Source organism: Heptranchias perlo, chromosome 8 (genome assembly GCF_035084215.1).
Source record: "Heptranchias perlo isolate sHepPer1 chromosome 8, sHepPer1.hap1, whole genome shotgun sequence".
Classification (NCBI taxonomy): domain Eukaryota; kingdom Metazoa; phylum Chordata; class Chondrichthyes; order Hexanchiformes; family Hexanchidae; genus Heptranchias; species Heptranchias perlo.
Window position 1 is genome coordinate 88,768,984 of NC_090332.1, and position 288,358 is coordinate 89,057,341.

Here is a 288,358-nt window from a genome sequence, read left to right on the forward strand (position 1 = left end):
CACTGAATTTATTTTTCCCCACCTGTCTCTTTTTCCCCCCCTTTCTTAAATTCTCTTTTCTCCTACTTTATCTTCGCGATGTATTACTGGTTTTCCTCCTCTTCCTTCCTGAACCTCTCTGAGTTTTTTTTCCAAAATGTGTTGCTGGATTCTTTCTTGAATTTGCTGTTTTAACACCTCTCTAAAATGCCTCCAATTTTATTTTTTTCACTCCCCCGCCACGCTTGCCATTATTTTGTGTGTGTGTGTGTGTGTGTTTTTTAAAAAAAAATCTTTACCTTTCGTGTAAGTAGCAAGGTATTGTTGCAGTTAAGATTTTTGGGAACTGACTTTTAACACTCAATTATAATGAGCGGGGGATTAGTCTGACAATTGCAATGCTTCAAATATAACTAAACAAAAATATAAATTTAATGAATGTTAACATTGTTTTAGAACTTGGAGAAGAGCAATCGACCAACCTGTGCCGGAAATTTCAGAATTGAAATATTATCCTATTTATTGCGATTAAATAGAATCGTCCTTTAGTTTAGTTCCCCTCTCCTGTGTCTCAGAAAGAAGCTGGTTTGTTTTTGTTGGGTTTATATATTGCTCCTGGTCGTCTGCTTCGTTGCCTCCCAGCAGTTTGATTTACTAATCTGAATATTTACATCAATAATTTTTGACAGGAGCCCTTCTGGACTCGGAACAGCAGAGCGTCGTGGGATGGGAATTATTCGCTTCATAATTTTTCAACGACAGTCAGGGATCACTTGGACTCACTTATTTAGCGACAGACTTTTTGCTCTCAAACTGTTCCCTTAACGAATTAGCTTAGACCCGCCGAATAACCAGATCTCTGACACCTCGTCCCCGGTTTAATGCAGCAGGAGTGGAGATAACCTTAACCCGGCTGGGACTCTTTGTAATTTGGAAAATCTGAAAACAAAATTGAACACAAAATGTATATTTTAGACAGGAATAAATGAAACGCTTCTCTCCGCCACAGTTCCCTCTTTAATTTCGTTGTGAACTTTCGCTTTTCAATTTTTTTTTCGTTTTTACTTACAGTATTTATTTAGAGCCGCAATTTTGCCTCTACTTAAAAATCACTCGATTGGAAAATATGTTCTGTCTCGACACATATTCAATCCGTTTTATTTATGTTCTTGGCATTTGTCTTGAAAGAAAATAATTTCGATATGCTCCAATTAATGGCACACACAAGGAAAGGTGAAACAGTTGTCATCAGCGAAATCAAAAGACATTAAAAATGATCAGGCATCCCTTTTTATTTGTGGTGTAAATAAACAAAACCTGTATATTTAAAACGGACGCAAGCATAGGAGACGGGTTATTTGAACAATTAAAAGAACGCCCAAGTGTTTTGCTATATCAAATGCAAATCTTTCAACTTTCTGAACAGTATCACATGTAACAATAAATAGTTCGCAACCAATACTATTTACATTAAACAATCGGAGCCGCGCCGTGGGGTTAGGGAGTTTCTGCACGTTTTCAACGTAAATGCTGATATTCGTTGCAGTCATTCAAACTGGGGGTCTCGGTGTCTTCATATTTTGTTCCAATAACGGTCCCGAAGCGATGTTTAACGTTGGATTATTTCTTATCTTCCTTCCTTTCCGATACTGTTTGAGGGTTCAAGGCATTTTAACAGAGCGTTCCGAGTAAATCCGATGTTTGGATCTAAGACAGGGGCTGAGGGGAGGGGAGAAAAAATCACCTTTAAAAAACCGAGACAGCAGTCCGGGCAGGAATTGAAAGATACGGTTAAAATCAGAAGAATAATACAGGAAAGATGCTGTACCCTGCGAGACAGGTTCACAGGACTGAGAGAGAGTTACAACAAAACAAAATGATCAGTGATAAAGAATAAATCGTGCACTGAAAAGCCTGTTTGAATGAATATTTTCACCCAGCTTCAAATAAATCTAATATACCCTATACATTCTCCCATGTTTCACCATGGAGTGCATTTAAAAGTAGCTTTATATTTATCAAAAAGTTAGAACTTGTGTAAAGTGTGTCTCCGTTTCCTCTGAATTGAAGGTTCGGATAAATAAAGGAGCGAAAATTTAGGGGATTTTTCATTAATGTAATTAATATTAAAAATACTTATTTTCCCCACTAGTGTTTCAAATATAAAATCAAACACAGTCAACTAGCAAAATGTTTTTGTTCTTTACCGAATCGTTTCAAAAGAAATTGAAAGGAGTGGAGAGTTCGAAAAAAAAGTTGAAATAAGAAATATTAATTGGAGTGTATTTTTCTTGAGAGTTTTTTTTTAATAGTATTTGTAGTAAATATTTATCACAGCTTTGCAGATCAGTTGCAATCGGTGCCCGGCCTGAAACCTGCAAGACCACGGTAAGGTCGGAAGTTAGGACACCGACCTACAGGGCGGAGGAAGAGTCGCCAGTGTAATAGAGAGCGACACATTACTATTTCAACACAAGCCAAGCATGAACCGCATCGACTATATTAATCCGGGAACAAAATAACAACGACACAAATCCATTGAATGTTTCTAGTAAGTTCGTAAAGGCGGTTAAGTCAGTACATCGTTAGGGCTGGAACTCTGTCCAATTTGCCTGTTAGCAGCACAGACACATCTTTCTTATATATATATATTTTTTAAAAAGTCACATTTAGCACCGAAATAGAGAGAGAGAGAGCAAAAAAAAAATCTAAACTTGACATCGCTGCGAGGTTATGACCTGGTTGCGGCGAAAGGACTGTCTCCGCGACCTGACGCTGCAAATCGTTGGAAGAAAAGGGGAGGTCGAGCTGGGAAACCTCGTGAATTAAAATACCTTTTAAAGTGCGCCATTAATTTTTGAAGTGTTTTGCTTTCGCCGCTCCATTAAACTGAAAAACCTGTGTTTTTTTGGATTGGATTCGATGAAAGTCTTACACATGTTTGTAACCGTGTAATAAGCACTGAAACTTTTAACATCTGGTTTCAGCTGGTTAAGAGAGCGAGTGAAAGTGATTGCTGGTCGGGTCACACAATATTGATAATGAACTCATATTCTTTATTCATTGTGAGTGTAACTGCGACCCACACGGGTCTCTCTCTCTCTCTCTCTCTCTAAGTCTCCCTGTTAAGGGCCACACTAGCACCAGAGCGTTAACCCTTTCATGCCTTGTGCTGGGGCTCTGGCCGCGATGCTCCCTATAACTAAGGATAATGAGAAGTTTTGAGAAGGATGGAGAACAAGCACTTAGCCATCTCCTGACCTCCACCGCACAGACCCAGGTTTCATTGATCGCACCCCCAACCACCACCCCCCCTCTCTCCCTCCTTCCTTATGAGATAATGCAATTACAAACATCAATAAGAAGCTGCAACGGGAATCATTATCTCCTGACAGTGATAGATGAGGCTCCAGAAATAGCCTGTGCTTTTTTTTTCTCCTCTCTAACAATCTGGGAGCCCGGGGAAGGGGGGTGGGGGGGCTGCTGCACCACTGTCACCAAGGAAACCGATGACATCCAAAGAAATGGCAGTGCGGGGGGGAACATTCAGGTTATCCCTCCTCCTCCTCCTCTTCCTCCTTCTCCTCTTCCTCCTTGACTTGATGTCCAGCTGCCTCGGCTGATCTCTCCCCCACCCCCCCACCCATATAGAAGCAGCACCAGCTCCACACCCAGTAGATGGAGCCGGCCGCTCGCTATAGCCTCCCGTGGTCTCTGTCCCAGCCTTCCCCCCACCCACCCCCCCCTCAACACACACACACACACACACACAACCGAAAGTCATCCTTATAAGTCTTCACCGAAGGCTCCTCTGCTCACACTTGAGGTTTTCAAAATAAGAACAATGCTTAAAATAACCAATTGGCCAAAATGATATTTCTGAAACTCAACCAGAGGTGTTGGGAGAGTCACAGGAGTCATGTTTCGCCCTCCCCAAGAGATGGCAGTCAAACCCGAGAAATATTGGCTGCTTCCTCCAGGAGTTCAACTCAGAGCCCGGAGTGAATCTCCGATTAGTTCACAGCACTCCCGTTAAAAGAGTCGCTGCACTTCCAAATGTCCCCTTTAACCGGGGCTAACTTTCTGAGCTCACTCTTCCAGACTTTTTTTGTTTGATTTTTAAGAGGCAGAGGGAGCTGGGCGGTGATGTGGCCAGAAATCCACCGACCCCCAACCCCAGCCTACAGCCGATTCCCTTCCCCGGGAATGGTGACCGGGGTCCGCGCTCACTGGGAATTACTATCTGGACAGCACGGCCACGGTGGGGCTGTCCTTGGGGTGGGTGTGGGATAAGGTGTAGCTAGGAAACGGGAAGCAGCCCCGAGAATACGGCATCTCCACGAGCAAAATGTACTTAACGTGTCCTTTGAGAGAGTGCATTAAGGCGTGAGGGGGAACTAATCTTTGTATTTAAATGTTTGTGGCAATTTTATCTAAATGAATTTTAATGCAAAGGACCGTTCTTCCACTGGACTAATGGTTCTTCCTGGGGAGGACACAACTTTTGACATTCACATGTTTTTTTTTAAAAGATTTTAAAAATAAATTCCAGCCAGTATCAATGTTTCAGGCACACACCCAGAACCGCTGTTCACCCCGTCTTTAGTCTCGTTTGTAGATACCTTGATTAAAATACTTTACTTCTGATGGGTGGGGTTAAGACCAGTTGAAGAAATCCATGAACTGCACATTGCAAAGTGAAGAAACAAACACATGTAAACAGGATCCACAAAATGCAACCATTTCTGAGCAGTAACAATGCGTCCTTCGGTTTGAAACACAGAATCATTAACAACACTTTGGTAAGTTTTCCTGTTGGGGGGGTGAGGCGGACTAGAGGCTGTAAAGAAAGGTGTGCCACTCCCCACTTGACATATTAAGAAAGACATGATGTTTGGGAATGTACAGGCATTCAACCCTTTAGATGAACCATGTGGGTTTCTTTAACAAACTCAAGCCCCATGTCCTAAATACCCACACATCAGATGGACAGAGTGCCTCCTACCTCACCAACCCCACCCCCTGAGAAACAACTCCCCTCCCTGCACAATACTTTGTCATCCAAAGTTGGGGGGGCGGGGGTGTACAAGATTTTAATACAACCCCAGGATCAAGGATCCTGGACTGCATTGCACAGAATAAACAGAAACTTCTACCCCCCTCCCTCCCAGAATACACAGAATCTTGTACCCCCCTCCCTCCCAAAATACACAGAATCTTGTACCCCCTCCCTCCCAGAATACACAGAATCTTCTACCCCCTCCCTCCCAGAATACACAGAATCTTGTACCTCCCTCCCTCCCAGAATACACAGAATCTTCTACCCCCCTCCCTCCCAGAATACACAGAATCTTGTACCTCCCTCCCCCCCCCCCAGAATACACAGAATCTTGTACCCCCTCCCTCCCAGAATACACAGAATCTTGTACCCCCTCCCTCCCAGAATACACAGAATCTTGTACCTCCCCCTCCCTCCCAGAATACACAGAATCTTCTACCCCCCTCCCAGAATAAACAGAATCTTGCACCCCCTCCCTCCCAGAATACACAGAATCTTCTACCCCCTCCCTCCCAGAATACACAGAATCTTGTACCCCCCTCCCTCAGAATACACAGAATCTTGTACCCCGTCCCTCAGAATACACAGAATCTTCTACCCCCTCCCTCCCAGAATACACAGAATCTTCTACCCCCTCCCTCCCAGAATACACAGAATCTTCTACCCCCCTCCCTCCCAGAATACACAGAATCTTGTACCCCCTCCCTCCCAGAATACACAGAATCATGTACCCCCATCCCTCCCAGAATACACAGAATCTTTTACCCCCCTCCCTCCCAGAATACACAGAATCTTGTACCCCTCCCTCAGAATACACAGAATCTTGTACCCCCCTCCCTCAGAATACACAGAATCTTGTACCCCTCCCTCAGAATACACAGAATCTTGTACCCCCCTCCCTCAGAATACACAGAATCTTGTACCCCTCCCTCAGAATACACAGAATCTTGTACCCCCCTCCCTCAGAATACACAGAATCTTGTATCCCCCTCCCTCAGAATACACAGAATCTTGTACCCCCCTCCCTCAGAATACACAGAATCTTGTACCTCCCTCCCAGAATCCAAAGTGTTTGATTGGAATAACTGGTGCTCGAACCAGGCTGCAAAGAAACGCATTCCCCAACAAGTGAAATCAGCATGACAAAAATAATTTTTATTTTATATTCAGATTTCATTACCGCACACAGTTATGGGAAACTACTACAATTCGACTCGTTTATTTTACAATCCAAACTGCTTCGATCAGAACTCTAAGACTCTGTGTGCGATTAATATTATTATTAGCTTCTTGTTTTCTTGATAGAAAAAATGCTATCCACAAGCATCTGTCTATAACCACAACAAAGGCATTAGCTCATCCCATTTAGTAAATTTTATGCATGCCAACTCATACCAAACTGCTACTTTTACAAAAAAAATTGCAATAATACATTTCATTATTTCCAGTCCTTTTTTTTGCACAAAAAAATTGTATTTATTTACAACGTGTACATAAATTCTCCAGGATCGGATCACGCACGCACGATGATGTTGCTGTTCTCTTTTTTTTAAAAAGAGAAAGAATGGTGTAAACATACTTGTAAAAACAAAATGTCTGCAACCGATCGTTAGATGTTTAATTGCATCAAACAGAATGTGATGTATGTCTGCGTTGTTGCGAGGGAACACTGAGAGTCTCTGATGTGACAGTTTAGGGTCTAACAGGCTGCCTTTTTGGTTTCCGAGCTTCCTCCTACCAGTCTCCTTAAGACACTGCCTGCAACAGCTGATTAATCATTGTTGATGGCTACAGTTTTCCCATCCTTCCCGATTTACATCTGTTCAGGCCAATTCAAATATGGTGAGTAAATGAATTAGACATGCAAATTCAAGCCCGAGGCTAGAGACTGCATGACTGAAATCCTGGGATGGCAGTCTTCTGCCCAACATAGTTAATGTTCTAAAAAAAAATCCTGATAATAACAGTTTTCAGTCATTTGCAGGGCAATTGTAAGGCTGCTTTTGCACTAAGGAGACTATTGGAGGAGGATTTAGGGCCATGGAAACAACACACATAGTGTGGAAGAAAGTTCACATAGTATTTTTTTAAATCTATAAGAAACAACATATTATAGGGACAGTACAATACCATGTACAAGTTATAATTAGAGCAGTCTTCTCTCTCTTATCGTCCTATGTGATTCTACAATAGCATTTAACAGAATTTCTTGTCCCCAGGAGTTGATTCTTGTATGACACTTCCTGATTTCAGGATCCCTGTGAAAGATGTGGGATTCCGGGTTGGTCCACAGTTGATGTGAAGAACAGAGCTCCCATGTCACTGCATCATCTCAGTGTCTGAAACTCAGGTCACCATTGTGGATGTTATTTCCCTTCAGCTACTGAGCATGGATGTCCATGACTTGTCCTCCCATTGTTGGGTCTCCTGGGTTAAGCATTGTGGGGCTAGATGCTGACATTGGCATTCCAGGGTGGGGTGGTGGTCCTCCATGCATCATCATTGCTGGGTGGTGGGGGTGTCCAGGAATGTAGGAATGCATGGGAGGTCCATGTCGTAGTTGGGCAGGGTGTGGGGGCATCTGGGGAGGGGTATAACTTGGCTGTCCCATGCTCATACCCATTGGACCACCCTGAGATACGTAATCCCCTGGCATACCTTGCAATCCTGCAGAAAGCACATGAAGCCATTTAGTGAATCAAAGAAAAATAATAATAAAGTACACCTCAACATATTTAGGAGAATGTTAACAACACACAAGGTGTATATATTCATACACAAATGGCAAAAATATAACTGATAAAAGCCTTGCTCATGGGATGATGCAAACACATTTGCCTGCATTGTGTTTTGCAAAATAATGGGACGATTAGACCAGCTAGAAAAATAATAAATACTCTAAAAACTTTTAAAAGTTTAAATAATTGTAAAGGAAATCATGACCATGCAAAAAGTAAATTCTGAGAGTAAAATCTAAAGTGTGTCCCACAGTTGAAATGAGTCTCTCGTTACTGCAGGAAAGTTGCTGAAACTTGTAGTGATGCAATTAAAATACAAGATTCTAATTATACTATCCCACTAAGAAAGAAGTGGACAATATTGGAACAACATACCCCGTTGTTTTAAGACCATGGGGTCGCAGCAATTTAAAGGAAACCTTAATCAGCAATCATTTTTATTGCTGAAAACGGAAGATTTCGAGCAAAAAAGGGAGATCATGACCTTGTAAAAAGGTTTAAAAAACTTCTGCTTCGTAATTGGAGGTTGGATTTCCTAACAAAGGCCTCCAAGGGTGCCAGGGGGTTGGGGGCCTGGGGTCACTAAGCATGCTTACTAAACCATACCTGTGAGGCTGTTTGGCAAATGGAAGGAAATCAATAATGTTCATTAATTAAATCTTTCTCTGTGATCACTAATGTCTGAAAAGCAGAATTTGAATTCAGGCCACCCTTGGCTGAGTTTGGATGGAAACAAAAAGAAAAATTGGGGCTAAAACAATAAGGCTCCTGCTTTCTGTGGGTCTCTATCTTCTGCATGGATTGCCATGGTTGATGGGAACTGACAGGTGTATTGTTTCTAAGAGCTATAAGCTCCATAATCGTCAGGGGTGGAAAGCATAGCGCTCTTGCTAAGTAGGTTCAATTGGCTTTGGTTCTAAGTAATGTGGCTCTGTGACTGCTACAAACACCTTGGATTCAGGTCTCAGGGCTGTTCAGCAAACGGCTGCTTAATCTAGCCTAAAGGAACAATTTTGAACTAATGAAAATTGCTTATAAAATATACTGTACCCACAGCTCCATAATCAAATAAGCCGATAATATTTTTGTAATAACCTATTAATTTAATTGGTCATGAAGCATATAATACATCATTTAAATTTAATTGACCTAGAAACTAAGAAACAATATTTAAATTAGCCAAGCTAGAAATTTCCATGGTGAGGTAATAAGGGCTGTTGCATTCCTCAGCTCAATGGAATTTTTTCACAGCTAATTGTCAGACTGATCTTTGATTCCACGCAGAGCACATATCTAGAATTCACTTGGCCTTGATATCTTTAAAATGCGTATTGCCACGTTAGAGAGGACACAATCAGAACAGAGTGCTTTCACTTCAGAAAACAACCAAAAGGAACTCAATTAGTGACAGCCTTTAGAAAAATTGTGGTGGAAGAGAAGGTGCTTTTTTTTTTGGTGGATGTGGTTTGGTGTTTAAATGGGACTGAGCGCTCCAGGAAACTACACAAAATGGTTAGTTTAATTAAAAAAGGAAAATAATACTCATTTATCATCAAGGGCAAGGGCAGTAGAATGGAAGAAGCTCATAAGGCTTGCCTTACTAGCACCAACCATTCAGGATTGCATTAATGATCTCTATTTTTGTATACTCGAAAAGTCAAATCCATTTGTCACACTGCAAGTGATGGCATACTTAATTTGGATGTACGCAATTAGCCTGGACTAAGCTCCGTACCCTGCTGCGTGCACCTCCATTTTGCCTAGCTTTTTAAAAAAATTTCTGCAACCAAAAAATGCTTTCATGGGTGGCTAGATACAAAAATGATAAATCAGGGCCTTAATTGAATATGTAGGGATTTGTCTCAATTCAAATTATAGTCAATGCTTCTGTTTTGTTTTGCCTTTGGAACATTGTCCGATTGCCTTTCTGGTGTCTCACAGGTTAGTGTATAAATGTAACTCATGCATCAACTGTGGCTAGACAGATTTATGACACTTTGGGGACATGCTCTTTCCTCTCCTTGCACTGCTGCAGACTGCTTACATTTTGCCAATCAGTCTGTTGCTATGGCAACACACTCCCCCCCTCTGGCTGGTTCTTGTTTTTGTCATGTGGCCAGCTCTGTGTTACTGTGCACAGTTCCAGATAACAGCATTAGGCAAAATGTTCCCTAAATACATATACATATATACACACATATATATATATATATATATATATATATATATAATCTATATACAGATAGATATGCTTTTAATAAGTTTTAAGTCACTGACAGTGAATTCAAACATTCAAGAGTAGGAAAAAAAAAAGAAGACAGCCCAAGAATAGTTTGGGAAAGAGTGAACGAAGCATGAAGCTATGGGCAGGAAGAACAAAAAGAAAAATGTATGATGAAAAAAAAAATGCTCCTCGAACAAGATGTAAAAACAAAGACCCCATTGTACTTACTTCCCCCTTGCTTTGCGATTGGTTAACTAGATGAAGGTTACATGTAGTGCCATTGCCCCTCCATGCCCATATTCATGCCCATTCCACTCATAGGTCCTAGAAGGGAGATAAAAATCCAAGAAGATGCCAGAAAATGAGCAAAGTCAAAACAGATAGTGCCAAAAAAAGACCCTCTTCTTAAACACCAGGATCTGGGGGTCAAGCAGGATAATGGGTCTCTGCATCGAGAGGGACCATTTTTCCCTTTTCGTCATTAGGTGCATAGAAGACAGGCAAGGCAAGGCAGGCAGCTGAAGTGCAGCAAAAGATGAGGGTGATAATCCTGTTGAGCACTCTGAATAGTGTGGGTGAAGATGTGACACTGGTGAGCACGAAGGGATTTGAAAAAATATAAGTCTTACCAGGTGGCCTGATTCCCATATGCTGCTGGCCGTCCATCACAAAGCCTCCCATTGGCTGACCGTCTGGGTTGTAGGGTGCACCTTGACTCACTGAAGGATTAAGAACAAGTCTGGATATAATTTTCTGTCTACAATGCTCAGATCTGATTCAAACTCTGGAACCTATTGTCTGTAGAAATTCCATAATTCAAAGCATATGAACAGAGTTTCAACTCACTGACTAGAGCTTATTATTTGTACGGTTTTGCATCAAATCTTTCACATCGCCGTTAAGAAAAATACTTACCTGACAGATGTAATCTGGCTAAGAGCATTTGACAGTATGTGCTCCACTTGGACTTAATATGACAAATGCTAAATTATTTGTATTAATTGGTGTTTTGTACGGACCCTGGATAATTTATATCATTGAAACAGAGAGAAGGTTACCAAACTAGATTAGCTTTGGTTGTTAATGGGAGTATTTAGTTGGCATATCCTGCATTTCCCTGTATGCACACTGCCCAAAGTTAACTAATGAGTTTGCTCTGAAGGTGAAGCTGCTGTAAAGTACAGAAGGTTCAAGATGGCCTATGCACAATTCCTTTGTGGTACAGTAATCTCAGTTTGCTTTGTGTTTAGTTACTGCAATTGCCCTAGTTTTTGTACAATACATTCTCTATCATATTGTCTTCAGAAACCACTGGAAAACCATGTGTTAGCCAGGACCCTGGAATTCTTTGATTCTGCACTTGGAAAATCTGGCACGGAATTTTATATCTGTCTTGGAAATTTCCTGGAACAGCAAAATTAAAAATAACGTACCCTTTCTGTTCAGAAGTGACTGCAGCAGTGGGTGCTTAGTTGCCTTGAAGCTTTTGTGGGTATTTGAACGTAATCGCAATGCAAGGTAATTCTTTTTGCAGCGCAGTGGGACCTTCTGGGTTGTATTCCCTTGCTTTTACACAGTGGTCAGGGACCAAAGGTAAAAGTAAGTTGGGCAGAGGTCCCAGACGATGGAGAAATGTGTGAAAAGTCTACAATTGCAATGGCTTAAAACACCATTGTATTTATTTTCAAATTGCGAAACATAAGCTCTTTTTTTTAAAAGATTGGAGGAAGATTTTTCGGTGCGTGCTACGTGTAACAAAATCAGAAACCCGATTATAAAGAACAGGATTATGTTTTAGTTACACAGAACTCATAGAGGAAATCTGTGCTCGTTGCGTCGAGATTTTGAATTGTCCTGGTATTAAAATCTTTCATCTCGAGAATTCCACTTTCTTTCTCCACAGAATTCCAAGGCCCCAGGTTAAAATGAGTGCCACTTTTAGAGAGAGGGTGCTTGAATGGTTTCTCCATTAGATGGTTACAGTGGAGGTCACGGTTAGAGCTCACGGCAAAATGACGCACCATCACCTCTTAAATATCATCATGACCATACTGCTAATTCCTTTTCTGATCTGAGTGGAGCCGCCACAATGCTCTTGTCATTTTCAGGGAGTATTCACAAATGTAATATTTAGCCTCTTTGTTGATGAGAGTCTGATTTTTTTTTCCCCTGCACTGGTCTTAGAACATAAGAACATGAGAGATAGGAGCAGGAGTAGGCCATTCGGCCCCTCGAGCCTGCTCCGCCATTCAATGAGATCATGGCTGATCTGATTCTGGCCTCAACTCCACTTTCCCGCCTGTTAACCCATATCCTTTGACTCCCTCGCTGATCAAAAATTTGTCTAACTCAGCCTTGAATATATTCAATGACTCATCCTCCACAGCTCTTTGGGGTAAAGAATTCCAAAGGTTCACAAGAGAGAAGAAATTTCTCCTCATCTCCGTCTTAACTGGGCGACCCCTTATTCTGAGACTATGCCCCCTAGTTCTAGATTCTCCAATGAGGGGACCATGTTAGACCATGTACCATCATTGGCTGAGAAGCCAGGCTACTGCCCTGCTCCCAATGCTCCGCCTATGTATTTCTTGAGCTGACTGCTCGGGAGATGTATAATAGTGGCTCAGTGATGATTCTCCCTCCAATTTTCCATTACAATTTGGGAGAAGGCTAGCCCCCACTCACCCCAGTGATGTTACATTGCCGCTGTTCAGCCTTTCATGTTTTTTTCAAACCCACAATGACCGACTTTGTAACAAGAGACGTACGTAGGCTTTGTTTCATGTTCAGATCGAGGAAGAATAAGGGCAGCCATTGGGTTATGAATACGATGATCACATTACAATTTCTAATGTTTTATCTGTAGTGTTAACCAAAGATAGCATAAAGTGTCACAGAATTTGGACATTGCAGCCAATGTAGGGTCTTGGTGGAATTCAGCTACTTGGAAGGTGGGACGACAGTTTTGTGGATTAAAGCAACACTTCTCATTTGCTACTTGCGATGATCATTGAGCAAGGGCAATTAGAGATGGGCAATAAATGCTGGCCTTGCCAGCGACGCCCATGAACGAATAAAAAAAAACGTGGGGCTTTTTTCTGACTTTGTGCCCTAGTTATGACACATCAGAGTGAATGGTCAGCATATTAATTCACTGACAAGTGTACCTGCTGTAACTACCATTGGAGATGTCTTGTCAGAAAAGCCTAAAGGATTGCACTTAAAAGGTTAACAGCAGATTTTCATATCCCTGTGGATAACTTTCCATTATAATCTTAACATGAAAAATGCATGAATTTCCAAAAATCTCATTCAATGCATTTTTTTTCCTCAAAGGCAAATCTTGCAGATTTATTTTTGTTGCAATATAATATTCAATGATATTTACATGAACAAATAACAACATACAACAGAAAATGGACAAGAGAAGATGTATAACACTTGTAGGGTTAGTATAAATGAGTCCTTCAGGCAACTGGATCATCCATTTTAATTTTGATAAGCCACTATAATAATGATTGATATATATAAACAGATAGTTGCGTGAACAGCAACACTAGGCAACTTAGGTGTATAAATTATAAACTTTTCTTTTAAATTCATTAATTAAAGAGCAACCCCACTGTTTTAAGTAAAGAGCCCAGAAGAATCAGATCTCATTTTATGCCACATGCAAGCAATGCAATGATGGTTCTTAATATGAATTATGTTGTCGCAAAGCAAATGACATCTTTGAGCGAAATACTGAAAAATACCACTGGAATTCTATGACTATGACTCACAAAGATGAGAATGCCCTTTTAATGAATTATGAAGTGCTAAATGACTCCACCATGCCTATTATCACACTGAGAACTGCATTAATGGTAAAGCAGAGAACGAGGCATAGTAGATTAATCCCTTAACAAGGGGGAATAAGAAATAGTAGGACTGATTTTAGATACACTGGCCCCAAACCCCAGGTTCTGCCAGGTCCCTGCTGATTCTGGGATTTCTCAGTCTGCCTTGTAAGATGCGGAAGCTCCGCCTGTCCCCTATAAAGCCGGGGCAGAGCTGGGACAGGGACTTCCTACTCAGGAGTTCCCAATTCCCTGGCTCGGTGAGGGCCATGTGTATTATTGGAAGATGGACAGTCTGCTGAGATAGATGTGGGTCACAACAACAACAACAACAACAACTCACATTTATATAGCGCCTTTAACATAGTAAAACATCCCACAGTGCTTCATAGGAGCGATTATAAAATAAAGTTTGACCACGAGCCCCATAAGAAGATATTAGGGCAGGTGGTCAAAAGCTTGGTCAAAGAGGTAGGTTTTAAGGAGAGTCTTAAAGGAGGAGAGAGAGGCGGAGAGGTTCAGGGAGGGAATTCCAGAGCTTAGGGCCCGGGCAGCCGAAGGCACGACCGCCAATGGTGGAGCGGAGAAAATCGGGGACGCGCAAGAGGTCAGAATTGAAGGAGCGCAGAGATCACGGAGGGTGGAAGGGCCGCGGCGGGGGAAAAAGGTTGCTCCCTTGCTCCCCATTGATTGGCAGTCGCTGGATTTTCTGACTGAAAGGAAAGATAGTGATGCAGGTGCCCGCCAGCCGCGATGTAAATCAGATGCCCTTCTGTTGGCCCTGTAAAATCTGGCAGGGCTAGTGCAGGGAAACATCGGCAAGTGCAATCCTGGCAGTTATTCCTGGAGCGCCTCCTCCGGATTCCCAGGGCCATTGTTTGCATCAACTCTAATTATCCCTCTTTCTGCTGGGGTTCGAAAGCTGTTCTTTGTATTTCTCTGCACCACAGAATTTTGAGATGCCATATTAATATTCATATTATGATATAATGAAAGCGCCAATGGGCTTTCATGCCACAGGCACGTTTGCGCTGAGAGCAATGACCTCCCCACAGCACAGAGACGCCCGGGGCCATTATTTTTACTCTCCTCTTCCCACTTTAAAAATATTGCCCTCCCCCTGCCATTTTTAAACAAAACTGTAAACAAAATGGCACTGGGTGCTAATGCGATTCTTTTCCTGATGTGTAGTGTAGGAAATTGTGGGCATCGTAGAGCAAGTGGGACGGGGCGACCATTTATATTTCAGGCTTGAGGTGTTTAAGTTGATTAAAGGAGTTGATTGGGTAGATAGAGAGAGAAACTATTTCCTCTGGAGCGGGGGGTGGGGTCCAGAACAAAGGGGGCATAACCTTGAAATTAGAGCCAGGCCGTTCAGGGGTGATGTCAGGAAGCACTTCTTCACACAAAGGGGAGTGGAAATCTGGAACTCTCTCCCCCAAAAGGCTGTTGAGGCTGGGGGTCAATTGAAAATTTCAAAACTGAGATCGAAAGATTTTTGTTAGGACAGGGTATCAAGGGATATGGAACCAAGGCGGGGAGATGGAGTTGACGTACGTGATCTAATTGAATGGCAGAACAGGCTCAAGGGTCAGAATAGCCTACTCCTGTTCCTTCAGCTGCCTAGGCCCTAATCTCTGCAATTCCCCTCGCTAAACCTCTCCGCCTCTCTACCCCTCTCTCCTCCTTTAAGACGCACCTTAAAACCTACCTCTTTGTCCTAATATCTCTTTAAGTGGCTCGGTGTCAAATTTTGTCTGATAACGCTCCAGAGAAGCGCCTTGGGATGTTTTACTACGTTAAAGGCGCTATATAAATGCAAGTTGTTGTTGTATGTTCCTATCCTTTGATTAGACTTTCTTTTCTCCTTCCAAATTTCTCCCCTTTCCTAAAGGTAACGGGGTACAACTCCACAGGGGCCAGCTGCTCTCTGTTACTTTACCCAAGTGACCATTCTTCATTTCACACTGTGGCCATTCTGTCCTCACTCAACATCCTCACAAGCCCACATTCAGCAGGAGGCAGTGGGTAGCAATCTGGAATGGATGATTGTCCCTTTCCTAATCCAGGGATACTGAAGCTAGTTGTAGCACCTGTACCACTTCTTGACTGAGATCAATGTTGTGGAGATGCCGGTGATGGACTGGGGTGGACAAATGTAAGCAATCTTACAACACCAGGTTATAACACTAACTGGGGCTTGAACCTGGGATATACTTGATCTGTATATACTTATACAGATATACTGTATATACTTGTACAAATCAAGTATATCCCAGGTCCAAGGATATACCTGCTGCCTTAACCAACTGAATTACCAGAGGAATAGAAATGGGATTTCAAACTAAGAAAACAAGAACTAGGTTTAAATAAAGGCCTAGACCTGATATATTAACAGCATGCTGCATGGAGAATCAAAGAAAAATACTATTGAACTAATGCCTCTACTTTCAACCCACCTCCTTCTCCCACCATTCTCTATAAATACCCCTCTAAAGGACTCAACCAGGATTAACACAATCCAGCTAGTCTGCAAAAAAAAAGTGCTTTTCTTTTTAACCTCTGCTGCCTCCATCTTTAAAATAAAAGTTGAGTGTAACAAACTACCAGCTACACAGCCTGAAATGGCTTGGCTTCTTTAAACCCATGGGTGTAAATACTATGGGTAGATGGCGCCAGTTTTGGCATTATCGTTTCTGATTCTAGAGTGCTAATTCATACCAGCTAACAGTGGGAGATGTGGGACTAAAATTCATGCAGACAGGAAGTCTCCTTAGCAATGTAGTCGCTTGTTTGGGGTACTCTCCCTTGAAGCCATAGTTACGCTCCAAAATGTAGGCCATCTGGAGGTTCATATGCTGCTACAAAGCAAACTATTCAAGCAATGGTCTTACGCAGAATTTATCAAAGTAGCAAAAATGTGGCAACATGTCTGGATTTTTAAATGGTTGCACCCAATGCTCAAAGGTCAACCAAATGGAAATGGAAATTTGCCAAGTTCCAAAAATGAATTTCGGAGAGACTACTAGCCGGGCCCTGACTCACCCTTCAAAAAATTGAAAAGAAGAACTTTCCTTTCAGCGATCAACCCGATTGCAGTTCAGACTGGGACAAATTTTGTTTCCATCTAGTGTGAATCAAGGTAAAACAAAACTCCTGTTCTCCCTTCCCCCCCCCCGTCTGCCCTGACCTGCCCCGGCACTAGAGGGATAGTGACACGGCTTGGACTCGGCGCCAGAGAAACTAATGTAGGAGAACATGCCATTTAACACCGGGATGGGGTTTCAACATGCAGACTATGCAGGCCATTCTTGGTGAAGTTTTAAACTTTTTCTCTATTAATATTTTCAAAAAGAAAGTTCTTATTTAAGCGCAAACAATAATTTTAAGAAAGAAAAAATAAATTGCATTTACATAGCACCTTTCATGACCTCAGGATGTCCCAAGGTGCTTCACAGCCAAAGAATTACTTTTGATGTGTAATCAATGTTGTACCATAAGGAAACTCAGTGGCCAATCTGCGCACAGCAAGGTCCCACAAACAGCAATGAGATAAATGACCAGATAATCTGTTTTAGTGATGTTGGTAGAGGGATCATTGTTGGTCAGGACAACTCCCTTGCTCTTCTTTGAATAGTGCCATGGGATCTTTTACATCCACCTGAATGGGCAGATGGGGCCTCTGTTTAACAGTCTCCTCTGAAAGATGGCACCTCTGACAAAGCAGCACACCCTCACTACTGCGCTTCTGACTCAGAGCTGAGAGTGCTACTCCTAAGCCACAGATGGCACATTTACAAAGTAGATTGATAGAAGGAAAAAAGGTACCATTCATGAAACGTTATAAATATTTACAGTTAGTCAGATTTAGATGAGAGAAAGGCGACATGTACTTATTCTGCACTCCTGTCACTGTTCTGCGATGTGCTGATCGAAGCTCATCTGGATTCAGGCCAGAGCCTACTTATTTGAATAGAATTTAAATACATTTTTTTTTTAAACACAGCTTCCCAGTGGGATAATATCAATTTAGTGAATGGACGCAAGTCGGACTCAATTGCGGTTGACATTGTGTCCATTTATGTGTCACAAAGGCAAAGCTTGCTTGGCCCAAGATGTTAGGCATTGAAATTCCTATTTATAGGCTTTGAATTTTGCTGCAAAATTGGGAGTGCGGCACAGAATTTTATTTTTCTTTCTTTTGCTTTTTTTTTGTTTTTTGCGAAGCCCTGAACCTCCAATGATGTTCTTCTCGGGCCACACACTAGCTACCTATCCCGTTAGTGGAGCCGGGTACACAGAAGGGTTACAGTTGATCCCAGAACTTAAAGGAGTGACGCACGAGGAAAGATTCCATACACTGGCTGGGTCTTTCCTCTCTTGAAAAAGCACTGCAAGGGGATATGATAAAACTATTTAAAATTATGAAAGGTTTGGACAAATTGGATCCAAGTAAACTTTTCTTCCGTGCACAGAATTAAAGCACAAAGGGTCACATTTATAAAAGACAACAGGAACTTTAGGGGTAACTTTTTTTACTAAAAGAGTGGTAAGTGTGTGGAACAAATTACACGCACGGGTGGTGGAACAAGAAACCGTAATGGGTTTCAAGAAGGAACTAAACAGAGTCTTGTCAATAGATGGGATTTAGGGTTATTAGGGATGCACCAAGGGAATACAGTGGATAGGTGGGCTAGATGGGCCAAAGGTTTTCTCCTACCTGAAACTGTTCCTATATAAAAGGGTGGATAGGTGTCCTGCTCACAGGTTCTCTACCAATGTCTCTCTAAGCTAGTCAACAGGAAGCACTGTGATCCAAGGCAGACTCTCCCTTCAACTTTCTACTCTCACTGTGGGGAGGTGTCTGGCTTTTGTTCAAAACCTCTGCACCGCAACATGACTGAAGTCAACATTCCCAGGGCACAGGAGAAACCAAACCTACATCCTACTATTATGTGTCTAATGCTCTGTGCCACTGCTTCTATCTTTTCACTACTTTTCTGAGTAATTAAATGAAACAAACAATAGAAATACAGGAAGACAAATCAATACTACACCTGGAGAAAGTAAATAAAGAGCTTTTTCATTTATTTGAGATTAAAGTTTCTTTTGGGAAAGGTAACGTTGCTGAGTCTTGTTAAAACTAGGCTCATAACAGTGCCCTGGCAGTTCAGTGAGTTTATTCAGCCATACAGACCAGGAAGGTCTCAGGTTCAGTCTGGTTTGTGCTGTGTTAGCTGATCTCAGTCAGAGTGGCAGTGCTAAAATTGGCCTCAATACTTCAGAGATAGGAAGAAACAAATTGGGCATGTTCCTACTCCCGATTGGTGTCCACTGACCCTCTACTGGCTATGTATGCATGTGGGTGCCTTAGCTGCGATGTCCCCACAATTGAAAAGCCTGCTGATACTCACTGCCGAGGTGAATAATGGGTGAATAAGAGTGTGAACAGTGCCTATGGATCGGGGCCGCAGCAAGGAGTTAATACTCGCAAGGAATGGAGGGAGCAGGAGAAAAATGGAAATAATATTTTAAAAACTTAATTTTTCCACTTGAAGAACGATCTACCCCAGGCAGTGGGTCCTGCTACAACAGGTGCAGCTACCTGGCACGATGGAGGAACAGAGGACAATGAAGCTGAAGCTCAGCTGGGTGGCTGTGAGTGAAGTGTTCCATCTAGTGCACAACGACCTGCAGGGACAATCAATCATTTGCAATGTGCTACCAGTCACAGTGAAGGTCACCATTGCCCTCAATCTCCATGCCACACGATCCTTCCAGGCACACTGAGAAGACCCACCACAGGATTCAATCACTACGTCATCCACTACTGCGTTAAGGAGGCAAACAAAGTCCTGTTTCAGTATGCAACTACCTACATTCACTTCAGCAACATATGCAGCTACAGTTGCACCAAATTAGTGGCTTCCTCAAACTACAAGGCATCACTGAATGTACAAAGGTAGCCATTAATACAGCCATTAACAATGCTATCGCGTACCTCACCAGGATGGGATATTACCCCATAAACATGTAAATGGTTTTCACCCCCCCCCCACCACAAAATGCACGTTTACCAGGGAGTGTGCACAAATGTTTTTATTCCGAGACAATCAAACGTGACACAGGTCTTTGAAGTAGAAGGAGGGTTGAAGGGCTTGTACCCCAGAGATATGAGCTAATTGGTGAAACTATCGCTGATGACACTTCTGCACAACTCCATTGCCTGGCAGATATCAGGTATAACAATGCATAAACCAGGACCATCATTAAGCAAAGGTTCGGGGTGCTAAAGCAGCACTTCAGATGTTTTTGGAATAAAAAGAAAAGATTCTGGAAATACACAGGTCTGTCAATATGAAAAAAGAGAAAAGAGAGTTTAACATTTCGGGTGTAGATCCTTTGTCAGACCTGTTCTGATGAAGGGCATACACCCAAAACACTAGCCTATCTTTCTCTTTTCTCGGGTTCTAACTGACCTGGTGAGTATCTCCAGCATTTTTTTGTTTTTATTTCAGATTTGCAACATTAACAGTTGTTCTTTTCATTGCTTCAATGTTTGGACTGGTCCTTACACTATACCCTATGAAGGTGGATAAAATTGTAACAGTATCCTGCTTGCCACAAATATTCCCATAGATTAGAGACCTCACCATGGACTTGAATCAGGATCAGCAACAAAGCAATAGAAGAGCAGGAAGATAATGGTACACTAGAGCCACTGTTAAAAAAAACAAGCCACTGCAGCCAGGGGAATAAATATGGGAGAAGATTTAATTGCATTCAGACAAGGACCACTGCAATTAGTCACTATCATTTTGTATTGGACATATACAATTGGTTTAGTTAAAAAAAAATTATACTTCCTTTTCTGCACAATAAAATGGCAGACTACAAGATACAATAAAAATAAAATCATTTTAGTTTGTGACTGAGTCTACGTGGTGTAAGTTTTGAATGGGTTTTTGGCTGTGCTTACCCATTGTGATTTGTGCAATTCTTACTCCTAGCTGAGGGGCTAGCAGTGATGGTTAACCGATGAACCAACTGGTGAGCTAGCCGCCTGTGATTCAAAAGGGTTGCTACCTTCATCCACAAATAACTTTGATATATCTTCATTAGTGCCACAAATGCCCTTTGTTGAAGTTCCTGTGGGCTCCTTGCTTTCTGAGGCAGTGCCTGAGGCACTTATGTGAGGGGTTACATGGTGGGCCAGAGCGGCTGCTAACATTACTGCTTCTGTGCTTCTCTGTGCAAACTACTGCTGGAAGCTATCATCTCACAGTGCCTACTGGTCTGTTTGAATGTAGAACATTGGGCCTCTTTGATAGTTGCTCTGTAAGCGTTCCCCAAACAAGTTAAAGACAGTTTTGACTGCTTCTTGGATTTTGGACCCCAAAGCATTCATAACAGCAGCAACAGATACTCCGACAGCTGCGTCTATGACCTGCATTAAGGCAATCGCCACTGCATTTGCTGCTTTAAGTCCCATATATCTCTTTCAACTCCATATTAAAACTGGCTGATTTGACACCTGGAAATTCATTAATTTCTCTGTGTGATTGTTGTGTTATATCTGTGTGATATCTTTTAACAACTCAGACGTAATCGCAACACCCATATAAGTCCTTCATGTCCATGTTAAGAAAGGGTGACATTCTTGCCTTGCTTTGGTGATCCTTATGATACTTTATCTGGACCTCCTCCCAAGTACTCACGTAGACTTGTAGTTAACCCAGTTTTTGATGTGTTGCCATGCTCTTTGCGTCTGGTGCAATATTGTGGGCTACCTACTAGACCAAAACATTCGTCACATTTTTCAAGAACACTAAGGTAGATTTTCCAAGCCTTTGCTCATGGTGAGGGATCTCGCAAGTGATGAGAGTGTGTTGGAAATCTGTGAGCTCACTGCCCATGATTTTCCATCCATTGGAATCATTGACATGAGTGAGGAATCAGAAATCCCTCCCTACTCTCATTACCTTCAAGTTGCGGTCAATGCAATGGGGCTTCCTACCATTTTGTTGGGTCAATTCCCTACTGATTTTAGCACATTTCAAGGCTAAATGAAAGAAACATTGGTGACTTATACCAGTTACACAACTTATTAACTGCTTGAGATGTTTGAACAGGGTGTTATTACTACAGCTGCATCATGATTGGTCAGTTTGTCTTTTAATTCCACTAAAAATTTTTTTTAACTAAACCAATTGTATATGTCCACAGCAAAAATCACGTGCACGTACCATTTCGCAAACAAGGTAAGAAACCCCTTTTCAAAAAAAAAGGAAGGAAATCTGGCTTTTAGTGCTTATTATTCAATAGAAGCCATAATGCACTTGAAATCCCTTCCAATCTAGCGATACTTTCCTGTGTTCAATCTGGCAGTTACGATACGATGGGGATGAATGTCCGCTGTTACTCTGTTTTTCAGGGGTTCTTGTGGCGCTTTTGTCAAAGTTATGGTGGGCAATAGGATGAAGCCCCACACAAAGTAAATGTGCACAAAAAGTTTTTTAAATTTTTTAAAAATGAAAGCCATTTGCCATTACAAAGTAATGGCAAATGGCTTTCATTTTTAAAAAATTTAAAAAACTTTTTGTGCACATTAATTTTTTTTGAACAGTCTCCTATGGCTTCAGGCTTTCCATGTTTTTAAAATAGCCCCATGGGATTGGGGGAACTTGAGATGATATCAAATTCTTAACTATTTGGCCCGGGACAAGTCTTGAAGAAAAGGTCAAATGCAACATGCATTATAAAAATAAAATGAAATGGCAAACAGCAAAGAAAAATAATAAGGCAGCCCCTTTTGTTAGAATGTATCCTTGTATTAAATAACAATGCGGATACACTTAAAACAATACATTCCTGCTTTAGCCCTAGTGTTGAAACGTTCTCCTCATAAGGTTACAAGATATTTATGGATAAGGAAAGTCATTTGGCCCATTTTAGATCATCCATTCAGAGTGACCCTAAAGTCCCTCTATTTTAGCGTACAACTGATTCTTAAAAGATTCCAAGGTGTCTATTGCAAGTGTTGATCATTCCTTGTGTGAAGACGGACTTCCTAGTGCTAAATTTTCCCTTTTACTAGTTTTAAACCCATAGCTCATGTCCTGCTCCCACAATTTAATTTAAAATAGCTTTTGGGATTTACCTTTTCGATACCATTTATTATCTTATTCCTAAAAGATCACCTCTCAGACACCTCCTTTTAAGGCTGAAAAGTCCCAAGTCTTTCCAGTCTCTTCTCATAATTCAGATCTCTAATGCTCGGCGTCAGCGTCCTGGCTTCTCTGCACTGCCTTTAATGCTTGAATGTCTCCCTTGTGTCTCAGTGACCAGGAATGGACAAGGTCTTCAAGGTATGGTCTGACCAGAGCATCATTCAGTTTAAGTATTCCTTCCTCTGACTTGCATTGTATTGTTTCGGCTATATAGTTCAGCATTCTATTGGTTTTGTTGATTGTTGCAATGCATGGATTGGGCATGTTGAGTGTTGAGTCTACTAATACTTCTAGATGTCTCTCAATGTCATTGTTAGCTACTTCAACACTCTTCATGGAGTTTGTGTGTTGCCCATTTTTCTGTGCTGGGAGTTTCCTAACCAGATAGTACAGATTATTTTGGGTGGCGGGTGGGCAACTCAAACCAAATAGCATGATACAGGGATGGCTATGAGCCATAATTCCTAGCATCTTGTGTGCATAGATGGAAAGTTCTTCTTCAAGTTGGACGTGCAGTTTCCTGTAAAACCGAATATCTCCACGTTAACCCCATTGCTCACAGTGTAAGTGTCACGACTTCACCTAAACCCAAGAGAGAGGATTCATTCCTTTAGGCAAGCTCCCAAGCAAGGTAAGGGTTGTTAGGGTGCTAGAGTGATGGGCTTAAATGCTCCAAATGGCCTTTCGCCATCCTTCACTTTTCCTACATTCTTCTGCAAGTGTGTATAATCACAAAACAAACATGAAATTGTGAACAAAGATTTCCATCTTAAGGAGAGGAAGGGCCGCTCATAACAACCAGGTGACCTTGAAAACTCTTGCCTTATTGTGCATAAAGTTTTCTTGTTACAATATTCTTTTTAAGAAAAAGATTCTGAAGCATTGGCATAATCCATAACCTCACCACCAAAAGTGTGTCCAAATGTGCCGTCTCCATACAATAACATCTCCTACAATTCACATCAATTCGCCTCCCTCTTAAGATAGCCAATACAAACTTCCTACTTGTCGTGTCTTGTCTAGCAGTGGTGCCAAACTACACGTTGGTGAAGAAAGGATTAAGTTAGCTATTCACCCCATATGGTTGAATAGCCTGCTGACGGTCCTTGTAAAGCTCAGACATGAATAATAATCAGTTAGGTGAGGTACCAGAGGATGACCAGCACCCATGGAACTGAACTCCTCCCAGAGTAACATATTTAGGAGAGGAAGGGAGGGGAGAAAATCATTGAGAAAAAATATATATAAATGTGCTCCGCTGAGTTTACAAAGATATTCGCACAATAAAGAGGTCATTCAGCCAATCTAGCTTATCCATCCACAGAAACTGCACCTAACTATTCCTTGAACAATTCCAGAGTTATTTTTGCAACCATCAGCACCCTACTGGAGCCCTTTCCAGTATTCATCACTCTTTGTGTAAACAAGTGCTTCCTGATATCAGGCTCAAACTTGCCTTTTACCAGTTTTTAACCAATGCCCCCCCTTGTCCTACAATTGTAGATTAACTTAAAAGAGTGCCCCAGATTTAAGTAATCTATTTTTATAAGCTTCCCTCTTATTCCCCTCCTTTCAAGCCTAAAAATGTCTAAGTTTTTCTAGCCTTCCACTGGCACTTTCATCTGCCTTTCCTCGTAACTCAGTTCTCCGACTGTAGGGACAAGCCTTGGCACAGCTTCCAGGGCCTGAATGTTTCCCTGGTGAGTGAGTGACCAGAACTGAACACACTACTCAAAGTACAGTCTTAACAAAGCACCATACAATCTCAACATGATGGCCTCAGACTTCTACCCGACTGATTTGTAATCCACTGGAATGATGAACTATATAATGACAAACTGTGAATGACCATTATTCTGTAGAAACTGGAACAAATACTTAATTTGCAAGATTTCAGTAGGTTTAGACTACACAAGAAATCATCCTATATTCTGACATTTTAGAATTCAGTTTTATCAAATTCAATGAAGTGAAATATACTGTTTGAGAATTAATTTTGGCCATTTTTGACCCTTTTAAAAGTTTATTTTCTTTCCTTTTTTAAGTTTCCTTATGCCACATACTTTATAAGAAGATACACAAGAAACAACTCTAGGCCTATAAGAAAGAAACTTAACTGGACCAGCAACATAAATACTGTGGGTACAAGAGCAGGTCAGAGGCTGGGTATTCTGCGGCGAGTGACTCACCTCCTGACTCCCCAAAGCCTTTCCACCATCTACAAGGCACAGGTCAGGAGTGTGATGGAATACTCTCCACTTGCCTGGATGAGTGCAGCTCCAACAACACTCAAGAAGCTCGACACCATCCGGGACAAAGCAGCCCGCTTGATTGGCACCCCATTCACCACCCTAAACATTCACTCCCTCCACCACCGGCGCACAGTGGCTGCAGTGTGTACCATCTACAGGATGCACTGCAGCAACTCGCCAAGGCTTCTTCGACAGCACCTCCCAAATCCGCGACCTCTACCACCTAGAAGGACAAGAGCAGCAGGCACATGGGAACAACACCACCTGCACGTTCCCCTCCAAGTCACACACCATCCCGACTTGGAAATATATCGCCGTTCCTTCATCGTCGCTCGGTCAAAATCCTGGAACTCCCTTCCTAACAGCACTGTGGGAGAACCGTCACCACACGGACTGCAGCGGTTCAAGAAGGCGGCTCACCACCACCTTCTTGAGGGCAATTAGGGATGGGCAATAAATGCCGGCCTTGCCAGCGACGCCCACATCCCATGAACAAATAAAAAAAAAAGAAACGTGCATTTATACAGCACCTTTCACATCCTCAGGATGCACCAAAGGGCTTCACAGCCCATAAAGTACTTTTAAAGTGTAGTCATTGTTGTAATACAGGAAGCACAGCAATTTGTGCACAGCGAGGATCCACAAACAGCAATGAGATAATGACCAGATAATCTGCTTTGGTGGTGTTGGATGGGAGATAAATATTGGCCAGGACATCTGGAGCAATCCCCTGCTTTTCTTCAAATGACATCATGGGATCATCTACGTCCAGCTGAGAGGGCAGACAAGGCCTCAGTTTAACGTCTCATCCAAAAGGCAGCACCTCCGACAGTGCAGCACTCCCTCAGTACGGTACTGAAGTATCAGCCTAGATTATGTGCTCAAGTCTCTAGAGTGGGGCTTGAACCCACAATCTTCCGACTACAAAGGCAAGAGTGCAACCCACTGAGCAAAAGCAGTCTGTGGCCCTAGAGGGAAGCAGTGGAACTCCTTTGTGTATGTCCCTGTAACGGCAATGGTGAGAAGGTATTTTCACTGCTTTGGGAGCATTTTTAATGTTTTAACTCATGATCTTTAATTTACAGTGTTTTAAAAATATATGACGAATTATAGGCTCAAGTTTTCACTGGGAACATGAAACCTATACCCTGATGAAAATGACAAGATCCCCATTGAAAGTGCCCACGAAGGATTGTATTTGCTTCAGCGTACAAGCAATCTTTACTCCTGACTTGTGTTGACACCAGAAAGATAGAGTGAAAGCTTTGGGAACACATAGGGCTCGATTTTACCGTCGGGTTTCCTGTGGGTTTCCAGCGGGGGGGCCCCGAAAATCCCGATATCCAGTCACGTGACCGGATCGCGCCACGATCCCGCCCACTTCCGGGTTCCCCGATGACGTGCGGGGGTGCGTGCGTGGCCCCCGCTGGTGGGTATCCCGCAGGCAATTAAAGCCAGCGGGATGCCACTTGAGGTTATTTATTTCGCTTGTTCAGGTCATTAACTGACCTGATTAAGGGACTGTGTGTGATTTTGGGGAAACATGGGACTGTTTCACACACTGGGGGAAACAGTCCTAGTTGAACTGGACGTGTTGCAGCCGTCAGCCTGTGGCAGCTGCAAAGGTCCATTTGACAGGTGGGGGGGTGGAGACCCTCACCCATTGCAGGAGGCCGCTCTGTCACTTGGGACAAAGTTTGGCTTCCATCACCCGCCTCCGGACGGTCAAAGTCACCAACCTGCACACTCACCCCGGGGTCCGGAGACATGTGCCTACCTTGCGGACCCCCTCAGATGTACATATTGCGGATGGGGGCCGCCGTAGCTGCAGTCATGACCCCCTCGGAGGGCGAACAGCATCACCAGCCTCGCCATCCACGCCGTCCACCTCTGACACGTGGAGCTCCACAACACAGTGCTGTGACACATCCACCTGTACAGCAGGAGGGAGGGCAACCGCAGAGAGAGACGCGTCGCAGAGGGCACTACCCTCGCCACAGGGTCCACAGACCGAGGCGCAGCTCCCCGGACCTCCCCGAGCAGCAGTGCACACGGAGGCGCAGATTCACTCGACATGTAGTCGTGGAGATCTGCAGGCTCTTTCATGCCGAGCTGCTCCTGGCTGGCACCAGCACCATCTGCTTACCTGTCGCTGCCAAAGTCACCACTGCCCTCCACAACTTCTCCTCCGCATCCTTCCAGGGTGCAGCCGGGTACACCGCCGATGTCTCTCAGTCGTCTGCGCGGAAGAGCCCTGCAAATACACCTGCACCTACTCTGCAGTAACACAATGGGTGGCATCAGTGGTGGGTCCTCATAGTGATACCCAGGAGCGGGCATTATTGGACACAACAGACAGGATTCGCGGAGACATGGCAGTGGTGGTGCCAATATAATGTGTGATGTTTGGTGCTCTGAAATTCAATATAGGCAACACCCATGGCAAACCCTCAGACACCCTTGTGCATCCCCTTCATGCTCACAACACGTTTGCCTTACGCTGCCTACTGCACATATGTGATGCATGCCCTGTGGCTGCAGCACAGGTGGTGGCAGGTTAAGTGAGGCTGGCCGTGAGGGAGATGCACGAGAGGGTGAGTATGGGATAGAGCCATGAGATTGTATGAGGATTGGGTTGCGTGTTAGTGGCGGGGTGAGTACTGGCGAGGTGAGTAGGTGCAGGTAAGATGAGGATGGGGTTTGAGTGAGTATGAGGGGTGATGTGACAGAGTAGTGTTGGCGGTGCCGAAGGAGATGTGGGGTGGGGGCAGTGTTGTTGCAGACGGAGTGTAGGGGAAAGACTACGTGGGCGATATGTTGGTGGCGCAGGTGACCCCCTCTGCCACCTCGAGCCAGGCCTTCTTGGTGGCAGAGGCAGGCCGCTTCCTCCCGCCCGCCGGGTGGAAGATCTCTGTCCTCCCCCTCCTCCTCACCCCATCTGATGATACCTGGGGTGAGGCATCATTAAACTGGGAGCAGCCTTCCCCCTGGGCTGCTCCATGCTGTAATGTGTTCTATTGGTTGCAGCATCAGTCAGTGGAGGACTGCCCCTTTAAATAGAGCGCCTCCAGCTGACAGATCGTACTGCGCATGCGCAGCCCGCCCGACGCGCAGACCAGCAGCGCGGACCCCGGAGGAGCAGGTAAGTGATTCCAATTAGTGGATTGCCTGCTACGATCGCGCGGGCAACCCACTAATTTCACCGGGCGCGGAGGCCACGCACCCGAAACCCAACCCGCCGGAAACCCGCAGGCCTGCTAAAATCAGGCCCATAGGCTCTGGATGCTACAGGTTGACAAATCAAGACCCAGCCAGCCTACACTCTGCAAATTTCACGATGCAATTTTTAATGTTTCTTCTTATGTTTGTGTTTCTTCTTAAAAAGCAAATATCTACATGTTCTACTGCAACCGGAGTAGAATGTTTATTTTTGAATGGAAATTCATTAATATTTAACAGAGTAAATTTTAGAAGGAGTGGCTCTTACCTTTAGTGCGAGGAAGGCGTGCGAGTGTGTTGCTTCCTGTTTAGTGCACTGCTTAAATATCACTGCCTTAACATTCCTGCACTAGATAAGAAAAATGGCACATTTGTGACCAAGCACAAATTGAAGCAGGCATTTGTGCCCAGCTTTGTAACTGCTTGCGTGCAGAAAGGAGATAATTGGGATCATTATGTTCCAATATAAAGGCGGTGACTGATGCTGGGCACTGCGGTGCCAAAGAGCCCTGAACTGTAAAAAGTGGATTACTGTGGCTGAATTTACAGACAGAAGGCATGAACATGGAAGAGGTTAGCCTCATATACCAGCGAAAGTAATTTGGGGCGACTGCTTCAGAACACCGCAGTCAAGCTGCTGTGTTAAGGTCAATTCTCTAGGACAGAGAAATTGTTCATCTCCATGAGTAAGCAGGTTAAAGAGTATTGGGAATGTGATAATATTTGACTGCACTGTCATCACACAGCTTCTCGCTGGTCCCTGGATATACATCTGCATGTAATAATCAAACTGATGTGCAAAAACAAGCAACATTACGTTTAGAAAACAATTCACTGACTGTAAATTTAGCAAACTATTCGAAAGGACAATGGAAATCTGTCACAGCATCAAAAATGCCCTAGCGGTAGTCTCTTTTTTTATGGTATGTAGGAAGAAGGGAGTCTTTTTTAATATAAACACTTTAAGTCCCACATTTTGCTCTTCTACCATATTGGATTTAGCTGCGTGCCATTGAAACAGAAAAATAGGAGTAGGAGTAGGCCATTCGGCCCTTCGAGCCTGCTCTGCCATTCAATATGATCATGGCTGATCCTCTATCTCAATACCATATTCAAATTGTGTCATTGTGGTTGCTTAGTATCTGGACTGTTACAGACTGAGGGGATTCTCAATCAACTTCAGCAATGTTTTCACAGTATCATTTAGCAATAATATTGCACCAAGAATTACAGTTAAGCATATTACAAAACACAAATGTGTTTTTGTAACTCAAACAAATAGGGTGTTTACCAAGTGTATGGTAATCATCATTCTCTGAACAAAGGTGTCCTCCACACACTATGAATTAGGTCCTGCAGTTAGCAAAGTCCAGTGAAGAAAGTCTGCACTTGATCCTTTAGATTTTGCATATTCGAAGCTCGCCTCTTTCTTTCTCATGCCACCTTAGTTCAGGCATTTGTTGGCTCTTTACTACGTGTCTAAGAGGGAGAGAGTTGGAAGTTGACCTGTGGATTCCACTGTTTGGAGAACAAGAAATACTTGGTATGATACCAAATATTCCTTTGCACTTCCAATGTATTCAATCCACAAATGGCCACCACTCCTGAAATAATAATCTTAACCCTCATCTCCAGAGGCAGGAGTATTGTATTAAAACTTTTCAGAATATCATTTACATGGACAGATGTAAATTTCGAACCAAGAGGTGGAATTGATCCTTGTCGAGTGATTCTAGACCCAGACAGTTTCTTCCATCTAACTCATTGCAACGACTCTTATTGGCTTGGCTTATATTATATTGGCTTTGTCAATCTGGGATTTGAAGAAAAGCTGAGATGTTATTCTCTGTAGGCTACACTAACTATCTTTCTTATATTTATCTTTCCCATATTTCTACCACTCTTGCTCCCATACATCCTCCTCTAGCCTGGTGATTGGCAAAAGAACCAGAGGCGACGTGAAGAAAAACTTCTTTACGCAGCGTGTATTTATGATCTGGAATGCGCTGCCTGAAAGGGCGGTGGAGGCAGATTCAATCGTGGCTTTCAAAAAGGAATTGGATAAATATTTGAAGGGAAAAAATTTGCAGGGCTACGGGAAAAGAGCGGGGGAATGGGACTAACTGGATTGCTCTTACAACGAGCCGGCACGGGCCTCGATGGGCCGAATGGCCTCCTTCTGTGCTGTAATGATTCTATGACTCTAAGGAAGGAAGAATGGTCTGAGCTGCAGGCTTGTCAACAGCTGTTGTCAGTTCTGTTTGGTGATCACCCAGTATGAGAAATTATTCAATTTGCACAAGCTGGTCTATGTCAGTCTTTCTGTCCCCCTGAGACAGAATATTCAGAATATTCATCTTCATAAAGCAGTCCAGTTGAGAATGCAGAAAACTCATCCAACCATAGCTAGAGCTGGAGTAACGTAGAGTCCTGTGACTTAAATTTGTGATCTACCAGATGGCAATCATGGGCTCGTACTGCTTCAGCAATATACTGCCTCCTTATTTCCTTTTAAAAAAACATAAAACTCCAACCATAATCTGCAATCTATGCTGCTTAAGAATGAGGATCAGCCCTGACTACTTTCTCTGAGAAACTCTGGCTAAGACTAAAAGATTGTGGGTGTGAAGGTGAAGAAAGTTAATTATCAAAACTTATAACTCAGTGCTCCTAACCAAGACCGTGGCTTTATCACAAAGGCTACCCTTCACACAGACACAAAAAGCTCTAAGTTACAATTAATTGGAAGAATTTCAGGCTTTTCCATTAAATAACGCCTTCTTGTTGAATCCCACTAATGAATCCCAAATCTGAAGTTGGAAATGAAAACAGCTATCACATGAACCCCAATAAAACTTAGTTTAACTCTAATAGAAATCCCACATTACCAGTAATATGTTATGAACTTGGGTTGCCTCCATAGTGTTGGCACATGAAAGCAAACCTTTTCTGCTCATAATCAGAGGTCCCTTGTAATCATGTTGACTGGTATTGCCTCTTATCTATAGACGCCTGGACTTCAGCCCAAACAATTTAACAGTCAGTCCGTAAACCTGAAGATGGATAGAACAGGGCACTATTCTCTTTTTTGCTGGGATCAGAGATCGCCTCTATATAATAATTTCTATTGGATCCCTCGCTAGTACAAGATTAGGCCTGAGAATCACAGCTGATCAGGCCAATAGCCAAGCATTACTTGTAACACACTCTTTGCTGTAAACATTTTCATCACAGCACCCGAAAACAATGCATTATGGAAAGTGTCTACTTTACTGTGCTTCAGAACTGAACAGCACTGCATTAATGATTGTTTATTTGTTAAAAAGAACTCATTGTGTGAATAGGATGTTGCTGATTAAACATTTCCATTAACACCTCAGTTAAAGTATTAAGGCAAAGCTATTCCAAATTCATTCTTTTGCTAACGTTTGTGGATTAGACTTGGCATTCAGCTGTAAAGACCCTAGTCCAAAAATTTCTGGAAATCCCATTCCACTACTGAAATTGCAGCAGAATGGGGCAATAGCCCGCCCAGTTGCCCTGGCTCTGATCCTATCCCAAATGCTTGGGATGAGGGGATGAAGGGTCAATCGCATAATAGTATCATAGCATCACAGTAGGTACAGGAGGAGGCCATTCGGCCCATTGTGCCTGTGCTGGCTCTTGGAAAGAGCTAACTAATTAGGCCCATTACCCTGGTCTTTCCCCATTGCCTCGTAAATTTTTTCCCTTCAAGTATTTATCCAATTCCCTTTTGAAAGTTACTATTGAATCTGCTTCCACCACCCTTTCAGGCAATGCGTTCCAGATCAGAACAACTCCCTGCGAAAAAAATTGTTTCCTCATGTCGCCTCTGGCTCTTTTGCCGATCAACTTAAATCTGTGTCCTCTGGTCACTGACCTTTCTGCGACTGGAAACAGTTTCTCCTTATTTACTCTATCAAAACCCTTCATGATTTTGAACACCTCTATCAAATCTCCCCTTAACCTTCTCTGCTTTCAGGAGAACAACCCCAGCTTCTCCAGTCTCTCCACATAACTGAAGTCCCTCATCCTGGTACCATTCTAGTAAATCTCTTCTGCACCCTCTCTAAGGCCTTGACATCCTTCCAAAAATGTGGTGCCCAGAACTGAACACATTATTCCTGTTGAGGCCTAACCAGCGTTTTATAAAGGTTTAGCGTAACTTCCTTGCTTTTGTACTTTATGCCGCTATTAATAATGGAGCCTGGGCCATTTCCGGTGCTATTGAGGTTGCTGGCCAGCCCATGGGGGCAGCAGGATTTCAGAGTGGCACATTGCTGCTCCGTCGGGAGGCCATGGGCTGGTCAGGCCCAAGTCTGGACACTTAACAAATTTGAACTTGCTGTTGCTCCCCCGCTGTTGCCATCTTCTCCTAACGGCAATCAACCTCTCACAAGAACATAAGAAATAGGAGCAGGAGTCGGCCATAAGGCCCCTCGTGCCTGCTCCACCATTCAATCAGATCATGGCTGATCTTCGACCTCAACTCCACTTTCCCGCCCGATCCCCATAACCCTTGATTCCCTTAGAGTCCAAAAATCTATCGATCTCAGCCTTGAATACACTCAACGACTGAGCATCCACAGCCCTCTGGGATAGAGAATTCCAAAGATTCACAACCCTCTGAGTGAAGAAATTCCTCCTCATCTCAGTCCTAAATGGCTGACCCCCTATCCTGAGACTTTGCCTCCTAGTTCTAGACTCTCCAGCCAGGGGAAACAGCCTCTGAGCATCTACCCTGTCAAGCCCCCTCAGAATCTTATGTTTCAATGAGATCACCTCTCATTCTTCTAAACTCCAGGGAATATAGGCCCATTCTACTCAATCTCTCGTCAAAGGACAACCCTCTCATCCCATGAATCAATTTAGTGAACCTTCGTTGCACCGCCTCTAGGGCAAGTATACCCTTCCTTACGTAAGGAAACCAAAACTGTACACAGTACTCCAGGTGTGGTCTCACCAATGCCCTGTATAATTGCAGCAAGACTTCCTTACTCTTTTACTCCAACCCCCTTGCAATAAAGGCCAACATACCCTTTGCCTTCCTAATTGCTTGCTGTACCTGCATGTTAACTTTCTCGGAACACCAACATTTAATAGTTTCTCACCATTTAAAAAATATTCTGTTTTTCTATCCTTCCTCCCAAAGTGAATAACCTCACATTTCCCCACATTATACTCGATCTGCCACCTTCTTGCCCACTCACATAACCTGTCTATATCCCTTTGCAGACTCTTTGTGTCCTCCTCACAGCTTACTTTCCCACCTAGCTTTGTATCGTCAGCAAACTTGGATACATTACACTCTGTCACTTCATCTAAGTGATTAATATAGATTGTAAACAGCTGAGACCCAAGCACTGATCCTTGCGGCACCCCACTAGTTACAGCCTGCCAATCTCAAAATGACCAGTTTATTCCTACTCTCTGTTTTCTGTACGCTAACCAAACCGATCTCTCGGAGATTGAATGCCGTTGGGAGATGGCATTGTGGGGCCCATGTATGGCGTCACGCAGACGTCCTTAAAATTGTTGGGAATTCCAGGGGAGTCCGTCGTTCCACTCGTCCCGCCTCCAAAGGTCATGAACGTCATGATGGAGAAGCGCAGGCAAAAGAAACGCCCACCCTAGGTCCCCCACCCCTAGTTGCAACTTGTCAAGCGTGGCCTGAAAGCGACGGCAACCCAGCACAAATCGTTTCTCTGCCACATACCTCCCCACCATCCAGAGAGAGCTGATTTCGCACCCTAAATGGGCCAGAACTGTTAGGGCCCTATCTGCACAGTTATGTACAGGGTACTTTGGCATGTAAAGAAAGGTAAGAAATTTCATCTTTAAAGTGAGCCAACATAATAGCTTAGTTTTGTACATAAGCTGCCCATTTTTTTTATCATCTGTATCGTTTACACTTTCGAAGATATGAGTAGTCTGGAAAAAAAAAACAAATATAGGCTGGCTCAAAAAAGGGCAGGATTGGGTACTAAATATTCCCAGATACAAGGCGTTCAGGAAAGATAGGGAGGAAAGAAAGGAGTGGGTGGGGGTGGCAGTATTGATTGAGGAGAATATTGCAGTACTGGAGAGAGAGGATGCCCTGGAGGGGTCAAGGACAGAATCTATTTGGTTAGAGTTAAGGAACAATAGAGGTGCCATTACACTACTGGGTGTATTCTATAGGCCATCAACTAGTGGGAGGAGCAAATTTGCAGGGAAATTACAGAGAGGTGCAAAAGCTACAGAGTAGTGATAACGGGGGATTTCAACTATCCTAATATAGACTGGGATAACAATAATATAAGGGGCAGAGAAGGGGAGGAATTTTTGAAATGTGTTTCAATAACTTTCTCACCCAGTATGTTTCTGGCCCAACGAGGAAGGAGGCATTGCTAGACTTGGTTCTGGGGAGTGAGACGGGCCAAATGGAGCAAGTGTCAGTGGGGAGCATTTAGGGAGCAGCGATCATAGTATCCTAAGGTTTAGAATAGCTATGGAAAAGGACTCTGACCACTCTAAAGTAAAAACACTCAATTGGTGGAGGGCCAATCTCAATGGGATGAGAACAGATCTGGCCCGGGTAAATTGGAATCAAAGATTGGCAGGCAAAACTGTAATTGAACAGTGGGCGGCCTTTAAAGAGGCGATGACTTGGGTACAGACAAGGTACATTCCAATGAGGGAGAAAAGTAGGGCAAGTAAAGCCAGAGCTCCCTGGATGACAAAGGAGATAGAGAATAAGATGAAATGGAAAAAAGTGGCATATGACAGATGTCAAGTTGATAACACAAGTGAGACCAGGCAGAATATAGAAAGTTCAGAGGGGAAGTGAAAAAGGAAATAAGAGGGGCAAAGAGAGAGTATGAGAATAGACTAGCGACCAACATAAAAGGGAATCCAAAAGTCTTCGACAGGCATGTAAACGGTAATCAGGTAGTAAGAGGAGGGGTGGGGCCGATTAGGGGCCATAAAGGAGATCTACTCATGAAGGCAGAGGGCATGGCTGAGGTATTAAATGAGTAATTTGCATCAGTCTTTACCAAGGAAGAAGATGCTGCCAGAGTCTCGGTAAAGGTAGATATAGTTGAGACACTGGATGGGCTAAAAATTGAGAAAGAAGAGGTACTTGAAAGGCTAGCTGTACTTAAAGTAGATAAGTCTCCTGGTCCGGATGGGATACACCCTAGGATGCTGAGGGAAGTAAAGGGGGAAATTGCGGAGGCACTGGCCATAATCTTCTAGACATCCTTAGATACGGGAATGGAACCAGAGGACTGGAGAATTGCAAATGTTACACCCTTGTTCAAAAAAAGGGTCTAAGGATAAACCCAGCAACTATAGGTCAGTCAGTTTAAGCACAGTGGTGGGGAAACTTTCAGAAACAATAATCAGGGACAGAATTAACAGTCGCTTGGATGAATGTGGATTGATTAGGGAAAGCCAGCATGGATTTGTTAATGGCAAATCGAGTTTAACCAACTTGATAAGAGTTTTTTGATGAGGGTAGATGAGGGCAATGCAGTTGATGTGGTGTATATGGATTTTCAAAAAGCGTTTGATAAAGTGCCACATGGTAGGTTTGCTATTAAGATTGCGGCCCATGGAATAAAGGGGGCAGTAGCAACATGGATACAGAATTGGCTAAATGACAGGAAACAGAGAGTAGTGATGAACAGTTGTTTTTCGGACTGGAGGGAGGTGTACAGTGGTGTTCCCCAGGGGTCAGTACTGGGACCACTGCTTTTCTTGATATATATTAATGACTTGGACTTGGGTGTACAGGGCACAATTTCAAAATTTGCGGATGACACAAAACTTGGAAGTGTAGTGAACAGTGAGGAGGATAGTGATAGACTTCAAGAGGATATGGACACTCTGGTGGCATGGGCAGACGCGTGTCAGATGAAGTTTAATGCAGAGAAAATGCGAGGTGATGCATTTCGGTCGGAAAAATGAGGAGAGGCAATATAAACTGGAGGGCACAACTCTAAAAAGGGTGGAGGAACAGAGGGATCTGGGGGTATATGTGCATAAATCGTTGAAGGTGGCAGGGCAGGTTGAGAAAACGGTTAAAAAAGCATTTGGGGTCCTGGGCTTCATAAATAGAGGCATAGAGTACAAATGCAAGAAAGTCACGAGGAACCTTTATAAAACACTGGTTCGACCACAACTGGAATATTGTGTCCAGTTCTGGGCACCGCACTTTAGGAAGGATGTGAATGCCTTAGAGAGGGTGCAGAGGAGATTTACTGGAATGATTCCAGGGATGAGGGACTTAAATTACATGAATAGAGTTGGGATTGTTCTCCTTGGAACAGAGAAGGTTGCGAGGAGATTTGATAGAGGTATTCAAAATCATGAAGGGTCTAGACAGAGTAGATAGAGAGAAACTGTTCTCATTGGCGGAAGGGTCAAGAACCAAAGGGCATAGATTTAAGGTGATTGGCAAAAGAACCAAAGGTGACATGAGGAAAAACTTTTTTACACAGTGAGTGGTTATGATCTGAAATGCACTGCCCGAGGGGGTGGTGGAGGCAGATTCAATCATGGCCTTCAAAAGGGAACTGGATAAGTACTTGAAAGGAAAAAATGTGCAGGGCTACGGGGAAAGGGCGGGGAAGTGGGACTAGCTGGATTGCTCGTGCATGGAGCCGGAGCGGACTCGATGGCCCGAATGGCCTCCTTTCATGCTGCAACCTTCATTGATTCTATAAATACTGATCTTATAAAATATCTGTTTTAAAAATGGCTCGTCCGATTAAAAAAAAATGAGCAAAGTCATGGAGCAGAGGATCAAGGTAAGCTATCCGTCAACACGCTGAATTCCCGATTCCAGTTGTGCTACTTTGAGGAAAGGCAAAGCCTCTCTCCACAAGAAGGCAAAGGAAATCATGGATCGATTCAGCCTGGGTAATAATCTGGCAGATCACAGCATCTGGTTTCATTAGGGCCAGAAGCCTGGGGATAGGTCACCAGCCTGCCTGTCCAGTTAGGGATGGTGTTTGCAACAAAAGCCAAGAATAGCAATGGGGGAAAAAAAAACCTTAGAAAAGATGACGTCTCAGCCTAAAAGCACTTCTAAAAACATTTCTGAACCTTGTCTGTTTTATTTCTTCATACTTGACAATCTAATGCTATGAGTTCGCGTCAGAAAGAATCAAAGCTTGTGATGGCCTTGCTTGAACCACTGTGAAAACTGAAAATGCACAGAAATCTTTGCAAGTTGTGAAATCATTCCCCTTTTTGGCTCCCCTCGATGATAAAGGCAGTGAGTAATTAAGATCATACAGAAGGTCCCAGGTTGGATTACAGATCATTGCTGAGTTAGTATGATGTCAGCTGGGCTGGCAGTCGGGGTCCCCGCAAATGGCATCAGGGCCTCTGGGGGTAGGCAAGGGAAACTCCGCACAGGCTCCTGGTCCTGATTACGATTCATTAACTCCTGCAGGGAAGTGGCATGTGCCTGACCATCAGGTGAGGGCAGGATCTAGCTGGGACCAGAAACTCCCCACAGTCGAGTGACTTGCCGGCTCAGCATGTGGAGAATGATGAGACACCAAAGAGGCAGCCAGTGCCCGTGAGAGTGCACCTCAGCAAGGAGCCAAATGAGGGGGAGGGGGGCGGTAGGGAGGTAGAAACTGGCGGCTCCTCCATAGAGTTGAGCCTGAGGTCAGGCCCCAAGGGAGTGGACGCAATCCAGGGGGAGATGGGGCGGGGGGCACCGATGGGCCAGCAGCGGGCTTGAAATTTTTTGTGGAGCCCGCTCAATGCTTGGCACCGATAGGCGCAGCACGATGACCAGTGTCGGGGGTCCTACAACGGGCGTACGACCCCTATCTAAATATTTTGATAAGGCTTCCGCCATGTCTTGGATGCGAACGCTAGCTGCCCATTTTAAGGCCCACCTGGAATTAGGTCGGGCTGGCCTCAGGCCAATGGGCAGGCTATTTTTAAAAAAAAAATTCAATTTCCAATTTCCCCATTTCCCAGCATACACGAGGTGGGCGACAGGTAAAATCCATCTCCCGATGTCTTGAAGAAAAGAAGAGGGAGGGAAAGGGGAAAAATTCCTCAAGCAGCACCCTCTCCAAAATATGACCTCTACCTCCCCAGGGACAAAATAAAATCTGGCATGTAGGCTGCACTGCAACCTTGTTTTTAAAAGTGGGGGCCATATGATGGTTACGGCATGTACTGCTGATTGAGTGAAATAAAAGGGAAATATAATCGTCCATTCTGAGTACACTATATATCTCAACACAATGAGGAGTAAAAATATCCTTTATTATCTTCCCTATCCCGTCCCCCCAAAAAAGTGCTGAGATGGTGAGAGGAGCAAGAGATGTCCAGATATCTTTCACGGGTGAGATCCATGGGCGCCTCACTTTTGGCTACGGTTCAAAGGGGTCTGATTTAAAGGGGTAGGCATACATGTTTATTTGTTGGCTTTATCAATAGTAGTGTCAAATGCAATGCTACAAAGAATACGTGAGATGAAGACAAAATATTTCAACAATATTGTTGGCAAATCTGTTTAGCTGAACCCCGATTTTAATCGCTCCCCCACTGGCAGTGGTGCCTTCAGCTGCCTCGGCCCTAAGCTCTGGAATTCCCTCCCTAAACCTCTCCACCTCTCTCTCCTCCTTTAAGGCGCTCCTCAATAACCTACCTCTCACCTGTCCTAATATCTCTTTATGTGGCTCGGAGTCAAATTTTGTTTGATAATCGCTCCTGTGAAGTGCCTTGGGACGTTTTACTACGTTAAAGGCGCTATATCAATGCAAGATGCTGTTGATGATTCTGTTGGTAAGAACAGTTTGCAACTGAGCCATACGGATCAAGAGGCCCCAGGTTTGATCTTTAATACATGGTTAGCTACTTGATTTCGGTTGGCGTAGCAGTGGAGACAACACAATTGGCCTCTTCACCTCTGGAGTAGAGAGGGGAAAATCAGGCACAGCTCCAGTTGCTGAATGGTATCTATGACCTCTATTGGAATGTGCATAGCTGTGGACATACTGCAAGAACAGGATCAGGCTGAGTTAGGACACTTCCCATGGGAGAAACACTTACTGACTGGGCACGCACATGGCCACTTAGATGAAGTAGTAATGTGTGGCCAGAATGGTTGGGACCATGCCTCAGCAGGAGTCGATGCTGCATGAGTTAAAGAGGGAGCAAAGAGGAAAGAAATGCATAAGCATCCTCGTTTTTTTGACTGATGCCGTCTCGCCCTCTGCGTCACCAAGCACCGTGTGCATATCAGCTGGCAAAAGTTACAGCTACATGGTATCAGAGTGCAAAGTTCCAGAGTGTTGCCCTTTAGCTGTACTTATTTAACATGATTCCCCTCTGGACAACAATTTAAAAATAATTAGGAATGGAATGGCAAAGGAAAACATTAGAATTTTCAGTTCCCCTTTAAAGAAGTTGTTGCAGGCCAATACGCCACAGGATTCTAGTGTATGAATGGACAAATAGTGTAGAAATTCCTCTCTCTGCTACTATAGTACAGGCGTTAACTGTTTAAAATAAATGGCTTCATGCCTCCACTAAAACAGCGGAGTAAGGAATTTCAGACGAATGCCTTAGTATGCATGCACCAGTATCCCATGCGTAATGCCACTACCAAGATTTTGTTTGGCTCAACCTTAAAACTTTGAAGTTGTCTTCATTATCAATAAGTGAAAAGGTGTGAAAAGCCTTTTTTTTACTCTTTTGCTTACCCTGAATGGTTATAGTCAAAATATTATCGACACTCGATCATAGTAAAGCAAAACAGAAATTCTAGCTCAAGAGAGTAATAACCCAACTCCTGTTTAACAAGTCACAGTTCGTTAAAAGAGATGAAAGGGGGAAAAAATTGAAAGGTGTTTAGTAAATGAAAGAAAACCTCATTTGTACCACAGCACCTGAACTCCAAGCCTGAACCAGTTAGTTAAAGCTAGCTTTAGAAGACAAGCACCTATTAGTTACTTAGGCACATCAAGAGCTCCCTCAGAAAGTAACTTTGAACTTTGCTGTGTTCCCAAAGCAATCCCAACCTCTTCACCCTTTTTGACAGGTAATAAAAGTTTACAGCAAATCCACACCAAGCCATGCACCAGGAAGTTGTCATAGTAACAGAGAGTAAAGCTGGGAAGAAAAACTCTAAAATCGATAAATATTAATGTCTAATCCATTTAAAAAACGCCCTTAAAGCAGGGCTTCAGAGCTAAAAGTTATTATTCAATGAAAATAAATATGTATATGACTAAAAAGTTGAAAAAATTTCAGGTAAGTTAAACTGATTAGTTTTGTTACGACAGTAAAGTCCTTAATTTAATTTAGTGGTCAGTCACTCCCAGCATTCATTGTCAATTTATTTACCAGGTAACGGGCCTCCCGGTGAATGGCTTGCGGATGATTTTCGCCTGCGCGACTTGTAAACAGTTACTATTGGGGACTTGCCTGCTCGATTAGATTGGTCAATCATAGGTTGGACTATCCTTCTCCTGGCATTTATGAACCTGTATGAATGGAGCAAAGAAACAGAAGTTACTTGGATGCAGTTAAAAACAAACTAAATTAAAATGATCTTCAACAGCAAGAGTACGCAGGGTACGTGCAGATTTGGCGAACACCATGTGACTCTCCTAGTCTGCATTTTTTGCTTCACCTCCCACTAGAGCCCCTGTAACCTCTGCTGACCTGCTGAGAGTGCAAGCTTAGGGGTTCCGATTTTGATTTATGTCCTTCTGTTTTTTTGCCACAGCTGGACATTTCCATTTCATCTTGTAGAGAGGGAATAATTAGACTTTCCAGGAAACAATACCAACACTGCCCTCTCTTCTATTTCAAGACAAAATAATTGCAGCTGATAAAGAAACGTGGCTCATATGAGCATCTGTTGCCTCACCTAATTAGTGAAGAATCTTCCCTTTGTCCCACTCTCTTACACTCTTCAGTCAACCCTCCCCATTCCTTCTACTCTACTAACTCCATTTTAAGTCCCATGTTAAGAAAATGAACTGCGATGATGGTATACCATCAAAAAAAGGCAATGTCTGGAGTTTTTATCACCACTAACTCATACTGCTGAGGGAGACCAGAGCAAAAACATTCCATTTAAAGCTTCTGTCTTCCCCCCCGTGCCCCCCCCCAACTCTTTATGTAAAGTTTAGGGTCAAACAGAGGTCACTGCTATACAACCAGTGACCTTCTAAATCTAGTTTTCAGCAATAGTTTACAGCCTGGTCTACAAAAAAAAATCCACATAAAATCCTTCTGGGGAGCGTTTATGCTGTGAAGGGCAGAATAAAAAAAAGTTTTAAAACGCAAACATATAAAGCACATTTGGAGGAACATTTAAAGTGTAGACTGATAGCAATAATCTGTTGGGAAACCTGCTTTTCAACCTTATGTCAAACTCACATAGGAATACCAGGGGGCAAAAGTTAGTCAAAGGAACCAGAGCCCATGCAGCGAGTTCAGTCTAACCCTGTTGAGGAGGAAATTCAATTTTCAAATAACCTACTTGTCTTGCAATATTTGTCTTCAATTCACACTCTTATTTTTCTTCAGCTGGACAGGAGCAGAGCAAAGGCCCCAATTCCCCATTGTCAGAATGCCATTTCATAATGTAAGAGTGCTTGACTGCGTTAAGACGCACACTTAACATTAACGGAAACACAGTGGAATGAAACCCAGGTAAGCAATCATTTTAAAACAAAAAACAAATCATTCGGTTTTGGTAACCAATGGATTACATTTTTTCTGTGCACTATTTTTAGCGCCAGTTAATATGTTTGCATAAATTCCTGTCTGCAATATTGTAACTGTTTTAAAATAATGCAGACAATAATTCATGCAAATGCTTTGATCCGTGCATTAAATGGTGCAGAGGAAATTAAAACCACAACAGTTATTTGCGCATGAAGTTACTTCAAGCCTACTGCACAGAAACAGGCCATTCGGCCCAACTGGTCTATGCCGGCATTTATGCTCCACATGAACCTCCATCCTCCCTACTTCATCTCACACTATCAGCATATCCTTCTATTCCTTTCTCCCTCATGTGTTTATTTAGCTTCCCCTTAAGTGCATCTATTCTATTTGCCTCAACTACTCCTTTTGGCAGCGCGCTCCACATTCCTACCACTCTTTGGGTAGAGAAGTTTCTCCTGAATTCCCTACTGGATTTATTAGTGACTATCTTATTTTTATAACCTCTAGTTTTGGACTCCCCCACATGGAAACATTTTCCCTATGCCTACCCGATCAAACCCTTTCATTATCCTAAAGATCTTTATTAGGTCACCCATCAGCCTTCTCTTTTCTAAAGAAAAGAGCCCCAGCCTGTTCGGTCTTTCCTGATAAATATATCCACTCAGTTCTGGTATCATCCTTTGTCATAAATGTTTTTTTTAATGCCTTATTTGAAAAAGAACTCTCACAGTGCATTACCCTCCCTTCTCCTATGTACGTGTTTACTGTTGCTATGTGCTGCTGTACCAATGTGCTGCATGTGGTTTTGGTAAAAATAGAACCTCCATATGGTGGTGGGGTACAGGTTCTCAACCAATCACACCCGGGCCATCAGGGAGAGCCGGCAAGTGGAAGGAACCCAATTTCCTACAGGGACAGAGGGAGAATAGGCTGAGCCAGTTCAGTCATTCTTGATCACCGCTCTGCCACAGGTTACCTAGCGAGAGCAGGTGACTGGTCCACTCGTTCGGACAGAATGAATGTGCAGTTTGCATATGTGCGGGTGGTGGAATCTAAAGAGGGAGCACATTTACAAAGACAATAAAAAGGGGATATTAAGGAAATGCTGGTCAGAGAATTTTTATTATTCGTTCATGGGATGTGGGCGTCGCTGGCGAGGCCGGCATTTATTGCCCATCCCTAATTGCCCCTTGAGAAGGTGGTGGTGAGCCGCCTTCTTGAACCGCTGCAGTCCGTGTGGTGAAGGTTCTCCCAGTGCCGTTAGGAAGGGAGTTCCAGGATTTCGACCCAGCGACGATGAAGGAACGGCGATATATTTCCAAGTCGGGATGGTGTGTGACTTGGAGGGGAACGTGCAGATGGTGTTGTTCCCATGTGCCTGCTGCCCTTGTCCTTCTAGGTGGTAGAGGTCACAGGTTTGGGAGGTGCTGTCGAAGAAGCCTTGGCAAGTTGCTGCAGTGCATCCAGTAGATGGTACACACTGCAGCCACGGTGCACCGGTGGTGAAGGGAGTGAATGTTTAGGGTGGTGGATGGGGTGCCAATCAAGTGGGCTGCTTTGTCCTGGATGGTGTCGAGCTTCTTGAGTGTTGTTGGAGCTGCACTCATCCAGGCAAGTGGAGAGTATTCCATCACACTCCTGACTTGTGCCTTGTAGATGGTGGAAGAATAGGGAAGAATAGTCAAAGGATAAACGAACTTGGGGAGCTTAGGTTTGCCTCTGAGTGGCTGTTCTAGTAAAGGGCCTAGGCAGAGCCCTTGGGGCATGCCCTCCCACCTTTCAGTCAGATCATAATAGTGGAAGGGAAGGGATTTTTTAATTTAAAAAGCGGAGAATATGAATAAAATCCATATGTATAGGGCCTACAGCGGGTAATGGAAATCACAGTGCTGGCCGATACAAAATCTCAGCTCACACCTACTAATCCCCCAGTATTCCACTGTAGTCTCCACTGATCCAGTAGTGCAGTTGTTTTTTTTAAACACACTGACTATATTCACTGCAGCCCCATAGCAACCCACACTTTTGTTCCCTTGTTGACATGGCACAGTTACTCGGCCTAAGTCAGCATGAGGGTATGGCTGCTCTAAATATAGCACCAGGCTTTTTTTTATAAAAACTTTCCCCAATTCTCCAGAGACAAACAGAACAGGTATTTAGTCCCAACTAATCTTTTCTCTAGCCACCCCTTAATGTAGTAGAGCTATTAATTCTATAATACAATAGGTTCAAAAGAGTCTCTCCAAACACAACCCCTTTGCTGGACCAAATGACTAATAACATTCTAATAAAGCTTTTTTTTTCTTGATAAGTTTAACACATGAGGTCAGACAGAAAAAAAACAGCTCAAGTGATTTATATATTTCAAAACAATAACTTTTGCATTACTTGGACTGATGCACAAACTACTTTGAAATTGGGAGTAATTTGTACTTGGAAGTCCAAAAATATTTTCTCACATACAACACTGCAGCCTATATAAGGCAGCCACTAAACTGTATTAGTCCCCGGATTTAAAATTAATTATCAGAACATTTTATCCGTGATATTCTCTTCAAAAACACAGAACTTTTTACATGAAAGTGCGATATTTATTGTAATTAATGCTGTACAAAGTTGACTAATTCGCCACTGTCATTAAAGGCACAGGTATATAAAGCACACTGTATGAATAAGGCAATTAAAATTAAAAACCTGCTTCTTCATTAGCTCCTTTTGTTACACAACGAGTTAGGATTTAAAAAAAAATAAAATAAATATCACAGGAAAGGATGGCGAAAGTTATCTCTATTGTGTCCTCCTGAATGCATTTTCTGTAATCAATGCAGCCAGCGAACACCCTTTCATCTGTGGAGACCTACAAGCCAACACTCCCCTTCCATGCATACATATATAGAGTCCCCCCCCCTCTCCCATGACACACTGAGTCTTCTGAATTCCTCTCCTAGCAGGAAGCCAGTGGAACTAAAGGTTTCCTGTGAACTTCTGAAACCAAAGCACAACTGTCACTATTTTCTATGGCATTCTATTAACTCTTTTATCCAAGAAAATGCAATTACATTGTAGCTGAAAGGACAATGCCCTTTAAAGGGCGGTGCAGTATATTGGCGTTGGAAACATATGCCTAGACTGCCCTACTGGCACATGCAGATGGCTGGTAAGAACCAACAAGTGGTTTTTCTTTTTATTTTGGGAGTTATTTGTTTTTCAATATTCTCAGATTAGCTGCGGTAAAAGTCACAATGATAGACGGTATTAAAAAACAAGAAAAAAAAACAAGCTTGTCCCACAAGCTCATCTGGATAAACATCCATCGTTCATTTTTTTCCAACATTTGTTAAATCAACAACTTATCTTGGTATACTCAGAATTTATTTTGCAATAGCCCATTGGGATAATTTGTACCTCCGCAATGTGTCTGTAGGCTGCAGCAAGATACAAGATCACTTTCCTTCTGGTCAAAGTAATAAAATGACAGAATGTTCTTGCTCCACCCACTGGGGTCATTCTTAGGTCAGCTTCTCATCCCCATAATAAGTGTTTAAATAAACTGGTCCAGCTGTTTGTTTCTGCAGAACCCATTAGTCCTCCATCTTATTCTCTCTGCAATCATACCCCAACATGCCTTGTACATGGATGCACTCACTTAAAATCCAGCCTTTACAACAGAATAGCCACGTTAAAGCCCTCCAGAATGCGACTGATTCTAAAAGCATTTTCAGAACACTTAAACTTATATGAAATGAGCCACAGAAGGATGTAACCATATATCAGCAGGCTGACACACTCCAACAAAGTAGACCTGTATTATCATTTTGACAGGTTTTTCCACAGATGACAAAAGTGCAAAAGGTGAAAATTGTGATAAAACATTTTAGGGGTTCAAAAGAGCATTTTGATGTCTTCCTGTCTGGAAAACAAAATTACATTTATAGAAAAAGTAGCAGCATGAATTGGAAGCTTGATTTCTTTCCAAACAGAGCACTCAATTTTATCCATATATTTATTTATATAAATGAAAGCTGTTGTTACACTTACTTATATTAATACGAATACCAAACTGAAAACATAAATCTCAATGTATGTTGGGAGGACAGATTCCCTAAGTAAGTATAGCTATGAATCAAGCCTTCTCTTTTTGCAGTTTACCTGGAGTGCAGATCAACCAATTGTCATGGTTACTTTATAATGGTAATAGCACTTGTACTTATGTAGCACCTTATCACATTGAAACGTCTCAAACATTTCACATACAACGAATTACTTTCTTTTAAAAGTGTAATGAATTGTTGTGTAGGCAAACATGGCAACCATTTGTGTATACAGCAAGATCCACAAATACCAATTAAATGAATGACCAGTTCATCTCTTTTTGCTGGCATTGATTGAGAGGAATTTAGGCCAGGTTCATTGGGGAGAACGCTGCTCTTTTTTGAATAGTGCCAATGGAATCTTTAACATCCACTTGAACAGGTAGATGGGACTTTAGTTTAATGTCTCATTTGAAGGGACTCTCCTCCAAATATGGACCAGTCCTTCAGTCCTGCACTGGAGTAACAAGCTAGATTCTCAATATAGCAAAGTCAAATGTCAGCACATTGGTGGGAATGTCTTTTTTCCAGCCTTTGGTAAATGTGCTCACTACCATTGACTGATTGTATGACATTTTGTGAAACCTAAACAAAGCCACAGAGATCTAATAGACATACTACCAGAACAACAAGAGGCCAAACAAATCCCAGTGCCAGCAACTGGATCTGTTGTTTCACAGTATGATTTCTGCGTTGAGGCAACAGTTGTAGCTACTTAGCAAAGCAAAGAATTTCCTTTTATGTCCTGTGATATTTCACATAGATTACCTTTTCTAGTCAATAGTTTACACAAGGATTTCTGCTTCCAACAGCCATCTATTTCTTCACTTACAATGAAAGATTTGGGCAGATTGGTGATTGGAGAATTTCCATTCTCATTCTACCAGATGGAACATGAGTCTAATAATCCAATTATCTGACTAAACATCTTGTTTCTTCTTCCCCATTTGCCTTTTTTTAAAGTAAAACAAAAATCCCAATTGGTTTGACAACATGACACAAGAACAGAGAGAGTTTAATGACAGCAGGGTTTACCTTATTTAAAAAATATATATTTTGCCTTAACTGGGAGATTTTATCACCAACAAAAAAAAAACATTTGCTTTGAGCTTTGACTCTTTTCTCTTCGAAGGCCAAATGATGAAGCAATTTTGAGTTCCATGGTTAAAATTGCACTTTGTGATATTCAAGGAAGATTACGCATTCACATGTCGCTTTACGCCTCTCAGCACATTCCAAAGTGCTTCAGAGACAATGGGGTAAATTTTAACCCAAGGAGTGGGTGGGTTGGGGGTGGATGGGAAGGTAAAAATTGTAAAAAAGTAAAACTCGACCCCAACCCGCCTCCAGCCCGCCCACTTCTGGTTTTAATGGAGGCAGGTCAAGGGGCGGGCGACCAACCCCCTCTTAGCAGGTGAGTCGGTCAGTGAAATCTTTTAAGGAGGCTGCGGGCCTCCATTTTAATAGGTTTTTTATTTTTAACTCCTGGGGGCCGGGATTCCCGGGGCTCGTGATTCTCGCCACGTAAGAGGCGAGAAGGCCCAGATCAACAGGTGAGTGCCTTTATTGCTCTGCTTGTGGGCCAGGAGGAGCAGGAGTGCTTCCCCCAGGCCCAACAAGCCTACCTGCCACGATCCCACACGCGCGATCAACCGACTCCGCCCCCCCCCCCCGCAGTCCGACTCCCCCATGATCTCTGACACCCCCCAATGTCCGGCCCTCCCATGACTGAGCCTCCGATGATCCCCCAATGACCGCCAACCCTGATGACTCCCCCCCCCAATGACCTCCAACCCTAACCCCCCGATGACCAACCCCCCCCCAACCCATGACCGACACCTCTCCCTCCCCCCGCTATCTAAGTGTTACCTACTGGCATCTGTTCCCTGGCTGTTCTCCCGTCCGACTGACAGCCAGCCTGTCAATCTGGCTGGCCTGTCGGGCGGGAAAACTACAGAAAAAAAATGAATGACGTCCTTGCATCAAAATCGTAAGGACGTCCGGTAAACCTGTGCTTCCGGGTTTCCTGTCAGGAACTCCCCCCTCCCCGCCCTCTTCCCGGCTCCCCACTAAAATTTACCCCCAATGAATTACAGTGCTTTGAAGTGCAAGGGCTGTTGTTATGTAGGCAAATGCAGCAGCTATTCGCGCATAGCAAGATTCCACAAACAGCAATAAGAAGAATTATAGTTACACTGGCCCTGATAATAACGGGGAGATTTGGCAGCCAGGAAACCTGGGTTTCACAGAGGTCCAGCCGAATTTAACGGCAGGACCAGTTTTAAGTTTTTCAAATCGGTTTCCTGCCCACGGCCGGCCAGATTGAGAGGCTGTCGTGTGGGAAGGTCTGCAGCACCAGGTGGGAATCAGAGAGGAAGGAGAGAGGGAGGGGTAGGTCGTGGGCTGTGGAGGACAAAAAGGGGGGGAGGGGAGCGGGGGACTGTGGAGGACAAAGAGGGGGTGGGGAGGAGGAGATCGGGGGGGGGGGGGGGCGTGGGGGGAGTTGGACCTTGGTCGGGAGGTGAGTCGGACATCGGGCATGGGGGGGGGTTGCGAAGGACATCGGAGATCCGATTGCGGGGGGAGGGGTCGGCTGGTCAAGGGGGTCCGATTGCGGGGTTGGAAGCAGGTTTGTTTGGGGGGAGGGGGGGGGCCGGGGGGGAAGCTCTCCTGCTCCTCCTAGCCCACAAGCAGTGCTGGAAAAGCACTTACCTGTTCCATTCAGATATTCCCACTTCGCTTCACCCCCCCACCCCCCCGGGTATCCCGAGGCCCCAAAAACTCGGACCCCAGGAGTTAAATGGGAAATAGAGGTTAAATTTGAGGCAAGCAGCCTCTTTGAAATATTTTAAGGATGGACCCAGCTCCGGAGAGCAGGTTAGTTGTCCACTCCCCAATCTGCCTTCGTCAAAACCACTGGAGACGGGTTGGGGTTGGGTTTCCATTATTTTTTTAATTTTTAACCCGCCCGTTTTTGGTAGTGTTGCTCGAGGGGAGGAATGCTGGGCAGTACACCAGGAGAACTCCCCGATCTTCTTCAAATAGTGGCCTGCGATCTTTAATGTCACCCCTGCCAATGCAGCATTCCCTCAACACTGCTTTGAAACGTCAGTTTAGATAATGTGCGGTTAACCTGTTTATTTAAAAATGGGCTAATGCCTCCATTAAATGGAATTTCGTGCAAACACAGGAGTGTCTAACACAGTGCAATTCTCCACAAATTTAAAAAATATATATTTTGTCTATTTTGTGGGACCAAACATAATGTAACTTGGGTTACAATTAAAGAAATGTTGTGTGATCGGCTGTGATCTTATTGCTGTTGCAGATGACAAAATATTATCAGGCACTATAATGTGCTGACATTAATTCATGAATACTGTCAACGCAGATAAAAGCAGAGGATGTTGAATTAAATATGTATTTAATATTCCTTTACTTCTGAAGCTAACAAAAATGTTTTTCACTTAATTTTTTGTGTGCAATGTTTAACTTAAAAAATAATTGTTAAAGCATGTTAACTAAATGGATCCATAATCCATGATTCAATTTGATCTGTGCAGGGTATAAAGGTGCATGTGGAATTTATGAATTTGCTACGTATTCAGTACGCAAATCCTAGACTGGTAATGGATTTGGCTTCATAAAACCTTCAATCGAGTGGTAAGATTAATCAAAAAACATAAATAATGGTAGACCCAAACCGTTAAGGTCCTAATGTATTTTGTTTGAACATACGAACGCACAAATTAAGAGCAGGAGTAGGCCATTCGGCCCCCCGAGCCTGCTCCGCCATTTGATAAGATCATGGCTGATCTGATTGTGACCTCAACCTGACTTTCCCGTCTACCTACTATAACCTTTGACCCCCTTGTTAATCAGGAATCTATCTAACTCAGCCTTAAAAATATTCAATGACCCTGCCTCCACCGCTCTCTGGGGAAGGGAGTTCCACAGACTCACAACCCTCTGAGAGAAAAAATGTCTCCTCTTCTCCGTTTTAAATGGGAGACCCCTTATTTTTAAACTGTGGCCCCTAGTTCTAGTCTCCCCCACAAGGGGAAACATCCTCTCAGCATGGTGCGTTTGGTGGGATTTCTCCCCTGTATTTCTCCATTTAAATCCCCTCTTTGATCTCACGCTCCTCTCCTTTACGCGGAAAGGTACTGTAGGGTTGCTATCTATAATGTTTTGGACTGGACAGTCCAGTTATTGATTGGAATGCCTAAAAATTTATTAAAGAAGTAAACCAAGACACCAAGGTGTAAATTTCCGCCTTCACTGCATGAACGGCAGTCTGGCAGAGTGGATCAACATAACAGAAATGAGGCGGGATCCTAACAGACAGACAATCCACTCCGCCTGCCTGTGCGGTGACGATGGACATTTATCCCCAAATGTCTGATTTTTAAAGTACAAGACCATTTGCCACTCATACCTGCGTCTTTTTATTCCAAGGCTTCAGTTAGCAAGCCATGGAGCTTTCCAATGAATTCTTGACACCAGCAGAGCAGACATCAGAATTCAAAGCCACCTTCCCACCCATGACCCACCCTATCCAACCTCCTGTCCACTCTTTGGACATGGAAAAGGCAATCAACCCTGAGCTGAAGACAGTCTGAGCCATGGAATTTGCCTCTCATGCCATTTTGCAAAATGGCAGAGACTCTCTTTTCAAAACAAATGTCAGTTTAAGTCTCCGTGAGGAAGTTAAAACCAACCTGAATATCGAGTACAAGTTCAGTTTGGAGAAGATAGTGTGCAGTGCTGCAGGGCAGGACTCAACCTGCCAGTTTTTTTTTTCTTTTCTGAAGACAAAGTGCTCTGTTGCCATGCTAAGCCTCCACCTAGCAACCCAAGGAGTACTGGTAAAACTTGCCCAATGTCGTCAATTAAGGCTAAGATTTGAACTCATGACCTCTAGGTGGGAGTCCAGTGCGATAAGCTGGAGTTACTGGGCCACCTGCAACGGACAGAATCTTTGAAAGCCCCTAAGTCACCTGTTCACTAGCTCTTTACTTCCAGCAAGAAAATAGACGATTACAAGCACTACTCTTTTTTTTGGTTGTGGCTGCCATTGTTGGAGCATGTTTACTTATGGTAAACAAAAGCTTCAGACCAATCAAGCCGTCCGTGGTTTTACGATTAACGTAACACTGAATTTTGTTTATATTTGAATTAAGACTAGTCTTGTCACTTTCCTTACAATAAGTAAATGTGAAGTAGCATCACCGCCAGGTACTGTACACAACAGTATTTGTAAAAATGCACAGACACAAATGCTTCACACAAGGCCTCACAACAGATGACACCCTGCCTTTAACTCTTTGGCTACACAAATGTGTAAACCGCTGCCATTGCCTCCACAGTGAACAGCTGCTGATCGCCCAGGATTACGGTTTATCTGCGCCCTGCACTTCTGCACTGAAGCTACAAGACATTTAAAATTTGCTTGAAACTGAAGCCAAGTTTCATGAAGTCATGCTTGGCATCACTTCTCACTTTACTTCTCCTCCTCCACAAAGTCAAAAGCACAGCCGAGCTGTAATACATCACTTGTGAGCCAGAGAGCAGGATGTGCATTGCATCCCAGTCGCTTTAGAAACACAGTATGGAATATTCCTCAAAACTCAGCAAGGCTGGAAGAGAAAGGAACAGATTTTTACTTTGCTCTTTTTTGGTTTATTGTTTTTACCCATTTGTACAAAAATACATTTGGCAACTCCTGGTCACCTACTCTGAATTGTCTAATAGCATCGATTTTAAAATTCTCATCCTTGTTTTCAAATCCCACCGTGGCCTCGCCCCTCCCTATCTCTGTAACCCCTCCTCCAGCCCTGCAACCCTCCGAGATCTCTGCGCTCCTCCAATTCTGGCCTCTTGCGCATCCCCAATTTTTCTTCGCTCCATCATTGGCGGCCTTCAGCTGTCTAGGCCCAGGGCTCTGGGATTCCCTCCCTAAACCCCTCCGCCTCTCTACCTCTCTCTCCTCCTTTAAGACGCTCCTTAAAACCTACCTCTTTGACCAAGCTTTCGTTCACCTGTCCTAATATCTCCTTATGTGGCTCGAGGTGTTCAGGATAACTTTCTTAACCAGTACGTTTCCGGCCCAACGAGGAAGGAGGCATTGCTGGACTTGGTTCTAGGGAATGAGGTGGGCCAAGTGGAGCAAGTGTCATTGGGAGAGCATTTAGGGAGCAGTGATCATAGTATCATAAGGTTTAGAATAGCTATGGAAAAGGACACGGACCACTCTAAACTAAAAATACTCAATTGGAGGAGGGCCAATTTCAGTGGGATGAGAACGGATCTGGCCCGGGTAAATTGGAATTAAAGATTGGCAGGCAAAACTGTAATTGAACAGTGGGTGGCCTTTAAGGAGGAGATGGTTCTGGTACAGTCTAGGCACATTCCCACTAGGGAGAAAGATAGGGCAACTAAAGCCAGAGCTCCCTGGATGACAAAAGAGATAGTGAGTAAGATGAAACGGAAAAAAGGGGCGTATGACAGATGTCAGGTTGATAACACGAGTGAGACCAGGCAGAATATCGAAAGTTCAGAGGGGAAGTGAAAAAGGAAATAAGAGGGGCAAAGAGAGAGTACGAGAATAGACTGGCGGCCAACATAAAAGGGAATCCAAAAGTCTTCTACAGGCATGTAAACAGTAAATGAGTAGTAAAAGGAGGGGTGGGGCCGATTAGGGACCAAAAAGGAGATCTACGCATGGAGGCAGAGGGGATGGCTGAGGTACTAAATGAGTACTTTTCATCTGTCTTTGCCAAGGAAGAAGATGCTGTCACAGTCTCCATTAACAAAGATATGGTTGAGACACTGGATGGGTTAAAAATTGATAAAGAGGAGGTACTTGCAAGGCTAGTTGTACTTAAAGTAGATAAGTCACCCGGTCCAGATGGGATGCATCCTAGGTTGCTGAGGGAAGTAAGGGTTGAAATTGTGGAGGTACTGGCCATAATCTTCCAAACATCCTTAGATACAGGAGTGGTGCCAGAGGACTGGAGAATTGCAAATGTTACACCCTTGTTCAAAAAAGGGTGTAAGGATAAACCCAGCAACTATAGGCCAGTCAGTTTAAGCTCAGTGGTGGGGAAACTTTTAGAAACAATAATCAGGGACAGAATTAACAGTCACCTGGACGAGAGTGGATTGATTAGGGAAAGCCAGCATGGATTTGTTAAAGGCCAATCGTGCTTAACTAACCTGATAGAGTTTTTTGATGAGGTAACAGAGAGGGTAGATGAGGGCAATGCAGTTGATGTGGTGTATATGGACTTTCAAAAGGCGTTTGATAAAGTGCCGCACAGTAGGATCATCATCAAGATTGCGGCCCATGGAATAAAGGGGGCAGTAGCAATATGGATAAAGAATTTGCTAAGGGACAGGAAACAGAGAGTAGTGGTGAACGGTTGTTTTTCGGACTGGAGGGAGGTGTGCAGTGATGTTCCCCAGGGGTCTGTGCTGGGACCACTGCTTTTCTTGATATATATTAATGACTTGGACTTGAGTGTACAGGGCACAAATTCAAAATTTGCGGTTGACACAAAACTTGGAAGGGTTGTAAACAGTGAGGAGGATAGTGATAGACTTAAAAGGATATAGACAGGCTGGTGGCATGGGTGGACACGTGGCAGATGAAATTTAACGCAGAAAAATGCGAAGTGATACATTTCGTTAGAAAGAACGAGGAGAGGCAATATAAACTAAAGGGTACAACTCTAAAAGGGGTACAGGAACAGAGAGATCTGGGGGTATATGTGCACAAATCATTGAAGGTGGCAGGGCAGGCTGAGAAAGTGGATAAAAAAGCATACGGGATCCTGGGCTTTATAAATAACGGCATAGAGTACAAAAGTATGGAAGTCATGATGAACCTTTATAAAACACTGGTTCGGCCACAACTGGAGTATTATGTCCAATTCTGGGCACTGCTCTGTAGGAAAGATGTGAAGGCATAAGAGAGGGTGCAGAAGAGATTTACTAGAATGATTCCAGGGATGAGGGATTTAGTTATGTGAATAGACTGGAGAAGCTGGGGTTGTTCTCCTTGGAACAGAGAAGGTTGAGAGATTTGATAGAGGTGTTCAAAATCATGAAGGGTCTCGACAGAGTAGCTAGAGAGAAACTTCCCATTGGCGGAAAGATCAATGACCAGAGGACATAGATTTAAGGTGATTGGCAAAAGAACCAATGGTGACATGAGGAAAAACTTTTTTACACAGCGAGTGGTTAGGATCTGGAATGCACTGCCCGAGGGGGTGGTGGAGGCAGATTCAATCATGGCCTTCACAAGGGAACTGGATAAGTACTTGAAAGGAAAAAATTTGCAGGGCCACGGGGAAAGGGCGGGGGAGTGGGACCAGCTGGATTGCTCTTGCAGAGAGCCGGTGTGGGCTCGATGGGCCGAATGGCCTCCTTCTGTGCTGTAACCTTTCTATGATTCTATGTCAAATTTTGTCTGATAATCGTTCCTGTGAAGTGCCTTGGGATGTTTTACTATGTTAATGGTGCTGTATAAATGCAAGTCGTTGTTGCTGTTACTATACAAATTACAGGTAAGTGGAACAAGAGAGAGCATTTTAATGCTGCCTCCATGTTAGAATGCCACGGTCGGAGGCACCTTGATTCGAACAGCAGCGCTGTAATATGATGCCAGTGCCTGCTGCAACTTGGAGGCCTAACTCAAGCGTTGGTTCTTCTGCGTCGCCATCAGGCAAAAGCACTGAAATAGGAATTGCTTCGGGGATGTATTTTCCTTTGGTTTCTGATTTCAGGCAGGATAGCCCCCACCCCCCCCCCCCTCCCCCCGTTCTCACCCCATAGCGCTCCATATCCCTCCCTCCGCCCCTGCCAGGACTGTCACTGACCAACCCTTCTCTGACTTCCCGGCCAATTCTGCTGCCCCTCTTATCGCAGTTCCCTGCCGTCGCCTGGGGAAAGATAGCGCGAGGCCCACACGGTGTGCTGTAAGACTCCAAAACTCTTTTAACGGAGGAGCTAGAAAGCCTAGTAGAGGACCTGTCCTCCTCCGTCTCAGCCCCAATACCGTACCTTTTCCAGTCTGGGGCTGAAAACAAATTCTAGGAATCCTCTTTGGGGTTCGATCGCCCGCCCCCACTCCCCCCCCTCCTCTTTAAATGCCCGGCCACCTCTTCCTGCAGCACCGCTGGGATTTTGTGCCCTGGCAGTGATGGGGTCCCTCCTGGCCAGAAATCCCACCCTGCATTAGTAGCTAAAAGACCCGACCAGGAAAATGGGTCGGGGTCACGCCGGTACTGGGGTGTTGGGCAGAAGACCCGTTCCCCCTAGCGATATCACCGGAAAGAAGAAAAATCCAGCCCAACAAAGGCCTGAAGTAGTGAGCAGGCATTGGCAGAAGGACAGGCCAGGAGATGGCCAGCCGGCTGGAGAGAGAGCTCAAGTCTTGGCTCTGTTGGAGAGGACCAAGGTGCAGACCAGCCTTTAAAAGAAAGCGAAAGGCAAGATGAGGAGAAAGTTTTTTATGCAACGAGTTACGATCTGGAATACGCTGCCTGAAAGGGCGGTGGAAGCAGATTCAATAATAACTTTCAAAAGGGAATTGGAGAAATACTTGAAGGGGACAAATTTGCAGGGCTCTGGGGAAAGGGCAGGGGAGTGGGACTAATTGGATAGCTCTTTCAAAGAGCCGGCACAGGCGCGATGGGCCGAATACTCTCCTTCTGTGCTCTATCATTCTATGATTCAAACATAGAAACATAGAAAACAGGAGCAAGAGTAGGCCATTCAGCCCTTCGGGCCTGCTCCACCATTCAAAATGATCATGGCTGAACGTCTAACTCAGTACCCTGTTCCCGCTTTTCCCCCATATCCCTTGATCCCTTTAGCATTAAGAAATATATCCATCTCCTTCTTGAATACATCTAATGACTTGGCCTCCACTGCCTTCTGTGGTAGAGAATTCCACAGGTTCACCACCCTCTGAGTGAAGAAATTTCTCCTCATCTTGATTCTACATGGCACACCCCGTATCCTGAGACTGTGACCCCTGGTTCTGGACTCCCCAGCCATCAGGAACATTCTCCCTGCATCTAGTCTGTTAGAATTTTATTTGTTTCGATGAGATCCCCTCTCATTCTTTCAAACTCTAGTGAACATAGGCCTAGTCGACCCAATCTCTCCTCATACGTTAGTCCTGCCATCCCAGGAATCAGTCTGGTAAACCTTCGTTGCACTCCCTCCAAGGGCATCCTTCCTCAGATAAGGAGACCAAAACTGCACACAATACTCCAGATGTGGTCTCACCAAGGCCCTGTATAACTGCAGAAAGACATCCCTGCCCCTGTACTCAAAATTCTATATACCAACCATTGCTTGAGGCATTGGATGAAGAGGCTGCCACAGCAGGTCGGAGAGAATGGAGGAGTCCGCTTCCAGCTTGTGTGGCATTTTGGCGTGAGACACCAACACTCTGCAGTCTGCCTTGGCGCGTGTGATCACCTGCATGGACGCTATAGGAGTCTGTGGCGGGTTGACCATTGAGCATCCCCCACGCTAAAGGTCCTGGTGATGTCACAGACGTTAATGAAGCTCCGGCCACTTTCAGGCGCCATCGTCTGGGCCTCGATGGAAATGGCAGCAAAAAACCGGGCAGTAGGTTCAGCGTTCCGATTTTCAACGCGCTAATTCCCCATTCCGGCCCAAAATGCCGGATGAAAATCGGCCCACGGAGTTTCTCCGTCTTTATAAGCTAAAGAAACAAGTTGCTCTGTGGTTGTTAACATGTTCTGTTTCTTTGTGCCAAACATCCCATTACATGATTTACAAAAAAAAGTTAGAAATGCTAACAAACAGATTGATAGAACTTTTGGCAAATTGTTCTGATTTATGCTGTTTTGGTTATTTAATGCTGTATTTGCTAAATAATGGTGGATTATTTTTAACACTGTCATCCACGTGGAGACGTTCAAGTTACCTAATTGTCCATTATATGACTCTAAAGTTCAAATCAGGCATATCATTGCACAGTCACATTTGAATATTTGCTTCAAATTACTTTTGAAGTTCGGTGACTGTTATTGTGTGGTGTTCTTCTAGGAAGAGTTAACTTGTATTGATGCAGCCAACAAACTCCATGGACAGCTTGTTGTTCAAACAGTGGAATGCCTGTATTTTGCTTAAGTGAAAATAAATACAGAATTCGGGCAGATACCAAACCCACTGCAAGGTGCAAATCCTTCACAAATACCTTTTCTCCTCTGACTTGATTTGCATTCTGGCACTTCTATGTTGAAGCAGCCACAGTAAATCACTATCCTACATATATATATACTTCAGACATTAAAGGGACACTGTCCTGTTTTGTGTGTTGGGAGAAGGAATTGGAATGGGCTTGTGCCTATTTCAATGAGATGAAATTACGTGAGACAGTGATGTATTTCAATGCAAAATGTATTGTCATGACAAGTGCTTGGGAAATAACTAAAAAAGATTTGGCAACCATTTTTAATGTCATCATTCCAATTTTTTCTTTAAAACACAAAACAAATCTTATCTCAAAGCGCAAGTTGTGTAGTCAAAGTAGCAGTTTCTGAGAAGCAGTACAAATATGGGAATTGGGTGGGAGGGATGGGTTAGACTAATCCTAATGCGAAACCCTATCACCTAACTCTGACCCTAACAACCAATCCTACCCCAAGTCCTAACCCCAAGCCCTAGCACAGGGATTGACTCTAACCGCTAAGGCAAAACTCTAAACTAAAGCACCTAAGTCTGCATCGCGAAATCTCACACAAAAACCAAGCCTTAACCCTGAGCCTCATCCCCCAAACCCTGAAACCCAAAATACCTCCCTAACCCAGAACAGGCCTCTATCCTCAACCCTTAACGCTAAACCCATTTTGGAAAGGGGCTGATATAACCCCCAACACTTAGGTAAACTGCATTCCTGCAGCAAACAAGTCTAATATAGGCAGCCATAATGTTATGGGGATCAGGACCAACCTCAACCTTGGTTGCTGAGAGGATGTTTTCCCCTGGGTGGAGAGCCTAGAAATAGGGGGCATAGTCTCAGGATAAGGAGTCGGCCATTCAAGACTGAGGAGGAATTTTTTCACTCAGAGGGTTGTGAATCTTTGGAATTCTCTACCCCAGAGGGCTGTGGAATCTCCGTCGTTGAGTATATTCAAGGCTGAGATCGAAAGATTTTTGGACTCTTGGGGAATCAAGGATATGGGGATTGGGCAGGAACGTGGAGTTGAGGTCAAAGATCAGCCATGATCTTATTGAATGGTGGAGCAGGCTCGAGGGGCCGTATGGCCTCCTCCTCTTCCTATTTCTTACGTTATATTTCACATACCGCAAACCTCAGCCAGGCATTAACACAATGAGATATTGGCAAGAAAAGCAGGACAAGAACTAATGAAAGTCATGAGTCAAATACAAGAGGCAGGCTTAAATGCAACAGAAATTCCAGTGGATAAAGGAGAATGTAAACATAAGTTTAGACAACTGCTCTCTGCCCGAACCTCCTAACTCTAACCCTAACCTTAACCCTAACCCTAACCATTACCTTAACCCTAACTCTAACCATAACCTTAACTCTGACCCTAACCCTTAGCCTCTCACTAAACCCTCACACTTCTAGGATAGGGCTCAAATCCAGCTCAGACTGATGGGATGAAAGTCTGTCTATTGGGTGTAAGGGTTTTTTGTGTTAAATGAATTTGGCTAGTTTCAACCAAGCCCACAGTACAAAACTGTCCCGAATCAGTATTAATTGGCAATTTCACTCAACAAGGCCACAGCAAACAAATATTACACTGGAGCTAAAGGGGGTATTGATGTAAACTTGGGATGAAGGCATGCTGTTTGGAACTGTGCTATGCCTGACCTGAGAGTGCTTGATACTGACACTGGGGAGCCTGAAATGGGAAGAGTTCCATTTCCCAGGACGCTTACCTCGATGAGCATAAATGAACACAATAAAAATAGAACAACACAAGTACTTCTGAATGTCACAGTGAAAAGAATTTTTACCGAGACTCAAAATCTTCCAATATTCATTTTAATTAAGGACCTACACTGAAATTTGGATTTGTTTCCTGTTTTTGAATGTCTCACTTTTTCTCCCCAGCTCTTTGCTCTAATGTCACTGGTGTTGTAATTCCTCGAGGATCTATTTCTAAATCAGGCTGAGCAGGTAAAGGTGATTGAATATGAAGGTGTGAAACTGACAAATATAATGTAGAAACTGAAGCATTTATCTTTAAAGACCCGATTTTAAATCGGAGCTGGAAGTCGAGTGGGCAGCAAACCGTCTGGATCTCTTCATCGTGAGGTCTGGGAGAATTTAACTCCCGGGCCTCATCTGTAGAGGCCCTGTCGGTCTCCTGCTTGAACCCAAGGACTAAAAAGGAACAGTCCACAGCACTCAGATAAATCATTGGGTGGGGTGTCGGGCGGGGGACGGATGCCTGGGGCAAGGGAGACTCAAGGTCTCTCTCTGGGGCCCGGAGGAAAACTCTAGCCCTGGTTCCTGTTGCCCCCAAGCTGGCCTGGCAGGGAAGCAACAATGGCTTCCACACGCAGGCCTCTGTTTAAAATTGTAGTCAGGTCCCGATGGCATCATTGGAGCGGGATCTGCATATTTAAAGGAGGACCTCAGCTGCCTTCTAGCGAGGTGTCCCACTCACCTTCTCAGAAGAGCAGGTTAAGATCGCGCAAAGACAGCAGCATCGTCACAGGTGCCGGTACGTCGCATCGGCCATTTTAACTGCCCACCGGCTCATTTTGCGCTGGGCGGGCAGGGTTCCTGGTCAATATTCCTTCCACAACTAACGCCATCAAAATCATTGCTCTACAGGCCCGAGCAACCTAACTCAAGTTTGTGATGTAAGTAAGGCTGGAGTCTCCAAGGACACAACTTCCAGTTTGTTGGCTTTACTTCTGTATAGTTAATGTTATCTTCCTGTTTTAACAGTTGTTAACACAACATAGGTGCAAATCAGGCCTATGCAAGCATAACATACCAGAGAGGCATATGGCATGTGAATAGCATTTAGAAAACTTTGACATGGATAAGCTATAATTCTTGATTTGGGCTTTCTAAAGGTTGGGGGCGGGAGGTTGGGGGGAAGAACTGGCAAATTCTGCAGAGAGGCTCTGTACTGAATAGAAGGCAGAAATATCCCAACCACAGGTTTTCCTGGTATGAAGATCAGAGTGGGTGGCTAAGAAGATCATTTGAGTCTTAGCCTCATTTATGATTCTTTTCTCAGCCAGGCTCCTGGTTGGACCTTTTCACATAAATGGCAGGAGTGAAAAGGCCGCTCAAATCTCAGCAATTCCACTCTTAAACCCTCTCACAACATTGGTAGTGACTGTGAAAAAATGAATGGGCCAAACTGTCCCAACTCAGGTCGATTTGCACAGGGCAAGTGGTACTCCAAATATGAGAAACCTACTTTCTGCAAGGAGGACAAAAACACAAGAAATAGGAGCAGGAGTAGACCATTCGGCCCCTCGAGCCTGCTCCGCCATTCAATAAGATCATGGCTGATCTTCGACCTCAACTCCACTTTCCCGCCCGATCCCCACATCCCTTGATTCCCTTAGTGTCCAAATATCCATCGATCCCAGACTTGAATATACTCAATGACTGAGCATCCACAGCCCTCTAGGGTAGAGAATTTCAAAGATTCACCACTCTCTGAGTGAAGACATTTTTCCTCATCTCAGTCATAAGTGGCCGACCCCTTATCCTGAGACTATGACCCCTAGTTCTAGACTCTCCAGCCAGGAGAAACATCCTCTCAGCGTCTACCCTGTCAAGCCCTCTAAGAATGTTATACTTTTCAATGAGATCACCTCTCATTCTTCTAAACTGCAGAGAATATAGGCTCATTCTACTCAATCTCTCCTCATAGGACAACCCTCTCATCCCAGGAATCAATCTCATTGCACCCCCTTTCTGGCAAGTACATCCTTCCTTAGGTAAGGAGACCAAAGCTGTACAGAATACTCCAGGCGCGGTCTCACCAGAGCCCTGTATAATTGCAGGATCAACAAAAAGAAAGATGAGTTTAAAAAAGAATGAGATTGGCGATGTTTAGAATAGATATTTCAGAAGAAGGCAGTTTGCTGTGAAATTCCCTTTCAAACCCAGAAGTCAAATGATACCTAAGAGCTATTGCTGCAACTCCACAAAAAAAAACGTTTTCTTTCTGCCACGTACCAAAGAATATTTACAATTCCTTTTGCCTTGTGTTAGCCAATTCATTGATGACACAGTTAAGACGCGGAGAACGGTTTGTAAAAGGTAGAAAATAATAGCTAGAATAAGCACAAACTCAGTGCTAGAAGCAATAAGGGCGAGGTTAGAAAGAATTTTTCATGCAGAGGGTTATTAGGATATGGAATGCATTACCATAAGTGGATGTTGAAGTCAAGTCAATCGTGGCATTTAAGGGGGAATTAAGAAAACACTTGAAGAAGTAAAATGTTAAAGGGTATGAGGATTAAAGTTTATAGTCCTGGACGGGGAGCTAGCATTGGCAGAGGTGCAATGGGTCTGCGCTGAAATCACTATGATCCTAAGATAAAGCTGAATTGCTGTAACCCAACAAATTCAGAATAAAGTGAGAAAAAATACTGGTAATGCTGTGAGATATCACCGAACTTTCATTAAACGTATTCTCGATGTGAAACACTTTTACTCCTCTTCCCTTTCGACACTGGATCCAAGTTATGAAAATAACATAGAGTTATAATAAATTGTTCCCTGAGTCACTACGTAGACACCTTCATACCGATTATTTAAAATTACAATCTTACAGACCACCTTGTAAATGTTAAGGACTGTATCCCCTTTGTCAGTCTTTAAGGACTTGAATGTTAAAACCACAGGAAATCAAATCCAGATAACATGCTTTGCAAAAATACTGCAGCCTTCTCAAAATGTCCTGCGTAGCTTCAGTGAAAATTCACTCGACACGTTACAAGAACTTTTTTTTTACACATCTGAAACCATGATGTTGGATATCTGCAGTATTATCACCTTTATTAATAATTCAAAAATTACTCTTAACTCTTACAGCTCTTGTTGCTGTATTTGCTGGAATAATCACATGGAGTTATCTTTATTCAGAAGGGGAAGGGTTAAAACAATGAGCTATGAGACTGAAAGAAGTAAAAAAAAAATGCAATTATAAATAAAAGAATATTCTGCAGCTTGATTGATTCATTTATACTATCACCAAAGGACTTGTATTTTCAAATGATAGGAAGCAGGAGTTTTATGCTGCAAGCTTTAAAAACATTTGGTACCGAAAGGGTTACTGTACAGGATCTTTTTTTGTCTGAACAGAGCTTTCTCTATTGGAAAACTAAAAAAATCTGCAGACAAGAAGAAACATACCTTAAAAAGCCCTGAAACTCCCTGGCATGAAATTACCTGATGCTTGGTTGATTCGATGCCCCACATCCCTGTCAGCTTTTTGTTTTGCTTTGTAGTGTTACTATGTCCAATGCTGGCACACTTCCAGGAGTGACTGAACGTCTGTGCACACCAGGGACTTTAAACCAGTTCAGATTGATCTGACTCAGTTTCACTTGTACATGCTAAGGGCAGAAACCAATTCGGGCAGATCTGTAAGCCTTCATGGGATGTGGTTTATTACAAACTCGATCAAGCTACTCTCTTTCCCTTAACTAATGCACACAGAAGAGCACTTTGGCATATCTATGTATCACGATGACGGGAATGATTTAAATTGTCTTTAGTTTGCATATTGAAGCCAATTAAAATCTGTAGCCAATTTTCAAACTGCATTTGGGCAATGAACAAGTTGGATTCAAATTGCAATCAAACGGGCTAATAGAAGCATTCACTGAGACAGTATCCACAAAGGACAGGCCTGGATCTGCAAGCAATTTAAAAAATATATATATATATATTATGCATACTAGAGTGTTACAGGACATTTTATCACACTTTTGTCGTGAAAGACTAATGTAAGTAAAAATTGTAATCCTGGGAATTAATATTGCCGATATTAGCAGACAAACATTTAAGGTGTTTATATGACATTCACTATTTTAACTGGTGTTCAGAAATGCTGTATGAATGCAGTAAGTGTTCATCCATTGATGAAAAGTGGCATCATAAGCCAACTGCAATTGATATTCCTGAACTAAAAGAACTACAAAATGGCTCATTAAAATAATTATGTTCCTTTGAAAATATTGTACAAGTATTATAGAGTATATGACAGTTGGTATTGCGATATGACAAATCATAATATCATAGTATGTACAGCAGAGAAGGAGGCCATTTGGCCCATCGTGCCTGTGCTGGCTCTTTGAAAGAGCTATCCAATTACTCCCATTCCCCTGTTCTTTCCCCATAGCCCTGTAAATTTTTTCCCTTCAAGTATTTATCCAATTCCCTTTTGAAAGTTATTATTGAATCTGCTTCCACCGCCCTTTCAGGCAGCGCATTCCAGATCATAACAACTCGCTGCGTAAAAGAATGTTTCCTCATGTCGCCTCTGGCTCTTTTGACGATCACCTTAAATCTGTGTCCACTGGTTACCGACTCGTCTGCCACTGGAAACAGTTTCTCCTTATTTACTCTATCAAAACAGTTCATGATTTTGAACATCTCTATCAAATCTCCCCTTAACCTTTTCTGTTCTAAGGAGAACAACCACAGCTTCTCCAGTCTCTCCACATAACTGAAGTCCCTCATCCCTGGCACGATTCAAGTAAATCTCTCTGCCAAGGCCTTGACGTCCTTCCTAAAGTGTGTCCAGAATTGAACACAATACTCCAGCTGAGACCTATTCAGTGTTTTATAAACGTTTAGCATAATTTCCTTGCTTTTGTACTCTATGCCTCTATTAATAAAGCCCAGGATCCCATATGCTTTTTTAACAGCCTTCTCAACTTGTCCTGCCACAGTCAAAGATTTGTGTATGTGCACCCCCAGGTCTCTCTGTTCCTGCACCCCCTTTAAAATTGTACCATTTAGTTTATATTGCCTCTCCTCATTCTTCCTACCAAAATGCATCACTTCACACTTCTCTGCGTTAAATTTCATCTGCCATGTGTCTGCCCATTTCACCAGTCTGTCTATGTCCTCCTGAAGTCTGTTGCTATCTTCCACATTGTTTACCACATTCCCGAATTTTATATCATCTGCAAAATTTGAAATTATACTCTCTATACCCAAGTCCAGGTCATTAATATATATTAAGAAGAGCAGTGGTGCTAATACTGACCCCTGGGGAACACCACTGTATACTTCCCTCCAGTCTGAAAAACAACCGTTCACCACTACTCTCTGCTTTCTGTCCCCTAGCCAATTTTGTATCCTCGCTGCCACTGTCCCTTTAATCCCTTGTGCTTTAATTTTTGTAACAAGTCTATTATGTGGTACTTTATCAAATGACTTTTGAAAGTCCATATACACAACATCAACCGCACTACCCTCATCAACCCTCTCTGTTGCTTCATCAAAGAACTCAATCAAGTTAGTCAAACACGATTTTCCTTTAACAAATCCGTGCTGACTTTCATTTATTAGCCCAGACTTCTCCAAGTGACAATTTATTTTGTCCCGGATTATTATCTCTAAAAGTTTCCCCACCAACGACGTTAGGCTGACTGGCCTGTAATTGCCGGGTTTATCCCTCTCCCCTTTTTTGAACAAGTGTAACATTTGAAATCCTCCAGTCCTCCAGCACCATCCCCATATCTAAGGAGGGTTGGAAGATTGTGGCCAGAGCCTCCGCAATTTCTACCTTTACTTCCCTCAGTAACCGAGGATGCATTCTATCTGGACCGGGTGACTTTTCGACTTGAGTTCTGCCAATCTTTTACCTCCTCTTTTATCTATTTTTATCCTATCCAATATTGCTACTACTTCATCCTTTACTGCTACAGTGGCAGCATCCTCTTCTCTAGTGAAGACCGATGCAAAGTATTCATTTAATGGCTCAGCCATGTTCTCTGCCTCCACGTGATCTCCTTTTTTGTCCCTAATCAGTCCCACAATTCCTTTGAGTACCCTTTTTACTGTTTATATTAGTATATTTATACTATTTACTATTACTATAAAAGTCTTTTATAAAAGAGACCAAGTTTTCCATTGGTTCATTATCCAATTTGTGACTGTCATTTGTGAGTGATCCCCTCAACCTATCAGTGGTAGGTAGGTTTATTCTGCCCTATCAATGACACTGCAGCCTTACAGACCAAGGAACAGAAAAACCCAGTGTTAACCAAAATAATCAGCAAACATTTACAGCCAAATTTACTGGCTCCAGTGCCTAGTGTTTATGATACTGGAGCAGCAACCTAGAGGTCATGAGTTCAAATCCCATTATGGCAAATTATGAAATTAAATTCAATAATGTGGTTGACCCTTAACTGCCCTTTGAAGGGGTCTAGCAGGCCACTCAGTTGTATGAAACCACAAGAAGGCGGCCCAATACCTCCTTCTCGGGGCAACCAGTGATGGGCAATAAATGCTGGCCTTGCCAGCGACGCCTGCATCCCACGAATGAATTTTTAAAAAATCTAACGATTTGTTGACTGGTACCAGAAAATGACCATGGAAGCTCCTGGATTGACATGAAAAATCTAACTGGTTCACTAATATCCTTCCGGGAAGGGAATCAGTCCCCACTACCTGGTCTGACCTACATGTGACTCCAGTCACACACTATGTGGTTGACTCTTAATGCCCTCAGGGCAACTAGGAATGGGTAATAAATACTGTCTTGAGAGTGTCATTCCCAGAACAAAAATACATTAAAAAACTAGAAATTGAACAATTTTATTCAGCTGATTGAATGTATCTCACATTTGCACACTTAATGTTCCACAGGTTATGTAACATTGCAACAAAAGGAGTGAAAAAATTCAATTTTTTTAATTTTTGAAGTACTTAGTATTAACCTTTTGGGGCTGGTGCAATTTGATATCGGCCGATGCAGACAGACTCTGCAACAGGTATGTTGTCCCTCAGGTTTCGTAATGTTGCTCAGAACTCTGTATATGCAAATTACACTGATAGGTCCATCAAACCAGACCTCATGTTATGTACCCAGAGTTCAGTTCAAAACCACCTACATGTGATAGTTAATAGTCCAACCAGACAACAGAGGAGCATTCTTGCTGTTTATATTACACATTCCTTGCAAATGCACATGACAAAAGGGTTTATTAAATATTTGTGAATGTACTCAATGATAGAGTGAATTAATACAAGTAGTTTCAGGCACTCAAAGGAGGCCTCCAATATTAAGAGCCAATTTTAACTCCCGCCATGTGAGGCTTGGGAGATTGTCACTCCCGGGCGGCCTCATCTGCATGGGCCCCGTCAGTCTCCTGCCCGAATCTGGCAGGAAGCGTTGGCCGGCTGGTGAGCAGCAGCAGAATGTCGAGCAGTAGGAGGCTACCATCAGGTGACCTGAAGGAATGGTCGCCAGCACTCAGGTAAGTGGTTGGGGGGGCGGGAGGAGGGAAGCCCGGGGGCAGGGGAGGCCCAAGGTTTCCATGATGGGGTCTGGGGGCAGCACAGTCCTCCTCCTCCTGGCTCACAAGGAAACAAAAAAATTAAATTAAATTAAATTACCATTTCTGGCCTCTTCTAGCCCCCTCTTGCTGCCGGGTTGGCCTGGCGGGGAAGCCACATTGGCTGTCCCATGCAGGCCTCTAGTGAAAATTACAATTAAGCCCCAATATCGTCATTGGAGTCCAATCTGCAACTTTAAAGAAGTGCCTTCTACGGGAGTCTCTCTCGCGTGCTCAAAAGAGCAGATTAAGATTGAAATCTGGGGAAGGCAATGGGATGAGGTGAGATACGTGGTGGGGCCATTATAAGTGCCTCCCCCGCTCCGTTACTGCCAGGTGGGCAGGGTTAAAATAGGTCCTTTAAAATCAGCCCTAACCACAATGTGAGTAACAGTTGCTGTGACTAGCCCGACCTTACACCTAAATAACGTGTTGAACAAAGAAGCTAATGAATACATGCTGCTGAACAAGTTACAAACCTCTTTGTACTTCATCTCAACACTGTGCTTTTCCTGCTCTTTAGCTTTTTTCTCCCCCCTCTCCAAAAACATTGCCAACAGCATTGACTCTGCAGCAATCAATCCTCATCGTTCAAAACAACATTTCTAAGTGTGTTATAAGATTACAGGGAAAAAATGTGGAAAGTCATCAATGTGTGAAATCTGATCATTCATTATTGATCACAAATTACTGGAGATTACTTAAACCAAAAAGGGTCATTTGAGAGTTATCTTGGCAGCACCAGCGATGGATGATTGGACTCTATTGGTGGGCAGGGCAGGGGTGGGGGGAAGGGGTTGTTTGAATTCCAGTCTTCGTTCCCTGTCATGGGGAAGCCTTCATTAGTTTTTTGGTGGGGTGTCAAGAGGGCGCACTTCACAGCAGCAGTCGGTCAATATTGGGGCAAGGACAAAACCCAGAGGACCAGCGGCCACTCACAATTCTACTATCAGATCATCATAAAGGAACACTGATGTCAACCATGGACAGAACCTTAGTCAGGAAAGCCCTCTCCCCCCCACCCCCCTGCACTCCATGAAGGAAGAAGTATAGAAAAGGTGGAGGTCAAATGGATAATGTGAATTGAGTAGAATAATAGAATGATATAGCACAGAAGGAGGCCATTCGGCCCATCGTGCCTGTGCTGGCTCTTTGAAAGAGCTATCCAATCAGTCCCATTCCCCTGCTCTTTCCCCATAGCCCTGCAAATTTTCCCCCTTCAAGTCTTTATCTAATTCCCTTTTGAAAGTTATTATTGAATCTGCTTCCATGACCCTTTCAGGCAGCGCATTCCAGATCATCACAACTCGCTGCCTAATTTTTTTTTCCTCATGTCGCTTCTGCCTCTTTTGCCGATCGCCTTAAATCTGTGTCCTCTGGTTACCGACCCTTCTGTCACTGGAAACAGTTTCTCCTTATTCACTCTATCAAAACCCTTCATGATTTTGAACATCTTTATCAAATCTCCCCTTAACCTTTTCTGCTCTAAGGAGAAAAGTAAGAAAAGATAACTTAAGAAATGAGTAATCTGAGACTGTACAAGTGTCTAAAGCCAGAAGGACTAACATCTGCCTGAGTGTTTGCCATTTCAATGATGTAATGATGTTGGCCACTGGCCAATTTACCTTTGCTATTGTAATCTTCGTATTTACTGTCATAACAAGATGTCTCGAGCAGAACAAGCACACATTTAACCCGCCAAGGAATAAAACTTGTAAGAACAGTACGCCAATTCCTCATCATAAACTGTAGATGTCTGGCACACAGAACTTCGATAGGCTATATCTGACACAACTCAGATAAAAGCCCTCAGGACAGATTGTCAGATCTGACTCCAAGGCTATTCACCATTACCTGTCAAGTCATGATGCCTCTGCTCTGTGGACTTGACTTCTTAAATCGAGGCCAGCAAAAGTGAACTGGGAACTGGGAGGTACAAAAATGAATGTCTAGATTATATAACTGTAGAACAGACGAAGAAATAATTCAAGGATAACCTTGACAAAAAAAAACAACAATCGGAATTTGTATCAGTGATACAAAAAGAGTAAAATAAGTGCACTTCAAATCCGATTCCTGGGATGAGGGGGTTGTCCTATGAGGAGAGATTCAGTAGAATGGGCCTATACTCTCTGGAGTTTAGAAGAATGAGAGGTGATCTCATTGAAACATATAAGATTCAGAGGGGGCTTGACAGGGTAGATGCTGAGAGGTTGTTTCCCCTGGCTGGAGAGTCTAGAACTAGGGGGCATAGTCTCAGGATAAGAGTTCTGCCATTTAGGACTGAGATGAGGAGAAATTTCTTCATTCATAGGGTTGTGAATCTTTGGAATTCTCTACCCCAGAGGGCTGTGGATGCTCAGTCGTTGAGCATATTCAAGACTGAAATCGATTAAACAAGGGATATGGGGATCAGGCGGGAAAGTGGAGTTGAGGTAGAAGATCGGCCATGATCTTATTGAATGGCGGAGCAGGCTCGAGGGGCCACATGGCCTCCTCCTGTTCCTATTTCTTATGTTCTTATTTATGTTCCTCTATTCTGATGGCAAGTGGGAATTGTATTGTGTTGCTGAGCTAGGATAATCTCACTTGTCAAACACACCCTTTGTTACAAAACTGCTTTAGTGCTCAGAAAGATATTTGGCAATCAAGCCACCAGAAATTAAAAGGCTGCATTGTGACATATTATATAGAATTCAAAATGTTGATTAAAAAAAGGTGATCTGCATTACATTTAAAGGGTAAAAATTTTTATTTGGGAAACGGCACAGCTGGAAGTGCTGCATGGTGGGACTCCCAGTTGGCAATCTGCCCCGGCAACGACCCAAATCCTGGAGATGGGTCATTTAAATAAAAGGGCCAGGCTTTTACAGTGCTTCCCTGAGTGCCCATCCACAGAAAGACTGGAATTTCAGAGTGGCACCTGTCTTCTGGGGGGAAGGGGAGGGGGGAGTCAAATCTATGATTCTATGATCCTATGAGTCAGGCCAGAGTGGCTGAGGTAGAAATTTTAATTCCGACCTGCTTCTTTTTTCTTTCCCTTCTCTTCCAGTGGCAATTGATCTCGTTGAGGTCGATCGCTGTTCGTAATTGGAACCGTGAGTCCCACTGATAACACTTGCGTAGCTCTGCATCATTCAGAGGCACTTTCCTGCATTTGCTGTACTCTGGGTGGAACTGCCAGGATCTCCAGTGGATTCTGCAAGTCCTGTCTCCAACCATGACATAACGATGGAGACGGAGGGGGGGTGGGTGGAAGAAGTGTCTGACCCCACACACGGTGAAATTTCGTAATGTGGTCAGAAAGGGGTGGAAACCCAATTGCAAACAGGTTCTGTCTGGAACACCTCCGGCCCCCAAAGTTGCACCAATTCCACACTCAAAATGGTTGAGAATTTTTAGGCTTAAACCCATTATTAACCTGTTCAAACAAGAACCTCCAGCTTTCCCCAGTATGTGTTCTGTGTATTCTATTTGGAGAAAAGAATAGTCATGTTGGACAACAACAACTTGCATTTATATAGCACCTTTAACGTAGTAAAACGTCCCAAGGCGCTTCACAGGAGCGATTATCAAACAAAATTTGACACCGAGCCACGTAAGGAGATATTTGGAGAGGTGACCAAAAGCTTGGTCAAAGAGGTTTTAAGGAGCGCCTTAAAGGAAGAGAGAGAAGTAGGTAGGCAGAGAGGTTTAGGGAGGGAATTCCAGAGCTTAGGGCCTAGGCAGCTGAAGCCAATAGTGGAGCGATTGAAATCGAGGATGCGCAAGAGGCCAGAATTGGAGGAGCGCAGAGATCTCGGAGGGTTGTAGGACTGGAGGAGGTTACAGAGATAGGATGAGGTGAGGCCATGGAAGGATTTGGAAACAATGATGAGAATTTTAAAATTGAAGTGTTTTAATCCTATCATAAAGGCAGATGTTGGCTTCTACAGTGATTTTGTAATTTTCCTTGGCCACAGTCCTGAAGAATATTTTGGATTCATGGTATGGAAAACATTATCTATGTCTTATTGTTGATACTACTTTTTTTCTAGAAGTGTTTCACAAGATATTTATAATAATTCAAAATATCCCATGATGGCATGAAATTTTCTCAAGTCGTGTTTAGTTTTTTTTGGAATGTGATTCCTGGCCTCTGAATATTGACAACATTTTTCAATTTACTTTTGCTCAAATTCATGTGGTATTACATCTGTTTAATGTACATTTTGTACACAGAGTACTGCATACATAGAATGTTTTATTCACGAAAAAACTAAACAGTGCAGAAAAATCAAGGTTAACGCTGCGTACACACTTTGAAATTATTCTTTTCAAACTTAAGACTTGGTTTGTAGCAATACAGATGTTAGCAAACCATTTATCCATATGTTTTTCCTTTTGCTCACAGTAATACAGGATTTTATTCTCTATGATGAGTATATGATAAGTAATGTGCTACAGGCTTCAAAGGTAATTTAGCACTAAAAGGGCAATTCACGTCATATACTTATCAAGGGAGAATTTAGGGCTGCCTGCAATCAGGATGATTACTACTGTCCAATTATTTCTTTATGAGTGTTTGCTAATGTGGGCCTGATTGATGAATAATACCTGATGAAACAAGTCCAGGGCTGTCCCCAGCGGTAAATGGGTGGAGGATGGGGCACAGCATCATCTTTGTTCTGTTGGAAAGGGTGAAGGGGCAAGATTATATATTCATTCTAAAAGCAACACTCAAGTGTAAAAATGTATTTGCAGCTTTGCATTTGGCTGTTCTACGCATGCAAAAAATGCATTAAGGGTTTGAGGGGAGTGGAGAGGCAGCAGTTGAGGGTCTTTGTGAAGTAGTGTGTGATGGGAGATGGGGTGCACAGAGACAGGGAAAACAAGAGCGATAAAATAAGAAGCACGGAGGTTTACGAGGGATGCAAGAAGACACAGCAGATTAAAAGAGAAGGGACAGGAAAAAAAATGCAAGGATAAAGAAAATTACAAAAAAAAGGAATAAGGAATGATCCCCAATCCAAGGAGAAAACCTTCAGCAAAAAAAGAGAATAAATTAAGCAGCAAGTAAAATGGCTTCTCCCTCCCTAAGCAATAACATCCTGCATCTGATCTTGCTGTAATGACCTGTGCTCCTTCCCCCATTCTTTCCCCCCCGCCCCCCCAAAGACAATCCAAATAGTATAAGACTAGATTGGTATCGTGAGTAATTGGGGAGAAAGGTGCAATGCCCGCCTTAGCCATTGCTTCAGAAAACAGAAATGAATTTCCACCCATCATTATAGTAAGGTTATGACCTTACTATGGGATCATCCACTTTGGGATCCAAGAAAGACAAATCAGAATATTTTCTTAATCTCAAGAGACTAAAAACCGTGGAGGAGCAAAGGGATTTGGGTGTCCAGGTACACAAATCATTAAAATCTAATGCACCGGTACAAAAAGTAATCAAAAGGCCAATGGAATGTTGGCCTTTATCTCAAGAGGATTGGAATTTAAAAGTGAGGAAGTGATGCTTCAGTTGTACAGAGCCTTGGTCAGACCTCACCTTGAGTATTGTGTTGAGTTTTGGGCAGTGCACCTCAGGAAGGTTATATTGTCCTTGGAAAGGGTACAGTCCAGATTCACTAGAATTATACCAGGGTTTAAAGGGTTAAATTATGAGGACAGGTTGCATAAATTTGGATTGTATTCCCTTGAATTTAGAAGGTTGAGGATTAATCTAATCAAGCTGTTTAAAATGATAAATGGATTTGATAGACTAGGTATAAAAAAACTATTTCTTCTGGTGGGACAATCCAGAATGAGGGGGCACAATTTTAAAATTACAGCTAGGCCATTCAGGAATGAAATCGGGAAACACTTTTTCACACAGGGGGTGGTGAAATTGTGGAATTCTCTCCCCTAAATGGTTATGGATGCTGGGCCAATTTTAATTTTCAAGACCGAGATCGATAGATTTTTGTTAGGTAAGGGTATCAGGGTGTGTGGATCAAAGGCGGATAAATGGAGTTAAGGTACAGATCAGTCATGATCTCACTGAATGGTCGAACAGGCTTGTGGGGCTGAATGGCCTCCTCCCTATGTATCAGGCTGGAGAATTAGGGCTACAACATTGCAGGTCTAATTCTCGGACCTGGATGATCTTTGACCATTGTTCAGTGCTGGGAAAGCGAGAGCGCTGGTTAACCCTTTAGTTACATACACAGCATCGGCTAGTGTAATAGGCTGGTAATGTTGTGGTTAGGCAGAGGTTGGTCACCCATTCTGCCATTTGTAATCAGATTTGTGCAGGTCCAGATAGTTAGAAACTTAGGTTCTATAATTTTCTGTCCATTAGTTTTAATAACAGAAGATAATGTGGAGTGTGCTGATCTCCATGTCTAAATTTCTGGTATGCCCTCCTGACATGTGAAGCTCCATGCTGGGAGAGCTAATTCATAAAATCTACCCCCATGTCCCAGTAAGAGTCACTACCTTCTGAGTAAGAGGGACAAAACTAAAAAAATATATAATTAATTTAAAAAATCCCATTTATCAGACATACAATAGCCCAACTTCTCCATTATACAACTGCATCATCTGAAAATTTGTACGGGAGGGAAAAATGGCTAAGTGGTAATCTGTGCCAAATTAGGTACATTAATGTCCAATTAGTGCAAGTGAAGGGGGAAGTGAGGTCTCTTGCATCTTAAGATATCAGTTAAAGATAAACTCCAAGAAAAACAATCCCATGAACTCATTACGAAAGTTCACCCACCAACTTCCACTATTCCAAGTACAAAAAAAATTAAAGTTATGTGAAGTTCAAACTAAGAAATCCCCTACTCCGAATGGTGGATTTGGCCATTTTGTAAGTAACCTATGATTTCAATCGTGACGTTATCACTCTGCTTGATCAATGAGGCTCTCCACATCAGGTACATATACAGTGCCTGTTCACACAATCATTCTTTTGTCTTGCTGCTCCCTTCCCACCAGTCCCCACACACAATAAAAATAGCAGATCATCACTCATTCCTGTTGACAACCTGCTAAGCATGTTAGCAAATAAAAACATGACTATCCCAGAGATTTGTTCTCCCACTTTAGCAGCACGGCAATGGGAAATGCAATGCTACTTAACAGTAATCAATCAGATACTTTGGAAACTGATTGGAGTTTCTCATTAACAATACCATGATCGGGTTTCCCTGCGGTTAAGTAAACTGCATGGTGTGTTGTGGTACTGAGTCGTACAAATCTAGAGGGTCACAAGTTCAATCCCAGTATCTTGTTGAGTTATTAAGCTCAGCTGGGGCCGCAGTGGCAGACTACATTTGGGCTTCAGTGTCCCTGGCCAGGGGGAGGGTGGAATCAGCACATCACCTAAAGGTTCCTGCTCCTGATCACTACTGAGTGACCCCTGCTGGAAAGTACCTACGTGTCAATGTTGGGGAAGGATAGGATCAGTTTCAGCTGTGATGCACCTCACGATGAATAGTCGATGCACTGTCGTCATCTAGGATCACGTGTGACGAACAGTCAGATGGGCAACATACTGGTGGGCTGCAGGCACGTAGCAAAGGGCACTCTAGAATGAATCACCACCTCCCCATGAGTCTATGAGAACAGGAGGGGATTGAGAGGGAAAAACAATGAATTTAGAAACCAACTGAAAACCACAAAGGAGTTTGAGATGGATTCTGTACTCCTAACAGAGCTCGGCTTTAAATGCAGACAAACTATATTTTTTTGCATTTCTTCAGGTGGAACAAGTAGAAGTCACTAGCTTCCATGTTAACTCCTACTTCAAGGGAGTGAATCACAGTCGCGACAGCCAGCAGTGTGTAGCTACCCTCAAAAGAATGAGCAACAGCCAAATGGAGGAAGTGAGAGCTGATCAGTAATCAACTGATCTCTTAAACCAACTAAGAAATATTACATGTACAACCAGAAACTGGAGAGGTTGTTGTTCAGGAAAATAAGCCTTTAGATGTTGTTAAGTGATGTAGTTTATGACCTATGCTTATTTCAAAAATGACCAGGTAAATTTATATCAATAAGGATAATCCAAAAGAAAATACTTTTATGTTTTGTGATAATATCTTTATAATGAGTCTATGAGAAAATGGTTACATTACTTTACAGTGAACCAATTTTATTTGAATAATTAAAAATATTGGTTGTATCCAACTATAGTTTTAAGTGCATTCATTTACAATGAGAACTGTGTAAGATGTGGTCTATCATATCTCTGAATCAGTTCTATTTTTCACTAGAGAGAAGTCAAGAGGGGAAAAAAAGATTATACCACCTCATACCTTCATGTGAAAGTAACATGAGACTTGTGAATGTAATGTGAGAGTTATCGCTAACGCAGACAAAGCTATTGAAAACACATGACACGGTACCAAGGCATACTGCATATTTTAAATGGAAAAGAGAGTACCAGATACAGGATGCATCACAAATGCAATCTCACACTATTTCACTCAGATCTGGCAAGCTACCTTGAGGATTCTAGTGTATGAGGATTTTCTGATGAAGTAACAAGGCACTACCTCAGCGGTGAACATAGGGATAGATAACAAGCAGTAAAGAAACATTATATTCCATTGGAATTCTCTAGCGCGTCACTCCAGACTCCATCATTAGCCCTTAGAATAAATCACAGTAAGTCTACATTTCTGTTTGCTTATTTCTCTTGTCAGTTTTTATACACGTTGCACTCTGTCTAAATACTCTTGAAATCAAGATATTTATAGTGGTTCAACAAGATGTTCACTTGATCATAGGAATGGGACTTAAAATACGTAGAAGTAGGGAGAGAACTAAACAGTCTCTCTGTTGTAACAGCAGGGAGAACTGAAGATGAAAAAAAAATGCCATCTGGGCAGAGTGCTTCTATTGGCACAGAGTATGCAAACAGTCCAGACACTGGAGCAAACATTTTGAATTTTCACACCACTCTGCAACCAACGGGAGCCAGTGATGTGGTTATGCAGAGAGATGATATGATCATAAGAAGGGCAGGTTAGCAATATGGCACTGATTTCCTCCACCAAGAGTGTTGGGGCTCAAATCATGCTGATTGAGAGTTAGTATTGTGACAATACAAGATCTGGATAAGTCAAACTTTAAAAATGTTAATGAACATGAACAGAGTCCATTAAGATGTGATTTTGTTTTCTTTTAACGTACTTATTCAGAAACCTAAACATTTCAAGGACATGCAACTACTTACCTGTTGCAGGGCACCCATTAGCCAAGCTTATACAAATGCAAACAATAACAAGGCTGTTAAACTAGCCATGTCATGTGTTGGAAATGACTGTTGGAGTTAGAGAGTGATTGCATTTTGTTTTGTTTTCAAAGCAAATCCTGAGCTGTCCAGCACTACCTCTTGGGTGACCATATGTTGCAGAGCATGATCCAGAAACTCCTTCATCCTCCCTGATGCTGTGGAGTGAGAGCAATTACTGCTCGAGCGCAGAGATTCTCTGCTCCAGAGACGCAATATTCCTACACTTGGTGCAAGTGTGCTGCCCTCGGATACACTGAGGATCAACGATGGGTCCACATCTTGCACTCCACAAATCACAAGGGTTACCTGTGCTGCCAGCACTTTGTGTCCAATTGTTCAACTGAAAAATAGGCGGCCAAAAAAATCTGAAAGCCTTTCGAAAGGCTCAGTTGGCATCTCCATCCAGCAACAGATTTTATCAAGGCTGAAGGGGGCGGGGCGGGGGGGGTGAATTAAGAAGTGACAGGAAAAAATGAAGGAAGAAAGGAAACCCAAGATGTGGGCATGGATCTGAAGGCAAGTGACAGGCGCTATATAAATGCAAGTCTTTCTTTCTTAGATAAGTGGAGCCATCTTATCCACTGTTCCAGCTTCCTTTCAGAATACGAGTTTCAGCCAACACTAATCGTCTGCAGATCTGGATGTGCAAATACCAGCAGGTGGGTACAGACCACCTCTCGTGCAGCCTGCCCTGTCTAGCACTCTTTTATTGGCTTCAACTTCTTCAAGACATGTCAGATCGGGGGATTCCTATTGGTGCCAGTAGTGGTGCTGGGGTGGGAGGGTCTTACATCACTTACCACAAAGGCACATGAGAACCCTGAGTGCCAACGGGGAAAAGGAAAAGGATGAAAAATGGTTAAGAAGTCGGTAAGATACCCTTACGTTTATATTACTGTGTCCTTTCCACGATCTCCTACTACTGCCTACAACTGTAGAGTTGTAGGCAGTAGTAGGAGATCGTGGAAAGGACACAGTAATATAAACGTAAGGGTATCTTTACATCAGGCAACCTACACGCCACAACGGTGGGGAACAGTGTGCAGGACCCTCGGAGGCATATTAAAATGAAACATCTGTCTGAGGCAGACGCTTCTACCACCACTGGTCCTGCCCTCTGGAAAATGTTCCAACAACGACAACAACTTGCATTTATATAGTTCCTTTAATGTAGTAAAATGTCCCAAGGTGCTTCACAGGAGCGTGACATCGAACCACATAAGGAGATATTAGGACAGATGACCTAAAGCTTGGTCAAAGAGGTAGGTTTTAAGGAGTGTCTTAAAAGAGAGAGAGGTGGAGAGGTAGAGAGGTTTAGGGAGGGAATTCCAGAGCTTAGGGCCTAGGCAGCTGAAGGCTCGGCCGCCAATAGTGGATCGATGAAAATCAGGGATGCACAAGAGGCAAGAATTGGAGGAGTGCAGAGATCTCGGAGGGTTGCAGGGCTAGAGGAGGTTACAGAGGTAGGGAGGGGCGAGGCCATGGGGGGATTTGAAAACAAGGATGAGAATTTTAAAATCGAGGCATTGCCGGACCAGGAGCCAATGTAGGTCAGCGAGCACAGGGGTGGTGGGTGAACGGGACTTGAACAGCAGGATGCAAACCCGGCACAGTTCTAGCAGGGTGGTATTTCTGCCCATATTCCATATTCAGCCATCACGAGGAAAATCTACAGGACAGTGTTGCTGGAGACCTCTAGCACATTAAACAACGTCACTCTGTGCACAATTATTTAATCATTCTGCCCGCCATAAGTTTCAATGTGTACATGCAGCTTACTATCTGACAATTTCAGTTTGGGATCAAAGGTTCAAGATAACTGCAAAAAACAGCACACCGTGTGAGCAAGTATATTAAAAAGGCTTAAATGAGAGCTACACTGTAAACAAATGCCACAGTGAACTTGGCTACCGAGGCAGCCAACTCCGCCCTATCCCTGAGTTGTTGAAACTTTTCTTCATTGGTTACAAGGAAAACTATATGTACACAGGCATGTCTGTTGTAACGAGGACATGGTAAGAGGCACAGTCTTACAGAGGCGGTCAGTCTCGTGGAATAAAGCTCCCACAAGAGTTCAGCATTTTTCACCAAAAGATCATTCGATTCTATAAATAACCATTCATTAAATCTTATAGCCTAATTGTATTCAATTAGCATTTCAGTATTTTCTAACAGGTTACAATTATTATTTTTAGTTTCCAGGAATATAAGTCACTAGGTACAGAGACAGAGAGAATAAAAAAGTAAAAAAAAATAAAAGTTGGGTCAGGAAAGTAAGGAATAAAGAAAGCCTATCAAACCCACCCCTTCCATGTAAAACACACCTTATCATGGATTCCATCCAACAAAGTTAATCCCACGAGGGAATGCTTTGTCTAAATACTCCCCGGACCCCAAAGGTAATCAAGGAAAACTCCATAATCTTCATTATCCATATCCCCACTATTAAACCCTGATCAGGAGCCTTCTACAGGAAACCCTTACCCTCGTTCCCTCTTATGCAACTCAGGGTTAAAGGTTCTGGGAGCCTATCTTTGTTCCAAATAATATGAGCATACTGGTCATTTATAAAAGTTGCAGATGATACCCCCCCCATCTACTGGAATCTAACGTGTTTCAATTTTTGGCACTGATTAAAGAAGAGTTGGCTGCGTTATATTTGCACTAATTTGAAATTTTGTGTGTCCCAGCCTTGACTTTTAAACTGGGACAGATGTAGATCACAGGAAATGGCAGAAATGAACATCACTTAAACTTAAAATTCCATCGTTGCGGACTGCCCCAATCAGTGTGCGGCTTTGGAGCTGTGCTGTTTGAACTCTCAAAATATCTTGAATGTTACTCCTGCCGTGGAAATGCTGCAGGACCACAAGGGAGTAGAGAATGGTCGGCCAATTTATGGCGCATGTGTTTTTTTTAACAAAGTTCAAAACCCTTTTTGTGCCAATGTTACACCTGGTTTCGACAGGCAAAGCAAAGCTGGTGCAAGAAGGAATGTTGCAAATCTTCGCAGTTTCTGAAATATTATTTACGAGCTGCGTAAAGTCTGCTCCCTGCTTTCAGTGCCCCTTTCATGCTTCTTAAAATATGCGCAGGCAGTAACTGGAGCAGGATGCACAATGGGCCTGCAATTAAAAGATTTGAAAATACCATGGGGTAGGAATTGGCCCAATTTCGGGGACCAACATCCTGCTCCTGACAGACATCCGAGCCAAAATTGGGTCAGGCCTTTTCTCAGGTGTCCCTAAAATAGGCGGCAGGTCCCTTACATGAGGGGCTCGACTCCTGTTTTCGGCCCCCTTAATAAAAACTGGTCCGCGGTGAGTTTTCTCTAAATTCCAAAATCGCTGTGGAGCCAAGAGGAGCAAGAGTGCTCCCCTGACTCCACAGTATTTACAAACAGCCAGTGTGGTAAGCAGCCCGACATTTGTGCAGGCAAAATGGCGCACTGCATGTGGAGTCACGACAGGCGCCTGCAGCTTGGCCAAATTAAGCAATTAAGACCCAAGGCCTAATTTCAGGCGATCCTCGGGCCTCCTAGGCGGTCTGTCGATTATATATTTGAAAATGGGCCACAACCAATTTCTACCCTCCCCCCATCCCCCCCGCACCATGTATTTGCAAGTGTCTTGTGGGGTTTAGCACAAGAGCTGCATGCAGCATGACTACAATCATTTGCAAAATGAGGATCCTTTGCTTGTGCTTTTTTTTTCTATTCAGAAGGGAATCTCCACATTGCTTTTGAGGAAAGGCAAACAAATTAAGTGGCGTTCCAAATTTTTTTTTAATGATTCCCAGATGTACAGTGCTATACAAAACAGAAAGGTCCAAGGCTCGATTCCCTGGTCCGTTCCTGAGTTGGTTGATCCCACCCAAGGCAGCAGTGGCAGCGTATCTTGAAGTAAATCGATTTTAAAAGTGCCTAGATTGTTGGTAATACTAGCGGACCAATTCTCAATATGTCCTCATGATAGTCTTTTGTTTGATATCTTAACTTTTTAAATCCATGGTTATGGTCTCCTTTAAAATAGCAGATAGAGGAATGTCACATGAATGTGTTAAGTCTTCATCTGTTAATATTGCCAGCTGTAACACCTAGCCTCATATTTTTATATACAAATTTAAGCAAATTTGGCTAATAATTGGAATAAAGTGGATAATAATTGGCATAAAAAGTTTCAGTGAAAATAAGTGTAAACAAAAAAAAGGGTGTACACCCAGATGTACAAACGAGATATATCATGTGAAAGATGTATTACACCATTACAAGTGTGATTGTGCGACAGTAGAATTAAAAATGGCTACAGGTAAGTACTGGTCTGGATATTTTTAGTAGCACTGTCATAGAATCAGAAATTACAGCAAATTGCATACCCTCCATCTCCTTAAACTGGAGCCATCTACTCTAATCCCATCACCTGCCATTTCCCCAATGCCTTTTATATTCTTCCTTTTCAAATACTTATGATGTTATAGTATCTGCCTCACTAGCTAAATGTAGTGACGCTTTCAGTGCCTCAATAACGCTCTGGGAGAAGAATTTCGTGCATTCTCTTTTTTTACAGTCAGCTTGGCTCAGTGGGAGCACGCTTGCCTCCCAGTTAGTGGGTTCAAGGCTCACTCCAGGAATAAAGCACATACATAATCTAAGCTGATACTTCAGTGCAGTACTGAGAGACAGCTACATTGTTGGAGACACCGTCTTTCAGATGATCAGTTAAACCAAGGCGCTATCTGTCTCTTCAGATGTATATGAAAACACTCCCACGACACTATTCAAACAAGATCAGAGAGTTCTCCCGGTGTCCTGTCCAATATTCCTCCCACAACCAACATCACCAAAGCAGATTAACCAATCTCTTATCCCATTTGCTCTTTGTGGGATCTCGCTGTGTGCAAATTGGCTACCATGTTTGCCTGCGAAATGACAATGATTGCACTTCAAAAATAATTCTTTGGCTGTGAAATGTGAAGCATGTTATGTAAAATCAAGTTCATTCTAATGCTAATCCTGAGTTTTTTCCCCCACTTGTTACTAATTCGTCAACCAGTGGAAATAATTTTTCACCAGTTATCTTCTCAAAACCTTTCGCAACTTTGAAAATATTGATCAAAGATTCATAAAAGTTTACAGCACAGGAGGAGGCCATCCAGCCCATTGCGTCTGTGACAGCTCTTTGCTAGAGAAATTGTAAATGAACCTCATACCCTGCTCTTTCCCCTTAGTCCTGTATCATCTTGGATGAGGGACTTTAGTTACGTGGATAGACTGGAGAAGCTGGGGTTGTTCTCCTTGGAACAGAGACGGTTACGAGGAAATTTGATAGAGGTCTAGATAGAGCAAATAGAGAGTAACTGTTCCCATTAGCGGAAGGGTCAAGGACCAGAGGACATGGATTTAAGGTGATTGGCAAAAGAACCAAAGGCGACATGAGGAAAAACTTTTTTACACAGTGAGTGGTCAGGATCTGGAATGCACTGCCCGAGGGGGTGGTGGAGGCAGATTCAATCATGGCCTTCAAAAGGGGAACTGGATAAGTACTTGAAAGGAAAAAAATTGCAGGGTTATGGGGATAGGGTGGGGGAGTGGGACTAGCTGGATTGCTCTTGCTCTTGCATAGAGCCAGCACGGAGTTGATGGGCCGAATGGCCTCCTTCCGTGCTGTAACCTTTCTACGATTCTATGATCCTACTTCAAATGTTCATTTACTTGTCTCTTAAAAGATGTAATGGAGTCTGCCTCCCGTTCCCTGTGGACAAGCATTCCATGCTCCAACATCTGTTTGCATAAAGAATTGTTTCCTCTCTCCTCACTCTTGCAATGACAATTTCAAATTGTTGACCTTGTCACTGGTACCCCAACCAGCGGAAATAATCCCTCCCTATCCATCCTCTGAAAATCCTTCATATTTGAAAAAAACTCTATCAAATCTTCTCTTAGCCTTCTCTGTTGCAATGGAAATAGTCCCAATATCACAAGTTTCTCCTCATAGCTATTGTTTATCATCTCTGGTGAATCTAGGCTATATATTCTCCATGGCTTCAATATCTTTTTATAATGGAGTGCCCAGAACTGCACTCAATACTCTAACTGGGACTTAACTAATGTGTTCTACAAATTCATCGTTACTTCTTTGCTTTTGTATTCAATGGGACTATGTATAAAACCCAGATTCCTATTTGCCTTTTTATGGCTTTTTTTTTAACCTGCACTCCACCTTTTTAAGATTTCTGTACCTTAACCCTACATCTCTCTGCTGCTCCTTTCTGTTAAGAATATTACCATTTCGGGTAGATTTCTTTTCACAATCCCCGCCCCGGCAAAAAAATATAGTACTTCACATTTCTCTGCACTGAACTGTATCTGCCATCTGTTTGCCCACTCTACTAACCTGTTTGTGTCCTCGTGCAATCTCTTGCATGCTCCCTCACAATTTCCATGCCCCCTAATTTTGTATCATCACCAACCTCAGTACCATTCTTCTCATGCCTATGTCCATAACATTTCTATCAATGTAAACAAGAGAGGTCTCAGCACACTGCTATCTACAGCCCATTAATCTGCAAAACATTCATTTGCTCCTATCTTTGTTTTCTGTCCACTAGCCAGGTCTGTATTCATACACCAGTCTTCCCCTTGATATCATGGACCTTCATTTTGCAACAAATGTCTTTTGTAGCACCTTATCAAACATGTTCTAAAAATCCATATATTCTTCTGCTTCAGCCTTTTTATCTGTACACTGTGATTTCCTCAAAAATTATAAATTAAATTAGTCCAGCATGACCTGCCCTCTACAAATCCATGCTGGATGTCCCTGATTAGGCCATGCTTTTCTAAGTTTTCACTAATTTAAACTGGCACAGTTTTATAATGTTTCCTTCTTTTATATTCACATTCCTACTGTTGTTTGCTTTTAGTATTTGGGATGACAGAATGGTTCAAAACACAGGCATCTCCTCAGCCACTACTAATGCCCCAGGCGGTGCACTTTGAAGGAAGGGCTAGATCTCCCATTTTCTCTTGAATTTTTGCTCCATTGGGATGAAGTACTCTTACTGCAAAGCACTCCACCTACTCGCCTGGCCGAGAACCAACAATACTCAAGTCATTGTGGACCTACAGATAGCTGGATTACAAAATAAACACACTGCCTTGAACAAGTGAGGGAGAGGTCAGCAGTTTGCCATTGGAGCTAGTATTGTGTTAATCCCTGGTCTTTGTTAGTCAACATGAGTCTAGAATTAAGACTGAAATATCTTAATGAGTCTAAAAAGCCTGCATAACCTATAAAATATATGCAATTGATCTGAATCTATAATAATTATATGATAAAATTTTGCATTAAAGCAGTTTGACTTATAAATATGAAACAGAATGTAAAATTGTTCTATTTGTCAGTAAAACCGAAGCCATCCTCTCCAGCTTCCTCTCTACCTGTACCTTTATTCCTCTTGCCTGGTGTCCATCAACCTCATGGCTGCCTCCTTAGGTTTAGCCCAGAGGTATAAAGCTTTGGCTACTTGCACAATCCTGAGCGGAACTTCTTTCCCCATGTTCAATCTGCAACCAAGGCCATTTTGTTTCACCTCTGAAAAACTGCCTGCCTCTACCGCTATTACTTCCCTGCTGCTGGCAAGATCCTTAATCGCGCCTTAACCCCTTCGAACCTCAGCTTCTGCAATACTTGACTTGCAGGCCTCCACCCTCCAAAAACTACAACTTATCGAGAATACTACAGCTCATGTCCTCATTCGCATAAAGTCCTTCACCAATCCCCCCCCCACCCGCCCCTGTAACATCCATCCTTACCAAGCTCCCAAACCCCAGCAGATTGATAACAAGACCCTCATCCTTATTTTCAAATCACCCCTACCTGCGATCTACTCCCACTGTACGCCCACGTACATACCCTTCATTCCTTGCTCCCTCCAGTTCATTATCTGTTACTTCAGCCACCATGCTCCATCCCTCATCTTGCTGCCTCGTTATTCTTCCATTTGCTTTGAAAAGCCACCTCAAAAGCCTTCGCATTAACCATGCTTTTGCTTGCCCTAACTTTTGTTTCCCTTTTCTGCTATGATTGGATGTCTAACTTTTTGTTCCTTCAGCCCTGTAAAATGCTCTGAGATATTGTTCTCTACATGAAAAGTACTATAGAAAAGTAACTTGTATTCTTGTACTGACGTTTTGCTGTGTGCTTAACCAAAATGGCATAAATGATTCTTGAAGGAAGGCTTATTCTAAATGTGCTGAAATAACGTATTATTGTTTGCTTTTGTGAGCAAATGCTCACTTAACCTTGCACCCTAAAAGGTGCCAAGCACGTAGACTATTAAAGAGAAGCATGGAAAAGATCCAATCTGTGCTGTGCCCCATTCTGACCCTGTATGAACATTTCCCATCTCTCTTTTACAAGAATGGGTACATTTCTACCACCCAAAACACATTTGCTGTACGCAGTATAACGCAGCTACTGTTCTACAAGACAAGCATTTATGTTTTTATTTGCATTTCATGTATTCCCACATGCTGTGTTTCTGCCAATAATTTATGACTGATCTGCACCCAGTCTGCCCTTCAGCATTTTTATTTAATCTCTGCAACACAGATTTACAGCAACTTGTCATTAATAATACAAAAATGTGCATGTGCCTTAACAAATTTCAGAGAATAAAACGTGGAGATGCGAAACTGCATTTTAGGCAGTTGGACAGAGAATTTTACCAATATACCCCAATATCCAGACACTTATTTCAAATATTCATTTCTTTCCCTTTTAGTGACTTTTATTTATATTGCTGCACCAGAGAAACCCTTACGAAGGCTCCAATTAAACCTTCTTGCGCATGGTTTCAAAATACAACATTTGCATTGGCTGAAAGCTGTACTTTCAAACTCAAGTTATGTATAGTCAGAGCTGATTGATTGTACCCTTGAAAGAGTATAGCGGTACTCCTCCAACAAATGACAAGTTGTTAACCAGTTTTGTAAGAGAATTATCAATGGCGAGAGAATATTCTGACCAGACAACTACTTCACAAGTCAACCGAAACATGGCGCCTCGCACAGGCCCAATGGATTCTCATAAAGCAGAAAAGAAAAACAAGTTATTTATTACATATTATAAATATACCAATTATATATATTTAAGTGTAATTAAATAACAATAATATACCTCCCCATGTAACGTAACAGTGAATCGACAGTTTGATTGACCAGTTCTTCAAACTAATTATCTATATAAGTACAAGTCCAATATTGAGCTTAAACATGATGTAACTCCTTCCTTTTAATTATAACCATATATTCATGCCTTGCTTAAAACTCAAGACATAAATATATGGTTAGATTTTATAGGAAGGAGTTACATCACTCGAATATTTTCAATGCCTCTGTGGATGGTTCAAGGTATAATGAAAGTTGTATCAGTAATATTGACACCCAGACTCACTTATTAGAATTCAGTCTGGTTACGTGTACCACCTCCCCCCAGCTTAGAGTTGCAATCCTGTGGCCAGAAAGGAAGTATTCTGTTAGGATGATATTATGCGTACTCAAACTGCAATGGCCTGCAAAGCACCATGAGCGCTCCTTCCCCATAGGTTGCTTGTGAACGTGCTATCCCATTATCCCCTGCCCCCCCCGCACCTCCCCACCTCCACAGCTGCAGAAATCGATTGCCCAGGGTTGCTGTTAGGTCACAGAAATTGATAACCCTTACATGCTTCACTCATGTTAGTCTGCCTGTGTCTGTCAGATAGTGCACTTTGTAAATTAAACCTCCAAAGGCAAATATATTGTAAGTAGCTAGTTATCTCTCTGGTACTGAAATTGAACAATACAGGGATTATAGTGACAGAAATTACATTTTCTTTAATGGGGTTTAATAATATCACAAATCTCTCCCATAGGCTTCCTCCCTCCCTCTCTAAGTGAACTGGGTCTGTTAATGCAGGTGATGTCAACACTGAAGCCCAATTTAATCACTAAAATGGATTATGGTTGTAATCAGAGCCGTAAAATATTAATCTCTGACACTCATTGAAGGAACAAATACTTTTATCTGCTAACTGGCAACCCCCTAGAACATTGTGAGCTGGTTCTGGCTATTTTCTGCTTTTTCACATCAAAGAGAGTAGAATTTCCTACTACAAACATCCATCTAAAATATTTAGACAATTAATTAGATACAGTTAGTTTTAATGGCTATTGAATTTCGATACCCAGCAAAATTTCAGTGCTGCAAGTATATGAAGTTTGATTTACATTCTGCTGACATAAAGCAACAAATCATGCCTTGTTACAAGGTTTTATTGCATTGCTCTACGTTTTGAACTGAAAGGATCGTTTTATCTGTTGGGGATGAATGGAAAAAATACGCCATGGTCGAGTATTGAACAGGTGGCTGTCAGTGCAATGCGACAATGTGGATTGCACCAATGTCAATCTGAAGGCAAGTAACAAAAAAATAGAAGAACCATCCATATGGTACCAGGGATGCAGGACTTCAGTTATGTGGAGAGACTGGAGAAGCTGGGGTTGTTCTCCTTAGAGCAGAGAAGGTTAAGGGGAGATTTAATAGAGGTGTTCAAAATTATGAGGGGTTTTGATAGAGTAAATAAGGAGAAACTGTTTTCAGGGGCAGGAGGATCGGTAACCAGAGGACACAAGGTGATTGGCAAAAGAACCAGAGGTGAGATGAGGAGAAATTTTTTTACGCAGCAAGTTGTTATGACCTGGAATGCACTGCCAAAAGCGAATTGGATAAATACATGAAGGGGTAAATTTGCAGGGCTATGGGGAAAGGGACTAATTGGATAGCTCTTTCAAAGAGCCGGCACAGACATGATGGGCCGAATGGCCTCCTTCTGTGCTGTATCATTCTATGATAAGAATATTCCAGAACATTTATGTTAAGGTTAACTAAGTGCAAATAGAATGATAAGTACATTAAATGAGCCTCACTTAACAGGAGTAGGGGATCTAGGCTATTAGAACACTACTCTTTCTCGTATGGAACATGGGTTTGAATCCTGGGCTACACACGTGATCTGAAAGTCTCTGCTCTCTAATGAATCCTAACTGAAGTGAGCTGGGCAGCCTTCGATCAATTCCCAAAGCACTGCCTGGAATTTGGCAGTGGTTTTCAACCTGAAAGACCAGAAGGATGACTGATGTGGGACGTGAAAATGTCCTGACGTGAAGATTAGAAATGAACCTGGAAATTATAGACCAGTTGTCCCAATATTATTAGTGCAGAAAATGCTCAACGTCATCAAACTGCATACAGATCGTACAGAGTAATAGGCGGTGATAAATGGTAAAAGCTCATGTTTTGGATATAGTGACTGAGCTGCTCTGTTCTGGACCCCTTCGGACTATAAGGGTGAAGTTACACTAGATTACGAAGCACAGCGAGGAAGACCAGAGTTACACTACAGCTGGATTTCACCATCTGCCTATCTAGAGGGAGCTTTGCACACTCGCGCGCAGAGCTGCGCTGTGGCGGTTATGTTTTTAATGTTAGCGAAAAATTGAGTGGCAGCATTTGGTTTCTCATAATATTAAAAAGATGCAACACTCCATTTATAAAGTGACCAGGAGCTCTAATACTTTCTAAACCCAGTTTGAACCGGGTTAGAGTCCAGTGTGAAGCCGCAGTGTGTGAGATGGTCTCCTTAAAGTGGTCTCACATCACTTGACTTTAACACATTCAGGAATCAGATTGGAACCTGTCTTCTGAGTTACCCTGACACTTTTGTGTGGATGAAACTGCTTTGTATTGATGTGGAAGTGGCAGTATTGCTGCGGTCTTAGTTATGAGGAAAAAAACATAGATCTGAGCTTGTTTACATTGGGGGGAGAAGAAGATTGAAGGAGAACGTGATCCAGTCTTGAATAAAGAGAAAGAAAGAACTTGCATTTATATAGCACCTTTTGCATCCTCAGGACATCTTAAAGCACTTCACAGCCAATTAATTACTTTTGAAGTGTAGTCACTGGTGTTATGCAGGCAAACATGGCAGCCAATTTGAACTCCTGAGTCTGCTACCAGGCTATGGATAATGGATTTAACTGCATAAGTACCAGGATTGGAGCTACCAGAATCCAAATGGAAAGAATAGTAGGTGTCATTCTTGGTTCAGTGGTAGTGCTCTCGCCTCTGAGCCAGAAGGTCATAGGTTCAAGCCCCAATCCACAGACTTGAGCACATATGCTAGGCTGACACTTCAGTGCAGTACTGAGGGAGTGCTGCACTGTCAGAGGTGCCCTCTTTCACATGAGATGTTAAACCGAGGCCCCAACAGTGACAACACTTCAAAGAGTACTTTGTTGGTTGTAAAGTTGGGATGTTGTGAAAGACGATTTATAAATGCAAGTTCTTCCTTTTTTTAACAGTATAAAATCAGCTTTATATATCAGCGTATCTAAAACATGTGCAGTGTGGTTCCCCTGATGGTCCCGTAGGTAAAGACGCTCTCTGATGTAGAATCAAGACATACAGACCATGAGGTTGAATCACATAAACCAGAAAATCCCAGGTTCAATTCTAGTTTATACTGAGGTATCTAGTCTCAGCCAAGGCAATAGCTGCAGGCCTGTGGATCCCTAGGCTAGAATGGGGGGGGGGAGGGGTAGTCAGCCCAAATTCCCATCCCTAATTGTTGGGAAGTGACCATGTGTGGACACTGGGTGAGAGTGGGCTGAGCTGCAGCTCCCTCCACACTAGGTCATGGGACCAGAGGCAGAGGGACAGCTGGTAACCATAGAACAATGTCCCAGCAAGAGTTAGTGGCTTCAGGAAAAGAGGGGAAAGAATTGGGATGTGGGGGGTTAAGGAAAATACACGGGGGTCGAGTTTCCGCTCGTTTCCGACAGTAATATCGGCACAATCTGGGCGGAATCGACCGAACCATCGCAAAAGATCGGGGGGATTTTAAACGTAGGTAGGTTATGCCCAAAATCACTTACGTTCGTGTTTTCCACGATCTTTTACGCTGGTTTAAGATTCGCCTGAATCAGGCCCCGCCCACAAAACTGGCTACGCCCCCTCCCTCCCCCCCCCCACCCCCCCCCAGGTCGATATTGAGAGATTTCCCCGATTGCGCTGGTTCGGGAAGGCTCTTCAAACTGAGCTCGTTCTCTTAGGGGCACAGGCGCTAGTCGGCAGTTTTCATATCAAAAAACATTTAATTTACTAAGAAACTGACCAGTGTACACCAATGAAACTCTTAAATGGTTCAGTATAGTTTACTTAAGTCATTTTCAGTGATTTTAAATCAGGTTACTCACAGGCGGAGGACAGGACGCCCTTATTAAAAATGTTTATTTTTGGTGATAAACCCATTTTCAGCTGTATTAATAAATCTGCCCCAGGTCACCGCCCCTAAATACATCAAGGAATGCTTTTTAATGGAAGAAAAAAGAAACAATTACATTCTATTACGCTACACGTTTGCACTGGTTCATGGGAGATTTTACGTTTGTGATTATGCAAATGAATTTTAGCGGAAACTTGAACTGTAACCTTTCCACCGCTATTTCAAGCACATTTTTGGTGCAATTTCCCAATTGCATCCAAAACGGTAACTCCCCCAACCTCTACACTTTAAAAGTGTAATTCAGTCAGATAATTGGAACAGATATAACAACGGATGTGGTGGAAATAGAGTTAATGACAAGGTTGCTTTTTGAACTATAAAGTGTTTTGCAACTTCTTTCCTATGTAAATTAGCTAAACTACTGCAATTGTTTGATGGCCAGTTTAAACCTTGTTAAACCCAACATTTAAAAGGTAACAGTGACATTTTAAATTTAAAGAGTGCATCTCGCTTTTTTTTTAAAGATGGGTTACAAAAAGCTGAGAACTAATTGTCATATCTTTTTGTTTTCTGTATTTTTGTTTGCATATTTCTGTTTAAACTCGGAGTCTTGATCACATGGTCTGGGAATTAGCCTGCAGCAGTTACTGAACCTGAGAGCGTGAGGGAGCCAAATTAACACACAGTTGAAATGACAAGAACACTAAAGCACCCTGGGTTAATGACTGTATCTACTGATGTTAATTCAGTTCTCTCACACATGTCGAGTTCCAGCATCAGTGACTGCTCCAAGCCATTTCCCCGATGATGTCATTGGCATTCAATATTTAAACAGAATTATATATCTGTACACTATGTCTCCTGCTCAACAGAACAGAAGAAGGTTCTTACAAAGTTAGATCTGTTTGTCATTTTTCTTTGCAGTTATTGATAGGGAGACTCAATCTAATTACTTCATTATAAATGTCTTTAATAAAATGTAATCAAATTTAAGCTATGCACATGGATTAAGAGGGAAAAATATCAAACCATAAAATAACATAATCACTGGATTATCTACAGGGAACACCTTTTATTTTGAGCGATTTCAAGAGAACACAAACAGCAGAGAGGTGTGTTGTCTTAATGCAGATCATTAGCTGTAATTTGCCAGAGGCTGCAGTGGTGTCTGTATGTAAACAAAGACAAATTACGTACCAGTTGTTCACTTGTAGAATAGTAAGCCCTGTGTCTTGAGCTAGTTGTTTCTTCTGTTCTTCTGAAGGGTAAGGGTGCTGAAAGATACCAAATCAAAGAGGCACAGTTAGGACAACACAATCAGGTAAAAGTACTTAAAAGCACTGTGGAAATACATTGGACACAATTTTAATATGCCGGTGGGAAGAGTGGGGGGGGTGATTTGCGGGCGCCAAACCCGGAAGGGAAGTAGGCGGGTTGCGACCACAGAGGACAATTAAAGTCTCTTCCGGGTTTCGTGCCCGGCAGCCAGCCTGATTGACAGGATGGTTGCCGACAGGAGATGCACATCCAAAGACTGGGGGCGTGGGGGGGGGGGGAGAAAGAGAGAGAAAGACCTCATCGGCCGTTGTGAGAGAGATTGGGGGAGGGGGGAGACAAAGGTCGGGGGGGGGGGAGACATCGGACATCGGGGGAGGGGGGTTCAGGTGACATCGGACATCGGAGGGAGGAGCTGCAGGTGACGATGCTTGTAAAGTTTCACCAGGCGTGAATCGGAAGCCGGGGGGGGAAAGCCGCCCAGGCGAGGTTAAAATCTTTTTAACTGCCCAGTTCACGAAAAATAAAATACCTTAAGTACCTCGATGGTACATTTGCTCCTTTAAATATCGTCCCGCCAGCTTTAATTGCTGGTGGGACTTCAGTGTTTGGGAACGGCACGCGCCCAGATGACCCTGGGCCGTGTGCATTCTTCAGCGGGTTGGAGCCGGGAATCCTGTCCGCTTCAAAAAATCATGATTTTCTTTGCCCCCACCGCCCCCCCCCAACCAACGCCCCCAGCACACCCGAACTTTCATTTTAAAATTGAGCCTATTAAGTCGGAATACGTTCATTAATTAATGTAAGTAAGCTGAGGTGCGGTACTCTCATAAGCATTAGTGGGATCTGAAATCATCTAATTAATGGCAGCAAATGGGATGCCAATTATAAAGTTAAGTGAAGTGTAGAAACAGCTACATTAATTAAGATGCTTGCTGTACCTGCTCACTCAAGTTTATTAGAACACTAGACAGGCAATTTGACAGAAGACCATAAAAATTAATTAGTGCCAGCTTCCCATTTTTCCTTTGGGTGTGAGATATTATAAAATTCTAATTTTGAAAACAACCACCAAACTTTGCTGGAATCTGCAGTCCAGTAATTGGAATTATCTGATGACACCATTCTAAAAGTTTTCAAATAATATGAAATCGGCCGTAATTTCATATATTAAAACCAGAACAGACGAAGAGCTTTGAATACTATCTAATGCAATACTGACCATTGCTCATACATCAGAGTTAGTTACCTGAGAAGAATTTGAAGGGAAAAAATTTGCAAGGTTACAGGGAAAGGGCGGGGGAGTGGGACTAGCTGGATCGCTCTTGCAGAGAGCCGGCACAGACTCGATGGGCCAAATGGCCTCCTTCCGTGCTGTAGCCATTCTATGATTCTATGCATTGAATCTGATTTGAAGTGTAGAACAATCTTGGTGCTACTTTATTATAAATCTAATAGTAAAAACAACAGAGCTTTCCACCTTACTTCAGAAGAGAAAAAGCAGTTCGATAGTAAAAACACATTAAATTCTCGGAACACTAAAACAACATTCAAAAAGCAATCCTGCTGCACATTACTTACTTTGACTTGAATAATTGATATGATCATTTTCATAGCTTCTAAGCTACTAGAACTGGGGAACATAAGGCTGCTGTCAAATTGCACCTCCAGCCTGAGATTGGTAGGTGCGGAATGGATTGCATATCCCGTAGACCAAAGTTATACTACGGGCTGCACGATGCTGGGTCTCGGCGCTGAGCTCAGCGGGGAAGAGTCCTAGGATGTGTGCCTTCATGCATGCATAGAGCTCTACTCCCTGCCTGATCAATTTTTAATGTTTTGAGAGTGCAAGCGGGAAGTCCACACTCTCATCGCATTAAAAAGATTCTGCTTAAGACGATAAAGTATCCACGTGCTGCCTGGACGCTGTTCAAAAGCAGCTTCGCACTGGTCCCGAGTTATACTACACACTGTGCACGAGGGAGTCACATCACCACTCTGATTCCTACATCACACTGCTTAATTTGCATTGATGTAAAGTGGAAATGTTAGTATAACAGTAGCTTTAGAAGACAATGCATGCAGAGCCACGAGCGTTCATTGATGAGTGAAACTCGTATTTATTTTGTTTTACCTTGAGAATCGTTCCCTACTTAGCATTCCCTTCAGTTACTTGCGAATCTCACAAAGATACAAAGACATACCCAAGGCATAACCTGTACTGTCACTCGAACTCAGTTAAGTGTAGTGGTGGGCGGATGGTTTATACTCAGCCCATCTGAATTCCAAATTCAACAGCAGAGTTGCAGATTTTGTCAAGTTTGAAAGAGCTACACAGCACTAAGGCAAAATAGTGGTGGTTAAAAGTCTGTCACTGATGGTGCTGATAGTGAATGGAGCAATTTGAGGTGATGAGCAGCACACAAGAAGAGTATCAGAACAACATACTAATTTAAGTCTCAAGCTTGGATCAGTGGCAGTATTTATGCCACTCCACAGACTTGAGCACATAATCTAGGCTGACACTTCAGTGCAACACTGAGGGAGTGCTACACTGTTGGAGGTGCGGTCTTTCAGATTAGACACCTGTCTGCCCTCTCAGGTGGATGTAAAAGAACCCATGGCACTATTTAAAGATCAGAGGAATTCTCCCAGTATCTTGGACAACATTTATCCCTTAACTAACACCACTAAAACAGATTTGCTGGTCATTTATCACATTGCTGTTTGTGGGACTTTGCTGTGCACAAATTGGCTAAAGTAAAACAGTGACTACATTTCAAAAGTATTTAATTGACTGTAAAATGCTTTAGGATGTCTTGAGAATGTGAAAGGCGCTATAGAAATGCATGTTTTTTTCTTTCTTTAACTTAAGCGTGATGCATCATACGGTATATTGGTACAATACACTAAATACGCTAAGTGACAATGGTACATACAATATATTATGCCATCCCTCCATTAGAATACTCTCTGATATACCATGACCTCTGATATAAAATGCTTTGTATATCATTTCTTCTCCAACATAGAAATCATATAATAACTCCATCCAATGCACACCTCTTTATCGCTAGGCTCTCAAAGACAGCATTTTAAAGAAAGTTTAGTGTATTTTCACTCGTTTCTTCAGTAAATGGTTAGATATAACAATCAGTTCCTGTGGTGTATTCTTCTCATTTCCATTACCTCATGTAACTACAGATTGCAGGATTCTGGGAGTTTCCTGTTACTTGTAAAAACAACATTGTGTTTATTGGAACTCTATCAGGGTCTTTCCCAAGAAAGCTGAAGTGTATAAAATAGAATGGCTTATGTATACCGAAGATTTCCTTTATAATCGTTTTGAATTACAGTCTAAATAGGCCAGACTAAAGGGGCATCTTCTGTGTAAAAAAAAAATCTGTTTATTTATGTTTTCTGCAATTGTTTTTAAAGAATTCCAGATCAACACAGTAAACACTTTTATAGTGCCAACTGGCAGCCACAGTCTTCATTAAATGGCTAAGCAGTCACCCCTCGCTGTGTTAGCAGAAGCTGCCCTGTGGTCTAACACTGTAAAACCTTTTACACTGCTAACATTATCACTATAATGGCAGCATTAAAATTAAACTACATATAGTACTCAACTTAAAGTAGTGCCAAAAGAGCACAAGCAATTCAGCTTTAGGTTACTCATTATGCTTTTTATCTTTCAAAGATGGGTCTGAAGTGAATGCAGATGAAACCACTGTTATGTTGTCCAGATAAACCACCGAACCCAATGCCAGTTCTCAAAGGGTATGACTCTCAAATTGTCACTAGTTGACATTACTTCTAAATATATGTTGGGAGTCCGAGAACTGCTCAAAGTCTTTTAGGGAAATTATTGTTTCCTTTTTTATCAAATTTGTATTTTTTTAAAATCAAATTGTACTTTAAAAAGGTATTGAGATATGCAATGAATGCAATGTGTAGTTATGATCCATACCAGTTCAGTGGAACACTGAAAATAATTAGCAGGTCAAATCCTAAATAACAGCCTGCCCAAAATCTGCTTTTTTGGGACTTAACTCTTTATTCTAAAACCTTCAAAATTAATTTGCTGCCTTTTTTCTTATGGAACAAAAAAAGTAGATAAATCCTCCTTGTTTATTATTTAATAATTGTTCACAAATCTGTTACTTTTCATGTGATTTGATTTTTAGGTAATTGCTATAAACTGAGTCTAATTTGATGTGCTAAACTATAATTGATACACTGCCTCCAGCTATTAGGATTCAAGAATTCTGTCTCCGTCGTGAAATGGAAAGTATTTGGTGTTGCTTTTTAAAAGTGCAGGATTGGTCGACTGTTAGAATTAAATTAAATGCCAGAATAACATGCCCGCGCTAAAAATAACAACAAAAATGTGGGGAAACATGAATTCTTGGGCCTTAATGCTCCCTAGATCAGCTGATTTTTTTTTTAATGCTGGTCCCTGTTGCCTGCCAGTATGACTTTTGAATTTAGAAAAAAAATAATTGCTCTAATCACATGAAAACCATGACTTCACGCAGCTAGCCCCAAAGCAAAATATCAAGGAGAAAAGAAATACACCATTTCTTGGAAAAAAAAATTGATAGGGCATAAAAGGTCTCTGAAAGTGAATTCTTGTCAGGCAAATTAGAAGAAATGAATGAATTACAGTCCTTGATATATAGAAACCCATGACTTCACAATGAACCAACTTGCCACAGGCCAGGGCTACTATACAAACATTCCATTTAATGTTTCTTTCCCACCCACGAGCAGAGCGAGGCTTGCACCATAGGCTCTGGCAGATATCACATCATCACTCGGAGATAAGCAAAGGGACAGCTTTCAAAGCTGCTGATGCTGCTGGACAATAAAGAATTCATTCTTAAATTTGGTAGGTAGCTAGTTTAAACTCTTGCCTTGTGGATCCAACACTGCTGTTGACTCTCGTCCTTGATGTTTTATCCCCCCCCCCGCCATCTCTCACGGTCCCCGTTATGCAGCAGTTACTACCTAAATATTTTGGAAAGATATCTGTAGTCAAATATACTTTAATCTCCATAGTCATCTCAGGCTATCAGGGTAAATTTTGCCTTGTGCAATAATTCGGACCTCTAATTTCTTGTGCACCTTAGCTTCAAACCACTATCTCTTAAAAGCTTAATTATTTGCAAACAATCGATTCGAGTGGGAATTCGAGAACGGATAGGCCACAGACCACTGGGATAGCTGCAATGCATTAGGAGAGCAAATAAAATTAACTTCAGATCTTACAATACAAATTAACGATTGGGACAATGTAGAGATGCTGTAGTAATGTCGTGGTCCTGTTGGGAGTGCTCTCTATTTAATCTGCTTTAACACCTGGAGGACCAGTAAAAAGTCATCAAATAGCGATTATGTGGGGGAAGCCTGAGTGGCCCCTTTTCAGAACCGATCCCATTACATGTACGTCAAGAGAAAATTGACCAACTTAGTTAGTTCTCATCCTTTTGTTCAAATCCCTCCATGGCCTCGCCCCTCCCTATCTCTGTAACCTCCCCCAGTCCTACAGTTCTCATCCTTGTGTTCAAATCCCTCCATGGCCTCACCCCTCTCTATCTCTGTAACCTCCCCCAGTCCTACAGTTCTCATCCTTGTGTTCAAATCCCTCCATGGCCTCGCCTCTCCCTATCTCTGTAACCTCCTCCAGCCCTACAACCCTCCGAGATCTCTGCGCTCCTCCAATTCCGGCCTCTTGCGTATCCACGATTTTATTCGCTCCACCATTGGCGGCCATGCCTTCAGCTGCCTGGGCCCTAAGCTCTGGAATTCCCTCCCTAAACCTCTCTGCCTCTCTACCTCTCTCTCCTCCTTTAAGCCACTCCTTAAAACCTACCTCTTTGACCAAGCTTTTGGTTACCTGTCCTGTGAAGCACCTTGGGATGGTTTACCACTGGCGCTATATAAATGCAAGTTGTTGTTGTTGTTGTCTAGATGAGAATCCTGGATAACCAGGAAAATATAATAGGTAGGAACAAAATAGAGAGAGGCACACGTCCAATCCATCGCATCAGGTGGATGTGCATTGCTGGCGAAAATGTTATGCTGGCTCCAATGAATCTAATGTTAAAAGGCATATTTACAGTCTGCAGAATACTGTCGCGTTCACAGCAATGAGAAAAGATTTCTGCACTGTGGCGATGTCAAAAGTAGCAATGTGACTGGCACTAAAGCCAGGAGGGTGCTCACACCACTTGAACTTTACGTCAGGTACACCATAACACTATACTGGCGTGAAGCTGCATTTTAAAAGTGCCCTCACTCTCCCAACATTAAAAATGTGCTGCTGTGGGAGTGGGAGCACTTTGTATGTGCCCCACTGTCACTGCACCTGGGTGCTGCTCATTCTTGGATCAACGTGCACTATAACAAGTGTCTATCAACTGTGCAGATCCTGGGCAACACGTCATTTACCTGCAGTAGAACAAGCAGCTTTACCTCTCGTCACACACCTGCTGGGACTTAGGTTCATAACTTATCGCACGCATAGCAAGAAAGTTTAGGGTTTGCGAGGGGAGCTGAAAATGTTACGGTACCAATAAACTAATGATTGCCATGTTATGAATTGCTGTGCAGCTTAATACACCAGCTACTGATGACGTCTGATATTTTGGATACCGATCCTGGTTTTTATGTAAGTGAGAGGATGTGAATGTGCTACAGTCTGGTGAGAGTGGGATCAGCCATTCTCTACCAACTTCTTGAATATTTAACACCGCCCCTTTTAGTTCATCATCATTCTCCAACACTTGGCAAAGCTCTGCGTGGTGTCCAGGCAAACTGAGACTGGAGAAGAACTGGGACAACAATTTAATGATTAAATATCATTATGAAAATATGAAGATGGTCTTTTGATTTTCGTGTCAAAAGTGCTGAACCTCACCAGCTATGTAGGGAGTATACGCAGGGAACAGAAGAGCCATCCACTTTTCAGTTAATAACACAAGCTGGAATTTGAGATGGCGTATGTTTAGGTTTTTAAAGAAAAATTCCGAGGGTATGGAATTTCTCTATTGTCTTGCCCAGCCCCCCTCATCCCCAGGTTATGAGATATGCCCTCAGGCCTCTGGCAATGCTGATATGAACTGACCACAAAGAGACACAGCAGTGGCCCAAGGATGGATGAGCCTCCAAACCCCACCACGCGAAGGCAGCTTCCCTCCCTGCAGTGCCTACCAACTGCAATATGGTCGAGATTGGGAATTCAGTCACGTCAGAGATTGGCCTGCACGTCCAATGCTCCTATGTCACATCACCATGACATTAACAGTGAACACCGTCTGTGGTGTTCTATATACCTTGTGACGGGATATGAGAAATGGGGTTAATGCTGGCAGAAGCTCACATGGAAACAAAGACTAATGACATTTCTGAATGCACTCTGAAAATATGCAAAATACAAGGCTTTTGTAAAGTGTTTTGACATGTAATAATGTTGTGTATTTGAACTACGAGTGCAAGTTGGAGAGGATCTATGTAACAGGAAATGTTTTTGCAGTTTGGTGGACAGACAGTGAAAATTGGAGCTCGATGGGTCATTATGGTGGAGAGGACAGGGAAAGGCTTGCCTACAGGATTTCCAGTTAGCACAGAACATGGCCGAGTACAAGGAGCTCCACCAGAAGATACTACTGTCCTCCAACTTAAATAAGCTCTTCGTTTTTAGTTGCTCGAAAACTTGACAGCAATTAAGCTTTAATGTCCCTCAACAAACATATAACCTGCAATCAGGGCTAGCCATCGTTTAAGTTATTTGTGGCTTAGCAAGTAGGATATTTCTTTTATCGCCTGAATAAACTTTCACTCTCCAAAACTGAAACACAAACTTTAGCTGGAGAAATTGATCCTAAAACTTAAACAAAACACACAGAAGTTCAAATAAGTGGTCTACATGAGAGCCATAAAATAGGAAATGAGGACCAATTTAAACATGTTCGTCCCTCAATGGAGAACCAACTTGAAAATAATATTTTAATCCTAACTTACAACAGACTTATTTTTCCCTCTCTGCAGTTTGTATGTAATAGTTCAATAGAGTATTTTTCTTTAAATGCCAATGAAATGAGGGCCAACTCAACAAATGAGATTCCCATTTGAGAGCTTACATCGTTTTAATTGAAACCCCTAGAAATACACCTTTAAAAATCATTAGGAGTCGGGAAGAAGGAAAGAGTTGCAAGATATCCCATAAGATCAAAGGTAGGAGAGACGAGAATGAAGCAGAGAAATATCAGAGACAGAGTGAGACGTGCGTTGCTTTTTGACACACCAATACTCCAAAGTAACTCACTTCTGGCAATCTGGCAAGTAGAACATTATAAAATTACTTACAAATACTTCTGCGCTTGTGTGCATTGTGTTCAATATGGAGTACGGGGCTGCAGCATTAGCGCAGCGTAATTAACAATCTACGCTCCCAAAAGTAAAATCAAAAAGTTTCCATCTAGGATTCACAAAGGTCAGGATAAATTTATATGGTACCAAAATAATGCTTTTAATCCTCAAACTGCTTTACTTTTTGAAAGTTTCCACGATACATTGTCACGCTACATTGCTATTTTTGAAATGTCCTTTGGTGAATAACGAGAGACCAAGTGCTTCCCCCAGACCAGTAATGATGGGAAACAAAGACAGCTAAGTACCAATGGAAAATTTCCAGCCCTCCTATCTTAATGATACTCCTTGTCCAAATGTACTCCTTTCATCAAATTTTCCACCACAGTCTGCAAAATGTGGATGCCAAGACAGTGATACACTCTCTATATCTTATCTTTGCTTGTAACCAAGTATCAATAACATTCCCTCCCTCGCAGGCCTGCTCACTATGACAGCACAATGAAATGGCTGCAGAAAATTTGAAAATAATCCTGTGCAGAACCAGCCGTTGAGATAATGGGAGGCTGTGCTTTCCCCCAGCGAAGGCCTGCAATCTGTAATTTTACTCGCCATTGCTGGCTCTAATACCAACGTTTGCTGAATAACTACAGCCAGGTGGCACTGGGTGCAAACCACTCTCAAGGACTTGTACAAAACAAAAGAGTGCAAGTGAGAGCGAGGGAAAGAGAAAAAAAAGACCGATGTTGTAAAATGTTTTGGGAACAGGCACTTTGAGTGCTTAAGAAGTAGGAGGCAACATGGCAGCTCTCCAATCTGACCCTTATCAGGACAGCATTCTGTTGCTCAACTAAATATGTTGGAGAACAATTTCGGAAGTTCTTTCATCCCTTTTCCTCCAGCCCTCCTCCTCCACAATTCAGCCTAATGCACTAATATAGGCTGACCTTGAGCTAAACTCTGGAATGCAATGGCTAGATAGATCCTCCCTGCGAAAAAAAAAACGTTTTACAGATTTTCATTACATCTAAAGAACCTGTTTAGTGCTCAGCATGCATGGATTGTTCAGTAATGTTAAAAGTGACTTTTGTTTCTTCCCCACTGAATGTGATCAAAGATCCGCTCTGTGCCTCGCATTTGCACTTTACAAGTAGTGAGAGTGAAGAGCTGTGGTGTCCAGCAAAGGCACAGCTTGAGGTTATAGCAGAAGCCAAGGTGCTTGTTAGCATTTCCAAAGTTTCCTGCTGGAAACCTTTCTATTTAAATGGGAGGGCTACTTTCATTTACAATCAGTATATGGGGGGCACTGGCTTCCTACACTTTGTGAGGCAGTCATGTTTTCTGCAATTTGGGGGTAGGAAGGTTTGTTTTAAGACCCATGTTATAAATACAAATGAAAGTGTTCATTGTCAAAACCAGCAGAAAAATACAGAGCTTGGTGACTGGTCACCTGGTCTGACCACTGTAGTAAGGTATTAAATTTATCAATTTGTGCTGAACAATCATCTTGAAGTAAAGGTGGTTTTATGTATGAGACTAGAATAGACTATTGGCGATACGAGCGGATGGACACTTAACGTATTTGTACGACATTCCTCCATTAAATAGTAGAGGAATGTCATACATAAGCATTAAACATTAATTCACTAATATTGCCAATAGTAATTTCTAGCCTAGTGTCAGAATAAAAAAAACATTTGGTGGATTGAGTTGAGCTATAATATTCTTCAATTATTTTTGGTGTACATGTTACCATCTCTTTTTTTGTTGATAAAGGACTTCTGTTTCATAATATCGACACTTAAAAAACAGCAATGTTTTACTATTGTTGTTAGCATCAGTGTTACTGTACGTGTTAATAGCAATCTCATGCCATGGTGAAAATGACTTTTATTCAGTAAGGCTTTTCTTTGATACAACAGTCACACCTCTGCTCAATAGATAATACAGACATTACGCCCGGCCCCCCCTCACCACCACTACCCCACCGCCTTTTTCTCACACTTGCCCCCCCTCCCTGCTCCCTCATTAAGAAAATGCTGAGATTGTAGCAAATGGCACAAATGTCATTCAGGGTCCTTGTCCCCTCAGGGAGAGGGCGATTGTGGAGCGGTTCATTTACTGTGAAAATGAAGCAGTCACAGCACACCACTCTCATTATGCCATCACCAAGGTGGTCTTATTAATGCTGTAGATCCTGCGTAAAACTTAAGAAATAATAAAATACAATGACTGGTGCCTGACACATGATTATTAATGTTAATTCTCCAGTCCTCACCCCTCCCCCTCTCCCTCTCCCTCCACACCAGGGTAGCACAGAAAACTTAAAACCAATGTTTTTTTTCTTTTCCGCAGGGCACTAAAACCACCGTGTTATTTAGGAACATCACAAATATAACAAAATCTTACCCCTGCTTTAGGAACGATGTAAGATGCTTACAGAACATTTTTATAAAAGTGTAAACTGAGGAGAAGGCGCTCGATCAGGAACCTCCACAGTTCAGGTTCTGGAGGCCTGAGGCTCAGACTAAGAACAGCTGGGGCTGTTATTCAGAATTAGTACAAATTACTGAAGTCATTATTGTGCTGATGCTCATGCCGACATTAGGACTGGGTGATACCTACTCTAACCCAAGGCTGAGGTTCCTCTCCGCTTGCACTGATTTAGAGCTGTCAAGATATATATTCAAATGCTCTGCTGTCATTTCTCTAGGCTCTGGCAGAAACACTGCAGGTAACCCCAAATAGCTATAGGAAGAAAGAAATTCAGTGTTTACTGAAGAGAGTAGCAGCCACAGTACACAACTGGCGACACTTGGAGCTTTGCGCATGTTTATCCATGTTAAGTTCTCCATTAAGCCACCGTAGCGCTGTAACCACATTCCATTACGGATCATTGTCCCCCCCACTCAGACGGCTGTATTAAGGGGTGCTCTTTGCTCCACACCTGCTGCTCAGGTTGTTGTGCGATAAGGACCACATGAGACCACTGGTTGGAACTTGCTGGACTGCAACTGATGAGCTTGGGCTAATTCAGGGGTGATTATGTAGTTTACTGGACCACTAAACCTCTTTAAGCTTGTAATTACTGCCTATTTGAGTAAAGAACATTCAAAGCAATTCACTGCACCATGCCTGCCACAGCTGGAAGCAGGCTGCCAGGAGTCTGCAGGGACATAATATCTGTAGGGACATGGATAAAGGCACAGTTAGCAGGTAAAAAAAAAGCAGAATCAGCAAGGGTTTTGAGCTTATAGACCTCAATCTCGTTTTAAAAAAAAAACAGACCAATGGCTAGGTATATAAAAGACTGCATCATGCATTATGAAAGGCATTGTAGATTAAAACTAACACCAAAGTGAAATAAAAACATATCTGTAACCTTTGTAGCCTACTTTACATTCTGTAATCATTAGGGAACCTATGCATTCGAAGCGCTTTCTTGAAACAACATCAAAGCATAAAGTGCAGCAGCATCTGTGTGGCTAGATATTCTCTCACAGCTAGTCTTCGTTTATTGGTCCTGTTAAACCAAGTGTCTAAAATTTCACAAACCAACATGTACGTTAAAATTAGAACAGCATCACTGGGAAACCTCAACGCTCCAGCTACCCGGTGATAGGAAAGCTAAGTAACCAGTCGGCTTTGCCATACGCTACACAGTCAGCTGTATTTGTAAAACGCATCTCTCTAAGAGGATTTTTTCCATTCAGTGCGGTGCTACGCAGATCAATGCTCTAATCTGCTGGAACAAACAAGCAGGTGACTTCCAAAAAGGCACTACAGTCTCACTGCTCATGTCGAAATATTGCAGTTGGCTTCTGTACACAAAAATTAAGATGTGAATCACAGCAAAGAAAACAGGCTAAATTTCAAAGAGCAGTTGGAGGTATTGCATCTTTGTTGCACTGCTGCTAGATTATGTTTAGGGTATATTAGCACAAGTGTGGGTTATTGTTGTGAAAAGAACCCGAACAGCTTATAATCTGGGGTTTTTTTTGCGCATGAGTTGTAGTGTATGTTCTTATTTTAGTATACGCCTGAGTTATGCTTTGCATTTGGTTGCTTTGGAGCAATGGAGTCACGGGAATTTGAGGATGGCTTGAGGATGTTGCACCCTGTTTGTTATTTAATCTGTTTGTGCCATTGTAAAGGCATGTGGCCCTGGCTGCCGATCCAGAGACCAGTTTGGCAAAAGCCCAAAGGAACAGGGGTTCCGTCAAAAGATTTCAAAACCGTGTTAAATGTATCCATATATAAAATATATTAGAGGTGATGAGAGAGGTTTTCAAGGAATTCTGGCAAAAATTCTCAACCTTGACCAGTAAGTAATACCCAGTAGCTACACTGATCAATAATTTAAATATTCATATAGCACCATATGCAGTGCAAAATGATAACAACACTAATTCTGTGATTAAGTGTTAAAATACCCAGTTGTTAACAATGGTCGTGTCACTGCAGAATGTCTGTGTAATCTCAGGCCCGCTGTTAGTTTGCACAGAGAAATAACACAGTATTTTGAATCTTTATTAATGGGACCATTCCAGGACTCCCCCAATGTCTCAGCGAGGTTAGCCATTGAGTGACTGAACCATACAGAACAGGAAGGTCCTAGGCTCGATTTCTCTCTGTGCTCAGTCAAGTGGCATCTGCTGGAGGCGTGTGCGCGTGTGTGGATGTTTGCTGATTGGATTCACAATCAAACAGCCCTTTGACGCACACGGCCAAGTCTCGCACATGGATACCAGTCACTTGGGCAAAGTCCTAGAGGACACTGAATGGTACCTCAGGAAGGACTCCACAGCTTTAGGAGAAGATGTGGGGGGGGGGGGCGGGGGGGGGGGGAGGAGTGCCAGGGGCAAAAATTGGCAATAAAGAAGCACACTCTTGCCATTCTTTTGTAAACCTACTCTGAGTCAAACCATAAACACTCTCGCACTTCGATTTAGGAATGAAGGAATTATTCCAAATCTTTAAGTCTTATTTCTCAGATGCATCACATTCACAGCTTAACACAAATGGATACTTCAGAATCTGTTTAGCACATTAGTCAATTCTGGTATTTGTATAATATTAGATTAATACCATCTCATTATGTCATTGCCAGTTGTACAGCTTCTTACACAGAGGAGCAATCAATCCAATTACAGACTTTCAGCATCAAAAAACAAATGAGCGAGTACCTGATATAGACAATTACCAATAATAAATGAATTACTGAAGGCGTCACGTGATGAGAATAGTGGAGGGTTTCATTTTGAAATACGAACTGACTTTTGATTTCTTGACGATCAAACTGAGCCTGTGCGCAGCTTAGAAAACCTTCCATAATGTTAAACCCTAGAAATGTCACTTGTATAATTTAGGGGGAGGATATCATTTTTGAAATCTAAAAGTTAATTTGTTCTAACAGCGTATGAATTGACTCAGCAAAGAAAGAATTAAAATGTAAAAATCACAATACAAACAACCTTTTAATTGCAAAATATTGCAGCCTATTAAAAATATAAAGTCAGAGGATTTTTTTGAAGCAATGCTGTTCCGTACAGTTATTGGAAAGAGTTGTACTATTTACAAATTAGCTAGTAAAATATATGCTTGTGGTAGTGCTAAATTACAACATGATTTAAGAGGCTGAATAGTAATTTAGGTTCAGTTTTACTAAATATGCAGCATCTAAATGAGGTCACTTTAGATACTCCCATTCTTTCACAGTTTTATATTCTTTCCTCTGTTTCTGCATGTCTTGCTTTCATGTCTCAATTTTCCAAGAATGCTATGTGTTTTTTTCCCCTCCACAATTTCTAGCACTAATAAAATAAAAGTCCACTGTAGGAGAAAGCTTTGCAGTCATGCCTGGTATTTGCAGAGCACCAGACCACAGGAACATGCAAATGGTACATTTTTAGAAGATGTGTCAGCCCAAGATGGCAGCTTGTGATTAATGGCTGCCTCATCCGTAGTACTGAAGGCTCTGGCCATGAGCTGACAAACATAGCTTTCGTCCACGGCCAATCAGCAGATGCAAGCTCATCGGCCCTGTCAGGTTGACATATCATTCAAACGACAATGTCAACGAGTATTAATGTTCAATTATCTGTCCTAGAAATAACCCTCGTGGTTTTTTTTTCATTGTGGGACTGTGTGCGCTGTACAGCCGTGATCCTAGCGACCGGACAGATATTGCCCGCTAAAGCCAAATAGCTAAAAGCCGGCATCCTCCTGCTATGAAGATAGTGCTGTGTCCGATCAACGGGGCAGATTTCCTTCATCTTAATGTACAAAACCGTAGCACATTCTCCTGTCATCACCTTTTTTTGCATAACATCATTTGCCATTAATAATGATCTGCACATGCCACATCTGGGCCTTCTCCTCACAAAGCAGTGGATTTTATTTGAATTCACAAGTATCTTTGCCTCCCCATTAAAGGCCACTGTTGCTTTGCCCCCCCCCCAGATCAGGTAATGATGCCTGCTGCTGTCAGTGCAGTAATGTCTGATTGAACCAATATACAAAGGTTATCAGTGGCTGCTAACTCTCCACACGGAGCTGCTAATGAAAAAGGGACAACGATATGATAACCAGTGCTAGCTTCTAGATAAGCCTTACCTCACAATCTCCTGTTTATTTGTACACCCTAGCAGCCACAATACTCAAACGCTTGTGCTTAAAACAATCGGTCAGGAGAGATAAGCCAACTCCTCAGTTCACAAAATCTAAGTTATGTCTTTGGAAATATGCCAATAATCATGGTTCAGAATTTTAATTACAAAGACTGTGCAAGGAAATTTATTCCATGTATTTGATGGGGTAATTTCTACTGCGTATATAAATGTTAGCATCCTAATACCCCAACATCATATCCTGAAATAGTTGCAACACATGAAATATTAAAAAAATTCTATTTTAATTTTAAACAAACTTTTCTCTTTGCTGAATCTGTTTTAGCACCAAAGGCTTCTAATTATTACTTGAAGAACTAAATTAATAAATACAAATTGGGTATTTTGTTCTGGTATCTAAAATATACTGTACACAGTTTACATTCCTACCGGAGATACTCAGTTAAAACCAACCAAAAACACCCACTATTCTAGGCCCAGTTTCCCTGGATCAAATCATTTGTTGTCAATTTCTTTTCTAAATCAACCTTTGATAATTTGCCCCGCAGTTTATTCAATCAGCTTATGAGGGTGGAAGTGATGAATGTTGCTGAGTGCCAGTAGTTTTTGGTCCATGGTGATTACCCCCAAGGAGATCCTTATACTTTGTCTCAGGGGCCTGTCAGCCTTGTAATTGATGATGTTTTCACTGCAAGGTGTGGGATTGGGAGCCACCAGGGCTCGATGGGGAGCTAAAACTGCATGAATTGACTCAGCTGTGCCTTTTACTGGTGACTTCTGTAAGTATAAACTCATTAATTCCAACTGCTCTTTCATTTTGTGAAAGGGGACCTATTATCATCGCACATGTAGAATGTTGGTAAATCTTAAACCAGCTAGTTAATGGGGTTTAGTGACGATAATAACTTGAACTACTGACGATCCTTAGTCAGTAACATTTGTTGCAAAAAAACTTTTTGATCGAAATATAACTTTTAACAAATAAATGTTAAATCCAGTTAAAACCTGAGTGTTGTGTAATGATTCTGCAACACATGCAGTTTGATGCAGTACAATGCAGTTTGATTTTAGAATTCATTACAAAGAACATTAAGTAAACATTTCCAAACAAAGCCCGTTCATTCATATTCCAAAACATATTCTTTAAAATTTAAATTGGATTACATCAGAGTTTGTGATCAATTGTTTTCTGCCCAGTAAAGTTTAGGTTAAGCAGATTAACGGAACAAGTCCAGGAGCAGGCTAATAATCTAAATATGAACGGGAAGTATGAGATATTGTCGCCTTGCCAAGTCAGTGACAGTATGCCTTGTTGAGGTTGCTATGGGTGACCAGTGCACTGACATCCTGGGGCTCGAGCAATAAACATCCAATGACTAATGACTTCAGGAGTCTGAGTGACCTTTGACTCTCAATGGCCTGGACAGTTTGACAAATGATCGAGTGCAAAAGGCAACAAAGTCAAACCAACAACTTCTCCGTCTGTTTCAAGAAAGTAGCATCTGTTGGCAAGCTACCGTGACAACGAGGGATGTTCTACTTGCTAAACGTCATATCACAATTTTAATACAGATGTGTGATTTTAAATTTAACAGCTTAGTAAACACCAGTGACATAAGTAAACAAAAGTGACCACAAAGGCAATATCATTTATGCTGGAAAGTTTCCCATCCTAAACATCGTTCAGGACACTTTTGGGATAATGGTCAAATCTAGGAGCCAGTTAAAAGAGTGTTTCAAAAATGCAACTTTCACCCATTGCTGGATAGAGCTACAAACACAGGCAGCCATGCTGGAAGCAAATACACCAGGAATGGAAAGTTCCTAGCTCTAACAGTAGCTTTTGTGTCATTGTCAATAGATCCCTGGTCCTTTCCTGGTACAACAGGCATCAGCTCTAATACACAGCAACAAGAAGGCTTCCAGCTACAGTAAAAACCATGCCTGCTGTTCGTCCCTTAATGATAACTTTCACCGCGGTGCATTGTCACCATAGCAATGGAAATGGATGTGAGTAACTGAAAAGGTTGTGTCATCACCCAGTTTCCTGTTACATAGCACAGGCCTGACAAACTGCCCTGCTTGTGTGTATGTGTTTCTTTTAAAATCCATCGTGATTACACAAATAACTTCTCAACGAGCTCAACAGAGGTGACCTGTTCCTCTTCAATAGTATTGGTTTCGAAGACCTGCCATTGGCACTCTGACTACGGATTTAGATCTATTACACAAAACATCTACCTGAACAGTACAAATCCTCGGTCTCTGCTCCTCTGGGTAACCTGAATAAAATACTTGCCCGTAAATCAATCTATCTATACTTATAAAGCATAAAATGAGATAGCCTTTCATTAAAGTTGCCACCTATAAGGTGCACAACAGTATGCAAATATGCCTTTCATGATAATATCTGAAGTAGTGTAAATGTTTGCCTGTCCTATTTAATATCTGATTTTCATATTATGTTGGTGACTCTCAAACTGAACACTGCTCATCTCCTGAAGCACCGAATCACAGTGTAACATTCACTATTGCTCAGATTAACTTGGTGACCACTTCTCAGGCTTGGGTCAACCTTGAATGACATGGTTCTGACATCATAACCTCTACACTCTCAAATCAAAGGATAATGCAGCTTATAAAAAGAAGAAAAATGAAACAAATACTATGCACGAATCATAAGGTTGATTTATGGTGACAGTTCCTGCGGCGGCAAATTGCCATTAAAGTCATGTGAATCCTGTCTATGGATTACTGGGAGGGAAAGAACTTTCATCACGGGCATTCAATGGTGAGACTCATTTGGTGACTATACACGTGTGGTTTTGTGTGGACTGAATAAGATATTCCCACTGCAAAAAAAAAACATCCAACAGGAGATTCGAAGGGCTCAGTTTTAAGACAGCTCCGTGAACTTCACTCACTCGCAGAATGTTCAGGCTAGAAGTTGAAAAGAAAACCCTGCAATTCTCATTATAATTCCTGGACATTCACAGTCTTCTGAAAGACCTTTGACAAAAATATGACATAATAGATACTTTCATTGGTTGGCCCTGCTAAAAGCTGCCATTAATAGTTCTTGACGCAAAATAAAACTTGAAAAGTAATGAGATAGGCAATCTGATTCAAAACTGAATTTGTTTAACTTTTATTTTTTGTTGTTTAGTGCGCAGATGAACATTGGGGTAAATTTAATGATAAAGGCACTCCTTTTCACTCACTGTTATATAATCGAAAGAACGGCATTTAACTGCCATGCACAAATTTGACAGTCGTGATCAAATCCCTTCATTGTACTGTCAGGCAAACAATTAAAGTGCATAGAATCTTAAAACTAAGGGGCTTCCCTAATGGTTCAGTTGGTGTGAAGCAGAGCCATAAAAACGGCAAGAGGTTGATTTTCCGTCCCGGGCGGGAGTGCGGCCTAGCGAGCGGCTGCCCGTCCGGGAGTGGTAGCAGGCCTTTAATGGCCCGGGCCTCATTAACATGCAGCTTGCTGACTTTCCGACCCAGGTGGCTGGGACGTAGGCAGGAAGCGGCCGCCGGGAACCCGCGTGCAGGAACAGTCCCCGACACAAGTTAAGTGGATCGGAGGGGGACTCAGCAAGGTGGAGGGGGGGAGGGGGCAATCGCAGGACAGGGGAGGCCCGACATTTCCTTGTGGGGCCCGGTGGAGCACTTTATTGGGCCTCGATGCAACTCCCGACAGCTGTGGCTTGGCGGTGAAGCCACAACTGCTCCCCCGCTCAGGCCGCAGGTAAAAATAGCAGTCAGGCCTCACTGATGTCTTCGGAGCCTGATCTGCATATTTAAAGAAGGACCTCGCTCCATTTTAACTACCCCATCCCCTGCCCGTTCCCAGTTTCTGCCAGGCGGAGGGAATTAAAATCGACCCTCAAGGACTTCAGATTCAATTCCTAGTTTGACATGGTATTAGCAGTGCTACAACTGCCGTCTCAGTGCCCCCAGGGCTGGGGTACAAAAAGCAAGCAGTGTTCCTATTTCTTATCTTGTGTGAGGGCAGAATTAGGTCCAGCTGCTAACGCCACACTGGAGAATAGTCCACTGTCACTCAGTTGTTGGTGGCAGGACGGACCTTCCAGACCCCTGTAAACTCAACTCATGTTCCTGTGTCTGGGCTCATGGGCTGCGCAGACCAGGATCACCACCATCATGTGACAGCCCACTGCTGCAAGGATAAAGAATTCTCACCGTGCTGCCTTCGGGGGGGGGGGGGGGAGGGAATTAGAGCCCCCAAAAAGGAGGATCAGAAATGTTTTTATGCCTCAGCTAAGTCCAAGGCCTAAGAAGGTAGGTGTTTGGTGCCTATTTGGAGGGAGAGGAGCTCAACATTTGGACGTCCAGTGACTTGAGGTCACCAACACTGCCCCAGGCCACGACTACAACCCTACTTACGGTGATCCCCACGGTCAGTGGAGACAGCGGCGGCAACCAGGAAAATGCGGTGGCTAGCTAGGCCCCACCTTCTCACCGGCATTTACACTCAGTGGGCGGGGAAGGGGGCAGCTGTTGGCCGCCCCAGCAGGGATGGGGGAGGGAATTAGAGGGTGGGGTGGGTACATGACAGAAGGCCTCACTCTCTGAGTTTTCTCCCATTTTCGACTGCTATCCCATCGGAAAATCCAGCCCTCAGCGTTAAGGCTCTTGCATAAAAGAATAGCCACTTGAGTGAGGCATCGGAACACAACCAGTGCCTGTGGAACTATGCCTCATCACGAGTCAGCGGCCTAGAAATTCGAGCGCACCCAAAAAAAACTGGGACGGGAAGGTGGTGCAGAGAGCAACCTCTGCGCCTGAACGCGCACGTAATATTAGGCCTCTTGGCCTCATTACCATTGAGTCGGCAAGCTGCAGACACCTAATGGGCCTCCACCAGGCAGCTCACCAAAGAAGAGGCCTCGAAGAACAGCAGGTGGACGTGGGTGAGCAGGTGGAGCCCCTCGAGCTGATGGGTTTTTCTGAAAGCGGCCTCTGCTCTGAAAACTTAATATTTTAATAATGGATGTCAATCATAACTAATGTTTAAAGCTAACACTTATAGCAAATTTTGGGGCCAAACTGGCTGCTAAATGGGAGAAATTTAGTGTGGAGAGAAAATGAATTTGGAAGTGTGTCCCTGTGTTAACAGCATCAGTTGCAGCCTCATGCATTTGTGGTTCATGGGTTAGGGTCGCCACAGCACTGAGTTACCAGTCTGAATGGTATCACTGTAGAGATGCACCAGGCAACGCCCATGCTTGTTGCCAGAAGAAGGGATCAAAAATCAGCCAGAAAGGCCTCACTCGGGCCACAGTCGTATAATCTCCAAGTGAGCAGACTGGGGAAAAAAAAAATCACTCCACCCATTCACCTGTTGTCTTCAGCTGGTGTGTAGCTTGGGGACACCAAAGAAATGGGAGAAAGTCTTTCGGCCTCAAATTTTTTTTAAAAAACGGGATGGGCATGTGGGGGGGGGTGGAATAAATATTTCAGGTTTAGTATGAAGTAGTTATAGTTAATCTCGTAAGAACTGTAAACTGGATTATTTTAAAAATATTATGATTTCTCGCACAACCTTTCACAGGCCAATTTGTTAATTGCTTCACATTAACTATTAAAATACGTCGGCCTAAACCTGCAGCGCGAATTCACACCTGCGCCTCCTATGATTTCCCATTCATTAATTTTAATGGATATAAAATTGTAACAGGTGTACGCCCGAATTCTCTAAACATACTCCTGACACAAGGCTGTGTGCTGGAAACGACGAAGGTGGACATTTGCTCCGTGAACTTGTCTTAATATTAACAAAAGAATAAACTGCTTTTTTTTTGTGCTTATTGGTGCAATTGAGAGGATGATTGCTCTCAGTGTTCTACTGACATTAGATTTAACTTCTACACTGCAACACTGACACCTATCAGTACTCTGAACGCACTTTATGTGGCTGTGTGCGGTGGATTGTAATGAAAATTGTTTGGTGTAGTTAACCACAAAAATCAAATCAATTTTTTGGTGACCTATAACAAGAATGCACTTTTTTGGGGGGTGGTTGGGGGGATGTTTTGAACTATGAGTAAAGATTGTCCCCTCAAAGTTAACAATTTTGCCTGGAATCCAAGTTCAAAATATGTTATATGATATGTCGATAGGGTGAGATGAAGTAGGGTGGAAGGAGGGTCGTGTGGAGCATAAACGCCAGCACAGACCAGTTGGGCCGAGTGGCCTGTTTCTGTGCTTGTACATTCTGTGTAAAAAATATATTGGTGCTGATTCCTGTCTGGGTCACTGTGTAGAAATCAATGAAACTGTCAGCTCACTGCTTGGCTGCAGTTGAAAAGGCAAATAAGCTACTGAGTTGTATTAGCAGAAGGCTAGAGTGCAAAATCAAAAGAGATTACACTGTTGCAGTTTAAGGCATTAGCCAGACCTCATCGGGGATAATGTGTGCAGTTCGAGAGGGAAGATTCCCTCTGTTCGCTATTTGTCGTGAATGTAGGTATAAAGTAGAGAGGAAATCTTCTCCCAGTGACCTCATGGAGGGTGGATTTCATTGTCCTTGAGAGGATGAGGGGCAGGCAATTCTGAGTATCAGGAATTTAAATGACGAGGAAAGCTGATAGAAGTTGGACTTGATTTCCTTGGGAACAGTAAAAGTCTTCAAGGTGACTTAATTGAAGCTTTCAAGAATCTAATGAATGGAAGTGACACGGCTGATCCAGACAGGTTATTCGCCATGGTGAAAAGTTGAAATAGGAGAGTACTTAAAAATTACGATAAAGAGAAAGTGGGCAGATTTCCTTTTTTACACAAATGTTACGAGGAAAGGCCACTGTCGCAGATGGAATCCATTTAACGGAGATGGGTACTAATGGCGATTGAACGCATTTGAATAGAGTAGGAATCAGGTATTTGTAAGAAGGTGGGGATGTGGGGTTGAGATCGATCACAAAAGAATGGGTTTCTTTGGCCTAAGAGCCTGTTGCTGCTGTGACATGTCAGAGGCTACAGCGAGTCAGGAAGACAACGGGGGCTGAATAAGAATTGCTTTAGGAATGAGCTGAAACATACATTTGGCAGCTCAATTGAGGCCTGTTAACCATAACTAAAGGTTTTAAATGGAAAACTCCAAATATCAATCTGAACTTCCTGAATTCCCCAAAATATCTGAATGTAGATGGAAGCCTGGAAATTCCAGCAGTTTAACTAATATATTCTAACAGATAATCCATTTAGCCTGTTATCTAAAACCTTTTATTTGTAAATTCTAAAGTACCTTAATTTGTAATACAAGATTAATGAAACAATAATTTATATGAATTTTCTAACAACCTGTTAAATTACAATCAACTCCTCTGAGGAATCTCTGAAGTCTGTCTCCATGGTACCAATTTACCATGCAAAGTGAGTATTTTGAAAGAAGCTTTTATTATTTGCTTCACACCTTATGTCATAATACATAATAAATTACAGTAATTAGCAAATTAGTACTTGAAGTGGCCACAACAACCTCCTACCTAGCACTAGAGAATGCCCAGTAATGGCACCAATCAGCTCTTCTCTCAGGGAGTGGAAATGTTAAAACAAACGTTCGTCGGGACATTCCAGTTGCTATAATGCAAGACTGCCGGTCTCTGAACTTGTTGGAATCCTAGTCACGGCTGACGTTCCCCAGAGGGAGACTAGGCTAGTTTCAGTTGGATTGCCTTGAGGAAAACTGTCTTAAGCTGATCTCGTGGCCAAAGCAGTGGGATTGGCCGCATAAACAACTTTGAGGCGGAGGGTAACTTGAGGGAGTGTACAGGGCTAAGATGATATTAAAGGCACTGGGTTTGCCAGGTGGTAATGGGTTAGGGGTTACGTCTTGTAGATAGAGGGCATGAAGCTAGATATTGGTACCGGCTATCATTATAAATCACCCTGTGAACTTTCATCCATTCGGATGACAAGAGACACATCTCAAGCTGCACAGGAGCATTGCTGCACAGCTCCAATACTCAAGCTGCACAGGAGCATTGCTGCACAGCTCCAATACTCAAGCTGCACAGGAGCATTGCTGCACAGCACCAATACTGAAGCTGCACAGGAGCATTGCTGCACAGCTCCAATACTCAAGCTGCACAGGAGCATTGCTGCACAGCTCCAATACTCAAGCTGCACAGGAGCATTGCTGCACAGCTCCAATACTCAAGCTGCACAGGAGCATTGCTGCACAGCTCCAATACTCAAGCTGCACAGGAGCATTGCTGCACAGCACCAATACTGAAGCTGCACAGGAGCATTGCTGCACAGCTCCAATACTCAAGCTGCACAGGAGCATTGCTGCACAGCTCCAATACTCAAGCTGCACAGGAGCATTGCTGCATGGCTCCAATACTCAAGCTACACAGGAGCATTGCTGCACAGCTCCAATACTCAAGCTGCACAGGAGCATTGCTGCACAGCTCCAATACTCAAGCTGCACAGGAGCATTGCTGCACAGCTCCAATACTCAAGCTGCACAGGAGCATTGCTGCACAGCACCAATACTGAAGCTGCACAGGAGCATTGCTGCACAGCTCCAATACTCAAGCTGCACAGGAGCATTGCTGCACAGCTCCAATACTCAAGCTGCACAGGAGCATTGCTGCACAGCTCCAATACTCAAGCTGCACAGGAGCATTGCTGCACAGCACCAATACTCAAGCTGCACAGGAGCATTGCTGCATAGCACCAATAATCAAGCTGCACAGGAGCATTGCTGCACAGCTCCAATACTCAAGCTGCACAGGAGCATTGCTGCACAGCTCCAATACTCAAGCTGCACAGGAGCATTGCTGCACAGCTCCAATACTCAAGCTGCACAGGAGCATTGCTGCACAGCTCCAATATTCAAGCTGCACAGGAGCATTGCTGCACAGCTCCAATACTCAAGCTGCACAGGAGCATTGCTGCACAGCTCCAATACTCAAACTGCACAGGAGCATTGCTGCACAGCTCCAATACTCAAACTGCACAGGAGCATTGCTGCATAGCACCAATACTCAAGTGACAGAACGGGACATTTGCTACATTTGAATTTCAAAATGCGGTCCCAGCAGGCCGAACGGGTCGCTCTACGATGGAACTCTTCATTTTTTAAAGTGGCTGAGTAGACAGACATTTTAAATCACGCGTAAATAGAGTAAATAAATCAGCAAAATGATTCAGACAATTTTATATATACATTTATATATATATAATAGTCTACATTGTTATGTATAAAAATGTATATGTATATATTTCTTTGTTTATATATATATATAAACAATCAGAATTCAGTGCTATAAGAAGAGCCTTTGGATAACTACAATGGGTTAGTAGTGTTTAAGCAAAAAAAAAATTCTATGAAGAAAAAAACAGTTCAATGTGTGCCTAGTACTACAAGCATTAATTCTCAGCTAAGTCATATGCAGAACATCTGTCATTCTGTCTATACTCTATGAGCCTCAACCAGGCCTCTGCATGGCTATTGATTTTTCTTACATTTGCTTTAATTTACTTAACCATCACAAAATCCATCAGTAAGTAAAGTGCAACTGTCCATTAACATGTCATTTACCGGCATTCTCATTTTTTTGTGCAGTGTCCTTTTGGTAAATATTTCTTTTAAACTGCTCTGTGTTTACAGTGAAGAAATGAATTAGAGATGTCTCCACACCTGTTTCTGTTCAATAACTGCTTCATAGAGGTACATGTAATGTGTTTAAGGAGAAAATAAATATCTAGACGTTGTTACATCTGTGTGCAAAGGGTGGTAAATTAGATCCTAATTATATTATAAGAGGCATGCAGCTTTTTCAGCTCAGATTTTACATGTGCATTTTACAGATCTCAAAGGCTCTACTGTGTCCAATTCATGAGGTAGTGTTTTGAGTGCTTTCATCTGTGGTTATCCTGTAGTCTTATTTACAAATAAACCAGGACACTTTTTGCAGCCTGTTAGCGTATTGCTGCAGCATTTAAGATGTCTTCAATGTGTATGCATGGCAGCAATCAGAAAGCCCTGGCTTCGTCTAATTACTCTATCACATAATTTCACAAATTGCCTTTCCACTGGGGAGCTGTGTGCAAAACAGGCTCACAGTGGGAATTTGGGCAGTGATTTTCCTTTGCTATTTATTTCTCTATAAATTCAACATGAAAACAGCAACAGTGTGAAAAAAAAAGGGAGAGAAGACCACTTGGAAAATGATTTCTGACCATAAGTAACCTCACGGCAATCCTGCTGTTATAAACACTAACTACATAAAACAGAATGAGCTCATATTCCTAACATTTACTTTCTGACTAGTGCAATAGGTTTCACACGTTTGGAGTTGTTATTAAGATAAAGAGGTGGTTATTGTCACAAATTTGCACCTGCAAGAGGCACAATGTTTTACTTTACAGGATACCTGAAGTCCTACAGCCAGATCTTGTGCCAGGGTTATAATTTTCAGCTAAATGCTTATTCGCTTTCACTTACACCGAGGGCCTAAATAAAGCCTGTGTAACAGGTTTTTCCTGGTGTAAACTGCAACAGCAGCAAAAATAGGTGGTTTGATTTTCCTTCCAGCAAACCTGCCCATATTATTTCACGATAACTTTTTTCTTTAATTCCAAGAAAGCATTTACTAACCATCCCTGCAATTTAAGAACTGCTTCATTAACAATATACTGGAAGTCATTTTTACAGCGGTGTTGAATGACTGAACCTTTCCATTTTTGCGCCTACAATAAACTATGCTGCCAACGGGAGGGACGATTCACACACAATTTCACACTTACCATCTAGTCTAACAAGATACTGTAATGCATTATCCAATATAGGAAAACTGCAATCTCAGTCGACCCATTAGCAAACAAAAGCAGTAGAATTAAAACATTCAGTTCACAAAAGTGTACGAAGTTTGTCAGGTTAAGATGGTGGTCGTTGACTGGGCTTATTCTTTCAAACGCGAAGCTTTGTGAATGTGACAATTAAAACCCATTTTTGGAATCGGTCAGGCTTTAGTTTGTCACCAGTCAATAACAGTTGCTATTTTTAATTTTTCTCTTCATGTGTACGTGCATCTTGTCCCTCCTCCAGATGAGTAATTAGAGCAAACTGAGGGAACAATGGTTGGTTATACAAGGCCTTCTGCTCTGGTTTAGGAAATCAAAAACTGAAACAGTTTCCATAAAATAAGTCAATCAGCTGAGGATTAAACTTGCTAAGCATTGGCAATTTAAAACCAATAGTTTTCTTCATTGCACTGAAAATAACAGCGCAATGGGCTTGGTATATTTACAACGAGCAGCATATCTCTAATGTGAGGTTGCAAATACAGCCCTCTGTATCTGCGAATCTGTCGATCGCTGTGTCACCAATCTTTGCAGGAGGAAAGATTTTGGCATCAGTGACAGTAAACGTCATAGCCTGTGTACATTAACACTCACAGCCTCATTCACATGAGTAGGTGGAGGCACTTCAAAGTCAATGCAAAAACATTATTCTGGGGCTGACAGCGACTTTTCGCTTTCTAGGCCTCAAAATTTTGGGCACCCATAAAAGAAATAATAATTTCCAAACTAATTAAATGATGCCATGAAGCCTGGATTACTTTGCTCTCTTTTGTTGGGGCTTTTGATCAAGTATTATTTTTTCATGCTTAAGCAATCTTATCCCACTATCAGTCAAGCATGCAAATTCAACAAGTTTGAAATTGTCGGCTAATACAGAGTGCCTTAAAGTCTCACTTTACTTAACTCCTCCGTGGTAGCACATATATACTGGAACAATGGTTGCAGTCCAACATTGTTCTTTTGGATCATTGACTTTTGGATTCCCTTTTATGTTGGCTGCCAGTCTATTCTCATACTCTCTCTTTGCCCCTCTTATTTCCTTTTTCACTTCCCCTCTGAACTTTCGATATTCTGCCTGGTTCTCGCTTGTGTTATCAACCTGACATCTGTCATACGCCCCCTTTTTCTGCTTCATCTTACTCTCTATCTCTTTTGTCATCCAGGGAGCTCTGGCTTTAGTTGCCCTACCTTTCCCCCTCGTGGGAATTGGCTTAGACTGTACCCGAACCATCTCCTCCTTAAAAGCCACCCATTGTTCAATTACAGTTTTGTCTGCCAATCTTTAATTCCAATTTACCCGGGCCAGATCCGTTCTCATCCTACTGAAATTGGCCCTCCTCCCAATTGAGTATTTTTACTTTAGATTGTTCCATGTCGTTTTCCATAGCTATTCTAAACCTTATGATACTATGATCGCTACTCCCTAAATGTTCCCTCACCGACACTTACTCCACTTGGCCCACCTCATTCCCTAGAACCAGATCCAGCAATGCCTCCTTCCTCGTTGGGCTGGAAACGTACTGATCAAGAACGTTCTCCTGAACACATTTCAAAAATTCCTCCACCTCTTTGCCCCTTATGTTATTACTATCCCAGTCTATATTAGGATAATTGAAGTCCCCCCGTTATCACTACGACTTTTGCACCTTTTTGTAATTTCCCTGCAAATTTGCTCCTCTATATCCTTCCCACTAGTTGATGGCCTATAGAATACACCCAGTAGTGTAATGGCACCTCTATTGTTTCTCAACTCTAACCAAATAGATTCTGTCTTTGACCCCTCCAGGGCATCCTCTCTCTCCAGCACTGCAATATTCTCCTTAATCAATACTGCCACCCCCCCACTTCCCTCCGTTCTTTCCTTCCCTATCGTTCCTGAACATCATGTATCCAGGAATATTTAGTAACCAATCCTGCCCTTTTTTGAGCCAGGTCTCGATTATTGCCACATCATCGTATTCTCATGTGGCTATTTGTGCCTGCAGCTCTCCAGCCTTGTTTACCACACTTTGTGCGTTTACACACATGCACTGCAGACCAGTCTTAGACCTTCTTGTATTCTCTCTCAGTCTGATCCCACCTAATACTGTACAGTTTCTTACTCTAGTGCTATCTGTCTCTCCTAATCCTTTGTGCCCTTGTTTCTCCTTTCCAATGCTACATCCTGGTGCCCACCCCCCTGCCAAATTAGTTTAAACCCCCCTCCCCCCACAGCACTAGGGAACCTCCCCGCGAGGACATTGGTCCCAGCTCCTTTGAGGTGCAACCCGTCCGGCTTGTACAGGTCCCACCTCCCCCAGAACTGGTCCCATTGCCCCAGGAATCTAACGCCCTCCCTCCTGCACCATCTCTCCAGCCACGCATTCATCTGCTCTATCCTCCTATTCCTATTCTCACTAGCACGTGGCACCGGGAGTAATCCGGAGATTACTACCTTTAAGGTCCTGCTTATTAATCGCTTTCCTAACTCCTTAAGATCTGTCTGCAGGATCTCATCCCTCTTTCTACCTATGTCGTTGGTACCGATATGGACCACGGCCTCTGGCTGTTTACCCTCCCCCTCCAGAATGTTCTGCAGCCGCTCAGTGACATCCTTGATCCTGGCTCCAGGGAGGCAACATACCATCCTGGAATCATGTCTGCGGCCGCAGAAACGCCTGTCTGTTCCTGTAACTATAGAATCCCCTATCACTATCGCTGTCCTGACCTTTCTCCGACTGCCATGTACAGCCGAGCCGCCCATGGTGCAATGGCATTGGCTCAGGCTGCACTCCCCAGGGGATCTCTCTCCCTCACCAGTATTCAGAATAGTGACAGACAGGCATCAAAATTACCACCAAACAGAAAATCACACCAATGTTACATCACAAGATATTCACGATAATAGGCACCTCAATAGAACACAAAAGTATCTTATTATAGACAGAGTAGAGTGTTCTATTAAATAAAAATGTTGATTTCTGGTCAATTATATCGAATATAATATAATATAATAGTGTTTCTTTTAGATTCTGCCACTTTGTTACTTTACTCTGCTTCTCATTTCTTATAACTAATTATATGTTATTTTATTACACTTTGATTTTACAGTGTTATAAGAACATAAGAACATAAGAAATAGGAGCAGGAGTTGGCCATACGGACCCTCGAGCCTGCTCCGTCATTCAATAAAATCGTGGCTGATCTTCGACCTCAACTCCACTTTCCCGCCCGATCCCCATATCCCCTGATTCCCTTAGTGTCCAAAAATCTATCGATCTCCGTCTTGAATATACTCAATGACTGAGCATCCACAGCCCTCTGGGGTAGAGAATTCCAAAGATTCACAACCCTCTGAGTGAAGAAATTTTTCCTCATCTCGCTCTTACGACTGAAGTTATTTGCTTCCTGGATTTTTATTTGCTTAATATTTGCTACTTGTGGAGGAGGAGGGGGCTTGTGTGGAGCATAAACATCTGCATAGACCAGTTGGGCAGAATGGCCTGTTTCATGCTGTACATTCTATGTAATTCTATGTAATACCTGAAATATTGATTGCACGCCGCAATCCATATTTAAATTATTCCATTTTTCATCTGAGACTCCTAATGCCTTCTGCCATTTTCTAATAGTCCTACACTTTTTTAAAAATTCATAAATGACACAGTACAGAGACATCAAGATAGTGTACCGGATCCCATAAATCAATGCAGTGTGTATCGTATGAACAGATGTATGAGCACACACAAAAAGGGTTTGAGCAGGCAGGGATGATGTTCAGAAGAGCATGTGGGACTCGTTTGGAGTACCCATTGTTCTTCTGGGCTTTACTGCCATAGGTAATGAGGACTGGGAAGAGAGCGGTAGGCCATGGGTCTGTCAAGGTGTCAGCGTGTAAACGTCAGTCTTTGCTCACGTGCAGAAGCAATCGCCTTAGAGTGGCACAATATTTGCCAGAGCTCCCCTCAGGCCTGTATGCCGTCTCTATTTGGAAGTGGACAAGAGCTCAAGCAGACGTGGGGGCAAATTAACACATCACGTTAGCATTGACAAGATATTTGCACGTTTCGTCAGAAAATTCGAACAGCACCTTGATACCAGTAGGGCTACAACACCATCATAAAACTACCATATACTACCCCACTGATTATACTGAATGACTGTAACAGTGCTAGACATTCTCTCACTTCCACAGTTGAAGCCCATGCTAAATGCTTAAAATATTATTAGGTATACATGTGCAGTACAGCGATAGCAAAAGTTTTTTTAACTGGATTAATATTTTCTCATTTCACTTCAGCAGTTTATCCATACATGAATGTTTATAAGAGCTTACATTAAACAACAATGTTATCTCTTGTGCACTTCAAAACTTGGGAGTGAATGGCAGCAGTCAAAACACATGGTACAATAAACTCTTATTCCATTTTTACAAGGCACTAACATCCACAGAGAAAGGTCTGAGCACACATTGTTGTTTTCCTTTACATTTATAAAAACAGTGACAAGATTTTCACTTCAGGATTGGAAAGTAGCAGACAGATGAAACTGCTGTCGGATGCTGGCAGCAGATCAATTAAAAATTCTGCCGTGGAATTTCTGCTGTTGAAAGCCTTGTCATTCTGTTATTATTAATTGTTTAGTTCAAACTATTCTTTCCTAATTTCTCTTTCCCCAAACAATCTATTATTATCAAAATATGATTGTTTGTGCTTTGTTTTAAAATTGTCTTCTGCAGAACCGTGAACTACTGGCTAACCACAAAGTTGCATTAGGAGAGGGTTCAATGCCCACAGTTACTTGCCTCTTGCCCATCTTACCAGCTGTTGCTCGAGATATGCTACAGAAACCATCTCAAAATGGAAAAATTATTTGCTTGATTTTCAAAAATGCCTCAACCATTGTTTCTCAACTGGCTTCTTCCTCGCGTTTTACAACTTTTAATACTTTCTGTAACACCTTTGAAATAATAACATCAGATGGAAGTTACACAAAAGCAGCCAAGATTGAATGGCTGAGCTATACATATCAGGAAGGCCTGTGGTGATCTCAGTCAAGGCAGTGGCCGGGGTACTCCAATTGGCCTCAGTGACCCTAGATTAGGAAGTGGAAAATCAGTCAAGAGTTTGGCTACTGATCACTATCACATGATCGCAAGATAATTACAGATAAGGCAGTCCATCCGTCCATCCAGAATGACCCTAAGATCCCCCCATTGCTGCTTCCAATTGGTTCTTAAATGATTTCAAGGTTTTCACCTTCACTACTCTTTCTGGAAGTCCATTCCAGATGTTGATTGCTCTTTGTGTGAAGAATAACCTCCAGGTACCAGTCCTAAATTTGCCTTTTACTAGTTTAAACCAATGCCCCTTTGCCCTACTCTAGCAATTTACTTCAAAGTAGTTTTCCAGAATTACCTTTCCACACTGCTTGTATGCCTGAACTGACCACTTCTCAGCTCTCCCCTTCAAAGACTCGAGGCCAAATCTCTCCAGTTCTTCCTCAAAGCTGAGACATCTAAGACTGGGGTTCATCCTCATGGATCTTTTCTGCTCTGCCTCCAGGCCTTCAGTGTCTGCCTAGTGATTCATTGACCAGAACCAGACACAGCACTCAAGATCTGGTTTGACCAGGTTATCCATAGGAACATAGGGACAGGAATAGGCCATTAACCCCCTCAAGTCTGCTCTGTCATTCCATCAGATCATGACTGATCTGCACCTCAACTTCATTTACCTGCCTTCGATCAATATCCCTTACCTAATAAAAATTTGTCGATCTCAGTCTTGAAAATTTCAATGGAACCCCAGCACCCACAGCCTTTTGGGGGAGAGAGTTCCAGATTTCCAATATCCTTTGTGTGAAAAAGTGCTTCCTGATTTCACGCCTGAACGGCCTAGTTCTAATTTTAAGATTATGTCCTCCTTTTCTGGGTTCCCCAAAGGAAATCCCCTCATCATTTTAAACGCCTTGATTAGATCACCACTCAAGGGAATACAAGCCAAGTTCATGCAACCTTTCTTCATGATTTAACTCTTTAAGCTCCAGTTTCATTCTGGTGAATCTGCGCTGCACCCCCTCCAAGGCCGATATATCTTTCCTGAGGTGCGGTGCCCAAAACTGAACGCAGTATCTCCAGATGGGGTCTGATTAAGGCTCTATACATCTGAAGCATCATTTCCTCCCCTTTGTATCCCAGTCCCCTTGAGATACAGGCCAACATTCCATTAGCCTTTTTGATTACCTTTTGCACCTGTGCACTAGCATTTAGTGATTTGTGTACCTGGACACCCAAATCCCCTTGATCCTTCACAGCTCTTAATCTCTCACCATTAAGAAAGTATTTGTCTTTCTTGGATCCAAAGTGGATGACCTCACACTTCCCCATATTGAACTCCATCTGCCACAGTTTTTCCCACTCACTCTGTTGGATTTGGATAGACAACTCTCTATTCCTTCATCCAAGTCATTAATAAACATGGAAAAACTGAGGCCCCAGTACAGATCCCTGACGAACACCACTTGTCACATCCTACCGATCAGAATACAGTCCCTTCATCCCTACTCTCTGTCTCCTACCTCCCAAACAATTACCGACCTACATTGCAAGGTTACCTAAAATTCTGTGCGTTCTCATTTTTGCTAATAATCTAATGCGCGGAACCTTATCAAATGCCTTCTGGTAGTCCATGTAGACAATATCCACAGACACTCCCATATCCAATATGTTAGTGACCTCCTCAAAAAATTCAACTAAATTCGTCAGACATGACGCAACCCGTCACAAATCCACGCTGACTCTCTTTGATCAGCTCATTCTTGTCCTATCTCAGTCGCTCTGTCCCTGATGATAGACTTTCTCTAATTTGTATTCCTACTGTTTTGGTCATTTAGTTCAGCAATCAACTGGCTTTGTATTTTGCCTCTCTGCATTGATTAGGTTATGTTGAGCATCGAGTCTACTAAGACTCCTAGGACTTTTTCAACTTCATGCTTAGCTAATTCAAGAAGTGCAGGTGTTGCCCATTTTTCCTTCCTAATTTACACTTGTCTGTATTAAATTTCACCTGTCATTTTTCTGCCCAGTTACATTAATTTTTCAAGCTCATTTTGTAATTACTGAGCTGCCTCCTTCTAATCCACTGTCACTCCAACTTTGGCACATCTGTAAATGTGATTAATTTGCATTAGGTTTCTGAGTTCAGGCCATTGATATAAATTAGAAACAGTGGTGGTCCCAACATCAATCCTGGGGCACCCCACTCAGTACTTACTCCCACCTGCCCCTTTGGGCACCGAAAGCCTATGTGTTTGGACATATGGCTCAGATATAATACCTACCATAGTCAAATAGTCTGCTGACACGTACTGCCTGTGCTCACACTTGAATAACAGCCATGGAGGCATTGTATCAGAAGATGCATGGCTTCCTTGAAACCATCCATACCCTGCAAGGAGTGAACCTCTTTAGGAAACCAGGAGGAAGGCAAGAAATTGTTATGGTAAAAAAAGCTGCTAGTTTTGACTAATATCACCTTCTTACCAAAAATAATAATTTAGAATTGTTTTTTCCCTTGTGCAATATTCTAGCTTACTGCACTTTTCACTTCAAAGCTACTCAACTGTTTGCAAGGTCATAAGAAAATTAGGGAACATTTTTATTTTGGACATACTCCTTCCCAACTCTCAATGTTTCTGTGCCTTTGAGTTCTTGCAAATTACAAGTTCTAAAATAGCTTACAGGGTCCAAATGCCAGAAAGCCAATTGGCAACATAGCTGCATCTTGCTATTGCTCCAACTTCTTTGGAAAATGAGCCCCTCCTCCCCTACCCCCAGTCCTTTCTGTACCAGACATGTTCCTCTTTTTGAGCTTCGCTAATGAATGTCCTCTGCACAGAGTATGGAGGAAAATCAGCGGGGAAGGAAAACAGCCCATCCAATTTTCTGCCGATTTATATTAATGGGGAGAAAATTGGGTGGGCTCCATTACAGGCGTGCGATCCTCCCCGCCCGATTTTGTTTCTATGCGCTCCATCCAGGTGACCGTTTACACCAAAGCACAAGAGAAAAATCTGCCCTCTGTTGTCTATAAATCCACCCGCACAGAGTTGCGTTTCAATGCGTATCAATTTACGTTTCACTTACTGTGAGGTGTTGGAACAACCATGCTCGCATGATGTTTGTGGCTACTTTTGGGAAGATCCCTCGTTTTTTCTGACGTTTTTTATCCTTGTCTGGGTCATCGTCATCTCCTGTGCTTGGTGAAGCTACACTGTTGTCCAAGCCATCACCTGTCAGTACATTAAAGATGCAGTTTTAAGGCAATCTTTTTGGTCATTTAGACTTTTGTATTGCTTCTATTAGGTTGCACAATACGAGGAGATTTTGTTTTATATATCAACGTTTTCCAGGTGTATAGGAGGTTACAGATCATTTAATCCTTGGGTGATTCATGTTGTGGTCTTTAGCACAAATTCTTAGATACATCAAAATAAATTGGCTGTAATTTCCCAATCCTGGGGCACAAGTGCAGTCTTGTTTGTAAAGTCAAGCACAACAGCAGTTGACTTGTGTCTGAGCTCCTAAAATCTACTTTCTCACTCAGCGCAGCATTGTGCTCCACGTCAGTCAGGTGGAAATGCGCTAAGCACTGTTCTGGTCCACTTTATTGATCGCCCTGAACTTTGCACCAGAGAGGCCCATTCCCACCTCCCCCTGGAAAACTAATTGTTCCTTTCTTTTCTTCATTGTTTTAATAAAAATTAGGAACATGGCACTGAGCCCAGCATGTGCCATCTGTGCCCTGATCTTATTTAAACAACAAAACGTTTACATCTGTATCAAGCAACTGGATGGCAAAACAGCTGGACAGGGCAGTCATATCACCATTCTCCTTGTCTTGGGCTTGCTCAATCCCTCCTAATTGCTGTAATGCTGGCTTCCTAGCACCACTGCTGGACAGGGATTGCAGAAAGTAACATTACAGGCATGGACACAAACCATCTGTCTGTCAGTTTGGTTGGCACTTAATGGTTTTAATGCCTGTGCCAAGACTGAAGAATTGGGACCAATATTACTTGCACCTGGACTTCTAACTGTAGCTTGTCTCAATGCTGCACACAGTGTAAAACAACACATGGCTGCTCATATAAGTACAATTAACAATACAGTATTTGTAACTCCTATGTAGCTGAGTGGTAAAAGATACCACCTGTCGGGTGTGAAACAGGTACATCTCATTAACGCTTCGAATATTTCAAAAGCACTCACCACACGGCCCCTATTCTCTTTTTAAACTCTGCAGTGAAAACGATGTCAGGGAAAAAAGTGTTGATTTTCAGTCCCCTCCAATACATGTATCTAAGCTTTAGCTTTAGTGTAAAATAAATCTAATACTGTTACCACCGTTTTTGCTTTATTCAATGTTACAATACTAATGAACTGGGTGCGCCTGTGAAGAGACAACACTGGCTTCTCAATTCTGAGACAGGGGTCCGAGTGCAGCCCAGACAGATGGGATGAAGTGTCTGCGTTCTGGAGACTTAAGGGTCCCACTTAAATTTAGTTTGGACAGTCCCAGGCTTATCCTCTGTGGATACAAATTCACGGTGCAATACTGACTGTGAGCACAGTACGAATTGACACTGAATTGTCAAAACTGAAATGAGGCCGGATGGCATGGGAAAAGAAAATGCCGCACTGGTGCAGTAGGGGGTGCCATTCTGAGGCAAAGGTAAAATCCCACTGCGGAGGAACGCACAATGAATCTGACCTATATTATTCCTGACCTGAGATTACTTGGCGCTGTCACTGGGTGCCAAGTGAACAATGTTTAATTTCCCTAAGCATTGTTCTTCTCCATATCCCGACGACCATTAAACAGGCAGCAAAAATAAAATGCTAATGAGTTGCATAATAAATACAGAACCGGAAGTGCTCAAATATTATAGTTAGAATTATCGTTTTGTTTAGTGGGGAAAGACAAAGAAAAATACACTGCCAGCTTCATTAATAACGTATAGTGCATACAGTACATGCCCTAATACTGTAATTGAGTTTTGAGGTGGATGCTGGGAGGTTTTTTTGTTGCAAGGCACAGCAATTTATTCCATTACATTATAATTTATTAAAGAAACATGACTAGCAAAAACAGATCAACATCTGTTTAAATCTGAATATGAATACCATAAACACTGGATTATTATCCATATATAAAAATAAAAGTCATGGATACATGTTATTGATTAAAAATCTGAATAGCCTGCAATCTAATGACATACCCTCCCCCATCTTGATATCCGTGCATCAACCCTCCTCTTTACATATAACTTTCCATTTGTGCCAAAAACCCCTTCAGATTCATTTACTAGTAATGCCCCACTGCCTCACTAGAGACGAATTCATTGATAATTTATGGAAATATCTACTATAATCCGAGAGATGACTTTTTCCAGCTTTGTGCATCAATAGAATAATAAAGGCTTTAAAACAGTCTTTGCTTCCCATTACCTCGGGCAAAAGAATTCCTGAAAGCATGCCTTCAGGGCACCTGAATTATACACACCATTAGGAGAGGAAAGGCTTTCTGCATTCCATATAAAACACTCACCAGTACCTTTCCTGTTTTTCTCATGTAGCAAAGCGCTACACCAGAAAAAGAAATTTTAAGTAAAGACTTATGTAGATACAACGGTGGAAGCTTTTAAGTGAGGAGTATTCCCCTCAATCAATCTGTAGAGAGTGGCCTACCCCAAATAACAGGTTTCTGTTACATCATTAGCACGAGCCCAAAAAACACAGCCCAGGCTTTAATGCACAGTTTGTTCTTCCTACTGTTTTTAGGCAAATAGAGCAGCTTTGCTTTCATCTGGGAGGGGAAATTACACCGCTGGCTTGTAATCTAAGACAAGATTTTCATTAGGAGCAAATGCTTTCAATCCACTGCAAAATCTGGTGCATGTTCAGAGATGCCTAAAAAAATAAACTCTAATTTTGTTGCTCTGGAGCGAGTTTGAAGATATAGATAACAAGAACTGGATATCCTTACCCACAAGATGTCAAAGCCAATTATAGTGTTCTCACACCCATCCTTTTATACCTTTCCCTCTTTCTATAAACATTTTTTAACCTATTCTTTGCTAACTTTTCTTGCATACTGACCTCTGAGAGTCAAAACCTTGGAGAAAACTCTAAACCATCAATTTTATTGGCATTTCCATTTTCACTGTAATTTGATACCATCAATCACCTCTTTGAGGTCTGGGGCTAATTTCTTTTTTTTTTCCTCTCTTTTTAGACACCAATGAGCTAACTCACAACGAGCTCTCAGACAGGCCATATGGTAACAGCTATGGGCCACATTTGTAAAATGTCAGCAGTGACTTCATTTCTACATTTGACTTCTCCTGCCTCCAAATGAAGGCAAATTATGAAGGAAAACTGAAAAGGTGGAAATAATCATAAAAATGATGCTAGTCCATAAACAAGCTTACAGCCTCATTAGTACAGCAGCAGGCTCCACTGGGTGAGTTATGCTCATTTTGCTGATGCCATGAGGAAATGCCATAGGGCAACTTATGCCAACTGCTAACAGTTTCTGACAGCTTCTTAGCAACTAGTGTGAGCTACGTTGTGGCTTTCGCTAGTGACAGGAACTGAAAATGTCACATCATCTGCCCGTGTGTCACAGACTCCGTGTGGCAATTAAGCAGCAGGACAGTGACTTAGGGGGCCAGAGGCACTGTTAAATGGCCCCTGGCTATTTGGGAGGGAGGGGGGGGAGCAGAGTCTGCACACGGCCTTGCAGTCGCTCCACGCATATGCAACTCACTTAGTTAGCCATCATGTGAACATTCCTGCTGTCTTAGTTCTGATGAGTTTGATCCATTCAAATCGTCAGTCTGCGGAGTAACTTCCCAGTCAATCTCTCTAGGCGTTGCATGACATTATCAGATGAATTTAGGGTAATCTCCTTTGATATGATTGTTTGAAATGGCACTTTAATTGCCGATACCTGATTCTATATATATGGCATATTACCAGTCGAGGTGCAAGCTATTTTTGCGTTTATCACAATTTAGTCAAATACAATTTAAAATCAGTGAAGCCAACATATTGCTGTTTTACTGCTGAAAGCACAGACAAAAGCATAACAACCAGACTTTATTTAAGAAGCCATCGGATCTGTAGCAAGTATTATAGAGCCACGGCCCCACAATTCAATTTTCTAGTAATGAAGACCGTGAACTGTAAGTCAAACTGTCAAACCTTTCATCACAGCCGCTTGCCCCTTTCAAATATTTTTTGAATTGTTTTTACAAAACGGTATGGGCCATGGTCTGGTGAAAGAGGCCAGCCAGCAGAGAAAGGAATCTGTACTATAATTCGTCCACGGGCAATTTCTTGTAAGACCCGGGCCTATCCCCATGGAGGGCTGCAGGTGACCTGTGGCAGCTCTCAGCCTGTCGGAGTGCTCAGATTTCAAACCCACTCAGCTCAAAAGTCTCACAGTTGTCCATTTAAGCATGCCCCAGCATTTAGGCCTCACTATCTTGTTCCTTTCAAGAAAAGATAAAGCAGCGTTTATCGTATTCAGGCCATTCAATGGGTCAGAATGGTTATGTCTGCAGGGGTTCCTCTCACCCAGGTCAACGTCCTCAATCCTCCTCTTTCTCGAAAATCTAGCCATGCTATAAAAATACTATAGTTGCTTATTCTTTCATGGCTGCAAATGTGTTACTCCACTGTACTTTTAACAACGTGTGTGTTTTTTTTCCCTTACGTTTTAGCCTCTCCTGACTTTTTATCCCGAGGGTTTGAGACTACTAGAAGTAATCATTAGCTTCGAAGTAGTTAAGTTAATCAAAATACGGATATTGTTGATTTTTTTTTTATTCTCTTGGGATTTTTCGGTAACATTTTTTTCCACTAAACTGCTTAGAAAAGAAATATGAAGAAAATTCAGTTCCTTTGTGACATGTCCATTCTTTTTTTTGCTAGTCACAAGAAAATGGGGAGGTCCGTACTTATTCTCCAACAGACACTTGTCATCGTGAACAAAGATAGAACTATCTACTGCTGTAAGTATTGATGTTTCTCAAGCTGTTGTCTTTGACTACTGAAATAACACAGTACCTTTGAATAAATCGCGCAAATAAATTATAGCAAACAATGACGAAAATGTCTCGTTGTGTTCTCTGGATAGATTATGTTTAAAAGCTGCAGTGTCGATTGTTCTTTCACATGGCACTAGCTGTATGTCAAAGCAGTTTCGTTATGCTGATCTGGTTCGAATACAGTAGATTCAGGAGCCCTGTCATATGCCTGAGGAGCAAGAACAGACAAATGGCCATGCAACATTTACGTTACAATGACGGTACGTTCCAGCAGTGTGCTGCTGTTTTCACCACATCATGGCCCATTTTGGTCGATGCTGCATCATCTCATCAGATTGTGTGGCAAACAAACGAGTACATTTTGCCAAACACCTTTTGATAACTCCTTTATGCGTATCTGCCTTTCACTGTTGTATTGCAGAATAACCATGGTTAAACAACCATATTTTGATGAGGACAGCAATTGTGCAAGTTTCCTAAAGCAGTGTTTTCCTCTTTTTTTCCCAAATAAAAAGGATTAAGTACCTTTTTTCATTATTTTTTACACTCACAAGCTAAAGGACAAGTGTACATAGTCTTACAAGGGTCAATTTCATCATATACAGTGTTATTAGTGGGAATGACTAAAAATCTGCCAATCGCAGTGTGCTTGCAATAATTGTCCTTTAACATTCCTTAAGTAACTAAATATCAGCTTAATTATACAATAATGTTATTTTCAATATTTTTTGTTTAATTTTTGTATTTTGGTTTTGGAGTTACGCACTAGTTACGCAGACTGGTTCAATAAAAATTGAAAAAAATCTCAATATATCCACAAGCCCCTGAATATACAGAGTGTCTATTGACACCACTATGTCAGCCAATGAGTTAAAGGTGGGCCAGGACTTATGGCAGGACTCACAGCAAACAGTCTATTTTACAATAAACAAAGTCTATTTACTCAGCAAACAGAATCTGTTTCAACAATGCACGACAGCAAACAGTCCACAGAGTCTATTTAAAAAGAATCTCTACGACCTACAGCAAACAGCATTCATGACTGAAACTGCAGCAACTTCTCCCGATAAAAGCAAGGTTATTTCTCCAGCAAAATGCAGTGAGTGGAGGATAGTTACGGAATACAAATTATACGCGTAACATCAATCCCAGTCACTTATATCAGTGCAGTCACCAGGCGATTGATAGGGAAATTATCCAATCATCCCCATTCAGGCCAGGAATAGTGGTGTCCTATATGCAGCCCTGAATATAATAAGTAAGTCCAGAAGAAACACAAGAGAGATGGCCTCTCAGATCTCTAGCTGGACCCCTGATTCCACCTCCGATGCCCAATGCAAGGCCCTGCTAGGGGAGCAGGCCTGTGCTGAGGCGAGCTCAGGTCCATACTAATGACTCGTGACACAACGTTCAGGCACGTGGTAAGCCGGACAGGAATACAGCACTTCTGGTGGGCTCCATGCAAGGTCCTGTGCCCTTGGTGGGGTCCTGTGCCATGCTCTACAGACTCTATGGCTCTACAGACTAGTGTCCATTCTGAGGTTACAGACCACAGAAACAAAAGCACAATTGGCATTCTCCCGTCTGTAGGCTCATAGTGCTCATTTGTAGAAGTACTCTTTTTGCAGTCAGTTTATTATAAGGGGACAATGCCACAGTTTATATTGCGGCCAAGATTCCAGGATGTTGTTGATGTACTGAAGACACCTACTGGCGAGCAGTGTCTGAACTGCTTCAAATTTTACTAGCAATGTGCTGCTGAACCAGTTCAATGTGTCCCACATGTATTCAACCTTTACCTGCAGTGATTTATTGAAAAGAAACAGTAACTTTAGCACAAAGTTCATACTTCAGCAGGCCGAACAACCCCGCAAAAAACTCTGTTCTTTTTTTTTTGCATCTTCTTGTCGCCCGCGAAAGGTGAACGTGATTTTTTTTCTAATGTTAAGATGTTTAAAATATCGTCTTATGGAAAGTATAGCGTAATTTGTAAACCTGCTTTATCAGCCAAATCTTTATAAACCGCAGTAATCTATTATAAATATGGTTATCGTTCATAGCGACATAAGAACAGGAGTAGGCCATTCAGCCCCTCAAGCCTGTTCCGTGACATTATACGGAACACTGAACCTGATTTTGGAGTAGAGGAGGGGTTTATTATGAATTAGGTGCATGCCACAAATTTTCGACTGTCATATTTCTAACAAATTCTTTTAAATCTTGGGATCGATTTTAACTTGTATCACCTGGCGTTAATGGGGCAGGAACAGCCTCAAAATGGCGTCAGTAGCCTCACCGCCTCATTAACCCTGACGATGCGGCTGGCGCCATTTGGAAAGGGGCCTAGTGATGTGCAAATTGAGGTCCTGGGTCCCCGACTTCCATTTTAGGTTGGAAATGGTCGAAGAAAGCACTGTGTACACTCCGGTCATCTCCACTAGCAATAGAGGAGAGAACCAGTCAAGGTAAGTTTAATATTATTTATGAGGGGCCAGGAGGGGCAGCAGTTTGTAGTTTTTTCGTGGGGGGGTGGAGGTGATGGTGATTGTTTGGGTATACCAAAACATGGCCTTGTTGTTAAGGCTCCTACTTTTCTTTAATAAATGAGAGGTGATCTCATTGAAACATATCAGATTCTGATTTTGACGGGATGGATGATGAGAGGATGTTTCCCCTAGTTTTTGACTTTCCAGCCAGGGGACATAGTCTCAGGATAAGGGGTCAGACATTTAGGACTGAGATGACGAAGAATTTCTTCACTCAGAGGGTTGTGAATCTTTGGAATTCTCTACTCCAGAGGGCTGTGGATGCTCAGTCGTTGAGTACATTCAAGACTGAGATCGATAGATTTTTGGACTCTAAGGGAATCAAGGGATATGAGGATCAGGCGGGTAAGTGGAGTTGAGGTCGAAGATCAGCCATGATCTTATTGAATGGCGGAGCAGGCTCAAGGGGCCGTATGGCCTACTCCTGCTCCTATTTCTTATGTTCTTATGTTCTTAAATCACTGCAGCTAAGGTTGAATACATGTGGGACATGCTGAGTTGGTTGAGCAGTACATTGCTAGTAAAATTTGAAGCAGTTCAAACACTGCTGTCCAGTATGTGTCGTCAGTACATCAGCTATGTACTTCGAATCTGGAATCTTGTGCGCAGTATAAACTGTGGCATTATCCTTTTATAATAAACTGACCGTAATAGGAGTACTACAAACGAGCACTGTGAGCCTACGGACACTGGAATGCCAATAGTGACTTTGTTTCTGTGGTCACTAACCCCAACGATCACGGACCTCCACGATGACCCCCAATCCCGACCCCCCCCCCTCGGTGACTGACCCCCTGGTGAACGAAACCCGATCACCCCCCCCCAATGACCCCCGATCCCCCCCCACATGACTGACCCGCCCGGTTACTGACCTCCCCTCCTCCGCCCCCCCCCCGATGACTGACCCCATGCCTACTCATGTTCCCCCCCCCACCAATCCTTACAAACTAGTCTGTAGGTCCAGAGACTACTGCCCCAAATTTCCTCTGACAAATTGGCATAACCTGGGTGGGCTGGGGGGAGGGGAGGGAAGGGGGGGAGGGAGGATCCGATTACACCAGATCCCCATTCCTTTTTCTGCCCATCAGAATTTGTGTACGATTTGATGGCTGGTTATAATGCTGGGAGTGAGAGAAACAATGTCATTCATTCAACATATTTCTCACCATTTGCTCCCTAACCTCTGGAAATCCCTCCCCGCCTCTCTGCCTCTCTTTCCTCCTTTAAGACGCTCCTTAAGACCCACTTCTTTGGCCACAATGCTCCTTAGGCGGCTCAGTGTCAAATTTTGTTCAATAATCGCTCCAGCGAAGCGTCTTGGGACGTTTTACAATGTTGGAGGCGCTATATAAATGCAAGTTGCTGTTGTTGTTGTTGTTGTAGCAGCACTACATGTTAAAGATGTCTGGGGGAAAAATTGAACTTTAAAAGGGTCAGTTTCCCGATTGCAATTGTTCATCAGCACAGGATGGCATATGTAAATTCCGTTGACCCCAGAGAGAGGGCTGGAGTCAGAACGCAAGTAACAGGTAGGTGGGAATCCTATCCCACTAAGGGTCTGCCGCCCAGTGCAGCTGACAGGAAATTCAGGGTCTAAATTCAGGACCAACGCAGATAAAAATATATGGTGTTTTCGCAAGTGTCAACCGTTGTAAAACTCTTACGCTGTTATTTAACTTTTATGATTCTCCTCTAAAAGAATGATCAATACTTTGAAATCTTCTAGTTCTATTAATTGACTGATAGCAGGGCCGGGATTTTGATCCGGAACCAGGAAGGGGGCGGGAGGAGGGGGTCGAAACGCGGATGGGAAACCTGGAAGTACGGGATTCCCGGACGTCCTTACGATTTTGACGTAAGGACGTCTTTTATTTTTTAATCTCTCGGTTTCCCGTCTGACAGGCCGGCCTTTTTTTTTGTTCGTTCATGGGATGTGGGCGTCGCTGGCGAGGCCGGCATTTATTGCCCATCCCTAATTGTCCTTGAGAAGGTGGTGGTGAGCCGCCTTCTTGAACCGCTGCAGTCCGTGTGGTGAAGGTTCTCCCACAGTGCTGTTAGGGAGGGAGTTCCAGGATTTTGACCCAGCGATTGGCAGGCTGGTCTTGGTCGGATGGGAGATGAGCCACGGATAGGACGTCTTCAGGTAAGCATTCACATAAGTCTTAGTTTGTAAGGATTGGTGGGGGGGGGGAACATGAGTAGGCATGGGGTCAGTCATCGGGGGGGGGGGGGGGCGGAGGAGGGGAGGTCAGTAACCGGGCGGGTCAGTCATGTGGGGGGGGATCGGGGGTCATTGGGGGGGGGGGGGTGATCGGGTTTCGTTCACCAGGGGGTCAGTCACCGAGGGGGGGGTCGGGATTGGGGGTCATCGTGGAGGTCCGTGATCGTTGGGGGGGGTTCCGCAGTTGTTGGGGGGATCCATGATCGTTGGGGGGGTCCGCGGTCGTTATGGGGGGAATCTCGATCATTAGGAGGGGGTCTGCGATCATTTTAGGGGGGAGGTCACGATCGTTGGGGGGGGTCACTGCAGGTAGGCTTGTTGGGCCTGGGGGAAGCACTCCTGCTCCTCCGGGCCCACAAACTGTGCCAGAAAGGCTCTTACCTGCAGTTTCGGGCCTCCTCTCACATGGTGTGAAGGAGAAGGCCCGGGAATTCTGGCCCTCCAAAGGTTAAAATTGCAAAAGCTTTCAAAATGGAGGCCCGCAGCCTCCTTGAAAGGTTCCTGAGAGCAGGTTGGTCATCTGCTCGTCGTCCCGCCCCAGTGAAAACCAGGTCTGAAATTGTTGCAATTTTAAATGCCCCCCCTCACCCCCAACCCACCTGTTTTTCCCAGTTAAAATCCTGCCCCAGGTATCACTTGATGTTCCAAATTCACTTATTGATTACCACATAATTAGGCAGCGAGTTGTTCTGATCTGGAACGCGCTGCCTGAAAGGGCGGTGGAAGCAGATTCAATAATAAGTTTCAAAAGGGAATTTGATAAATACCTGAAGGGAAAAAAATTGCAGGGCTATGGGGAAAGGGCAGGGGAGAGTGGGTCTAAATGGATAGTTCTTTCAAAGAGCCGGCACAGGCACAATGGGCCGAGTGGCCTCCTTCTGTTCTATATCGTTCTATGATTCTTTCTGCACACCAATTGTTTCATAAAATTAAACGCACAGAGGAACATATGTCCACTGAAGGCGACTACTTTGTTGGTATGAAAACATATTTTGTTGGTGTCAGGTGGCTGATAATCCTCCTGACTTGCATTCTCAAATAAAACAGCAGTCATTTGATTATCCGCTTCCAAAACCAGGAAGGATTTTTTTTTTAGATCTCCTGCACATTACTATTTTACAAGAATCACTTCATGAAAGAAAGCTTTCTATTCATAGAAATGTCTTTACCAATTTCAACTTTTTTTTTTCTGGTATGAAAGTTTTTATTGGTTCAGAAATCTAGGTTTTTTTTTTGAGGTTGAAAAACTCCCTCTGCTGTTTTCCCAGAATTTGCCTGTGGGTGAATCAGTTACTGCAAGTCTGAACTTCTCATCTCAGCAGTTTTGTATGTTGAGAGGTTAGTATTCCACTCTGGAGACGAGCTGCTTTGCCATGAGGCGTTAACTCAACTCTGACACCATGCACAGGTAAGTCACTTCCTTTTAACTATTTGACTTGTGCAGCTAAACATAATGATCATTGTTTGTGTAAAATCTGCAAACCAAAGGGATCGGGAGCATCGTTGGTTTTACACCCAGCCTGAAGTCACTGGGCAGGACTTTGCTGTGAAAATAACAGTGAGGCTAAGAGCACTCACCATTATCTATCGGCAAATTGGACAGTAACCTCCGGTGACCTCACATGCACAGTTAAATGCAGAAATCCGGGAGTTGCTGTACCAGATGTGTCCTCCTCTGTAAGCTGCACGGAAAGGGCATCTCGCCATCTGGCTCACCGTTCAAATGTATCGAGCAGCGTGAAGTTTCCGCACAGACATCGTCGATACGGACTAACCTCGCCACAAAAAGTTAGGGCTTGTCCATTCCAGTCTAAGTGCCCTTTTAAAGGCGTGATCAGTCTTAATTACTGCCAAACAACCTCACTGGCACTGAGAATTAACTTTTAAAAGTTTGGAGTCTCATTCCTTCAGCTTGTAATTATTGTTAGTCATTTAAAAAAAAAATTAAATAAAAACATTTTTCTTACTTTTTCTTTCTGTCTCTTTTATCTCTGTCTCTCAATTCAATCTTTCTTTCCCTCTCTTTATTTTACCTTCTGTGCCTATAGAACTCACTATTCTAAGTTACACTTCCTGGTTCAGTCTCTGCGCTGCTCATCTTCAATCTGATTGGTTAAGGAGATCCACAGTTGCTTGCCCTGTTCACACAGGTCCCAGATGCCCTGTAGAGGGGGCCGTGCTGATTGGAACTTTAACTTACAGGAATTTGCCGTGGAAAAGCTCATAGAGAGTCTATGGCCAAGTGCAAGTCTAATGAATGACTAGCACCAATCGTTGGCCGCTCACAGCAAAATCCGACCCGCTGAATGGTTATACTCGGCGGGGTGTGAGACCGGCATTCCACCCAATCCCATGGGTTTCCCGCCCAGCGAGTTAGGTTAAAATTACGGCCTAAAAAAGACAAATGCTGAAACTCAGAGGGAGAAAACAAATCTACGCAATAGCCCTGAATGTGCTTTCCGTCAGAAAGTTTTTGTACAGTTCCTTACTAATTCATTAAATTGTGCACTTCTCATATGGAGGTGTGGGACAATATAAAAATTATTTTTGAAAGGAAGAAAAAAACGTCACCTTCCGCATCCTCGGGACATCCCATAATGCTTCCCAGCCAATAAATTACTTTTCAAGTGTACTCACTGTTATAATGGAGGCAAACATGGAAGCCAATTTGTGCACAAAACAAGGTTCCACAAACAGCAATGAGCAGATAATCTGATTTAGTGATGGTTGGACGATGAATAACTATTGGCCAGGTCACCAGTACAACTCTTGTTCAAATAGTGCCATGGGATCTTCTATGTCCACCTGAACAAGCAGACGGGGCCTCAGTTTAACTTCTCATCGAAGATGGCACCTCTGACAATGCAGCACTCACTCTGTACGGCACTGAAGTGTCAGCATGGGTAACGTGTTCAAGTCTCTGGATTGGAGCTTGAATCTGTGACCTTCTGATCCAGAGGCAAGAGCCCTATCAACTGAGGAGTCTTGCTATTTATTCCATCCATTTAAACAGAAGTTTTAGATGGTCTCTCTGTGTTTTGCTTGCCATGACTATAATTACCATTATCCACTATGATCACCATAGGGTGAAACAGATTTTAATGGGTTCCATAATAGCAGATGACGGCCTTGAAATCACAATGTTACTGCCTCCACTAAATAGTGAATGGAGGAATTTCAAAGGATGTTCCCTCCATTCCGTGCTATCAAAATCCCTTGCTACGACCATGCCTTTGGTCCCCAAACCTAATTCTCCCTATTTCCCCCACTGCGTGCAGTTTCCTGTTTTCACCTTTGATGGTAAACGCTTTGGGCACTGAAATTCCGCAGGGGCGGGGTTCTCCTGATCACCTGCTGTAACTTCAGCAGGTGATTGGCAGGTAAATGGCCGCCTTGGGGCCAATGACGCTGGAGGTTCTGCCAATCTCCCACTCAAGCTACAGGTTGAATAGTGCACTGACACCCAGGGCATGATTTTGACTCCGAGCCGGGAAGGGGGCGGGGGAGGACAAATTGCAGATGGGAAACCCCGAAGTATGGGTTTCCCGGACGTCCTTACGATTTTGATGTACGGACATTTTTTTTGTCAGCTTGCCGTCCAACTGATTGGCCTGATTGACAGGCTGGTCTCAGTCGGACGGGAGACCAGCCAGAGAGAGGGCGTGTCCAGGTGAGTCTTCAGGTAAGTCATTGTTTGTGTGGTTTGGTGGGGGAGTGCATGGGGGGGGCACGAGTGGGCATAGGGCATAGGTTGGCACGGGGGCCATGGGTTGGCACAGGGGGCATGGGTTGGCACAGGGGCATGGGTTGGCCGGGGGTCACGGGGGGAGTCAGTCATGGGGGGAGGGATTGGGGAACAGTCACGAGGCGGGGGGGGGTCGGGATCAGGGATCATTGTGGGGGTCCGTGATCGTTGGTACCTTTCCAACGGGGGACCGGGGATCGGAGGCGGGGGTCCGCGATTGTTGGGGAGAGGGGGGTCGGAGATCGTGGGGGGGGGGGGGCTGCTTCGTGATCGTTGGGGGGGGGTCGTTGCAGGTAGGCTTGTTGGGCCTGGGGGCAGCACTCCTGCTCCTCTGGCCCACAAGCTGTGCCGGAAAGTCACCTACCTGTTAGTCTCGGGCCTTCGCACCTCAGGCGTGAAACAGAAGGTCCGGGAATCTTGGCCCCCCCCGGAGTTGAAATCGGAAACTGTGGAAAAATGGAGGCCCGCAGCCTCCTGGAAAGGTTATAATGCCCAACCCGCCTCCTTGGAGCGGGATGGTCGCTCGCTCCTCGTCCTGCCCTCGTGAAAACCGGAAATGGGCGGGTTGGAGGTGGGTTGGGGGCGGTTCTAAAATGGTTGCTGGTTTGAAAGCCCACCCGACCCCAACCCACCCGTTTTTCCCTTTTAAAAGCGAGCCCTCAGTGTCTAAGGCTTACATATAAAAAGCGTCCACTTGGGAAAGGTACCAATGCCAGCCAATGTCCGTGGAGCCGTAACCCAAGGTGACTCCGTAACTCCCGGAGAATGAGGGAAGAAAATTGGAGAGAACATTTAAAACATTAAAAAAATTGAACACAGGCTCCTCAATGGCTCAGTGAACGTATTCAGCGAGTGGCTAAGCCGTACAGGCAAGGAAGATCTCAGATTCAATCTCTGATCTGTTCTGAATTAGCTAATTTCAGCTAGCGCAGGAATTTGAGGCACTGTCATTTGCTTCAACATCCCTGAGTTAAGAGAAATTGGCCTGGGTTCTCACTGCAGATTACTATTCATCAACCTCTGCTGGACATTAGCATGTGTGGACATCAGAAAGGACCATTTCCTCCATTTTCTATTTGTAGCAAAATTGTAAATGTGTGCATAAGGAATGCATTTGTGTTACTGTTGCAATTCCGGCCTCTTGCGCATCCCCGATTTTCATCGCTCCACCATTGGCGGCCGTGCTTTCAGCTGCCCGGGCCCCAAGCTCTGGAATTCCCTCCCTAAACCTCTCCGCCTCTCTCTCCTCCTTTAAGGCGCTCCTCAAAACCTACCTCTTTGACCAAGCTTTTGGTCACCTGTCCTAATATCTCCTCATGTGGCAAATGTTGATTGATAATTGATCCTGTGAGGCGCCTTGGGACGTTTTGCTACATTAAAGGCGCTATTTAATGCAAGTTGTTGTTGTTATAAATAGCAAACGCCACAGAGCTCTCCGGCCAGAAGAGGGCAGAATCAGGATCGGCTGTAGTGCCCGCTAGAATCAAATAGCATGCCAACACTGCCTGCCAAGGCTCCCACGTGACTAATGGCCACTTGAGCAAAGCGGCCATTAGGTGCCTACAGAACCATGTCAGCCCCTTCAGGAGAATGGGTGGGTGGGAGGGGGAGGGGTGAAGCGGGAGAGAAAATTGGCAAGTAAAGAGAAAAAAAAAATACAGGAAGCATCCAGAGAACATGTGGTACCATGAAAAAATATATTGCGACTTGCACACTTGAACCTGTAAATGGCTCTTGAAACAAATCTCTGCACAAATATGTGTAATAACGTATTGGTTATTGGTAACTATTTTTAAATGAATAATCAAGGTTCAAAGTGCTTCCAAATGTAGAATATGAATGTGGCAGACAACCTTTCACAGTGTCTGCTTCCAATTACTGGTATTAGAAACCAAGGGAGGTTTTCTGATGCACTGAAGGTGCTGTATTTATAGGTATGGTTTTAACAATTATGTGGACAAAACAGATTATGAATTCTTTAACCTCCTCAAAGCACATCACATCTTTCCATGCAGCTTTCGACATAAACAAACATATTGCATCATTTTAAGCCTTCCGCAAACAGGAGTAAAATTCCTGTGCTGGAATATAATACGGGATTAGATAAACATATAGAAAGGTGGGATATTTTTTCGTTCACATTATCCTTCAAATAAACTTGGCAACAGTTTTTAGTTTCCTTCAAAACTGTGACCATAATCTTTCAAAGAATTTATTGTACTATTTGCAAAAATGTCTTGCCATACTGGCATAGGAATGAAAAAAAAAATCTTATTGAATTCACGAGAGATTAACATGATGTAACATTTACCCTTTTCAAGAGAGTTATTATCCCATCTAACAAAGCTAACAGCATATTCAAAAGGCTCAATATCAGCCTGTACTCTACAGTGAAACCTGCCCTTGTGGTCATCCCAATTAGGCAGTCACCTCCAGCAAGTGTTCAGATCTTTGGAGAAGAGTGTCCAATAAAAGTAAATAAGGACGGCCTCTTGACTAGCCAGACATCAGTCCCAAGGGTGAACCCATAAATACAGTTTCACTGTACCAACATTTTCTAAAATCAATACTTTTATGGATTGATGCCATTTCAAGATCTGAGTATATTTTCCTTCCTCTCTTTTTAAAAAAAAAATCTATCACATCCACCATCCATCTCTATTCCTGCCATTAAAAAATCACACACTACTAACTGGCCTGCATCACTGATTGCAGATACTGTAGTTCCAACTATTGGATATGGCCTTGGTCAATGTGTCATTTAGAGTGCAAACCATTTTGATTTATTATTTTAATGTGTAACTCTGATTGCAATGTTAGCATGGGTAATAAAGTCCTGTTTCTTTTCAGTCTCAAGAGTGAGCGAGAGACAGAGAGACAGAAAGAACGAACGCTCCAGTGTACCATTTGAAACAGCTGGTGATTGCATTCCGGGCCTTTAACATGTTCCCAAATATTTCTTTATTCATTGTGTAAACTCAGCTCCGCGGTTTACCAAAATGAGCGCTTTTTATTAACTATTGACATAGTGGATGAATAATTTTTTATATACCACTTATCTAAACGACACAGGCTAGAGATAAGTAAGCTTCATGTGTATGGCTTTTTCCTATAACAAACATGTCTTATGCTAAACTCAAACAGCAATGATAATACAGTGCAAGGATTTAGACTAACACCAAGGGTTCTCATCATTTCCTGACATTTTTGTTGGACTGAGGAGTGGGGGTGGGGAGAGATTGACATCTTCAGGCGCATATTAAAAGCATATTTTGTTGTTGTCTTAGCTGATGCTTCCAAACAACTCAGAAAAGATCACTCAAATCACTAGGAGAAGCTACAATCCGTGTTTCCGTTTATTACATGAGCAATTTTTCAAAATGCAATTGAGTGATAATAAATGAGATGATATGTACTTGTCATGGATTTTAGAACAGCGGGAGATTGTTTTTGGCACAGGCAAAGTCAAGGACTGAAAAGGACCCTGGAATGGTTAAACCAAGATAAATTAATATTTCGAAATTCATTATTACCATCAGATTGTGAGCATGCATATTTTTTTTCAATTTATGTTTGGTGGCTTTCCATGATTCTCTTAAACTCACAGCAGCAGCTCTGAGACACAACAGTGGAAAACAATGACAGCTTCTGAGATTGAATTAAACATTGCAGCCATCCATTCCCACAGTTGAATGTTGTTTCAACAAACTGTCACATAATGCCTGTTCTTGGACAGTTTTTCAAGTTTTTTGGTGAATTTTGCGCTCATTAAGATGAAGGATGCTAACCCTGGACAATGAAGCATTTCCCCATTTCTCTTCGGTAGTTTTATTAAAACACTCAAACATAAAATTTTACATGTGCACTTTTCTATGCCTACATTCACATAGTGTTAAACCAGGGGAAAATGTAACATTATTTTAAAATATAGGCGTGACCAAATGTGGCATTATGTGGCTTGTAACACATTAGTTTTCTGATAAACTGAAATGAGAAAATGACTGTGTAATAAATTATCTATTTTTATGTTGTCAATGTGGTAGAACAAATCACTACTGTGAACAAGTTTACTGTCAATAAAATTATCAACTCACCCAAACCCTGCAATCAAGTAAACATGTCTTCCTCTCTTTTTTTAAAACTAGAAAATAGTTAAAATTTGAGGACTCCTTTCTCAACTTAAAACACTTTGCGAATGCGATGTGCTTTTTTATTTTTCACGTATTACTTTCTCGTGGCATCACATTAGGACTTAACTCTTAACAGCGCACAGGATACTTGAGGCCTTCACTGTGAGAAAATTAATTATCGGGACACAGAAATGGATGCCCCTACTCCCGGGGCACAGGACTGCCTCTCTGAAATACTAACTCCTTAGCGATGATAAGACACGCAAGATAGGGAGAGTACCTAAGGTACGGTTTTTAGCAAAAAAGTTTCATCCACTTGTGCCAATAACAGGGGCTGAAATATGTTTGTGCGTTGTGCTGGGGAAAAAGTTTAATTTCCTACAGATGAGTAAGTTTGTAACTCTGAATAAATGTCAGCTACGCTGCATCATACTCTTCCTTTTCATTGTTCCAATCAATTTGTATCAAGGTTCGGTTTAAACTTCAATTATGCTTTTGTCAGAATAACTTGGATTAACAGTTCTGATTATTTTAATCTATCACATGAATGAAATAAATAAACCTAGACCCACTGAGGCACTTGGAATCTTACTGTGCCCCCCACCCCTGCCCCCCAACCACCTGCTTTGTGGAATCTTCATTGCTCTTCAGTATTTGTGACTGCTCCTGTAATTGTTTAACGTGTTGTTTCTTTTTTTTTTCCACCATTTATCCAATAGACTCAAGAATCTTGCTGAAAAAACACTGTGTTAAAAAGGGCAGGCAACAGGAAGCTTTTACTTGGGGAAATTGCAGCTTGTGCTCTTAGCAGCAAACAATGAGCTGGAGAGATAAAGATGCAATGGAAATGGTATGCAACAGGCCTTTCCAGCTTCCTGCAGAAGTTGACTTGTGAGCATGTGTGCTGCGATGATATGGGCCTCTGCTGTTGTTTTTGCTTTTATTTACTTGGATGTATTTGTTCCTGTGAAAAAAGACCTTATGGAAACAAAGAGCAGGGGGAGCAGAGAGAAGATTTGGCATTGCTTAATGCCAGGCCTTTTATTCAGCACTTATCATACATTTCCATCAATGGAGCCCTGCCTATTTTTCAACTTCATGAGCTGTTGCAAAGATCAAATTACCTGTTAAAATCTGTGCACTTCTTCATCAAGGCAACAGAACTTACTAAAATGCATTTTCCACCATCTTGCACACACAAAGGGAAGAGTCAACACCACCTTTTGTACTAACCTCTCTCTGGCAGTATTTGATATCTTTCACCTTACAACAATTTAATTCCTCCAAGACAAACTTGGGAATACCTTGTGTCAGGCATTTTGAACCTAACTCCCTAGAAATCTGTGAGGGTCACGTTAGCTCTCTGCTAAAAAAACCCTCAATGGGTATCCATGTCAAAAGGAGCCTCTTCAGCTCCGGGTTTGTTTGGCCAGGGGTCATCCACAGGTCAAGCTCTTTGCCAGTTGTGAACACAAAGCTTCCACCCACCCTCCAAGGCCTACAACAAGGCTCACTCCATCTGCAGTGTCCACACAGGATCTCTCTCAGCTTAGCAGGAACAAATAATCCCCACCCTGTGAAGTGGTCTCAGTTACAAATAAAAAGGTCAAACACTCTTTAGCTGCAACTGTAGAACTAAAATTCCCCAAATATGGAACTGCTCCGTCATCTGTTTGGACAAATCGTGGCTTTGCTGGGATTTCATTTCAACCGAAAGTGCTACACTTTGGCATTCTTTCAGAATCCGAACATATTGGGTTTGAAAACAATTCAAACGAATTTGATCGTTTTCTAGCCAAACAAACTCTGAACTAAATCTATGCTTGAAACCTTTCTGATAGGCTAATTCAGCAATACAATGATACTAATAGCATTACAGATTCTAACGCTCAGTGAATTTGCAGGAACTGAACAAATCAGCAGCATATATTTTGTATAACAGTTTCAACGGGCATTTTGTATTATGAAAATTCTACTCTTACATCTCAAAAATGTAATATAGTAACAGTGGTATTATTCACAGAGTATTGCACAATACAATATTATCACCAACACAGCATATGGAGCTAGCAGTAGTCAGTTTATCTCCATCCTCTTTCCAAGCTAAAATTAGCACAGCACTGCAGCATTAAGCATGATTCAGTTCAGTCTGATATTCTGTATCTCGAATATGCAAGAAACAGTGACATGCTGTTTCACGAGCACTCTGAGAACCACACTTCAAACAGTATTTCTATCATTACTTTTGGCATTAAAAGGAAGAAATGAGCAATTAAACTTCTGACCAGGATATTTATCGCACCCTTTGTAACTGGACCATTTTCTTTTTTGAAAGACAGGAATTAGCTGCAGTGAAATCTTTACATCTGCTAAATGGTTTCATAAAATCAAACTAGTTGGTAAGCATTTTGATGTATCATTTAGGACAAAGATGAAATAAAGAGATCTGCAGCAGGTCAAAGTTTTTGTTCAAACAGCGCAGATAGTAACTAGCTCACTCCCTTATAGGATTTAAAGCCAACGAATGATAATGCAGAACAATTGAATGAGGATCAAATAGATACAACCCATTCAGTTGATAGATACCCACCTAATCTCCTAATCAAACACTAAAAACAAACCCAGTAGGATTAGCTGTACGAAATACAGAGATAGGGACTGAGAAAAGAGTTAAATTCTCTATCCCATTCATCACTCCACCACCATTAGACTTCCCTTCTCTTACCATGCCCACCTGACCTTGCTATACTAATCAGTTAGAGATACAGAATCTCCACGTTCTGTCAGATTTTCCCTGGAAATGTGGCTAACGTATACCAGATGGTGTCTCTCAGCACCCCGATGCCTCTTTGCGGCTGTTGAGAAATTCTCATTGATTGTCATTCATTGCTTTATCGCAAGGTGCAATTCATCATGACAAACAAAAGATGAGTTTGGGAGATTTCTGTCGCTAAAACAAGCCTACAGAATGTGTGCCCAGTATAGTTGGATAAACATAGCGTAGATTATTCAAAAAAAGCTAGTGTTAGATTGGTGCAAGATAAATACCAGAATATACAGGCCCAGATTTTCCTTTTCAGCAACCGTGCTGCTGTGAGGGTGATGGGACAGGAATTCTGACAGTTGCACTGATTGTCCCATATTTGAATAGTTTTGGTGTTTTCCTGGTATAATCCAGCCTACATTAGGGGGCCTGCCATGGTGGGGGAGGGGGGAGATGGGTTGAGAGAGAAAATGCCTAGGTGCTGCAGGATTCAGACCGCTGCAGCAGTTTAAATGCCCCCCTTGAGGAAGGCGTCTGACCACTGTGACAAATCCAGCAAATTCTGCCAGTGTGCAAGAGTGCATCGGTCGCATCGTGATCGACTGCATTAAGTGGGGGGAGATTTAAGGTTTCAAAACCTGTCCACAGGCCTTCGCAAAGCTGGATTGAGTAAGAAGCTGGTGTGACTGATGTTAATGACAGAAAACATGATCGCACTCCAATACCACCTTATTTGGTTTCTCCACCCTTCATTTGGAGAACTCCCCTGCTCTTCTTCAAACAGTGCCAAGGGATCTTTTACGTTCACCCGAGAGAGAAAATGGGGCTTTGGTTTAACACCACCTTTGAGTATCAGCCTAGATTATCTGCTCAAGTCTTTGCCTTTGTAGGAAATAGCAATGCAAGTAGCCTTCTCTTAATCTGCATTCACCAAGAAACTAACAGAGGTAAACTGAGAACAATGACTCTCTAGGTGTGCAATATTGCACAGTTATCCGCTTTACAATTAGCATTCACACAAACATTTTCATTTTGGATTTTCTTTACCATAAAATAATACTGTGGGAAGAATGTGGAAAAGTTTCCTCTGTGTGCCAGATGCAGCAAAATCATAAACCCATTCTCTATAAACAGGTTTACAATTTCACTATAGTTAGAGCGCAGAGGAAATCTCCCCCAATGTTTTTTATGCCATTATTCTACATTATAAACCGAGCAAAATATAAATTGTGTTGGGTGTCCTGCTTTCTCTGCTTTGTTTTTTTATGACTTCTAGCCATATATTTTTGGCTGGCCTAAATCTGAGGCTTTCCATTTTTCTTTTGTTGAAAAGTAAAATTGGTTGCAAAAAAACATATAGAGGACCGTTGTTTCATGTCTGGTCAGACAGTCTCAGCGTCATTTGTCAGACAGTCATAACGTTTCCTCTGTCTAGTTGCTGAAGTAAGTAAAATAACATTTTTATTTTAGGGAAAGCATCATTGTCAGAAATCTAACATGCAAAGCATAGGTATTCTACTCAAGTATGTAGCTAAGCCTGTTCTTATGTTAATCAGCGTTATTAATTTCAACATTTTCCTTTTGGTTTAAAGCAAAAATCTGGAAACCTAATTAAGTTTCATAAACTATTTGTTGCGGCTGAATATTGCGTTCATTTTACTTTAACACGTAGGAAACTAAATAAAGAAACTTTCAGGTAAATTCAGCACTCCTGCACTCCCGGGAGGGAGCAGCACTTGAACGGTGCATCGATCAAAGAAAGGGCAACAGTGCTATAGTACCAAGCACCCGATCGGTGGATTTACCATTTTACGTCTAAAATATCTGCACTCTAAAGCTTTGAAATTGCACCGTAGTAATTTCAGACAAATACATTAAGTGTACAAATGCTTAATGCGTTTGTTTGAAATTTCCTTTCGCTATTATAACAGCTCAACAGCGCACGACACGTTACAAACATGTATTCCAAGCGGTTAAATAATTTTGTCTTTAAAAGTTATCCCACATTTTGCTGTAAATTATTAGTTAGTAGAGTTTACAAAATATCGAACTGATTGAGTTTTAAGGTTGTAATTCTTTTATTGCATCAAAAGCAGAACCTTTGTCCGTATTGTCTGCAGTATCTTTGAAAATGAAGCTGTAAAATGGTGCCTTCCTCCTTTGTCTGTTTTTTCCCACAGCTCAGGTGGAAGTTGACCCTACTGCTTCAGGAGAGGGCGTTTAGTCCATGACCAGTTCCCAGAGCAAACTGGCATTTTTCTCTGGGAATTAAAGCATTTTCCCTCATAGCACAGCATACAACTGTTATCAACTGAACAGCAATAAAGCCATCAACTCAACTTGTAAAAACAAGTCAAGGTCAATAAGTACTTGCATTTTCGTTTATCTTTGGGTACATTTGCTACTGATATTCAATTAGGTAATAAACAGTATGGCTGACAATTGCTCACAACAAACAAGTGATTTGAAAGCTATCACAGGGAAAGAGGCAATTTCCAGGTAATCAAACAATCCTGTTGCAACAATTATAATTTGACGGCATTCATTTATGGGGGCAATCACCTGCCAATCTTTGCCAACTGTTGTCAACCCATTCTCACCAGCAGTTCTCTCAGAAGGTAAGAATTCACAGTCCAGCGACAATCTGAGCATCAGATTTGCAAAGATATTTTGCATCGGAGAAAAAGATTATACAATGGTGCTTAAATATACAAGTAGTCTCTCGTAATATGGCACTACTCTGTGGACTGCTCTTATTCACTAAACATTTAGCATTTCTTTGCAAGTGTGATTTGCATTTTGGGAAGTTTGTTGAATTCAGTTAAGTGCTAAGTCAGTCACCAAGTGTTGAAAAGAAATCTGCAGATCTGCTGAAACAAACAACTTAAGAACACTGTGGTGACAATATGCAAACAACGATTCTGTATAGATTCCAAACCACACGTTGTTCTTGCTTTACTGAAATCCTTAATTTTCTGTTGCTACTGAATTGAGACAAGCTAGTATTTTATAATCTGGAGCTCAATTGCCTTATTTGTTTGATATCTTTATAATAGGTGCCCTGCTTTAGCTTGTAAATGTGAATTTCTACCAGGGCAGGTCGCAAGCATAAGAAATGTTGGCCACTACTGATCAAAATAGAGGATCAGCATGGGATTAGAGACAGGGAAATTAAGTTTCCAGACAGTGGTCATAGCTCTTTGGTCATACCATGCCCACTTATGGTTGTCCCATAGAGTCCTCCGACAGAATTTGGCAATAGATCTGCCAAAAAGTGTTGGAGTGCAGCTCTGAATTCACAGAATCATAGAATCATAGAATGGTTACAGCACAGAAGGAGGCCATTCGGCCCTTCGAGCCCATGCCGGCTCTCTGCAAGAGCAATCCAGCTAGTCCCACTCCCCCGCCCTTTCCCTGTAGCCCTGCACATTTTTTCTCTTCAAGTACTTATCCAATTCCCTTGTGAAGGCCACGATTGAATCTGCTTCCACCACCCCCTCGGGCAGTGCATTCCAGATCATAACCACTCGCTGTGTAAAAAAGTTTTTCCTCATGTCGCCTTTGGTTCTTTTGCCAATCACCTTAAATCTGTGTCCTCTGATTCTCGACCCTTCTGCCAATGGGAACAGTTTCTCTCTATCTACTCTGTCTAGACCCTTCATGATTTTGAACACCTCTATCAAATCTCCTCTCAACTTTCTCTGCTCTGAGGAGAACAACCCCAGCTTCTCCAGTCTATCCAGATAACTGAAGTGCCTCATCCCTGGAACCATTCTAGTAAATCTCTTCTGCACCCTCTCTAAGGCCTTCACATCCTTCCTAAAGTGTGGTGCCCAGAATTACACACAATACTCCAGTTGTGGCCGAACCAGTGTTTTACAAAGATTCAACATAACTTCCTTACTTTTGTACTCTATGCCTCTATTTATAAAGCCCAGGATCCCATATGCTTTTTTAACCGCTTTCTCAACCTGCCCGGCCACCTTCAACAATTTGTGCACATATACCCCCAGATCTCTCTGTTCCTGTACCCCTTACTCTCACTCTCCATACTACAGAAAGGATACTGAAGCACTGGAGAAAAGAGTTACAAGGATGTTACCAGAATTGAGAGGATGCAACTATCAGGAAAGATTGAGCAGGCTAGGGCTCTTATCTCTGGAAAAGAGAAGACCAAGAGGAGACCTGATAGTGATTTTTATAATGATGAAGGGGTTCGATGGGGTGGATTTGGAGAAGCCCCCCAGGATAATGGGGCATCAATATAAGATTGTTACTAACAGATTAAATAAAGAATTTAAGAGGAATTCCTTTACACAGTGAGTGGTGAGAATGAGGAATGCATTGCCACATGGAGCACATAGCATCGATGTGTTTAAGCGGAGGCTTGATGCATACATGAGGGAGACGGGAATAGAGGGTTACAGGAAAAGGTTATCAGAGTGGGAAGAGGCTTGTGTGGAATATAAACGCCAGCATAGACCAGTTGGGCCGAATGGCCCGTTTTTGTGCTGTAGATTCTATGTAAAAAAAAAAGGTCAACACAAGCACCCAAGCTCAGTGGTGCTTCATAAGCAAAAAACAAATGTGAGGTGATGTAAAGCTGCACACAACTTAAGAATTTCACACTGTTTTAGATCAGCATGGACTGAGGACTGTGTTCTGAGCTGGAGCTGAGCAGATAACACGGCCTACGCCCATAGCCATGTCGTGGAGTTGGAGTAATTAAAGGTGCTACCTGCATATTCTTCTCATTGCACTGCAGCTTTCCTGAAAGCTGTCAACAGATGGGTGGGTTCAGTGTTGCACGGCTGCAATTGATTGGACCGAGGGGATTTGGAGAGCCAGTTTTGCTCTTTCGTCGAACTCCTGCTCGTGACAGGCTATTGTTGCAGCATTTACCCAGCTAACAGGGCATTCTCACCTGACAAGAGCATCCGTCAGCTCAGATATTCGGGGTGACATGGATGCCTGCACGATGGCCGGCAAAGCTTCCTGCTGTCGCCTGAAATGCACCAGAGGCAAAGCAACAACAACAATAACTTGCATTTATACAGCACCTTCAATGTAGTAAAACCTCCCAAAGCGCTTCACAGGAGCGATTATCAAACAAAATTTGACACCCAGCCACATAAGGAGATGTCGGGATTGGTGACCAAAAGCTTGGTCAAAGAGATGGGTTTTAAGGAGCGTCTTAAAGGAGGAGAGAGAGGTAGAGAGGCGGAGAGGTTTAAGGAGGGAATTCTAGAGGTTGGGGCCCGGGCAGCTGAAGGCACTTAGGCCGCCAATAGTGGAATGAAGAAAATCGGGGAGGCGCAAGAGGCCGGAAATGGAGGAGCGCAGAGATCTCGGAGGTTTGTAGGGCTGGAAGAGGTTACAGAGATAGGGAGGGGTGAGACCATGGAGGGATTAGAAAATAAGGATGAGAATTTTAAAATCGAGGTATTGCTGGAATGGGAGCCAATGTAGGTCAGCGAGCACAGGGGGTGATGGGTGAACGGGACTTGGTGCGAGTTAGGATACGGACAGCAGAGTTTTGGATGAGCTCAAGTTTACGGAGAGTGCAAGGTGGGAGGTCGGCCAGGAGAGCATTGGAATAGTCGAGTCTAGAGATAACAAAGGCAAGGATGAGGGTTTCAGCAGCAAATGCGCTGAGGCAGGGGGCAGAGACGGGCGATGTTAATGCTGATGTGATCTTTACATGGGCAGGCAGATAATGATTCCCGCAGTTCAGACTCAATAGCCCCCAAAACCCTCAAGCTCACAACAAAGAATAATGCATGGTTAATGACGATTTGGATGATGGAGGGGGTGCAATGCAGATTCACCAGGATGATACCAGGACCAAAAGGGTTAAATTATGAGGACAGGTTGCATAGACTAGGCTTGTATTCCCTTGAGTGTAGAAGATTAAGGGGTGATCTAATTAAAGGATTTGATAGGGTAGATAGAGAGAAACTATTTCCTCTGGTGGGAGAGTCCAGAACAAGGGGGCATAACCTTAAAATTAGAGCCAGGCCATTCAGGGGTGATGTCAGGAAGCGCTTCTTCACACAAAAGGGAGTGGAAATCTGGAACTCTCTCCCCCAAAAAGCTGTCGAGGCTGGGGGTCAATAGAAAATTTCAAAACTGAGATTGATAGATTTTTGTTGGGTGAGGGTATTAAGGATTACAGAACCAAGGCGGGTAGATTGAGTTAAGATACAGGTCAGCCATGATCTAGTTGAATGGCGGAACAGGCTTGAGGGGCTGAATGGCCTCCTCCTGTTCCTATTTGAGAATCCATCTGATCTTTGTTATCATGAGAAGAGGGGTGAGAGTGGGATTAAAGCATTCCCCACCTTCCTATTATGTGGTTATTATAAATCATGTTGCTAAAATCAATAGCTGCGCACTTTGCTATATATACTGTTAGTGGATAAACTAATAAGCACCTTGAAGTTCCTGGAATTCAATTCTCCACAATGCAGATCAGCATTGTTTAGTGGATTAGCAGAGAAATAATTTGCAGACCCTCATTTCCATTTTGTGCTTAATCTTGGTATTCAGCAAAATTTCAGCAGCTCAATAATATTTTTCACACCTGCAAAATCTCCATAAGTGGCTTTTGTGGAAAATTTTCTGGAAAACACAATTTTACAGCTCCACAAATGCCTACTGAATAGGGGCCCAAATATCTAAATTACAAGGTAGCGTACCATGAAAAATGAATTGTAACCATAAGCTGAAAATTCAGGAACTCATTTGAAGAATATTCATATTTCAGATTTGGGGTTTAACACTCTGCATATCAAGTACCTTAACCCCGCAGTATAAAAACCATATATCACAACCTCATGTACCTAAACCTCAGATATAACACACAGCACTTACAATTCCATCTTTAATTTAAAAAATCATGCAACTACCATTTCAAGAGCATGCTGCCTACTATAACATACATTGTGCATAGTTCCCAAAGAGCCTCTTAGAGAGGGTGCAGGCTACATGTATGTGCACAAGTTAGCTGCGTCCTGCATTACATTTAAACATTTGAACTTAAGGATTTATATTGTCACCTTGTTTCCATTAACAGCTGTTACCAGGGAACACGGTAAGAATGTACAGTAAGGTTAACAACAAGAAAACAGAGGCACCAACTGTTGATCATTTAGACAGGGGAAATTTTAGTTACAGAAACTCTGGGGGATAAATTGGTCCTCGGGCCACATCTTAATAATTTGAGCGCCCATCGCTCCCCCAGAGGCAGCTCTGGTCCCCTCAAATTCCAGCAGCAACCCTAAGGTAAGTCCAGGGGGTGGGGGAAGAAGGGAGGTGGAGAACGGCGGAGGGAGCTGAGTGTAGGACAGCAGCAGCCTGCAGTAGTGCTAAGTAGCCAAGAGGAAGACTTCTGCTCCTCTCGGCTCTGCCATGAAGGCAGGTCATTTTTTTAAAAATGTACCTGTTTGGTGATGGCCTATAGCAGTCCCTATAAGAACCGTTGGTTAGGTTGCATGTAGACCGGGTTATGCTGAACGCAGCGAGCCCAGCATCTGCTCTGCTCAGGGCAAACCAATTTCCAGAATGAGTTCTACAACATATTCGAGGGGCCTGGTGCCTATTTTAGGCGGCCGCCAGGGATGCGTCTACAGCGCCCCAACCAATATGGCATCGGACGTATTTGGGTGTAGGAAGGTGGCCTCTTAAACTAAACTCCAGTGCCCCCCCCACCACCTTTTCCGCCCAGAAAACAGGCACAATGAGGTCCAATTCTGTCCGCACTGAATGTTCCGCAAACCAAAAATCTTCCATTATGGTTCAATTCTGCTCTTCGCCGTTTGATTAATTACTCGATCACATCCAGTAACAAACTTCCTTTACTCACATGCAGCAAAAATAAATGTAACTAAAACCGCATCACCCTCTCAAACTACTTGGGATCACACTTACGGCTGTAATCCAGACTCAGCATTCAAACTCGCTGCTTCTAGTTTCACGGCACTGTCTTGTTGGTACTATGAAGCAGCCTCGTCAAACAGAAGGCAGGGGAAAAAAAGGGGGCTGGTGCTCCCATTCCTATTGCCCTCCTGCTTATGGTTCACTTTCCCGCATTGGGACCCCAATTTGCATAAATTTATGAGCCTCTCCCCTGCTTTAGGCGGGCTCCTCATCCGCCTGCAAAACCCTGCAGGTTGATATGATGTGAGACGGGCGGGCTGTGAGCGGGTAAGTAGCCTGCCTGTTTTGAACTGCCCGCCCGCCTGCCCCAGTTTCTGCTGACCCTTTCATCTTTCAGCGTGTAGTGTTTGGATGCTGCACGTGTACAATAAGAGTTAATAGACATTCCGTATATAAATGAAATTGGAGCAGATAGGGATAGGGAAGACTTGATAGTGCGAGAAAGGCAATTATCAGAAGATCTTACAATTTTGTTTGAGTACAATTCACTATTATTCTCTCATTATATAATAACACTTGCAAAAAATACCAACTGGAAACTCAGATGGCAAGGGCCAGCTGCATGCTGGGAGCCTGTGACTGACTGATGACCTGTCTGTCTTCCTCCAGTTCAGGGTCATGTTGAGCTAAACCAATCACGTGACAATGGCGGCAGTAAAGGTCAATCAAAGACAGGCTGAAGCATCCGCAGCCTGGTTGACCTTCTAAGCTCGTGACAAATTGCCATCAGTCGATGTCTGCTAATGACAACTGCACTCACGGTGATCAATTGTTTTTAAAATGGTCGAAAGCCCACTTACAGGTCAGCTCATTTCACCTCTGTACTCGCGTAACATAAAAAGCTTATTTTTCTCAGTTTGTTGAGCGTACAAAAATAGTCAGCCAGCAAATGTCCTTTCTCCTCCTTCGTCCCTAAACCCTCCAGGCATCTGCAGTAGTTCAAAAATACACGGCTTTATGGATATGTAAGGTAAGAGGGGAAGTATTAAGCCCTGCTACTATCGCAGTGTTACAGTACACAGCTGAAAATTGGTGAAAGAGTGCCAAGCATACGGATGGATGCCTATCAATAGTCTTGTCGACACAATGATTTCTGTGAGGTTTAAGTGGCATCTTTTGTCAGCTCTGTATCTCTATTGGAACCCCTTCGGGGTCACGGGCCATGGGAATTTCCCTTTATCTGATACCTGCTTCTTCCCGCCAGGAAACCACTTCCATCCATTACTTATGCCCACAGCCGTGTACAATAATGCTCCATCTTACATCATCTTGCGATTGTCGAATGAGTCATAGGCCGCACTCAGCACTGTGTGAAGTAACTGTAGCAAAACAATGGCACACAGCTAAACTGACCCGGGTGTCCTAGTTTCACTGAGATCGCCCTACTTTTGTTGGTCCCTTCACCCTCTCAATCCCCGTGTCTTGATGTGTCTTTCGGTGCATTTTAAATATTTCAGTTTTAATTCATCTGGCAAATGTCACCACCCCCCCGCCCCTGCCCAGAAAAAAGGGTTTTGTTATACAAAATAGTGCATTAACTTTCAATATGCGTCTCTAACAAAGTCTGAGCTGAAACCAGAGGTGTACCGGCCGTTTTGCCAATAAAAGTAAATTATGTTGACTGTCCATAATCTCTCCACCCTCACCTCCTCTCCCCACCCTCATCTTCTCTCAAACTGATCTCCAGCAAACTGCCGCAGACTCCAAGCCGATTTGTGACAAAACTAAATGGGTCAATTGCCAAACATTTTAAATAGGTGCGCCCTGGTCATGTGCGTTTGTAATTTACCCGCAGTAACATTTTGATTCTTTCCGGCTGACAAAGCCTTTTTTTATACTGAAGCATATTCACAATATCAATACGGTGCCACATGGAATCAAACGATGGTAAAGAGAGCAGTCAAACCATTTGTGCCATGCGCCTGCTTCAAACTGACAAACCCATATTTTGTTGTTGTTGAAATAAACAATACACAAACAATCTTTAAAATACTCTAACCTTTGCAGTAGCGTTTTGCTTCTGATAAAAGTCCTTCATCGGTCAGAATTTCTTTTTTTCCAAGTATTACCTGCAGGGAAAGTTATCGGTGCTCCTTGTTTTGATAAGAACTGTGTGAAAACTCTGACACCAGTTTCAGATTTCACCCGAAACCTGAATTGCTGGTTTTGTACATTTAAAAAGTCCTTGATGCTCTAACTTAAGATGCTTACAAGTTGTCTATAAGGGGTAAAAAAAAAATTGGGGGGGCGGGGGCTTGGGGCAAACCTTTAGCCAAGCGATAATTGGAAGAATGTGAAAAATGAAGTGTCAGTTTGGTCGATAAAGAGCAAAGGTCAAGGGAACTGCGGCCTAAACTCTGCTCATTAAGACATCCAATCAGAGTGCTCCTTCCCACCAGTTAGTCATTAGACATCTGACTGTTTCCAATGCCTGGGTCTGTGCTGTTATTACTTTCTTTCTTCATGTAAAAGGCAAGCTGCTATCTACAGTAAATCGCTGCTCAGTCGTCTGGAACATAATGTCGACCCTTTTCCTCATCCAGATCTGCCTGCTAGCTTCACAGACCTGAAACAACTGCCTTAATGTTCCCTTCAATAATAAATGGAGTTGCTTTTTGCCTCCGGTTTACCATACAGATATACATACACACACACATACACACACACATACAGACACACACACACACACACATACACACACACATACAGATACACACATACAGATACACACACACACATACAGACACACACATATACACACACACACATACAGACACACACACACACACATACAGATACACACACACACAGATACACACACACACATACAGACACATACATGTACAGACATATACAGTCACACACACATACAGTCTCACACACATACAGATACACACATACAGTCACAAACACACACACACATACAGACACACATACACATACAGACACATACACATACATAGACACACACACACAGACACACACAGATATACACACATATACAGACACACACACAGATATACGCACACACATACAGACATGCACACACATACAGACACACACACATACGGACATACAGGCACACACTTACACAGATATACACACACATAGACATACACACATACATACGCACACATATACAGACACACACACATACACAGATTATACACAGACATACACACATACACAGATAAACAGATATACACACACACACATACGGACGCACACATACGCAGATATACACAAACATACAGGTACACACACAGATAGACACACACTGCACACATGCACCGCATGCACACATATATGTAACACCCACACATGTAACACACACCACACACATGTAAGGCACAGACACACCACACACACACCATATGCATCACTGGGGCTTGTAGGGTGGGACATGGAGAGTGAGGAGATTCTCTTTTGGTGATTTAATCCTGGTCTGTGTTTTCATTGAGGAAGAATATATGCTAAGTATTAAATTAGTGCAGAGAGTAGATTGGACAAAGCACTCCAAACATGCTCTCTCCAAAACATTCACATTCTCTATCTCTGTCTGTCTATCTCATGCCCACTTTTAACAACCTAAAAACACTGGGGGAACATTTCCTCTGTATCCAAATTGTAACCCCATTCTGTATAAACAGGATTCCAATTTTATTCCTATATAACACCGAGAGGAGATCTTTTCCCACTATTGTTATTTCTGGCAGTAACACTTATTTAGTTTTTATTTGTTGATTAAATTAGCCCTTCAGAAGTTCATTTTATCAGGAAGCAAGTTTTGTGGTTAAACCAGGAATCTCCTAACTAATCTACTATAAATGGCTAATTCAAATTGTAAACCATTTTTCAAATCAAAATAAGAGGTTAAAAGATTATTCATGCGCCTCTGCAATTTGCTAGAATTTTAATCCCAAAATTTATCTTTTCCTGCATTCAAAATCTCACTAATATCACAATGCTCCTATCAATCAGTGACAGTACTCAAACCAACATTTAAAAAAGCCACAATATCTCACCTTTTCAAATAGAATTTATTTGAAGGAGCATTAGACTGCCACAGAGAGTTAACTGTATTGAATTTCAAAAGTTTCTTCAAAGTTCAGTAACATAAAAACAGATTTAAAAAGTAATGACTGAATGACATTAATCCTACGATACAGGCTGAGCTCACTCAAGCAGTCCAGGAACAATCTACATGATCACACTTCACATATAGTGCAAGATGCAATGCCGGTGTTACACAGGCCGCATTACAGTCAGGGGCTAGTCTGGCTTGCATTTAACTAATGTGGGGAACACTAAAGTTAACAGTTAAACTCTTACAATTTATTGTGATGCGGCAGAATCTGCCACACACGAGTATTGTATATAAATTTTATTTTCATCTAAATTCATCTAAAACATGTTGAACTGTAGCCCGTACTCCACACCCATCCTCACTAGGTAAGTATACCAAGTGGTGTGGCACAGAGACATACAGACCATGACATTAAAGTTTTGATTCCTAATGTGTCTGTTATCAGTAGGGATAATGGTGCAAACTGTAAAACTGGCCTGAGTATTCCTAGGCTAGTCAAGGGCAAAAGACGTAGTCAGCATTCCCACTCTCGATTGCTGTGCAGCAGCCCCTGCCTTTCACCGTCAAATCCACCCCCCTCCCCTCGCCGCCCCCCCTCCCACCCCCACCCCCCCCCCCCCCAACCCTCCTCCTCACTGTCCTGGCTCACACACGAACAATGGTTGTTTGAGCAAGTCACTAGGAGGGCCACTCACACCTGTGGAACCATATCCCCAACATAACTCACCGCCTTCAGGAAAGGAGCATGGGGAGAAAAGTGGAGGGAGGAAAGGAGATTGGCGTGGAATCATTTTTCAACAGTGCAGGATAAAGATCTTTTTTTTTTGCCTGTTGTTTAAAAAAAAAAATCAGACTTCCACAGCGGCTTACCTTGTGTGTCACTTTGTGTGTTACTGAACCACACAGCCCAGAAAAGTCCCAGGTTCAGTCCCTGGTTTGTGATAAGTTAGCTGATCTTAGCATGGTGGCTGTAGGGCACTATGATTGTCCCCAGTATCCCTGGGATAGGGAGTAGGATGAACCAGCCAACTATTAACCTAGTTTCTGCCTCAACCACTAACCCAGAAAGTGAATTCCACAGCCTCACAACGCTCTGTGCGAAGAAGTTTCTCCTGCCCTCTGTTCTAATATCTATGGCACCTTGTTATTAGCCCCTCAACTCCCGGAATCAATCTGCTTCTATCCTATCGTAATTTTAAACACTTCTATTATATAGGCTCATAATCTGCATTGTTCTAATGAAAAATGACCCAATTTTTCAAGTCTTTCTTCAAACTTCCATTTCCTCAATATCTTCCCTATAGTGTGGAGCCCAATACTAGACACAATACCGTAACTGAGGTCTTATTAATGGCTCATCATTATCTCTTGGCTTTCATGTTTTATGCCTCTTGAGATAACACCTCCAATTCAATTTTTTCACGCAACCTTATTAACCTGAGAATGATCATTTAACCTCTTACCTTGTTCACTGCTGTTATCCCCACTGTGTGACGTATGTCCCCCACTGGAGGGTCCAGGGGTTCCCCCAGAACGCGTTGACGCTGTGTCATCATGATCTCTGTTCCAAGTCTGAAGGAGGGAATGATACCGATAAGGGAACAGAATGCTCACAGCTCCATCACCAATCACACAGTATCTCAGGCACAAAGTATGGGCAGAAAATATTTCTTATTCTTGAGTGGTACTTTCAAAACAATTGGTTAGAGCACCAATGCGGTCTTGCCTTGGGGTGAACACAGCATGGTACACGTCAGTTTGCAACCGTGAATCCTCGCATGTGAGTTCCTGATATCAGGGGGATCGAGTTTCCGCTCGTTTAACGCCAGTAATAGCAGCACAATGCCTGCAAAATCGGCCGAACCAGCGAAAAAGATCGAGGGAATTTCAAACATGAGTTATGCCCAAAATCACTTACGTTTGTGTTTTCCGCGATCTTTTACGCTGGTTTAAGATTCAATTTGCCCGGATCGGGCCCCGCCCACAGAACTGGCCACGCCCCCACCCCCCCCCCAGGTCGATATTGAGAGATTTCCCCGATTGCGCTGGTTCGGGAAGGCTTTTCAAACTGGGCTCATTCTCTTAGGGGCACAGGCACTAGTCGGCAGTTTTCATATCAAAAAACATTTAATTTACTAAGAAACTGACTAGTGTTCACCAATGAAACTCTTAAATGGTTCAGTATAATTTATTTAAGTCATTTTCAGTGATTTTAAATCAGGTTATTCACAGGCGGAGGACAGGACGCCCTTATTAAAAATGTTTATTTTTGGTGATAAACCCATTTTCAGCTGTATTAATAAATCTGCCCCAGGTCACCGCCCCTAAATACATCAAGGAATGCTTTTTAATGGAAGAAAAGAGACAATTACATTCTATTACGCTGCCCGATTGAACCGATTCATGGGAGATTTTACGTTTGCGATTATGCGAACGAATTTTAGCGGAAACTTGAAGCCGAACCTAAATAGCACAATTTCAAGCACATTTTGGACGCAATTTCCCGACTGTGCCCAAAACAGAAACTCGACCCTGGGGTGTGTATCAGGGTTAGGCCTTGAGTAGAGGTCAAACACTCTACCTAAGGAATGAGGAAATATCAAAGGGCTTCCTGGCACCTGTTTATATGGGGCACTAGCACAGATCTGATTCAAATCTTTTAAACATCCTCTCAAGGAGTGAGAATGCTGGCCTGGGCAGCCCACAGAGCGAATGGGGACAAAAAATACAAAGTAATTCCCACCTCACCAAAAAATACATTTGTTCATTAACAGTTCATAATTTTCTACCTAGTCAATGCCAAGATCTGTTTTTACATGTCCCATTTATACTCTCACTCAGGCACTCCAGGTGCCTCTGTTTCTTTAATTTTTAACTAATGACCAAGCTTTTGGTCCCCCTTCCTAATATCTCCTTCTTTGGCTCAGCATCTATTTTGTCTGATTACTACACCTCTGTGAAGGGCCTTGGGATGTTTTTCCATGTTAAAAGTGCTATGTCAACGTACGTTGTTGCTACTGTTGTATTGCTCTGTTGAGTATGCATCTTTCACCCTACATCCTTTTGCCCATTTTCTGCCACATGTGAAAATCAAACTTTATCCTTTGCACAATCTGATCACTGAGGATCCATGCATTAAATTGTTCAGCACCACAGATGTGAAATCACATCAGCACCGGGTGTCTCATCATTACTACATAACTATTTTTACATAACGCTAAAAACTTGTACTCTTTAAGTATTAGAAATTGCTAACAACAAAGATAAATATCAGACTCTCTCTTTGTATTTCCATTACTGATATACATCTTCAAGCCCATTCTGTATTTAATCAGCAAATCATCTGAGGTTATTACAGGCAGAATGATACAGATGGAAGGGGCAGCTAATGATGCATTAGTTAAAATGACAAAGAAGCAACAATTATTTCAAGATACAAATACAGTAGACGAATTTATACAAAAACAAAAAACATTAAAGGGTCAGCAAATTAACACATTAGTCTTTTAACTTTATTAATTTCCCCGCTCACCTAATATTATTTTTCCCCCTACATCCTTAGAACCACTGATGTTGCAAATTATGCTCCAAATGATAGCGATCTTTTACAGACATTCGCCAATGCCAGCTCTGAACACTGTTGCTGGGAGATGTGCAAGAGTATCACCGATCCACTTGATCTCCAGTTCTACCTTTTCTTCCTGTGGGGAAGTGGTTTGTCATCATTTGAGAACCTTGCTAGCTGAGCTAGCCGAGATTAGGAACTCACTGTGTGGGAGCATATTATTCTCTTTTCTGTTAACCCCACCCTTCTGGGCAGAAAAGCACAGTTTTCTTAAGTAGCAGATTACTTTTGTGGACCTTTGCCGACAAATTAAAAGTTGATCTTTTGGCGTTTTTGATATTCATTGGCAACAAATGTTAACTAATTGCATCCACAGTTGGTGTTTTGTACAGAAGCGTACTACAGGCTACTGTGAGGCCTTAACATTTGGACAGATATGTAGTCCAACCACTATGACAGTAATGTTTAACCCATTAACCAGCCCAGTGATTTACTGCTAGTGGTTTTGGTCCTGTGGGTACTTTACGCTGGTGCGCTGTTTAAATGACATTCAGAGCTACATATAGGTTAATAGTATTCAGAGTGAATTTGTTCAATTTAGGCACGTAAATGGCAGTAGAGCGCCACTGATTGCAAATGTGGGGTTGTCCTGCCACAGATGGCACTTTCTAGAGTAAAGCTGGGGACTTTCACTGCACAATAGCATTAGGAAACTCACGTCTTTTTGGCTTCTGTGAGCTGCAGTTGTATCTCAACCTAGCTGGAAATGCACAGGTTTTGATTAGGAGGCCTTCACTTGAGTGCCGCTCTCCCAGGACCCCCTACTTAAATACGAGAGTGCCTTTTGCGTAAAATAGTTAAAGGGACAATTTTAATCCTGCCCATGCCCGGTTGTAAACCAGGCAGTTAAAATGGCCGTGGCGACTTACCCGCTGGGATCCCGCTGCCTTCTCCCCGGAAACCTGCCAGAAAGGGTCTGATTGCAATTTTAACCTGCGGCCTGTGTGGGGAGGCCATTGTGGCTCCCTTGCTAGGCCAGCCTGGAGTCAAGAGGAGCTCCGCGGAGACAGGAGAAGCCGAAAGAAGGAAAGGGTTTCCCCGTGGGCCGGAAGGAGCAGGAGTGTTTCCTCTGGGTCCCACAAGGAATCCTTGGGGCTCCTCTGACCCGGGCTTCGCCCACTCCCTGTCCCCTGACCACAATGCCCTCCGGAATCCCCCCACCCCCTCCTATGCACTTAACTGAGTGCCGGGGACCGTTCCGAGACCTCCTGCCGCTCGAGATCCCGCTCCCGCTCGCTGGCCAGCTAGCTCTTCCCGCCGGGTTCGGGAAGGGCCTGTGCAGAGTTAAAATCTCCCAGGCCTCATGCTATGGAGGGTGGACGGTTTCCTGCTTTGGATCCCAGCCCACATGACTCCCACCCGGAGTTAAAATCCAACCTTGAAAGTCTGTGCACCGTAGTTAGAACTAATAGCGCCCTAAACTAAGCAATTCTTTTTTTTGTGTAGGCTGAAGGCTTTTGTGTCATACATAAACATTTGTTGGTTTTGTAAATTGCAAAACCATCTGGTTGGCCAAAAACGATCCGTCATTTTTTACACAAATTAAATTTCAATAAATGATACGGCAGACTACTGCGTAAGCTGTTCACCGTGTGGACAGGTCAATCTGACTTGATTCTTCTGACCTACAAAGGTTTCATTAGTGCTGTTTTGCATATCATCAACTTTCTGGACAACTTAATATTCAAAAGCATATCTGCCTTATAATGCAGCAACGCAGACATGATGGGCCGAATAGCCTCCTTCTGTGCTGTATCATTTTATGATTCTACGTTGGAAAGAAATTACATCGGGAAAGCAAGTTATCTGTAACAATAAGACTGAATAACCATGGTTGAACTATGAAGAAGTGTGATGATCCTTTAATTTTGAACATGTTCATTTAGCATCAAAGAGTAATTGTACATTACCCCTTAGCAGCAAAACTGTAACAGTATTTAAGATTGATTATGATATAAAACTGCATGAGCTGAAATAAAGGGTGGGCAGGAAAGAGACTTAAAATTTGCTTCATAATTAAACCAGGCCCGTACGGGCCACTTAGTGTCAGCTGTTTGCCGATTGGTATGTAGCAAATGGACCAGGCATGGGATAATAAGAAACAAGGGCCAAAAATGGCCTCACATGGACTCTGTACACTCAGCTCCATGCCGAGCCACCTTGTGCTATTGAACAGAAAACAGATGTTGCCCCTTATCACTGGGTGTGTTTCAAAGTTACATTCAGATAGGAAAAAAATTGGCTGTAAATTAAATTCTGAAAAAAGAAACAATTATGGCAAGCTCTCCTCCCAAAATCTGTACTTTGTCACTCAAAAAAAAATCTAATTAGCTTTCAGTACAAGCTTTCGAAACACATCAATAAGTTGCTGGCTATCCTGGATAGGCTTTTATATGTAAAGGATAGACTTACACATGGTATATTATCGTCTTAAGTCAGCTTAAGGTAGAATAATTGAACTATTTTTTGAAATGTCACTAAAAAAATCTCACTTCTATGATGCAAACAGTATTAATTCCCTTTTAAACCTCCCAGTCTCAATATGCCTGAGCACAGTCACTAAATATGCACTACTCAGTATATTCTCAATATATTTAGAATTAAATCTATTTATAATTGATGCATTTAAGGGGAAGCTAGATAAACACATGAGGGAGAAAGGAATAGAAGGATATGCTGATAGGGTGAGATGAAGTAGGATGGGAGGAGGCTCGTGTGGAGCATAAACACCGGGATAGACCGGTTGGGCCGAATGGCCTGTTTCTGTGCTGTACATTCTATGTAAGGAAAGTTACTATGTGCTATAAAGCACTGACTCTGTGCTGCATTTGGCAAATTGAATCCTGTGTTAATGGCAATGATTTAGAATTTCCTGTGTCGGGTTTTTGGGAAGATCTAAGCTGTATTTCAAAATAATCAACGACCTCGCTCAGTGTCTCATCGTCACAGGTACTTTGAAAAAGATGGTCTACAGTATCCACGAAAAGGATGGGTAACAATACAATAAAACCCTTTTAATGGAACATTTAGTGACCGTGCTCAGGCATTTTGGGACTGGGAACTCTAAAAGAGAATTAATACAGCTTGCATCATGTTGGTAAGGAACTACTCCCTTTAGTCGTTTCTATTAAATAAACACTCTTTTAATGTGGCAAGGGATTGAATTGGTATGCAAACAAATATTCACTTTTAAAAGAACGTCGTAATAACAACGGACTGGTATGTACAGTATTTGAAACAATTCCATTGCCTGCACAGTTTAAAGTGTCCCAGTGCCCAAAACCCCCTCAAAAGCATTAAGCAGCTGACTGTGTACAGCCCTGATTTGCGCCATTGCAAAATGTTAAGACTCTGATGAGAGTAAATGTAAATTTTAAGCTAATGGAATGAGAGTCCACATGTGTGCTAAACGCCAATTTTCAGAGCTCCCCCCTGGAATAATGCACGAATATACCCCCTTCAAGGTAAGGGGCCCTCACCTCACCTCAGTTTTTTTTTCTCCTTACGAACTGTTGCTTATTTGCAGGACCTCTATCCTGAAGGGATCACTTCTGTTTTTCTCCTTATTGCTGATTTTTAAAAAAAATACATTTACTTACAATACAGAATCCCATCTACATAGATAAAACCATTCCAGGCAGATTTTATCTGCGCACAAATCCAGAAGTCTTTTTGTGGCCAACTCGTAGAGGAAAACTTGTCTTGCCAGCTATCCATTTTTTTTTTGTGTGTGTGTGTGTGTGTCCGCCTGCTTTTATAAACCCAGGCACTGGCTTCCTAGCATCTGTGCTAGCAGGGGAGTAGGGGGATGAAAATACTGACCCAGGTTCAAACATAGTTTTGTGTGTGCCCTGGGGAGAAACTCTATTTGTGCTGAGTGGAAAGGGGAGATGGTGACAATGCCATAAATATCAAATGCTGTTGTCACAGAGGAGAAACAGAAACTTTATGGGGAGGCTTTTATTTGCTGCTGTTGCTGATTCTAGAGTTTTAACATTATACCTCATGGGATGTTTGATCACTAAACATGATGTTCATTTTTCATTTTACAAGTGGCCAACAAATGTTCCAACACACTTTTCTTTAAAAAAAACTGTTCGCACTGGTAATGACAATAAGAAAAAAAATTAACAGGTGGCAAAAATACCTCTGAAAGATTTGATACCGAAAGTAATTGAAAATAAGCTGCTAGTTGCAATCTCAAACACATATTCAGTGTGTACATGGTTAAAGAATTTGTCAGCTTGCACCATTGCAGTTTTTTAAAAGGGGGACTTGTTTATTCAGAGCTCTGTAGAAAGAATAGTACAGCACCCAGGGGACAGACAATACCAGGCACAAAGCCCTGGTGCCTCAACATGTAAAAGGATGTTTTTCTATGTGCTACAAATCCCACTTGAAAATATAATTAGAAGGAGAAAATGGCAAACTATTGCATTAACTGTAATTGAACAAAAGACCAGCAAGGCATGTGGGAGGTTGCAGGGACCCATGGGAGTTCAGGGATACATCAGATCCTAGAAGTGACATCTCCAGGGCACTCTCATTCCATTTATTCTGTCCCTTACTACTCTTGTTGATTGGCAATACAACTTGTAATTAATAGAAAAGCTGGATATAATATGAGAAAATATGGAGAAACAGACTGGTCTCAGCAGAAAAGCTTTTATTAACCAGATTAAGTGTATGACTTCAGAAAAGGTTGCTTAAAAGAACTGTGCAATGATTCACTGGCAACTATCCTCTGCCACACAACCAGGCTGACATATTCACTATCCCTTAATGAGCTACTCCGATTTATTCGGCTCTTCCTACTCCTTTCCCCTCCCCCTCCTCCCTTTCTCTCTCTCCAATACTGGATGCAGGCTAATTCAATGCTTAATTGTTTAGTAAATTCAATTTTCCACGTTCTATTCTTCATAGCCTTCACTAAGGTCCTTAAATCTTCCACACTGAGCTCCGAGTGCAGCATTTGTGAACTGAGCATACCTTTTTCATCACTATTTTTCTCCTCCACCACTTAATTCACCATGAAAAGATTTTCCTTGCTGGAAATTCCGATTCCGCTATGATCTGTGAGGCATTCCGATTCATTGCATTTTCATTGTGTTGGGTCTTAGATGCTGGGCACCCCCCCTTTTCACACAGCTATCTCCACATTATACAGGCGACCATGCAAGAAATGTTGGATTCCATCTCAGTTTATTACAATTTCTGCTACAGTCACTCTCTAATGTGATCTCAAAATGGACAAAATGTTTATTTCTTTTATACGAGTGAGACGAGGAGTCATTTAAACTGGTGCTTTCTGCAACAAACTCGTTGTTGAATAGCTGAACTAAAGTAATAATCATTCTTTCATTGCCCAGTTCCTACAACGTGTAATTACAGTTGTAAAAATTAAATGCTGCTTTCCATTCTACTTTGGATAACTGTTGTATTCGAAACAACATTATTAATACAATCCTGCTACAATGAAATGCAACAGAATCAATGGCATTAAAAACATTTGTAACATTTCAGCAACCCCTTAGTCTTTTCAATAGAGAAACAATGAGACTCATTCTCGCACTGGCACAAATGGAAAGGGAAGATTTGTACTGGGACCTATCAGCCTCCCCATCAGTGAGAGCACAGCAAAGCTAGTATTAGGACTTAAAGGAGAGTACAAATCAGTTTTGAAGCCTCTAAATTTTTCTCTTGTTCAAGGGACAAAAGCGCATAGCAGAGATACTGAAGAAAGCTGTTTTCTCGATGCAATGAAGTGTTTTGTAAAACAAATTATACCCATTTTCAAAGAATCAAACTCCTGTGTAAAGCGATGCAAGATTTCAGTACCTGTCTGGATTGCAAAAATGGCAAAAAAGAAAATATATACTTTTAAAAGATGCAATGCTATTTAACTTTTGTACATAATAGTGTAAGCAAGCAAAAATACCCAATGGGTAAGAAAATCCATCTAACAAAAGGATTTCTATATTATCTATGTCCAAATCTTTCTCTGCGTCAAACCAGTAAGGTTTTTTTGTATTAAAATATGGAATCAGATGATTTTACTGTAAACAAGTGAACAAGAGCTTTAGTCTTGGAATGTTTTACATAGAATTACACAGAATGTACAGCACAGAAACAGGCCATTCGGCCCAACTGGTCTATGCCGGTGTTTGTGCTCCACACGAGCCTCTTCCCTCCCTACTTCATCTAACCCTATCAGCCTATCCTTCTGTTCCTTTCTCCCCCTTAAATGCATCCACACTATTCACCTCAACTACTCCTTGTGGTAGCGAATTCCACATTCTAACCACTCTCCGGGTAAAAAGGTTTCTCCTGAATTCCCTATTGGATTTTATCCACAGAAATCTGCATCTCACTTTCAGTGCATATCATTTGAGCTTAATTTCCTATGATAACCTTATATATTCAACAGATTGTTTCATATTGAATGTTCATTTTCCCCATTTATGATTTAAGAGCATAACTTGTGACTTACACTAGTAGCTGGACTGCTACTCTGCCAACTAGCAGATGCAGGTTTGAAACCCAGCCTTGACACAGTCATACTTAGGTTTCCCCTAGTGAAAAAAGCAGGGATGCATTTAAGGGGAAGCTAGATAAACACATGAGGGAGAAAGGAATAGAAAGATATGCTGATAGGGTGAGATGAAGTAGAGGGGGAGGAGGTTCGTGTGGAGCATAAACGCTGACATGGACCAGTTGGGCCGAATGGCCTGTTTCTGTGTTGTAGATTCTACGTAATTCTACGTAAGTTTATCCAGGATTCACCTGGTTTTGGAGGAGGGAAAACCGAACAGGGAAAATGTCTCTTCCTGTACCCAAATGCATGATTGCAAGTCAATCAACTAGGGAGCGACATCGATGGCGGTCCTGGAAATGTATGCTGGTTGAAAAGTCTAGCATTCCACACTGAACAGGACAGTCTAGATGTGGAGTCCAACTTGAAGGAAGATTATGGGAAGGGAAGCCAGGGGCAGGAAGAAAGATACAAAATATAGCCAAAAAAATAGGATACAACTTTGAAAAGTTTACTCAGAAAATCTTTAGAAGGGTTTGAAAGCTATCTAAGAATTAAATAAATTTGCAATTAAATGGCTTTGGCTCTTTCCAGTAGCCAAATTCAAATAACTTGATACTGAAATTGATATATTTTATTACTACTAATAACATTAAAATATTCAGCATTTAAGCATATTCTTTCCTTATTTATTTGATCTGCCAGCAATTGTCACTTTGTCCATTTCTCTCTTAATGATGTAATTTACCATCATGGCAACTGTTTGAGCCTCAACAGGTGAGGTAGTAAAATAACTAGGGATTACATTTTCCTCTTTGAATGAAAAACGGGAGGAGTGCTTGTTTCCCATCATAATTTACAGCCCGCTTACGAAATCCTGGGACATGCAGTTTTGAAACACGCACTTCCCGAGAATATGATTTTATTACCGCTAACGAAAAAGTAGCAGCTAATCAAGGTGCGCCTCCAATAATGGCCCGTTAACACTTAACAAACAGTTAACCAACCACCTAACCAATATAAATGTCAGAAAGTTTGTTATTACAGCTGTCTCAGTGCACAATTTTTGGTGGAAAATGGCTAAATATCGTGAAACGCTTGATTTACTGATGAGGCCCTGCATGTGCTGATACCCTCAGTTATTTAGAAATGCAAACAGACTTTTGGTGGGAGAGGACATCCTTCAAATATGAAATGAGGCATCAAGAGTAGCAATATATCACTGAAAGAGTGAGCAAGGTGTCAACTACTTGAAGGACCTGGCTGGGGGTCTGGAAAACGTCGCATGGGTTAAAAAGACATGAACGTTGCAGTAAAGTAGCAGCAAAGAACATATATCAACGTGAAAGACACAAAGGAATGTTAGCAAGGATGAAGAATGGCACTAGAAGTGAAAATAGTGTGGTTATGCAAATCACATTATACAGTACGTGCCGTGATGGTAGAAGAGAAAATACTGCAGAAAGGAATTTTTGTGGGTAACATCATTTGTCTCAATAAAGAAAGGACTTGTATTTATATACCGCCTTACATGACCTCAGGACATCCCAAAGAGCTTTACAGCCAATGAAGTACTTTTGATGTGTAGTCACTGTTGTAATGTAACGCGGCAGCCAATTGCACACAGCAAGGTCCCACAAACATCAATAAAATAATGACCAGATAATCTGTTTTAGTGATGTTGGTCGAGGCATAAATGTTGGCCAGGACATCCTGACTGCTTTTCCTTGAAATACTGCCATGGGATCTTTTACGTCTACCTGAGAGGGCAGATGGGGCGTCGGTTTAACGTTTCATCTGAGAGACGATACCTCTGCCAGGGCAGCACTCCCTCGGTAACGCTCTGGAGTGTCAGCCTAGACTTTGTGCGCAAGTCTCTGGAGTGGGATTCGAACCCACAACCTTCTGACTTGGAGGCGAGAGTGATACTCACCGAGCCCTGGCTAATACCTAATCCCCACTGCTCTTTTGTTTAATGGAAAAACTCTCACAGAGTGTGGAACAGGTGGTGAGCCCTGTGTATGAAATGACTCAGTCTACTCCAGGGAGCAATAGTTGCTTTATTTGGGGAAGGTGTTGGGACTGAGGAGATTGGAGAGGTGTGCAGAACCACTGGTATGTACCATATTAACCACTATGATTTGCACAATCTCTTGCATCAACATGTTCATGTACACTCATTGTGTACAAGTACATATTGGTGCATGTAATAACAATGTAGTACTCAATGAATAAGTGTGCTTAAGTACTGGTAACGCCCCAGCTGCTCTCTTCAAGGAGAACACAGTAGTCATCTAGGTACACCTGAAGAACACCACACACCTGAGCACCAACAATCACTATCCCCACTGAAGTAGACGCCACCATAGGTAACGCACTACTAGATAGTGATGGTGAGGAGAGAGCACAGTGAAAGGCACTGAGCGCTGGTGATGCAGGGATGCCAAGTGTGGGAGTTGATAAGGGGCCAGTTAGTACAGGCTGGGACTCCAGCATGCTGAGCTCCCCTCCCCAGCTTATATGGGCCTGCTTTGCGTTGAAGAAGTTATTTGCACCCATGCACACTGTATTGGATGATGGCCTGAGTTGCACAGGGGAATCCAACACATTCAACAATGGGGCATTGATTGTATGCACTTCATCCTGACATTGACCTTGTGGCAACATCAGTAGTATTTGCAGTGGAGACCTTAGTTACACAGGCCAAAGCCACAGTATAGCATCCATCATGAATGCTCGCACTGTTGCTATAGAGGTTTTGGGGTCCAAAATTCCAAGATGAAATTCCAACACGGACTGTTTAAACTTTCTTGGAGAATTGTTACAGGCAACCATGAGAGATTCCAAGATGAGTAGGCATCATGATGAGATGCCCTTTACCAGCAGTGTATGTGGAGTATTCCAAGAACAGTTAGTTGGCATTCACGTCAGTGGCGGGTCTGTGCCATCACATACTGCTACACAAGTGGAAGTCAGTGTGGTCTCTGAAAGCACTGAGTCCAAAAAAACAGCAGCAAAGGAGATCGTTAGTAGTGCAAGTCATCAGGGCTAATTACAGATATAGGTACAGGACCTGTTTTGCCTGCAGCTCGCTAGTTAGCTATGCTACCGTCCATCGGTGCTACCTAGGGAAGAACTTAGTAGGCCACACGGGGATTTAACGAGGGCGAGATGGAGCTGAGGTCTCCGGCAGTCATAGGTAGATGGGCCCAACTGGCCCTTATAAATGAACTGCCCTCCCACTACCCCTGCAAACTGTGGCAAAGTCAGCACTGGAAGCTACTGTCGGGCGTGAGCCCAGAATAACGGCTAGGATGCCAACCCAAGGAATTTTACGCTGTAGTCATTTACAACACCTACGAGTGAAAAGTATTAATTTACAGGAATCCTCTATCACACTGTGGTCACCTCCAGCCTGCGTACTAGGAACATAGGAATATAGGAACAGGAGTAGGCCATTCAGCCCCTCGTGCCTGCTCCGCCATTTGATAAGATCATGGCTGATCTGTGATCTAGCCCCATATACCTGCCTTTGGCCCATATCCCTTAATACCTTTGGTTGCCAAAAAGCCATCTATCTCAGATTTAAATTTAACAATTGAGCTAGTATCAATTGAGCTGGATGTTTAACTCAAAAACAATCAAAAGAATTTTAAAAATATATAAAATCAGCTGCAAGAATCATACTTAAGTATCAGCTTGGCTCAGCTGGTAGAACTCTCACCTGACGACTCAGAAGGTTTTGGTTTCAAGCCCCACTCCAGGACTTAAGCATATAATTTAGGTTGATATTTAAAGTGCAGTACCGAGGGAATGCTGCATTGCCAGAGCTGCTGTCCTTCAGACGTGATGTCAAACCAATTTCCTTCTTACCTGTTCTACTAGTTCAGGTGGATTTTAAAGATCCCTTTGCAGTATTCAAAGAAGAGCAAGGAATTCTCCTGATGTTCTGGCCAACATTTCTCCCTCAACCACCACCACCAAAAATAGATAAGGTCATTGCTATTTGTAGGACTTTGCTGTATGCAAAATGGCTGCCGCGTTTGCAATAAAAGAGATTGTGTAAGTCATTCTTTATGAAGTGCTGTGAGGTCATATGCAAATACAAATTATTTCTTTAAAATGACAAATCCCTCCAATATGCAGAAAGCAAAAACCATATCTTGACTGTTTAGCACATCTCAGGATGTTGTTGAGCTTATTATTAGAGCGTTATTACTTATTGTAATTGCTTGCATTTTGCGATAGCACCTGTATTATAGAAAACTTCCCACATCACTTCAAGGAGGAGAAATGGATGCAAAAAAACAGTAGGACAATTAGGAGAGATAATTGAAAGCTTGATCGAAAGAAAGGTTTTGAGGAGGTGTATTAATGCGGAGAGAGAATTACTTAGAATTGCACGGAAATTATAGCACGGAATGAGGTAGTTGGGCCCAACTAGCTGTGTTGGTATTTATCCCCCGCAAAAGCTGTAGTCCTAATCCCACCCTGTTCCCAGATCCCATTATCCCTCTTTCCATCAACCACCTATCTAACCTATTCCTAAATGTTAACATGGCCTCTGCTTCAATCCCTAACTCTGATAGTGCATTCCAAAGCCTCACAATCCTCTGTGTAAAAATGTTTCTCCTGCTCGCTGACCCAAATCTCTTACATTTAATCTTATGTCTGTGCCCCCTCATTCTAGACCTCATGAGGTCGCCACAAAGACAGGTTTGGAGAAGCTGACCTTTATAGAGGATGAAGCTTAGGAGGTCAGGTAGGAGGTCTGGAGAAGTCGTGTCTGGAGGTAACAAAAGCTGGAAAAGGCTTTCAGCAGCGTTACAAGCGAAGTAAGGGCAGAAACATGTGGTGTTGTAGAGGTGGAAGCAAATGGAGTAGGTGATAGATAGGATTGAAGGTAAGCTCAGGGTCGAACAAGACACTGAGTTTATACACCATAAGGTTTAGCCAGGGAGTGGCTTGAGTCGGAGATAAGGGTATAGAGTTTCTAGCAGGAGCTGTCATGTTGTAAAATACAGAGATGGCCATGGAATCAAGGGTTGTGGCGGACAGCTGAGTATCAATAGCATACAGATGGAAACTGACCTCATACCAACAGAGAACGTCGCCAAGGGGTAACAGGCAAATGAAAATGAAATAGCCATTGGTGTAACCTTGATGTACACTAGAGGTGACTATTTGGGTGCAGGAGGATAAGCCATTGGTGGGATATGCTGGCTATTTTGGGACAAGTGGGAGTAGAAACAAGCGAGGGTAGTCTCATGGATGTACCATTGAGGAGAGGCAATGGATGAGGATGGGAGTGAATGACCATGTTGAATACCACAGAAAGGTCGAGGAAGACAAGATGGAATAATGCACCATGATCAGAGTCACAAAGGATGCCACTAGGGATTTTGACTAGGGCAGTATCAGTGTTGTGGGCAGAAAGGATTCAAACAGGGAATTATTGTTGTACATGCAATGATGGGCTCAAGGGCTTGGAGAGGAAAGACAGTTTAGATATTGACCACTATTTGGAGAGTATGGAGGGCTCAATTGTTGTTTTCTTTTGAGGAAGGATGATGATAGCAGTTTTGAAAGGGATGGGAACAATGCCTGTGTAAATGGAGCCAATAGCAATTTCAGTGAACTGTGGGGCAAGGAAATGCATGATCAGGAGTTGGATGAGGAGAGAATCGAGGGAGCAGAAAGTGGGTCTCATAGAGCAGACATAATAACATTTATTTGGACTGTACTGCATCAGGTTGTTAACTTAAAAAATATATAATATATATACTGTAAATAAAACATTAAGAATGTCTTATATCACACAATGACATGGGTTCCAAAAATATGTAACATAATAATCCTACATGTACCACACATGCTCAGACTTCCTTCTTGAAGTTCCATTAACCAAAGGGTAACGTGCTTTGACTGATAAATGCAGTTCACTATCACATGCTGCAATGAAATTTATTATATGAAGCTTAAAATAACACCCACACCCTGTGAATCATCTGCAGCCATTTCACGAACAAGTCCAGTAATCAGAAAAGTATTAGATCTGTTGTATTTTCCCTGATTTGATTTCTATATTTATACATTGATACATGTCACATTGCATGTGCTGTCCCTTTCGTTTGTTACTAATAGACTACTGTTTCTCTCACCAAATTTCTATCATCAACCAAGCATTCTAAAACCAAAAGGGAACAAAATAAAATTTTGCACAAATTAACAAAGAGAAATAGTGTAATAATGAGTTTAATTATTTTATACTTCGGAAAGTGACAATTGATTTACTGAGAGGCAATATTGTTTTATATAGTGCCAGTTATGTTAATCTACCTGTAGCTGTACTGGGCTTATATTGAAAAAACAAAATGGATTCTGTGACGATGTAAACATTAGAATAAAAATGCTTCTATTCCTTCCTAAAATTTCCTGCACTTTATTTTTTTCTTGCTATATAATTTGCCAAACACTATATTTCATAGAAAGCTTTTAACTCTATAAGACCAAGAGATTAGTATATTTTAAACAAATCAAAATGCTACACTTTACAAACTAGTTATAAACTAACAAAGTGTATACACCAAGTTATTATTTTAATAGCTGGACACTTTAGTTCTAATTCAAAATTATGGTTCAAAAATTCTGGAGTTAGGACTCGTTCACCATGAAATTGACATATTACTACCATGATCACTTTGGTTGACCAGAAAGTGGTAAAAATGAGTCTCAACTTATTTTGGTTGCTTTTGTCGGCCGACAAATAATCACAGATAATAAATTACATATAAAAATATGATGTGTTTATTTTGTGATTAGACTATGTCGGCAGTCCTTCTTAGAAACAGCATTTTATGTACAGTAGTGCAAAAATGGCCGTATGACCTTGTTTTGTGACAGTTCATCATTTTCTATATGTGTTCGATTCTCTGTCAAAATAAGTAAAACTTCAATGAACATTAAAATACAAATGCAATAAATTAATTGCCAAGTGTTACAAACCATATGATATGTTTTACACCATAAACTGTCACACACAGATCCCTATCCTTCTGCATACAAATGAATACAAGCATTCTCTCTCAAAAAATTTAAAAAGAAGCAAGCCTACAGACATCAGTTAAACATTATAAATCTAGGCACATCACTTTATATGGCCAAATACAATTGCCACAGCCAGTGCACAGAACTCCTTTCAAACAACTGTTCTCTATAAATAAATACCACTCTTCACTTTAACTTCAGTCTGTACAAATAAGGTCTATACAACCGTGTGCTTCCAGTTTCCTGGCCAACTTAAATTGTGTAATACAATTCACATCTACTACCAGCATGGTTAGAAAACAAAATCACTGTCCATAACTGCAGTAACACAGATTCAAAACCTTTTTTTAATTTGTGCATTGTTAACTGCTGCTATACAAAGCAAATAGACTTTCTGCTGAATAAAGTAATCCATTGATGTCTAAGAGTTAAAGAAATACACAGTATTTATGAAAGTGTTTCTATTCTGTTGAAGTATGCAGTGCAAATAGGCACAAGCTATAGACATATTGATTAAGATCTTTAACTAGTAACTGACTGCTGGTAATAATTCTAATGGGATGTTTGTTTAGCCATAAAAGTTACTATGATTTTGTCCAGCTGCTATCTTGTAGTCAGCTCAAGAAGGAATGGCCCATACTAGTATTTCTGTTACCAAATTAGACAAATTTTACACAAGCTTTTGAACACTGTATTGGACAAAAGCAGGATATTAAGGAAGGAGGTTTGGGTTATTAGAAGCAAGCCCTCTTAGACTTAGTCAAAGCTATACTCTTGGATGGTTCATTCTCTAGGGTAGATTACTTTCCAAAAGTCAGCCTGAAGCTATTTTTCTTGTCATATGCTGCTATGTAAGCTTTACATATACAACATAAATTGTTTTTTTTCTTTCTGTTATTTTAATTATCGCCCAGTATTTTCAACATGTACCTGATAATAACCAGATGTGATCAGTGTACCATGAAGCATTGTGCTGTGTGCAACCTTCTGCAGTGTGTGACAAATGTAGAAACACTATGCAAACTGAGTTTTCTGGACAGTGTTTCAGAGAACAAATTCTTTAAAACATAAAGCAATACTTTATAGGTAATTACACATCAAGACAGTTTCTCTATTTTAACTTTCATCAAAAATATTGCAATTCATTGACACCCCATTATGGAATTTAAGACATACTAAAACATTGTGCTTTGTTCCCTTAATATATTTTACGGCAGAAGAGGTAGAATTTAATAGATTGCTTACTACACAAGTCAGATTAATAAATACAGAATGATTCCAGTCCTTCTGCTTTTGACTCAAACTAAGAATGTTATCTGAAAGCATTTGGTTGCATAAGTAAACTTTTAGGTCTCAGGTTTACTGTTTTTGGGTTCCAGCTTGCTGCAAGTCAAGAAGCCAATTGCTCAGCCTTTGTAAGCAAGAACTCAAATACAGGCAGCATCAGTAACCAAATAGATGACAAAAGTTTATACAGTAAAATATAATTTAAGATAAATGTTACAGATTTTGGATCGATAGCTTTAATTCAATAAGGTACAATTCTGTACTGTCAGTTTAAAACATAAGAATGTCTGAAATGAGAGATGGCTGTTTATCCCATTGAGTCTGCTCCTTTCAATAGACCACATACAATTTGCACTACCATAGACTCTTCCTAACTTATTCAATTTCCTGAGAGAGTGAACAACCACAGGCAAAACCTCCATGACCCACAATGACAATTGAACAAAAATAAAATATCGGTCTAACAATAAGACATACATCATTCAGCACAGAGGCATGGTAAAGAGCTGTAAGACAAGCTACCCGGCAAAATGTACATTTTGTTTTTTAAGTTATTTCATTTGCAATAAATAAACACAAAATCAAACATTAAATTATGCAAATTTGGAAGAAAGCATATATGAATGTCTTGTGTCAGAACATTTCATTCATTCTATTTTACATCCCAGCTAGATTTTAAATTAAAAATTAAATTGAATAGCAAAACAGTAACTTAAATATAAAATGTCTCATTTAAAAAGATTGGCACGGCCCATTTTTATTTAAGTTACACCTATTTCTTTGATTTGTTACATATTTTTAGAATTTCATTTTCTTATCTTTTACAAACTATCACAAAAATAATTATGTTGATAAAAATTATTAATAAGAAACTATGGCCTTAGCTTTGTCCTATTCAGCCAGTACAAACTGGACAGCTCTGTGGCAGTAACAGCAAAAGACTTTTAATTCAGAAAGAGCAGACAAGTAACAGCAAACTGCACAGGAAGGAACATCCCACATTGGCTAATAAACTGATACCAAGTACACACTTCATCTTACAAATGTCATGTTGAAATTTCTTCATTTTGTCAACTATACAGGAAAGTTTAAAATAAAGAATGAAGCTGAGGCTTTGGGGCTATGTCACAAAGCAGTAGTTAGCGTGTGTGAAACAAGTGTAAGTTCAACTCAGAACATTATCAGATCACCACAGAAAATGGAAAACCAGACCCAGTATGAAAATGAATATTGAGATGTGGCACGCACGTAGAAAGCGTGTGAATGGGAGTGAAAAGATATGGAATAGGTTTACTGCTATGAAGTAGTGCATTCGTAAACAAAAACAGAGAAATAACTGGACAAATAAGTGTTGTAACAAATTAAATAATAACAGCACAGAGATGTAAAATGAACTAATGTAGTTTATACAATGACTGTGGTCGCTACAGCATCGTAAAATCACCAGCGTAACGCCATTTTTTCACAAAAATACTTTCCATTGTCACGAGCTGCACCATGTGACCAGGTGTCACACTGCAGCTCTTTCTCCTCTCGTCAGACTTCAACAAAAAGAAAGGAAAGTATCGATTAAACTGAAAAACACCACCACCAACCAACCCAGAAATTCTTCAGCATATTTAAACGTGGTGATATTGTGTTCAAATACATCATAAAGATAAAAATATAACCCTCTGAAATATCCCAGAGGGCCCGATCCCAACTCTCAGTATACCAGCTGAATCACTACATACAACAATATTTCTCTAAGGCATGGTGCATCAATGTAAGATAGGTCCAGAATTTACTTCATCTATAATTGCTTTTATTTCAAACTTTTAACAAGTAATGTTAGTTAGCCATCCGACAAATAGAGAACCATGTCAACCTGCGTATCCACCAGATGCAACACCTTTGCGACTTATATACCTGGGTCCACTCACTGTTTAAGTATGGTATCACATAAGGACCCATGTGGTATCCTCTATCCATAACACAAACATGTTGCCAGAGTAACAGCTTTAAGCATTTCACAAACCATAGTACATCTTGCTCTGTCTATAAAATTGTCTGTTGCAATCTGAACCTACTGTACACTAATATTTACCATCCGATATGTCATAACACTATTCTTTTAAACTGTTCAGTTATTTATCAAAATATCAAAAGTTACAGAAAATTGCTTAAGAAAAACAAACTCTAAAACAACATAAGAATAAAAGATGTATTTATATTTGAATTATTACTATTCCAGTTAATGATCATCTCCTATACAAACTCCACAAACTGTACAACGTAAGGACCCTCAGGGCCGACAAACAGATAATAATGCTACAAACAATTTTCATAACTTTTAACCCTTTGAAGAAATAAAGATTTTTTATTGTTTGAGCAGTGTACATTAATTTTATAGTTAACCTCCATATTAAAAAAGTGTGGAGCAAGACATAAATAGGCATTTAATTGAGATCTCTGCTGCTCTACCAACTATAATGGGGGAAGTTTCCTACAATGAGAGATTTGTCACAGTTTCTTGATTTGACACGATTTGACAGTGAATTTTATAAAATAATACTATGAAAAAAGGCAATCAAAAAAAGAACAGACCACACGACAAAGAAAAAACAGAAAGCACATGTTCATTCAGAATACACATAACACTGGAAATAGTATTGTACATTATAGAGCACATATAGACAAGAACTGTTTGGAATTATTTGCTATCTGATTATACGTGGAATAGAGTTTATTCCGTGTATTTGAGATGATATATTTTTACAAGGATTATTTTGTGTTTTCCCTCAAAACATACGGGGGCTGCTGTAAACTTGGCTCATTGAGGTATTTTGTAGCAGTGGTATTGCCTTTGCTTTAGAGCAGCTTATTAAGAATGTGAACTTTTTGTTAATCTTGAGGGTTTTAACACAAAGTCAGGAAGCTACAAATCCATACTTGTTCCGTAACTCACTGATGAAACAAATATTAACTGGACCAAGGCAGGCCTTGTGAATTTAGCCTTTAGCGGTGGCATTATCTCTGGACAAAGCTGAGACTGCAATTAACAAGACAGGATAGGGAATATTAGGGTATTTGAACACTTAGAATAATCCTCATTAAAGCTAAGTAAACAGCTTATTACAATTTTAATTATTTTATATCACTAAAGTTATCAACATGCATTATATAAAAAAAAGTTCACTTTGAGGGCAGTAGCATATACCCATTTAATTCCACTGGTGAGTTATTCGATTTTCCTCATTGTGTAATATTGAGTATTCCAACATGTCATTAGATATACACTTTAGAAAATTTATGCTAAATAGTTTACTTCCCAATAATCCACTACTGGGATAAACTCTATAGTATGAGTCAGGTGATTCCATATACCTTCAACTCCACGATTACTACATCCTTACTACTCTCTCCACTACATCACACCGCCTGGCGTGTTTGCTATATGAGGAAAAGAAAAAGAAATCGAAAAACCATAAAGTTTTCCATAAATAAAGTAAAAGTTAAGTCGAATTCGGTCTTAAACTCCTGCTGCCCTTCTTATGCCACGTGAATTTTATTCTTGTGGTTTATGACATCATTGAAACTACTCGATTGAATTATCCACGGTCTAAAGTATATTATTCAAACCCAACTTTGTGTTCAAAACACAACATAATGCTAATAGTTAAAACATGTTATTAACTGACAGCACAGAACAAGACTTCCAACCCGACTTCAATATATTGTGCTCGGTAGTTTTGCGATTATTTTTAGCGGGCGTGTTTCTTACAACGCTCCAATCGGCAATAGTCAAGAATCCTCTCTCCGAAAAACTACCGGCTTTTATTTTAAAAAGAGCAACACACCAAACAAGGGCCCCAACTTCAGGTCAAAAATTGGTCGATATCAGTAGCTCAGGTCCAAGTGTGAAAACAACACAAGAGAGGGCGGGAAACTGTAACAAGAGTCCCGGGAAAAGCGCGAAATTGAGGCTTGAGGCGGAATAGGAGTGGGAAATAGCGGAGGAGCGCAAGTTACTTTGACCATGTCAGCTGGCGGCCGAGCCCCGTCCCATGAGGGCGGGCGGGCGGCACCTGGGGCACATGGCAGTGCCAGACACCTTACAATGGGCAGGGTGGGGGTCATGTAATAATGGCAGACACGTTACAATGGGCAGGGTGGGGGTCATGTCATAATGGCAGACACGTTACAATGGGCAGGGTGGGGGTCATGTAATAATGGCAGACACGTTACAATGGGCAGGGTGGGGGTCATGTAATAATGGCAGACACGTTACAATGGGCAGGGTGGGGGTCATGTAATAATGGCAGACACGTTACAATGGGCAGGGTGGGGGTCATGTAATAATGGCAGACACGTTACAATGGGCAGGGTGGGGGTCATGTAATAATGGCAGACACGTTACAATGGGCAGGGTGGGGGTCATGTAATAATGGCAGACACGTTACAATGGGCAGGGTGGGGGTCATGTAATAATGGCAGACACGTTACAATGGGCAGGGTGGGGGTCATGTAATAATGGCAGACACGTTACAATGGGCAGGGTGGGGGTCATGTAATAATGCCAGTCATATTACGATGAGCAGGGTGGGGTTCACATTACAATGCCAGTCACGTTAGAATGGGCAGGGTGGGGGTCATGTAATAATGCCAGACATGTTACGATGGGCAGGGTGGGGGTCACATAACAATGTCAGTCACGTTACAATGGGCAGGGTGGGGGTCGGGTGGCAGTGCCAGCCAGCTCCCGCGCCCCACTGGCGGAGATTGGCGCCCTAATCCGTCTGCGGGCAAAGCGGAAAGGAGTCGAGACATGCAATGCAAGCAGCTCTTCATGGGCTTAGTAACGGTGTCCAGAAATAGCAAATAACGCCTGAAGAATACCACCTGCACCAAATGAAAGTAGCGAGAAAATACATGTTAAAAATTAAAAGAGATTTTTTTTTTGTTCGGTGGCACTTTTTTTTGGAATAAGCGATGGAAAAACTAGAAGAGACTCCGACGACCCGCTTCCAATTTACAAGCCAACGAGTTTGCCCTCCTAACCAGAAAAACACTGATATTGTACAGTAATGTACAACAAACACGCGCGAAACACAATGCGGTATAACCTATGGATAATGCACTTTATGCACCCTAATATCGCCTTACTTAGTTTTTTTTTCTCGCTGTTTCCACCAGGTAGGCAGTAACCTCATCTCACGTGACTATTAAGGGATCAAACGTTTGTTGAGCTTTACTTGAAGGCAAGGGTCTCAAACTGGATCAGCCACATTCAAGGCCAGCGTTGAGATTCTCCCCACTGCAGCTACAGGGAGGGGCCCGCAATTCCACACAGCCCAACAAAATGATACTCTTCACAAGCTCTGAGAGAAAACGTCCTCGACAAATGCAATCCAAAATAGGACAAATCTGACAACCGAATCCCTCTACTCCAGATACAAAAATTAAATGCAGATATATATATATACATGGAACAAAACATGTCTCCTTTTTTTTGACATTGTTGAGAAATACACACAACAGATTTTTTATTTTTCCGGTTCAATTCATTTTTTTTTCGCCCGAAGGTAGATATTAAAAATACATATGGGATGGAATAATCCAGAGATGGCACATCACTAATGTCACGAATCACGACTAAATGTACAGGAACTACAAACCTTTCGGAAAAGGAAACAAAAAAACACACACGCGAATTGGGAGGAGGACAGTGGTCGCCTTTAAACTATTTTTCAACGAGACGTGTTTTTATTTTTGTCAAACTTTTTTTTTGCCACTCGTGAAATCGAAACCACAGTTACAAATAAGCCTGATTTGTGCTGCGGCCTGAGTAATAACATAACATGGATAATGAATGATTCGTTGAAGAAAAAGGGTATAAATCTTCATTTTGGAGGCAATTAACGTGTTGATTTCACTCAAGCCCCTAAGCAATACGTGTATTTTTTTTTTGCAAACAGCTCTCCTGCTCTGCGCCTCCCGAGCTTTTTTTACTAACAGATTTTTTAACTGAGCGTATGTGGGAATTCAAAATTCGCAGTAATGTTCAAAACCGAATTCGGTCCAAAATGTGAAAACTATTTTTTTTTAAAGCAATTTTTTTTTCATGTGGCACTTTGAAGAAGCAATAGAAGCGGTTCCCAAATAACTCGTTTTTGAATAGTGACTATTTACACGTGATTTAGTTAATGCCAGAAAACCGCATGAAAGTGAATTTCGCTTTGAAGCGGCGCGATTTAAAAAGAAACACTTTCATTAAATTTCCATCTAGTTAGACAACCATAAGAGATGATTATGTGTCTTAAAACATTTTAATTGCACGATTATTCTGACATGGTCGTGGAATTACTCTCGTTTGGTCTCTCAGCGATGCGCTGCGTGTAACTAGATGATGTTTTTTTAAATATATATATATATATATTGCATCGCGCCTTCATCACACCTTTTAAACGGTTTTGAAATCTTTACCTGCCTCAAGAGCTCGGCATATCTCCTTCCAAAAGTAGGGCAGTCTATTTACATACGTCGCACCCCTCCCCCTTTCTGTGAAAAGTAAATACATTCACAAATATCACTCTATGAGGGGGATGGTCTAACAGTTTGCGTGGGTTTTCATATGTCTTTATGCGGGAAGAATCCTGATTTTAAATAAAACGCTGTTGAGTTCGGATCCCGTTTGGCTGGCGTTAGGCGGCGAGCTGGCTGCGTCGCAAGTAGTGTCTTCCACATTTGACAAAAAAAGGATAGCAACGATTTTAATGCATTCTCTGTGATCGCTGCTGTTACGGCCCCTCAAGTCGCTGTCTTTTGTAACAAGAAAAAACTAAAGCCCAACCGGCGGATGGACGTTGCAAATAGCCGCGTTCCCATGGCGCCGACTCTTTTTTGCCAGTCTCCCCGAATCCGGTGCGCTCTGCGCGGGCAACAAACTCTCTTCTTTTCCCTCCTTATCTTTAATGAACCCGCCAAACCAAAAATAAAACAATCAGATAGGCTTCGGTGAACCTTAGACCAAGTTTTTAATGAATCGCCCCCGAGTGTCTACATTTTTTTTCTTTGAGCCACCGATCGCGATATTCGCCCCTTGTAGGGGTTTTTTTTTTGGAGGAGAGGGGGGGGGGGACTTAAAAAGTGCGATGTTTCTCTAATTTGAAACAGCATCGGCCCCACGCAAACCCGTAATGCGTGGCTCAGCTCTGCGAGCGATCGGCCAGGGGAAACGGACAAGCCAGCCTAATGAACCGTAGGACAAGAGGCAAAAAAAAATACACCATGTGAGAGATTTCCCACTCTCTCTCTCTCTCTCTCCACACATTTCCAACACCACCTATCTCAGCTGCAGCTACTTCCATTATAAAGATTCGTCTCCTTCTCCCTGCAGCCTCACCAACAACAATTACTTTTTTTTTTCCCCCGCAAAGAAGATAAAAATTAGAAGCGACAAGAAGCGGGTTAACTTTCTAACCATCACTCTACAAGACAATCCTGCCGGGTCGAACCTAAGAGCGATCCTTAATGAGCACATAATAGGCACTTAAGTAAAATATTCATTTTGACAGAAATTCATAGAAAGGGCTTGATAATATGCAAATAATAAGGAGGCGTATTGCCATAGCAGGCATTGAGAATTCAATTCTGAGGGCTCCATACCTGATCTGTAATATTAACAGAGGACGATCTGGTGATTTCCTCGTTGTCTGATTTTGAACCTCCTTCTCTTTCATCAATAACCAAATCGATGGGCATTTTTCCTTTCAAGCAGCTTATATACCGATGGCAAAAATTGTCACATAATTCGTGTACCTACAATTGGAGGAAGTGGAAAAAAAAATAAGGCAAAACAGAAAGACACAAATGAAAGTGACAAGTGCACGTCGGCCTATGACATGAAAGTTCAAAATAGTGGGAAGCACTCGGGAACATTACAATTATCCTCCAGAGACATACGCATCAAGAATTTGGAATAACTTCTGCAAAATAGAGATATCGCTGAAAATTGACAGTGACAAGATGATTCACAGCTACAACATATTCAACACCCGTGTTAAATTCATCTGCTCCCGGGGTTGTGGCCATTAGAGGATTGACCTGCATGAGTGACATTTAAGGTAAACAGTTTAATTTCATCTAGTTATTTCATTATAACCTTTGAGGAACTCTGAACACACAAAGGAGCTGTGCAGAATTTGAATATGACACAGATGTCTATCAATGGTGAGCCCTCATATACACTGCCCATGGTCTTCAAAGAAGTATATTTATTGTGGTGAGGAGGAGCAGATTCTTAACATGGCAAAAAAAAACACGCGGCGCTCACAGTTTCCGTCACACGTGTATGATATCTCCTCTAAAAAGCACGATTTGCCTTTTATATTTCATTAAAATATTTCCCGTGGACTAATGGGACAAAATATTATGATTTCCCATCTAATTAGTCATAATCGGCAGATTGTTTTCATCTTTAGACTATTTAAAATATTTGGTCTCAATAGGAAAAAAAAGGGATTTATGTTAAAAGATGATCAAAATTAAATCCCACCACGAGATTAAAATTGAACAAAACGCTGGGGCGTTTGCGGTTAGGGTTTTAGTGGCATAAATTGTAATTAAACAGCAAGAGAAATGAGCGCCAGGAGTAGCTTTGACACTAATTACAAGGAGGCCAGAAACTAAGACATTTATGCAAATCTACTCGCACTAAGAACTAATGTATAACACAATCTAAAAAAAAGAGGGACATGAAAATTACCTTCTCTAATTCCAAAAGGTGAAACCTTAATACTTGTATGGCTTGAATCATCTGAAAAGAAAATATGTAAACATCTATTAGCGCCCAGCACACAAAAATGTTATTATTATGCTTCCTAATTCTATTAGTTGAAATGGTAAAACCTTTAATATTCCTAACATCTGTGTATCTGTGCGAGGGGTGGGGGGAGTTGGGGGAGGGGGGCGCACAGTAGTTGGATGTGCCGTAAAAGCACGAAAATATAATCAGTGTCTGCTCCTTTTTTTCCATCCTACCTATGTACTGATTTTAACGTCAAGCGTTTACATTAAACATACACGGAACTGTCACAGAGAACACAATCATGTTCGGGCATAAGCATCCCCGCCGAGCGCACCCACAGTTCCAATATTTGTACCCTCCTAGCAATGATGCAAACTTTTTTTTTTAAAAAAGTATAATGAAACCAGTCAGGAGGGTCTACTTTTTAAAAGCAACTGTTTAAGTTCTTTAGGTGATCTCAGAGTCAAGGGCAACTTACACAACTGGATTTCGTGTACTTTGGGAGGGGTGTTGTAAACCGCAGTCTCTTTAAAATTTGCCGAAACTCAAGATTTTAGTAGAAGCGTTCATAAACAACAACAAAAAATTAAATAAATAAAAATCACACATCATCTTAAGTGGGGTGACAGCCGTACAATAACTAAACGCGATGGTTATCGTCTGTGACAGCCAACGCTATCATAAAATCAAAAGCGCAGATTTGCAATGGATTGTGACGATCATTATCCTTGTTTACTGACTTACAAAACATGGTCTGTAGTGAACTGAAAGCATCACGGCGAATGTCGGAATTATTTCCAAGGAGGCATGTGGATTTTGCTAATATTTTTGTTTGGTTTAACAGAACGCGCTCACAAGTTTATCAACATCGCCTCCTCTCTTAAAAAAAACACTACCAGGCTTACCAAATTATCCAGTTCAGGATTGGAAGAAAAAAGAGGTTTCTCTGCTCGGATCTAAAGTGAGAAGATAATAATATTGTGATCCCCCTACTGTAAAATGTTAATATTAGTCATAATCAATGAATTCAAATAGATTTCCAAACTTTACTGTATTTTCTAATGCACTTTAATATCACACATTCTTAGTAAGCAACATAAATGATAACACGTTTTATTTAGCCAGCATTAGGATTAAAACATTTTTGTTTGAATAGAAAATAAGTTATTACATTTCTAAGGAACACTTCAAGATAGTAACAACTTTTAAAAAATGTTTTTAAAAAAACAATAAAGCTAAATCCACTATGTTTCCACTGGCAGTAGTAAAACTTCACACGCAAAATGCTCTAATTATAATCGGTTTCTACAATTATTCATTTCACTTCTTGATTCGGGGCAAACGTTCTGAGACAGTTCAATGTTGTTATTGTACAACTTTCTTTAATTATTTTACTTATCGTGGATCAGATTTTTTTGTTGTTGTTTTTGCCTGTATGACATGCTGCAGTCCAGGGGAAACATGAGTTTAGCCACTTAAAATATTTGTAATTTTTTTTTAATAAGAAGGTTTTAAGATTGAAGTTGACATGTGTGCTGGCTGACCTGCTTAGCGAACACTGCTATATCTTCATTGAAAGACTCCGAGGAGCAGACATCACCGCCTGCTACCCCGGGCTCTCGGGGAGTGCAAGTTGCGAGTTCACATTTCTCAAAAATCAGTGCTAAAAGGGGAAACAGCGGATGTCTGTAAGAGAGGATTGAACGTCAAAACAATACAAAAGTAGAGGGCGATTTTCTTTTTCTCTTGTGTGTGAGCAGTAGGATAACCAACACGACAGAGCTGCACTTAGAACTTCACTAGGAAGGTACTTGTTGATTTCTGGCTTTACATAAATTACAGTCGTAAATTGTGGCAAATTAGTTACTGGAGAAACACCGCGATCCTTTCTAATCACTGAAAATCTTAACAGTAGTTTCTAAACGTAACGATTAAGACACACAAAATATGTGAAAATTTGGTAGTAAAATGGCCCAGAAGTAAACTTTAAGCAGCCATTTTGGACCCCAAATTTTAGAAAGCTTACACTCAAAAAATACATATGCAAAAATGTTTATCAAATCATCAGCGATGAGTCGTTTTGTTATTTACAATTGCAAATGAAATCAAACTGACACAAGTTATTCCAAAACCTCGACTCTAAATATCTTCCGCAAAAAGTAAATCTAAAAGACCTTTTGGTCCACATGTTAATAAAAGTTTTGCTCTTAAAAAACATGTCCTACATAGATCTCTGCCACAGATCAGAAATAATTTTAAGAACAATGATAAAATGTGCTAGCTACCCACCCGTAAATGGAATCTTTATCTCTCTTTAATGCATCGTTTACAGAGGATCCCATGCTTGGCGGCATGGCATTAGCATGGGTTGTGTGCGGGTATTGGTGACTGTGTAACGGCGGTCCGTGATTGAGGTGGTGGACAGGCTGCATAGACCTGGGGGCATGAGGATCACCATACATAGTAGTCGGTATCCCTACTCCATCCATACCACCGTAATGTGAGATTTCATCGTACTGCACAGCAACAAACAGAGAGAGGGAGAGAGGGAGAGAGAGAGAGAGAAAACGTGAGGGGCGGAAATCAGCATATCAACAAACTTAAACTATGAAAAGCACCAAACACAACTTCATTTTCAAAAGTTCTTGACAGAACAGGGCAAATTTTATGTGAAAAGTTTTCATAGCCAGTACCGCGCCGTCTTGTCGAAGCAGCCCGCAACTCAGTTTTATCGCACTTGGCTGGCAGTTGTTTCAGACACTAAACACTATAAACACTCACCCTTTGCGCCATCGGCCTGTCTCGCACCCTCCTCTCCGTTGCAGCTTTTGCTGTATCCTATAGGACCAATATCAAAAGGAATAAACACGCCACTCCAAAAGCCAGGTCAATATCCCTGTGAGTCCCTTGTGTAGATGATCAGCCCCAAACTCTTCAGCTTAACTTGGATGCACTCGGGGAAAATATTTCTGATCAGCAATAATATATATATATATAAATATATATAATTTTTCACCACAGCACCTCAGCGGATAGAGAATCTCGTTCCCCCAAAAGCCAGAAAAAGCGCCCCTCAAACAAATCTGCCGAGTCTCATGGCTTTTTGCCACTCCAGCTGTCAATCAAGGCAAGGTTGTCAAGGTAGTGAAATGAATGATGATCCGCCGTCCACTTCCACTGGTCGGGACACCTTAGTGATGGCAGCGAGCTGTGCCCGGAGGAGTCCAGCTCCCGATCGCCTGTGTGTGCAATAGCCTGCAAGCGCCTTGCGCCTCGGAGAGATGGTGCAGGGGGAATCTCACTCTCTCTGGAGTTTGGAGCTCTTTAAAGGGCCCGATGCCGCTGCCCCAGTGTTGCGGAGCCAGAGGTGGATTTGGAGAGAATGCTGGAACCCGGAAGCAGTGGTGGCCATAACAGGTCGCGTCTTACACAATGCGCACCGGACTACCTCAACTCTCACACACAGGAGGGGTGGGGGAGAGGCAGCTGGAGATAGAAAGAGCGATAGACATACAATGCTAGCGAAAGCAATACAAATCACACCAATTGGCAGGTACAGATTCTTACCCACGCCTAAAAGCAACACAATTTTAACATTTTTTTCCCCAGTTTTCTGAACACGGCGTGCAAATGGTTCTGGTGATTTTCAGTGAGCACGGTGTCTTCAGAACAAAGTTGATTTTCAACAATTGCGTGTCCTGTTCTGCCTTGTTTCTTTATATCGTTAACTTTTTAAAAAAAAAACATTAAAACATTTACTTTGTCATTTGGTCCAATAATGCAGACTGCTGGCAGATTATGTACAAATGGCGAACGCACTTGGAGTTGGTGCCTGACACTGCTTCCTAGCAAAATAATTGGAGAAAGGTAACTACTCTGAAGGCGTAAGCTACTTATGGAATGCTTTGATTTATCCAGCATAGTGTAATATTTTCTATTGTTTGCTAAATAAATGTGGTCAGACTCAGTTGGCTGTAAGTTGGAACTAGTTTTGTCTTTGTTTTGTTTAGATTGTCTCTTTGGTGATTTTATTGTGTAATATTCATACGCTCTGACATTCTCCTCTATATTGTCGCAAAATACCGTTTCATTGTTCCGCGGGCTGATTCATGAGACTCTGATGGGATTACTCCAGTCTTTAAAATCGGCTGTTCATTTGCCCAAATCTGCTAGTTTAATGCACGTTACTTATATTGTCACTTCCCATTCCTAATCATTACACCAAATTTCAAATAAAATCAACATCCCGTTTCTTGTGTCGTTACGTATGACTTTACAAAGGTGTTCCCTAAGGCGCTTGGTCCAGAAAGTTGTGGACAATCGCGGTTTGCGTTTCTCTCCCTCTCCCTCTCTCTCCCCCCACCCCCTCCCCCTGTCTTACAGAGAGAATGAACTGGCCCTGGAGCTGGAGCTGGAGCCACCGTCCAATCAAAACGTGCCGTGGGAACGTCACAATATGATTGGCTTTGTCAGTGATCAATTATCACAGGATGCATCAGTGGCCAAATTGATTGGCTTAAACTGATAGATGGGGGCGGAACCACGTTTCAGCACTGAGACTGCCATCGGCTTCACTTCTGTCCCCCCAAAAAAATCTCCAGCTCCTCACAACCCCCCTTCCACACCATATCCATGAGAATAACTTTCTCCTTTAGGGGACTTTTCTTTGTTCTTTGCAAGTGCTACACCTGGCTGTTTCCCCTAGCGAACGCCACCCTATAGATTGCTTCTTAAACGTGTTTGTAGGGAAAAAAATATCTGTCAAAGAGCCAGGGCAGTTGGTTGGAGAGGGGGAAAAAAAGCCACATGAAATAAAACACTATTCATTCATAAGATCAATATCCACCGTTAAAAGTTACAGAGAATATTGTTATCAAAATTTGCAAGAGTTAAATTGCCATGAAAAAAAATTCATCTGAATGGCCCCGCGCGTGTGAGCAATTCAGTACGAGACAATGAAAGATACAAGCGATGGTCTTTTTTGACTGAGAAGCATAAAAGCAGAAACACGCACCTTTTGTTTAGAAAAATTAATCAAATATTATTCCTGTGATAACGCGCCATCTACATAAATTCTGATGGATTCCTGCACACGACCGGAAATGATTACAGATCCAAACCTGGCTCTCACACGCATTAAAAGAAATCGAGTGTCTCAGGTAAGAGAATATTTTTCTTACAGTTCTTTAAAAAAAAGTAACGTAATTGATTCGAAATTAGAGATCTCAAACGCTACATTTAAACATCAAAAGTCACTACAAATCCCATTCAAATAGTGACCAGTCTAACCCCCAAAGATTAGTGACTCTCTAGTTTTTACAGTGTAACGTTAAATGATATGAATTTGTTTACTCAAACCTCATCTGGATACGATTTTTACAGTTAGCAAACAGTTATTACTGTTAGAACACGCGGAAGAGAACGTGTTCTGATCTCACCGACTGTTGCAATAGACTGGCCATAAAATCATTACACGGTACGATAATCAACGTCTATTAAAAGGGCGAGATAGAAGCATCTATAACTAAGATATATCACTAACCTGCCAACGCGTTTACAAAGTTCCATCACTGTTACACACAATCTACCGGATCACATACCACAAACTTTTTTTGACAGTTTAATCGTAACATTACTTTTTATTCCTAGAAATGAAAGTGTAAAGGGGAGAGGGAAAAGCATCTAAACTAGAGTGGGAATATTGCGCGTTGTTCAAGATACCATTTAATTTATACATGCAACAACTGAATGTTATCCGACATGATTAAAACACAATTGACGATTTGGGAAGTGGCTGAATATTATGGAGCAACTTTCAATAGGTCTCATTTCGATACAATGCAGTTTTGGTATACGAAGGTTTTTTGTTAAGTTGTCCAATGTTTAATTTGTATGCCTGGCAGCATAGTTAGCTTTTAATGTACTTTTGGAACAGATAACAATCATTTGAACAGCAGGTAATAGTGGATTTTATCACACCTTTCTTTTATCTACCTGTCTATCTATCTATCTACACACATTATATATGTATGTGTGTGTGTGTGTGTATGTACACTGTAAAGACTGGACTTGATTTTTCTGAACATATGTGCAGTTAAAAACAGTAGCACCTTAAAATCACATTCTTTGCACAGGATGCCACGGTACATAAATTTAAAAAAAACTTTCTTGGAACCGTTCATCCAATCGATGAAAAACTTAGAATACAAATCCAGGAACGACCAGTTTTGAGATGAAAACCTTTGATTTATTTATGAATCTTCTTTATTAATAATCGCCAGCTCTTGCTGGTTTTTTTTTTGGCGATTGAAACCGACAAACCGTATGGGTGAGTATTAATGTTCCCATCCTCGGTACATTGGAGTTTACTTTATCTGATGTATTAAAACGCAGCTTGGTTTCTGTGCGCTCACACTGGGCGGGGGAGGGAGGGGGTCTCTAGGACACGGAGCAGAGCGCAGTCCCGCCCGGGGCAAAAGCCCATCCACTCGCTGCGCTCGTCCCAAGGCTGGGGTTCTTCGCTCAGATTTCCTCAACCCAGGCAGTCTGCAAATATTGGTGGCAATCGAGAGAAAGGGAAAAATAGAAAGACGGAAGGAAAGGGAGAGAGGGAGAGGTACATGGGGAGCCGATCAAGGTCATTAGTTCAGAGAGCAATGCTGGGGATTTCACCTTGTTTTTCTGGACAGAGCAAATGCTTTAAAAGATTTGCTCTGTCCCTGGTCGTGTTAAAACAGAGACACAGGTCTATTTTCCAACAAGTAACCTCGACACACTTATAAAACAATTATTAGAAACCCTCTCCCCTGAACATGGCCATAAAGTTTGATACACTGTAGAAGGTCAGCAAAATAAGATGACAGTTAGACGGCTCGCAAATTGGTTGCCACGTTTATTTGCAAATCTACGAGATTCCTTTTTAGTATGAAAGCGGGTTTTAAACAAACTTGTTGTCGTTTTTGATTGCCGCAGGGGTTTTTATTTGGAAGGTTTTGAAGGAATTGTTGGATGTAATGCTTTATATTTGCTGACGGTTTGAGGGAGGTTACGGGGGGGCGTGGGGGTTGTCTCTTTAAACAGAGGACTGCCTTGTCCACTCTTTGTGTCATCCAGAGGTCAGCCTGGGTTACAAGGCAGTCCATTTCCACAACCCCGGTCCCAAATACTTGCAGGAATTCGGGACCGAACTTCTCAAGAAATTCTCCGTACCCGCAGCGCTCGGAGGAATGGTCCGAATCCAGCATTTTGGTTCCGCCGCTCTCATCTGCTGGTCACATCACCATTTTAAAATCAAGATTTTACAATCAAGGGATTAAAACAAAAATAACTTCGGTATTCTAAGAAAACTGCGAGTTTACAACTTGGACGTGGGATCGTTGTCCCGAAGCTGTGAGTCATTAGCGGGAGTCAAGCCACTGATTCATTTACTCTTATAAGTCGCACAGTAATTGTAATTAAACAACATTCAGACGGTGATGATGTTCATTATATGTTCGTAAGCACCGTCGTAATATTATTGAAGTACTTTATTGTCAAAATAATAACATGGAACCGATAAAAGTCAAAATACATAGTCACAAATTCCACAGCGCAGATATGTTTTGTTAGTGAAAATTGTTTAAACTAGATAATTAGCAAAATTTCCAGTACGGATATAAATGTGTTTAAAACATAACACACGCTTTCGTGTTTACAAATCTCCTTAACATATTACAAGTTATCACTATCGATATATATATATGGTGATATTAACTTGTAATATGTTAAGATATGTAAACACGAAGGCGCATATTATGTTTTACACGGTGGGGAACTTTCCTTCAGGCAACGCAGTGTTAATGACTTCTTACTGTTTTCAGGAAAGGTAACAAGCAAATATTTTGTCCCTTTTTCTGAAAGATTTTTATATCACATTAGACGCGAGTAACTTGCGGTTTCGATCCTATTCCTGATAATGCAACAAAGTAATCTGAGCATAACTTGTCCCCACTTCATTTCATTTAGTTTCAAGGTTGAGAGAAAGGCGTTGCAGGAATATCGAAGGCCGTGATAAATTCTATAGAACGGCTTGCTAAAAATGGTCAAAATTGCAACCAGTGGAATTGACGGTTTTGCCATAAAATGCTGCGATCTTTGGTCTGATTTTTGTTCTCTCCTGATTCTGGTTTCTTTCGCCTTTTCCCCTTCTCTCTCAGGCTGAATCTCTTGCGCCGTCTACAGGACATTAACCCAACAGCAACAATCCCCACAAACCCGAATCGTTTGAAACGCACACAAGGTATATTTGAAAACTGAGACGGGTTTGGCACCGAATTCAATATCGTGTCTTTTGCATTTTCTTGTTAAAGTTTAATATTAACGGCTGAGGTTAAAACCGGCAATCTTTTATATACCGAATCCTACTTGAGGCTAAGAACTTTTCAATGAATTAGAAATGACTGAATTGTACATTCTGTTCCCGTTTTCCAACTCACTTCAGCGTTGAATGAATTAAAACACGGGCCGAAAATCGGAGAGACCGCGTTCTGGAGGAGTGGGAGAATTGTAACCTGTCAGTTCTTTCTCCTTTTATTGATCACGGTTACTTTTCAATTCCTGCTGCGAGATTGGGCTACTGACTATTTAAAGATGCGATGTTACAACCATTAAAAAAACCCACCAAAGGTGCGCAGAAACCGAACGATCACTTTCAAATGTGCTAAAGAAACTATACGATTGTTAGTAAAAATTCGCACCCAGGCAGAGCATTTGGAAATTCAATATCTACAAACGATTGAAACAAAAAACAGATGTTTGTGTCAAAACACCGACAGTCTAGTTTAAATTTAATTTCCTTTAGGCTTATTACTTTTGTTGAAACAAACTGTTTTCAAGTATCGATATTAATGCGGTTTGTAATGCGTGTCAAATCCTTGAATTTTAAGTAAATGTGCAATAATACATAAAACTATCTTACATAAATTGTTGATTAAATACAATTATTTTGTTTCACTTCCGTTGCTGTAAACATTGGTCCAAATATAATAAATACATTAGTTGTACAGCACCCTTGATTTTGCTTCTTTGTGCGGCGTTCTGTACTTTAATGTTCTGTACAGGTGTTACTGCTTGAGATTCATTATAAATGACGCATTAATCTGTAATCTTTTAAATTAATTAATTGACGCTTTTCTGAAGTATTATGGATCAAAGAATAATTGTGAGTTTAAATTAAACAATGATATCCATGATTTCTATTACATTTAAAAGTATTGGAGTTTGCGTTGCTCAAATAAATTCGTAGGACATAAAACCTAGTTTGCAAAGGGCTGTTAATATGCGATTTATCTTCCAAATATTTGGGGCTGTTTGAAAGATAAATCGATGATAATAATAAATCTCTATTTTTCCAAGTGGTTAACTTCCCTGCCTCTTTTCCTACATATTACTGGTATTTGTAAAATGTAGCTTTTTACTTTCCCCTTGTGTTTAACTTATATACAAAAGGTTCCAGTTAGCCGATGGAAGCAGATTTCGCTTCTTTAAAGGACATTTGCATAAAGACAATACATTCGTTTTAAGATTGTTGCGAGTTATATTCTGTTTCGAGACTGCTGCGTCTGCACACTTTCGGACATCCAACAGGTCTTGTTCCTCCAACGTCACTTCTATACGGGAACAGTGCAGTTCTCCACAGCCCCCGGCTGCATTTATTCATAGACTGGTAAAGTTCAGACGGAATATTGCAGTCGAATATTAGTTAAGCACTCAAAAGCTGTTCGGATGGTACAATCTGAAAAGATTGAGTAACAATCTCCTGAACAGACAAGGTAAACGAAGACCCTGCAATCCTAACTCCGAGTCTTTCTCATCACAGAAGGCTACTTGTTTGACACACGCTAGTACGTTTTCCCACCGAAGGTTGAAAATCTTATCCAAAGTTTTACAGACTCGATAATTCTCATTCTATAACAATTATCTTTGCATGTGAAAGCAGTAGGAGTGGGATCTAGTTCAGTAAAGTAATCTAATAACCCAATCTTTTCAGAAAAAGCTTCTAGCGTCAGTTTCTCCAAATGAATTTATTAGTGTGAAATATTATAGAGAACAATACCTAATGAGTTATTATTCTGGAGAAAACATTAATGGGAGAAATATTTTACACTAACCTAAACATCACATTTGTTCTGAAATGTACATTATATTTGGAAGGTTTCTGTTTGGAGTCCTGGCCAACCTATAATAATAAATTGAAAATCATTGGCCAAAATATAAATTGTTGAGATTGTTTAATTATTTTAACTGCTGGATGAAAAGATAATTAGAGTCTTGGAACACCAAAAGCTGTTAAATATTTAATAGTTTATTTTGTGGTATTTACAAAGTGATTGTGAGATCAGTGGCATCTTTAACTCTTTCAGGGCCAGCAATAAATATACTGGGTCTAATTTATACCGAATTGTGAACTTTTACAGTATAAAGCTTTTAAATGCCTAATGTCTGCAGAAAGCAATTGCATGCACAAATGCAACCTAATATATGCTTGGTGCTTTCACATGTTAGTCTATTTGTATTTTGTTAACATAATTGGGTTTCAGAATGTACAACAGTATAAATTTTAGCAAATGAACAATTGTACAAATAAATTTACATACTTAAATACATTAATTTACACATTCAGCATTTGCATTTTGAATGTTGCTCTCCTAAATACATTCATTCCCCCTTCCCCCACTAAATAAAATCAATAAAACTATCACAATTTAATTTAATCCAGATGCTGAGATGTTTTAAGTTAAAATATTCAGGTTGAGGTCATCAAAACCATTTGTAAACAAAGATATATATTTACCGACATTTCTACACTCAAATCTGCCTACTAATATGCATAAAACATTTTTAATGCACATCAGGATATACTAAAGTAGATACATACAAACAATTCAAATCTGAAAATGTGCAGCTCAGTCCTTGGCAATGTGGATTGTGCTGTCAATCAACCAACATGTTATATTGCTGGCACTGACGTTTGTCAGTATTAAAATGTAATGTGCATTTCAGAGTTTCAAAGTGTTTCCTTTGTACCGTGTTAGAAGAAGAATGAGGACTTTCACAAATGGTTTAAGTATTTTTATTTGTTCTAAATGTGTTCAATAGATGATTAATTTTTATCAAATGTAATATTGAATCCAACACTGAGAAGACATTGAATCTAAAACAAGATTTGCAAAATACAAAATAAAATACAAAGACCACCAATCCCAGTCATCTTCATACTGTATAGCAATAAAATCTGCTCTCAAAACACACCATGGATTATTTTGTTTTGCTGTGTGTGCTGATTAAAAAGATGTCTAAATAATTATAATGCCACCTTAAAAATGCTTAATGACATAAAATTTCCAAATCTTTCCTCAATTTAAAAAAAAATTCTTTTAGAAACCGATTTTGAGGATGTGAAGATGTTGGATGGAATTTTTCCTTTTATGTGGAAAGAAAATTCAATCCATTATGTTTGATAAACTTACACCTTTCATTTCAAGGAACAAATTCATGCTATTACACCCGAAGAAATGAATAGTCCAAAAATCTGATTTCAACTCCAACCTCTATCATGTAAAATATTAGCCTTTCATACTGTTGAATTATATGTGATGGGGTAGGAATAAAAGTGTTCATTGTGGTAAATTGTCCTGCAACATACCTTTCATATGTGATAATACAAAAGGTTACATATGATCAACTATGAAGCCTCATAGAGTCTTGTGCAATTGCATATCAAATTCGTTACCTAATCTTATTGAAAATCAGCTTCTGAAGGAAAATAATAAACACAATTTAAAATGGCAACCAAGGATAGAAACTCAAGTTTTGAGATTATGCATAGTTAATATAAAGGGTTATTGCATTTTGCATATTATGCAGAATAATGGATAGCAGGATATAATATCAAAGCTGTAATATAATCAAAGGGGCACTGATAATGTAACAGTAAGAGTGAAGCTCAAATCATTTATGAAATGTCATCTGAAAATCAAGACTGGACTATTGCTTTGAAATTGCTCCCTTCTATCAATGTTACAATTTATAATTCATGCTGTACATTTAATTTATATCACTAATTGTTTAAATATTGCTATTTTGGGCCAAGGTCCTATAACTGGAGGGAACTTGAGGTAAGGAAGCCAAGGGCAACTATCAGTAACATTTCTTTTGTTAATGTTTTGTAATTTTTCCACTGGCTGATGCAAATATTGCTCAGTTTCAATTAACGGTGAGAAAATGAAGCTGGGCAGAAGCTGCAGTAAAATTGGAATACTCTTTTGAAGTATCAAATTCTTTAAAAACCTCAATGAGTTTCTACAGCAAATTAGTAGCTGAAAGTAGCCCACTGTAGTTTGACATTTATGGAAGAGCATCAAAAGCATTTGTAATGTCATTATTGTAGGTTTACAGTGAAATTATCTACAACTCATTACAGAGTTAGCTTACATTAATTATATATTGTAACATGGCCATTTGTCAGATATTTATATTACAATACAATACAATTGCAATTATGATTTATACCTTACATTCAGTTATGTATTTTTTTTGGGGGGGGGTGGTTATATGACCAGCCTATCTTTTGTTGAATGACAAAAACCATGACAAAATATTTTAATTGACCAAGACTGTTTAAAAAGTCCATAGTAGTCAAAATAAAAAAAATAGCATACCAGGGTATCAACACATGGTACTACATAGCATAGGAATGCAGCATCTTGACCAGAAGTTTAACTGGACCAGTCATAGCAACATTATAGCCACTAAAGAAGGATAGAGGCTAGGTGCTTTGTGACAAATGGTCCACCTCCTGACCCTTCAAAGTCTATCCACCATCCAGAAAGCTCAAGTCGGGAATGTGATGGAATGCTTACCAGTCACCTGTTGGGGTGCAGCCACAATATTCAAGAAGCCTGACCAGAGCAGACCACTTGATTAACAGATCTGTCACTGGACTCAAATATCCACCTCCTCACCAGTGACTGTGGCTGCAGTATGTACGAGCTACAGAATGCACTGCAGCAACTCACCAAGGTTACTTCAACAGAATCTCCCTCCCCCGCAACCTCTATCACTGAGAAGGACAAGAGCAGCAATACTGTGGGAACATCAGGCTCTCCTCCAAGTCACACACTTGGAATCTAACGCTGTTCTTTCATCGTCACTGGGTCAGTATCCTAGAATTTCCAATCTACAACAACAACAACTTGCATTCATATAGCACCTTTAATGTAGTATAACGTCCCAAAGCGCTTCACAGGAGTGTAATCAGACAAAAATTGATACTGAGCCAAAGAAGCAGGCATCAGGACAGGTGACCAAAAGCTTGGTCAAAGAGATAGGTTTTAAGGAGGGTCTTAAAGGAGAGAGAGGCGGCGAGGTTTTGGGTGGGAATTCCAGAGCTTAGCGTTGAAGGCACAGCCGCCAATATTGGGGTGAAGGAAGTGGGGGTTGGACAAGAGACCAGAGTTGCAGGAATGCAAAGTTTTCGGAGGATCGTAGGGCTAGAGGAGATAGGGAAGGTCGAGGCCATGTTGGGATTTGAACACGAGGTTGGGAATTTTAAAATCGAGGCGTTGCCGGACTGGGAGCCAATGTAGGTCAGCGAGTACAGGGGGTGATGGGTGAACGGGACTTGGTGCGAGTTAGGATATGGGCAGCAGAGTTTTGGATGAGCTCAAGTTTATGGAGGGTGGGAAATGGGAGCATTAGAATAGTCGGAGGTAACAAAGGCATGGATGAGGGTTTCAGCAGCAGATGGGCTGAGGCAGGGACGGAGATGGGCGATGTTACAGAGGGGGAAGAAAGCGGTCGTGGTGATGGAAAAGATATGGGGTTGGAAGCTAACCTTAGGGTCAAATAGAACACTGCGGTTGTGACTAGTTTGGTTCATCCTGAAACAACAACCAGAGAGGGGGATGGAATCGGTGGCTAGGGAATGGAGTTTGTGGTGGGGGCTGAAGACAATGGCTTCTGTCTTCCCAATTGGTGGAAATTTTGGCCCATCCAGGACTGGATGTTGGACAAGCAGTCTGACAACACAAAAGCAGAGGAGGGGTCCAGAAATGTGGTGGTGAGGCAGAGCTAGGTGTGGTCAGTGTGAGACATCTAACATCATTGTGGGAGCACCATCACCACAGGGATTCAGCAGTTCCAGGAAAAGACCCAGTAGCACCTTGACAGGGCAACTGGCGGTGGGCAATAAACACAGACTTGCCATCACCAGCCCCATCCTGAAAACAAAAAACAAAAACCCACCACATTGAATTTCTGATCTCCATTGTATGAATAAGGCATCTGGTCTCTGCTTAGCAAAATTCACCCGGCTATTTCACCTCACAGAAGAAAGAAAACACTGAAGACATTTCATCCCGTTCAAAAACAAAAACAGTGATTCACTGCTGCTTTATACGAGAATCATTTCTGTGGTGATAAATCATGCTTGCTTTCCCAAAATACTTATTTGCTACTTATCTTGATTGTAGGTGGATGTTGCTGGTAAGAATAGTAAACAACATTTCTTTATTTACTTAATGTTTACACTCTTCACTTATGTGGTCTGTATTTTCAAAAATGAACAACTGTTTGACTGCAATGGTTTTTTTCCTCCTTTCCTATAAAAACAAAATCCATGCTGACAAAGTAGGTTAAATGCCATGAGCTCAAGGAAAGTTCCAACATTGCAAAAGTGCAAGGACAAAGCACAAGAGTTTTATCAATGTTAAGTGAATCTAAATATGTATTACTGCCTTGAATATACACTGTTAAAATGTCACTCTTAATTATTATTGTATGTATAAAAAGATAAGTACCTTTCCTTTTTTAAAGAATATAATTGTAATAAAGTGATAAGTTGCCAGATGCAAAAAACAAAAGCACAAAATTCACGCATGGAGGCCGAATGAACATACCATGTGACTCAATTTGCAATGATATTGAGAATACGAACTTGCATTAATATTGCACCTTTCACGACCTCAGGACGTCCCAAAGCGCTTTACAGTCAATGAAGTACTTTTGAAGTGCAGTCACTGTTGTAATGTAGGGAATACTTTACTCTTCACTGTTGTAATGTTATATCCTCTGACTCAGGCTGCAGTGATATGAGCATTTGATTGAATGGTACATGAAGTATAACTTGTGTTTACTATCAGTAGCTTTTAGCCTACTTAACTGAAAAGAGACACACCTACAATGCAAGTTTTTTAAAAACAATTATTTCACAGAAGAGGCCGAGTGCATTTGCTAAGAAAGACTCTGTACTCCAGGTGAAATCTCTACTTTTTTGGAGGTTTTTGTTTGTAACTATAAGGTCCTCGTAAAGATATTAATGTTGTTTAAAATACAATGTGCAGATTTTATTTTTGACACTGAACACCCATGCAGGCCAACAGAGAGTGATTCAAATGCTAAGTGAAAGCCTATGTGACAGCCAATTGGTAAAAACGTCTTTGCTCTACAACCATATGATAGTTTTATGTTAATTCTCACTTGCCTGCCTAAGGCTCATAGAAGTTTATGTAGCTCAATTGTAGCTGAGAATTCATGGCTTTGCTGGTCTGTGAAGACACCATTTTCTCTTATCTATATGGAAATCAAGAAGCACCAAGCATTAACAACCCTCAAATAGAATAACAACACAACAGCAGAGAAAAAAAGAGGGCATTTGTCACAGAAGCTATTATTTCAGGTGTGTTAATGGGATTAGAGCAGTGTGAAAAATCCAAGGATTAGTGTGATTCCATCTTTCAGGTACCAGCAGCATCTGTTGTCGGCAGCACATGAATGTAGCCCAGAGGTGAAAAGTGAACCCAGCCATTGTGATGCGTTGGTACCGAGCTGCTGGGAAGCAGGAGGCAGTGTCACGTGCAGGCCAATTGTGAAGTGCAGGGACAAGTCTCACACCTCATTGGGGGCCTGTTAATTGATCATCACCTGAGAAGCAGAGAGAGTGGGAGAAAGGGACATGTGTGTAGGTGTGAATAAATGTATTTCCTAACAAGATGAGATAAAGGGGATCCAAGAAACACTTGACACTACACTGTACTTTCCTTTTTACAATGCAGTTAAACAGAGTCACGGACGAGCTTTGGATCTGCAAATTCACAACTCCTAAATTAGCCTCTGGGAGGCCATCTACAAAATATGTATGCTAAAAAAAAAATCACCCCCCCCCTCCATTCCCAATGTACATTTTCCCAAAACCCCTCCTTTAAAGATACACACATTTGACTTTTCTCAACAGCTAAAAATGAATTCAGCCTCAACTACAACAGGGCGTAATTTACCTGTATCTAATCTCAGGTACTGTCTGAACATGTTTTCTCTCTCAGGAGCTACTGAAGTGACCCAGAAAATACTTTAACGATGTCCCATTCTCCATTTGGAACCAGGCTCAGCATAGTCAGGTTGGCCACTCAGAGCCAAACCCAAAACAACTTGTAAATAGTGAATGCACACTTAGGTAAACCCACCCCTGTACACTTATATAAGCTTTTTTCAAATTATTTTTTATCAGCTTTCATACTTTATGATTGTTCCCTTACACCATTTGCACAGCAGATGAAATTTAGTTTGAATCTTTGATCAGACTGAACGTTGTTTTGTGCCCTATTTACAGGCATCTTGTTCCGGAGGATACAACTAGTGATCATATCAGATTACTGCCCAATGCACACACTGCTGCTCGAAGGGGAAGAAAACTAGCGAGGGAATATGAATCAGTTTCTTTACATGGGCCTGATTTAGATCCCTGTGTTTTGCAGCTGTTTTAAAACTGGTAGCATGAGGTGTTCCTTTTTACTGCGGTAAGAGTAAACAAACTTGTGGCATTTACACGGTGCATTTTAATGAGGAACAGCTGCAAACTCGATACAAAAACTGAATTAGTTGCTGCTGTGTAAATGGGCCTTTAATGCCCCTATTTAACTGATTAAGTGCTAACTCCCCTCAGGATATAATTTCACTTTAATAGTTGTGGGGCATTCTTCGAGGTAACTGAATTTGTAAAAAAAAATATTGATTTGGAAAACAATTATTTCTATTCATTCATCAATGGAACTAATCTTTGGAATAAAATATATGTTAAACATCCCCCCCCCCCTTTAAAAATCAGCTACAGAGATTTGTTATTAATTTCAGCATTCTTTAGTTTGCTTCAGTCTTACTGTTGAAGATTTTAATATTTTTGATGCAAAAGTGAGAGTTGGTGATATCATTAGAGACCTGGCTTGAAGAAATAATGAGTCTGACAGTGTGAGGAAAAAGGCAATATTACCAGAGATACAATCATTAAGGAAGGACTGGCATTTTCGGAGGGTGGAAGAGCAGCCAGATCTCCACATATTATTTTCATCATGTCATCACGTGCAACCCATACAATAATGCTTTCTTAATTCAGCGGTATCTTGTGACACGCAAGTATTTACCAAACACTCTTCAATAAAGATTTATTGCTTTAGCGCAGATGTTCCAATTTACTTTTACTTAGAATTACATAGAAGGTACAGCACATAACCAGGCCATTCGGTCCATATACTCACACACAAGTCTCCCCCCACCCTACTCCATCTAACCCTATCTCCCTTCTCCCTCTCCTATAGGTGATGCCTCCCTCTGAGCAACAGTGCCACAGGTGCTAGGCATCCTCTTACTGGAGTGACCATTCTTCATGCGTAAGCCCAGATCCCGAGCGTTATCAAGCTATTGAACTGTATAGGGCATCACAGCCGAGGTTGATCCCTTCCTTTACCTGATGTCCACACACGCATGTGCTCTCTGGTTAGAGTCATCGGCTAGGAATCAGAATCGGGAATCCTAGCCTGATTTTTCCCTCCCTAACCCAATGGCACTGTGGCCAATTGTAACCGCCATTATCACCTCAGCTAATCTCAGCTGAGTGAGTACAGACCAGCAGTTTGTGGTCTGTATGATTCATCTTCAAGCCGCCTTCACCAACTGAGGCACCAGAGAAGCAGATCCTTTTATTTCAACTACGTTATCTCCCTTTCAGTGATTGTTCAAATTTCCTGCTGAGATTGTCAACAGTTATTGTTTAAATCAAGCTGTTAAAAACATAGCAACAGAAAAAAAGGCGCTATTTTGGGGGGACGGTTTCCATCGCTTGTTACTTTAGCAAAGCTGTAAACACATTTTTGACACTTACATTTACGATTTCATTACAAATAGTCAAAAGAATAATCTTCCCACAAGTGTTTTGTAACTGTTAATAATTTTTAAAAGTGACCCTGGTGATGAAATGTCTTAAGTAAGTACATTGCCACTTATTTATAAAACAGGATTTATTTATCACCCAAATCTTTGTTCTTTACACAGATTTGCTTGTTGGTGTTTGCGAGATATAAACCAGAGTGCAGACAATTAAAAAGATGCAGCAAACATGCTCACATTTAAAGGGATGACACCAAAGCTTTGTTCCACAGAAGTTAAAGTTAGATAGAAACAAGCAAACATAAGGAAATAAATCATATAACCCAACTTAATTGTCACTGATTTATACGATGACATGCACAATAGTCATCACACACTTTCAGGAAACCAAATTAAGGACGACTATAATTATTAAAAAAGTTAGTAAATGGAGCAATTTAGCCTTGGTTAAAAGGGAATCCATTAGCATACCAAATTGGACTCCACAAAGAAGGTTAGGTAACCAGACTTATCCTATTCCATTTTAAAATTCTCATCCTTGTGTTCAAATCCCTCCATGGCCTCGCCCCTCCCTATCTCTGTAACCTCCTCCAGCCCTACAACCCTCCGAGATCTCTGCGCTCCTCCAATTCCGGCCTCTTGCGTATCCACGATTTTAATCGCTCCACCATTGGCGGCCGTGCCTTCAGCTGCCCGGGCCCTAAGCTCTGGGATTCCCTCCCTAAACCTCTCCGCCTCTCTCTCCTCCTTTAAGATCTATCTCCTAAACACCTACAAAAACAGAAGAGGATGAGAAAATTTGTACAGTAGATCAAGGCAGTGCTCAGACGCCTAAATAATTTTATATTGGGACCGAGTTTTACCTTGAGCGGAGTCCTTGTCGTGAGGGCCTGAGCAATTCTGAGGACTGGATTTTGGCTGCATGATACTGGGCGAACTGCGAGATGTGAATCAGTGCTTGTAGGCAGCTTGCTAATGGGGGAGGTGGGGAAGAGCCATGTCGGAAGGTCATCATTAAACGAGGGAGGGGGAAGAAGAGGCAATTGTAGGGGGCATGGGCAGGACTAAATCCATTCATGGTTCTCCCGGCCCCACAAAAATCTTTTTTTTTCATTAAAATATACTTTATTCATAAAATTTGCAGCAATACATACAATACAGTTGTCCTATCACATTCCAAACGTACACAATACAGATTATACAATTTGCAGGTTACATCAAGTGCAGTTCAATGAACACATTGTACATAATTACAGTTTATGACACTCTAGGGTGCCTCATTGTATTACACTCAATACAGATTATTGATTACAGATTCATTACAGGTACATTACAGATTCATTACAGGTACATTACATCAATTTGAATTTTACATTCTGCCCGGGGGGATTTTTCCCTGATTGCAGCCCCTCGGTATACAATGGCGGGAAGGCTCTAAACGGTTGCCTTTCCCCACAGAGCCTTTGCGGTGGCCGCACCCATCCTCAGTGCGCCCTGAGCACGTAGTCCTGGACTTTGGAATGTGCCAGTCTGCAACACTCGGTCGAGGACAGCTCCTTGCACTGGAAGACCAGCAGGTTTCGGGCAGACCAAAGGGCGTCTTTCACCGAGTTGATGGTCTTCCAGCAGCAGTTGATGTCCGTCTCAGTGTGCGTCCCCGGGAACAGCCCGTAGAGCACAGAATCCTGTGTTATGGAACTGCTCGGGACGAACCTGGACAGATACCACTGCATCTCTCTCCAGACCTTCTTTGCAAAGGCACATTCCAGATGGAGATGGGTGACGGTCTCGTCTCCACCGCAGCCTCCTCGGGGACAGCGCGCGGTGGCGCTGAGAGTCCGGGAGTGCATGAAGGATCTGACGGGAAGGGCCCTTCTCACCACCAGCCAAGCTAGGTCTTGGTGCTTGTTTGAAAGCTCTGGCGATGAGGCGTTCTGCCAAATGACATTGACAGTCTGCTCGGGGAACCAATCAACAGGATCCATCATCTCCTTTTCCCACAGGGTCTCGAGGACGTTAGGTGCAGACTACTTACTGAACGCCTTGTGGTCGAAGGTGTTTTTTTATATAAGCTTTTCGACGAAGGACAGGTGGGGCGGAACGGTCCAACTGGACGGAGTGTTCCGTGACAGCTTGGCCAGGCCCATCCTTTGCAACACCGGAGATAGGTAGAACCTCAGCTTTGTATTTGCGTACCAAGGGTCCACGCAAAGCTTGATGCAGCCACACATGAAAGTGGCCATCAGGATGACGGACACGTTGGGCACGCCTCTCCCCCCTTTCTCCGGAGATTCGTACATCGTGTCCCTGCGGACACGGTCCATTTTTGATCCTCAGATAAAGTGGAAGATGGCTCGGGTCTGTTCCCAGAGCAGCCTCTCAGTGGTCGGTCCCTTTAAGGAGCACTGGCCAGGCAGCTCAAAACCTAGTACCAGCGTTCCACCTCAAATTTGCAGCTGGTTTCTACATCTGGTGTAGGACCCCGATTTGCATATTTTAAACAGGCTCCTGCCCGAGACAGGAGGGTGTTTGGGCCGGCCATGTGAAGCTCTCCAATGAAAATGTCGGTGGGTGGAATGGGGGTAGGAAGGGCGTCAGTATAGTTCAACCACTGCCCCATTCCCTGCCTGAAAATGGGGACAAAAATCACCCCCATTGTCTTCAATAATATGTTAATGCACTGGGGGTAGGTGGGAAGACCAGAGATTTTCAATTAGTCCAAATAGATCACAGTAATTAGTATAACGTACATCAATTGTGCTGTATGAACTTTGAATGGGAGGTCTGAACGCAAACACTGATAAAATCTAATATTAAAACACGTGATAGTTTACATACCAGTTTAATTTTTGGTGGAAAAGGGGGTGGATATAAGCAGTGGATCAAATGGCCATAAATGGAGGTCTGTTCCTAAATACAACAAGATCAGTTAAAAATAAACATAATTGATGAATGTAGCAAAGCTTGGTAATGATAATTCAATTCAATTAATTGATTGGAAGTTGAGATTTTTGTTTATAAAGCCAAATATATTCTCTGGGTTTGCTTTCATTTAGAATATCCAAGCTCCTTATCGCTTGTACCTACACTTACCAGGAACTTCCTCAGAGCTGCTCCCTCTCTGCTAGCGTTATTTCCTCGGAAGTGCTGCTTACGTTCAAAAATGGGGTTTCCCCGTGCACTTCCAGCGAAGCAACGCCAGCAGAGCGGGGACAGCTCCGAGGAAATTCCCGACCAAAGTCCTGGCATACTTTGTTGAAACCTTTTCCAGATGGTCCATTTGTAATGGAGAATCCAGTTCAATTAAGATTAAAAGATCAAAAATGAGACATCCTCCATGTTTGCACCGCAGCAGCACCCCAAACTAGCTGATGAAGGTGATGGGCTAATAGGATTATAATGGCCCAGATTTTTGCTCGTTAGATTTAAACTTTACCCACAAACTATCCAGGGCCTGTTGAGCGCCAACTTGCTGTAATGGGGAGCCGAAAGAAAGTGCAGCGTCCTCTCTCGGGCATCCGAGAGCTGTGTGAGCAGGGCAAGGAGCTGTGTATCCCCTTAACCAATCAGACTGAAGCATCCTTAACAAGCCGCGCAGGGTGGGAGCTCAGAAGTGAAAGCTCCAACAGTAAATTCAATGTAAAATCAGTTGGAGAAAGCGAAATAAAGAATATTGAATTAAAACACAGAGATAAAAGAGACAGAAAGAAAATGTAAAAAAATAAAAATGAAAACTTTTTAAAAAAATGTCCAACAACAATTAAAATCGGAAGGAATGAGTCTCCACATTTTTAAAAGTTAATTTTCAGTGCCGGAGAGGTTGATTGGCAGTCATTAAGACTTAACCACGCCATTTAAAAGTTAGCTTAGACTTAAAAAACCCAACCTGCCTTTTCCTGTGTAGATTAGTTGGTTTCCAGCTGGGCAGGAGAGCAACTTTGCGCTGGTCCATTCATTCCACCGGGGATCCAGCCGGTGAGCAGTCCTTCCCACGCAGCTTTAGGAGGAACCGAACATCTGGCAGAGCAACTTCTGGATTTCCCCGTTTGACTGCGCATGTGCGCTCGCTGGAAGTTGCTCTTCCACTTGCCCTGGAATAACAGTGAGACCTGTTAGCTTCACGTTATTTAAAGAGCAAATTCCAGGCCACTAATGCCTGAAACCTGCAATGGCAGGTGCTGCTGGGGTAAGGTGTTGGAAATACTGTGAATTTAATCATACTTTTTACAGCGTTCTGTTTCACAGCTAGCTTTAGGTGCAGCTCTTGAAGTTGGGGTTCACACTTCAATCTGGGATTGCAGGAATTAACACAGATTTACACTGCTCATTGGAATTGAATGGTTAGAATGTGGAACTCACTACCACAAGGAGTGGTTGAGGCGAATAGCAAAGATGCATTTAAGGGGAAGCTGCATAAACACATGAGGGAGAAAGGAATAGAAGGATATGGCGATAGGGTGAGATGAAGTAGGGTGTGAGGAGGCTCGTGTGGAGCATAAACACCGGCTGTTGGGCCGAATGGCCTGTTTCTGTGCTGTACATTCTATGTTATTCTATGTAATTCTATGAATTCAAATTCAAACTATCAAGGTGAATTTCTAACAGTGAGGGCTTTAAAGATATCAGAGTAAAATAAGATCCCAATTCCAAACTGTGGTCCTGACCCTTTGTCATGCATTTACATTCGAATGTACAAAAACCATTCATTATTTCTGAATTCATTGTACAGTATTAAATTAACTTCAAAGTAACAGCAGATCTTTTAAACACAAGTTTCAATTGAAGATCCCGATTGACCTGTTACATCATTTAACACTCTAAGAGCTGAACTAGTGGCTCTGTACTAGACCGAAAATCATATTGCTTTTACAGATTTTCATTTATCCCAATGAGTCTTGAAAAATCTTTCCAGCTTTCACATTACCTTCTGCAAAATATGGTTTTCTCACCCATTCCAGTGATGAATAAAGCATAATTAGAGGAATATACAACACAACTTGCATTTATATAGCGCCTTTAACGTAGTGAAACGTCCCAAGGTGCTTCACAGGAGCGATTACCAAACAAAATTTGACACCGAGCCGCATAAGGAGATATTAGGACAGGTGACCAAAAGCTTGGTCAAGGAGGTAGGTTTTAAGGAGTATCTTAAAGGAGGAGAGAGAGGTAGAGAGGGAGAGAGGTTTAGGGAGGGAATTCCAGAGCTTAGGGCCTAAACTGAAAGCACGGCCGCCAATGGTGGAGCGAAGAGAATCGGGGATGCGCAAGAGACAAGAAATGCAGAGATCTCGGAGGGTTGTGGGGCTGGGGGAGGTTACAGAGATAGGGAGGGGCGAGGCCATGGAGCGATTTGAAAATAAGGATGAGAATTTTAAAATCGAGGCGTTCCCGGACATACAGAATCAAGGATCATTTCAAAAAAAAAAATTCAAAATAAGCTAGAAAATAGTTCCAGAGATAAGGACAAATGCTGCAAATCTGAAATAAAAATAGAAAATGACAGAAAGATCCAACGCACCAGGGCCCAGATTGGACACGGCCTGTGGGGGAGGGGTTGGTCGTGGCCCGTGGGGGGGTCTCTTCGACTGACTGCCTCTCTTCCGCGGCCTTATCCGCGTCCAGGTGGCCCTGGATAAAGAGCACACAGTGTCCGCAGGTACACTTGAGGCCTCTGCGACCGATGGGCACCGCAGGCACTGGAGGCAAATTGGGCAATAATAACAATATTGTTATTTAATTTTAAAAGTTTCCTTTGTTTTATGGTTATAGTTCCTTATCAATTGTGCCCCTCTGTAAAAAGGGGCAATCTAGCTTTGGTTTTTGTTTGATGACATTGGGGCAACTCAGGGTCTCCTTATTGGGTAGTTAGAAAAGACATCTGAAAATAGAAAATAGAAAGAAAGGTTATAGATTAGGAAGTGACCCTTCACATGAAGCTGTCGCGCTCTAGGGGGAGAAATTGGCCCACATCATGCCTGATTCCTGGGGCACCAGCCAAATCAAAACATCAGTGAGAAGTGATGTCATGACATCATTACTGGGAATTGCACTGGGACACAGGAACAGGAGGAGGCCATTCAGCCCCTCCAGTCTGTTACGTGGAGCAGGAGGAGGCCATTCAGCCCCTCCAGTCTATTACGTGGAGCAGGAGGAGGCCATTCAGCCCCTCCAGCCTGTTACATAGGAACAGAACAAGGCCATTCAGCCCCTCCAGCCTGTTCCACCATTCGATTAGATCATGGCTGATCTGTATCTTAACTCCACCTACACACTGCTGTCGGAACAGCGCACTTAGTGGGGCCAGACAGACCACCTTCCCTTGGGGGGGCCCCAATGAGAAAGACGTCTTCCTACCTTGCTTGCCAAACATTTCTCATTCAATGTGGTGAACTCCTGTGTCAGAAACTAGCAACAGAAGAGCAATATAAAAGCAGCTTCAAATGATCCGAGGGTTTTCACTCCCACTGCTTACTGGGAAGTTTGTTCCAGGTGTTGATCTTTATGTGAAGAAGAAATTCCTGGCGTTAGTCCTATTTTTTTTTTGCCAGTTTGAATTTGCAGTTCCTTGTCCTGCTGCTATGGTTGAATTTATGGAAATATTACAATGAATGTACAGCACAGAAACAGGCCACTCGGCCCAACTGGTCCATGCCGGTGTTTATGCTCCACACGAGCCTCCTCCCACCCATCTTCATCTCACCCTATCAGCATATCCTTCTATTCCTTTCTCCCTCATGTGTTTATCCAGCTTCCCCTTAAATGTATCTATACTATTCACCTCAACTACTCCATGTGGTAGTGAGTTCCACATTCTCACCACTCTCTGGGTAAAGAAGTTTCTCTTGAATTCCCTATTGGATTTATTAGTGACTATCTCATATTTATGGCCCCTAGTTCTGGTCTCCCCCACAAGTGGAAACATCTTCTCTACGTCTACCTTATCAAAACCTTTCATAATCTCAAAGACCTCTATCAGGCCACCCCTCAGCCTTCTCTTTTCTAGAGAAAAGAGCCCCAGCCTGTTCAATCTTTCCTGACAGGTATAATCTCTCATTTTGCCACAAACTGGTTTCTACGTTGCATTGATGCAGAAATTGAATGTGTAACTTAAGGGACTGGTCTCAATCCGACTCCAGAGGAAGTCCTTTCACGCCACCACATGAAGTGTAGCTCTAATGCAGTGCCACGTGCAGTTTAGAAAGTGCTCAGGCGGTCCACTGGACTTCCTGGGTACTTTATAAATGGAAGTAGAGCTAATTTTTAAGAGTACAGATGCTTCAGTACATTTAAAATTTACCAGCAGGGAGTATACACATGTAAGAATATGTGCAGAGAGCTCTCTTCTCGTTGGGAGAGTCGGATTTGCATTCAAACAGGGTGCAGCCAGACTGGAATCAATACTACAGCTACCAAAATGAGATCGGTGTCTAGCTTTATAACCCTCTATGAAATTTCCTTTAAATCACCTCCTCCCCAGGTTGAAAAGCCTAGATTCCTCCATCCTTCCCCATTACTCAACCCTCCGACGCTGCTTCCGGGAATTTCCTTGATTGGCTGCCGTAAGTTCGGCAGGAATCGGGTTTCCGATGATCTTCCGCCGGAGTTACAGCCGCCGTTCGGGAGAACCGCCGAGGAAATTCCTGGTGTAAGGGAAATCTGTCTCAGGATTCTTCCTTACACTGCGTCCAGACCTGGGATGTTTCCTTTGTGTCTCAAAACTGGACAGTGTACTCAAGGTGTGGTTTGACCAGAGCACCGTAAATTTCAGTCATGACTTCCTCTGGTTTGTTCTGTGCTGGTTTTGAAATCTATTTACCTCGTCGATTGCTGCTCCTCAGTGACTGGACGTGTAAAATGCAGAATCCGCAAATACCACTGGAGATCTATCAAGTTCACCCTTTGCTATCCTGACATCATTTACACAGCCCGTATGATGCCCATTTCTTCTTTCTAGGTGCAATTTTCCACATTAAACAGCACATAATCATAACTAGTTTACATCAAGATTTTTCTTCTGCTTTTTTTTTTCTCTGTTTTTTTTGTTATAAAGATCTAGAGATGAATTTTCCTCTGCTATATCCCACTCAAAAATCAGGTGGGATAGTGGTGGAAAAGGGAGTGGAATTTCCCTCCCCCTAGCTCCACCAAGACTGGCTACTCCTTTCCCCACCTGCCACGTGTAAAGGCCAGTGGACGATGGGGAAGGACAGCACCCAGGGTCCTCTTTATGGTGCCTTTGGCTCCCTTGCAGCACTGCCTTCATTTTCCTGGCTGTTGGCAGGCTCCTGCTCGCTGGCGGAAATCCCGCCAGGAATGCACAATGACCCCCGACCCAGGAAACTGGGCCTGAGTCACGTTGGGGTCAGGGTAGAATTAAGAAAATCAAGTCTTTACTGTCTTTCAATGGGTTTTAGGTGGGAAGAGGTTACCATCTCACTCAGAGCATTTCTCTCAGTGTTTAAGAGTACCATCAGTGGCAAAAGTCATCCAGTACTGTTCTACACTATTGAACGGGATGCAGCCACATAAGTATGAAGTCACTCAGTTAACTTATTTGGAAATGGCTCCTTGCCTCCTACCACCATAGTGTAGTATTTGATTTAAAACGCAAAAAATATATAGCTGCGGAATGAAGTTAAGAATGTTATCTTGGTAATGGATTGAAACTACATTGTCCTTTTAAGAATATTTTTTAATTTATGTAAGTTTCTTCATTTTGGTCCTTTCTTAATTCTAATGAATCTACTTTACCCTTTTACTGTCACCAGAACACCTTCTTTTACAATATTCAGCATTTTTGGTGACAATTATCCCAGTGAAGAAGACACAAGCTCATTCCATTAATATAGCATTGATTAAGCATCTTTGTCTCCCTATCCCTACTCTTATTCACTGGTCTATGAATCAGTCTGAGAATTACAGTAGCTTAGACAAGGTGAGACCAACTAATAGAGTTAACTACTTTCTCAACTCATTCAGCAAAGGGTGAACTTGATCGATATCCAGTGGTATTTGCAGATTCTGCATTTTACATGCTCAGTCACTGAGAAGCAGCAATCAGCAAAGTAAATAGATTGCGAAATTTAATTTTTCTCCAATTTTGCACCCTTCCTCTCTTAAAGGTGCTGTGTCACACTGGGGTGTGGTCACACCACCTCAGGAGCCTTCGAATACCTCTCCAACTGGCCAGGCTTTATGTATGAACCTTTATAATGAGTGTTTTTAGGATATTCAACTCTGGAGAGCATTCACAGGCAAAGCTCAATCCTGTTCTAACCTGATTCTTTTCTCATCTGGTGCCCACTCGTGCACATTTTACAGCAGGAGTCATTAGAGAATAAACAGGATGAGAATCCTGGCTACATTTCCCTCTCCCTAGCTCCGGGGGACTAAGGTCAATTGCTGTCCTAGCTGAGGTCAGCTAACAGCACAGACCGGGGAATCAAACTGGCGACCTTTTGGTCTGCTTAGCTTAGTGCTACATTGGGCAATGCCTTTTGTTATGAGGCCATTGGAAGAGCTAGAGGATTAATTGCCATGATTCCCACTGACACTCATAGGCTGAATGAGATGCAAGGTAGTTATAGGACATGCATGGAGTGACTGGATGGAAATTATGGCATGTAGCATCACAGTGACTATGTAGAGACTGACTTATCGGGGTACATTTGAACACACTGGTGAGATCTCAGCAGGGGGGGGGTCAATACACAGGTCGGAAACTAGGAAAATTTTTTTAATGCGTTTTCTCGAGTGATCGCGATTCAATTGAAGGCCCTTAATGTGACTTCCGGGCTTCTCGTCTCCGAGCTGCGCGGCGGGCGAACTGCACCCCTGACTGACGAGCTGTGACCTGGATTATTTAAAGGGACATTGCAACCATGGGTTTTGCGGGAGAAAGGAGAAATCATCAAATATGGAGCAGCAGAGGACGAGGCCCGCACCCTGGTTCAGTGACTCTTTGCTGGAGTTGCTGTTAGCCGGTGCGAGGAGCAGGAGGCAAACATTGTACCCGGCAGACTGGAGGAAACGCCCTGTCTGTGCCACCAAGAAAGCCTGGCTCGAGGTGGCAGAGGAGGTGACCAGCAGGAGCACCGTCTCAAGGACATGGATGCAGTGCAGGAAGCGCTTCAATGACCTAACCAGGTCAGGAAAAGTGACTACTCCCACACTCTGCCCTGCCCAGCCTGCTCCATCACATCACTCCTCACACCCACTTAAGGCTCAGTGTCAAGATAGCTCCACTTTCTGTGCACTTCCTCACCTCCCCATTTATGCACCCACCACTCCCACTCACCCTAACCCTGATGCAATGTGATCAATCTCTCTGATACATCTCTTTCATGGTCAGCCTCACCCAGAGCAGTGCATCCATTGGGTGACCCCGTCATCCTCATTCATTCCCACGTCTGTACGTTCTCCACTTGTAGGAGAGGAGAGCACAGAATGCGCGGGAGAGGAGTAGGACTGTGGCCCTGACAGAGGCGGAGGTGGAGGCCTCGGAGCTCAGCCTGAAGCTGGAATGCCTGGATGTTGGAGATGCCGAGACTGGCATCCCGCAAATGTCAGGTGACAGAACTTTAACATCCCTTACACACAACATGAATTGATGTTATTAATGATTGACCTGTTGCACACCTCAGGATGCTCATCGCAACATCACTTCTGCAATGATTCTTAATATTGCTGCACGTTCTCTTCCCGGGCCTTCAAGGAGTGCTGAAACAGCAGACGACCTGGACGAGGGCGATTCCTCAAAGGAGCTCCAAGCCTCTGAGGGCGCACCGTTATATCACATCCAGCCATGCACCAGTGCAGATACTCACACCTCGGTGGGTCTTATTAGACAGTTAGTTGGGCTGTCACCTGGTGATTCACCACTCACAAGTGAGCACGAGCAGACACTGGTGACAGAGGCAGATGTGGAGAGTCCGCGTCGGGGTGGGGGGGGTGGGAGCACTCCTCTCCAGGCTCAGCTCAGCTGGACGCAGATGCTGAACCCCGGGGGGGGCCATCCCTGAGAAGGAGAATGACCGAGGTAGAGATGTACCTTTGCGACGTACTGGAAGACATGCCACGCACCCTCTCCACGATAGCGGAGAGGGTGGAGGAGTCCACCTCCATTAGCGGAATGGTGGCACAGGTAATAGCGGGAATGTCTGCGCTGGAGCTTCAAGCACGGCTCACAAATGAGTCCATTCAGGCCCTGACAACAGCCGTGCGGACTCAGGGCAACCAACATTCTGCCACCTTAAACAGGCAGACACATACTTTTAGCATTGCTCAGAGTGGTAGGAGTGATGTGGGCCTGGCCCAGGAGAGGGATGATGGCGAAAGGTCTCGTGGAAGTGAAGACCCCACTCAAAGCGCCCCCACGTCTCACCCAGTGACCCCCCCACCCCCCCCCCCCCACCTCAACCAGTACCCGCAATGCTGCCTCCTCTCCAGGTGGCCGAGTCTCCCCCTGCACAGGTGCAGGTGGAGCAGTCTTTGGCGGGGTCCTCACGGGCTCCAAAACCCAGAGGGCGTAGGCCCAAAAGCATCTAAGCTGTCAGGGCAGGGACCTGCCACTGCCTCTGCTGAAGCCACAAGGGATGCACCCCGTAGAAGTAGCAGGAAGAGGAAGGTTTTGTTATCACCAAGGGTACGCACAAGGGCGTCTGACTAAATGTCATGTTTTTCATTTCTCTTTGTTTTTTGTTACAGTCACAATAAATGTCATACTTGTCACCACTACTGCCACGTCTTGTCCGTTCTTGAGTCCCTTTCGTGAAAGCGCCCTTCATGTACCTCACCATGAACACCAAGACTTGTTGCCACCCATTGGGCACGTTTAGAATGGGTATTTACGTGGTTATAGGATTGTTTCGTGCAAACGGAGTGGGGCGGGGTGTGGGCTGGTGTTGGTGGTGGTTCCAGGCGGTCTGACTACTTCACTATCTTCACTTTGCAGATCTCCTTATGAGAATCTATCAAATATGAGTGACTCCCCGGCATCACGAGCGGCCAGGTGTGCCACTGCTCTGCTGATGGGTTGCCCATCGTCCTCCCCCTCCTCCTCCTCCTCATCCTCCTCCTCGTCTTCTTCAATGTTGATGGCAGGTGCGGATGCTTCTGGAGCACACGGGGCCTCATCCACCGGTAACCCTCTCTGTTGAGCGATGTTGTGCAGGACACGACTATTATTCTGCACACCCTCTCCAGTGAGTACTGAAGGGCTCCCCCAGACCGATCCAGGCACCTGAAATGCATCTTGAGCAGTCCTATGGCTTGTTCAATGACAGACTTGATGGTGGTGTGACTGTCATTGCACCACTGCTGTGCCTCACTGGTGGGATTCCTCACAGGTGTCATGAGCCATGTCTGCAGGGGTTATCCCTTGTCTCCACGGAGCCAGTCCTTAAGTCTGTCTTGTGTGTGGAAGAGGGATGGGATGTTGGATTCGCAAAATGAAGGAATCATGGCAGCTGCCAGGGAATTTGGCACACACCCACAGAAACCTCTTCCGGTGGTCGCAAACCAGCTGTGCATTGATGGAGTGATATCCCTTTCGGTTATTGAACATTCCTAGCTCGTGTTCAGGTTCTGTGCACGTGTGTGCAATCAATTGCGCCCTGTACCCTTGGGAAGCCAGCCAGAGAGTGGAAACCCACTGCCCTCTCAGTCTGGCTGATGTCGTCGATGGGGAAGTTGACGTAGTGGGATGCCCTGGAAACAAACCATCCGTGACCTGTCACATGGACTTATGGGCAGACGACTGAGAGATCCTGGTGATATCACCGGTGACGCCCTGGAAGGATCCGGAGGCGAGGAAATCGAGGGGCAGTGGTAACTTTAATTGCGACGGGCAATGTGTGACCACCAGACACAGTCGGGAGCAACTCTGCATGAAGGAGTGTGAAGATATCTGCAAACATCTGGCGACTCAATCTGAGCCTTCTTAGGCACTGCTCCTAGGAGAGGTCCAGGAAGCTCAGCCTCTGTCTGTGGACCCTCTCGCGAGGGTCGTGCCCCCTGCAATCTCGGCCCCTCTGTTGTTCCCCTCTCTACTCTTCTGCAGGTCCTTGTGGCGCACCTCTGTCTTGTGGAGCTACAGCTCCCAGAACTGTCCGCTGTGCCTGCCGTAGATAGTGATGTACCTCCTCCTCAGGTGTACTGTAGAATAAATCCATTGCGCCCCCCCCATCCTGATGGTGTCAGTTTGAGGGGGTCCAAAATATAGGTAAATTTGTCCGAACACAAGAATTCTGAATGTGAACCAAGAAACCTCAGACTAAACACAAAGAACTCCCAGCCAAAGGTTTGTCTGAGAGAACTGATTGCCCTGCTGCAAAAACTCCCCTTTTCTTCACACGTGTCAGTCACTGGTTTAAAGATCCAAATGGGTGCCGGCTGCAACTCGCCTCTGTTTCCATGGCGTCTTTCAGAGGCCACAGGAGACACGTTCAGAAGCAGTTAAAATGGCACGTGCAGTTCAAACCACAAAATTTAACATCTTTAAGTACTTTACGTACCTCAGTTGGCCCTTTAAATATCGTCCCGGCAGCTTTAAGTGCCGGCTGGACTTCTGGGTTCCAGAAGCATGCGCGGACCCAGACTTGTCTGGGTCAAACCCGGAAATCGGCAGGTCGGAGCCAGGATGCGGTCCCGCTCCCAAAACCGACAATTTTCACTGTCCACCCGCGCCCAACACACCCGTTCTTCGGGGTTAAAATTGACCCCATCACACCTGTTTCAGTTTGACTTACGGTTACAGTTCTGCGAAAGTAGATCTTCTCCATATGTTCGGTACTTTGGCATTTATATGTGTTCTCCAGTAACAAAAAAAAATGCACAGTAGGAAAGTCACCACCTGAAAGAGAAAGAGATTAATGTTTCAGGTGGGACCCTTCACCAGAATTGGTTTCAGATTGTTACTGCTTGTACTTTTTCTTTTTATCACACAATCTCCTGGTTCTGGTGACTTCTGTTTTCTATTGGCCTTCTCTGTGACTAAAAATGACCAGTTTTATTTAAAACTTGACAGCATTCATTTGCTTCACAATTTGAGCTGTGGCTTTATTAGGAGGCCATCGAGCCTGCTCCGCCGTTCAATTAGGTCATGGCTGCTCCGTATCTTAACTCCACTGACCCACCTTATCCCTTACTACCCTTACCTAACAAAAATCGATCAATCTCAGCATGGAAATTTTCAATTGACCCCCAGCCTCAACGGCTTTTTTGGGGGAGAGAGTTCCAGATTTCCACCACCCTTTGTGTGAAGAAGTGCCCCTGAACGGCCGAGCTCTAATTTTAAGGTTATGCCCCCTTGTTCTGGACTCCCCCCCACCAGAGGAAATGCTTTCTCTCTATCGACCCTATCAACTCCTTTAATCATTTTAAACAACGCAAGTCTTAAATATAAATCCTCCCACCCTCCCACCAATCTGAACAAATTATTTTTTTCTCTCCACTCTCCTGAAGGTGATGGCTTGGGCTGGACTGCAGATCTTAAGTGGTGGGAGCCCCTTGGCACCTGGCCCACGTGACCATTCTTAGTGTCTGATCCAGCACGGTCACTAACAGTCAACAAGTTCAGTTCCATGCGTCCGAGTATAAAAAAGTCAATTGTACTTGTTTGGTGCAATTTGCAGTTTTGAGATGCAATTTACGTATCAACAATTTTAAAATGTCTCAAACTTACTTTCACATAAGCGCAATTGTTTTTTTTGTCTGTTTGGATTAAAGGAAACATCTACAAAGGTGTGGCAAGTTTTAAAGGTCCTTTCCCTTTCCACTTGCTGAATGGGCAAATATAAATAAGAAAAAAAAGATTAATGCATCCGGGTTTGGGGTTTATAAACCTGAAAAAAAATGACACCTAAAATTTATTCTACATGGCTGCCTCAGTGAGTCCAAGTTCAATGAAAACCGTAAAAGTGTGCAAAATTATGTTACTAAAGTGCCTTATTAAAACCATTCCCTCCATAAAAATTGTGTTTCCAACAACATACACGACTGGTAATAGAGGGAGAAGAATCTGGTGTAAAGTTTGTGATACTGTAAAATTGCATTCAAGCCACACAATAATTTTTTAATGGAGATCTCCAAATGTTGCCTCTATTTTTTCTCTCCTCCCTCAGTTTCCCCTCTAATTTCTGCCATTATCACCTCACTCCGGAAAGCAGTGATTCATGTTGGGGTTACAGCTACAGGGAGGGCAACAATCCTTCAACCAAATGGCCCGTCTGCACATGTGAGACTCCACAGTGAATATTGGCAGGCTATTCAACAATGCAAACTTTTCACAGCTAAGTCCAATCCTTATCCAGCGTCCTTGTTTTCACACTTCCAGCGGAGGTCACTGGGCAGTAATTAGGTGCATGAACCTTGGCCAATTTGTTTTTCCTCCCTATTCCAGGTTTTTTTGACGGCAGTAGTAGCGCGCCCACTGCCTCACTGGCTGGGATCGGCAAGTCCAGCTCAGTCCAGGCATCAAAGATGGAGCCTACGCTCTCTGTGCGTCTCAGTATCATACCATGCAGTACATTTTCTCACTCAGCCATCAGGATGGGTCTTGCCTCTGTATCTTTTTAACATTACTTCAGAACAATTTTTCCTTCATTTTGAACTTGCTGAAATGCACTACATAATTCATAATTATTTAACATATATTACATAGTCAGTTTTCCAGGAGAGTTATAAAATTAACTTAAATCTCCTGACCTTACATATATTATTAATATTTGCAAAAAAAAAAGAAAAAAACTTGTAACATTGTTTTACAAGTGCCATTCAGTAAAGACACTGAAAATGTTAACCTTGTCACATTTAACTAGGGACAGATTATCTTTCATTAATTTCTCAACAGGATAATATATTCTTATGTTAAATTGTGCATTAGCTAAAAGCATTTCTATAAATCTTTTGTGCTCTAAAACTGTTTCATCACTTCATTAATTTATAGTACTCTGATAGTCATGAGTGACATCATTTTAAACATTATTGTATGATTAGTTTTTAAATTGCAGCAATCATGTGTAACCACTTTTGGAATTTATTATAACAGATCTTCAACATGTCTGGTTATCTGAAACTTTAAAGTATGAAAATTTAAGACTAGAAATCACTGTTTCTTATATTAGCGTTTAAATGTTTAACCTGTTGGTATAACATTCCTCTGCCCATTGTTTTAATGGAGGCATTAACCCATTTATTTTAAATGATGTAATGTTTCCAATGAAATGAGGGATGGAGGAGTGTCATATGGATGCATTAAGGGTTAATATTGCAAATAGTAATTTCTGATCTTTTCTTTCTTGTTCATTTTAAAGAGATATCAATAAGATTACAAAGAGATACCATTCCCTTTTCAACCTGTATCAATGGATGAATAATCCCAAATTCACAACATTCTCTTATGCACTTTCAACCCCATTTTAAATCTAAACTGTAGATTTAATTAGGAAAGATAACAACATTCAAAGAATCAGCTGACCATTTGAACACTTGCAAATAAATTACATCACAATAACCAAAACTGAATTCTGGCCTCTTGTGCAACCCCGATTTTCTTCGCTCCACCATTGGCGGCCGTGCCTTCAGCTGCCTAGACCCTAAGCTCTGGAATTCCCTCCCTAAACCTCTCTGCCTCTCTATCTCTCTATCCTCCATTAAGACACTCCTTAAAAACCTACCTTCACCTGTCCTAATACCTCCTTATGCAGCTCGATGTCAAATTTTGTCTGATAATCGCTCCTGTGAAGCCCTTTGGGACGTTTTACTATGTTAAAGGCGCTTTATAAATGCAAATTGTTGGTGAATACCTGATGGTTGATCATTTTTGAGAAGTTTGTCATCTGTTTTATTTACAAAATTAAGAAAACTATTATTATTCATAAAATTATTAGAGCTCCTGCGAATGTACAACCAACTGTATGAATTTGCTGCTTTCAGAGGAGCGGAAAGCTGGAAAAGCAAAGAGAAGCAATCTAACCAAATATATAGCCCTAAATCTCGTTGATCTCTCCAAGTTAGAAGTGATTAATATTCAGCGAATAGTAATGGAGTTTCAGCACAATTTGTCCCTAAAGTTATACTTTTATACACTGTTACACACCAGAATCAATTCTCAAGGCAGCTAGCCCAGTGCAACACCAGCTTCCCAGAGTGTGTCAGCCCTGTCATTCAATCTGCACGCGACTGTGGCTTTTCTTAAAGATTACGTAAGGTACTGAGGAGGATTGGGGTGGTAGGCTATTGGCCAATGTTACCAATTTAAAACTGTCTACTGGTTTTCACACATTTCAAGGCACTACAGATGTAGAAAACACACAGGGAGGGATTGCTCATTCCAATGCATTCAAACCGATTTGCCTTTTATTTTGCAATCTTTAACAACTGACCTCGAAGATTGACGGCTGTCAATAAGTCATCAGAAAGGCGATTGATGATCCCTTACAGCTCGGCTCTCAATCAAATGCAAATGACTGGCCCCGGCACCAAATGTGGACACTTTCATCTATGACAAACTTTTCTTATTTACCTGTTACCTTTAAACCTGTGGCTGAAAAAAAAAACAAAAACAGATTAGTCCTCATGGCGCTATTGGAATTAACAGCAGTTCATGCAGAAAAAATAAATCACCTTCAAAAAGTGCACTATCTCGCTCACATGTCTGTGAATTTGTGAGACAATTGAGGGGAAAATAGACAAATTTAATCGCAACACCATCTCATTTGCTTCAAGCATGTTAAAACCAATAAATATAGATCATTCTTACTGATGAATTTTAAATTTTTTTGCTGAAGAACCTAAAGTGTCTGAGCAATCTTTGTCGAGATATTTTAAGGATTCCGACATAACAGTGCTCTACAGTCCCTAAATCTTAAGTCTATCGGTAAATAACACAGTATAGTTGGAATTTTTCAATAACCTCATGTCTTATGCTCTTATAGTATTTCTTGAGTATTTCAACTCCACTTTAGGCTTCTAAGAAGTAAGAAAATTAATGTACACAGTACACATGTAACATGGTGTGTGCAATATTTTTACTTCAAATGAAATGCTCAAATCAGACGTAATAGATGGATGGATAGAGAGACATGTACTGGTGAATTCTATTGTTACAGTCTTGGAGACTGTTAGAGGTTCATATTAGTGAGTTTGAACGCTCTGACTGTAATAGAGCTGCCCCAAGATCAAAGAGGAAGAAGATTGTAATGAAGTGTGTAGTCAGTGAGGCTCCATGTAGGCATATTGATCTTAAAAAGAACACTGAGGGCAGGGAGATTGCTTTATCTGCATGTGGAATAATATACTGCAGGCTGACGCTGCCCATTTTAAAACTCTCGCAGTTTTCCCTCTTGGCCTGCATTTACACCGTGAGATACTGGCATTTGATTGTTTAAGATATTTGTCTGAAATTCCTCTCTCCATCATTTTGTGGGTGCATTAACCAGTTTAAAATAAATGGAGTGTCTATTGACACCACTGTGTCAGTCATTGAGTTGGAGGTGGGATGGGACTTACGGCAGGACTCACAGCAAACAGTCTATTTTACAGCAAACAAAGTCTATTTACAAAGTGTCTCTATGAACTACAGAGAACAGAACTCATGAGTAAATCAAACCCAGTCACTTACAGCAACGCGGTCTCCAGGCGTGATTGACGGGGGAATTACCCAATCATCTCCATTCTGGCCAGGAATAGTGGTGTCACCATATGCAGCCCCCATTTAAATGTTTGGCGAGGGAGTTGGATGCTTACTCAATAGTGGTCCAGAAATCGCTCCTGATCAACAGCACTCCCAGTGCTCTCAGTTTTTAGAGGTGAATTGACAGAGCAAGTTTTGTTGTCTGCACACGCGCAGTGAAACGCAGAAATCCAGAACTTGCTGCTATTGGTTCATCGGCGATGTGACAGCTTCGAATTAAAGGGCAGTCGCATGCTGCAATCAGGGAATCATTGAAAAATCGCCAACTTGCTTATCTGCCCACCTGGAAAGTAACTAATTATGCCGCCAAACGCTACGCTTAAAAATACCAAGTCTCAACTAAGTTTTAACAGCGTGGTTAGTCTTAATGACTGTCAAACAACTAAAAATTAACTTTTAAAAATGTGAAGGCTCATATTTCTCCTTATTTCAATAGTTTTTGGTCATTAAAATCTTTTTAAAAAATAAAAAATTAAATTTTTTTTTACTTTTCCCTTCTGGTCTCTTTAATTTAATTCAAATATTTCTTTGGCTTTTTATTTAAAAAATTTAAATTTTTTATTTATAATGCCATACAGAATACTAACTTTAAATGAATGAAGTCTGCTCGCCTGCTTGAGCAATGCAGCCTGAATCTGTGGGTGGGACTTCTCCTCCTGACAGATTTGGTGGGCGTCTCTCCTCCTCACAGACGTTTCCAGTCGCGGGGCAATGCACGCTGCTCAGAGGCTGGGTTGATAGCGCGCATAAAAAAATTTCTCTTCATCTTACGTTATTTATTCATCAGTAAATTATTTGAAGTGGAAAGGGGGAATATGAAGGCACAAAAAGGTGGAGCAAAAAGTACCAGCTTATGAAAGGCAGTGTTGGTGAATGAGCTCAAGCTTCTGGTGAATGTGGAGAGTCCACATTATCCAACACCCTTAATCACCGGAGTCCCACAGAAACTCCGGACTCTCCGGCTCTGCTGCACGATGTTCGGTTCAAATAATCAAACAAAGTTCCAAGTTAAATGCACTGAAAAATGGATCCATAAAGAGAAAGGAAATAAGCAAAACATATGTGTGTCGGAACTTGGCAATTCTACAAAATCCCAGGAAGGGCTTTAACATCACAGTCAATGAGATGGGAGCACAGAGTGTCGAGGATCGTCATTTGACATAAGGCAAAGGGAGGTGTGTGAGCCACACCTCTGCTGAAGGGCCACATCGTGGTCACCCCATAAAATAACCACACAACCCTCCATAACATTTTTGTACCCTCTCTATAAAACGTTTAAAAGAGGACACTTCTCCCTCTCCTCATTGAAAAATGATTTGGATCTCTCTCCCCCCCAGTAATTAACTCAAACCTCTCTCCTACCCCCACCCCCAGCACCGAGGAGAAATCTGAACCCTCCCCAAACCTGGGAAGCAGCTCGGAGCTCTCCCTTCCATCGCCCCTCACTGAAAAGCAACTTATGCCTCTTCCAAATGCTCCCCAGCCAAAAACAACTTAGGACTCCCCATTGACAAGAAAACCTTCCCCATGGCAATGCCCTCCTCCTACCCATAGTGGGGACTGTTCTCTTCCCCCCCCCCCACCCCCATACTGAGATTGAGACACAAACCTACTTTGCACCCCCCTCCCCGCCCCCGCAACTGAGAAGAACTCCCTCTCCCCCCACAGAGATGGAACTGGATCTTGGCCCACCACATGTCTTCTCCCCATTGTAAAAAAACATGGACCCTTGGCTTTTGCATCTCCCCTCCCACTGAGAACAAAATTGGCGCTGATCCAGTTCCACCCACTGCTTCTCCGTCCACCATTGCCCACCCTCTTCCACTCATGGCTCTCTCCTCTTCCCCTCTTCTTCCTCCTCCCTGTTTGCCTGTCCATTGTGATGAAAATGGAGCGTCCATTGGCCCTCCCCTCCCAACCCCCAATCCACCCTCTCCTCCACCCCCTGCTCCTCCTTGTATCCTTCCTCTTCTCTTGCCTCCCCCGTACTCATCTCACTCTCCCGCTCCGCCTCCCCAAGAAGCTCCATCCTCCTCCTCTCTACATCTCTTCCTCACCCCCATCTTCCCCTAATCCCCTCCCTTGCCTGGATCCAGTTATTCCTCGGCCTTCTAACTCTGTTTGTTAAACTTGGTCTCGACAGCCTGCGCGCAGTGCAATGGGAGATTGACTGGTAGTGATATAATTACGAGGGCAAGAAGATCAGCCAGGCTACTTCAGTAGTGACAATGGCCCTGATATTTGCGGGGAGGCAGGGAGGGAGCGGGGAGGGAGAGGGGGGAAGGAGAGGGGGAGAGAGCTGGTGAGGGAGTGGGGAGGGAGTGAGGGAGGGAACGGGTGCTCGTGTCAGCGGCTGAGAAATCCGGAAATACTGGCAAGGCAGAGGTCCTGCCGAATTTAACAGTAAGACCTCATTGGAATTTTTTTACTCCGTTTCCCGCCAGGTAGCCAGACAGATTGAGAGGCTGGTCGCCACCATGCGGGAAAACCTGCTGTAGAAGGCAGCAACCGGGGATCGCTGGGGACAGTCCCTGACAATCGGAGAAGATCGGGGGTCAGTGGGGTGGGGGAGGGGGGCTCGGAGCATTGCAGCGAGGGGGAAGGGAGGGAGGGAGATTGCGGGGTGGGAGACATTCTCGGGGGGTGGGGGGGGGGGGCGTTGGCCGACCTCAGGGAGGGAGAGATCGGGGCAGGTTTGCTTGAGGGGCAGCTCCCGTCTCTCTGGGAAACTCAGCCGGCCAGCATTAATGGCTGCCAAAATCTGAGGAATGCAGCGTATTCTGATCTGACTCGCCTCTTGAGAGTGGGTTACTCGGTCGCCCTCCAAACCCACCCTGTCAAACCGGAAATAGGCACGTTCACGGTGGGTTGGGGTCGGATTTCACATTTTAAGCAATTTAAACCCCTCTCCCACTCTCTCCCGCCCATCGTATAGGGGTTAAAATCTCCCTCAATGACTCTCCAGGCCCCCAAAGGGCAATATATTTCCCTTTAACATTTTAGATTTGCTTACCACCGTTGTTACTGAGTTTGCCCTGTCCATCTGTTTTGTTGTTCATTGTAAACAATTTTACAACACCAAGTTATAGTCCAACGATTTTATTTGAAATCTACAAGCTTTCGGAGGCTTCCTCCTTCCTCAGGTAAATGTCAGGAACTCCTGACATTTACCTGAGGAAGGAGGAAGCCTCCGAAAGCTTGTAGATTTCAAATAAAATTGCTGGACTATAACTTGGTGTTGTAAAATTGTTTACAATTGTCAACCCCAGTCCATCACCGGCATCTCCACATCATGTTGTTCATTGTGGAGGGTTTGGCATAGAAACCATTACTGTAACATAGACTGTCTGAGAACTAGCACAATTTCAAAATGATAACCTGCTAAAGGAACAGGAGTGTTATTATTTTGCTTTCTTTTTTTTCAGTGACAGGAGGAGAAAGTAAGGTTTAAGTGCAATCATTTTATTGCAGGACTTTATTAGTTCTTAATGGTTCAATCATTATATTAGCAATTTCTACGGCTAACAACTATATTGTAGACAGGACCATTTCTTTCATATTGATTTTTCCTTAATGATGTTTGCAAAAACCATTCATGGTAAACAACGCATTCTGGGAGCAGTCTATACAGTGGACCCCAAAATAAATCTCCACAACTGCAAGATGTCACGAGCAATAGCTCAAAGCAGTCACCAGTCCACAGCTTAAAAAATGATCACTGGTCTACCAACAAGTAGAAATTAAAAATGCACTTACTGTAAATGTGTATAGGGTAGATCTTGACTCTGTGCGCTGGTGTAAAACGGGTGATAGTGAGTCGGCAGGCCGTTTTACATCTCTCCCCATTTTTATTTCCACTGAAGTCAATGAGATGTAAAGCAGGCTGCCAACTGACTATTCCCCGATTTACACTATCGCACAAAGTCTACATCTACCCCCATGTACTTGTTGCAGGCAGTTTGTAAAATGCATCCTGTGTGTGTAGTGAGAATGTGTTAACACCAAAAAGTGCCAACATTTCTAATCGCCCAGTCTCCAACTTCTTAACTTCATGCCTACTCTTTGTGCCAGTTACCTTACACACTTGAGCTCGTAATTTGCTTCCTATGAGGTTCTCCCTGAGTGAAATGGCCTTGAGTGGTGAAAGGCTGGGATGGTTCTCCTGGAACCTGGGAGGCCTGAGGTGACCCTCATCTCAGGGAAGCTGCTGTCCCAGAGGGATCGACCTCTGACAGCCATTCTGTTGTAGTGACCCATGTCTGAAACTCCCTGACATGTAGGCAATGGAGGGGGCCTTAAGAGAGCTAGGTGAACGCCACTCTCTGGAGAGACAGCAACATCTACACCCACTCCTTGGAGCTCACTGGTGCTGGGCACAGCCTCAGAGGTGCCTCTGATTGGTATTCTGACAGACTGAATAATCCCAACCAGGTCTTGGAAGCTATCTGAAAGTGTAGTTTTCACGCTGACCCTCAAGGCATCTGTTGAAGCAGTGGTAATTGCCACCACAAAAGGCACCAATGTCCTTAGTAGCTGTTCCTGGTGTCTTGAGGCCACTGAAATATCCTGGGCTTATGTAGGAACACGGGGACAGGCGTAGGCTGTTCAGTCCCTTGAACCCGTTGCGTTATTCATTTAGATCATGGCTGATCTGTACCTCAACTCCACCTCCCCGCCTTTGATCCATATCCCTTGAAACCTTTACCTGATAAAAATCTGTCCATCTCAGTCTTGAAAATTTCAATTGACTCCCAGCACCCAGTGCCTTTTGGAAGAGAGAACTGTGGGGCGGTCACAAGCTCCTGGGTGTCCTGCCGGTCATGGGAAATCTGCTGCAATGGATTGCAGAGGCAGGTAGTGGACCCCTCCCACACGTCCATAATCTCAATCATATCCTCCCTCTCCCAAACTTAATTCCTCTAATAAGCACCTGTTACTTTCTACCGATTGTCCAGTTTTCATCCATTCCCAGGGTTTACCATGAATATCACCATTTTGAGTTTGACTATAAGATTTTCATGAGGGGCTTTTGTCAAATGCCTTTTGGATGTCTAGGTACATTATGTTGTAATGATTTCCACAGTACACCGGGGATGTTACTTTCCCAAAGAAGTCAAACAGGCTGGCCGAGCAGGATCTTCTTTTTCTGAATCCATGTTGGCTTCTATTTATTAGGTTGTTATAAAACAAAAAAGACAGAAAGGTGTCACTTTTTAGGTGACACCTTTCTGTCTGCTCACTGTGATTGCCTTGGCAACGGGCAGTAATCACCGGGCATTGTTCTGTGATTTTAAAATGCGAAGGATTCGAAAATGTAATTTCCACACCACCTGAGGAAGGAGGAAGCCTCCGAAAGCTTGTGGGATTAAAAATAAAATTGTTGGACTATAACTTGGTGTTGTAAAATTGTTTACAGTTATAAAACAGAACCTCCAAATCCCTAATACTTAAGCACGAATACAACATCACATTGCAATTACCAGCACATCAACAAATGCATGTTTATCCAAAACATTGATAACATCCCTTGCTGATGAGCACATAAGTAGCGCAAAAGAATTAGCGCTGCCCATTGTAAAAGGTACATTGAGCAGATACATTACAGGTCACAGGTAAGACAGACAGAAGGAATCTGAAAAGAAAAATGTGGATAGCTATGAAATTAGAGAAACCTTCAAAGAATGAACACTAATACATCAACAGGATTCTCATCCATTCACATTCTTCCCATTATTTCCTCTGACCCTAAAATGGAATTCCCACATGCTTTCCAATGCTAAACCTGCCTTCAAGAATCTCAGTTACCTCTTATGTGCCAAACAATTCTTTTCCCCTCAACAATTGTTAACCTTCTACGAAGCCCATGTCTGTCCAAGATTTGAAGACCGCTCCTATATTTGGGAGGCTTTTCTAACAATTCTCTTGCATTATTAGACAGAATACAAGAAAAAACTTGTGATCTGATTGGTGAACCTTCTCTCATCTTTAGCCTCCAGGCTTTCTAGAACACAGAAACCATGCTGCAGCAAACCTCGGGGCATCTAAGGGAGGAAGATGACACTCATACTACAAACCTGCCTTTGCCAGTATTGTTTTTGCAGAAGCATATCAAGGGGAAACTAATGCCTCCGTACAGATGGATCAAGACATCTCGTGCTCTGATGCACAGATATCAGCCGGTGCTATAATCCACACTACACGAACTGAACACCTATTAATCAATGTAACTCACTTCTCAACTGGAACTGTTATGCTAACAAGTGATCAGGGACAGACTCCTCTAAAATACTAGGATTACTAGGGACAGGTCACAGTCGCGATTTTTAAATTTAAAATTGTGTGCGTTAAGCATACATTTTTAAATTAAAAATTGGCTCTTCATTATTATATTTGAATCAGTAACTAAAATATGAGAAATCTCAAAATTGACAATGTGTATACTAAGTGACTCATGGCTCTCTTTGCCATATTCCCTTCGTGCAGCAGTTGTAGTTTCTCTTCTTCATTTTGCCAGAAATGGCAATCATTCCACATCCAATTGCAGATGTACTTCCCTTCTTAAAGCCAGGTTTTGTGACATCTAGCAAACTACAAAGATCTTGGGGTCATATTGTAAGGCACTATCGTATACATCCAGGCGTCTCCATCACTGTTTCAAGGCTTGAAATGTGGGGGCCTGTTGTGTGTTATCTGGATTGATGTCATGAGCCATGATTTCATGAATACCCTTGATCCCATAAGAGTTATCCATCCAAACATTCATTCTCAAACAGAGCCAGTACACAAGATTTTTTTTAGGATGAATGCATCATGCGTGCATCCCAAAAATTTTGTAGTTCAAAGAGTGAAATTCATTTCCGTTGATCCAGACTACAGGATCATTGTGTAAGTTCAACCAAAACTAACAAATATGTTTCCCAACCTTAATTATCTGCCTGGCTAAAATCAGATGGAGAACTTAATGATGGGTGAGTGACTGCCACCAAAATATCCAACTTGAAGTTCACTTCCGTTGACTTCAATGTAGTTGAATATCAGGTGAGATGGATAACTGACGGCTGATGCAATACCGTTCGTTTTGCGTTACCACCCAAGGTGGACGCCTACCCCAAGTATGTTACTTTATAAAAGACTGGAGTTTTATGCCATGTACTGAATCATTCTGCACAGTTGGAGCTCTGTCCCTTCAAGGCAACAAAGCCTAGTTGTCAGGTAAGAGAACTTTGCAAATTGCCAAGTGATTGTCCGATGTGACCGCAGGTGTGAAGCACCCAGCATTAAATAACTGTTCTCCTTTTTATAAGGATTGTTTTCCATCTATAACAAAGTGTGATACCTGAGGTGTGACATCTGGCAGTGATAACCTACCATTTATAAAATATTAGCAGATCTTTTGTGGTGTTGCTCATAGTCAGGACTTCTGAAGATGAGAGGACCAGAAATTATTTTGGGGGTGTAAAGAACAGCACAACTGTTGATTTAACTGATTCATACTGGAATCCTCAGGCCTGAGTACAGTGTCTGGAATATTTAGATTGCTACAGACCGAAGATATTGGGCCAGGTTTTGCTGTAGCAGGGCATCTAATGGCATCTGCCGTTAGTTAGACTTGCCCCTGGCACCCTTCAGATCAAAACATTTTTGCCCACTAGGTTGCTGAAAGTGTGAGCTGATAACGGGGCAGTGAGGGAAACAGGGCATCCGGGACCTGAGTGAACAGGGCAAGCGACTGGGTATCTCCTTAACCAATCAGATTGAAAGATTGAGAAATTAACAGAAGAAGGACCGAAAAGGAAGTGTAAATTAGAGGGGGTGAATTCAATGTCAAATCAGGTACAGGAAGAGAAATAAAGAGAGGGAAAGAAAGATTGGATTAAGAGAGAGAGAAAAAAGAGACAGAAAGGCATTTTTTTTTAAATTTAACATTTTTAAAATTTCCAACGACAATTAAAACCTGAAAGAATGAGACTCCACACTTGTAATAGTCAACTTTCAGTGCCGGAGAGGTTGATTGGCAGTAATTAACACATATCACATCGTTAAAGGGTCCTTACGCTTGAAATGACAAAACTTAACTTTCTGTGGTGAGTTTAGTCTGTATCAACCGCGCAAATACAGCAACTTCACGCTGTTCAATGTATTTCAACGGTGAGGCGGGCAGCGAGATGCCGTTTTCGCAAAGCTTTCGGTGGAGTGGCGCATCTCGGACGGCAACTTCTGGATGTTTGTGTTTAACCGCACATCTGCCCGTCGCCTGATGTTGCTGTACCATTTACACATAAATAATGGCGCGGGCCATTAGCCTCACTGTTATTTTGACAGTAAAATCTGGCCCAATTAAAATTGAGTTATTAAAATGGAGAGTATGGGCATCTGTCTACATTGTACTGATTGAGAGAATCAGACTGGTGTGAAATCCATGAGTGACTGGGAGATTCTGCGATCCCACTGATGGTGGCAATGGTGGGAGTGAAGGGTCCTAGTGCCCAGTTTGCTCTGAAGTACAGCCTGAATCATTTTCACAGCAAAATAAGTTTGGCCATATAAATATGATATTAGAAAGCTGTATCAGAGACGCCAGTGGTAGGTTGTTAATTAGCAAGTATTTCTATCCAGTTCCAGGACTATATTTAGAATATAAAGCATGCTCAACAATCTGAAAGTATCTCAAACTTGTACGCGACTTTCTTCTGTGTTTCCTGTAATTGTGAAGTTCAGTTATCACTATTAAATTGCAGAATATTGCAGTAAAGAAATGCTAATCAATTCCTTTTGAAAATTTACACAGCTAGTCACAAATTGGGGTTCTTGTTTAAGTCAGTTATGATCAGCCTCAAGTGTGGAAATGAAAGTCCTATTAATGAGCCCAACATATTGCTATTTATGATGGGCTGGATTTTGCTGTGAGTGGTGAACGAACACCAGTAGTCGTTCACTAGACTCGCACTTGCCCATAGACTTCCTTGAGTTTTTGCCTGGCAACTTGCGGTAAATTAGAGAGCCAAAGAGAGCAGAGCTCTCTACAGGGCATCTGGGACCTGTGTATCTCCTTAACCAAGCAGTTTGAAGCATCGTTAATGAGCCGTGCAGGGTCAGAACCAGGAAGTGTAAATTAGAACAGTGAATTCAATGTCAAATCAGGTACAGAAAGCAAAATAAAGAGAGGGTAAGAAAGATTGGATTAAGAGACAGAAAGAAAAAGTAAAAACACAAAAATATATTAAATTTTTTTTTAAATGTCCAACAACAATTAAAATCTGAAGAAATGAGACTCCATGCTTGTTAAAGTTAATTTTTGGTGCCAGAGAGGTTGTTTGGCAGTAATTAAGACTTATCACGTTGTTAAAAGAGTACTTCCATTGGAATGGACAAGCCCTAATTTTTTCTGGTGAGATTAGTCTGTATCTACCACATCTGTCCAGGAACTTCACGTCATTCCATTCATTTGAACGGGGAGCCAGACGGCGAGATCCCATTTTCGTGGAGTTTACGGAGGAGGATCACATCTGGTACAGCAACTTCCGGATTTCCACGTTTAACTGCGCATGTGCGTGGCTGGAAGTCGCTGTCCGATTTGCAGATGGATAACGCTGAGTGCTGTTAGCCTCACCGTTACTTTAATAGAAGAATCCAGCCCAATGTCTTTCTTTTAAATCAGACTGCAGCTTTGGAAAAAAATCTGAACTTATGGTAGAACCTATTTGACCTGTTTGATAGAGGGAAGGATGATACCTCCAACTATTTCTATAAGGGAGAATTTTAACTCCCTGTGCCCAGCGGAAAACGGACGGAACGGAAGTTAAAATCCAAGCATTACACTTGCGACTTTTTTCCCACCCCACGGCTATTTTAACACCTTTGTTTTCTTGGGTGGTTGAGGCACCTGCCTGACTCAGGTGGGAGTCTCATAAATGTATGCAAATTGGGGTCCTAGCACTTAAGTAGAACCCCAAAGCTATTTTAGCTGCCCACTGAGCAGGGCACCTGCTGCAGATGATCGCCCAGCGGTAGCTCCTACAAGGTGAGTGTAAAAGTTATCTTTGCGGGCCCCAGAGGAGCAGGACTTAGCGGACTTGCGAAGGCCTAAAGCCAGCGAGCTGCCTCTGGATGAGGGATGTTCATGAGGCCCGGCCATTAAAATGGACTGCACCTCACACTGCAGCTTTTGGGCAGGCAGCCCACGTATCCCACTCGGGAGTTAAAACTCCCCCTACGATATGACTTTGCCAGAACTGTACCCATCTTGGAAGATGTTTCAATGGCCTAATCAGCTGGGTGATATACACACTAGCACAGTTGCTGTCTGCATGACATCTGGACGGAAACCATTACCAGTTTATGTTGTTATAGATTTGTGTACGGTTTTTTATAAAAGTAAGTTAGAATGGATTTTCTTCAGCAGTTTGATGCACTGTCATATTTCAGCAGTAATTGTAAGGTTAGACTTTTATTTTTTATCTATCTCCCAATTTTCACGCTAATTTTCTCCCCTTATCCCCATCGCTCACGAGAGTAGTGACTCACGCCGGAATACGGTTCTGAGATGACAAGCACCACTTCCTCCAAATGTCCATACTTCACGTGTGAGCCTGGCACTGAGTGGCGGCAGATTATTAAACCTGACCCCGGACTCACTCACCACCCACACTTCCAGCAGGGTTGCTGAGTAGCAGTCAGGAACTCAATCTGTTTATTTTCCCCTCGTTAGCCCAAGGACATTAGGGCCAAATGTTCTGCTCCTAGCTGCCTGAATTCAAAAATGACCAACTAAGCAGTAGGGCAGGGAATTAATGACCCATCCTTTGGGAGAGAATCAGATTCTTTTTCACATCATCGGCGAGAGCAGAAACAGGGGCCTGAGAAGCATTCGGAGGTCTTAGGAATTATACTTGGGGAGTGGAGCACTATAGGCTTTTAGGCAGTGGAATGGTAGCTTTCAAGTAAGCTTTTGGGAAAGAGGGTTGTGTCTCTTGAAGATGGGAGCGGTCACTTGTGGAATAAGTCATCAGGAGAAAGGGTGCAGCCTTCAGGAAGGAAAATTGCAACCTTTAGAGGGGAGCAGTAACATTTAGGAAAGATGTGGGCACAGTTGCAAAATGGAAGTTTTGAAGAGGGAAGATAGATATTGAAGTGATGCATGCCTTAGTCATGATGTTGTTGTCAAAAATAAGGGAATATTTGGCAGGACAAGTTGAAAAGGCTGTTAAAAAGGCATAAGGGATACAGGATCCTTGGCTTTGTAAATAGAGGCATAGAGTACAAAAGCAAGGAAGTCATAATAAACCTTTTTAAAACACTGGTTAGGTCCCAACTGGAGTATTGTGGCCAAGTCTGGACGCCACACTTTAAGAAGGATGTCAAGGCCTTAGAGAGGGTGCAGAGGAGATTTACTAGAATGGCACCAGGGATGAGGGACTTCAGTTATGTGGAGAGACTGGAGAAGCTGTTCTCCTTAGAGCAGAGACGGTTAAGAGGAGATTTAATAGAGGTGTTCAAAATCAAGAAGGGTTTTGATAGAGTAAATAAGGCAAAACTGTTTCGAGTGACAGAAGGGTTGATAACCAAAGGATACAGATTTAAGGTAATTGGCAAAAGGAACAGAGGAGAAATGTTTTTACGCAGCGAATTGTTATGATCTGGAATTCACTGCCTGAAAGGGCGGTGGAAACAGATTCAATAATAACTTTCAAAAGGGAATTGGATAAATACTTGAAGGGGGAAAGTTTGCAGGGCTATGGGGAAAGAGCAGGGGAGTGGGACTGATTGAATAGCTCTTTCAAAGAGCCGACACAGACACGATGGACCGAATGGCCTTCTGTGCTGTATCATTCTATGATCCTATAATTTTAATTTCCATATTATCAAACTTTATTAGCATAGTGACAGGAAACAACTGTTAGGCAAACTATCAGTTAACTTTTTATCCTCTTTATCCACTAACTGTTTCACGGAGACTTTAGAAACAGAATGAATTAAGTTATAATTCAATAAAGTGTTCAACTGTTAAAGTTGCATTTGAATTAAAACTGAAACACATCCTATAGTTTTAAAACTCTGAAATTCAGACTGACAGAAAGAAGTTTAATGCAAGCTGTTAAAAGTTTCAATCATATTTCTTCTACTTTGACTAAGAAGAATTCTTCAGATCTCTTCTTAGTTTGTGGGGCTCTGTCAATTTGAACAGGAATCTTTTCTTTTGTAAACTCTCTGTAATTAAAACCTAAGAGTATCTTAATGACTACAGGCCACATTGGTCTTGTTGCTGGGGTTTTGACAATTCTTTGCAAAGACCAATAAAATCACAATGCATCTCCCTTCTTAGCACTAAACCGATTGAAATCTGTTCACCCCGTGTGATGAAGGAAAAGATTCATTAATGGCACTTCATTAGGAAGCTGAAATAGAGTGCAGTGAATGTGGGTCTTCTGACAGAAATGTCGGCCTGTCTATTAGGAAAGGAACAAAGACAGTTTAGGAAACTAAACTCTGTCTCCACTGCTGAGGATTAGGAAGGGTGATAGGATTAGTGTTTAATGACTAGAGGCAGGAGACAAAGGGAGTTACTGCAAAGAGGCTTAGATATGGAAGAATTAACACTGTCTATCCCAGCCGCATCTCTGATGACTTCTAACATTCTCGGCTGTTTCTGAAACTAAAGTCCAAAGACTAAACTATCTCCGTTTTTTTTTAAAAAGGCATGAAATCCTTGCTCACCTTTATTAAAACAGCAACATTATTTTGCCTGAATTATCTGCCAGTGATATAAAGTTCAACAAGGAAAGCTGTGAACCACGTTTCACGTAAAAATATAAAAGAAGAGCTGCTTATGCTTTTTAGAAAATGACGGGATACCACAATGTGCTCTGAGTCAAAACAAAACAAACTACTGTTCATTTAATGTGACTGTCAGTGCTCCACTGGAGCTGTAATATAAGGTACTGACTGATTTGTGACCAAGTTAGCGTTGCAACAGAGAGTGGTGCAGTGTGCAGGAACAATCCTTCAGTAATGTGACTCTAGTCCAGAAAATTCCATAATGTGCTTAGGAAGCTCAAGCCAAGCTAAATGGGATGACTTTTTACCCTTCAGAAAAAAATAAAATCATGCTAATATTTACCTTATTAGCAAGCACAAACTGGTAAGAGGATCTGTTAGCCAGTGTGTGAGATGATCTCTGCGGACATCCCAGGTCAATCAACCTTCAGACTTATTGCATGCTTGGGAAACTTGTTTGCTTTTTAGTGGAGTTAGTGCTGTAAGTTATTGTACTTATCTCTGAGAGAAACAAAAAGGAAATAAATCAAAAGGAGCACAGTGCTGGAGAAGCATTGAAACTGTTGTGATCAAATCACTGCATAATGGAAATCAAGGCAGGGGATTCTTTTGGGAAAGTTTGACAAAACAGTCATGAAATCAAGATTCAGACATTCAGACATATTAAAAGGGAAAAGTGATGAATATATAAAAAGCATTAGAAATCCGAGGTAATTTTCTTTTTTCCCTTCTTCAATGGTATAGATATTTCAGTCACTGGTTCCTACTTAGCCCTGGTGCCCACAGTATATTCTACTCTTTCTAGTATAAGTGTGAAAATGGCAGCCCCCTGCTGTAATCCTTTCAGGGGCAATACCATCAGTCAGTGTGAAATTAAATACATTACAGGGTTAAGGATTAAAGTGTTTTATAGGCAGTTGTTCAGCCACATCAAACTTTAGCTTTTTCTAAATCCTAACATTTGATCCTGCGACAGGAACCGTGGCTTGAGAATGGGATTGGCACATTTGCACTGCCAGCGGGGCAGAATAGCCATGCACAGTCCTTCAGCTCAAAGCACAGCTCTGCTGAAGAGGAGATATGCACAAGTAATGAATCCAAGTCTTGGAGAAGTATGCAAGCTGTGTTAACAATCCCCGTATCGAAGACGAGCTCACTCAACGTACGACATCAAGATTCTTTACAAAGTCAAGAGCGTTCCAATCGCCATACCAGGAAAGCATTCAAGATTAAATTTTGTAATACATCATTGTCAAATCGAGTCTCTTAAAGTATCACTTGTAGATGCTACTGATCCATGTAGGAAACAACAGGGGATTCTACTGTTTTGACTTGCATTTCCTTATTCGATATTTTAGACTTCTTCTCACCTATCACCACTGAATTCCAATGCCATGAATAATCTTTAATTTTAACATTTCAGATCAAGTGATACTACATTTATTTCTAAATCGGCATTAGTACTGACCAGTTTCTCAGTTTGCATCCTAAGAATGCTTCTAAGCACTTAAAGGGGAGGGAACAGTAGAGATGAACAAACTAATTCAGGCTTCACGTTTGAAATCCACCAAAATTTGTTTTAAAAAAATGACAGTGCACAGGATTTGCTCCCCAAATAACCTGGGAAACACAAAGCTTAGACAGATAGACACCTTTCCATAGCAGAAGGGAAATAGATTCACCGGGTGAACAGGAAACTTGACCACTAAGGAAATAAATGTTGCAGGTGCGTTGATCAGACACCCCAGAAATCAGATACATTGGACAAAAGCAAATTAAATATGCTGCTGTTTTTATGAAAGGAACATCAGGTTATTTCTAAATAAGTCTATTTAGATTGCAAATTTTTTTCATTTAAAAGCCATTTGAATCTTGCTAGATGAATTACACAACAAAAATATATTACAGTGTTAGTATCTGATCTGGGAATTCTGACTGTTCAGGATACAAAGGGCTTGCTTCACACTGCTGTAATCTTAAATATGAGTAATGGCAGTGGCAGATGTTCATATCCAAATATTCCATGACTGAATTTATTTTTTTCTTAGGTGGATGACTGAATTCAATGCCTAGAGAAGGGACTCTGCCTTGCTCTGGGGGAAAGAATATGTTTCATTTTTATTAAATCATAATATGCATGCCTTTTGTCAGATGAACTTTGGAATGAAGGGCCAAACGATGAGATGACCTTGTGCAGAGGACCTAACCCTGAAGAAGATAGTCAGGTAAGACCTAGCATGGAGTTAGGTAGGCACAGGCATGTAGGACTCAGTTCAGGAACTAAAATCCAGCTACTCCTGAAAATGCTACAATCTAAAGAAAAATATTCCATCAATACCGTTGACTGAGCAGCATTGATGCATCCTGAGAAATTAGGTATAACAACAACCACAACAATTTGCATTTATATAGCACCTTTAATGTAGAAAAATGTCCCAAAGTGCTTCACAGAGGAGTAATCAAAGAATAAACACTGCAAAAATCCAAATTCAGCTCATAAAGTCAAAGGTCTGGGGAAAAATATCGGCCTTGGAATCCTGGATGGATCAATTACCTTCCCCAAGAAGCTTGCTTGCTCCATTGGGAGCGGAAAACTTTGACGCCTCACCGTGCCTCCTCTCCGCTGGCAAGGCGACATGGTGCTGCTCCGACTTTCCACTGGCAGTTAAGGGAGGTCACCATTGATGCACCTCGAAGCCCATCCCAACCATGCAGTTGACCCCATTCCCGGGGATTTGGAACGAGATCTCCAGCCTGGGGCTAGGGGCAGGCTGACGCCTGATGGAATGGATCCCTAAGAATTTCAGGTCCATCAAATCCAATCCTAAACATTTGGGAGGATCTGATGCTTGCAAGGAAAATCTTTAATGAAGGCAATAAAAGGCGCAAAAGTAAATTTGGTGGATTATTGTGAAATATGTAATTTTTTTGAATTTTTAAAATTTGTTTAAACTCTTATTTTGCAGATTAGAAATTCCTGTTACTGAGAAAATAATCTAGCTTAATACATTTTCAGAAAGTATTGTGAGCAATTTGTGGGAACCCAGTGGCCAGATTGTATAATCACAGAGTGATCTAACGATAAAAAAGCAGCAATTGTATGTCACACAGTGTGACACCTTTAACATTGAAACTACCTATCACAGCGCCACCTGTAGAAGTAACAGGTACTGCAGGTACTTACAATGAGTTTTCAATGAAACGCCTACCCAGAGTACCAAATATAATATATAGTAAATGATATAGATAGATATATAGATAGATGTACCTAATAAATACTAAACAGGGCACAATGGTTCCTGAGATGCTGGACCAGAGGAGGGGTCATGTCAATGGAGTGCAGCTAACCAGGTTTGAACAGTGGCGATGTGGGAATAACGAGGTACTCTGCAGATTTGTTGGACTATTTTTGGGGATTAGAACTTTCCCTTAGGAGTTTAAACATGCTTTACCCTTCTAGTTCCTTATATCATCAAAGAAGTCAGAGGTTATCACATGGACCTTGACACCTCTGAGATCTCTATCACTGATAGAACTCTCTCAGGCTACTTTCTTATCTCCCTTTTGCTACACGTTGTCTTTCCACCCATTGTAAAAAAAATTCTACCCCTCTCACTCTCTCACTAACACCCCCACAAATTCCAGTCTCCACTTTCTCTGGCCTATCATCTGTGTTGATATTGATTCATCCACCAATGTCCTCCATGACTGCTCAGTATCCAACCTTAATGCCCTCATCCTACTAGACCTCGTGTGATCTCTCATCCTGTTGCTCCTCCGGGTAGAACAGCGGCCTCTGTCGCCTTAAACCCGCAGGTCGGAATTGTGACAAATGTAGGAACGCTCTCCATTCAAATGGTAAGAAACATAGGGGTAAATTTTCATATTTAGCCTTCTCGCAGAGCTTCGTGTGCTGAGAGTACATGTCAGAAAACTGGATGTAAACTGCCCACAGTTTTTCTGTCTGTTAGAATTACTGCACAGGAAATCACATGAAGCGATGCTGCTAATTTTCCAGCACGTAGCCAGGAGAGCTAAGGATGAAGACTTACCCCACTATATTTTGTTAATATTTATCTGGGATATATTTGGTCACTTTGAATTTGGTTACTGCTAGCTTGCTTTGCCCAGGCTGGAGAAGATACACATTACAATCTGCAATGCAAAACGTCACCTCAAATGCTCTATTCCTATGCGTAACATTTTATTGCAAAGCAAGTAGAAATCGCTTGACACAGGCTGAATGCTTTCTCCTGAAATCTATCAAATTACGGTAAAATGCTTGGAAATTTGGCAACAGACTGCTCTTTTGCAGCTGGGGGGAGTGTTAAGAAAACACTGCGTTCATTTGATCATTTTAGGGCGTAAATCAGCTGGACGGGCAGTTAAAATGGCCAATGTGACTTACCCACACCGATCCCGCACGTGCCTTCAGCTGCCTAGGCCCTAAGCTCTGGAACTCCCTCCCTAAACCTCTCCGCCTCTCCGCCTCTCTCTCCTCCTTTAAGACGCTCCCTAAAACCTACCTCTTTGACCAAGCTTTTGGTCACCTGTCCTAATATCTCCATATGTGGTACGGTGTCAAATTTTGATTGATAATCGCTCCCTTGAAGCGCCTTGGGTCATTTTACTATGTTAAAGGCGCTTTATAAATGCAAGTTGCTGTTGTTGTTCACCTGTTTTTCTGTACCCTTGAATGAAAAGCTTTGTTGGATTTATAATTTGACAAATACCGTAGCTTCTGTCCTGAGGAACAGTTATAATGAAAACATTAAGCTGCCTTTTTCTCTTTTCAGATGCTGATGGACTGATGTGTACGTCTAACTTTCTGTTTATGTTTCAGAATTCCAGCTTTTGTACTTTTTTTTCTTCTTTTTATTTAAGTGTCCATTAAAATTTCATATCAAAAATTAAAAATACTATAATTAGAATTGCAGATGGGACTCTGCCTATTACAGTAAGTGAAAACTATGCAAAATGCTTAATAAAAAAGTGTGAAAAGTAATAAAGTGTGATAAAATGTATTGTGTAATGGACTGAATAACTTGGCCTCACACTAAAAGCAAAACCTTGTAATACCCTTCTATCAATCAGATCATTAATTCTAATTCTTGCTTTGGTCGTGTCATAAAGGAGCAGGTGTTCAGAGCACTGGGCATAATCACATCGTAGGCAGGTATTCAGAGCACTGGGCATAAACACATCGTAGGCAGGTATTCAGAGCACTGGGCATAAACACATCGTAGGCAGGTATTCAGAGCACTGGGCATAATCACATTGTAGGCAGGTATTCAGAGCACTGGGCATAAACACATCGTAGGCAGGTATTCAGAGTACTGGGCATAAACACATCGTAGGCAGGTATTCAGAGCACTGGGCATAAACACATTGTAGGCAGGTATTCAGAGTACTGGGCATAAACACATCGTAGGCAGGTATTCAGAGCACTGGGCATAAACACATCGTAGGCAGGTATTCAGAGTACTGGGCATAAACACATCGTAGGCAGGTATTCAGAGCACTGGGCATAAACACATCGTAGGCAGGTATTCAGAGCACTGGGCATGAACACATCGTAGGCAGGTATTCAGAGCACTGGGCATAAACACATCGTAGGCAGGTATTCAGAGCACTGGGCATAAACACATCGTAGGCAGGTTTTTTGTAAGTGCATAGTTTACTATCAAGCCATTAATGCTGAACTTCACTGCACCTTAACCCACCTCTGCAGTTAGATAAGAATATTAGTTGAAATTATTCAAATCTACCTTTGTAATAAGTGGATATCAGCCACTTCACCTATGAAAATCAGCTTATTTTCCTTGTATATCAGAAATTCAGATATGAGCAGTGCACAATTGAATTTCCAGCATGTGCTCTCAGTGGGTGTTAGAAGTTTCGAGTCAGTAGCAGATAGTCTCTCAGGTTCAGTGTCAGAAGTCCATCCTGTAAGTGGACGCCCATGTACCCTACAGTCAGATTTCCTTTACTGCCCAATATCCAGTCATGAAAACGTACGATCCAGGAGTGTAAAGAATGAATTTTTCCTACGCCCAGTTCTTCAGAGTTGAAGGCAGAGATTTTGACTGCCAATGTGTTTCTGGTGGGAAACCGCGGGTGTTTTCAGTTATGTTCCTGCCCACCGCGGCAGTGTGAGGCCACGACGATATTAACCACAGGGCCTCAGCAACACTCCACCAGTCTGCCGACCCCGGAAAATCGAGCAGCCAAGGGGGTGGGGGGAAGGGAGTTCCAAGGGAGTTTCGCGAGTGGGAAGGGGAGGGGGGTAAATCTGGGGTCGGAATGGCTTAAACTTTCCTTCTGGAGGAAGGGGAATTAGGAGGGGACACCTAACGCTGCGTCACCACCCCGACCTAGATTTTCAGCCCTCCATTCCAGGGAGGGCCACTCGCCACACGTGTGAATAATGGCAGGGAGATGGAGCCCAGCAACCAACCTGATTTCCCTGCTTTCTACCACTGACACCTCCAATCCCAGGAGAAGGGGTAGGAGCAGAAGGTCCACTCGTTCACTGATTAGAGGGAGAGCAGTCTAGTAGTGGCCATCTCTCCCCTCATAAAGGCTCCAGACATGACCGAGGTCTTCATTGATAGATTTCCCCAGGTCATTGGGGGCGTTTCTGTCCTCTTCATGGTGCTGCAGCTTGCGTCCCATTTCAGCAACACAAATCTTCCTCCTCAGCAGCAGCTCTTTATGGTGGTCACCACGTGCGAACGTGCCCTGTGTAGGTAATGGCCTCCGACTCAGTAAACTAGGTTGGGTCGGTAGGCAGACATATCATACCAGGAGAAAACCTCCCGCCTTGGGCAGGACCTCCCGGGACTCCTTTTCTCAGAGCGGGTTAATTCTGAACTGGCGTCGAAACTCACCCTCCGAAAACTGGCCCCCCCAGTTAAAATCAGGACCCTGTTCAATTAGTTCATGGCTGTAATCGGGAGGATTTTCTTCCTGTTCTACTTATAAATAGGTGATTTTCTTGTTAAATAGGTGATGTTTGTTGTAGATTTGTTTAAGTGTTGTTTCATGGGGTCAACTGCAGAGCAGAAGTTTGTATTGCTGACACTTCAGAATGTTTGGGGTTAGTCATAATGAGGGAGTTGTCATGGTTACAGCTCGGTGTTGATGAGACAAAGCTCTTGTGTTTTATTTTTAAACTGTTACTGGCTCACAGGGAAGTGACTCTGGTCACACTGTTATCTCAAGTACGTGGAATAAATTTGGTATTCCACCTATGTGAGATAACAAGTACTTATCAATGCTGTTCCGAGCCACATACATTGAACAAGTGAAGGTCGATATGTTTGCCATGTCTATGCTAGTGACATCGAAAATGAAGATAGGATAGTACCATAGTAGTGTTTTGCATAGGTTCTCCAACAGACAATGCCAGCGTAGTGGGATGTTGTTTTATGTCTTTGTTTAGATTCTAACCTTGCCTGTTGTGCTAAGGCAACAGAAGAGGGAAAAATCACCAAATATTATGTACTCCAGGACTTGAACACAATATGGGTAGATAATGCATAGTGTGGAGTCCCAAGGGTGATAATGAGTCAGAAACATCCAGCGCACCCAATTGTGTGCAGTAAGCGAAGTGGGCTGAGAGTCGACACACAACTCGTGTGCTCGGCTCATTAGGCCCCCAATTTTGATATAAATTAGGCACCCATTCCATAACATGGTTGGAGCGACTGAGCACAGCCCCAGTTTAGACCGGGTGCTGAGGGGGATACGGCATTTTTTTTGTAAAAAAAAAATTCCCAGCTACCACTGTCCAATGCCCCCGTTTCTCCTTGCCCCCTGTACTCTTACCAGATGTTCCCGTGTCCTCCTTCCCTCCCCCCGCCACATCTGGGTGTGTCTTTTCTCTGCTGGAAAATTGCGCAGCGCACAAAATTGTGACCCTGGTGGTCTTGGCATCACGTGATAAGTGAGCCAGACGCACCGGAAAATTCTGCAGATGAGTTGACCTCACATTATCCAACAAAGTCAGCTGACTGTGTGCAGGCACATGCATTGCCTGCTAGGTGCTGGCAGCTCTGTGGTGAGGGCACATTATAGGCCCTGCAATGCAGGCTGATGCTTTAATGCAGTGCTGAGGGACAACTGTATTGTGGGAGGTGCTATCCTTCAGATGTGAGGCAAACCCCATCACTCAGTTCCATTGGTTCAGTTGGGCATCAAAGATCAGGGAGTTCTCCAGTTCTCCAGGCCAATATTCCTCCCGCAATCAAAGTCACCAAAAAAAATACATTCATCTTAGTGGGACCTTGCTGTGCGCATAAATAGCTTCTGCATGTACCTAAAAAAGAAATTGACTGTGTCCAAAGTAATTCATTGTACGCTATATAAATACAAGTTCTTTATATCAAACGACTAAGTTGAGGGCTGTTCTCATGAACATCCTCGTGGCCTATTCCACAGCAACGGGCAGAAAAAGACCAGCTGGTCCATCAAGCCTGAAACACGGGAAGCTGTTTTTATACTGGTCTTCTTTTAGGTCAGAGTTTAGGAGCCCGATGCCTGTGAATTAGTTCCTGTCATTCACGTTGTGAAACCCAGTTTCTGCAGACAGGCGGCAGCCATCTAGACCCAGGTAAAACAGAATCTGCAAATTGGCCGCCAGTCTACAGGAACCAAATTTAACAGCATAAGCATTGGTAACGGACTCACAAACGCCAAGCTCCCATCCGACGTAAAAGAAGACCAATATAAAAGGCCTAACAGACCAAAGCTTGGAAACAGGTCCTCATCATCAAACGGTGTGCAGAATGAGGGGGGGGGGTGGGGGGTGAAGAGCAGCCAAATAATCTAAAGTAGAAAATGAAGAAGCATAGCATGACTCACTTTTCTTGCAAAATATCACATGTGTAGAGAAGCTTCAAATCTAATGAGGGAACATGAACAACAACATGTCATACTTTAACAATGCAGTAACATTGTATAATTTGATAGTCCAACTATATCTTAATTACGTTGTTTGGAGGTTTGCAGAAAGCAGGTTAAAACAAATAAATTAAACAATAAGCAAGTGGCTAGTACACAGATTTAATAAATATATGATTCAGTAAAATACAGCTGGTCATATTTAAAACAGCAAATATTTGTTTAATACATCATTCCATTAAAGTTTTGAACAGTCGTCAAGAACCCAAACATCAAAGTAAAGCATTTACATTTTGTTATTAGGCCCTTGTATTGGGTCACTATGAGATGTTATCCTTAGTTTGTTCATGTTTATTACATCACCCTCATTAAGTCGCTTCAAGCATATTTTTTCAAGCTTAAATTACCAAAATTTCAAATAGAAATATGTTTCTGGTGTCAGGGCTCTTTATCCAAAAATGAATCATGGGTTCTTGTAAACCTTCCTGTGATCTGAATTCCAGTGGGAGAGAAGTTGTAAAAGGAAAGGGATTTACACTGGATTTACACGTATACAATTTCAGTTAAGTAACCAAGGTCAATTTAACAGCCCAGCTCCTTAAGGTCACAAATACATTTACCACCCAGCTTCAAAACCACATACAGTGAGCCTGCTGGTGAATTTGTGGAGTGTACATGTACTTCAGTAAGAATGGCTAATTTACATTCCTTCACCCAGTCAGTGGGATTTGATTTAATGAGGTCTGTCGTGTTGTCAGAAAATCCACTCCTGTGGGTGCAGAGGTATATGGAATGAAGCAGCTGTCCCTCACCTCCAAGAGTTCTGCAGCTTTTATTCTTTCTTGTGGCCATACTGACCACAGCCTGTGTCAGCTGTTGTCCTTCATTGTTGAATAATGGGAAACTCTTTGGTGACAGCTAAAAAAAGGAAAAAAAACCCAATCCGTTAAGAAAGTAACCTGACGCATTTTTATCTTACAGTTTATCGAGCAAATCATTGAGGAGTGACTTCTTATAGCAACAAGGCAAAGGCAAAATCCTTCAAAGAACAATCTTAGTAAGTGCAGGACTTATGCATTTTGAAAAATCTTTGCCTGTTTCTGTTAACAATTTAGTTATCAAGGGAATTACCAAAGATAACTAGTTAACAATTTGAACATGTGTATAATAACAGTCACCAACAGATGGTTGCATGAGACAATACCATTTGGGTTCAATAATTAACAATAATACAATCTTGGTGGCTGTTACTGTAATTGGATAAAGAACCAGAGGGGAGATGAGTAGAAATTGTTTTAAGCAGTGAGTTGTTATGATCTGGAATTCACTGCCTGAAAGGGTAGTGAGAGCAAATTCAATAATAACTTTCAAAAGGGAATTAAATAAATACTTGAAGGGGAAAAATCTGCAGCGCTATGGGGAAAGGGCAGGGGAATGGGACTAATGGATAGCTCTTTCAAAGAGCCAGCACAAGCGCGATGGGCCGACTGGCCTCCTTCTGTGCTGTATGATTCTCTGATTCTCTGATCCAATAACAGGTGATTGTGTTAAAATTAATTTCAAACATAAAACCATAACTATAAAAACAAAGAATTGATTTGTGTGTCTATGTGTGTCCAAGTGCATGTGTATGGGAGAAGCAGAGAGCAACATAAATAAAAGTACTTTTGCTGTTATAATCTTTAAGAGAATTTTATTATTTCGGGACCGTTTAAGTTTGTCTTCCTTTCTCCTATTTGCTTTCTTTCTTTTTTCTTTACGAATTTGGCCTAGCAAAGTGCAGTTCGAGAAGAAGACCCACCATCACCTTCTCAGGGCAACTAGAGATGGGCGATAAATGCCAGCCTTGCCAGTGTTGCCCACATCCCGAAAATGAATTTTAAAAAAGCAGGAGGTAACAAATATGCCATCATGGTTCTATAGGGAAATGGTTAGGGCCATTTTGCTGTTGTAGCAAGGGCGGAAACCTGACTGGAGAGATTCAAACATGGAGTTGCAGGAAAGATGGGCACAGATTTTGGAGGGAACAACACCTTCAAGGGCTTTAGAGAGGAAAGGGAGGCTGGAGATGGGCAGTTATTTGCATGGACAGAGGAGTTGAGTGTAGGTTTTTTGAGGAGCGGGTGATGACAGCAGTTTTGAAAGGGAGAGGGACCGTACCTGAAGAGAGGGAATCATTAATATTCGTTAAGTTATGAGTCACCAATCATCAGCTGACACTCTAAGGCCTATTTATTTTACACCATCCAGTAGTTTACATAAAGGAAATATACATCTTGGAAATAATTCTGTAAGGGGGGCAATACGTATTAATTTTGCATCCAGAATTGTGGGACCAAATTTACCAATTCCAGACAGAGCATAAGATCATTCAGAAAAGTGAGTGTACAGGGAGGTTGCATGGGCAATGGCCGCAGTGCAGATTCCCTCTGCAAATGCGGGCAGATAGTGCAGTGCTTCTCATGTACAGGATGATGTCTCAAAGAGTTTAACGTAGAGGAGTGCAAACAGTGTGCGTGCTGAGTAGCAGGAAGGAAGGGAAAAGTGGAGAAGCTTAGAGGAAAGATCCAAAAGCACAGTCAAAGAGAAGGATTTTGAGAAGGCTCAAGGAAAAGGGTGACAAGGTGGAGAAATCTAAGGAGGGAGTTCCATAGGGCAGCAACATGATGGTTGAAAGGGCAGCCACTAATGGTAAAGCAGAGGGAGTGGTTGGTTGGAAAAGCCTGGTGTCAGAAAAGGAGAAGGTTCATGAAAACACATAAGGCTGAAGAAGCTCGCTGAGATAAGAAAAGAAAAAAACACTAAAGTTATAACGGAAATCAAGGGTTAAACCAGTCATCCTGATTACAGTCTAAGCAAAAAGTGGCTGCAATGATTTGTCTGGTGGTGATAGGTACTGGGATTTCATAGACTGATTGAAGCATCAATATAGCTCTCACTGAAGCTCAATTCTTCAAAGTGCGGAACAGGCATCCCATCAAATCATCTTTTTGCAGCAAGCTCGGCCACAGACACCTGCTCCACAAACCCTTGCATACCATGGATGTCAAGCTAACGCATGTCATCCTTCACAATATACCGTTTTATAAAGCCCACCTGATTATGTCCAACTAAGCACAATGAACGGGGAGAGGTCATTCAGCCCCTCGAGCTTGTTCCGCCATTCAATTAGATCATGGCTGATCTGACACTTAACTCCATCTACCTGCCTTAGTTCCGTAACCCTTAATCCCCTGACCCAACAAAAATCTATCAATCTCGGTTTTGAAATTTTCAATTGACCTCCAGCCTCAACAGCTTTTTGGGGGAGAGAGTTCCAGATTCCCACTCCCCTTTGAGTGAAGAAATGCTTCCTGACATCAACCCTGAACGGCCTGGCTCTAATTTTAAGGTTATGCCCCCTTGTTCTGGACTCCCCCCACCAGAGGAAATAGTTTCTCTCTACCTACCCTATCAACTCCTTTATTCATCTTATAAGTTTTGTGGTTAAATTATAAGACTTTAGAAATCTTAGTCCAGATTTCTGTTCCCCCTCAGACTCCATGTGCCACACGCATCCTATGAACTGGTGATCTGCTCCTGTGTCTCCTCCAGTGCCTTTTTTCTGGGCCTGATATGAAGAAGTAAGTGACTATGATTCTGGAAAGATTGTTCTTTGCTCTAACGTCCCACCTAGTTGTAGTTCATGCTAATGAGAGAGATGGATCTGTAACTATTACACAGTTAGAGTTTAAGTGTAGATGGGAATGACTGCTAGGCGAAAGGATTCTAGGAGAGAACGCTTAGCAGTCACCTCATTAAATACTTGAGTCAGCAGGAGAGTAAGGCACTCCTTATAAAATGTTACAAAATCCAGTAGAGTAGCTGTCTGCCTGAGGGGCCTTCTGAGGAAACAAAGAGAGCATCTACCTTACGAAAAGTTATTAGCTTATTCAGGGAGTCTTTTCATGTCTGTGATAACTTTGAGAGGGCATGACGTTTAGAAACCTCTAGATGCCTTCTATTACCTTGTGACATATACAGTTCTTCGTAAAGATCTTAAAAAGGCTGAATTAATTTCCATCTGCTTCCTTGTAATGACCTCAGATGGATATCATATAACCACTTAACTTGCCTCCTTAGTCAGCTGATTGACATGCTAATAACCAGGTTTGCATCCATCATTTCATTTTTGATTGTGAGTGTGCACTTACGTGTGCGTGCGTGTGTGTGTGTGTGTGTGTGTGCACGTGCGTGTGTGTGTGTGCGTGTGTGTGTGTGTGTACGCGGGTTTGTGTGTGTGTGTGTGTGTGTGTGTACGCGCGTTTGTGTATTTGTAGGACGGGGGTAGTTTCATTATGAGAGAATGTTCTATGAAATTGATAACCCTGGTTATTATTTTATTCTTACGCAAGGCAAATTATGTTTCCTTGTTGTAACCCAGATGGTCACATAGTGAAGTATCCTTTGCTAGGAAGATGTTCATGCCCTATTGTCAGATTCTGGATGACGAAGGCCTCTTACAGGACAGCCTCAGTCAATCTTCAGTAACTTTGAGTCCAATATCAAGTCAGTCCACGTGGTGCATATTTTGACAGAATGGCCCCTGTGTCAAGATGTACAGTCGAATTAGGTCAATGAGTATAGCCTTGCAGGTTAACCAGCCAGTAAGCATCTACCAAGCACATGATTCCCCAAATATCTTCCAATGCTTTTTTCCTGAACCGAGTACTAGACTACATTTCAATCCCTTATCATGCAGACTATAAAATGGGCAAACTACATAGTGGAACAAGCCCATAAGACCATAAGAGATAGGAGCAGGAGTAGGCCATTCGGCCCTTCGAGCCTGCTCTGCCATTTAATGAGATCATGGCTGATCTGATTTTTACTTCAACTCCACTTTCCCGCCCTTTCCCATATCCTTTGATTCCCTTGCTGATCAAAAATGTTTCTAACTCAGCCTTGAGTGTATTCAATGACTCAGCCTCCACAGCTTTTTGGGGTAAAGAATTCCAAAGGTTCACGACCCTCTGGGAGAAGAAATTCCTCCTCATTTCCGACTTAAACGGGCGACCCCTAGTTTTAGATTCCCCCATGGGAGGGGCAACATCCTCTCAGCGTCTACCTTATCGAGTCCCCTCAGAATCTTGTATGTTTCAATAAGTCGGAAGCCATCTGATGAATACTTTGTGTTGGGCAGTATATACACTTCCCTATTTTTCAATGAACATTTTTTCAGCTATGGTCTTTAGTTTTAGTAACTTTAACGAGCCAAGTTTTCAGTGTTTTTGATGAGAATGTCCCACCCCTATGTAAGTTATCCAGCTGGTTAAATCTGAACTTAAGCACCTCTTGTTCAAAATGAGTGGGTCAGTTAAGTTATAATGTGATAACGTACTCAGTTTGAAAAGTATTCTGGCTGTTCTGGCGAGCTTGATATCTATCATTAATATGCTACAGGACCACCTTGTAAGATTTAGCTACTGTCTAAGGGTGTATTATGTAATTGAGTAAATCTGATCCACTGCCCCAAATCAAAGCCCCAATAATTTTTTGCCTACTATCCTGTATTCTTGAGCTCGAGGACCATTCATTGTGATTTAATTTCTACTGCAGTCTTTGATGGGCTGCAGAGGTTGAACAAGAAGATACAGCACCATCTTCTCAGAGCAACATAGAAATACACAGAAGTTACAACATGGAAACAGGCTATTCAGCCCAACCAGTCCGTATGGCTGTTCACCTACCATTCCCGCAAATAATTCTAATGATGGGGCAACCAATGCGATTTTGCCAGTGCAGCACATATCCCAAAAACAAACCAAAAAAGCTCTCTCATGAATACCACTCAGAGACAGGTAGTGCCTACTACAAGAAAGCAATTCCTGTCAACAGATGGCCTTTAATAGTCTGTTCAAAGTTAATTATTAGGTTGTAGGGTTTAAGGAAACTTCAGAATTTAAATATGTCTATAATTTTTCTGCTATGTTGAGTCCTGTAGTTTACAACTTGGCCAAATTATCAACCTACTATCAGAGCAATTTCAGTAACAGCAGCTTGCATTTATATAACACCTTTAATGTAGAAAACATCCCAAGGTGCTCCAGAGAGGAGAGGGGAAAATAAATAAATTAAACAAAAAGGAATAAAGGACTGGCCAGGAAGCCAGGGTGGGAGAGTTAGAAAGATGACTGAAAGCTTGGTTGGAAAAATGGATTTTGAGAAGGTTTTAAAGGTGGAGAAAGAAGTAGAGAAGCAGAGAGGGTTCAGGAAGGGAGTTCCAGAGAGTGGGACTGAGGTGACTTAAGGCTCTGTCACCAGAGATGGGGTGATGGGCAGCAGGTATACACAAAAGGCCAGGTTCAAAGCACTGAAGGGTGTTGGAGGAGACATAAGGCTGGAAGAGCTTATAGGTATAGATAGGGAGTGCACGGAGGCCATGAAAGGATGTAAGATAAGGACCAGGATTTTAAATTCAATGCATTTGGGAACAGGGAGCCTGTGGATACCAGTAAGGATGAGTGTAATGGGTGAGCAGAACTTAATGCGGGGCAAGATGGGGTGACTGGGGTGTGGATGAGTTGGAGATTATGGACGACAGGAATTTGGCATGATGGACGTTGGAGAAATCGAGTCTAGAGGTAACAAATGCATGAGGGTTCGACGGTGATGTTAATGATTAAGAGGTGGAGGCGGGCACCGTTGCCGAGGTGGAAATAAGTGGTCTTGGTGATGGTTAAGATTTAGGGTTTGAACTTTAGCTCTCGATCAAACAAGATTTAAAGTTTCACATGAACTGTTTAAGCCTGAGTGATTGGCTGGGTGGGGGATGGAGTCAGTGACAAGGGAGTGAAATTCATGGTAGGGGCTAAACACACTGAATCCAATCTGTTTTCAAATCCCTCCATGGCCTCACCCCTCCCTATCTCTGTAACCTCCTCCAGCCCTACAACCCTCCGAGATCTCTGCGCTCCTCCAATTTTGGCCTCTTGCCCATCCCCGATTTTAATCACTCCACCATTGGCGGCCGTGTCTGAAGCTGCCTAGGCCCTAAGCTCTGGAATTCCCTCCCTAAACCTCTCTCCTCCTTTAAGGTGCTCCTTAAACCCTACCTCTTTGACCAAGCTTTTGGTCACCTGTCTTGATATCTAGTTATTTGGCTCGGTGTCAAATTTTGTCTGATAATCGCTCCTGTGAAGCGCCTTGGGACGTTTTACTACATTAAAGATGCTATATAAATGAATGTGGTTGTTGAAGGGGTGAGTTTTGTTTTGAGTGCTATTTAGGTGGGCAATGCGCAGGACTGCCCAGAGGAGTCAGCATGGGACCTGATCCATTTTGGTCCTGGGTCTTTATTATAATGAGCTCGACGAGCTGCCAGTGTGAAGTGCATTCCCTCATAGGCAGCTTGCCGAGCTGGAGGGGCGGCTGTATGTGGAGAGCTGGCCGCAGCACCTTAAAGCAGAGGGTTATAGGCATTGGGAATGAAAACGAGAAACACCTCAAGAGCAGTAAGCACCTTGTGTGCAGAACCCACAGCAGCAAATACACTCAATGTGGAAGTCTGTAAGCCTGAAAACCCACAAGCGACTACCATAAAAATGCCTTCCAAACTCCTCCCTGACTTCAGCTGAGGAGCCCTTTAATTCTCGCTGGAATTGACTGCCTCCTCACTTGTATTGCCTGTAGTAGGTGGGCTGGAATGGGGACTGGTGGTATTCAGGCAGGCAGAGTTCAGAAAATAGGTCTTAATTTCACCATCTACCCCCAATTTGCATTGTTGCATGAGCTTCCCGCCTGATTCTGGGTGACTGGATGGAGATCCACCTAAAAATGGGGAAAGATGGCAATTTGTCCGAATCACAGAGGACGTAATGTGTGACTTTGGTGGGGGCAGTCTTGGTGGCAGGAACATGGGTGGAAATGCCAGCAGATGGTGAGGCTTTGAAATCAGATATTACCAGTTTTTGCACAGTATAGAAAATGCTGACTGAGTAATAATTTTTGATGGAAATGTTGATGCCCTTTCTTTTGTATATGAAACAATCATGTGCCTTGATGGAGGCATTTTCAATGAAGAACGGATCAAAATCACCTTGCAAAAAAAGCGACGATATGCATTTACCGTATAATTATGTGAGAGAATAAAATCCTCACACACTTCTTTGTGGCTCTGGATAGTTTTCTAAGTACCTTATGGAAAAACTAAGAATAAACTCATTGTACTATACGGGGGGGTCATTTTAACTGGGTGAAAAATAAGTGACAGCGAATCGGCAGTCAGTTTCACACCTCGCCCAATTTTCTTTTGCATTAACTTCATGTCTATTATTTTAAGCAAGCAGTGGAGGAGGGAGAAGATAATTGTCTGAGGGCAGCAGCCAACAGTGTAGGATTAAACTGCCGTAGTGTGGCCATCCATGCTGCCTCTACTTGATTAAAACACACAGGAAAGCCTGTAAATTCAACCGTGGCCAAGACAAACGTCAGCTATTTCTAATTGCAGCAGCTCCCTCAACACTACCCTTTGCTACGCCATATAATGCATGATTTTATGCAATTGTTTCGGATTCCCCGATTAATATCTTCCCTTTAATATAACAGCTATTATGGTTTTAAAGGTAACATTATGGCGGGGGATTAATGTTCAACAGTCTACCCTAAACAAATGCAAGTGTTTTGTTTGCCAGTTGATGAGACTGATGGATATAACCCACTACTGGAACCGCTGCTCAGTGAGAGTTGTCACTGTAATCCTGTCAGGCTGGCAGATGGCATGTGAATTTTTTTTTAAAAATGAGTAACTTTCTGCTGCAATTACAGTGAAATGATAAATATTTCCTCCAAAGCTTCACTGATAAAAGGGAAAAGATTAGTTGGCAAAACTAGAAAAGGCAATTAAAAAAAACAACAGCACAGAAACCGTGTTCTATAATCAGCCTTGCAGCAAAGGGGAAAGATAACGGGGGCGGAACTTGTTTCTGCAAGGTTACTGCTCCTTAATCACTCACACCTGGAATTTCCGACAGAAGAGCAGAGGGGGGGGGGGTGGGGGGGGTGAGGGTCTTCTTCCACCTACCACCCCCAGCCCACCGTCATTCACCACAACCTTGGAAAGGGAATTTGCATATTAGGCCGTCCTGGGCTTGAGCATTTTATTACATAAGAACATAAGGAATAGGAGCAGGAGTAGGCTGTACGTCCCCTCGAGCCTGCTCCCCCATTCAATCAGATCAACTCCACTTTCCCGCCTCATCCCCAGATCCCTTGATTCCCTTAGAGTCCAAAAATCTATCGATCTCAGCCTTGAATACACTCAACGACTGAGCATCCACAGCCCTCTGGGGTAGAGAATTCCAAATATTCAGACCCTACTGAGTGAAGAAATTCCTCCTCATCTCAGTCTTGAATGGTCGACCCCCTATCCTGAGACAATGCCCCCTCGGTCTAGACTCTCCAGCCAGAGGAAACAACCTCTCAGCATCTACCCTGTCAAGCCCCTCAGAATCTTAATATATCCTTCCTTAGATAAGGAGATCAAAACTGTACACAGTACTGCAGGTGTGGTCTCACCAAAGCCCTGTACAAGTGATTTTTACTAGCTGCAGAATTAAAAGAGGGTGAGGCTGTAGCTGCGGTGGAATTATGTCAATCAAAAAGTGCAGTTTTTGGAAGCAGAGCTGCAGCTACTGATGCAAGAGGTTTGCCTTGTTTGGCACCTAAGGGCATTCTTCCTCTCACAAGCCAGAATGGCAAGAATGCCTGGGAGGACATGGTAGCCATTGTGAATGCCCAGAGCACCACATAGCGCAAATGGAAGCAGATAGACCATCAGAAATGTGTCAACTTAAGGCTTCCCAACATCACCCTATAATGAGATTATAAGCAAAGTATGCATGCAACAAAGTCTTTTCTCTTCACCTATTGCATATTGCCTACACTGAGATGACCATACATCTCTATCATTGTTTAACATGCATGGTCGCACTGCGCAAGTCTTGCTTTGCACCTGCACTTTGCTACTGGAAATCTTCTTAATGCACTGACTTCGTTAAACATATGCCCCGTAAAAATTCTTCGAACAAACATGCTGCATGAAACATTTCACACACAAACTGGGATGCAGGATGGTATCACTGTATGTACTATTGAGACTTCCAGCATCTCAAAACTATCTCTTTATTTACAAATGTAAGGAGTCTTACAACACCAGGTTATAGTCCAACAGTTTTATTTGAAATCACAAGCTTTCGGAGGCTTCCTCCTTCGTCAGGTGAGTGTGGGATTCCATAAAAGTACAGCATATATAGTCAGAGAACAATGACTATATATGCTGTACTTTTATGGAATCCCACACTCACCTGACGAAGGAGGAAGCCTCCGAAAGCTTGTGATTTCAAATAAAACTGTTGGACTATAACCTGGTGTTGTAAGACTCCTTACATTTGTCCACCCCAGTCCATCACCGGCATCTCCACATCTTGCTTTATTTACAGGATAAGTTGGGTCACAACCAGAGAGAAGAAAGGCATAAGGGAACAGGAGACCACTCTGGTTCTAATTGGCATGAAGAGCAAAGAGGGCAGTTAGAAGAGGGTGAAATCAGAAGCTGGGGCTAGTACCATTCTTCTTATTTTGTCTTCTCCACTTACTCATTCAGTCCCTCTCATACAGGCGTACAACAACATCCAGTATATTGATATATAAGCACCAGTTGAGGATAGAGCACTGAGTGAACACAAAGCCCGAGCCAAGGGGAACATGTAGCAGTGATGGTGAAGGATCAGGAATCTGCTGACCAGATGGCCAGCTCATGTCCTTTTTACAGAGCACAGGGATTCAGACTTCACAGGACGCATGGAAAATAAGTTTGCTAACTAAGCACTATTGTCTTCTGGAATCATTTGAACTGTGTACAACACACGGCAAGATCTGGCAGTGACTGTGTAAGGGTCCACTGGTCAGATCTTTGAGGTTATGCACTGCCACTTAACGTAACTCCAGTCCACCATGGCGCACACGGCAAGTCCACAGACATGTGCTGCTGAGCCTTCAGTGACTGAGATCCTTCCCACAGTGGGAGTTTCCCTCAGGAAAGCTCTCACACTTCTGCTACCTAGGTTTTGGGTTCAAATGTACATCTGGCTCTTTTGTCTATCCTAAGCAGGCTGCTGGTATAGCAATCATTGCTGACCAAACGGCCATGAAAATCACTGGATGTACTGAGGGAGTGGCCCGCAGCAGGGGCACGGTTGGAGTAGGAATAGATGAGGCTGCAGTCTCACACTCAGGCCATCGAGCCCCCACCTCAAATGACAGTATATATGTGACAGAAAGCAAAAGGGAATCAGGCAGCCAGTGCATTTGCGAGGCATCTGGCTGGAGAGTCTAGGACTAGGGGGCATAGTCTCAAGATAAGGGGTCGGCCATTTAAGACCGAGATGAGGAAAAATTTCTTCACTCAGAGGGTTGTGAATCTTTAGAATTCTCTACCCCAGAGGGCTGTGGATGCTCAGTCGTTGAGTGTATTCAAGGCTGAGATCGATAGATTTTTGGACACTAAGGGAATCAAAGAATATGGGGATCGGGCGGGAAAGTGGAGTTGAGGTAGAAGATCAGCCATGATCTGATTGAATGGCGGAGCAGGCTCGAGGGGCCGTACGGCCCACTCCTGCTCCTATTTCTTATGTTCTTATCTCATGGCTCAGCAGTGCCACCTCAATCCCAAGCAGTCTGTTTTCTGATCGTCCTCCTATTGGTATTGCTGGACAGTTACTTATTTAAAGGGCATGGGCCTCGTGTCTAGCTGGCGAAGGGGGGTAACTTGTGATTATTTCTGCCCTTCACAACTGAATGACTCCACTATTCCCCCCAACAGAAATTTAAAAATTCAATGAATGTGAAAACAGAGCTAATTGGCTGGGTGGTGACTGCAATGTGTTTACTACAAATCAAATCCAGAGTGTCTGCTCCTGAGAGCCTGAAAGTGGGGCCCAAGGAAAATCACTAAATGGATTTTCGCTGTGGGCCTAAATCCACTGTTTCAGATGGAACAGTCACTCTACACCTGGACCACAGACCACAAGTCTGAAATTCCTCTGATTCTAGCTAATGGTTACTTCATGACAGATTCTAAAAACCAACTGGGGAATTCTAAAATTGCTGGCTTTCAGATCACAGTTACAAGTGAGAAGCAACTAACAACTCCAAATGAAAGAATTTTCCTACCTCAACCGAGTGACAATAACAGTGAAATTGAGAAGGAAAACATGAGACCAAAGAGCTCTAAAGGCTAAAGAAATTCTTGGAAAGAAATACATCAAATTCAGACCAAAAGGACTGGATAAGGTGTAAATCTCCTCAATCCATCCTTAGTTCTACAGCTGGTGGCTAGCGATTGAGGGCAAATGAAGTGCGAATGGCCCACATGACACTGGTTCTGAATTTAAAGTTAAACAGCTCAGCCAAACTGACCGGCAGTGCAAATTTAGTGAACAATTTGGAATTAGTAACTTACAGAATAGGCCTATTAAAAAAGGGGTCGTTTTTGACCGTGCGTTTCTTGCAAAATTTTTCTCACTCTCTGATCGCCATCTCTCTCTCTCTCTCTCTGACCGATCTTACTCGTTATACCGGGCCCACAGGCTCGAGACTGCCTGCTCACCGGGTTCGGCGAGATTTACGGAATCGACCGCCCACCAGCGCGAGAGGGCCTTGCTTGCCAGCAGCACGTAGTGGAAATTTGGACGGCGGCTGCGCGTGAGTTTTGCGACGGTTCAGAAAATCATTCACAAGCCCAAACCCGACTCTGGGACGTGCACAACCAGCGGGGGAGTTGCCCCTGCTGGATGCGCGGGATCAGCAGATCGCCCCGAGAACAAAGATGGCCGTCTGCAGGCCCCACATTGTCTTTGGGGGTTACTCACTCCCAGGTAGGCCCCATGTTCAAATAGCAATCGATTTCCCATTGGAAAGTGGCACTGTGGGGCCCACCTACTTCATGCAGCTGTCCTTACCGCACGGGAGTCGTAACTGACTGGATTTCTGGAGTCGACAAAAGTGACATCAAGATTCATAGAATGGTACAGCACGGAAGGAGGCCATTCGGCCCATCGTGCCTGCGCCGGATCTTTCAAAGAGCTGTACAACTAGCGTCACTCCCCTGCCCTTTCCCCCTAGCCCTGTAAATGTTTCCTTTGCAAATATTTATCCAATTATCCAATCCCTTTTGAAAGTTACTAATTAATCTGTAGAGGCTAGAAATATGCCTTGTGTGGGAAATGGAAATGACAGGGCCCGGTCGAGGGTTTTAAGTGGGGACTATATTGTTAGTGTATTGTTTGGTGCTGTCATTGGGTGTAAGGATGTAGCATTCCCAGAACTGAAATCCCTCAGCATTGACATCAATACAAAGCAACAAAATAGATAACTTTATAACTTAAGTCAATTCAAACCAAATAAAGCCCGGAGTCAAACAGCAGGACATTTGGCTTTGTAATGAAGGGACCGAGTGTAATGTATCCAAGTTTGCTGACGATACAAAGCTAGGTAGGAAAGTTAGCTGTGAGGAGGACACAAAGGGCTTAATTTTCAAATTAAAAAACAGGTGGGTTGGGGGTGAGGGGCCATTGAGAATTGCAACCATTTCAGACCCGTCCCCAACCCGCCTCCAACCCGCCCATTTCCGGTTTTCAAGAGGGCGGGGTGAGGGGGTGGGCGACCAACCCGCTCCCAGGAGGTGGGTCGGGCCTTAAAGCCTTTCAAGGAGGCTTCAGGCCTCCATTTTTCACTAATTCCCGATTTCAGCCCCAGGGGGCCGGGATTCCAGGGCCTTCTGTTTTATGCCTCATGAAAGGAGGCGAGAAGGCCCGAGACTAACAGGTAAGTGCCTAGAAAGGCACAGCTTGTGGGCCCAGAGGAAGAGGAGTGCTTCCCCCAGACTCAACAAGCCTACCTGCTCCGATCCCCAACAATCGCAGACACCCCCCACCCCGATCACGGACCCTGACCCCCGACCCCGACCCTCCCCCTCCAGCCCACGACCCCGATCCCCCGACCCCACTCCCGATCCCCCGACCCCTATCCTCCGACCCTCCCCCTCAACGATCGCGGACCCCCGCAATGACCCTCAATCCCGGCCCCCCCGTGACTGACCCCTGATCCCATCCCCCATGACTCGTGACCCCCGTGCCCATCCCTGCCCTCCGTGCCCCCCCCCCCCCCCCCGTGACCCCCCTCCCCCATCCATGCAAACAAAGACTTAGCTGCAGGCTTACCTGAAGACGTCCTCTCCCTGGCCGCTCTCCTGAATGACTGAGACCAGCCTATCAATCAGGCAAGTCAGCCAGACGAGACACCGACAAAAAATATATAAGACGTGTCCTTACTAATTAGTTTTCCGACCTCAAATTGACCCCCCCTTCCACTTCCCGGCTACATTTTAAAATCAGCCCCAGAAAGTCTGCAAAGGGATATAGACAGGTTAAGTGAGTGGGCAAGAAGATGGCAGATGGAGTCTAATGTGGGAAATGTGAGGTTATTCACTTTGTGAGGAAGAATAGAAAAACAGAATATTTTTTAAATGGTGAGAAAATATTGAATGTTGGTGTTCAGAGAGATTTGGGTGTCCTCCTACAAGAAGCACAGAAAGTTAGCATGCAGGTACAGCAAGCACTTAGGAAGGCAAATGGTATGTTGGCCTTTATTGCAAGGGGTTTGAAGTACAAGAGTAAGGAAGTCTTACTACAATTGTACAGGGCTTTGGTGAGACCACACCTGGAGTACTGTGTACAGTTTTGGTTTCCTTACCTAAAGGACGATATACTTGCCTTGGAGGCGGTGCAATGAAGGTTCACTAGATTGATTCCTGGGATGAGAGGGTTGTCCTATGAGGAGAGATTGAGTAGAATGGGCCTATACTCTCTGGAGTTTAGAAGAATGAGAGTTGATCTCGTTGAAACGTATAAAATACTGAGGGGGCTTGACAGGGTAGATGCTGAGAGGTTGTTTCCCCTGGCTGGAGAATCTAGAACTAAGGGGCTTAATCTCTGGGTAAGGAGTCAGCCATTTAGGACTGAGATGAGGAGAAATTTCTTCACTCAGAGGGTTGTGAATCTCTGGAATTCTCTACCACAGAGGGCTGTGGCTGCTCAGTCGTCGAGTAAATTCAAGGCTGAGACGATAGATTTTTGGGAATCAAGGGATATGGGGATCGGGCGGGAAAGTGGAGTTGAGGTCGAAGATCAGCCACGATCTTATTGAATGGCGGAGCAGGCTCGAGGGGCCGTACGGCCTACTCCTGCTCCTATTTCCTATGTTCTTATGTTCCTATCACGAGACAGCCCTTTAAATTTCTGCACCGACACAGGAAATCCTGTCCCCCCTCCAACTGTGAAAGTCCCCAGCAGTAAGCTCGAATCGTTCTGGGAGTTTGCTGTACGCAGTTAATGATTCCTGACTCGAATGTTGGGGATCGTTGCTGTGTGCCTAATTAGGGCATTGAGCCAATCGGATATTGTGCCAATTGTGCCACCTCTGTGACCGTCACAGAAATTCCACTCCATAGAACAGATGTTATATCATTTTTGTAACAGTCAAAAAACAACATACTTCCTAAACTGGATTGGATACGCCTGATAATAACAGGCTCAATTTTATTTCACAAGTGCTAAGCTTTGACTGCTGCATTGAACCCACATTGGAAAATACAGTGTGGCATTAATGTCGATTAAATGAACATTAACGTCAAAGGTGCTATTCTTCACCTGTGAACAGTGGGCCTCTGTTAAAAATACCAACACAATGCGAAATTCCAGCCCATTTTGTGATTGTTTAAATTAATAAATGTCTCTTTCGTGCGTTGCCAAACTTGAAAGAGTTCATTGATTGCGGGGGGGGTTGTGGCGGTGTTGAGGCGGGGGGAGTCGGTGTGCGCTTTGCCTGTTTTTTGAGTGTAAAACGGGCGCGAGTTCCTGCTCCGAATCTGCACCGGGGGCCTGGCTGCCGCCATATTGCGCCCTCACGGTTTTTAGGCATCCCTGGAGGCTGCCTGAAAGCAGCGTTTGCCCAATTTAAATATGCAAAGAAGGTCTGTTACAGGTCCCTTTTGGCAATATTCATGAAAAAGTAGACGGATCATGCGCCGTGCCTGCTCCCACTAGTTTTCCCAGTTCTACGGTGGCTTAACCAGCGGCAATTTAAAGGGACCACCGGAGGACATGGTGGAAAGTGCTGTAGAGCCAGGAGTGCGAAACTATGAGCCGCTGCCAGCCCACGCTCGACCCACCGCCCGTTTGCCTTCCTGCCCTTCCTGGAGCTACTTGATGTCTGAGCTGGCCAAAATTGGGAAGGCCCAGATTGACGAGCGGCTCGATGGCGCCCAATTGGTGCCCGCAGATCGGTGCTATCGTTGCGGTAAGGCCCGAGGACCCATTTCTCGTGATCCTCGGGCCGCTGTCTTCGGGATCAGAGAACTTTCCCTGCGCGCATTTGGTGGCTGAAAAGTGGCCCGGTCCAATTTCTACCTCAATGTGTCTGGACAGCAGTGCTCCATTGTAACTATGTTTTTTTGGCATCCTTATACAGCGTCAATAATGTCAGATGCCATTCCATTATTCGTCCTTCGAGCTTCAAAAGCGGGTAGCCAATTTTCATCCTGACCTACGACCATGTAGGAAACAGGTGCTTAAGTGTTTGATGTCACTGGGTTGTTGTGCTGGTTTACATTTTCCAACAGAGGTTTAACATAGTGGTAAATATTTAATGCCAGTGGTTAGAAACCATCAGCATCCTCAGTATTCCACCTCACTGAGTTCCTAAATATTGCAAGATATGTGTAGACTCCATTCGCTTTAGCTATGTTATTCACAAAGTAGCTTCAGATGAAGGAGGTCCTTTGATCCATTTGATCTCATTCTACTTGAATACCAAATCTACCCATTACCGCTTTTTAACATCCAACTCCCTAGGGAGACGCGACCTCAGTTTACATCTTATCCAACGCATCAGATATTATCATTTTATATATTAATAATTTGTTTTGTGTGTAATTCAGTACTTAGACTTCAATAGCCGAACAGTTAATGAAACATTGAAACTGAAAAAAAAAGCTCCCAATCTGTAAATAGAAATAGAAATATAGAAAATTTAGAGCATAGAAGGAGGCCATTCGGCCCATCGTGTCCGTGCTGGTCGAAGAAGAGCAACCCAGCCTAATCCTACTTTCCAACACTTGGTCCATAGCTTTGTAGGTTACGGCACTTCAGGTGCACATCCAAGTGCTTTTTAAATGAGTTGAGGGTTTCTGCCTCTACCACCCTTTCAGGCAGTGAGTTCCAGACCCCCACCACCCTCTGGGTGAAAAAAAATGTCCTCAGCTCCCCTCTAATCCTTCTACCAATTACTTTAAATCTATGCCCCTTGGTTATTGACCTCTCTGCTAAGGGAAATAGGTCCTCCCTATCCACTCTATCTAGGCCCCTCAATTAAATCACCCCTCAGCCTCCTCTGTTCCAAAGAGAACAACCCCACCCTGTCCAATCTTTCCTCATAGCTAAAATTCTCCAGTCCTGGCAACATCCTCGTAAATCTCCTCTGTACCCTCTCTAGCACAATCACATCCTTCCTGTAATGTGGTGACCAGAACTATACGCAGTACTCAAGCTGTGGCCTCACTAGTGTTTTATACAGTTCCAGTATAACCTCCCCGCTCTTATACTCTATGCCTCAATTTTTCTTTCACCACACATATCAATTTCGTTTACCTACAAATAAAAAACATTCAACAAAATTAAGGGCTGTGATAAAGTCACTACTGAGTGCAAAGATTTAAGAAATTGAGTTAATGAAAAAAAATCAAAGCAGAGCCTCCTTAAGACTAATTCTGATCAGATTAAGTCCCACTTGAGATCAACTATTTCTATGTGTAAAATCACTGCGGTGCTCTGTTATATGCATTGAATTGTTGACAGAGAGCAGTGGGATACAGGAAATAATTCACAGACTAACACTGGGAAGAGGTCACACAAGCTCAAAGACAAGTGGCGTACATGATTTCCAAGATCAATGGTTGAACTAATTTCCTGTTGTATCTCTCCCACCCAACCTTTCCCCCTGCATGCACACTTCCTACTTAGTAGTTCTATTGTACGTATACCTGTTTGTGTCGAACAATAATAGTAATAATTTTTAAAAATCAGAATTAGAAATGGTAAAGCATATCTCTTCACATCGTGTGACATTATGGGCATTGCTTTCAAACTATAAGATAACCAAGAGCAAATAACACACAGCTTCTTAGACCATCGAAGTGTTATTGATTTGTTTTTTCACATATCGGATCAAGCGTTTAAGATAAAATTCTGTTTTAGATCACCTTCTTAATAGATAATTTCTGTTAGTGGCTGTACTTTAAGTCTGAGGCTAAATGTAGATAAGCATATAGACTATCCTTTTATTTCCATTCAGTGTTTCCAGCATATAACAACATGTATGTTAAACTATGAACCATGGCTTGTTGCAGAAAACCAATAGCAATGTGCACAGTGAGCAAATCCTGTTTAAGATTAATTATTGTATAGTAAAGAGAAATTAACTGTGAGAGGGTAGTTCTATCTTGAAATCTCCATAAGAGCCAGGTACAAATTAGTTTGGTCACAGGTCACGAGGAACTGGATTGTAGCACTGAAAGTTTGTTCTTTTAAAATCACTTTTAGGTTGGGTTCATTAGAGATTAATCTAACATGGATTGTGTTCTATAAATGTAACAGGTAAAGCCCACTCTGAGCATCTGAAAACTCCCTAGAGTGCACAGAGCCCAAGATGTGATAACTAGCATGTTGACGGAATATGACACTTATGATAATCTGCTCCCTGCTGAGGAAAAACGCACACACGGATTCCATTACCACATTCATTAGACTGCAGTGCATTCAACTTGAAAAGGGATTATGGACTTTAATTGTGTGCAAACAGTTGACTTGTAACAACCAGTCACTTACTAACCTATTGCTTAAAACTGCATGATAATAATGTATAATGTATAATTTTGTACAGATAGCTGGCTGAAATGTAAAAGAATGGTTCTGTACTAATTGGTTTATTGACCTATTAGACTCACTTATCCCATCGTCGTTTAAAATGTAAGCCACTCTGGGGTAGAAATTGGTATGCATTGCTCCCATTTCCCAGGCAGACACCTAAAATAGGCGTTAATCCCCTTCAATCAATAAATTAGGGAGCCTAACACCTGTTGAAGGACCCCCTTTTCAAAATTAGTCAGTGATGAGCAGGGGCAGGAGTCGGGACCTGCCCCGTTCAGGGTTCTTCAGTGACCCCGTGACCGCCAACGGAAGGTAAGTTATAAAAAAACATTTTAAAATAAACAACGCCTTCCTGTGGAGCCAGGAGGAGCAGGAGTGCTTCCCCGACTCTGCGATCAGGGCCCGTAGGTCGCTCCGAGACTCCTCCCAGGACTTGCCTAAGGGCAGCTGCCGGCCTGGCAGTGGCTCGACGTTGACGTCTGCTTCACCGTGACGTTGACGTCTACCTGATCTGGTGCAGGAGGATCCAATGGGGTCCTTCCCTGCGCCCAGTTGGTGCTGGCAGGCCAACGCAATGCAATTTCAACCAGTTTGAAGAGTGCACATATTGAAAAGTGTTGATTGATCTTTCTATTATGTATTAAAATAAAACTGTAGCTCACAAGCTCTCTTTTCATACGCTGGAACTTAATAACAAAAGACCCACTCAAATTAAGCACACGTTATATTGTTCGATTATTTGAACATGACATGAGTACTGTGGCTTGAGTTTACACTGCCTTAAATACAATGGGGTTGATGTTAGTCTTTGCTAACTTGGTCTTAAACATTGCTTTGATGGAGCGTAGGAAGGAAAATCTGTCTGAGAGCTTTGCACGCCCCTTACAGAAGCAGCTGGATTTTCTTTCCATTCATTTCAATGGAAGGAAAATCCAGAAAAGGTCCTTGCCAGAATTTCCTTGCTGTGCTCTGACCGGGCAGTAAAGACCAAAAATCTACTCCAGTGTATTATGATCTGCATAATTGTCATCAGCAATGCGTAGGCGCAAGGGTTTCACGAGGGTAAATCATTCTAAAATATTTTTGCAGTACATTTTTTCACCGTTTGACTTTGCCTCTGGTTTGCTCATTATTAGCAGCTCTCCTGTGACATGGTTCACCGCTAATCTGGGACTTGCTATGTGGTTTCTTCTTTAAAGAGTGATTTGGTTGAGGTTTTTAGGATTTCGAACGGAATTGATAGAGTAGATAGAGAGAAACTTTTTCCATTGGTAGGGGAGGTCTAGAACAAGGGGACATGACCTTGAATTCAGAGCCAGGCCAGGCAGGAGAGAAGTCAGGAAACACTTCTTCACGCAAAGGGTGGTAGAAGTGTGGAACTCTCTCCCACAAAAAGCAGTAGATGCTGGCTCCATTAATAATTTTAAATCTGAGATCGATAGATTTTTGCTAGCCGAGGGTATTAAGGGATATGGAACCAAGGCGGGTAGATGGAGTTAGGGTACAGATCAGCCATGATCTTATTGAATGGCGGAACAGGCTCGAGGGGCTGAATGGCCTACTCCTGTTCCTATGTTCCTATGTACTGTTTGACATGTATTCTTCACCACAATTGAATTCATGAAGTTACAACCCATCCATTAACAGCAGCTGAGTTAACGTCAAAGATTAAGTTAGAATTTGATTTCACGACCAATTTAGAATTCCAACCTCTCCCACCAGAGCTACTAGGCTGACCCACTAATTCACTGTTTTAAAGTAGATGATGATTTTAGTGAACAATGGTGAAGGACTGTGTGTAATTTGTTCATTCAGGAACAGTACGATCTTATGCATTTGTACATGGTAATACCACCTATTCTCTGTGGGATTGTGCACCGTACAGTGCAAAATTGTATATGGGATTCTTTTAATCATTCATTGACTCTGGCTAAAATCTTTTTTGACATCCTCTGCAGAAAAGAAGCAGTTCTTTGGCTACTAGCAGGCTGACTGAAGGGAGGAAACACATGTTCACTGTTGGACAGAGCTTCTCAAGAAAGGAATGACAACCTTTCAAACCTTTAATGTGTCCAAATGCTCCTTTTATCCAATTTCTTCACAACTGCTTCAAAGAGATAATCCAACATATTTGGTATCATAAGGTACATCACAATTGAAATGCAGCATTTGATTTAGAGAATACAGCACACGATTGTGGCTAAATTGACAAGTGTTAAGGCTACTGTCAATATAGTTCATCCATCAAGTGATTTTAGAAGCAGTAGGGTTGATATCTGAACTTACTTGGCAGCGATCTAGCAATTGCACTGTAATGGAGCTGATCATGTCTGTCCTTTCGTATTTTGACAGATGACAAGCTATCCTGCAGTGCTTGCTGTAACTTGTGAAATAGGACCATCCAGCATTTAACCAGTGGTTGAAACACATATGTAGCTAACGGGAAACCAGTGCTCCAAATGTCAATTACTTGTAATTTTCTGTTACTTTAATTCTTCAAGAGGAAATGATCAGGTCAGATTCTAGATGGAAATTGTATTTGCTCATATGAAGCATAGTCGCTAATGCTTAGAAGTAAAAAAATGAATTCTTTATACCCCTAGTGCAAACACAATGCATATTATTGCCTACAGAAGCTGGGGTTGTTCTCCCTAGAGCAGAGAAGGTTAAGGGGAGATTTGATAGAGGTGTTCAAAATCACGAAGGGTTTTGATAGAGTAAATAAGGAGAAACCATTTCCAGTGGCAGGAGGGTTGGTAACCAGAGGACACAGATTTAAGGTAATTGCCAAAGAACCAGGGGCGACATGAGGAGAAATTTTTTTACGCAGCGAGTTGTTATGATCTGGAATTCACTGCCTGAAAGGGCGGTGGAAGCAGATTCAATAATAACTTTCAAAAGGGAATTGGATAAATATTTGAAAGGGAAAAATTTGCAGGGCTGTGGGGAAAGGGCAGGGGAGTGGGACTAATTGGACAGCTCTTTGAAAGAGCTGGCACAGGCAGGATGGGCCGAATGGCCTCCTTCTGTGCTGTATCATTTCTATGATTCTATAATACCTCCATTGTGACAACAGGCAAACATTCTACCCTTTACTTATATATTGGGCCAAAGCGAAAATGTGGATTTGTGAATCTGGATCCATGGGCCAGAAATTGCACAGAGCAGTGAGGCAACAGTAACTGTTACTCCTGCGAATTAAACAAATGAATTTACTTACTGCGGCTCTGTGGCATTCAATTGCTTGAATTTGAACTTTAAAAAAAAATGTGCGCCATCAACCCGGCCTCTGAGCAGCGTGAGTTGCTGCACAGCTGGAAAAGTCCGTGAGAGGAAAAGAGACGCCTGCAACATCTGTCAGGAGGAGAAGTCCCGCCCACAGATTCAGGCTGCATTGCTCAAGCAGGCGAGCAGACTTCATTCATTTAAAGTTAGTATTCTGTATGGCATTATAAATAAAAATTTTAAGTTTTTAAATAAAAAGCCAAAGAAATAATCGAATTAAATTAAAGAGTCAGAAGAGGAAAGTAAAAAAAAAGTTTAATTTTTTAATTTTAATTTTTTTTTAATGACCAAAAACTATTAAAATAAGGAGTAATATGAGACTCCACATTTTTAAAAGTTATTCCTTAGTTGTTTGGCAGTTATTAAAACTGTTAAAACTTAGTTTAGACCTGGTATTTTTAAGCGTACGTGTTTGGTTGTGTAATTAGTTACTTTCCAGCTGGGCAGATGATCAAGTTGGCGCTTTTTCAATGATTTCTCTGATTGTAGCTTGCGACGGCCCTTTAATTTGAAGTTGTCACATCGCCGGCGAGCCAATAGGAGCAAGTTCCGGATTTCCGCGTTTCACTGAGCGTGTGCGAACGCCGGAACTTGCTCCGTCAATTCACCACTAAAAAACTGAAAGCGCTGTCGAGCTCCTTCGTTATTTCGGGAGCGATTTCTGGCCCAATGTATCCTTACCTAGTTACAGTTCTTTTTATTCGTTACGAGGTGTGTAAAGAACTGAAAAAATAAAAATAGAAATTCATCTTGCTGTGATCAGGCAAGAAACAGACAGTATGGAACGCAGCTGAGTAAATTTATTTCAAGCAATGTGAGCACGTTTGTGGGATATATGAAGAACATACTTGTTGCATGGCACAAAGTATTACAGGGGCTTACCAGACAGAACGCTGCATTGGTGCCATATACAAGTGTGACCATTAAAATGTACGGTACTAATTAAATATGGCTTAGACTTCAGAACTTCAGAACTGAATCCAGTCGACTGTGTCACAAAAGCATTGTTTTCATCTGCAGAATTCTGTGTTCTTTAGGTAAGTGTGCAATGTTAATTTGATGTGCATTGATACAGATTAGTAAATATATATTTTGCTACCAGTTTTTGGAATTCATATATTTCAATGGTAGCAGCCACAATTGACTTTATCATTTCTTAGTTTAGAAACTATTCCTGCACAAATTTGAATCAATTGTGTGGCATGATTCTCTCTAGGTGTGATGTTCACTTTCAGGATAAACGAGGCTATCTGAATAATGTGCCAAAAGTACAGAATAAGCAAAGCACATATTAAATAAAACCCAACCAGTTTAGCAATGTTATTTGTCTCAGCACAGGGCATGTTCACATGTCACTATCCTATTCATGCCTTGAGTGTATTACTAGTATTTCTGACAGCTGATTAACACAGAAGTGATCGCCACTGCAATCTTTTAAAATATGAGGATGATTCATTCGAAGCAAGATTTTGGAGGTTCCAATGTGCAGGGCTATACCGGCTATGCAGACTATGCAGCAGCCTGTGCATTATTCATAAGTAATGTATTGCAGGATTAAGATAATCACTCGTCTTCCCTTCATGGTCAAAGTAATAGTGAAGTATGGTTGTTGCCAGGAATGCACAATCAATATGCTTTTTGTTATTAGTACCGGATTAATAATTAAAGTCACAAATAATACAATCCTCTCTATAAATCCTTCCCATAATATTGGCCTTTGTTGCGAAAACACATCAGTTTGAAAAATAATTTTCAACTTGGCAATTTTCATGTTATTGAAAGTGAGAGTGATTTGCAAAACATGCTTAAAGAAAGAAGAAAGAAAAAAACAACTGTTAGTCTTCAAAGAGACACCATCCTCTGCCAAGCTTGCTATTTAAGTAGAGGAGAACTGGTTGCTGTTTCTTCATAATTGACTTTGCAAGCTGCAAACTATTTACAGGCCCTGAAATAAAGACATCTGCTGACTTCTACCACAAAACTCTTATCCTATTTGTCCACATTTGTAGCATCCTCAACTTCGTGACAAGTAAAAGAACATGTTTCCTTGGCTTTGAGTTTTGATGACTATGAAATATAATCTGTTTATTGGCCTATAAAAGACAGACAGAAAAAGTCTGTTTTGTTCCCATAACGTTGCCAAAGCCGGGTGTAAAAAGAGGTACATTGCACTCAACCTTCCATTCAGCTCTCTGTGAAAAACATTATTGATTATCCCAGTTTAATTACATTAAAATCAATAATCCTTTCACCAGTAGAAATGTATGTTCAGGTTGGACAAAGTCCACTCCTAATGACACTAACGTATTTTCCTTTATTGTGCTGCCTTCATTTTTTTTTGCTGTTTAAAACAACATTGTTACACAGTTACATGTCACATTCTGTTAATTCAATGGACGTGATGCAGAAGAATTTTACCCTTGCCCCAAAATAGCACATAAATTAAAAATCAAGGCCTCGAAATCTCTGAAGCCCTGAAAATACCCGGGGTAGGGGGAGGGGGAGGGGTTGCCCGCCTGCTGGAGAAACTACAAATCAACAACCATAACTTGCATTTATATAGCGCCTTTAACGTCCCGAGGCGCTTCACAGGAGTGACTATCAAACAAAATTTGACACCGAGCCACATAAGGAGATATTAGGACAGGTGAAAGAGCAGAGGGACCTGGGAGTGGATATTCACAAATCTTTGAAGGTGGCAGGGCAAGTTGATAAGGTGGTTAAGAAAGCATTGGATAGTCTCTTTGTAAATAGGAGCATTGAATACAAAAACAAGGAAGCCATTCTAAACTTTCACAAATCACTGGTTAGGCCTCAGCTGGAGTGTTTTGTACAATTCAGGGCACCACACTTTAGGAAGGATGTCAAGGCCTTGGAGAGGGTGCAGAGGAGATTTACCAGGATGATACGCGGGATGAGGGACTTCAGGTATGTGGAGAGACTGGAGAAGTGGGTGTTGTTCTCCTTAGAGCAGAGAAGGTTAATGGGAGACCTATTAGAGGTGTTCAAAATTACGATAGAGCAGGTGGGGAGAAATTGTTCCCTCTGGCAAGTGGGTCAGTAACCAGAGGTCACAGATTTAAAATAATTGGCAAAAGAACTAGAGGGGAAATGAGGAGAAACTTTTTCGCACAGAGGGTTGTTAAAATCTGGAACGCAGTACCGGAAAGGGTGGTGGAAGCAGATTCCATAGCAATTTTCAAAAGGCAATTGGACATGTACTTGAAGAGGATTAATTCGCAGGGTCATGAGGAAAAGGCTCGGGTGTGGGACTAAATTGGACAGCTCTTTCAAAGAGCCGGCACAGGCACGACGGGCCGAATGGCCTCTTTCTGTGCAGTAAGGTTCTACAATTCTATGATTCTACGAGCCCCCGAGGTGGGCCCCACTTCCATGTTCATTGGTCTCACCAGGAGCACCTTCACCGACCTTACTTTGGGCTACTCTGAGAGGTGGGGTTGCAGCAAGCCCTGGGGCCCCTGGACTGGGAGCCCCCCGTCTCCAGCCTTGGCCTAAATTCCGGTCCTTCCAGAATACTCCAGCCGAAGTTAGGGTGCGAGCACGTCACAAGGTCCATGGATTTTAAGAGCCCGGTAATTAACAGGCAAAAACATTAGAATTAGCTTCAGCATAACTAGACCTCAGTATTGTTTTGAGTCTACCTCCATAACCGGAACTACTTGGTGATTATTATCCTCCTACTGTATATCGTGATGAATTAAGAAATATCACAATATGTAGTCCCCTGGAGTGCACGTTGTTTTATTTTATTTCAACATAGGATGATTAATAGCTGTTTTTTTTAATAATCTTTTCACGTTTAAGACATTTCAACACAAAAATGTTTTTGCTGTCAGAAATATTAATTTTGCCAAATCAAAGAATTATTTTTAAATTGCAGAAGACACTGTGATTCAGATTACTCAGAAAATACTTTTTTTTTCCTCTAAAAAGCAATTGACTACTTTAACTACTGATCAAAAGCATACATTATATAACTTGATACCACGGCCCAGAAACATGTGGACACAGCTGTAGTGTCATGTGTCACAGCTGTAGTTGCTGCCAGCTGGCAAGGACATAAAGGAAGATCAAGCCAAAACAATTACTGTAATTCATAACACCAACTGTGCATTCAGAACACAGTACAGGCTTTATGTAATAACTCTGCATTAAAACACATCCAACGGTGTAGAAATGTTTTAATCACCTGTCAATCTTACCCATGTGACTGTGCCAAAAAATCACTGCACTTTACTATCCATTGTCCTGTTGAAAGACTGTCACATTTGCAAACGGATGCTTTTGCACTAAATGCCACAGAGGCATGATGTTATGTCTCACAGAACTGTCAGACATTTTTGTTTAAGTTACAGTAAAACTTGTTTTGGCAGGGTTTAAATCAAAATGTGTCATCTGGGCAAAAATAAAAAGAATTCACTTAACAGAAGTTTACTTTTGCAAACAGAACGTTAACAAGATGACTACAAATGGTGTAGACAGAAATGGTATGGGTTGTTTGAAGCTGTATTTATTTAGCAGAAATATTCACTTGTCAGATATTTACTTAAGTGAAACTGACCACATTATTGATGTTGGATTGGTAAGGATGGGATATGTAAGTACTTCAACAGTACAAATAACAGTTCTGAATTAAGTAATTGCAAGGATCTCATCTAAAGAAAAGCAGTGTCTCAGCCCATCACTACAAATAATTGTTAGAGGCATATGCTGCACCGAGCTGCAAACTTAATCCCACTTGCAATTCATGTTAAATTGGATTGCTTTTAGATTCAGTCATTGGCCACTGTGGTGTTGGCTCTGTTTTATTGTGGATTTCAGAGCATCAGTTTCCAGATCCAGCTCTCAGTGTTTACACTGCAGACAAGAAAACGAGTCCATGCATCTGCCGGAGTTTTGCCCTGTAGTAACCGAGAGCTGGCTTGCAGACAGTGTCCTCCTGGAATCCAAATTAACGCAGCGCCATGTATAGATGCAGCCTTAGTGTTAAAAATGGCAGGCAGATCTGGACACAAAACTGACAAAAAGGCTTTGGAGAGAAGAGCCAAGTTTCCCCTCACACCACTGGCTTTAACAGTAGTGCATCTATTCATAATGGGCCCGAGTTCAAGCTTGATGGACTGGAGGGGGATCGGTTTGGATCAAATCGAAACTAAAATCTCAAACTTAAACCTAGCAATTGACCCATGGAGCCACTGTATTACCCTGTCATGCTGCACTGTAAAATATATTTTCAAAAATCTAAGTACATTCTTGCCTCCAACAGTGCGGCAGGAATACAAGTCACTTGTGTTACCTTTGGCATCCACAGGTTTATATAGGCAAGAAGCTGATAATACAACGGATGCTTTACAGTCTTATGTTGAAAAGTTTTGTAAAGCGATGACATGGCTGCATAACTAATACTTAACAATCAAAAGGGGTATTCCTGAATAGTTTATACAAATGTTGCATCTTTTCATTTAGTTTCCCCACCTAATTATAGTTTATCCAAGAGTTGGCTGCACGTGACACATGTCCACTAGTTAATTATAGGCAAGTGCATAAGATGTGTTTTTAAGAGTAAGAGTTCTATTTTCTCCCATTTCCCTTCCTTTGCTCTCTGTCTACTTGGCTTGGTGTATCAGTTTGAGAGGAGAGATGAGGGTCCAACTCCCAGTCAGTTCAGCTCTGAAATCGAGGGTGATTATCCTATTGATTTCTTTCTCGCTCCCCAGTGAAAAGCACCTAACCACTATTTATCACTTCACCACAGCAATACAACTATGACCAAGAGCTCCACATGTAGGAAATAATCAGTGTCAATCCATATCACAGGCACTAATATGTTGGAGTGAGTCAGGCTCCAATGCATTATCCCATTATGTGCCTCTGACTATAAATAATTAAAATAACTGTTAACTATTTCACCAATTAATCTATATCCATCTACTAATGTATTAAAAATAGTTCATCAGCTCACATTGATGTCACACTTTAAACTTTACATCCCAGATGTCATATATTGATATGCAAAATAATTTTAAAAGCTGGGCGCTTATGAACTGAACTTCTAACCTCCAGCCTGAAACTGATCAGCACATTTCACTCTGCAAGGTGGCCTGACCAAATTACAATTATTCTCTGAATGACCTTAATCTCTGTTTGCTTAAAAACAATGAGAGCTTGTAGCCTTAAATGGACATAGATTCACCTTATCAGAATAATACATTGCGTTTTGCATGATATATCACTCTTGTCCTTAAGAGACAATATATTATCAGACCGCCCATGAGCAGTGCCATGATAAACGGACACTACTCATCCCAATTTCTAGGCCAATGTGATTATGCTTTGTGAGAGGATTGGTGGTCCTGAACACTGAAAGGATGCGATCTGAAGGAGGTTGATGAATGTGACTTGGATGATGAGTGGAAAGGGTTATTAATATTGAGAAGCAATAGAGGGGAAGTGAGAACAGAACTCTGGGGTACCCATGAATGAATGAATGAAAAAAAATGTCAAACAATGAGCCCATTAACGACAGCAGCAATTTGAAAGGAAACTTGATAGCCGTGGACATAATAGAATCATAGAAGTTTACAACATGGAAACAGGCCCTTCGGCCCAACATGTCCATGCCGCCAAGTTTATACCACTATAGTGTTGGTGAAAGGCCATTTAATGGTAACCTGATCGAAAGTGGATAGTACTAGATCCTATTGAAGGCTTTTTAGATGTCCAAGATGATGACAGATAATGCACCAAAGTGTTACAGTGATGTTTAACATGTACAATAAGCTCACCAATGGATCATTTTTAAAAATTATTTTCAGCGTGCAGGTAAGGCTGGCATGGGCGCATTTATTGCCCATCTCTAGTTGCCCCTTGAGAAGGTGGTGGCGGGCCTTCTCCTTGAACCACTGCAGTCCGTGTGGTGATGACTCTCCAAGAATACATTTTTGCATCTATTTTTCTTCTTGGTTTAGAAGATCACTGCCAGACTGAGGAGCGACTGTTATCTTGGACAATGGCTACCACCAGGCAAAGTACTATTTTTACATCTGCTAACATTGTGATTTTACTAGTAAGGTAGCATGGCTGCGGAGGTAGCATGAGAGAATCTGGATGGACTGGAAGAATCACTGACTCCTGGTCTGGTTTGTCCATTGGAAAGATTTGTCCTAACCCTGCACCATTGATTTTAAATTATCCCCAGACAAGTTATGTTGTTGTGGACACAATCAGGCTCCATGGGCTGCCAATGAGATAACTAGTCCCATAGCAGCCTTTCCTGGATTGATGTGTAAAAATGAATTAAAGGTAAGCCTGATATGACCTGACCAGGTCAATAATTAGGGTTAAGAAACCCAATTTGTTGAAATGAACCAGTCTTTGGAGCTGTAATTTTTTTTGTTGCAAAGTTGATCACACATGCATAAGATGTAATGGGACCAAGGGAAACTTGTTTAAAGGATGTTCTTATAAAGAAAAGCAGAGTTAGAATCAATAGAACATGGTGGATTACTCAAATTGACAACAATTTGCATTTATATAGCGCCTTTGACGTCCCAAGACGCTTCGCAGGAGCGATTTTCAAACATAATTTGACACCGAGCCACATAAGGAGATATTAGGATAGGTGACCAAAAGCTTGGTCAAAGAGGTAGATTTTAAGTAGCATCTTAAGGGAGGAGAGAGAGGTAAAGATATAAAGAGGTTTAGGGAGGGAATTCCAGAGCTCAGGGCCCAGGCAGCTGAAGGCACGGCCGCCAATGGTGGAGCGACGAAAAGCGGGGATGCGTAAGAGGCCAGAATTGGAGGAGCGCAGAGATCTCGGAGGGTTGTAGGGCTGGAGGAGGTTACAGAGATAGGGAGGGGAGAGGCCATGGAGGGATTTGAAAACAAGTAATTCAAATAACTAAATTAGAATGGAGAGAACGAGGAGAACATGGGGAAAAGAGAAAAAATAGAATAAGCAGAAGTAAGATTTTATTTCTGTTTTGAAATTGTATGTCTTTGAGTTTGATAAATTAATAAAAAGTAATAATCTTGTGCAACTCCCAGTTCTGACGAAGGGTCATCGACTTGAAACATACTCTGCTCTTTCTCCACAGATGCTGCCTGACTTGCTGAATATTTCCAGCATTTTCTGTTTTTATTTTAGATTTTCAGCATCCGCAGTATTTTGCTTTTGACAGAGTAATAATGTTACTTTGGTCATTGAGTCAATTTATTAATGTAATTTTCATGTTTATTTCAGTGCTGCGCTTTGTGAACTGAGAACATTAAAACAAACAGCTGGCCCAGAGATCCAGAAAGTTTATAAAAACTCCTGGCAGTCAAAGGTTTAAAAAAAGGTAATTCCCTCCTTCAGACATGACTGGGCTGCACTTCTCAACACAGCAGGACTTTTGCCATGTTTTTAAACAATATTTGAGAGATGGGAGAGAAGAGAAACAAAGCAATACTCTCCCCTCCCCTCCCTACAGTCAGTTTCCGTGCTTGATAAGCTGGGCTTCCTCCAATACACTCCCAAATTCCCCAACTGGCACTTCAAGTTTCCTGAATGGACGGTCTGGATTTCAGGCTCGCACGCTGACATACCATTGCGCACAAGATTACAGGATTTGCCTTTGTTGTTCATTATATGTTTTCCTCTAATTTTGACCCTTTTTATCTTGTCTCCTTTCGTGAAAACACTGATTGTTGCAAAGGCATGTGTCCACAAACCCTGACTGCTCTCTAGTGGCCGGTCTCCCTCTGTCAGGGTGGACAGTGTTCATTCATAGGCTATTTCATGACAGAAAGTATCACAGCCCAGCCCAATCCTGTCCTCCACTCACATGCAATTCCAATAGGGATCACTGGATACCAATCAAGAGCAGGAATCCTGGCTAAAATTTCCCTTCCCTAGCCCAGGGACAGAGATAACTTGTCATAACTCAAATATTGCCTCAGTTGAGATTGGCTAAGTAAAGACAGGCCCAAGAACTGAATCTGGGCTTTTGTGGTCTACTGCTGTTAAGCACACTCCCTTCAGAGGGCCTTTATTCATCATTTTGTATCTTCAGGAATGTTCGACTGAATATTTCAGATGGCGTATAAGCCAAATATCATCATTAATGATTAACAATTTAATTATTCCTTGTCTTAATTCCTTTTCGTCCTCCCAAATGTGTATACTTTACTTATATGTAATATGTGATATTTTTATAAATGAGTTTCACTGTAAATGCCAAACATACACTGCAGATTGAATTTTAATCTTGTTTCACTTGCTTCTAGATGAAATCCCCAGTTTCATTACTTTTAGCAGTGCACTGATATAGTAGCCAATTTAAAGGGCACAAAGGAAATAAGAAATATAAACTGGTTTCTGTAATATACCTGGAGTGGGATCCAAATTAATTTTATATACATTATTGCAAGACAATATATATATTTTTTATTTCAAGACGAGCAAGGCAATAATGAAGTCTGCTCTTCAGTGTAATCCACATAACTTTGTAAAAGGCCTTGCTCTACGCTTTTGGGCTCAATTCTCAAAATGTTTGGGAGCCATTTTATGTACGCACGTTTTCACAATTCTGGGCTAAACTATTTTAGGGGATAATATCAGAGATTTTGTGTTCATGTCCTTGTGAAGTTCCAGGACATGGACAAATAATTTAAGTTGCTGATAGAATTCTCTAAAGTCTCTCTAAAAACAACGATTTACCACCTATCAATAGACAGGCTTGTAAGGACGTTGCACGATACATTTAATTGTTCCAAAGGCACAAAGTATATGGTCTTAGTAACCTGAGGTTTGTTTCAAATTGATTGAGGGGCCCCTGAGTTTCAGCAGGGGCTCCACATGATGTGAATGGGCATAGAGACATGCCTTTCACACAATTAACATCTGATTTAAATATGAATGGACTGTGGCAGATCAAATTGGAATGGTGTCCAAGCCTCTGAGAATATGCTTTGCATTTGACTGTTGTTAAATCATCGAAGTAATGGTGGTATCTCCAAAAGCAGTAAAGTACAAGCAAAAACTGAGCCCATGGACTCAGCCAAAAAAGTAAGCAATGCTCGCACTAATCTCAAACAAGTCATGAATATCAATACAGACAAGTTTTTAATTTGTGTTACAAACAATATTGAAACAAAAGAATGCAAAATAGACAAAAAGCAACAATCCTGTAAACGGAAATCATTATTCGTCGACCGTGAGATTTATGTAGAATCTTGCAAAATTGAAATATTTGTTGTTGAAGGTAAAATAAAAAACGTGCTTTAAATATAATTACTTATAGTATTGGTTAAACTTTATTAAAGGTGGAAAACAGAGCAGCCAAAACAATCCTGTAAGGAATTCAGTGACAACTCTTCACATATCTCCGCTTCACCCCACTGAATGTTCTGCCAGAAGTGTTGTCCTGGAACTCTGTCCCATGTGGACAGAAATTCAAAGCATCTTTGTCACCTATTGAACCCACTCATGGGGGAAGGCTCTGGGCTTGGCACTGGGAAACCGGCTGCAAAAAGTATAAAAAAGTGGCAGAGGCAATGCACAGAGGCAGAACAGAACCATTCTGAAATGCTGCTTTGGAGGCACTATACAGAAGAGCGGGTTTCTTGGTTTGGAGGGGACCCTCCAGAGTACCGCAACATATCAACATTGCTGCTTGGCCAGTTTGCTGAGGAAGTATTCAGCACCGGTGAGGGGGGTGGGGTGGCAAAAAGATGGCACTGATAGTGTAGGGCGATGTCAAATCTTTAACACACAGCCACCCCGCTGAAATGACCATCGATGCGTCGTCACGTAACATACCAGCTCATGACACACTATCTCATCAACCCCCATAGTGCCTGTAGTTACAGGGTCATCTACTGACGTAACACTGAGAGTAAATGGACAGCAAAGTCTATTTGCTAACTGCTTTTAGGTACTGGACTATCTTACGCCTCCATTCAGCCTTCAGTAGAGCATTACATGAGACCTCGTTTAAAGTTGAAAATCTGAAACAAATGTATTAAATGAACAATGAACAAGTGAATAATCTAGCAGTCATATAATGTCTATATATTTACAATAGAAAATTGTTAATTTACTCCTCAAGTGGACAAAATAATAAAACGATCACAACTCTAAAAACTAATCTTTTATCAATGACTTTCAAATACATGTAGGGGGAAAAATTGGAGAAGGACCGTTTTGGGGCGGGGTAGCGTGATGCGCTAGTACCCCGTGCCCGATGGACCCTACGCAGGCAGCACGTGAACTTCGGAGAATGAGGAAGTTGGAAACGGGGCGTGCACAACGCACGTCATCAGCAGCCTGCACCTCTTAAAGGTGCAGGTGCACATTTCAAATGGCAGGTTCACAGTTCACTAGGAGGAGGGAAAGATGGCCGCGAGGATAGCAGGACCCGCGCGAGAGAGGGCTCCACGCTTCTCCGATGATGCACTGGAGGCCCTGGTGGAAGGGGTGGGTGAAAGGAGGGCCAACATGTACCCGCAGGGTGGCAGGAGACACTCCAGACTGCAGCTCCACAGGCATTGGCAGGCTGTGGTGCGGGAAGTCAACGCCAGGAGCATTACACCATGCACGTGGGTGCAGTGCCGAAAGAAGTTCAATGATTTGACACGAGTGGTCAAGGTAAGTGAATGCAAGTGTCAAGTGGCACATCCAACCAACTGCACCACTGCACCACGCATCACACTCCCCATCACCCACCCACCAACAAACACTGCCCAACCATACGCAATGCAGCACTCGGCATGCTGCATCTCACCCGCACATAGCACCGGACTTGCAGGCCACACAACCACCACTCACAGGTCACACACATTGGCAGATATTCGACCATGACAGGCACATCACCCACACACCTTGCAGGATACTCACTGACACACTGTCTTCTGTCTTGCAGGAGAAGGTGGATCATAACAGCCGGCAGCAGGAGAGACCTGAGGGAGGATGGGGACGCTTGCATGTCCTCACCTCCCTGGAGGAGACAGAGCTTCGGATCATTGGGCGGGCCGTTGCTGCAGCCGTGACAACGTGCCGCGCTGGAGGTCCCATGAAGAGGGTCTCTGCAGATCTAATGATCCTTCTCCTTTTCCACGTCTCCCTCCTCCCATAATATTTTCTGACTCACGTGCTGCAGATGCTGTCGGCACGCACGTCTTACTTGCTCCTCTCTCCACTCCACAACTCAACCTGTTTCCCTTTGTCATTGCAGATACCCAAGAACACGTGGCGGCACCGTCCGAGGAGGAGGAGGGGGAGGACGGGGAAGAGAAGGAGGGGGCACTGAAGCCACGCCATCACTCGATCTGACACTTGTTTCCACCAGCTGAGAGACTGACACTGCGCGTCCTTTAGAGGCCGGGTTAGAGGAGGGATCGGCACGTGGTGAGACACCGAGCACAAGTGCGCAGGAGCCGGGGCGAGGGGAACGGATACCACAGGTGCCAGCTCACCGGAGGGCGAGGTCTCTCACTAGCTCTGCTGCAGAGGAGTCAGATGAGGACTTCGATGGGCCAGGCTACAGAAGACGGCTGATGGGCGTACACCAACAAATGCTTGGGGCACTGGAAAACCTGCCAGAAAGCCTGCGCACAATGAGAAGGGGCATGGAGGAGTCCAGCTCCAACTTGGCACAGGGCTTTGCGCAGAGCTTGGAGCCCATCCTTTCCCACATGGAACGGGTGGTCACCTCCATCAGCGCACCTGTGGAACCCACCATGATGCAGCGTCTGATGTCACAGCTTCCATTGCAGCACAGACATCTGCTATCCAAGGTCTGACTGCTGCCTTGGAAGCTCAGACTGCTGCTATCGGGGGTCTAGGGACCAATGTGGAACGGGGCTTCCAGGGCATCACAGCACTCCAGCAATCCGTTCTCCAGCCGATCACCAGGATTTCTGAGACGCCGCCCCGGGAGAGTGGCAGTGGCGCCAAGGCAGTCGGACCCGCTGTCCTCTCTCAGGACAACAGCCTTCCTGCTCCCACCCCTGCCACTCTGCCAGTGCCCCTGTTGTCGCCTATCGACCAGCCAGGCCAGACTGCTGCAGCCCATGCTGGGGTGTTGCAGTCTGAAACCGGGCCCTCCAGGTCCAGAGCTGCTCGAGGTCGTCCTCCAAGGCCATCTGCATGCTTCTCCATTGAAGGCCAGTAGCCTCCCACCACCCAGGCTCCAGCCACTGGGGAAGCACCTCGGAAGAGCACTAGGATAGGTAAAGGCACACGGACAACAGGCACTGAGGGAATGCACAAGGGTGAATAGTTCTGTTCTGTTTGCATAATTTCATTTATTCATTGATAAATGAGACTTTGAATTTGCATTTGGTGTTGGTTTTTATTTATGTAATGAGCTGAGAGGGACACCAATGTGACACCAATCAGATGGAGGGTGATTTGATTGTCTTGTGGGAGCGGAAAAGTGGGGAGTGTAGGACTGATGGTGAGTTGGGGGATGTAGTTGACATTATTGATAGCGGGCATGGATCAGGCGAGCACGCAGAGCCCTTGCAGACAAGGCATGTATTCCTGTAGCACACTTGCGTTTTTCTCCACGTCCTCTTCCGGCTCCTCCTCCTTCTCAGCCTCTTCCTCCTCCTCCTCCTTCTCAGCCTCTTTTTCCTCAGCCTCATCCTCCTCCACCTCTGGCTCAGGGTCGAGTTGATGTGCGGGGCACGCAGGGCAATGTGCGTGCAGTTAATGGCACCCTGCACCATGGGGAAGCCAGCAATGCAAGCGAATCCCCGTACTCGCTTGTTCTGCTTGTCTCTGTCAAGAGGAAAGGTGATGAACCTGTTCTTCATCTGGTACGGTGCACTGCATACCGCGAGATGTTGCACATGTCACCAGCAGAGGCCTGAAATGCTCCTGAGCCATAGAAATTCAGCGCCATGGTGACCTTCACAGCCACAGGCAATGCTGTCCTCGCCCTGCTCTGAGGCTGCAGTTGTGGCTGCACCAGTTGACAGATCTCGGTCACGGCTTCCTTGGTGAACCTCAGACGTCGGATGCAATCCTCCTCGGTCATGTTGAAGTAAGAGAATTGGTCCCGTAAGGCCCTCATTGGGTAGGGCCTCCTGCTCAGTGCCCTGCGCCTCCTCGTCCTCCGTCTCCTCGCAGCTTGACCTGCTCTGCGTGGCCGCTCTGCATGCTCCCAGTCGTGCTCAATGCCCAGCGGGAGCCCTAGCAGACCACCCATGGTTGCCAGGAATGTTGTTCAACCACGGTTGTAACTTTCCGAACCATAAGGCAGTACCTGCCAAACCACTCTCAAACGTAGTGTAGGAACTCTCAGTAAGAATAGGGAGCTTCAAAAAACACTTCCTACTCCACCAGCAGCCAGAAGCAATAATCCAGCAATTAACCTGCAACCCCTTCATGGACCCCTTAAATAGCGGCGGTGGGGGGTCCTCCAGGCATTCTAAGACACATTCAGATACTCGGGGTTAAGACTGTGTTGAGTTGAGCGTTAAGTCCCAAAATGGTTGAAGCCATTTTCTTCCTACTTTACATGATTCCAGCGTTCGTTATCTGCGCTTGCGCTAACTCCTATATCAAGATGGCGTCTGGCGCATGTCACGCTGGAAACGTGCATGCGCATCCAAGACGCCATCCTGGATGCCGAAGAGGCGGGATAGCGCCGAAACAACGGGCGCTACACGGCCCAATTTAGCGCCTATTCTAACTGGGGTTAAGACTGTGCATTGAGTTGAGCATTAAGGTCCAAAATGGAGTCTATCACTTTCAATCAGCGTTGCACGCTGATGGCACGCATTTTCTCCCTACTTTTCATGCTTCCAGCATTTGGTATTTGCGCATGCGCTAACTCCTATACCAAGATGGCGTCTGGCGCACGTCACGCTGGAAACGTGTGTGTGCAGCTAAGACGCCATCTTGGATGTCGGAGAGACCGTGTAGCGCTGAAACAACGGGCGCTACACGGTCCAATTTAGCGTCCGTATAATATTTCTCTATCATTCAGAAATAGTAGCCTGTGTCTGCTAACATTTTCAAACAGCCTCTTAGCTTCGTTGGGCTTTTGAGAGTTGCCTTTCCCAACGAATTTTCCACTGCACTTTGTTGACTAGAAACAATCTTTTTTACGTTCTGGAAAAGAGATACCGCAAATTCAAAAGAAAACCGCCACTCATATACAACCTGAACCAATAACAAAGTCTGAATACATTTGAAAATATTGTGTTAGACTGCCTCTCAAGCCAGTTACCAGGGAGACCACAACAACAATCCTTGCTTGGTATAACATTCTGACTTAGCTGGCTATTAAACTCCCTTAGCACAATAACGGAGTTTTAAAGAGACAGCCACTAAATCAAAACTTAAGCAAGTATAAATAATTTTGTCATAGCTGGAAAGTTCTTCAAGTAATGCTCATTGAAGTTCTGACAGGATTTTTTATGGTGACTCGAATTAACGCATTTTCTTGGGATCTCCATATATGTTCTGCTACAATTATAAAACAGAGTCAGCATGGATAAATATTTCTATATTCACTAAAAAAAATCAGGGGATGTTTAGGTTGTGTTATTTTCTGCTATGGACCATTATATATATGGAGAGTGAGCAGGAAAGTAGGAGCATGTGGAGAAAATGGCCAACACAGACTTGATGGTAAAATGCCTTCTTTTTGTGCTGTAATATTCTATGATTTCTTGATTTTATGAAACTCTGGATTCTTGACGAGAACTTGGCTTACCATGTGTTTCTTCATGGATGCAGGGGGCAATTGCAATTCTCTGCATGATCAGTCAGATCTAAGGCAGGTCAAGTGGGGAGGTACCACACAGCAGTGAGGTGCTTTCTAACATCAAACTACTGATAGTCTTACACACCTCTTAATGGTAGAAGGGCATTGGCAGAGGCCAGAGAACAGGCTACCTATGTTCTGCCTCAAATGCGGACTGATGGATGGATTCAGAGGAATCTAAAGAGTGTAAAATAAAATTGCTGCAATAATAATCAGGAAAGAAAGATTATCTCATTAATGATGGGCAGTTCCAGTCATGTTTCACTAATGAAGAGAATAGTATAACTAATTTATGAAATAAGTGTTTTAACTCATCAGAATTTACATGTAAACCCTCAGTACGGTGTGTAAGAATGTTATTAAACCCTACAGCATCTTATTGAATTCTTATAAGGCTATTTTGAGCATTATGGAACAGCATAGGATACAGTATGGAATTTTCAGCGAGGATGTCAGGTTACCTCCAATACTTAAGCCACTCGACAGATGTCACAGTGGGTCTTCTGACGTATGAGATCCAATCTTGGTTCTCATACGTCAGAAATGCAAGGCAGTTAATCCAACAACATTATAAATAGCTGCTGGGCCTATGGAATTTCTAATAAACATGTTTAACATCATTCACCCTCATTAACCTTGAAAGTAATTTTTATTAACTGTTCAGTGCATTCAACATGATTCAACATGAGTTGAATCCACTTTCATTTGATTAGAATGAAAGGCACTTTCGGTACCAAGAAGGAAGAATGAAATAAAACATGTATATTCCATTTCTGAGCTCTGATTAAAAGAAAAAAAAAACTTAAAAATTCAAATCAACATAAAAACTGTTTTACTTTAAGAACCTAAAGGAGGGATTCAGTGAATTCCATTATTTTCACCCACTATCAGTTTGAATAATTTAGGAAAGCAAACTAAATTATAGATAAAGTGTACAGTTAGAAGGAAAAGTTCATGCACAGCCTCAGGCTATAGCCATTCCCCTAACGACGTCTGTAGTCAGAGGAGGGAACATGTTTGGTTAAGGATAATTTGCAGAGGGCTCTGACAATACTTCTTAAAGCTGCATTGCTTTGAAACTACAGAAAGAAAACTATGGAGTGTTTATACCGAAAACAAATTTAGAAGAAGCACAATACCGTGCAATCTTTTTATACAAGCTTAAGATTAACATATAGTGATGTCGATATTCCAAATTTTGTTAATATAATAGATGTGATATCTGATATCTCCTTTGAACATATCTGCCATTTTTATGTGTGCACTTTTTATAGAAAATATGCTGCATCAATGTCTTTGTGTTTTTACAGAGCTGTCCATAAAATCTATAAATGGTCATTGAGTACATTTATCTATAAAGAATTTAGAAAGTTTGACATTAATACACTCGTTCAGAAATCAAAGAGCGCAAAAATTAGGTTGGTTTTGGGAGTATCTTTGTTTGAACAAAGAGGGTGAAGGCGTAATCAGGGAAAGCTGATGCAGAAAACAAAGTTTCTGTCAATGTGAAGCAGCTGAATCTGCATACATGGCTGCTGAAACATGACAGAATTGTTGTTTGTATCTCCATTGGTGTTTTTTTTTTAGTTTGACTCTTTCACACAGTTAAGCTAGGTTACACCTTCAAGCTAATTCCCCTGACAATTTTATTGCTCTCGATCCTTAAAAATAAGAAAAAAAAGCATTGTAAACTTAACCATTGCAATATTTCCATTGGTTTAAATTTTACCAGGTTTAATGATAGTGAGCTCTCTCCTAACATTGATAGCCAAGTTCCGCACCCATGGGGACGGCCTCAACCGGGATGTTGGGTTCATGTCACGCTACATGTAACCCCACCAGCGAAAAAAAGTTATCTGTTTTTAATACAACTGGTCATTCTCTCTGTCTCTCTGCCTTTCGGGTCTCTTTCTCTCTCTGTCTTTGTGACCTGACCCATTGTGTATTCAGTATACTGGGATGTAATGTTTTCTGTGGCTAACCTGTCTGAACACCAACAACACCTTTGATTGCTGTGATCGTCTCCCAGCCGAGGTGTTATAGGGGGCAGTTGGAAAGATTATCTGTAATCACCAGGCATTGTTCTCTGACTCTATATGCTATGCGTTTTTAGAATCCCTTCACTCACCTGACGAAGGAGAAAAGCTCCGAAAGCTTGTGATTTAAAATAAAACTGTTGGACTATAACCTGGTGTTGTGCAAGTCCTTACATTTGTCCACCCCAGTCCATCACCGGCATCTCCACATCATGGCTAAGATTAAGGACTGTTTTAAAATAGCAATTGGATGCTTTCAGATTTATTATTGGAATTAAATCAAACATTAAATTAAAATCAACAAGTCAGCATTGTGGCACACAGCAATAACTCCTCATTTGCAATTTCATAAAAAAAACTATTTTTGTTTTAAAAGTTATATTTTAAAGGTACGATATTAAGTAGAACATTAGAGAGGCAAACAATAAGTCAGTCTTGATTTTGTCACCCATAGGTTATCTGGTGATAGTTATCATATATCATTGTTACCTTGTTAAATCATAGAATCATAGAATCATAGAAAGGTTACAGCACGGAAGGAGGCCATTCAGCCCATTGAGTCCGTGCCGGCTCTATGCAAGAGCAATCCAGCTAGTCCCACTCCCCCGCTCTATCCCCACAGCCCTGCAATTCTTTTCCTTTCAAGTACTTATCCAGTTCCCTTTTGAAGGCCGTGATTGAATCTGCCTCCACCACCCCCTCGGGCAGTGCATTCCAGATCCGAACCACTCGCTGTGTAAAAAAGTTTTTCCTCATGTCACCTTTGGTTCTTTTGCCAATCACCTTAAATCTATGTCCTCTGGTACTTGGCCCTTCTGCCAATGGGAACAGCTTCTCTCTATCTACTCTGTCTAGATCCTTCATGATTTTGAATATCTCTATAGAAACATAGAAAATATGAGCAAGAGTAGGTCATTCGGCCCTTCGAGCCTGCTCTGCCATTCAATATGATCATGGCTGATCCTCTATCTCAATATCATATTCCCGCTCTCTCCCCATCCCCTTGATGCCTTTTGTGTCGACCAAATCTCCTCTCAATCTTCTCTGTTCCAAGCAGAACAACCCCAGCTTCTCCAGTCTATCCACATAACTAAAGTCCCTCATCCCTGGAATCATTCTAGTAAATCTCTTCCGCACCCTCTCTAAGGCCTTCACATCTTTCCTAAAGTGCAGTGCCCAGAACTGGACACAATGCTCCAGCTGTGGTCGAACCAGTGTTTTATAAAGGTTCATCATGACTTCCTTGCTTTTGTACTCTATGCCTCTACTCTACTTCTTTTAAGCTTATTTATGAAACATCTGCTATACTTAAAACTTACAGTACTCTAAATGTTTAAATTCAGTAAGTTCACTGGGTAAGACGTTCACTGATTATTTACTGTAAATGAAATTTATATCGGAAAAGTTGAGCAGCTTCTTAATGAAAATGCTCTGGTGATTTGTCTGAGTTAAATTGAGATGGATAATAGTCACAATATATCACCTTCCGGATGTAATTCAGTGAACAGTACGATGAATACAAATAAATAGTCATGTATCAGATATAGGAGATAACTTCAGAAGCACTCAAAATAAAACCGCATTTTATTCGTCTTGTTTTTCTAACTCTTATAATGTCAGGCTTGTAAGAGTCGTAGGAAATATAAAGAGGAAACTTCATACATCATTAGTTTGCCAATAGGAAACTGTCCAATATGACATTAGTATAACTTTGCTACCAAAGTTATCTATTTTGGCATTACTTATTTAGAAGAAATGGGAGCAGGAGTAGGCCATACGGCCCCTCGAGCCTGCTCCGCAATTCAATCAGGTCATGGCTGATCTTCGACCTCAACTCCATTTTCCTGCCCGATCCCCATATCCCTTGATTCCCTTAGTGTCCAAAAATCTACCGATCTCAATCTTGAATATACTCAATGACTGAGCATCCACAGCCCTCCGGGGTAGAGAATTCCAAAGATTCACGACCCTCAGAGTGAAGGAATTTTTCCTCAACTCAGACCTAAATGGCCGATCCCTTATCCTGAGACTTTGACCCCCAGACTCTCCAGCCAGGGGAAACAGCCTCTCAGCATCTAAAAGCACTAAACCGGCTTGTTATTTTTTAATTCCGCAAATTTTCCTTGCTCATTCCATTCTTTCCCAAATTAAACCCTCCGGGGGGGGGGATGAAATTCGACTTGGGCGGAGAGGCAAAACAGGCAGTACGGTATCTGCGCCCGTTATGCATCCCTTCCAATACTCATTGGCTTCACATAACTGGCGACGGATCCGATACCACCCATTCAATCGAATTTCACTCCCATCGTCTCTATGCACCCTTGAGCCAATAGGTGCCGAGGGAAATGGGGCAGCAGACTTCTCCAGGGATTTTTAGCAGCTTTGAAGTTCCATGACGCAGCTGACGAGAGGCACACCCACCAGGAAAAGTGAGCTACACAGAATGTTATTTCCCCAAAATACATCCCAATCACTGCACTGATTTGGTGAGCTTTATAAAGATTGAATAGAAACAAGCAAATCATTCAGAACCTCTGAAAAGTGCATAAATAAGGTCGTGAATGCTGCCTGAGAACAATGTCCACTTTGGGACGATGAATTAACCGAGTGTGGTCGGTTTGATTGGGCCAAACCAGGTCTTTCTCTTAAAAGCAAAAAGAAAAAAAAAACTGCAAATGCTGGAAATCTGAAATAAAAACGGGAAATGTAAATATACAGCAAGCCCGTCAACACCTGTAGAAAGAAAAGATAGGCTAACGGGTCTGATCCTTTATAAGGGTCTGGCCCTTCAGTTCTGATAAAAGGCTAGACCCAAAACATTAACCTGTCTTTTCTCTCCAGATGCTGATGGACCACCTGTATTTTGTCAACATTTGCTGTTTTTATTCCAATATTGTACTATTCCTGCTAAAATAACAGAGCCATTAGAGAATCTGTCAGAGCTTGAAGTATAGAACCAGTAAAAGACATTTCAAGCCAGTTGATCCACTGAACTGCATTGACTCCATATAAGTTGCAGCTTCCCAATGGATGTTGTTTTGTTCAGGAACTGAACCTCGGTGAAGGTAATTGTTTGGGCTGCGTAGTATTGATAGATATCTGTGTTGTGATTGGGTTATGAGTAAAGCCATTAAATTTATAAGGCATTTTAGATATTGAAAGTAGGTGTGTTTCTGTGTGAGTTTGTGTGTGTGTGTGTGTGTGTAAGCGTGTATGTGAGTTTGTTTGTGTGCGAGAGTTGGTGCATGTGTGAGTTTGTGTGTATGAGTTCGTGTTTGTGTGTGAGTTTGTGTGTGTGTGTGAGTTTGTGTGTGTGTGTGCTTCAGTGTGTGTTTCTGTGTGTGTGAGTTTGTTTGTGTGTGTGTGTGAGTTTGTGTGTATGTGTATGTGTGTGTGAGTTTGTGTGTATTTGTGTGTGTGTGTGTGTGAGTTTGTGTGTGTGTGTGTGTGAGTTTGTGTGTATGTGTATGTGTGTGTGAGTTTTTGTGTATTTGTGTGCATGTATGTGTGTGTGAGTTTGTGTGTGTATGTATGTATGCAGGTGTGTGTGTGAGTTTGTTTGTGTGTGTGTGTGAGTTTGTGTGTATGTGTATGTGTGTGTGAGTTTGTGTGTGTATGTGTGTGTGAGTTTGTGTGTGTATGTATGTATGCAGGTGTGTGTGTGAGTATGTGTGTGTGTGTGTGTGTGTTGGGGGGAGGGAGAGAGAGAAACGTATGACCTTATGAAAGCTATTGAACCTCCGCTAGTTCATCCATTGCTGGATCAAAGGTCCCTGGGACTCTATTTTGAAAATATCCACCACTAAGTGTGAACATTCCAACATACTCCACCTCCTGATCCTGGACACCCACAGCAGTCTGTTAGTCAGTAAACGTCCTGCAGGGAAGCGGGATAGGCTGAATCTTAACATCTGCCAATTGCAGACCTTCTAATAAAAAGGAAAGTAGCTCATGTTCCAAGAAACCAAACCTCTGTGCAGTAAGATGAACAGAAATTTCAATCATTGCGTATGTCTAGTAAGTACCTGAATATTTTATGACTGAAAGATACTTCCATCTTCAGTACGCAGTTTGGCACATAGAATATGATGCTAGAATCTGAGAGTTCTATCAGCCTGCAGGAAGCCCATTAGCAGCTACAGGTGCTTGAAGGAACGATGCCCCTGTTTTCTACCAGTCAAGTTTCCAATGAGTGCAATTAAGTAGGTAATGATGGGATCTGCGTGGGTACAGTGCATGTATAATTACTTGGGGGGAATGGTATCTGCTGTGCTTGGACACTGAGTTAAGATACAAGTCATATTCCATCAGATAGAATTTAGAATTTTAGCATCTATTTTTCTTCATTGTTAGAATGGTACAAATGTCAGACCAGATCACGTTAGATATCGGCTGCAATGAGTGAAGTAGCTTGTCCTCCAACTCTCAGAGTAAAAATGCACAATTCCACGGCACTGAATAGAAAGAAAAAAAAAGTGTTTACAGTGAGCTGATTAGTTTTGGTTTCTACGGCATTCAAAGATTTGCTGCTTCAAATAAAATGTCTCCATCTTTTAAATAAAGCTCAGTCTCTCCGTCATTGAACGGGAGCAGCTGCTACTACACACGATTAAACTGACATGCTTACTTTCAGATCTTGCAGCTCTGCACGACAAAGAAAGGCAGTTTGGGGCAGGTAGTGTAGGCAAGATAGCGTGCAACATCACCAACGGACCTTGAAAGGCTGACAAGTTCTTTAGATGTTCAGAAGCCTTCTGAAGTCTAGAGTGTCTTCAATGACGATGAGTACTAGCAAACTCAGAATCAGAATCCCTTATGGAAATAGATAAACCCGGTTGTTTTAGAGATTGGTAGAATATATATTATTATTATTATTATCACTATTATTACTATTATTATTAAGCAGGATTTAAATCCACTCTCCTCTTCCCAGAAGATGGATCATCACAATTACTGGAAGTTTTCCAATTGATAACAATTCTGATGCAAATGAACAGAAGTGTGAACCAAGCATTTCTTTATTTACTATTTAATTACATGGGGAGCTTTTTTTTTACCGGGAGTGTTTGTCTGTTTTGAGCAAGGTTGGATTGCTGGATTGCATGTATATTTAGGTTGAGCGTTTGGTCTAAGAAACTAAGTTAATAATGTCCATATTTTAATAAATTCAGAGTTTATCTAGATTTAATTACAACACGGCCAATCGGAA

The 288,358-nt window shown here is 42.4% G+C and overlaps 1 protein-coding gene across 4 annotated transcripts; it reads right to left on the reverse strand.

The window, feature by feature from the left end:
- Positions 1–6,172: 6,172 nt before the first annotated feature.
- LOC137324791 (homeobox protein Meis1) lies at positions 6,173–187,869 on the reverse strand. Of its 4 annotated transcripts, none has more exons than XM_067989495.1 (13): positions 187,239–187,869; positions 186,747–186,973; positions 186,002–186,143; positions 185,363–185,413; positions 184,416–184,466; positions 183,317–183,469; positions 158,642–158,750; positions 124,778–124,923; positions 90,728–90,804; positions 40,928–41,067; positions 10,630–10,719; positions 10,229–10,324; positions 7,615–7,705 (listed from the first exon to the last, which is right to left on the reverse strand). In XM_067989495.1, the coding sequence occupies exons 1-12, from the start codon at positions 187,248–187,250 to the stop codon at positions 10,266–10,268; spliced, it is 1,257 nt and encodes a 418-aa protein (XP_067845596.1). In that variant the 5' UTR covers positions 187,251–187,869; the 3' UTR covers positions 7,615–7,705; positions 10,229–10,265. The 4 variants fall into 4 exon arrangements, with proteins under 4 accessions (XP_067845594.1, XP_067845595.1, XP_067845596.1 ...); XM_067989496.1 differs by having other exon boundaries at positions 41,009–41,067; positions 187,239–187,864; XM_067989493.1 differs by lacking the exon at positions 10,229–10,324 and having other exon boundaries at positions 6,173–7,705; positions 187,239–187,862.
- Positions 187,870–288,358: the final 100,489 nt, after the last annotated feature.

What these genes read in the sequence shown, in the direction of transcription:
- LOC137324791 (XM_067989493.1), bottom strand. An exon ending in GGTTGTTCCAACACCTCACA is followed by an intron (nt 90,805 to 124,777) that starts GTAAGTGAAACG and finishes GGTATCTTTCAG; the next exon opens with CACCCTTACCCTTCAGAAGA. An exon ending in ATTCTACAAGTGAACAACTG is followed by an intron (nt 41,068 to 90,727) that starts GTACGTAATTTG and finishes CCATTCATACAG; the next exon opens with GTTCATAAATGCCAGGAGAA.